Here is a 243793-nt window from a genome sequence, read left to right on the forward strand (position 1 = left end):
ACTGACCTTAATGCTGTAAATTTCCTGGGAGGAGATGGTGAATACATGGGATTTTTGGTAATCTAACACTATTTCTTAAAACGATTTTCTTAAGTGTCTCTAGAATGTCTGTCATGGTAAGATTCCTGCGGGCAAGTACAATAAGATACTTATTTAGAATTAATTTTTGCACTAATTTGAACAATAATTTGTTGCAGCAATCATCTGAACAGTGGAAGAAATTTTTCCTTATATCAGCAAGCATCCTTTTAGCTCCTGGCTTGCTACACCTCCTGACATCATCATCCAAAGTACAAGAGTGGAACTTCCCAAAGTCTATGGCAAAAGAAATGAAAGATAGTATCTCTGAAAATGATGTGGAAGCTCAGCAAAGTCTCACATCAGACTATGAAAGTGAAAATTATCAGGACAAAGAAGAAGTACAATGATGGAATGTGAAAAATATACATAAGCAAGTTCAGAAATATAAATTCATTGAGTATGACTTAATTTTTACATACATGCACTTGAGAAGTTTAACAAATTACATTTGTACTGAGCTGTCTTTTAGGAAGAAGTATATCACTAAGATACATTTTGCAAATTTCTATTTAACTCATTCATTCATTCATCTGATTAGGCAGAGCCTTCACAGATGTGGAGTCAAGTTATAACTTTCACCGGTAGACAAACTCACTGCAGGCTACCCCTGTAAAATGCACCAACAACTTATAAAACTAGTGGTTGTTTCTTCCATGGCCAATGTAATTCAATGAAAACCAAGCTTTTCCACATACCAACTTCCCGTCAATTATTAAAAAATCCATCTAAATTCTTTCAGATTAGACTGAAGGTTATATATCCATTTCTTTTTGTCATATCGGCATATCAACTTCCAAACTAACTCATTTGTCTCTGTACCATAAGGAGGATGTACATGGACTTCCAAGAAAAAGGTTCTGTAGTGTATTCAAAACAACCTTGGCACAATGTGGCCTGGCCATATGACATGTTCCAAGGTTGTTTCAAGTATGCTGTGTAAATCAGGTCCATGATATAGGTGAAAGATTCTGGATAGATCTTAACATGTAGTATAGCTTTTTCTTTCCAATACTTTACCAGCTGCTAATTTATATTTGTTCACTTTTTTTCAAAAATACTGAAGAATGTTAGCCTTTTAACCCCGGTTTGTCAAATTTTCTGTTTCCGTAGACAGTTTGCAGTTAAATACTTGGAGCACAATTTGTCAAGCTCCTTCACTGTGTCAAATGCAGTCTCCTTGCCACTCATAAATTTACATTCCTTGCTTGAAACTGTCCCATGAGGTGAGATTCTCTTCATCCCAAGTATACACCTTCTCCATTATCGTTTTTGCTTTTGAAGCCACTGCATAGCATTTCTACATTTTCATACACATTTCCATTCGCAGTTTCCAGTTTTTTGCATGGTCTTCTCCATCAAACACTGGTATCTTAATGTTTGCTATGTTCAGTTTCACAGAGTACACTTTTAAGATAACAATCTTCTCTTTAGTTTACAACTGATCACTATTTCCTCTTTTTACTTAACAACTATGGCCTATTACCATATTAAGAATATTTATTAATGACAACGTAAATACAAAGTACATCTCCCTTCACACGCACACACACACACACACACACACACACACACACACACACACACACACACACACACACACACACACACAAACACAAACACACACACGCACAAACATGGCACAGAACTGACTGTTGTCTACTAAATTATGAAAATGATAAGAGTGCAGTCATGACAGCAGTCATGACAGCAGTCATGACAGCAGTCATGTGTGTCTGTGAGCAGTGTTTGCATGAATTTGTGTGTGTATGTTGTCTGTTTCAGAGGAAAGCCCTCTGGCCGAAAACTTACTTGTTTAGTAGTCCTTCTGTTGTGGCTGTCTGCAACTCGGGATCTCTGCTATATGGTGAGAAGCAGTCTATCCTTTTCGTAATATTGTCAATATTCCATCCTGGATTTTCCATTGTTTGATTTTGTTGTTTCTACTAAAACATATGCAATATACCCTTTGTTGAGAGCTCACTCAACACTGTCAGTACTATTGATACAAATGAAGCCTATTTCAACAAATAAATTACTATGTCACAACAGGAATGTATCTTTCACAATTAACACTAGTACAATTTAGAAATACACAAGGATTTAAATCATATAATGATAATAGCAATAAGCAGAACTGTTGATTTGTCACATTGAAAAACTCATTGAGGCAAACAGGTTTGCATGTAGAAGCTGAGATAAAAGTTCAGCTTATTGTGATAAGGAAGCACAGTTCTGGAAATACATTCTAAATGAGTAGATGATACTGCAAAAAGGGTGGGATTCAGAAGATGACATCACACATAACATCTGGATGTAAAACCCTGGCACTCACCAAATATTTGCAAAGGCTTGGTGTCAGTAAAATAACTCATGATGGCACTAAAATAATCCACCATAAATTGGTACATTAACAGCAGCAAGATTTTCCTCTGCACAAAAGATATGATCCTTTCACTCTCCTAGGAAATTAAAATGTCTGAAACTTGGCAATGGACTGACTGTCTCGGGACCAAAAATAGGGCCCTTATATATCGTAACAATAATAGGTACTGAAACTACACATTGGAACTATATCATAACCTATAAAACAATTCAACTTGGCATAATAATGACAAATAAATTCGAAAGTGATAAAGAAGAAATATTGAATTTAATTGATGAAAGGAGAAAATATAAAAATGCAGTACATGAAGCAGCCAAAGAGGAATACAAATGTCTCAAAAATGAGATCGACAGGAAGTGCAAAACTGCTAAGCAGTGATGGCTAGAGGACAAATGTAAGGATGTAGACGCATATCTCACTAGGGGTAAGATAGATACTGCCTACAGGAAAATTAAAGAGACCTCTGGAGGAAAGAGAACCACTTGTATGAATATCAAGAGCTCAGATGGAAACCCAGTTATAAGCAAAGAAGGGAAAGCAGAAAGGTGGAAGGAGTATATAGAGGGTCTATACAAGGGCGATGTACTTGAGGACAATATTATGGAAATGGAAGGTAGATAAAGATGAAATGGGAGATACAATACTGCATGAAGAGTTTGACAGAGCACTGAAAGACCTAAGTCGAAACAAGACCCCGGGAGTAGACAACATTCCATTAGAACTACTGACAGCCTTGGGACAGCCAGTCATGACAAAACTCTACCATCTGGTGAACAAGATGTATGAGACAGGCGAAATACCCTCAGACTTCAAGAAGAATACAATAATTCCACTCTCAAAGAAAGCAGGCGTTGACAGATGTGAAAATTGCCGAACTATCAGTTTAGTAAGTCACGGCTGCAAAATACTAACGCAAATTCTTTACAGACAAATGGAAAAACTGGTAGAAGTCGACCTCGGGGAAGATCAGTTTGGATTCCGTGGAAATGTTGGAACACGTGAGGCAATACTAACCTTAAGTCTTATCTTAGAAGAAATATTAAGGAAAGGCAAACCTATGTTTCTAGCATTTGTAGACTTAGAGAAAGCTTTTGACAATGTTGACTGGAATACTCTCTTTCAAATTCTAAAGGTGGCAGGGGTAAAATACAGGGAACGAAAGGCTATTTACAATTTGTACAGAAACCAGATGGCAGTTATAAGGGTCGAGGGACATGAAAGGGAATCAGTGGTTGGGAAGGGAGTGAGACAGGGTTGTAGCTTCTCCCCGATGTTATTCAATCTGTATATTGAGCAAGCAGTAAAGGAAACAAAAGAAAAATTTGGAGCAGGTATTAAAATCCATGGAGAAGAAATAAAAACTTTGAGGTTCGCCGATGACATTGTAATTGTGTCAGAGACAGCAAAGGACTTGGAAAAGCAGTTGAACAGAATGGACAGTGTCTTGAAAGGAGGATATAAGATGAACATCAACAAAAGCAAAACGAGGATAATGGAATGTAGTTGAGTTCACTCAGCTGATGCTGAGGGAATTAGATTAGGGAATGAGACACTTAAAGTAGTAAAGGAGCTTTGCTATTTGGGGAGCAAAATAATTGATGATGGTCGAAGTAGAGAGGATATAAAATGTAGACTGGCAATGGCAAGGAAAGCGTTTCTGAAGAAGAGTAATTTGTTAACATCGAGTATAGATTTAAGTGCCAGGAAGTCGTTTCTGAGAGTATTTGTATGGAGTGTAGCCATGTATGGAAGTGAAACATGGACGATAAATAGTTTGGATAAGAAGAGAATAGAAGCTTTCGAAATGTGGTGCTACAGAAGAATGCTGAAGATTAAATGGGTAGATCACATAACTAATGAGGAGGTATTGAATAGAATTGGGGAAAAGAGGAGTTTGTGGCAGAACTTGACAAGAAGAAGGGACCGGTTGGTAGGGCATGTTCTGAGGCATGAAGGGATCACAAATTTAGCATTGGAGGGCAGCACGGAGGGTAAAAAAGGTAGAGGGAGGTCAAGAGATGAATACACTAAGCATATTCAGAAGGATGGAGGTTGCAGTAAGTACTGGGAGATGAAGAAGCTTGCACAGGATAGAGTAGCATGGAGAGCTGCATCAAACCAGTCTCAGGACTGAAGACCACAACAACAACAACAACAACAAAGTGCTACTCACCACATAGCAAAGCTACTGAGAGAAGACAGGCAAATTAAGAAAAGACTGTTACTTTATTTTCTGTCAAACTGAGTCTTTAATCATACACATAGAAAACACACACATTCTTACATGCATAACTTAAACACACATAGCAACTGTTGTCTATGGCACTAATGCTCGACTGTGATGTGAATGTGTCTAAGGTGAGCAGCAATCCTTTCTGCACTGAGTAGTGGGGATACAGAAGAGATATGGGGAAAGGTGTGATGGTTTGCCCACTTTATTTCTTCATTTGTTGTCCTAGGTGTTGACGTACTGCATTGCTATACTGGCTGAAAAATTGGGAGGTGGAAGTCAAACACGGACTACTTTAAATGATGTAGATGACAGGTGCACATTTGCGTTTCACAGATGTTTACATTCACTGTCCACAACCCCCCCCCCCCAATAATACACAGTTGTATGGCCAGTGTACTATTGTTTAACTTTCGATAATTCTCATTAATAGGTTGCAAGAGAACATCCACATACTGCTTGAATAGTTTACTGTTGTACATCTACGAGCAGTAAAAACCTAACCACACAGTTCACAAGTCTTGCAGAATATTACAGTACATATTGAACAGACACTGTCATTGTTTTAACACACAGCCTAATTGTGCTACACTTATTTCACAGTTAATTTGATGCCTTGTTATCGTTCTAACCAACACAGTTTCTTGTCTGAAACTTGGCCATGGACTGACTGTCTCGCGATCAAAAATTGGGCCCTTATATACCCTCACAATAATAGGTACTGAAACTACACATTGATCAAAGTTTAATTTACAGAAATTACAATTAAAAATCAACTCATTAAATGAACTGAATACATCTAAAAATTGGTTCTTTTTAACAGTTTCTTCTACTACAAAAGTTTGGCCAAATTACTTATTTAAATGATGAAATTAACAGATATCGTTATGCGAACAATATTTTTGATAAAACTGTTAATTATTTTGGAATTAATTAAGGACTGGCTTTGCTAACATGTTTTCAAATAGAGCCAAAGATATCATTTAAGAATACTATTACTTGTTCCTCCAAATGTTTATAATTAGTACAGAATTTTTATTTGTTTATACATGAACAACAGAATTTAAGTTATGAAACAATTACTGATTTCACTCTACAACAAAAGATATCAACTAGGAACACTCTAAATAAATTAGAAACTCAATTACATACATAAAACTAAGTACAAAATTAGATCTGGTGTTATATTCTTTAAAACTGAGGGCCAACCTTTCTCTTTCATGAAAATGCAGATTATACTCACGTATTTTAATGGTAATTAGTTAAGAACAAAATGAATTTTAAGGAGGGAGATGGCAAAACAACAGGGGAAGTAAAATTATCCCAGATTGCTTCATCACAAAGGAGATAGCAGATTGAGGGGGGGGGGGGGATATGGTAGTGCTACTATTGGGGAGGAAAGCGCAAAGGGGAGTGGAGAGGGGAGAGGAGAGAAGGAGAAGAAACTAAAGGACTATGCAGGTTTCCTGACTGGGACTATAGGAACAAAGGAAGTGTTGTAGGGAGAGTTTATACTTGTGCAGTTCAGGAAAGCAAGTGCTGGTGGGAAGAATCTAGATGGCATAGGCTACGAAGCAGTCACTGACGTCAAGTAAATCATGTTGGCTGGCATGGTTAGCAAACAGGGCGTCTCAATGTCTCTTGTCCACGGTTTGACAGTGGTCCCACAGAAGTATTTCCAAAGGCCTTTCCTTTTGCCCCAGCCCCAAATTCAATCAAGCTGGATTATTTAAGGAATTTTCCTCCTTCTCCTGGTTCCTACAATGGAAACACTTTCCCACCACTAACCCTACTAGTCAGACTCAGACCAAAACTAATAATGAACCCTGCCTTACTCAACAGACTCCTCCATCTACCTGTTACCCATACCTACTGCCCTGAATCATCCCCTGTTAATGTGCATTGTGGCTGCATGCCAGAAATTTAATGGATTGCCTCCTGTTAACTTTCCAGAATTTCCTTGCCTCACCATCATTCCCCAAATTTTTCAACAAGGAAAACAAGTAAAGAACCACAATACCCTATCTTAAAAGTGATCCTGATCTTATAATGAAACCTGCTGACAAAGTCTCCCCTACAGTGAATTATATGGTGGACGGACGCTGCCAGCTATCAGACATGTCCATTTGCAAGCCTTGCCACAGTGACTACATTCCAGAAATCCAGTAGGATTACCAGTCCCTCCTCAAATCCACAGGTCCATCCCATAACCTCTTCCATGCGCCTATCTCCCTACTCAGCCCCACCACTCACCACACCCGTGGCTTCTACATGCTTTCTAAAGTACACACACCCACCCAACCAGCATGTCCCATGTGGCTGGTTGCTGCACTTCCCGCAAGGAGAATCTCTGCCCTTCAGCTTATTTGCTGTAGCCTACACTCCTATAGAAAAGACACCAACCATTTTATGTACAAAATCTCCACAGTTAATGTTTTTTACTACCTGGTATCACTGTTGATGACACCTCTTTCAAAAGTTCCACCGCCCAGGGAATTTCCACAATTGAAAGCTACCTTTCTCAACACGTGAGTGGCTCAAAATCGACAGCTCCTTCCATGTCACCAGCTAAGAGAGCTCACTGCGCTAGGGAAGTAGGGTTAACTCATAAATCTCGCGGATAAACTGAAAAGCTAGTTCCCTACTTTTACACCTCTAACTCTGCCCAGGACATATTCGCCATTTTCGTGATATGATAGGGGCATTTTTCATTCTAGTTCCCAACTTTTACTCAATCATAATTTTGACATTAGCTTGGCTAACGATGTAGATTTTTGATCACTCAGGAGACGACTGATTCGGTACACGTTTGTTATTGAGAAGTGGTGCGTGTCGAAACCCCCATAAATGTGTCTTCTGCACGTAAAAGCCAAATGGTGCTAGATTTTTGAAAGCGAGTTTTCAGTTTATCGTAATAATGCGTTTTTTATTTATCTAATTCACTTCAAACCGTTTCTAACTGTTCGGTGCACGTGTAAATAGTGCCATTAGCTGAGCATTAACTAGTCTAATTTTTTATTCAGTCTAATGAAACTCTTCTGCAAAGGAATTACCGATTCGGACAATTTACTGGGCGCCAGCTCCGGTTCGTCGTTCAAACCTTGCTTAATATATTGTATATTCTATAAGCAATTTGACGAGGTGAAAACTTGGAAAACCAAGAATACGTTTCTGACAACAAAAATTTCAAATTACGGGGCCAAGTTTCATCTGCGGCAGAAGGTACCGCCAGCTGCAAGGAATTACGACAAGATGAGGAACTTCTCTTTTCAAATTCTGATACACACCATTATTGATGCCTACCATAACTGCTGCATTGTCAGTACCCAAACCGCGCATTAAATGAGTGTTCAAGCCGTAGTCATTAAGCAAAGATTTCAAACCATTGGTTGCTGCCACTGCGTTGCCTTCTTCTAACTTTACCATTTACAAAAATGTGGAAACAACGCGACCTTGGGCCTCAGAAAAGTATATCACATACGCAGCTAACAATTTACTGGCACTAATGTCTGTAGATTCATCCAAAAGTACACTGAAATATCCGTCTCCTTTGCCCTTTTTCAGACTGGCCTTGAAATGTGGGTAAAGAGAGTTTCTAATCACACCACTACACTTGCTTCTATGCAAATGCATCTGAGAGACAGGGTCAGCACGTATAAAACATCTTTTTGAAAGGCTGCAGAAGTGACACACAGATCTTATTGCGGAATGGTTAGCCACAAATAAACATAATGCAGCTTCTGCAACATAAACTTCATGGGACTGCCTAACTACATGTGCATTTAGTTTCAACTGCCCCTGTGAAGAAAAGGGTGCCGCAACTTTTACATGCTTTTTGATTTTTGAATGATTCAATAAATCCGACAGACGCGAATTTAAATTGCACTGGCAAAAATCGACATCGCACACTAGAAGGGTTAGCGGGGATCTCAAGAAGCAAAAAAATGGTTCAAATGGCTCTGAGCACTATGGGACTCAACTGCTGTGGTCATAAGTCCCCTAGAACTTAGAACTACTTAAACCTAACTAACCTAAGCACAGCACACAACACCCAGCCATCACGAGGCAGAGAAAATCCCTGACCCCGTCGGGAATCGAACCCGGGAACCCGGGCGTGGGAAGCGAGAACGCTACCGCACGACCACGAGATGCGGGCGATCTCAAGAACCCAGTCTTTCAATTGTTTGTTGCTAAGCCACTCTTTTCTAAACTTTTGGGTGTATTTTTTGGCCTTTGGCTTAGACATTTTGATGAGACACCTAATATAAATATAATCACTGATTACAACGCGATTAACTGCACCATAAACATTAAACATTCAACACTATGTACTTTACAGACTTCGGTTCACGCCAACTCGTAACTGCAATGCTAAAAGCAAAGAACTAAGACGGGAAAGGATTGCTCTGTGGTGTTGAGGCACAGGAAACACTATAAATGGCTCTGAGCACTATGCGACTTAACTTCTGAGGTCATCAGTCGCCTAGAACTTAGAGATAATTAAACCTAACTAACCTAAGGACATCACAAACATCCATGCCCGAGGCAGGATTCGAACCTGCGACCGTAGCGGTCACGCGGTGCTTGTGATCTGTCACTAAATAGAACCTGCGACCATACAAATAGTGATGGAATTTTGTCACACCATACACAATAGCAAGAGCTTCTTTTTCAATTTGAGAGTAACTCCACTGTATTTGAGTGAGCAACACTGAGGCAAAAGCAATAGGTCTGTCTTTTGCACCAATTCTGTGCAAAAGCACAGCGCCGACTCCGTGGGAAGAAGCGTCAACTTGAAAAACTACTAGCTTGGCACTAAACATCTGTCACTAAGCAAAGCATTTTTAAGTTTTGAAATGCGTCTTGACAATCTTTAGCCTACAAAAAAGGTACATTTTTTGCGACGCAAGCAATGCAATGGAGCCGCGATCTGAGCGACATTCGGTATGGACCGAATGTATTACGTCATCTTTCCGAGTACTGACTGCAGTTCAGACACATTGCAAGGAACAGGCAGGTTGTGGATTGCAAGCAAATGAGACTGGAGGGGGTGCACACCCTAACTGTTTATCGCATGACCTAAGTACTGTAGTTCAGTTTGAAAAAAGTCACACTTTTCGAGAAGACACTTGACTCCTGCTTCTGACAACATACGAAAAAGAGCATGCAAATTAGCAATGGTTCAATTGGCTCTAAGCTGTATGGGACTTAACATCTGAGGTGATCAGTCCCCTAGACTTAGAACTACTTAAACCTAACGAACCTAAGGGCATCACACACATCCATGCCCGAGGCAGGATTCGAACCTACGACCGTAGCAGCAGCGTGGTTCCGGGCTGAAGCGCCTAGAACCGCTCGGCCACAGTGGCCGGCTAATTGGCAATGCGTTCCTCTTGTGTACGATCTGAGACAACAGTATCTTCAAGGCAGTTTGAACAAAATGGCACTTTTGAAGTCAACTGTTCCAAGTAACGTGGAAAATTGGCAGGTGCAGAAGCGCTGCTGAAGGGCAAACGCAAATATTTGAACAGTCCTAAATGTGTAAAATTTGTGGCAAGGTCTTATGGGACCAAACTGCTAAGGTCATCGGTCCAAAAGCTTACACACTACTTAATCTAACTGAAACTAACTTACGCTAAGGACAACACACGCACCCATGCTCGAGGGTGGACTCAAAACTCCGACGGGTGGAGCCGCGCGGTTCGTGACAAGAAGCCTTAGACCACGCGCTTAAGCGTGTATTTACAACAAATACTGTCTGTGATTCTTCACCCAACCGAATTTGCAAGTAGGCATCACGAAAATCTATCTTAGAAAAGTAACGTCCTGCACCAAGCCTGTCCATGAGTTCCTCAGGGCGAAGTAACGGATAAGTGTCAACTATTGTCTGTGGGTAGACTGTAGACTTGAAGTCAACACAAAAGCGAATGCGACCAGAAGGCTTAGGTAACAAAACTAGTGGACTGGCCCATTGACTAGCTTGAATGGGAGCAATTACACCATTATTCTGCAAATCTTTCAGTTCTCTGGCTATTTTGTTTCTTAATGCAATTGGAACGGGGCGGGCCGGAAACACTTAGGCCCTGCATTGTCTTTCAATGTAACGTGCGCTACAAAGTTATTAGCTCTTCCCATTCCGTTTGAAAAATAGTTCAGGAAAGACTTTAAGCAAGCTATCTACACTGTCTTGGGGTACAAATGTAGAGATCGACAGTACACTGTCGTGGATGGTAAGGCCAAACAAATGAAAGGCATCTAGACCAAAAATGTTCTCACTGTCTCTTGATTCCAACACCGTAAAATTCACTGTCCTAGAGTGAGACTTGTAAGTGGCAGGAAACTACACTATCGAGGCACTGGAATTTCCTGTCCGTTGTAAGCAGTGAGATGCTTGCTAGATTTAGAAAGGCGTGGTGAGGCTAGCTGTCCGTACGTGGCACGATTAAGCAATGTGACTGATGCACCTGTGTGTAACTGAAAGCTCACACGAGGGCCAGCAGTACGTAATGAGACAAATAGTTTGTTAGATCGTCGTTGCACAGCACTAGGGCGAGAATGAGACACAGCCTTAATCTTACGTCTGTCAGAACCTGTTGTAGGTTTGGAAAACAGAATGTTCACTGCATGTGCACGAGCCTGTTTTTTCTGAGAGCGGGAAAAATTTTCATTTTTGTGCTGTTGCAAACAAACTGCTTGGACATGACCATTATTTCCACACGTGTAACACATTGCGTTACGTGATGGAATCTTGTCTTTTATGGCGATCAGAACATCTAGGACAAGACTTTACTAAGTTCACAAGTCTGTTTACGTGTTTACAGGCTGTCCGCACGGCTGGGCTCGCTATTGTGGCTACTTGGGGCGATCGCGAGCAAGGGGCGACTCGACCCGACAAATCGGGGCCTGGTCAAACTTATCGGCCCGAATCATATAGCTCTAAGATTTGCAACGCTTGAGGAAGTGAAGGATCAGAGTACGTTAGGATCTGTCCCCGTTTTCTACTATCGGGGACATCGAATGTTATAGCGTCTCAAATCGTAGGGTCACTGTAAAAGTTGTTGCAACTACACTTGAATTTACACTTCCCAGTCGTGGAAATTGGAAATTTGTGGTAAGCTCCTATGGGACCAAACTGTTGAGGTCATCGGTCCCTAGGCTTACACACTACTTAATCTAAATTAAACTAACTTACGCTAAGAACAACACACACACACATGCCCGAGGGAGGACTCGAACCTCCGACGGGGGGCAGGGGGGGCAGGGGGGGGGGGGGGGGGGGAAGGTCGCGCGATACGTGGCAAGGCTCCTCAGACAGCGGGGCCTATTAATTCTGGACACCACTGACGGTTGGTATGTTACGGCTGCTGTGGCCGAGTGGTTCTATGTGCTTCAGTCCTGCTACGGTCGCAGGTTCGAATCCAGCCTCAGGGATGGATGTTTGTGATGTCCTTAGGTTAGTTAGGTTTAAGTAGTTCTAAGTTCTAGGGGACTGATGACCTCAGATGTTAAGTCCCATAGTGCTCAGAGCTATTTGAACCATTTTTTTTCGTCATAATTGAGTTCATCGGGTGACGCAGTTGGGAATAGCTTTTGTATTAAACTGAACGCTGGGAACCCCGCAATCGAAAGAAAGTATTTTAGCTTCACGTACCTTGAACGCGATCAACCGCACAATGAGCTTGGAAGTGTGTCAGGTATTCGTGCCATTCCTCCTCTGTGTCGTTAAACTGCCGGAAGGTGGAATGTTTGGCTGCGGCACTCGTTGGGCGTGTCGATCGGTCTGTTGTGCGGCCACCGTTGCTTGTGCATCCAGAAGTTATTGTACTGTCGTCAGCAAGGCGACAATTTTGTAGGTTCTGAAATTGAAAAGTGTGTGTTAGATTCATTACATTGACCGTCTTCAGCGAGGCGAGGGGGCAGGGGGTCGAGGGGTCGGGGTAGCCATGGTTTACACAAATACATTTTAGCAAAAAGCAAGCAAAGCCTCTGGAAAGAGAAACTTTATTAGTTCTGCGGCTCCCTTTCTGGAATACATGCAAGAACACAACAACAAATTTGCAATTAGAAACCCCTGCAGTCAAACACAAGAGAAGCAAGCAAATTTTTTCTTCACTGAAACGTTCTCATCGCCACTGTTGTATTCTCTTAAGCCGCTTATATGTCGTTAAGCTGTACCATGGGAAGTAAGGAGAGGATGTTGGTTGGTGACTGGTATAACAAAAACTGCACGCAATTAATGACTGGGTTCTTTATTCATAAAGAAAGAGTTACTGAACTTAAGTTTAATGTGCTGTGGTAGAATCTCTCTTCCACATAGCCTCAATGCTGTTGAAGTAGAAGTCCGCTATGTTCACTGTAACGTTGGTATGAGCTGCCTGTCTCTGTGCTAGATGCTAAGTCTGCGGCTCCGTCTGGTGACACACTGGAACTCTATGGTGTATAGGCTCCAACTACCCAACTACTGGCTAAACTCGAACGAACCGAACTTTCTAACTGACGAACTGGCACTCCCGTCCGCGGTGGCGATCCTAAATGTTGACGGCTGAGAGGGCGTTGGCGGCCCGTTTCCAGCGAGTCTTGCCGTTGGCCTCGTAACCTCTATGCCGCACACGAACTCGTGACGTCAAGTTAGTCGGCTTGTCCGCCACACTTCGCCAAAACTCGGCTCCGTGCAGGGCCCGCGGGAAATCACAAAAGATCTTAACTTTGTCATGTGCTATCGAGAGCTCGTATGCATTTAAATGAGCTGCCAAGAATTATTAAACTCTTCTGAAGTACTCGCTCCCCGCTGCAGATGGCTGCTGATACTCATTAAGAGCTGCAGCATCACATGTTGTGGCGTACCCGTCGCGGCCTGTCTTTCTCGTGGCCGCCCGCTGTGGCCGAGCGGTTCTAGCAGGCAGGATTCGAACCTGCGACCGTAGCGGTCGCGCGGTTCCAGACTGATGCGCCTAGAACCGCTCGGCCACTCCGGCCGGCGGGACTGATGACCTCAGATGTTAAGTCCCATAGCGCTTAGAGCCATTTGGGCCATTTTGACTTTCTCGTGGGCCTCTGCTAACCGCAGCGGAATCCGACGCGTCGGCGGCAGCCATCAGCTGCTCCACGCCGCGCCGTCGACTTCAGTAATAGTGGCCATCAGCTGTGCTCCCCACTGTCGATGAACAACCGCGGCTGAAACCGCACGGTAAATGCGAGACCGCATACTGAATGCCTAAGCTCGACCCTGGAATCCAGCAGACGAAGCAGCGACATCACTACACCAGAGGCCGACGGAAGAAGAAGGGCAGGGTGCGATAAGATGCTAGCTGAAGCCATCAGTGTCACACCCGGAATGGGACACATGGAGAAGAACTGGTGCCTATGAACCCCAGTCAAAAGACTGCAGACAAAATTCTGAGCGAAAAGAGGAGTGGAACTAAAATCTAAGCAGGCATCAGCTGCCCTATTGAGCGTCATTACGGAGAGAGCGTTTCCATTCACATTCCAAATAATTACCCTTGAAGGTAAATTGGCCTGTCCAAATGACGAAAATAGGCGATTAAGATATGAACTGTAGAGAGCATCTAATCCAGTTAAAGACTTACAAAGTCTGCAAGGGAAGACTGAGAAATTAGAGGACGAAAATAAGGAGTTCGGTGTAGTGAACCAGAGAATTAATTAATAAAGTCAGAAAAAGGGCAAACACAAGCACAGTCTCTGGCATATGCTGCCGCCTTAACAATAGAGCCCAAAACCAAAGTGGAGCGAAGAATAGAACAGGCTGAAACAAAACAGGCCACAACACTATACATCAAATCGACAGTAAATCAAGACGCTAGAGCTGTAAGACAGATCACTGCCACGAACATAAACCCCAGGAAAGAGAACGTGCATATCAAATCACTCAGAACCACTTAAACTGCAGTTATACTAGAAACGGCAACACAGGAGGGTTGTCGAAAAATAACTGCAAAAACGAAAGACCTGCACACCATTGTCTGTAAAGTGGCGAGAAAACCCAAGACACTCATGGCAATGTATCAGGTACCTAAGGGAAGGGGTTTCACCGGCCGGGGTGGCCGAGCGGTTCTAGGCGCTTCAGTCTGCAACCGTGCGACCGCTACGGTCGCAGGTTCGAATCCTGCCTCGGGCATGGATGTATGTGATGTCCTTAGGTTATTTAGGTTTAAGTAGTTCTAAGTTCTAGGGGACTGATGACCTCAGAAGTTAAGTCCCATAGAGCTCAGAGCCATTTGAACCATTTTGCAGATCGGCCGCTATTACGTGTGCCAAGTATGGCAACCAAGAACACAAGCGCACCGAGTGCACGTCCACCGAGGCTTGCGTCTGTATCCCCCGAAAATACAGAGGCCATGTCTGCAACGAAACAAAAAGGGGTGATTGCCAAACCAATAAACAATTGCACGGCTGACTCATGGACAGCACAGACTGGCAACTAAAATCAACACACACAACAGACGTGAACATCCAAAGCCAGTCACCCAAAATGCAAAAATACAAATCATCATCAACGATACATAGAAGCTACCCACGAAGAACTTCCTGGAGAAGAAAAATACCTTTTGTACCAGAGAATTACGACGGAAATGAACTCATCCTGCCTTTAACACACTCAACGATACTACAGGACATTTATATTAATACGATAGAATATGTAGATGACATGAAAACTGGTGGCCCAATCCACTAAGAGGTGGCATGCAAATTAAAAGATAAATACTCCACTGGATAAACTTTCAGATAGCATTAACGCAGAGGGTAGATGAGTTCTGAAGATGAGCTTACATATCTTGCACACAAAAAAATGTACAAACGAAACCGACATACACAGTTTCACCAAATCGAAGTACATCACATAACACACGCATAAGACACACATAAGCCAGGATCACCACCACATGAAAAACCCTACAACACATGTGAATGTGAACAATACATCAAACCAGTCAAATTTGTCTCCGGAGGCACTCTCCACCCTGGAAAAGAGAAAGAAGGGATAGACAAACACATAGTGGCTGAATCAGTAGAAGCCGAAACTATCAGACCACAAATCAATACAAAACCCACAACTACCGAACCCTGGGTCATAACAGAAGGTAATTAAATGACTATGAATTTGAGGGAGACACATGTGACATTTGCAACTATGTCAATGTGTATCTTGAAACAACCACTCCTCAAACGTCAATAAAGACACCACAAAACATATAGTAAGTCCAACACACATCATCATCGTTATCATCATTAACATCACACCAGCAAGCACCACTAACATCAGTAAAGGGCCTGTGAAGTTAAAAAGCATTGAAGAAGCGTGTGACAAGACAGTGTAACGGCGTAACACCCCAGAAAGCTCTCAAAATGTCTTCCAATCAGTGACCAACACCAAATCACACTCCATCTAGCACCACCACAGAAACCGCAACAGAAACCAGAAACAACAAGAAGCCAACTACACCTAATTACGATAATTTAGATTTTAACTTGTTTTTAAGTAGACTATAGAAAACAGATATACTATAGACAGCACAGCGGATTCTGTCTGTTTACCAATAACAGAGTAGACAGACAGAAACATTATAAGGAACGAGAATATTCCTGTATCAGCAGAGCTGCTACTCGACTTCATGCTCCAGGTCTGTCCCCACAGGTAAGAAGCATTCGACTTGGACAATATGTATAGAGATCATGTAAGAGCACAGGGACGAACATATTTCGATTACAAAAGACAGGTAGTAAGTTCTTTGCATACGTAAAGCACCCTAAACACACAGATTTATAATGAATATATTACAGCGCGGAAATCCTGAAAATAGTGCAAGTTCTACAGGCAGACTTCATGTGCTTGCAAGGACCTTATAACAGAAATGAGTAGCTAATATGTCTACCAACACAAGCTACCATAATAACAGGCAGCTATAACTATTTTACATAGAATTCATAAAACAATTAAGACAACATAGTTACGCAATCAATATTTAATTACAATAGGTATAACCAATGGGGACATTACATGGATGATTGCATCCATGTACAGCCAGTACAGCGATAAAATACAACCCTATCATCGGAAACTGAGCGATGTATGCCAGAGGCAAAAAAATTAGTGAAAGTGCTGACATTAAATCAAGATCCACTCTCTGGAACACAGACATAACAGATGACAGAGGACGCATAATCACCAACCTAATGCAAGAGACACAATTATATATATTGAACACAGAAGATAAAAACCCCACCAGTACTGGGAACGCTAAGGCAGTCTGGTGGCACGATGGTCCCTCACAGTCAAATATTGAAGAAAATCTGAATACATCTGTGATCTCAGAAAAATGACGCACATCCAATGGTACAACAATATTTCAATATCTTTAAACCGGGTGGAGTCGTTCCAGACGTGGAACGGGTCCTCCTGAATGTCATGAACAGCCCAGGGCGCAGCCAACTGCAGGTGGTGGCTTATTTCGGTACCAATGACGTTTGTCACTTTGGATCAGAAGAGATTCTCTCAGTTTTCAAGCGGCTAACAGAAGTGGTAAAGACTGCCAGTCTTGCTTGCGAGATGAAAGCAGAGCTGACCATTTGCAGCACAGTCGACAGAACCGATTGAGGACCTCTGGTACAGAGCCGAGTGGAGCGGCTGAGTCAGAGGCTCAGTCGGTTCTGCGACCGTGTAGGCTGCAGATTCCTCGACTTGCGCCAAAGGGTGGTTGGGTTTAGGGTTCCGCTGAATAGGTCAGGAGTCCACTATACGCAGGAGGCGGCTACACGGGTAGGAGGGGCTGTGTGGCGTGGTCTGGGCGGTTTTTTAGGTTAGAGGGTCTCGAGAAAACACAAAAAGGGCTGTCACAAAGGGTGCAGGTCGAACACAGGAAGAACGTACGTAGAAGAACCATCGGTATAACGGTTGTAAATTGTAGTAGCTGTGTTGGGAAAGTACCAGAGCTCCAAGCGCTAATAGTAAGCACTGATGCTCAAATTGTTATAGGTACTGAAAGCTGGCTAAAATCGGAGATAGGCTCAGACGAAATTTTTGCGAAGAACCTAACGGTATTCCGAAAGGGTAGGCTAAAAACGGTTGGCGGTGGCGTGTTTGTTGCTGTTAGAAGTAGTTTATCTTGTCGCGAAATTGAGGTAGATAGTTCCTATGAGTTAGTATGGGCGGAGGTCATTGTTGGCAACCAGAATAAAATAGTAATTCGATCCTATTACCGACCTCCCAATTCAGATGATACAGTTGCTGAAAGGTTCAAAGAAAACTTGAATTTGGTTTCAAACACGTACCCGACACTTACGATTATAGCTGTTGGTCACTTTAATTTTCTCTCGATATGTTGGCGAAAATACATGTTTAATTCTGGAGGTACGCATAAAATATCATCCGAAATCGTTTTAAACGCATTCTCTGAAAATTATTTCGAGCAGTTAAACGGCTGTGAAAACACGCTTGTCCTCTTAGCAACAAATAATCCTGAGTTAATAACGAGCATCAAAACGCATACAGGGATTAGTGAACACAGGGTTGTCGTAGCGAGATTGAGTATTGTAACCACCAACTCCTCCAAAAATGAAAGAAAAATACACCTATAAAAAAAAAACCACACACATAAAAATTCACTTAACGCCTTCCTTAGAGACAATCTCCAGTACTTCCAAATCATTGATATAAGTGTAGACCAGATGTGGCTTGAATTCAAAGAAATAGTATCGGCAGCAATTGAGAGATTTATACAATATAAATTAACAAACGACAGAGCTGATCCTCCTTGGTACACAAAACGGGTCAGAACATGTTGCAGAAACAAAGAAACAAACATGCCAAATTTAAAGAGACGCAAAATCCCCAAGATTGGCGATCTTTTACAGGAGCTCGAAATTTAGCGCGGACTTCAATGCGGGATGCTTATAAAAGTTTCCATAACGAAACTGTCTCGAAACCTGGCAGAAAATCCAAAGAGATTCTGGTAGTATGTGAAGTATGCTAGCGGCAAGACACAATCAATGCTTCTCTGCGCGATACCAATCCAGATAAAATTGAAGACAGTGCTGCCAAAGCAGAGTTACTAAACACAGCCTTCCGAAATGCCTTCACAAAAGAAGACGAAGTAAATATTCCAGAATTCTAATCAAGAACAGCTGCCAACATGAGCAGCATAGGACTAAATACCGTGGGAGTAGTGAAGCAACTTAAATCACTTAATAAAAGCATCTCTTCTCTGCCAGACTGTATACCAATTAGGTTCCTTTCAGAGTATGCTGATACAATAATTCCATACTTAACAATCATATACAACCATTCGCTCGACCAAAGATCCGTACCCAAAGAATGTAAAGTTGCACAGGTCACACCAATATTCAAGAAAGGTAGTAGGAGTAATCCACTAAATTAGTCCCACAACATTAACGTCGATATGCAGCAGGACTTTGGAACATACACTCCTGGAAATGGAAAAAAGAACACATTGACACCGGTGTGTCAGACCCACCATACTTGCTCCGGACACTACGAGAGGGCTGTACAAGCAATGACCACACGCACGGCACAGCGGACACACCAGGAACCGCGGTGTTGGCCGTCGAATGGCTCTAGCTGCGCAGCATTTGTGCAACGCCGCCGTCAGTGTCAGCCAGTTTGCCGTGGCATACGGAGCTCCATCGCGGTCTTTAACACTGGTAGCATGCCGCGACAGCGTGGACGTGAACCGTATGTGCAGTTGACGGACTTTGAGCGAGGGCGTATAGTGGGCATGCGGGAGGCCGGGTGGACGTACCGCCGAATTGCTCAACACGTGGGGCGTGAGGTCTCCACAGTACATCGATGTTGTCGCCAGTGGTCGGCGGAAGGTGCACGTGCCCGTCGACCTGGGACCGGACCGCAGCGACGCACGGATGCACGCCAAGACCGTAGGATCCTACGCAGTGCCGTAGGGGACCGCACCGCCACTTCCCAGCAAATTAGGGACACTGTTGCTCCTGGGGTATCGCCGAGGACCATTCGCAACCGTCTCCATGAAGTTGGGCTACGGTCCCGCACACCGTTAGGCCGTCTTCCGCTCACGCCCCAACATCGTGCAGCCCGCCTCCAGTGGTGTCGCGACAGGCGTGAATGGAGGGACGAATGGAGACGTGTCGTCTTCAGCGATGAGAGTCGCTTCTGCCTTGGTGCCAATGATGGTCGTATGCGTGTTTGGCGCCGTGCAGGTGAGCGCCACAATCAGGACTGCATACGACCGAGGCACACAGGGCCAACACCCGGCATCATGGTGTGGGGAGCGATCTCCTACACTGGCCGTACACCACTGGTGATCGTCGAGGGGACACTGAATAGTGCACGGTACATCCAAACCGTCATCGAACCCATCGTTCTACCATTCCTAGACCGGCAAGGGAACTTGCTGTTCCAACAGGACAATGCACGTCCGCATGTATCCCGTGCCACCCAACGTGCTCTAGAAGGTGTAAGTCAACTACCCTGGCCAGCAAGATCTCCGGATCTGTCCCCCATTGAGCATGTTTGGGACTGGATGAAGCGTCGTCTCACGCGGTCTGCACGTCCAGCACGAACGCTGGTCCAAATGAGGCGCCAGGTGGAAATGGCATGGCAAGCCGTTCCACAGGACTACATCCAGCATCTCTACGATCGTCTCCATGGGAGAATAGCAGCCTGCATTGCTGCGAAAGGTGGATATACACTGTACTAGTGCCGACATTGTGCATGCTCTGCTGCCTGTGTCTATGTGCCTGTGGTTCTGTCAGTGTGATCATGTGATGTATCTGACCCCAGGAATGTGTCAATAAAGTTTCCCCTTCCTGGGACAATGAATTCACGGTGTTCTTATTTCAATTTCCAGGAGTGTATATAGTGTTCGAACATTATGAATTACCTCGAAGAAAACGGCCTATTGACACACAGTCAGCATGGATTTAGAAAACATCGTTCTTGTGAAACACAACCAGCTCTTTACTCGCATGAAATGTTGAGTGCTACTGACAGGGGATTTCAGATTGATTCCGTATTTCTGGATTCTTGAATGCTTTTGACACTGTACCACACACGTGGCTTGTACTGAAACTGCGTGCTTATGGAATATCGTCTCAGTTATGTGACTGGATTCGTGATTTCCTGTCAGAAGGGTCACAGTTCGTAGGAACTGACGGAAAGTCATCGGGTAAAGCAGAAGTGATTTCATCAAGGTAGTGTTATAAGGCCTTTACTGTTCCTTATCTATATAAACGATTTGGGAGGCAATTTGAGCAGCTGTGTTGGATTGTTTGCAGATGATGCTGTCGTTTAACGACTAATAAAGTCATCAGAAGATCAAAAGAAATTGCAAAACAATTTAGAAAAGATATCTGAATGGTGCGAAAATTGGCAATTGACCCTAAATAACGAAAAGTGTGAGGTCATCAACATGAGTGCTAAAAGGAATCCTGTAAACTTCGGTTTCACGAGAAGTCAGTCAAATCAAAAGGCCGTAAATTCAACTAAATACCTAGGAATTACAATTCCGAACAACTCAAATTGGAAGGAAAACATATAAAATGTTGTGGGGAAAGCTAACCAAAGACTGCGTTTTATTGGTAGGACACTTAGAAAATGTAACAGATCTACTAAGGAAACTGCCTACACTACGCTTGTCCGTCATCTTTTAGAATACTGCTGCGCGGTGTGGGATCCTTACCAGGTAGGACTGACGGAGTAGATCGAAAAAGTTCAAAGAAGGGCAGCACGTTTTGTATTATCGCGCAACAGGTGAGAGAGTGTCACTGAAATGATACAGGATTTGGGGTGGACATCATTAAAACAAAGAGGTTTTTCGTTTCGGCGGAATCTTCTCACGAAATTCCAATCACCAACTTTCTCCTCCGAATGCGAAAATATTTTGTTGTCACCGACCTACAAAGGGAGAAACTATCACCATGATAAAATAAGGTAAATCAGAGCCCGTGCGGAAAGATATAGGCGTTCGTTCTTGCCACGAGCTATACGAAATTGGAATAACAGAGAATTGTGAAGCTCGTTCGATGAACCCTCTGCCAGGCACTTAAATGTGATTTTCAGAGTATCCACGTAGATGAAAACTACAGTAGTTAATATTTCACAGTGAATAAACATTTAAACAATAAACCGCTGAATTAACAACTTTTAAACAACGAACAGTATCTCAAATGATAGCTTTGCCTGTAGGCATCATCTATGAAAGCTACATATCTGTATCTATTTTATTTCTTGATTTATTACTTCCGTTATATCTTTTTATTACGCAAATGTTTGTCAGAACATCGTAATCTCCACATTTACGCAGCACCAGTACCTCATATTTTGTCATACTTGTGTATTCATTTAATGAAACGTTTGCTATTTTACCAGTAACTTTATTCAAATGTTGATTTTAAGTGCTATTAAAAAATTGTGCTAATTTAAAAGTGGTTATTCGCTTGTGTAAGCAGACACTACAACTGAAAAGAGAACAAAAAGATGCTTCTTTCAACAAGGCATAAATAATTGTTCAAAGAAAATTAAACCATAATTCGTTGTCATTTAACGTGAGAGCCCTACTCAAGAATACTTGCTTATTGATTTATGAACAAACCTTTATTGTGAATGATATGAATGTGACCGATAACACCTCTTTATTTAAATATTGTCGTAATATATTAGTTTAGTCTCGGAAGTGGTGATGACGAGCCAAATGATGTTTGTAGAACGCAAAAACAATGTATTTTTCTTGTGGATGGCCTTCAGCCAATGAAAAAGCAGACATTAGCGTGACACCAAGGGAATAAAGTGGAGACTGGGAATTTTGGAGTGAAGAGGTCAAGAGAGCAATTCTGGACGCCTTTTTTCCAGTGCTGGAAAAAGGCAGACCTGCCTATGGGAGCGTGCGAGATTCAGACGTATAGGTCATTGATTATGGGCAGTGAACGGCTGCTACAGTACTCTAACTTTTGAAGGAATCTCTGACTCAGGAGAGGTCTCCGTGCACTACAGTGAAGTGTTCTATCTCTTTTTGCTAGCATTACGGAACTGAGGTTAGACATAGGCTGAGTTGCTATTCTTTGTATTGCGTGTGTTAATTTGTGATTCATCACGTTGAACTCTGAACTGTTTTGAGCTGGTGAATATTTCGTGTATAGTGATTACAATATGGACTTATTTTTAGCGCATATTTGATGACTATTTAGTTTGGGGAGTTTGCTACAATTCTCGTAACGCTCTCAGTGTAAATTTACTGCACTTGATAAATGAGTATCGAGGACCGCTTCCCGTCTGTTTCAGATGTCCTTTCTTGAATAAACGTTATTTAACATAATTCTCTGTCATCTGCATCAAATACAGACGTTAGAATAGAACTCCTGTTACTGAATTAGTCATTTAATTTTTATTTTTTATTCCTGTGTATTTTATTAAGCCGCAATTCTAACCAATGCACAGACTATTTGACTGAAGGATCACAGCTACAGTTTATTATTCGCAGCGAGTTATCAGCGGGGCATGAAAGCAGATGTGCGCGGCTCGACCCTAAGAGTACATCGAGTCATTCTTTTTAATCCTTTAAGTCCCAACAACACAAAAAAATTAATTTAAAAATTCTACACAAAATTAGCTTTTTTATCATAGTAAGCGACCAATAGCCGAGAAACTTTTCTTTTCAAAAAGTAAACAATAAGTTGTTTTTAATTGTGGTTTCACTTCGGAAACACTGGGACATGCGGTTTTCAGGCATCCATCACTTCATGACGCACATTTTAAAGCAATTTCGCGATTTTCCTTGACAAAATCCCACGCGTCAAAACTTTCATAAACTCAAAATGTCCCCAATAACAAGCAAAAAAGGGGTTAAAATTTAATAAATCGGTGTCAAAAGTACATATTGCTTCTGCGGTTTTACTTCAAAACCACTCGTAACAGCAGAAGTACAACTCAAATTTACATTACAGTAATTTCAGATATACTTACTTCCACTGTCGATAATCTCCTCAATATGATCACTATATCCTACAATCATGTAGCATAATCTCCATGGTGACTGTGGCTTTGAATGCTGAGACTGTTACAACGCACTGCATTTGTAGAAAAGTCACTGCTACTTAAAAACAAGGTGTTTTCAGGCAGAAACCACTGGTACTCAAAGGGTTAAACAGAGTCATGCATAGCCCAAGTATATAAAGTACGATTAACCACAGGTACAGACGGAGCTAGTTCGCTTCTAAGGGATATTGTTTGGAAGATCAACTACTTAGCAGCAGTAACCGCTACGTACTGTCGTAATCCGCATGTGCAAATACTTTTTAAACACACCATACATTCAAATTTCTATGTAAGGATGGCGGTAAAATCGAAAAGAAAGCATGCAGTCTAGCTACAGCTGGTGTTTTCTGAGTGAATCACCTGTTTAAAGCTATGTAACACAGTCGGACAGTTTGACAGGACAATGGTCTGTTTACGTCAGACGGGGAAGCTTGTCGCCTTGGAGTAGGTCAGTGAGTCAACGTTCTCGTTAATGACTGTGGGACCCTAGTCTCATTTCATTGATAAGTGGGCTCTGAGCCTTTGTTAGTATGCAGAGACCTTTTCCATCGTGGATTAGGTGAGCAAGGGAATGGCCAGTAACCCACCCAACTGGATTTAATTTCTGATTGATCTAAAGGTTCTCCTTTATGAAACATTGTTTCACTGTGTTAAGAAACTTCTTTTAAAACTGTACCAAGATTTGCAGTAGGGTCAACACTTGAAATGTGTGTTCTATAGAAATCGGTATTTGGATTTTTCTCGCGTTTAACACTTCCACAGTGGCAAAGTTTATCTGCATGACGAATGAAAAATTTCTTTGTGATCTGGTCCTCCATCCAAATCGTAGATGCGTCCATAAAAGCCTTAGTGACTTGAACAGTGTGGAAAACATGAAAGAGGATGAACAACGTCCATAAAATCCTGACTTATGATCCACTGTGCTTTTAAGCCTTGGGACGGATAAGTAGTTAGAACATCACAGAGCAGAGAGCGGGTTACCTGCATTTGTTGTGGATGAGAAAAACGTTCTTACAGTTCAGAAAAAGGAAACAGAAACCTACAGAAATAACTGTGACGATTGCACTGAACACTGAAATTTATTATGCGATCTTCTCGGCTAGAAATATTGTTATTTTTACAAGCTACATCAGCTGCATAGGACATCTGCAGACCTGACAAAGCTGTGACTTTGTTGTAATGATGGCATAACATTCTCCGTGTATTTGACGTTGTGAGAATTTTAGTGTGTGCAGCGCAGATAAAATTTATAACGACTGATCACATCTCCGCCGTGTAAAAATGCTGCAAACTATGTTTCGTTGCTACTTAGAACAATTCCGAAAGGATTTCTGTGTCAAGTGGAATACAGTGCTCGCTGTATTCACAGTTTGTAAATAGCTCCGTCCCAGCGCAGAAGCACAGCATTTAGGTTGTCGGTTCACAGCAACAGCAGTGAAGACATATGTTTCTTCCTTTTACTGCGTGATGGGTGCTGTATAAAAACTCAGTCCGTTACTTGTCAACGTAAGTTTTGGCACGTAGCAATTTATAGATTTAGAAAAGACTTTCTACAATGCTGACTAGAATACATTCGCTGACATTGTGAACATTCGGCGTTAAAATACAGGGAGCAACAGATTACCTACAACTTGTACAGAAACCAGACTACAGTTGTACGAGATGGACAGTGAAATGAGACAATACTGTAATTTGGAAGGGAGTGAGGCAGGATTGCAGGCTATCCCCCCGTATTATTTAATCTGTACAGAGTACGTACAGAAAGCAGAAAATGCAACCACGGAGCAACACGGAAAAAAAAATTAAAGCTCAGAGAGAAGAAAAAAAAATTTAACGTTTGCCGAAGACATTGTAATTCTGTCTTCTGTCGGCAAAAGACTTGGATGATTACTTGAACAGAATGGTTACTGTATTGTAAACACGTTATAAGATGAACTCTACATCAGTACAATGAGAATAATGAGTGTAGTTGAATTCAGTCATGCGATACCTAGGGAATTAGATTAGAAAATGAGACACCAAAAGCAGTAGATGAGTTTTGCTATTTGGGGAACAAAATATCTCACGATGGCAGAAATGAGGAGGATATATAACGCAGACGCAATAGAAAGCAAAGCGTTCAAAAAAAAAAAAAAAAAAAAAAACGAAATTTGTTAACATCGAATACAAATTCTGGCGTTAGAAAGTCATTTTTGGAAGAATTTTCTTGTAGGGTAGCCTTATATGGAGGTGAAACGTGGACGATAAACATAGTGCTGCAGAAGACACACATATTTCAGCAATCACAATAACGATCTATGGAACATGCAAACAAATAAATTTAGTTGGTTAGGTCGAGTAAGTAACGAAGAGATATTACATCGAATTAGGGCAAACAGAGCATTACTCTACAACTTGACTAGAAGAAGGGAAAAGATTATAGTTCATACTACGGATATTAATGAATGGTTTGTTTGGTGATGGAGGGAAGCATGGCGGATAAAGTTGTAAAGGGAGACTACAGTTAACAGATTCAAGTGGCTGTAGGTTGCAGTAGTTATGAGAGAGGAAAAAACCTGCACATGGTAATGTGGAGAGGTGAATCAAACCCATCTTCGGGCTGAAGACCGCAACAGCAGGTAAGAACACGTTTTCAGCAAACAGCGGCTGTTAGAGCAAAAGATATCCTGCTCGTTCACGAGACTCAGAATACCGTTGATGGCATCATGTGTTTCTTGAAATCTGAAAAGCCTTCAATATAATTCCATAGGGTCGTCTAGTAATAGGAATTTCCGGAAAGGTATGTGGCAGAACTGAATACGACCTAAGAAATAGAACCCATCACTTCATTACGTATGGGGATTCATCGTGGAAGGCGAGGAAGCAACAGCAGCGGCTGGAGTATCTCGAGCAGCAACATTTCTTGATCACCAGCGGCACAACCAGTTCATCATTCTGGCAAATAGACAGTAAGATGATATTAAAAATCGGGATGAAAATTTGGAGACACTTACTTCATTCAGTTGAAAGATAAAGTCAAACTCGTCTTCTTACTCAAATGGGGACAGCTATTGTGACAAACGTCAGCACAGGTAACCAAGTTTAAGGATACGCGGCCTATTTGTGCTTCATTGTGCCTGTTCTTTTGGGTTCTGTATCGCTGCTCGTAGGCTGCAGAGTTTGCGCGATGCTTTGTGAGCACTGACCGAAAATGGGAGCGCTCCTCGTCCACGGGAATGCTTCCCCAGGCGGGTGAAGCAACACCAAAAAAAAAAAAAAAAAAAAATGGTTCAAATGGCTCTGAGCACTATGGGACTCAACATCTTAGGTCATAAGTCCCCTAGAACTTAGAACCAGTTAAACCTAACCAACCTAAGGACATCACAAACATCCATGCCCGAGGCAGGATTCGAACCTGCGACCGTAGCGGTCTTGCGGTTCCAGACTGCAGCGCCTTTAACCGCACGGCCACTTCGGCCGGCCTATCTTTGGATCCTTGTTGTTCAAAAATGGCTCTGAACACTATGCGACTTAACTTCTGAGGTAATCAGTAGTCTAGAACTTAGATCTAATTAAAACTAACTAACCTAAGGACATCACACACATCCATGCCCGAGGCAGGATTCGAACCTGCGACCGGAGCGTTCGTCGGCTCCAGACTGTAGCGCATAGAACCGCACGACCACTCCGGCCGGCTCTTGTTGTTCACATTGCGTATTAATGACCTAACAACGGGTATTCAATAAGTAATGCAACACATTTTTTCGGCTAGTTTCGGTTGAAAAAATGCGGATTTTTTTGTGGGACATCGTGAAATATTTCCGTTTCAGCCTCTATAGTAACCTTCTAAATGGCGTCTGTAACGAAGATGAGTTCTAAGCAGAGAGTTGTCATTGGGTTTCTTTTGGCGGAAAACCAGAGCCTCGCGGATATTCACAGCCGCTTGCAGACTGTCTACGGAGACCCGGCAGTGAACAAAAGCACGGTAAGTGGTTGGGCGAAGCGTTTATCATCATCGCAATAATGTCGCGGAAAACCATTCAATAACCCGCTGCCTGCCGGCTGCACACAGCTGTGCCTCCTGCAATGCTGGAACTGCCCACACTCTTATTCGAGGTGATAGACGGATCACAATCAAACAACTCGCTGTTGAACTGGACGTCCCTGTTGGAAGTGCACACACACCTGTCCTCACCGCCTAACAGAAAACCGTAAAGAGCAGCGAAGGACCATCTGTGCGGAATTGCTTCCGCATTACGAGGCTGATTGTGACAATTTTTTGTCTAACAGCGTCACAGGAAATGGAACATAGGGTCATCACTTCGAGCCGGAAACAAAACGGCAATTCACGGAGTGGTGCCAAACCACGTCTCCCCCGAAGAAACATTGAAAGCCCCTCAGCCCATTAAGTCAAGGCGACGGTCTTCTGGGACTCTGATGACGTTATTTTGTTTGGTGTCACCCTCATGGTGCAAAGTTCAGCTCTGAAGAGCGTTGTGATATCCTCAAGAAACTGAGGAAACGATTTCATCACATTCGTCGCCACAAAAATGCAATCGAACTTCTCCTTCTCCATGACAACGCAAGGCCTCACACAAGTTCAAAATGGCTCTGAGCACTATGGGACTCAACTTCTGAGGTCATTAGTCCCCTAGAACTTAGAACTAGTTAAACCTAACTAACCTAAGGACATCACAAACATCCATGCCCGAGGCAGGATTCGAACCTGCGACCGTAGCGGTCTTGCGGTTCCAGACTGCAGCCCCTTTAACCGCACGGCCACTTCGGCCGGCTCACACAAGTCTGCGCACCCAAGAGGAGCTCACAAAACTTCAGTGAACTGTTTTTCCTCATCGACCCTACAGCACCTTCCGACTTCCATCTGTTTGGTCCACTGAAGGACGCATTCCACGGGAAGCAGTACGTAGATGTTGGAGAGCTTACTGATACAGCAAGACGTTGGCTGCGGCGTCGACCAGTAGAGTGAAATGAGCGTTGGCGTCACTGGCCGGAAGGCCCCGTACGGGGCAGGTCCGGCCGCCTTGGTGCAGCTCTTATTATATTCGACGCTACATTGGGCGACCTGCTTTCCGGGTGGGGATGAAATGATGATGAAGACAACACAACACCCACCGGAGAAAATCCCCGACCCAGCCGGGAATCGAACCCGGGCCCCTTAGGATGGCAGTCCGTCACGCTGACCATTCAGCTACCGGGGCGGACAGTGGCACAATGCGGCCATACAAGCGCTTCCTGTAGGATTGCGTGAGGCGGACGCACTGAACGGAGATGTTATTGAAAAATGAGGTCTTGTAGCCATAAAAGTGGGGAAAAATATGGAATCCTGAATAAAAGCAAGTGTGTAGCATTACTCATAAACGCCCCCCCCCCCCCCCCCCCCCCCGCCACAGGTACATAGTAACCTTTGACGTTTTACACATTGTCGATTTGTCTATAAGGAGCGCTCAGAAAGTTTCCGTTTGCAGGCGTTGCTGCTGCGTATATGCAGTCCAGCGCGACTACGATGCAGGTATATAACCATCGACATGTAGGCAAGCGGTTAGTGTGGGCTTCAGACGGAAACGTTTTGCTCGCCCCTTCTCTAATGAAGAAATCGACAAGGATCTATAGGAAGATATTAATAGATTTCAAAGTGCTGCAGTGATAAGCAATTTGCTTTAAATGTTCAGGAAAATAAACTTTGCACCTCCCTCACCAGCGAAAGTAATCTTTCCGTTTAATTTCATAGGATATTATCAGAGGCATGAAACGAAATCGAGATAGATGGATATAGTACGTAAACTGTTTATTATTTCAAAACTAATTGCCACAACTGTTAATACATTTATCCACCGAGCGAGGTGGCGCAGTGGTTAGCAAGCTGCATTCGCATTCGGGAGGACGGCGGTTGAAACCCATCTCTGGCCATCCTGATTTAGGTTTTCCATGATTTCCCTAAATTGTTTCAGGCAAATGTGCTTGAAAGGGCGCGACCGATTTCCCTCCCAGTCCTTCCCTAATCCGAGCTTGTGCTCCGTCTCTAATGACCTCGTTGTCGACTGGAGTCGGCCGCTGTGGCCGAGCGGTTCTAGGCACTTCATTCCGGAACCGCGCTGCTGCAGCGGTCGCAGGTTCGAATCCTGCCTCGGGCATGGATGTGTGTGATGACCTTAGGTTAGTTACGTTTAAGCAATTCTAAGTCTAGGGGACTGATGACCTCAGATGTTAAGTCCCATAGTGCTTAGAGCCATTTGAACTATTTTCTGTCGACTGGACGTTAAACACTAACCTCCTCCTCCACCTCCTCCTCCACATTTATCCCACGCTGAAACAAGACGGTCAGTGTTTCATGGAAACATGTTTGCCGTTGCCTTTCACTGATTTGATGCGGCACTGGTTTGATGCGGCCCGCCACAAATTCCTCTCCTATGCCAACGTTTCCATCTCAGTGTAGTACTTGCAACCTATATCATCAGTTATTTGCTGGCGTGTATTCCAGTCTCTATCTTCATCTACAGATTTTACCCTCTACAGCATCCTCTAGTACAATGGAAGTTGTTCCCTGATGTCTTAACATACGTCCTATCATCTTGTCCTTTCTTCTTGTCAGTGTTTTCCATAAATTCCTTTCTTCACCGATTCTGCGGAGAACCTCCTCATTCCTTACCTTATCGGTCCACCTAATTTTCAACAATCATCTGCAGCACCACGTCTCAAATGCTTTGATTCTTCAGAAATGGTTCAAATGGCTCTGATCACTATGGGACTCAACTTCTGAGGTCATCAGTCCCCTAGAACTTAGAACTACTTAAACCTAACTAACCTAAGGACATCACACACATCCGTGCCTGAGGCAGGATTCGAACCTGCGACCGTAGCGGTCGCGCGGTTCCAGATTGAAGCACTTAAAAACGCTCGGCCACTCCGGCCGGGGCTCTGATTCTCTTCGGTTCCGGTTTTGCGCAGTCCATGTCTCACTGCTATACATTGCTGTGCTCCAAACGAACATTCTCAGAGATTTCTTCCTCAAATTTAGACCTATGTTTTATACTAGCAGACTTCTCTTGGCCAGGAATCTCCTTTTGGCCAGTGTTAGTCTGTTTTTTATGTCTTCCTTGCTCCGACCGTCATGAGTCATTTTGCTGCTTAGGTAGCAGAATTTCTCAACCTCATCTACTTCGTGATCACCAATCAGGATGTCAAGTTTTTCGCCATTCTCATTTCTACTACTTCTCATTACTTTCGTCTTTCTTCGATTTACTCTCAGTCCATATTCTGCACTCATTAGATTGTTCATTCCATTTAACACATCCTGTAGTTCTTCTTCGCTTTTACTGAGGATAGCAGTATCATCATCGAATCTTAACATTGATATCCCCGCCAAATCATATTTGTACTCATGCGAGGATCTCTTCGTCCGAAGCAAATGGACGGCTGCGAATGTTCTTCTTCAGGGATACAAAAATATGGAAATCGCGTTTGGAGAGATCGCGACTGATTGGAAGATGTGAAAGGGTTTCTCAGCAAAAATTATACAGCTTAGCCGAAACAACCTTCGTAACATCTGGGCCCGCCTTAACCCTTAGACTTCATCCATACAGTCCCAATCCCTCCCGATACTATTTCCTTATTTTTCGGAGGCTTGTAGAAAGACAATCGTGACCGTCTAGTTACCATTACCTCTGAGTGCAATCAGACATTAGCTAGTATCCCCGCACACCCCCTGCTGTCTGTTTCCACCACTCCCGCCCCCCCGGCCGCCACATTACAGCCACCTTTAGCACCTAACTAAACCTTAGAATGAAAGACAATGATGAAAGATTAATGATGTTTAGTTAGTTAGTTAGTCACTTAGTTTGTGTGTGTGTGTGTGTGTGTGTGTGTGTGTTAGAATGAATGATGTAGGAATTTGTGGTGCATCGCAAGTGCTACCCACAATTCCTTCTCAGGTAAGAAAGCAAACTAACCATAGTGAGGGTAGCCACTTGTTATTACACCTCTCCATTGCGGCACTTGCTTGACACTGCAACCAAATGTAAAATAAATTTCAGATGTGTGCACTGTACTGACTGTTTGTAAATCACTTGATCCCTGCACTCCTTACTTCTGCACTGGCAGAAATTAGACGACTTCAGGCTGTTAATGCTTTGTGTCTAACAACTCTAATAATAATAATACTGTGTACAGCACTACAGTAGCCATTATGTAGTTACTGCCGTGTTGTGCTGTCAGTTAATTCATTTATCTGTTTCAAAGTGAGTAATAAAGCAATATTTCTAGACTACTGCAGATACTATCTGCAACTTGGAGAAGAAGTTTTCTTGAGGTACTTAGCAGTTGTTGCCTATATGTCTCACTTTTATCATTAGTAATGTATGGAACAAAGTACAAGATATGTATGCAGTGGGTGGACTATGTGAGGAACCTGTAACCTCCGCTTAATTAATGCTAGTAATTGAGAAAAAGTAACTGTTGATAACTTATACAATCAGTATTACAGTCTTACAGACTTGTGGTAACAGTAATGATCTTTTGAAAATAATTGACAGAAACAGAAGCGAGTTGCTTTGTTTTTACCCCTCAGAAAATTTCATTTTACCCCTCAGGGAGAAATTATCCCCAGGTTGGGAACCGCTGGTCTAGTTGCTTCGGACGAGGGGGTGCACGCCTGGGTACGATCATGGTTCCGTAGGCAGCTGCATATATTTTTCCATGAAGACATTAACCGTCTTCGCTCATAGTGGGCTCAATTTTTTAACAGGTATGGCGATTACTTTTGAAACAATAAATAGTTTAATTACTTTTTCAATGTCTCGTTTTCATTTGACTGCCCCTTGTATGTTTTTTCGCAATAATTTTCTTCCGGTGGAGCGCTATCTTAGAGCAGTTGTATCGCTGCTGCCGTTTCCCTCTTCGTCTGATTGAGATCAGGTAGCCGTTTCTCGTTTTCGTGACGCCAAACAGGGACAGTTTACCGCTATTCCGAGGCACAACTAAGCCTTATTCTAAATTCACATTTTACGAGTACATCTGAATAAATAGATGTATGTATGACATTTGATTGGTGACATCGGCGTTTTCCTGGAGTGAAGCAAACGTAAGCTAGTGACACCGATTCAGAGTGAAAAGAAATATTACAATCTGAAAGGTAGGGAAGGAAGTTATAGCAAGTTATAAGTAAAGGTAGATATATTAAAAAGGAGATAAAATTGTGGGCTTCAAAAACGCAAAAACATGTCGTATGATTGGAATCAGTCATCTCGTACGAATGCCTATGCGTAACAATTTGTGGGGATATGAAATAGAAGGACGACATAAGCTGAATGGTAGTTATAGCAGGTAGTAGACTTAGGTTCGCCGTTAGGACACTAGGAAAATGCAGTCAGTGTACAAAGTAAATTGTTATAAAACAGTCGTGCGACCCATATTACAGGACTGTTAAAGGGTGTAGGACCCATACCCAGTAGGACTATCATTACACATTGAATGCTTGGGAAGAAGGACAGCAGGAATAGTCACAAGTTTGTTTCGTTCACGAGAGAGCAACACGGAAACACTAAAAAATCTCAGTTGGTAGATGCTTGAAGAAAGAAACGAACTACCCCGCGGAAACTTACTCACAAAGCAGTTGACGTTCGTGGAGTTTGTAACGCCTGCCCCGTTCACCGCCACCGCCTACCAACATGGTATGAGGTCTGAAGATGGTCAGTAAGTGACCGAAACCGGTAACCATAAAAATAAAGGTTTCTTACGGTCGAGACTGTTTATGTTCATTTTAAAGGACTAATAAAAACCGCTGTTCTCCACGAGACATGTTATCAAAAATTACTTACAAAGTTTCAAGAACCAGTGTTAAGCGAACAATCTGGAATACATTACAGTCCCTTCGTAACGCTCCGGTAGAGACCTCCGAGATAAGATTAAATTAATTGCAGCGGACACAGAGGCATTTCAGCGGTCATACTTCCTGCGTCCCCTATGCGAATTGTATGAGAAGCCTTTGATGTGCACCGCGCTGTGGTTACCAGTGCATAGATGTAAATAATGATGCAGAAAAAATTCCGGATGTAACATAGGCTACGCAATGGAGAAATAGGTGACTTTCCAAGGGCACAGCTGTGGCCGAGCGGTTCTAAGCGCTTCAGTCTGGAACCGCGTGACCGCTACGGTGGCAGGTTCGAATCCTGCCTCGGGCATGGATGTGTGTGATGTCCTTAGGTTATTTTGTTTAAGTAGTACTAAGTTCTATGGGACTGATGACCTCAGATGTTAAGTCCCATAGTGCTCAGAGCCATTTGAACCAAGGGCACATCACGGGAAAGTCGTAGAAGCAAACCGGAATTACGATATGAGACGAGCAGTATTGGAGGAGGAGGAGAAGGAAATTAGTGTTTAACGTCCCGGCGACAACGTGGTCATTAGAGACGGAGCACAAGCTCGGATTAGGGAAGGATTGGAAAGGAAATCGGCCGTGCCCTTTCAAAGGCACCATCCCGGCATTCGCCTCAAACGATTCAGGGAAATCACAGAAAACCTAAATCAGGACGGCCGGAGACGTGTTTGAACCGTCGTCCCCCGAATGCGAGTCCAGTGTGCTAACCACTGCGCCACCTCGCTTTGTCGAGCAGTACTGAGAATATCAGATGTAGGACCTAGCTGGAGCAGAAGAGACTGGAAGAGGATAAATAGAGTTAGGAGAGCGTTAACTGAATGCAGATGAGATGAATTCGTGAATAGCTTTCGACAGCAGTAACAAGGGAGTTCGCGATCCATTCTACAAGTACCGTACATCCCCACTCGGCACAGTGCTTTCTTGCGTATGGCTGCACCAGTACTGATAAGATCGAGCGTTACACAGTACAGGTCAGGGAAGGGTATATCGAAACCGCGAAGTGTAACTGCGCTGCTGTCTGGTACAGAATGATACTGCGACATATGCCGAAGCAGTACTCGGTCTTATAGCCGTTCCTTGCCCTTTTCACCTTCAGTCCTCACGTGACTGGAGTCTGCTCGACCTTGTCACAAACAAACCGTCACGATGCTCCTCTCGGTACGAGAAATACGAGAACTTCGCCTTAGCAGCAGACCTTTGCACTGCCGCAGTTGGAGGGAGACGAGAGCAGTTGCGTTTTAGCGCGTGCTCGTTCCTTTTGTTCGTGGGCCATAAATGCAAAAACCTTTATTTGTGTGTTGGGATCAGAGGGCAGGAAAAATACCCTTCGTATAGCAGGCGGCGTGCCAAAATATCTCTCGCCGCTTCCTCTCGAAGCTTCCTCTGACTGGGAGCGAGAGTTCATGACATCCACCGAGCCGCGGACTTGGAAACATCGCTGGTGATGAATGATATTCCGAAAGTCCAAACAGGCAAGTTCCAAAAGTCCAGACAGGCAAGTCCCGTCGTAGCGACTGACTGACAGCCGTGTTTTCTGATAATGTGCGGTCACCTGAAGAAATTAGCCCCGATGCGACACCCGGTATCACTTGTGCACCCGGCTTGACGTGGTTGTTTTCCATACTCATTGCATACACGTGTTTGTGAGAAAAAGTAGTATTTAAGATTCATTCCGTGCATGAAAGCAGTCGCTGATAAGGCCTACCTAAGTTCTGGTAATCACGGTACCTTCTATTTTCTTGTTTTACTGCCTCCCCAAGCTTTCCAGTTCATAATCTGTCACATTCGAATTGGTCTACAGATCTTTTACCTACTAGTGCCAATTCGTAGTTTTGGTATGAACGAAAGGAAGAAAGAATGATGTCTCGCGTCTAAGGCTTCCATCCAGTCACTTTATGACCAGGCTGCTGTGGCAGTTGAAGACAGCAAAACGAACGGCGAAGTTTTGAATTTCGCTTGTAACAAATCCTTCACGCAAGAGAATCGTATAAACATACCGTCGTTTGACCATCGAACAGACTCCCGTATGGACGACTTAGTAATAAGCATCCGTAACGCGAAAAAAAAAAGAACTGAAAGAGATGAAAACAAATAAATCGCCGATTCGGGTGGAATCCCAATTCGGTTTCGCAAAGCGTACTCCACGGCATTGGCACCTTATCTAGTCTGCATTTATCGTGAATCTCTCATCCGTCGCAAAATCCCAAGTGACATGAAAAACGCGCAGGTGATGGGTAAAACAACGGTCCCGCAAAATTACAGACCAATATCCACAACTTCGGTTTGCTGCAGAATCCTTGAACACATTCTCAGTTCAAATATAATAAATTTTCTTGAGAGCGACAAGCTTATGTCTACGAATTAATACGGTTTTAAAATGCATCGCTCGCGCGATACTCAGCTTGCTGTTATTCTACTTGATATACTGTGAACGATGTATGAAAGGCATCAAGCAGATTCCATATTTCTAGATTTCCGGAAAGCATTTGACACGGTGTCCCATTGCAGACTGTTAACGCAGGTACGAGCGTGTGAGCAGGTTCCCAGATATGGGAGTGGCACGAAGACTTCTGAAGTAATAAAACCCAATATGTTGTCCTCGTTGGCGACTGATCATCAGAGACAAAGATATCGTCAGGTGTGTTCCAGGGAAATGTGATAGAACTGCTGTTATTTTCAATGTACATAAATGATCTGGCGGACAGGGTGGACAGCAATTTGAGGTTGTTTGCTGATGAGCTACATCTACATCTACATCCATACTCCGCAAGCCACCTGACGGTGTGTGGCGGAGGGTACTTAGAGTACCTCTATCGCTTCTCCCTTCTATTCCAGTTTCGTATTGTTCGTGGAAAGAAAGGTTGTCGGTATGCCTCTGTGAGGGCTCTAATATCTCTGGTTTTATCCTCATGGTCTCTTCGCGAGATATACGTAGGACGGAACAATACACTGCTTGACTCCTCGGTGAAGGCATGTTCTCGAAACTTCACCAAAAGCCCGTACCGAGCTACTGAGCATCTCTCTTGCAGAGTCTTCCACTGGAGTTTATCTATCATCTCCGTAATGCTTTCGCGATCACTAAATGATCCTGTAACGAAGCGCGCTGCTCTCAAAACTCTATCTCTTCTATCAAAACTATCTGATACGGATCCCACACCGAAGTGCAGTATTTAAGCAGTGGGCGAACAAGTGTACTGTAACGTACTTCCTTTGTTTTCGGATTGCATTTCCTTAGGATTCTTCCAAAGAATCTCAGTCTGGCATCTGCTATACCGACGAATCATTTTAAATGGTCATTCCATTTTAAATCACTCCTAATGCCTACTCCCAGATAATTTATGGAATTAACTGCTTCCAGTTGCTGACCTGCTATATTGTAGCTAAATGATAAAGGATCTTTCTTTCTATGTATTCGCAGCACATTACACTTGTCTACATTGAGATTCAATTGCCATTCCCTGCACCATGCGTCAATTCGTTGCAGAACCTCCTGCATTTCAGTACAATTTTCCATTGTTACAACCTCTAGATATACTACAGCATCAAGCCTCAGTGAACTTCCGATGTTATCCACAAGGTCATTTATATATATTGTGAATAGCAACGGTCCTACGACACTCCCCTGTGGCACACCTGAAATCACTCTTACTTCGGAAGACTTCTCTCCATTGACAATGACATGCTGCGTTCTGTTATCTAGGAACTCTTCAGTCCAATCTAGAACTGTATCAAACGCCTTGCGGAAGTCAAGAAACACGACATCTACCTGGGAACCCATGACTATGGCCCTCTGAGTCTCGTGGAAGAATAGCGCGAGCTGGGTTTCACACGATCGTCTTTTTCGAAACCCATGCTGATACCTACAGAGTAGATTTCTAGTCTCCAGAAAAGTCATTATACTCGAACATAATACGTGTTCCAAAATTCTACAACTGATCGACGTTAGAGATATAGATCTATAGTTCTGCACATCTGTTCGACGTCCCTTCTTGTAAACGGCGATGACCTGTGCCCTTTTCCAATCATTTGGAACGCTACGCTCTTCTAGAGACCTACGGTACACCGCTGCAAGAAGGGGGGCAAGTTCCTTCGAGTACTCTGTGTAAAATCGAACTGGTATCCCATCAGGTCCAGCGGCCTTTCCTCTTTTGAGCGATTTTAATTGTTTTTCTATCCCTCTTTCATGTATTTCGATGTCTGCCATTTTGTCATCTGTACGACAATCTAGAGAAGGAACTACAATGCAGAATGACGCTGTGACGCACGGGAAGGTGTAGAAGCTGAGTGACTGTGGGAGCGTACAGAATGACAGACAAAATTTCTACTTGGTGTAATGAATGGCAGCTAGCTCTAAATGTAGAAAAATGTAAGTTAATGAGGATGAATACGAAAAACAAACCCATAATATTCGGATACAGAATTAGAAGTGTCCTATTTGACACAGTCACGGCTTTAAAATATCAGTGCGTAATTTTACAAAACGATATGAAATGGGTCGTCCATGTGAGGTTTGTGATAGAAAAGACGAATGCCTGACTTCTGTTTACCGGGAGAATTTTGGAGTCACGTGGTTCATCTCTACAGGAGACTGCATGTAGGACGCAAGTGTGGCCTATTCTTGATTGCTGCTCTAGTGTTTGGTATCTTCCCCTCTCCCAGGTCGGATTAAAGGAAGACATCTAAGCAATTCACAGGCGGGCTGCTAGATTTGTTACCAGTAGGTTCAAGCAACACTCTAGTGTTACGGAGATGCTTCGCAAACTCAAAAGAGAATACCGGGAGGGTAACTAAATTCGTGTTAATCGATATACAAATGAGTGAACAGACAGCTGGCACGCTGTCGGCATTTATGACTATTATTTCTTCAATGGTCGTCTGCGCACATATGAAGGCTTCCACTACGCGAATCAGCTCAGCTGTTATCGCAGAAGAGACAGTTGCTGTCGTTGCGAAAACACATAAAAAAGTGTCATTGTACCGCTGCTCCATTGCATTCAGAGAATGCATACACGAGATGCATATCGGCCAATTCTTCATCATTTTAACCTACACATACTGTTGTGTATCTCTCTTAATGTACAACTAACACTGCCAGGAAAGCTAATCAGAGACAGAACCGAGCACTGATGGACTGGCAACAGCAAATACCGCGAGTGAGTGGAACAAGATACACGGCGCATTTCTTCGGTATTTGCACATTTGCCCCGTTGGGGACGGGGGATTCGGGGGGGGGGGGGGGGGCGGGGGGGAGGGGGGGAGGGGGGGGGGAGAGCAAGAACTCAAACGAAATGCAGTTAATCTGTAGCTAACCACAGAACATCACGGTGTCCCACACATCAAAATATAACCTACGCAGTTTTGAAACTTCCTGGCAGATTAAAACTGTGTGCCGGACCGAGACTCGAACTCGGGACCTTTGCCTTTCGCGGGCAAGTGCTCTACCAACTGAGTTCCCCCCGCACGACTCACGCCCGGCCTCACAGCTTTACTTCCTGCAGGACCTCGTCTCCTGCTTTCCAAACTTCACAGAAGCTCTCCTGCGAAACCTTGCAGAACTAGCACTCCTGGAGTTCGAGTCTCGGTCCGGCACACAGTTTTAATCTGACAGGAAGTCTCATATCAGCGCACACTCCACTGCAGAGTGAAAATCTCATTCTGCTACGCAGTTTTGTCGGTGGAGTTAAAGTTTTCCACGCATATTTGTATATCAGATACTAGCTGTACTCTGGCACACCTTGCTGTAGCTAAGTCTTAGTGAACGGAGAAATGCTTAATATGTATTGGAAGTGGACATAACTTCCTAATCTCTCTCTCCCCCATGTCTGTCCTTCTCTCCCTCCCCTCACTTTCTCCACTTCCTTTTCTTGCCCCCTGTCTCTGTCCATCACCTCCTATCCCTCTCATCTCCTCCTTCCTTCCATCCCCTCTTGCCCCTCTGTCCATCACCTCCTCCCGTCTTTTTCCGTCCTTCTTCTCCTCTCTCTTTCTCTCCATCCCCTTCTGCTCCCTCCCTCTGTCCATCTTCTCCTTTCCACTCTCTATATCTACTTCCTCCCACCCGTCTGTCAATCTGCTCTTCCCCTCCTCCCCCCCCTCCTCTGTCACTGACCTTGAACCTTGTTTATAGTTATATCGTAGTCTGAATGTTTAATAGAGTGTAGTGTAAAATTTGAAGTAAATCAGTCAAGTACTCTTCGAGAGTTTTGCTAACAACTTGACTATCATACACACATAAAAAAAAAAGTTTTGCATCACCCCGGTTCCCACAACTCCTGGAGATGGACGTTGACTGTGGATATTGTATCACAGACACAGTCTCTTTGACTGTTCAGAGATGTCACTAAACCCGCCCACAGATGTAAACAACCATGCATGAGCAGTGGCTATTACACGGAGGGGTCCGACAGCCGATCAGTTAGGTTCATTTCACCAGGAAGGAGGTACACGGCTCGTGTTGTCTGTAGTTCAACCATGCCTAGACGGTCAGTACCGCGGTTCGATTGCGTCCACATTGTTACTTTGTGCCAGGAAGGGCTCTCAACAAGCGAAGTGTCCAGGCGTCTCGGAGTGAACCAAAGCGACGTTGTTCGGACATGGAAGAGAGACAGGAACTGTCGATGACATACCTCGCTCAGGCCACCCAAGGGCTGCTACTGCAGTGGATGGCCACTACCTACGGATTATGGCTCGGAGGAACCCTGACAGCAACGCCACAACGTTGAATAATGCTTTCCGTGCAGCAACAGGACGTTGTGTTACGATACAAAATGTGCGCAATAGGCTAATGATGTGCAACTTCACTCCCGACGTCCATGGCGAAGTCCATCTTTGCAACCACGACACCATGCAGTGCGGCCCAACAACATGTCGAATGGACCGTTCAGGACTGGCATCACGTTCCCTTCAACAATGAGTCTCGCATATGCCTTCTACCAGACAATCGTCGGAGACGTGTTTGGAGGCAACCCGTTCAGGCTGAATGCTTTAGACACACTGTCCAGTGAGTGCAGCAAGGTGGATGTTCCTTGCTGTTTTGGGGTGGCATTATGTGGGGCCGACGTACGCCGCTGGTGATCACTGAAGGCGCCGTAACGGCTGTACGATACGTGAATGCCACCTTCCGACCCATAGTGCAACGATATCGGCAGTATATTGGCGAGGTATTCGTCTTCAAGGACGACAATTCGAGCCCCCATCGTCCACTTCCTTCAGGATAACGACATCGCTCGACTAGAGAGGCGATCATGTTCTCCAGACATGAACCCTATCGAATATGCCTGGGATGGATTGGAAAGGTCTGTTTATGGACGACGTGACCCACCAACCACTCTGAGGGATGTACGTCGAATCACCGTCGAGGGGTAGGGCGATCTGCACCAACAGTGCCTTGATGAACTTGTGGATAGTATGCCACGACGAATACAGGAATGCACAAATGCAAGAGGACGTGCTACTGTGTATTAGAGGTACCGGTGTGTACAGCAATCTGGACCACCACCTCTGAAGGTCTCGCTGTATGGTGGTACAACATGCAATGTGTGGTTTTTACGAGCAATTAAAAGGGCGGAAATGATGTTTATGTTGATCTCTATTCCAACTTTCTGTACAGGTTCCCGAACTCTCACTACCGAGGTAATGCAAAACTTTTTGTGATGTTTATATATTTTATGTACGGGGTGTTTCAGAAGTGGTGGTGAATATTCAGGGTTATGACAGGAATGATCATTCGAAACAACAAGTCAAGAAAACATGGGCTCTAAAACGCATACCTTAAGAGCTATGAGCAACTATTGACCTTCGATACTGTGAAACAAATCTCTCCTACAGCAAGCTCTTTGCTTTCCATATTTTGAGAAGCGGTAGTATGCATCAAAACCAGAAAAAAATTTCGAGTAAACTTATGCTCTAAAATGCATACCTTAAAGGTTATGAGCACTTGTTCATTAGAAGAGTTGTGTTTCAAAGTTTCGAAGATGAACAACTGCTCATAGCTCTTAAGGTACGCATTTTAGAGCATATATTTACCGGAAATTTTTTATTTTTTTTATTTTGGTCCATAGTACCACTTCCCAAAATATGGAAGCAAAGAGCTTGCAGTAGAATAGATTTGTTTCACAGTATCGGAGATCAAGAACTGTTCATAGCTCTTAAGCTATGGCGTTTTAGAGCTCATGTTTACTTGACGTTTTTGTTTCGAATTATCATTCCTGTCATGTCCCTGAAGATTGATTATCACTTCTGAAACACACTGTATTTATAGGGTAAAGTTGCATTAATCGTAACACAGTTTAAGTTGTACTTCAGTAATGTTTGATCCTACGTTTATAAAGTGCGATATCAACTGCTATAAAACTTAACCAAACAGTCGTGCGATCAAACGAATGAATGTGTTAGTTTGACTGTTTTATTAGTTTCTCTCGCATTTTGTAAGCAATTTCAGAGAAGAATATGATGTTAAAGTAATTATTTTGTATCACGTCTCCCATCATGTTACTCTACCACTCATTTAAGAATAATTAAACGCTAGGAAACTTCGACGTTATTCCCGTAACTCGGGTTTGAAACGGTGGACGTCTCACTGCCTAAGTCGTACCTGTTGAGAATTCGTTAATCGTACCGGTACGACTTGGGCGTTCATGGAAATAACGTACCAACTAAAAATTGTTTATTTCAGCTGACCAAGATGACGAAGGGATCTTGTAGTAAGTGCAAGCAGAAGGACATGGACGAAATTTTACTGAAACATCTGAATAGTGAAACTGGATTTAACGAAGCGTGTAGAAGACTTAATATACGAAAACCTACCCTTGGTCGGCATTTGAAGGGTTTAAAAAAATATCAATATTTGGAAGACCTAATGATATGATAGCGGAGATGGAAGGCGAATTAGCACAGTATATAATTAATTTAAACTCTAGTTTCTTCGCAGTAATTATTACTGAATGAAGGAAACTTGTCTACCAGCATGCTAAGAAATATCATCCACCACTTCGTTTCAATAAAGAAAAAAAATGGTACTACGGGTTTGTCTAAGACAATCCTACTTTGTCCTTACGAGCTCTCGAAGCAATATCGATAGCACGAAGAAAGTGGTTTAATAAAGAGCATGTTAATGATTTTTCTTTTTATAAATATGAGAAATTACTAGATGATTATAAGTTTACTGCTGACCAAATATACACCGATGGGCCAAAATATTATAACCAAGTGCTTAATACCTTTTCCGTCCGTCTTTGGAACGAAATACATCACTGATTCCGAGTATCAGGGATCCGGCAATTCGTTTGTAGGTTTGTGGAGGTGTGTGGCATTACATGTCTAAGCACAGGTCATGTAATTCGCGTGAATAACGGGCCGCTGATTTGTTAACGAGGTGTGGTGACCGATAGCGACCCAGATGGGTACCACAGGATTTACATCAGGCGAATTTGGTCGCAGAGACATCAACGTGAGGTCACTATTATGCTCCTCAAACCACAGTAGTACTGTTATGTCTCCGAGACACGGACAATGATACTGCTGAAAGACGACATCGCCGTCGTGGCAGACATCAAGGATGAAGGGATGCAGTTGGTTCACAGCTGTCAGCGTGTCTCCGATTACTACCAAAGGTCCCACGCAAGCGTAAGAGAATGTCTGCCGTAGCATAATACTGCTCCCACCAGCCTGTGTCCGTGGCTTGCTGCACGTTTCGAGCTGCCGTTCACCTCGATGAGGGCGTTCGTGGATACGACCAGCAACCTAGCGTAGCAAAAATTTGATTCATCCCAAGGGCCGACACGTTTCCATTGATCTACGGTCGAATTTCGATGTTCCCGTGTCCACTGCAGTCGTAATTGACGATGTCGTTGGGTCTAGATTTGCCGGCACGGTAGCTCAGCGTGTTCGGTCAGAGAGCCAGCTGCCCTCTGTAGTAAAAAAATACTGAGTTAATGGATCAACAACGAACTAAAACGGGTGTCTTTCGACGTCCGCCTAGAGCAGATATAACGAACGAAAACGAACAAAATGAGATCTAAAAAAAAAAAAAAAAGGATGTGAGCACGTAGCACAGATGACAATCACCATCTATCCTACTTTGCACAGCAAACAAGCCTACGGACCCTCGTTCTGTAAAGAGTCGCAGACGTCCGCCATTTAGCACCTAGCGGTGGTTTCTCTGTCCTTTTACTTGTTTCCGTAGATGCTCACGACGGTAGCACTTGAACATTCGACCAGCTTCGCCGTTTTCGAGATAATCTTTCACGAGCTTTGCGTAATAATAATCAGCCCTTTGTCAGAGTTGCTTATCTCAATGGATTTCCCCATTTGCAGCCCATATCTTCGCTAGTCTGGTCCCCTGTCCATGTCTGCTCCGCTTACATGCAAAGTACTTTTGCTAGCGCGTCACGTGCCCGAAACGCCGCCATGCTGCACCCAGCATCCTGGTGGACAGTGGTCGTAATGTTTTGGCTGGTCAGTGTGTAACGTGGATGAAACATCATTATCCACAATTCACAAACAGTCGAACATTAAGTGGGCGCCATCACAAGCGGAGAAAGAGGTTCAAATGGTTCAATGGCTCTCAGCACTATGGGACTTAACTGCTGAGGTCATCAGTCCCCTGGAACTTAGAACTACTTAAACCTAACTAACCTTAGGACACCACACACATCCATGCCCGAGGCAGGATTCGAACCTGCGACCGTAGCGGTCGCACGGTTCCAGACTGTAGCGCCTAGAACCGCTCGCCCACTCCGGCCGGCGGAGAAAGAGGTCTTACATCGACAGGTGTATGTACAGTGAATGAAACAGGCGAAATCATTCCTCAGACGTTAATACGTAAACACCGCAGAATGAACGGTGTCTTAAAAAGGGCAGCTCCACTAAACGTAGCGTTGTAATGCCCGACAAATGGATGGATGACTTCAGAACCGTTTGTCCGATGCCTAGAACGTTTCATAAAATGTACAAAAGTGGAAAAAGGGACCACAAACAAATTTTTCTTTTACTGGATGAACAAAGAACACACACAAAAAATGCAATTTAGGTGGCTGGTGATTATGGTACGATCATGCTATCATTTCCTGCTCACACGACTCATCGGCTACAGCCATTGTACAGGTCGTTCTTTAAAACACTAAAAAACATTTGCAATGAAGCAGCACCTTCGTGCTACGTTCAAATCCTGACAGTATCATAACACAAGTTACATTACAGAACTCTTGGGTAATGTCACCCCAGGTCGGTTTGTATGGTCCCACCACTAAACGGTTTTAAAGCAGCAGGTTTGTGGCCATGTGATAGAAATGTCCTCAAAGAAGATGACCTCGCACTTACTACTTCACGTATTGTTGATCAGTCAGACTAAGAATCGGCTGGTTAAAGTGAAGCAACAACACGAAAATATGGAAGGCCGTCTAACGTTGCAACATCAATTAATGATCATTCGGAACGTTCTGCAATGTCTCAAGAATGTATACCCGAAAACAGTATTGCAACAGTTGCTGAAATGAACAGCCAATAAATAAAGTCTTAGTTGAACACTTGGTCTCCTGTTCTGTCCAGAACAACGGTTATCAACAAAAATACGAAAGATCTAAACCAACAGTGGAATTAAATCAAGTCCTTACAGAAAGGAAATGAAAGCCACAGAAAAGTCAAATAGAGAGAATAAATCTATGTACAAACCTATAATAGAGAGACAGATAGATAAAACTTAAACAAGAATTTGAAAAATAAAGGATAGAGTGAAATTGTCATGTCAACTGTATAAGGAAGATCGAGAGTAAGGCATGAATCAGTGTATGAAATGCAGAGTTGGGGTACATGACCTATCGCTGGCGTTGAAAGTAAAATTAAGCAACATTTCTGTGATTTATGTGTTCAAAGCGATTTATTTTCGATATGCCAGTTTAAGAAGTTTAATTTTTTAACAATTTTTGTTTTGTTTCCTACACGTAAATTTCATTACCTGTAACTACGGAGGTAATGATTCGTTAATAGTTAGTTGAATGTTACAAAACATTCAAGCAACTGAACGAAATAAGGCTAGTACGATATTAAGTTTAACGATATGTTTATAAGAGGGACTGTAAAACTCTAAGAATATCCAGTACTCCAGCAGCGACTGAGTAGCGCTGCTACATGGAACAGACGGAGTGAAACGTGTCGGCGCGCGAGTCAAGTAGGGGCAAGTTGAGCAAGGAAGACTCCACGAAAAAGCGTTTAGCGGTCTGTCAAGTGGTACAGAGCACTGGAGCTGGTGATTTTTTCTTTTTATATCCGAAAACGTAGTAAAAGTAAGTAGAGACTGGGTGTTCCAAGCGTCCTCTCCGGCATTTCGTGTAAAGCAGTAGGCAGGCTGCAATCACTGCTCAGCGCAACGGCCCGTTGTTCAGATATTATGGCAAGGGGTGAGGAAGGGGGGGGGGGCGCTAGGGAAGAGGAGAAGAAGAAGAAGGAAGAGAAAAAAAAGAGTGAGAGAAATAAAAAACTAGATAGGTATGTAAACAAGAGAACAACTAATAAAAAGACCTACAGTTATTTCATAAAGGACAAGACACATCTCCAATGTGTATTTAATCGTTCAACGAAAAGAAACTGTTCGGCCAATTTCTGAGCTGTGGTGATGGCACGTGTGGCTCGACTTTTGCCGAGCACCTTGTTCAATTGGCCCATGCTCCCAATCCACCAAATAACACAGAGCTATTAAATTGCCAGGTTAAAGGCACTAGGCTTGACATTCTTGAGGAGTTGCAAATCTTTAAACACCTGTTCCTCGAAAAGAAAACCTACTTAATGACCAGCTACAACTGAGAAATAAGAACTTTTTAGAAGGTTTTCAACCTTTGCTTCACCGGCCCCGAAGTTACGTTGCCTTTGCAGTCGCCGACGCCTGACTCCACTTTCTTTAGTCGAATACTAATGGATTCAAAATTGAGGAATAATTTTGCCGAGTAATAGCTAGTCTTTCTTACGGGCTCCGAATCCGTGTATAGGGTTCTCGTTCTCATCAGAAGTAAGTTCGGTTACATATTACGCCATTAACAGTATTAACGCTTATATTAATCCAATTCCTAACGTAAAGGTAGCTACTGTTAATCATCTAAATTTCTACGCGCGTGCGCATGACATATCAGCGGTGCTCGGTACATGGCTGCTCGCTGCGATTAGTTCCGGCGCAGCTCGCGGCGTACCAAACCTCGTCAGCGCAGTGGGGCCTGCTGTTTCTCTTCAGCTAAGTAATGTAGATTCATGACTGGCTACTATGGTGCTACAGTTTTATATTTGACATCGCCAAACTTTGGCATGCAATAGTTTAGTGTCAATAGCTTCTGAAGACGGCCAAATTATTTTGGCTGAAACCTAGGTAAAGACTGGTATCTATTTGCAACTGAGGCTGGCGTGTTATATGTTTAATTATCACAGTTGCTGACGGGGCTGCACGATGTTAAAAATTCTTAAATATACTCTCAGACTTTCCGAAAAATGTCATCCACACAATATCGAAGATATCAAAGGAAGATAAATGTGAGAACTATCGTACAATGAGCTTAACAGCTCACGCATCTAAGGATAATATGGAAAAGAAAACTGAGGATCTGTTAGTTGCCGATCACTTTGACTTTACGAAACGAAAAGGCATCAGAGAGACAGTTCTGGCGTTGCAATTGATAATGGAGCGCGGATGAAAAAAATCAAGACATGTTCATTGGATACGTAGAAATAGGAAAAGCGTTTGACAATGTAAAATGGAGCAAGATGTTTGATATTCTGAGAAAAAATAGGAGAAAGCTACAGAAAAGACGGGAAATACACATTACGTACAAGGAAAAGAGGGGACAATAAGAATGGAAGATCAAGAACGATGTGGTCGGATTAAAAAGGGTTTATCACCCCTACTGTTCAACCTATACATCGACTAACCAATGATGGAAATACAAGAAAGTTTCGAAAGTGGGAGTAAAATTCAGGATGAAAGGCTATCAATGATAAGATCCGCTGATGACTTTGCTAATCAAGGAATTTTGCTATCTTGGAAGCAAAACAACCCATGACGGACGGGGCAAGCAGGGCGTAAAAAGCAGACAAGCATAGGAAAAAGGGCATTCCTGGCAAGGAGAAGTTTTCTAGTATCAAACATAGGCCTTAACCTAAGGAAGAAATTTCTGAGAATGTGCGTTTGGAGTACAGCATTATATGGTAGTGAATCATGAACAGTGCCAAAACGGAGCAGAGGAGAATCGAAGCGTTCAGACGAAGAAAGGGATATACGGAAAACACTGACAAAAAGAAGGTACAGGATGATAGAACATGTGTTAAGACATCAGCAAGTAACCTCCACGGTTCTACAGAGAGCTGCAGAGAGTAAAAAAATTTAAGGGAAGATTTGAATACATCCAACAAATAACTGATCAAGAAGGGTGCACGAGCTGCTTTGAGGAGAAGACGTTAGCGGAGGAGAGTAATTCGTGGCGGGCCGAATCAAATCAGTCAGAAGACTGATGACTCAAAAAAAGAAAAGAAATACGGAGAGAGATGGGTCGACGTGCAAATGTGGCAGACTGGTAGACGTCACAGAATGGCAGAAGCCGCGCCGTGAATGAAGTTACCCGACTTAATGAATCAACTTGGACTGTCCAAAGTCTCTACAAAGAAGGATATGCTACTCGCAGCTATGTGACACGATGTAACAATAGTGGTCATAAAAAATCCTAACCAACAATGACAGGAGGCGAAGGTCCCGCCTTGTCTTGACAGTCTACTTGAAAACCGACAGGAGATACCACTATCAGTGAATGCAGGTCTCTCTCAACAGTTTCCGAGCGAAAGACAATTGAACGTAAGAGACTTTTGGAGTCAGGTACCTCCCAAAAATCCAGTGATCTAGTCCAAAGAAGACAGAAACTGGGCAGTAGCTGAATGGGGTACTGCGTTTTTTTTTTTTTTCTACAAATGACGCAAGTTGTCGGATGCAGCGACAGCCGAATGACAACTCGGAACAAATGGAAAAACAATTCATTAAATAACTCGCTACTATCACGGTAAACGGTTGCACTGCATACAACATTCACAGCAGTGCACTCAGTACACTGTTGAACGCTCATTGACTGTCGGAGAACGCGTGACGTAGATGCGCAGGACAAGCCTAAACTCGACCTCCATCGTTTGTGAGTTCAACTATGGTCGTTTTCTGTTCCTCTCGCAGATGGAGCGATGGAAAAACGAGTCTTTAGATCTCCGTATCAGCCCTAATTTACCATATTTCATCTTCGTGACGCTTAACGCGGAATGTATGTTTCCTGAGTAGGATCATTCTGCAGTGAACTTCAAATGCCAGTTCTCTAAATATTCTCAGTAGTGTTCCTGGAAACGAACGTCGCCCTCCCTCCACGGATTCCCATTTGAGTTCCTGAAGCGTTTCCGTAACACTTGCGTGACGTTCGAACCAACCGGTAACAAATCCAGCAGCCAGCCTCTGAATTGCTTCGATGTCGTTATTTAATCTGACCTGGTGTGGATCCAAATACTCGAGCACTACTCAAAAATATGTCACATTGCCGTCTTAAGAACAGATCGCATTAGCGTCCTATATGATGTCTCTTTTACAGATGAACCACACCTCCCTAAAACTCTCACAATAAACTAAAGTCGGTCATTCGCCTTCCCTACCGCAAACCTCACATTCTCGTCCCATCTCATATCGCTTTGTAACGCTACTCCCAAATACTTAAACGACGTGACTGTGTCGACCAGGACACTACTAATGCTGTATCCCAGCATTAGGGGTTGGTCTTTCCTACTCATCCGAATTAACTTACATTCTTCTTCATTTAGAGTCAGCTGCCATCCATCACACCAACTAGAAACATTGTCTAAGTCATTTTCCCGTACAACACACCATCATCAGCAAACAAGCGCAGATTGCTGCTCACCTGTCCGCCAGATCATCTATGTGTACAGAAATTATAATTATTTGGTTCCTGGACGCCATGTCTTTCTCTCGGGAGTGTCCACAGGGGTTTGAGCGTTGACTGCTGTGGTCTTGTACAGTCATCACTTATTCGGCTAGTCAAGAGCTACACATCCTTTTTAATGGTTGCTGGAGACAACTTTTTTGTTACGCAGTCGTCGTCACTCTTAGCTATGCACTCCTACATCCTAAGATCTGTGCACTTCAGTGGTCAAGGCACTGGTCACGCATTTCCTCAATCGAGTACTGCGATTGGTAAGATTGTTTATATTTCCATCCCCGCCCTTGTCCTTTTTGAGCTTCAGATGGCTCTCTAATGATCACATCGACCACGGGACGTCAGATGTTGATTTTCCTACCTTTGTTTTGCGAAGGTGTGTTACTTTTCGAGATATTTTTCACCCCCCCCCCTTCCCACTCCCCTCCGTCAGCTCACTTACGTTATTACTTCTGACTGTGATTACTTCCGCAGGTGGAAATCATCATGATAGGAACTTTCTTATTACACAACACTTCTGAAACTTAATGCCATGTCATGCATGTGAACTTAATCTGGCCCAAGCTTATGAACTTTCCAAACTGCTGAAGCGGCTAAAAAAGGTCTCTATTTGCAATGCAGATGCTGTCATAGTTCATACAAAAATAAAAAAAAGGCTAGCATACTTCGCTTATATTCATTCCATAATGTGATATTGGATAATTTTTTGAGGTAAATCATCAAACCAAGCTACAGTTTTCCAAGTCCAAAAACGAATTATTTGTGATGTGAACTCAAGAACGTCTTGCAGAGGCCTGCTTAAGGAGCTGGGGTAATAGCTACTGCTTCCCAATGTATTTATTCCTTAATGAAATTTTTCATTATAAAACATCTTTCTCTCAAACCAACAGTTCGGTTCATGAAATCAATGACTGAAACAAGAATCGTCTTCATAAAGATTTAAACTCAGTTATTTAGGTTCAGAAAGTATTCATTTTCAATTTTTTGCCAGCAGCCATGTAAAGTTTAACTACCGATAAATTACAACTTCAGACGGACGTAAAGGATTTGTTGATGGTTAACTCCTACTCCATTCGTGAATTTCTTAGCAGAACCGACTGATGTGTATATGTTATTAATAATATGAAGCAATGCGAGTATTCCGTACAATTTGACTTTTGCACAAATTCAGTGCAATAATGTGATCATTATAAACAAATGTTGTAAACGAAATTTCTGTGTGATGAGGCGTGGCTACAATAGTGCAAGAACTGTTGTATGCACCTCAGTGTATACAACATTTACACGTTTTACGACAAATTTGTTATTATCTTACAAATGAAAATATTTTTAGATATGTTTACTTATTATACATCCACTCAGGCCGTTTTCGTGGCATCTGTGGAAGGTACATGAGCGTATTTTTCTTTCTTTGTAAATATTTATTGTCTATTCTTTTTTTCTGACATGTTCTACATCCCGGAGAATCTCGTCACTATGGAGCTATTGGAAAGAAAATCACATTTAATCTAATGAAATCTAATCCAATATAGAATGTTACATAGAAGCAACGGGCCGTTAAATCTTGAATGATATATGGCACTTGCAAACTTCTTTTATTACCGCCCATCTTAATGTAGTATCACTCTGTTGTATCTCTCTCTCTCTCTCTCTCTCTCTCTCTAGCACACACACATATTTTAGGTTTTATCTGGCACAGTGTGCAATATTGCCCTAGAAATTAATTATAAATAATTCCAATGCCCCAGTTTGTAACAAGGATTTTGGGATATTTCCCTTCGTTGTTATGAATATGTCGCAACTGGAAACCCCACGTCATAAAATTCCAATTATAGGCCCTTCTTTACCTCATTCCTTTCTTTCTTGAACTTTGTTTAAAAGAGCGAAGTTGTACAACAGCATACTTTGCTGTCATGATTAAAGGACGATACAGGTAAAAAGGTAGAATTTTTTAAAAACAAATCAGTCATTCGACTGGTGTGTTGATGTACTCCATTTTTCCTATCTTTTCACCTGTACGTAACTATTGCACAGAACATCTTCTACATTTCTTTTGTATGTCGTAATTTTGCTCTGTCCTATTACCTTTTCCTTCTGCTGCTTCTCCCAGCGCCACGTTAACTAGTCCTAAATGCGGTAGCCGATGTCCTTTCTTCTGGCAAGTGTCCTCAAAAGACTTTTATTATCATCCATATTGTTTAAGACGTTCCTCGCAAGCAGCATCTAATTAAATTGCATGCCTATGGAGAACGGTTTCAGGTCATTGACTGGCTCGATGATTGGATATCAGAATGGACACAGTTCGTAGAAACTGGCGGGCAGTCATCGAGAGAAACGGAAGTGATATCTGGCATTACTCAAGGAAGCATTCTTGTCATTCTAATATACGAGGGCCGTTCCGAAAGTAATTACTCCTGTTTTTACTAATGAAAACTACAGGAAATACATAAATCACAACAGCAGAGCTAAACAGAGCAATATTTCATCTACAGACTGTCATTTTTCCACATAGTCACCGCCATTCGTTGGGCACTTTTGCCAACGAGGAACCAGAGCCTGCTGCCGCACTTGTGAAAATCGTTACCAGCTGAGGCTAACCACTTTCTTACAGTCTTGAAAATGGTGGTCCATCTTTCAGAGGCCCAAAGAGATGGAAGTCTGAAGGCGCTAAATCGGGGCTGTACGATGGATGTGGTAAGACATTCCAGCCGAATTTTACAGTGAGCTGCTTGATCGCAGAACTGGTGTGGTTATCATGTTGCAAGTGAAAGTTGGTCTTCTTCCATGGCCTTAGCCTTGAAATTCCGGCTTTCAGCTTAGTCAGTGTCGCCTTGTAATGTGCTGAATTGACACTTTCTCCAGGCTCCAGGACATCCAAAAGAACCACTCCCTGGCTATACCAGGCGTCACTTTGCCTGCAGACGGCTGTGTCTTGAATTTCTTCTTTGACGAGGGATTCGCATGTCACCATTCCACGGACTTTTTGGATCCCGGCTCATAGTAGTGACATCACGTCTCATCTCTGGTGACGAAGCTGTTCAGAAAATTGTCTTGTTCGGCTTCATATTGGTCCATCATATCCGGATAAATTTCCATTCAATGAGCTTTTTGTTCTTCTGTAAGCATCCGCGGGAACCATCTCGCACTGACTTTGCTATAACCAAGATATTCCAACATGGTTTTCAAGGCATTACAGTCGATATTCTGCTTTGCACACAGTTCTCTGGTCGTCATCCACCGATCAGTACGGATGAGTTGACCAAGACGCTCTTCATTGCGAGGGATGACACCTATGCAGGATCGACAGGGCCGTGGCTTGTCATGCACACCCTTTTCAGCACTTTGAAAATTCCGTACCCGTGAATTCACATTGCTCACGTCTATGCTATTGTCTACATACACCTTTAGCAATTTCTTCGACAATGAGGAATTCAATCACACATCGCTGTTTTCTGCGCGCGTCCATATCAGACTCCATTTTGGAACACTCCTCTGCTGGTATCAACTACCGCAGAAGAACGGAACCACGTGCAAACGAGAGAGGAAGGTTCAAGCATTTGCACTACACCGACATCTGGTGCGGACATAAAAAATCACCACAAAAAATAGTTTTCATTACTTTCGGAACGACCATCGTATATATAAACGATTTGGGAGACAATGAAACAACCCTCTTAGAAGGATTGCAGATGATGGTGTCCTTTACCGTCAAGCAAAGACATCAGAAGATCAGTACTAATTACAAGATATCTGTTTGGTGCGAAAAGGAGCACTTGACTCTGAACAATTGAAAGTGTGAGGTACTCCACAAGAGTACTAAAAGGAATGCATTAAATAATGGTTACACGATAAATAATACGAATTGAAAGATAATCGGTTCTATTAAATATCTGTGGATTATAATTACGAACAGCTTAAAATGGATCCATCAGGTGGAGAATGTGTGGGGAAGACCAACCTCAGACTCCGTTTTATTGGCAGAACGCTTAGAAGATGCAACAAACCTACTAAAGAGAGTGCCTACAAAATGCTTACCCGTCCTCTGCTGGAATACTGTTGCGCGGCATGGGCTCCTTACCAGACACGATTGACTGGTAATATCAAAAAAAGGTCAAAGATGGGCAGCCCGTTCTGTATTATAGGAAAAATGGGAAGAGACTGTCAAGGGTATGAACTGGAGTGGCAATCATTATAACAAACGACTGGCATTTGAGACGACGGAGGTTCAAATCCGCGTCTGGCCAAGCATGTTTAGCTTTTCTGCGATTTTTGTGAGTCGCGTAAGGCGAATGCCTTCGAAAGGACATGGTCAATATCCTTCCCCATCCTCCCTCAGTCAGTCAGAGTTTCCACTCTGTCAATAATGGCCTCGTCGTCGGCGGTATGTTAAACTTTAATTTTCTTCGATTTTTTAAATTAATTTCACTTTAATAGCATATCTAGTACACACATTACGAACGCTTTTGTTTTTAATTAGTTTTCTTCTGGGTGGCCCTTCATTCTCCTCAGGAAACTTACCTTCTCTGCTTGTGTTTTGCTGTAACTTTATTATTTATCCAACTCTTCCTTCCATACAATGATAACTGTGCTGCCATAGTTGAATAAAATTGTTTCGGGTTTTGTAGTAAAGTGGTATTTTTATTGTTCCACACGAGGCTCGAAATATGTTACGGCTTTTCTTATATATCATGACCAAAAGCATAATTGTCGTAGACCAGATGTTAAAATTATGTGTTCAATTATTTCTTTATTAATTACTGTCTTGCGCAGTATTTGGAAAGTAACTTGAAAGCCCTTAACTTTTTTTCTTGTGTAAGAAGATCTGAAGCTTGTATTCTACACAGACACTTCGCAACCAAAAGTATCACTTTTTCGAAACCCCGTAACTGTCGCCTTTTGCGATACGTAAGTTTAAAATTTGGCTCAAAGACATCAAACAAAAGCGGGCACTCTCCAGTGTCACCCTTTGGCTCGGAAACGCTTCAAACACCACCGTGTCGACAGATGTGGAAAAAAGCCCACAGCTCAGAAGTTCAAGTGAGGTGTAAGTTCATACTGCTGTCATATTGGCATCGAATTTCACAATTCTGTCCAACTTCATACTGCACGTATCACACCTTGTGAAGGTCGTTTCATCCGTCTTAGCCACATTTCAATCCTTTCTTGATGCCTCTGCGATAGAGGTTAGCACCGCGACGCCCAGCATTGAAATCAAGATGTTTTGTTATGGATGGCCGAGGAAACCATTTAAGCTACACCATCACTCAACTGTTCTGTTGATACCGGCCGCTGTGGCCGAGTGGTTCTAGGCGCTCCAGACCGGAACCGCGCTGCTGCTACGGTCGCAGGCTCGAATCCTGCCTTGGGCATGGATGTATGTGATGTCCTTAGGTTAGTTAGGTTTAAGTAGTTCTAAGTCTAGGGGACTGATGACCTCAGATGTTAAGTCCCATAGTGCTTACAGCCATTTGAACCCTTTTTTTTTTTTTTTTTTGTGCTGTTGATGGTGCGCATGGAGCGGTCTACTGCCTGTCGAATCTCTGGAATAGTTCTGAAGCGAAAGCCACGAAGTGGTTCCTTCATCTTCAAAATCAAGGACTTACGTCGTATTACTGTTCGTTTTTGGAGCAGCATCTGCGCCCATCTTTGCGAAAGAACTAGCGACACTTCCTGCCCAGCCCACACATCATTTTGCACGACAATGTGCGGGCGCATACAGCGCCAGCTGCAGCTGCTCTGTTCGGTCGATGGTACTGGGAAGTACTGTACCATTCACCATACTGCCCGGACTTAAGTCCTTGTGACTTTGATGAAGGAATCACTTCGTGGCATTTGCTTCAGAACTGTTCCAGAGATTCGACAGGCAGTACACTGCTCCATTCGTACCATCAACGTAACATGCTCTGCTAACGGTACACTACGCCTTCCACATCGCTGGCAATGGGTTCTACACAACGCTGGTGACTGCTTTGAAGGACAGTAACAGGTGCAAACATGTAACTCTTTTGTATCGGTTGTGAACCCTCGTAGTTCTCCTGTTTCGCGCCCTACTTTGGCGTGATCGTGGAGGGGTGGAACACTGACTTGTTCTCGAATAAAACGGCAAATGGTCTTTCTAAGACTACTCAGTTTGGCAGCAACTTCTGTGCCACCCATGCACCTTTGTTGAGCACGTTAAAAATGTTCATTCCAAAAATTTCGACACCCATTCAACTGAATGGTGCTCCAATGCTGCTGTAGCGCCCGAGGGCAAGCAACCCCTTCGCCATTCCCTTACGTGGGGCTGCCTGCTCTCAGGCGCTAAAGCAGCAGTGGAGCACCATTCAGCTGAATGGGTGTCGAAGCTTCTGGCAGGTACATTTTCAAAGTGCTCAACAGAGGTGCATGAGTGGCAACGAAGTTGTTGCCAAACTGAGAAGTCTTAGGGAGACCCTTTGCCTTTACGTTCGAGCACAAGTCAATGTTGCACACTTCCATGATCGCGCCGTAGTAGGGCGCGAAACGCAAGGGCTGAAAAAGCGTAAACATCTTTTGCTACTTGGAATCATGTACAAATTACGTCGAACGGTTTTGAACGGCCCTTAGCGGTTCCGCACTGTATGCCAGAGAAAAAACTGTGGTCACACTACACTCCAAAGGGATCACATGCACTTCAGTGGAGCTGTGGCCCCACGATGTCTTTAGGTTAAAGTTGAATAGCCCGATGGCTGTCAGCAGTATCGAACGTTACTGTGTGTTATGAGCGGTGGTGTATCTGAGATGTTTACTCAACCACCCATAAGAAAATCGCCTGATTTCAATGCTGGATATTGTGGTGCTGATCTCCATCGCACAGTCGTCCAAAGAAGGGGTGAAATATGGATAAGAGGAGATGTTACGTCCTTGCTATCGTGTGACACGTCCACAATGGCGTTGGGTAGAATTTTGGTAAAAATAGGTGTCAATGTGACATCATTAACCCACCTTCTAAGTTGTGGTCTTTTTTTTTTTTTTTTTTTTTTTTTGCCTGTTTCGACACCTTGCTGTTTTAAGCGTCGCTGAGCGTGAGGATGAGGTGGCAAGGTGCCACGCTTTTGCGCCGTTACAGGAGAAACTTGTAAGCACCTTTGAGCCAAATTTCAAACTTAAACATCTCAATGGGAGACAATTACGGGGTTTCGAAAAAGTGATACTTTTATGTAAGTCTGCAGGCTTTCGTAGCCACTGTCACTAAAGTTAAAATCTCCTGGGGTGTTAGATCACGTCGTATTTCCTCTAAAATAATCGACGTTTCGACCGCTCTGCTGGGATCTTTCGGTATTCTAGCAGTAGTGGACACCGGAAGATCCTGAAGAAGACCCCATCAGAGGGGTCGAAAGGTCTGTTGTTTTAGAGGAAATATGACGCGACGTAACGCCCCAGAAGATCTTAACTGCAGTGATACTTTTGTTTGCGCACTGTATTTGGTTGGTCGATGTATTGCTGACTAGCTGTAAAGTCATCTTGGCTTTCATGTATCAGTACTATGGTATTTACAATTATTAGAGTACTTAGGTTAAATTAAATCCCTGGGTTATTCGGATTGCGAGTTTTTAAAAACATAAATATTAACAAGAACTGGTTAACGAAAACACTCCTCTTTCACGCTGTGATTGATATTTATCTCATTCACCCCTACTTCTCCTGTAATTATTATAATTTTTGTTTCAAGATTTAAACTTTAGGTTTCCCTCATGAAGTATGGCAGGTGGACACTGTCAGTCATTATCACCTGTAACTGATTCTGCCCACCATAAATCATAGACCTTGCAAAGATGAGTTGGCTTGCGTGCGTCACTGATATAGATACCATTGATCCAACAACGCAGTGGGTTATCTGTGGAAAGGCCACAATAACGTACAGTTCCCAAAGAGGGTCAGTAGTCTTATTAGTAGCTGCAGAGGAATAGTGTGGGAGACTGACTGATCTGAACCCGTAACATCAGCCAACATGACCTTGCTGTGCTGGTGTTGCGAATGACTGAAAGCAAGAGGGAACTATAGGCACTGTTTTTTTCCGAGGGCATGCAGCTCTATTGTATGGTCAGATGATGATGGCATTTTCCCAGGTAAAATATTCTGGAGATAAACTGTCCAGCATTTGAATCTCTCGGTAGAGAATTCTCAGGAGGCTATCATCATTAGGAAATACAAAACTACCATCCCATGGGTCAAAGCGTGGGATGTTAGTTGCCTTAATCGGGAAAGAACGCTAGAGAATTAAAAAAGGGAAATAGATTGAACTTAGATGTAATGGAAATTGGTGAAGTGTGATGACACGAAGAACAGGACTTCTGGCCAGGTGAACGTAGCGTTATTAACAATAAATCAAATAGGAGTGATATGGGCGTATGTCTAATAATGAATAAGAAAATAGGAATTGAGGTAACCTACCATTAACAGCATGGTGAACGTAATATCGTAGCCAAGACAAAGCCAACATACACTATGGTTTAACTGACATCTAGCTCCGCAGAGGAGGAAGAGATTGAATTATCATCATAAATTATTCATATAGTAAAGGGAGACGAAAATACATTTGTGTTGGGGCTTGGAATTCGATAGCAGGGAAAAGAAGAGAAGGAGAACATGGACGGGCGGAAGGAATGAAAAGGGAAGCTGTCTGGTAGAATTTAACACGGAATATAATTTTATCATTGATAACAAATAGTTTAAGAAATATATAAGGAAATTGTATACAGGGAAGAGACCTGGAAACGCTGAACTTATGAGATTGATTACATAATTGTAAGACACAGCTTTCGAAACTAGATTTTGAACTGCAAAACATTTCCAGGAGTAGATGTGCACTCTGGTTATAATTTATTGGTTTGAGCTGCAGAGAATGTGTGTCGGGAGCATAGCGTTGTATGGCAGTGAACCAGAGAAGAAGTAGACTCGAAGCGCTTGAGATGTGTCGCTATTGGATGACACTGAAAATTAGAGGGACTGATATGATAAGAAATGAAGAAGTTCTCCACAGCATCGGCGAGCTTATAAATCTGTGGACAATATAGACAAGGCAAAGGGACTGGGTGATAGGACATGCGTTAAGACATTAAGACATGTCTTAAGACATTAGGGAATAGAAAATTAACAGAGCACTAAAAGATCTAAATCGAAAAAAAGCCCCCTGAAGTAGTTGGTATTCTCTCATAATTATTGAGTTCCTCGGAGAGCCAGTCATGATGAAACTATTCTACCTGGTATGCAAGATATATGAGTCAGGGGAAAATCCTCAGAGCTTAAGATGAATGTAATAATTCCAAATTCACAGACAACAGATGCAGGCAAATGGTTTTGACACGTCATGCCTGCAAAATACTGATAAGAACTGTTCCTTCCAGAAGAATGAAAAAAAAATACGGTAGGAGCCGACGTCGAAGAATATCAGTTTGGGTCCCAGAAAACTGTATGTTTTCAAGAGGCAGTACTGACCATAAGACTTACCTTAGAAGAGAGGTTAAAGAAAGGAAAACCTACGTTTATAGCATCTGTAGATTTAGAAAAATTTGATAGTGTTGACAGGAGTACGCTCTTTGAAAGTCTGACGGTAGCAGGGGTAAAACAATGGGAGCGAAAGGTTATTTACAATTGTATAGAAACCAACCGCAGTCACGAAAGGGAAGCAGTGGCTGGGAAGCAAATGAGAAATGGTTGTAGGCATTTCCCGATGTTATTCAATCTGTACAATGAGTAAGCTGTTAAGGGAACCGAGAAGAAACTTGGAGTTGGAATTAAAGTTCAGGGAGAAGAAATAAAAACGTAAAGGTTTGCCAACGACATTGCAATTTTGTCAGAGACAGCACAGGACATGGAAGAGCAGCTGAATCGAATGGTCAGTGTCTTTTAAGGAGGATTTAAGACGAACATCAACAAGAGCAAAACAAAGGTGATGGAATGTAGGCGAATTAAATCACGTGATCTGAAGGAATTAGATTAGTAAAGGAGGCTGTAAAAGTAGTAGATGAGTTTTGCTGTTTGGACAGCAAAAAAGGTATTTGTATAGATCGTAGCTTTGTACAGAAGTGAAAAGTGAACGATAAACTGACCAGACAAGAAGCGAATAGGAGTTTCCGAAATGTTGTCCTACAACTGAATGCAGAAGGTTCGATGGACAAATCGCGTAAATAATGAGGAGGTCGTGAGTGGGATTTGGGGAGAAAGAAATTTGTGGCACAACCCGATTAGAAGAAAGGATCGGTTGATAAGATACATTCTGAAAAATCAAGGGATCATCTATTTGGTTATGGCGAGAAGTATGGGCAAAAAAAATCGTAGGACGGGAACCAAGGGATGAAAACGGTAAGCAGATTCAAATGGGTGTAGGTTGCAGTACTTATTCGGGGATGAAGAGGCTTGTGAAGGATAGGGTAGCGTGGAGAACTGCATCAAATCACTCTTCGGACTGAATACCGTAACAACAACAATTAATTTTGATCAAATCTATTGAAAGCTTTCTCAGAATCTATGAAAGCAATGTGGGTTTCAGATTACATTGTTTTTGTTTTCTTTGAGTCTTTTTGCTATAAAAGTGTTATCACTATACTAACGTCCTTTTCTAAAACTCACTTTGATTTTCTTGAAGATGTGCCTCAGTGGCTGTGCGATCAGTTCTGTTACCCGTATCAGAGCAGGTGTACCCGAATTTATTAAGCTTAAAAGTAAAAAAATACTATGTGCTCAGTTTCCGACAAATAATTATTGAAAAATCAGTATTTTACTATCACAGAAAGATAAAATCAGCATTGACATAGAGCATCTGAAATTTTGAGGACTAAAGGTAGGTGATCTGATAGTAGCCTTTGTAAAATTTAAGAAAAAGAGTTCGATTCGGTCGACAGGAAAGAGCTATTCGCCGAATCAACGCAAATTACGATGTAAACGTTAACGGGGACCCGTTAGAAGGTAAAAGTTTTGGTGGAGCTCTCTAAAGAGTTGATATTAAAACAGCGATCAGAGAGGGTGGAACCGAGCGAGATATGTCGTGGTTAGCGCACTGGACTAACATTCGGGACGGTTCAGATCACCGTCCGGTATCCATATTTTCCGTGATTTTGCTAAATCGCTCCAGCCATATGCTAGGATGGTTCCTTTTCAACAACCATCTACAGCGCCAGATCTCAAACGCTTCAATTCTTTCTTTTCCGGTCTTCCCACAGTCCACGATTCATTTCCTTACAATGCTCTGCTCTAGATGTACGATCTCAGAAATTTGTTGTTGTTGTTGTGGTCTTCAGTCCAGAGACTGGTTTGATGCAGCTCTCCATGCTACTCTATCCTGTGCAAGCTTCTTCATCTCTCAGTACTTACTGCAACCTACATCCTTCTGAATCTCTTTAGTGTATTCATGTCTTGATCTCCCTCTACGATTTTTACCTTCCGTGCTGCCCTCCAATACTAAATTGGTGATCCCTTTATGCCTCAGAATATGTCCTACAAACCGATCCCTTCTTCTAGTCAAGTTGTGCCACAAATTTCTCTTCTCCCCAATTCTATTCAATACCTCCTCATTAGTTATGTGATCTAGCCATCTAATCTTTAACATCCTTCTGTAGCACCACATTTCGAAAGCTTATATTCTCTTCTTGTCCAAACTATTTATCGTCCACGTTTCACTTCCATACATGGCTACACTCCATACAAATACTTTCAGAAACGACTTCCTGACACTTAAATCTATACTCGATGTTAACAAATTTCTCTTCTTCAGAAACGATTTCCTTGCCATTGCCAGTCTACATTTGATATCCGCTCTACTTCGACCATCATCAGTTATTTTGCTCCCCAAATAGCAAAACTCATTTACTACTTTAAGCGTCTCATTTCCTAATCTAATTCCCGCAGCATCACCTGACTTAATTCGACTACATTCCAGTATCCTCGTTTTGCTTTTGTTGATGTTCATCTTATATTCTCCTTTCAAGACACTGTCCATTCCGTTCAGCTGCTCTTCCAGGTTCTTTGCTGTCCCTGACATAACTACAATGTCATCGGCGAACCTCAAAGTTTTTATTTCTTCTCTAAGGATTTTAATTCCTACTCCGAATTCTCCTCTGTTTCCTTTACTGCTTGCTCAATATACAGATTGAATAACATCGGGGAGAAGCTACAACCCTGTCTCACTCCCTTCCCAACCACTGCTTCCCTTTCATGCCCCTCGACTCTCATAACTGCCATCTGGTTTCTGTGCATTGTTGTAAATAGCCTTTCGCTCTCTGTATTTGACCCTTGCCACCTTCAAATTTGAAAGAGAGTATTGCAGTCAACATTGTCAAAAGCTTTCTCTAAGTCTACAAATGCTAGAAACGTAGGTTTGCCTTTCCTTAATTTATTTTCTAAGATAAGCAGTAGGGTCAGAAATTAATTTCACTAAATAAGGCCGATGCTTGGCCAGAAGTACCCTCATTGCCTGTGCTAACGTGCTTTCGTGCTCTCCTTACCTCACCTGTCATCTGTTATTTTTCCTTCCAAGGTAACAGAATTCCTTCACTTCGTCTACTTCGCAGTCCCCAACTTTGATGTTAAGTTTATCGCTCTCTCAATTCTGCTGTTGCTCATTACTTTCGTCTTTCTTCAGTTTACTTTCAATCCACGGCGCGTGCCCATTCCTAGTGTGTGCTGCTCAATGCATGCAGTAGGTACTACAATTCCTCCTCACTGTCAATGAGGATAGCAAAGTCATCAGCGAATCTTATCACTGATATCCTTTCACCCTGAATTTTAATCCCACTCTTGAACCTTACTTTTATTTCTGTAATTGCTTCCTCGATGTCTAGATTGAACAGTAGGTGCGAAATACTGCGTTTTTGTCTTACATAATTTTAAATTCGAGCACTTCATTCTTGATCTTCCTTATTTTTTCCTCTAGGTTCTTGTATAATTTTGTATATTATCTGGTTTTTGCACCATTTTAGGTTGTCGAACGCTTTTCGCAGCTCAACAAGTCCTATAAGCCTGTCTTGATTTTTCTTAATTATCGCTTCCTTAGCAATCGCTATGTCAGAACTCTCCAAATTTATTGTCGTCTAACAGAGCTAACAGAACTTTTCCTTTCTTCTGTTTATTCTTCTTCTAAGAAGCTTGGATATATGAGCCACTGAGCAGATTGTGCAATAATTCTCGAAATTACTTGCTATCTTCGGGATTATGTTGATGATATCTCTCCGAAATCTGACGATATGTCTGCGGACTCACAGATATCCTGCAACAACTTGAACAGTAGCTTGATCACCACATCTCCCAATTATTTCAGAAACTCCGAAAAAATGTTATCAATGCTTTATTTGATGGTAAGTCTTCAAAAGTCACGTTATCAGACAAGTCCTTCCTCGTCGTGGAGACCTTCAGTCGAATCTTTCCACATATCACCTCACTCTACTGCGCTTGACAATGGAATTCCCACTGCACTCTTTAATATTGACGTCCTCTCTTTCAATTTCACCGAGGGTTGTTTTAACTTTTCTGTTTGCTGAATCAGTCCTTCCGACGAGCATTACTTTTCCCACTCCTTTACATTTTTCCTTGCAGCCTTGCATTTATTTAAAAACAAAATTGTTCAAATGGCTCTAAGCACTATGGGACTTAATATCTGAGGTCATCAGTCCCCTAGACTTAGAACTACTTAAACCTAACTAACCTAAGGCCATCAAACACATCAATGCCCGAGGCAGGATTCGAACCTGCGACTGTAGCAGCAGCACGGTTCCAGACTGAAGCGCCGAGAACAGCTCGGCCCCAGCGGCTGTCGCATTTTTTCATTTCTAAGTAACTTATATTTCTGTATTCCTGGATTTTCCCGAAAGTTTTTGCACTTCCTTCTTTCGTCGATCAATTGTATTATTTTTTTGTGTTACCCACGGTTTCTTCGCAGTTACCTTCCTTGTACGTATGTTTGTCTGTCCAACATCTGTGACTGCCCTTTTTACAGATGTCCATTTGCCTTCAACTCAGCTGGCTGCTGTGGTAATCGTTATCACAGTATCTGTAACCCCAGAGAACTTCACATGCATTCACTATTCGCCAGTATTTCAGCACCTCACTTCTTTATATACTGGTTCTTCCGGACGAATCTCTTAAACTTCAGGCTACTCTTCATCATACGAAATTGTGATCTGTGTTTGCATCTGCTCCTGGGTACGTCTTACAATCGAATATCTGATTTCGGATTCTCTATCTGACCATTGCAACCAAGCTGGGATCTTCCAGTATCTCAAGGTCTTTTGCAAGTATACCTCCTCCCCTTTGATTATTGAATAGTATATTCGCTATTATTAGCTAAAATTTATTCTTTCTCCCCTCTCATTCCTGCTGCCAACAATCATGCCGGGAAATCTTTGTTCTATTCCTTCCCCTACTTCCGCGTTCCAATGCTCCATGATTATTAAATTATCATCTGCTTTTCCTTAGTGAATTATCAGTTCGGTATCGTGATATACTTCCTCCATCTCTTCACCTACTGCTTGTGACATCGGCGTGTATAACTGAACTATTGTTAGCACTGGTCTACTGCCGATTCTGATTAGAACAAACTTATCACTAAACTGTTCGTAATAGCTCACCCTCTGCTCTGCCTTCCTCTTCATAACAATGCCTGCTTTTTCTGATATTAACCTATATCTGTCTGACCAGAAATCCTCATCTGCTGTCCAGCTCACTTCATTGACCCCCACTGTAATCTAGACTGAGCCTTCCCATTTCTCTTTTCAGATTTTGTAGCTTACCCACCACGTAAAAACTTCTGACATTCCGTGCTCCGACTCGTAATATGTTACTCTTTCGTTGGTTATTCATTCTTTTTCTCATAGTTACCTTCACTTGGCAGTCCCATCCCGGAGATCCGGAATCTTTTCCCAATGAAGAGATCATCATGACACTTTTCCAGTTGCTGGTCACATGTCCTGTGGATACACGTAGAGTGTTTTTAACGCAGTTCTTTCCATTGCCTTCTGCATGGTCATGCCGTTGATCATGCACGTCCGCCTCGCGCCAAGGGTAAGATGTTGCTCTAGAATTCTGTCCGCTCCTCCACTCTACTTGACAAGGCCGTTGCCAGAGCGAGAGTGTCTCCAACACTGGGTGTCTTCGGGCGCCACTGGTGATGATTTTTATTCAAATTTTGAGCAGCGGCTAGGTTCGAACCCCAGACCCAGGACGCTTTGATTCCTATTCAAGTTCTGCCCGTCTCTGTTAATTTTTGTCTTTTTTCCGATGGGGCTTCAATGATAACGAAATCACTTTCAATGGCTTGTACTTTCGTGGCGTTGGTTATGTAGTCAACTAACTCAATTTTTTTTCCTTCTTCTTCTCCAACAACACAGTAGACGTACCAGTTCGTAGAACCGAAAAATAATCCCCTTCTTGTAGGTTAAAATAAAAAAAAAAACAAGTTTTCATCAAGTCGAAACGAACGATAATTTTTTATATAGTTATGAAGCAGCACTGCTTTAGACTGCTTCAACTGAAAAAAAAAAATTATAACTGAAATATCGTTCTGGATGTAAAAGAAAATTTAAATATCTCTTCAACATCTGCTGATATTTAGGATTCTTCTTTAAAGAAAAATGCTCTCCATTGCATACTATATGTGACCTTCTACGTTGGGACTTATCTTGATGACTGCATATATCACATCTGCACACTACAGGCACACCCATGCTCTACGTTAAATCGACATAAAATTTCGGGTTTGCTTGTAACTAGGAGATTTATGACACTGCTTACAACAGTCTGTTACCTAACAACGAGTCGTTCCTGCATAGTCTTTGGAAAGAGCAACGCTCACGATAGGCCAGGATTCAGATTCGAATCGCGACCTAGCAGACGTTTGGAGTCTATTAGTATACTCAAAAACAGTGATATATTAACTGTGGAGTGAAACATTCATCCTGAATCACTTGTATTTTATAATGAAAAAGTATCGGCGTTTTAAAATTGGATCATTCTGTATATGAATTCATTTGCACTTTTGGGAATATCCAAATGCTGTTGGTATTTTTAAGGGGGACACGATTGTTGGCGTTATGTTACATGTGGTTTATAAGGCAGAAATATAAGCCGATCTGTTATACAGACGAGTTCATATTATTAGACTAAATGATTATATTTTATGCTGTAAAAATAGGAGAGAAAAGTGTAATAATTGACTTGTTTTAATGGTTTAATTGATGCCACGAAATTTCCCTTCCAAGCAATTCACAGGTCACTGAATTTTTCACAGTTGGTAACATTTGTTATTTTCCCTCAAAATCGTGTTGTTGTTAGTTGTCTGTTTGCATGCTTTGAAACTGTGTTTACAGTAATGTTTTATGTTTCTGTGGTGTACTTCAGCTTGTCATTTATTCTATCAACTTCTTGCTACATTAACAAGACATTAAATAGCTTGTGAACTTGCATAATTTTAGATATAGGAATAAACCGTGGAATTCCCAAAGAAAGTTAGATTATGGGGAAGACAAAAGATGTTTCACCTGGGAAAGTTTCAGTTGTGGTAGCACTTCTTGCTGAAAATCGTTATACACAGCAAGAAATTGCTGACAAAATGAGAATATCACAGAAAACTGTCAGCAGAATCTAACTTTCAGTGCAGAAAGATGGTGAATACAAGCCAAACAGGAAAGGAAAATGTGGACATAAAACAAAAATCAGTCCTAGAACAATGAGAAGACTAACAAACATGGAAACAATGAACTGTAAACTTACTTCTACAGACATGAGCCTTCAGCTGAAAGGTTTGGGTTTTGAAGTATCACCCGTGACAGTGACAAGGAGGCTGTTTGGATGTGGTTTAAAGGAATACCGACCAAGGGAAAAACAGAAAATCACACTTGCCATGAAAACCAAAAGATTGCAGTGGCCTAAACAACTTCAGGAGGGGATAAGTGAGGACTGACCTAAGGTATGTGCAATGATATGGAAAATTAAGTGGGTCTGATACCTAAAGTTAGGAGTTTTGGCTTGAAATTTTGATGTTTTATTGATACTGAAGAACTGCACATTTGAATTTTGGGACTGTTGAGGTGTCCTTTGCTATTATTCCTAACTTTTCTAACTTTGAATTTTGTACATATGCTTCAGGTATGCTTCAGAGATGAATCTATATTCACTGTGATGGAAGAAAGCAGCCAGTATGTTCGTCGCAGACCTGGAGAACAGTTCAAAGTTGAGTGTGTGCAGTAATGTGTGAAGCATCCAACTTCCATTATGGTCTGGAATGTGAAGTCTGTGAAAGGTCCTGGCAGATTACACATTGTTGAGGGGACAGTGAGGGAAGAACAGTATAAACAAATCCTTGAAAAGGAATTCTTCCCCCAAATAAATGAGTGGTTTCTTAATAAAGATGACATTTTTATGCCTGATGGGGCAACTTGCCACAAAGCCAAAAGTGTTTCCAGGTACTTAGAAGAAAAGTAACTGAAAGTGTTGCCCTGGCCAGGGAATAGCCCAGATATGAACCCAATTGGAAATGTAGGGACTATTGTGAAACAGAGGATAATGAAATTTACAATAACCACCAAACAAGACCTAAGGGAGAAACTAGAGGAAATCTGGTACCATGACAATGATATTGAAATTAAATCTGAAAAGTTAATAAAAACTAGGATAAAAACGTTGATTAAGAACAAAGGCATACATACAAAGTATAGTGTGTACAAATATAATCTTTATTTGTATGTAAATGTGTAACAAATGTTAAGTTTCGGAAAAAATGTCATTAGTCTAATAATTTGATCACGTCTGTAAAATATTCTTTGAGTCATTTCACGTCCTTGAGGATACACGTGGAAAATGAAATATGAATGAATAGGAGAGTCCATAAACGAATGAGTTATGTAGGCTTTACAAATGTCTGAAGAAACGAGCACCTCAGTTATTATTGCTGCCTGTGTTGCTTAAAAATGCAGCGTCATATCATCACTTATGGTCCGTGAGCTACGTCACGAGACGAGGATTTGCGAAGCACCTACGCAACAAAAGACGGCTTTGCCGCTCTTGAAATCCGTACGACGCGGGAAAAAGAGTGGCGAGCAGACGGCGGGATTTTGTCTCCCTGTCACCTCGCAGAGCACCCTCACACAATGGAGGATGTTCGATAAGAAACGCTAGCAAACAAGAAATGATTTACTGTGCCCTCTGCCTCTTAAAGCAGTCGCCATGCGCCCGTTCCTCACTCCATAGCCGGCCAGCATGGCGCTGACAAGGGGCAGAGGTAAGGCTGCAGCAGCTCCGGCGTGGCAAACTCATGAAACACGCAGAAAACTGGTACATTATATGCGTAATTTTTGTGAAGTAAAATTTTGTTCGTACATGGTACTCGATGACCCACTAAGTGCACCCCCAACACTGACTGACATTTCACCCTGTGAGCTGCCGAGACGTATCAGAACAACTGGAACCACTTTAAAGAATATAATTAATACGCCGCCATACACCAGCGATTCAGTGTTGACCTTAAGCAATCGATTTATTACTTTTATTGGTACTAACTGTATGCAGACATCATTTATTTTCGTCAGCAGTAACGGTGGAGCAACTGTCAGTTTTAAAATGTTCTATTTGTTCCTGTTATACGTTGATTTTGTGGGCTAGAAGAAGTAATGAAGTCATCCACATGCTAGTAAAGGCTCCCCTGAACCGAGTCAGTGGAACTTTACAATTTTCGTATTTTCAACTCTAGCTAAAACATAATTGCAGGGTTAGATACATGTTTAAAGAGATGATTAATTTGATAGGTCGGTATCAGCTTTGGGATAAATAGATCTCCGGCAATCAATTAAAATAAAAACCTACGCCATAGTTGGCGGAGAAAGAAGTGAAACCCGTTGCGACGGCATGAATCCCTTACGACGGTAACCCATCCGCAAAAATCGGCAGGAAAACACCGGAAACATAACTGTGTATTTTAATATTACAAAGAAAAACACTTCCTAATGTTGTGCAGAACTATATTTATTTGGTCATGTACGGCTTTCGTTTCCTCAGGCCATCTTCAGGTGACAAATGAATGTCGCAAAAACAGATAAACATAATGTACGACTTACTCAGATATTATTTGTACAGAAGATACAAAGATGACAAAATGTTCACGTAGGAAAACATTAAAATAATTACATTAACTAAAAAACGGGGGTGTAAACAAAGTTTTGATGTGGAGATACACATAACAAATGATAAGTAAACTGAATTTACAGTTTGAGTCTAGTATTTGGAAGTTTAAGAAGAAAATAATCTCCAACAAGGTCATCGCTACCAAAGCTGAAAAGTTAGTTTAGTTCTTTTGAACAAAAGTGATTACGTTACAAAAGTGAACCACTTCCTTGGAAGTTCAAACTTCCATCATCTACAAAGTCGTTACAAATACTAGATTCAAACTTTAAATTAATTTTATTTCTCTTCATTTGTTATATGTATCTTCACATAAAAACATTGTTTGTCTCTCCTTTTTAGTTAATGTAGTCAATGTTATATTTTCCTATTTGTTATTTTTGTATTTTCTATACAAATAATATCTGTGTGAGTAGCATATCGTGTTTATCTGTGTTTGCGACGATGAGAAGCCGAAAGTCGATTCGTGACGAAATAAATACAATTCTGCATAACATTAGGAAGAGTTTTCCTTTTAAATATTAATTCCATGTTCTGTCTGCATGACTGAAAATTTAGTTAACTGTGAATTTCGTCCGCCGCCCAACATGAAAGCCTTGTTAGGGTCTGTGAAGGACAACTTATGACTCCGAAAACCAGGAGTTTATCGTATTCCTTACCAGTGCGGGAAAATGTACGTGGGTCAGACCATGTGGACGATATAGGAAAGATGCGCGGGGCGCAAACGCCACACAGATTAGCAACAAGCAACCAACTCAGCTACCGCGGAGCACTGCCTCTCCAACGGACACGGCTTGGAGTATAGCGACACCAAACAGGCAAACACATGCGTTGGGAGAGTGGATATACGGAATGCCCACGACAAACTGACCTTTTCTACTGGCGCTGCCAGTAGCGGAAAAGGTTGGTTGGTTGGTTGGTTTGGGGAAGGAGACCAGACAGCGAGGTCAGCGGTCTCATCGGATTAGGGAAGGACGGGGAAGGAAGTCGGCCGTGCCCTTTGAAAGGAACCATCCCGGCATTTGCCTGGAGCGATTTAGGGAAATCACGGAAAACCTAAATCAGGATGGCCGGACGCGGGATTGAACCGTCGTCCTCCCGAATGCGAGTCCAGCGGAAAAGGATCGATGCTAGTCGGTCTTGTCTTCGAGCACTGCCAATGTCACCTGGCTGTCTAATCTCAGCTTTCGAGTAACCACAAAACACGGTCAGTGGTACAACCATTGCGGGAAGAAGTCTCCGCTGCCTTACCCTCACCTCTCACCTCCCCTCGACAGTCATAATATGCGGCCAAGGTGCATACGGTCGGCTCATCTTGAGCCAGTAGAAGACAAATCAGCCACCAGGGCTGCCTAAAGATGGCAAAAAACCTTCTTAACGAAATATAGTACCATTCTGGACGACGCCACTCCGCGCAACACCCGAGAAATTTCAAAATAAAAGCAAAATTATTAGCAAGACTCCAAAAATTAGCTATATTACGAACAGAGACTAAAATCTGTCTCCTCGGAGTTTTTCGCCGCGGCATGTCCGAATAAATTCTCGGTTCTCCGGAGATAGCCATCGAAAGCTCCCGAATTTTATTGGAATTGACGCGCCTTGAAAACCGAGAAGATTTTATTCCTAAAATCTGTCAAGCTACATCTGTAATCTGTAAATCAAACTACGGTATGTAGCGGAGCATATTTCTCGTATATCAGTTACTTCTTACCATCCCTGTTACATCGTGAATGCTGCGTGCGAAGAACAGCTCTCCTTAAAACTCCGTATGAGCTCCAATTTTTCTGACTTTCTTGTCGTGATCATTTCACGAAGGAAATGTGGGAAGATGCAATATCTTGTCCCACTCTTCTACGAGTGTACGGTCTCTGAATTACAGCATGACGCGCAGCAGCTCTATTCTACCGTTTGCAACGAGAGATTGTCGAACAAACCTGCAACGCTCTCGCGTCCACTAAACGACCCCTTCACAAAACCTGCCGCTGTTCATTAATAAGAAAGGACCACATCGATCATAAGGGAAATTAGTCCCGTCTCTTCATAACTCATTTCCTCATAACTTCAGCAGAATTTAAATTATGGCTGATTTTCATCAGGACAATGTTCTTCATCTCCTTCCTCGCCTTATCCCGTTTCTTCATTGCGTCAGCTTGTTGTTTTGAGTTTGACACTGTTAGCGATAAGCGGTGACGCCACACCCTTCCACACACGACCCCCGTCACCTTTCCTACACATCAGTACTCGGGCCGTGCGGGGAATATGAATCACATTCGGACATTAACGGTTTGGTGGTGTTCACCATCTTTTCCTACCCTGTACTAATCGTTTTAACTCCGCGTACACCTATATTGCGCGAGCCACCTTACGATACATGACGGAGGGAACACTGTATACCAATAACACTTTCCACTTTTCCTGTTCATGTCACGAATGGTTCACGGAATGAACGATTGCCGGTAAGCCTCAGTGTGGGCTCGAATCAATAATATATTGTCCTTCAATATTTACAACAGTCTACCAATGCTGCGGTAACTTTTAGATTCCGTGACTGCAGAAATCACGTGGTTTTGAGGCGAAGACCTCGTCGAGCCATGTTCGGAGCCCATTTTCATCCGGAAAGGAAGTACCTTGTAGATTGACCGACAGAGAGCGGAAAAAGTGAAAATCTGAGGGCGCAACATCAGATGAATTACGTGGGTGCGGAATGACTTCCCAACACAAACACCTGTAAAGTGTTTTTCGCGGTCTAGCAAAATGCGAGTGGGCGTTATCATGGAGAAGTGTCACTTCACGCAGTCTTCCTACTCTTTGTTTCTGAACTGCCTCTGCAAGTCGTCTCAGTTATTCACAATAAATGTCAGCAATGATGGTCATACCTAGGGGAAGCAATTCGTAGTACACCACACTGTCGCTGTTCCACCAGATACATATCATCTTTTGTGGGCTCAACCATTCATTTCTCTTCCCTATGTTAGCACTAAGAAATTAAGATTAAGGAGAAGTCATTTCAAACTCAATCTCTAAAGAGAGCTAAGAGAAATTTGGAAAATGAATTGATGTTCAGGAAGAAGAAATTAAAAAGCTGTTTACCGCTACATAGCAAGTTTGTCAGGGATACGAAAGACTAGAAACTCGGTTGAATCGAATGGATAGCGCTTTGAAAAAAGGTTACATAATGATATCGGTAAAGCTGAAGTAAGGGTAATGGTGAACAGTCGACCCAATCCAGATAACAGTGAGGGAATTAGATTAGGAAATGAGACGGTGAAAGTAGTGGATGATTTTTACTATTTGTGCAGGAGAATAGCTGACAACGGGGGAGACAAAGAGAATATAAGATACTGAATGACAATGGCAAAAAAGACCCTTATGAGAATAAGATGTATCCATTAAAATTTAAGTGCTTTGAATCCTTTTCCCCAAAGTATGTATCTGGAGTGTAGCGTTTTATGGAATATTTGTGTTTATTATCCAATAAACACAAAAATGTAACGACGGATTATTCGCGTAACTAATGAAGAGGTCATAATCGAATCGGAAAAAAAGAAATTTATGCCACAAAGGAATAGGTCTATAGGATACGTCCTGGGCTTAGAAATCGAAGGGACGGAGAGAGAGGAAGAGGGAGAGGTAGAGGGAGAGAGACAGGCAGACAGACAGACAGAGTGAGATGCCAAGACTTGAAAATACAAGCAGATTCAAGTGGATGCAGACACACACAAACACACACACACAAAGTGAGAGAGGCAGGGCGTTGGTGGGTGGAAAGAGAGAAATTTACAGGCACAGAGACACGCATAAACAGATCACAAATACGCTAGAGTACTTTGTAGAATCCTGTTGACTGGTTTTTCCGTTGCTCCTTGGTCGAACAACTTCATAATTATAAATGAAATGTAAAAAATGGTGGATATTGTACAACATTAATTTATTTCGTTATTCGGTTTTCAGTATACAGTGCTATCGCCAAACTTTAAATGAATGTTGCCGTCAAAGATCACAACAATACTGGTGAACACCATTACGAAAAATATTACTCATGAAGTGGAACATTACGCTTTGAAATAGCCATGTAACTTCCTGAAAACCATCTGGAAATGAGCCTGAAAAATGTTTTAAAAACTAAAAAAAGGATAATTATTTAAAAAAATGACTGGTTGCAATTTTCTGTATTTATATCATCAAAGAATTACACTCAACCGATAGTGGATGTACATGTGTAAATAAAACAGCTTCCTATGTGTGCCATTTGTTCATTTCCTCGGTACGCATTTCGATGATTCAAACCATCGTCTTCAGGTGGAGTATTATGTAATTATATTACTTGTGTCAGTGCAGAATACGGAGGCGTTTTCGCAGCAGCAGACCAAGTGCAAAACAGGCTATTTTTCGTTTTTTTGAAGGGCGATAGAGTCGAAAAGGTGTTGCTTACTGTACTGGAAATTGTAGCATGTGCCGCTCACTGTACAATGTTCACATTGCAGGTTATTTACACAGTGTAAAGGCAAGACAATATAATTGAAGAAAGGCTGGAAGGGGTATTACCTCTCCCAGCCATTCTTCGATACTCTGGTCTTAATTTTACACACACACACACATTACTATTATTTTCAATGTTTCTCCGTTTTGTTTCCTTTATATTTCTTCATTGTTCAATATTTTTAATTGTCCTAACATTACAATGTCAAACATGACATTTACTCTGTGTCTGCCCCTCTCCATGCGTTCGCAATTTTGTTCACAAGTACAGGGTGTACATAAAGTCCGGGAACACTTTCAATTATTTATTGCACAAGAACCAAACACTGTACAGATATCATACATATGTCATTTTGAAGAGAAACTGAAAATTTTTTTTCCATGTATACCGCCACAGCGTAGTTTGGTAATTTGCCGATAGTCAGCGCTAGTCGCGAACATGGCGAGTTCAGGTGCGGAGCGAGCTTTCTGTGTGTTGGAGTTCGACAAAAACAAGTGTGCTTCAGCTGTTCAACAGATGTTTGGAACCAAGTACGGTAAGAAGCCAAGAACAAGGAAGGCCATTTACCACTGGCACAACAAATTCGTTACGACGGGTTGCTTGTGCCCGGCAAAGAGAAGTGGCGTGCCTGTGTGAGTAAAGTGAATGTGTAGCGCGTACGAGACATTCATAAGAAGTCGAAAGAAATCGGTGCGTCGTGCATCCCGTGAACTCGAAATGGCTCTAGTGACAGTGTGGAAAGTCCTGCGACAGAAGCTATGAACCCATTCAAATTGGAGCTAGTGCAGAAGCTCAATGACAACGACAAAGTCAGGCGTTTTGAGTTTTGTTCGCAATTGTAACAATTGAATGAGGAGGGGATGTCATTGTTGAGCGCTTAATTTTTAGCGACAAAGCCACTTTTCACACTAATGGGAAAGTGAACAGGTGTAATTGTCGAATAGAGGGTACAAAGCATCCACACGAATGTATTGAATTTGAGCGCGATTCCCCAAAGGTAAATGTTTTTTATGCCTTGTCTCATCGAAAACTGTACTGGCCATTCTTCTTCGCCGAGAGCACTGTCACTGGATATTCCTCCTTGGACATGAAGCAATGGCTGATGCCTCAAATGCAATCGGACCTTTCGTTCATATTTCAGCAGGATGGGGCACCACTCCATTTTCATCATGAAGTTCGTGGGTACGTAAACACGGAACTGCTGCACCGATGGATCGGCAGTGCTACAGAAGGGGATAGCTGTTTCATTAAATGGCCTCCCCGATCACCAGATCTCACTCCGTGTGACTTTTTTTTCTGTGGGGACACATTAAAGATCTGGTGTATGTACCGCCTCGTCCACGTGATGTAGCAGAGCTCCGGGAGAGAATACGGAAAGCGACTTCCAGAGTCGGCGGTGCAATGCTGGGACGTGTATGGCAAGAATTCGATTACCGTATTGACGTCTTCCGGGTCACTCATGGTTCGCATATCAATTGTTTGTAAAAAAGAAAAAAAGAAAAAAAAACTTCCAAAGTTTCTCCCCAAAATGCAATATGTATGACATCTGTACAATGTTTAGTTCTTGTGCAATAAGTAACTGAAAGTGTTCCCAGACTTTATGTACACCCTGTATTGTATCCTCTTTGATGACGAGAGTCAGTTTGACTGTGGTAGGAAGTCAGAGCGGATAAACCGAGTGATTAACTTGTAGAATGAGCTGTTAACATTCATGATCATAATATTCCAATTCTAAAAGCCAGTATCTGCCAGTTTTATGCTGCAGAGACATATCCATGTATAACGCACACAGCCTGTTTCAGCAGGTTTCCTTATGCAATTAGCAGCTCCTTTCGCTCCTTGGCAATATCGTTGCTTATCATGCACAGTTCTATAAACACATCTGCTGCTTACAGGCCATCAGTTACAATTAGTGCTTCTGCACCATCGACTTAAATACAATATACAAATGTATGATTTTATTCATTTGAGATGCAGACTACATTAGCATCGGCTGAGATAGCAATAATTACAAAATGTATTCGTAACATTCTCTGAAGGATGCGCAAATCAATTTTTACAGGCACATTTAAGATACTGAACAAACATTAAAATTACATTGATTTTTAATAAAAACTATACGCCACGTTCGGAGGCAGGAAGTTACATAGACATGTTAGTCTAGAAATTCAAAATGAATACTTAACAAATCTTAGTGTGTTCAGTGCAATTTCAATACAAGCTTGCAAAGGGGTCTATCAACGTTCACTTCATACGACTATAGCTGAAGACCTTAACTAAGGTTAACACAATAACAGCCATAACCTATAGGCAGTAGAAACATAATGTTTCACAAATAGTCAATGTACAATTCACACACGGCTTACACTAACAACAAATTGCACTGTACAACTGACGTCCAATGCATATGTTAGCTGCAGTAAAATGTAATGTAAGCTGCACTGGTCAACAGCTTGGTTTTTTATTTCTTTTCTTCTTGTTCAACATAGCTCCGCTGACAATAAAATAGACAAAATACCCAATGGTAGCTTTAAACCAAAATGTGATCTTTCGTAGAGAACTGTAATTAACCTGGCGTGGCGCCACCTGTAAGCTCCGTTCTAAGCCAATACTTGCACAAGGAAATACAAACAACAGGGAACCGTACCCCGGACCAACCTGACAGTCAAAACAAATGATAACATGCAAACGCGTGGTCAGAGTTCCCTAAACACAAAGCAAATTATACGACACAAAACATCGCTGACTAGAGCCCATTCCCAATGTGTTGTAACCTTCTTCCACGGTAGTGTCAGCACAGGCACAAGTTCTATAAGGGAACAGCCAAATTCAGTCTTACAACTAGCAAGCACGTAAGTAATGAGCAGAATAAAACATACTACTTCCATTACTAAGCTGTGAGTGAATTGCGTACTTGTTCCCTCCTGGTAATTTACTTACTATCGCGTAGAAGGACGTAGGTCTCGCTAACAACAGGTTGGTGTAGCAGATCCATAGGGCACCGCGCTATACATAAGTTGCAGAATAGATGGTGATAAACGCACCGACATAACTAAAATTAGCAGTAACATCAGAATATGTAGATCCTCTTCCGTTGCAGTAGAATTGTACTACCGGCACTTTCACATTCGAGCCACTTGCCTCACTCTCCGTGAGGAGAACGTTCCTGTCTGGATGTGAACACAGACCACGTGCTCTGCCAACCTCCTTGGCTTCGTCGCAGAGAGACAATCGGCTCAGAACCAAGGATCGACCTTTCGGGACTCACTCAAATTACGTCAGTTGCGGCCTAAATAAGAAAATAACAACTTTTGTCTCTTTCAATCGCAGCTGGTATAAAGAATATGTCGCCTAACGGTACATCAGTTAAAGCCTGTTGATGGCCTTGTAAGCTGAAAACCGGTTAACAAAATAAATCAGTACTGAACAACGTCCACAGTTTAACAGTTTTCGTTTATAACGTAGAATCCTACTCAAACATTCTTTGAAACTTCAGTGCGGTGCAGTCTTCTATGTAGCTTTCCTGTTTGTCGGTGCAAAGTCTTGCAGGGGAGGGTCTTAGATACGGCCAACCGATTCGGCTCATGATTGGTAAGTCACCTGCGTACAATCTAAAATGAAAAACTCTAAGATATTTTGGCTCGACCCCCCAGCCCCCAAAAACCCCGCTCCCGTTTTTAAGAAAACTGCTCCTAAAGTCCATGTGGCGCAGTCCACCCAGAATAGACGGGATCGATAGATAAAGTATAACTGAACTTTTTTCATCAATATACACTGAAGTGCCAAAGAAACTAGTATAGGCATGCGTATTCAAATACAGAGATATGTAACTAGACAATACTGCACTGCGTCGGCAAAGCCTATATAAGACAACAAGATTCTGGCGCAATTGTTAGTTCGGTTACTGCTGCTACAATGGCAGTTTATCAAGATTCGTTTGAACGTTATAGTCGCTGCACGAGCGATCGGACAAGCATCTCCGAGGTAGTGAAGAAGCAGGGATTTACCGTACAACTATTTCACAAGTGTACCGTGAATATCAGGAATCCGGTAAAACATCAAAATCTCCGACATCGCTGCGGTCGGAAAAAGATCCTGCAAGAAGGGGACAAACGACGACTGAAGAGAATCGTTCAGAGTGACAGAAGTACAATCCTTCAGCAAGCTGCTCCAGGTTTCAGTGCTAGGCTATCAACAAGTGTCAGCGTGCGAACCATTTGTGGCGTCGATCCACAACCCCCGCCCCCTTCCAGCCACACTCCGCCGCACACATGTGTTCCCAAGGCGCTCGACACTTGCGAATTTGTGTTCCTGCGCGACGAAACTGTAAAAGTCCCGTTACAGCCCCCTTACACAGGCCCGTACAGAGTTGTCAAATGAACCAGTAACACAATGGACATCGTACTTAAGGGCTCAGTAACTACTGTCTCCCTCAGCAGGGTTAAACCTGCTCGCGTCGAGTTTTCCCCTACCTCACCCACCGTTGAAGAGACCACGCTCTCTGGCTACCCTCGGCCTTCTTCATCTGCTCATGATTTGAGTAAGCTCACGCCTACACCGGCCCCGTCAACGAGCCCACACTCATTCCGGGGTTTTCCGCCTCCCGGCTCCCATAGCTCTGGCCCCAGCTCCCAGGGCTCTAATATAACAGTTCCCTCTTCGTGCGACAGCACACCGCGCCACTCCTCTAACCAGTGCAGCCCGCAGTTTCCTGCCACGCCCACTCAGACCTCACCGTCTGGCACTCACCCCTATACTCGCAGCAAACCACACTCACTGTGCTTCGGTTTCCCCACCCCACTTGCTCAGCATACCTCTCCGTTAGCAGGCGCCACTTACGAGTTCTCTACGCACGTTCATCCTAATGACATTTGTGGTTTATCTGTCGTCGTTAGTGGTGATACCGCATTAGTGCTGCTTGCGTGTGACGATTCGTGTGACTCGTTAGATGGTGTGTCATAACGTGTAGTGAAGCGTTTCAAAATCTCTCGAAGTGCTACTTGTGGCAACCTACGTGCTTACGTTAGGCCAAGTGGAAAGATGATCATAGGACAGAGTGACACCCTTCCACACCAGCGCTCCCGCACCGGCCGATGACTACGACCCCCGACGTCGCTTCAAGACTTCAGCATCAGCATTCCAGGATTTGCTCCATGCTCTCCTCCCACACGGCCCGTGCCGTTAAGACGCGGAGGAACTCACTGTAACCCACTTAAACTCTCGCCAACCCCCCCCCCCCCGACCTTCGGGTACGTAATCCATACTGCAGGGGGAGGGCGGGGGGGTGGGGGGGGGCTATGTGGCGTCGATCCACGGATCGATAGGTCAGAACATCATATGTGTATTATGTCTTCGAGTTGATCTTTGTTTTGTGTACTTCCTGGACCTCAATTCCCGCCTAGTCTTCGACCTGTACGTTTGTCGTGTAATAAAAGTATTGATGATTAGAAGACAGAACCGTGGTCATTACCTTACCACCTTGATATCTCCTTCACATTAAACGAAACATCATCGATAAGGCTTTCGGAGCCGAAGGCACGACACAAAGCTTTACCCCTTGCCTGGGACCGTCGACACCGACATTGGACTGTTGATGACTGGAAACAGATTGCCTTGTCAGACGAGACTCGTTTCAAATTGTATCGAGCGGATGAACGTGTACGGGTATGGAGACAATCTCATGGATCCGTGGACCCTGCATGTTAGCAGGGCACTGTTCAAGCTGGTGGAGGCTCTGAGATGGTGTGTGGCGTGTGCAGTTGGAGTGATATGGGACCGTTGACACGTCTAGATACGATTCTGACAGGTGACATGTACGTAAGTATCCTGTCTGATCACCTGCATCGATTCATGTCCATTGTGTATTCAGACAGACTTTTGCGATTCCAGTAGAACAACACGACAAGCCACAGGTCCAGAATTGCTACAGAATGATTCCAGGAACAGTCTTCTGAGTTTAAACACTTCCGCTGGTCACCAAACTCCCCAGACGTGAACGCTATTGATCATATCTGGGATGTCTTGCAACGTGCTGTTTAGAAGAGGTCTCCACTCCTTCGTACTCTTACGGATTTCTGGACAACCCTGCAGGACTCATGGAGTCAGTTCCCTCCAGCAGTACTTCAGACATTAGTCGAGTCCACGCCACGTCGTGTTGCGACACTTCTGCGTGCTCGCGGGGCCCAACACGATATTAGGCAGATATACCAGTTTCTTTGGCTCTTCAGTGTACATGAGGTCTGCAAACGCACATTTTCTTATAAACTGATTGCAGGTTCGAATCCTGTCTCGGGCATGGATGTGTGTGGTGTCCTTAGGTTAGTTAGGTTTAAGTAGTTCTAAGTTCTAGGGGACTGATGACCACAGATGTTAAGTCCCATAGTGCTCAGAGCCATTTGAACCATTTTTATGAACTGAGGAAAGAAACCTTATCGGAAGTCGGCCGTTGTGGCCAAGCGGTTCTAGGCGCTTCATTCTGGAACCGCGCGACCGCTACGGTCGCAGGTTCGAATCCTGCCTCGGGCATGGATGTGTGTGATGTCCTTAGGTTAGTTAGGTTTAAGAAGTTCTAAGTTCTAGGGGACTGATGACCTCAGATGTTAAGTCTCATAGTGCTCTGAGCCCTTTGATCCCTTTAAACCTTATCGGCTTCCGCTTATGTACGCATCAAGTATGCGCAGTTAAACAAAAGCGCAGGTGGCTTAATGACCAAGGCATCTGACCCATAGCCGGCCGCGGTGGTCTAGCGGTTCTGGCGCTGCAGTCCGGAACCGCGGGACTGCTACGGTCGCAGGTTCGAATCCTGCCTCGGGCATGGGTGTGTGTGATGTCCTTAGGTTAGTTAGGTTTAAGTAGTTCTAAGTTCTAGGGGACTTATGACCTAAGATGTTGAGTCCCATAGTGCTCAGAGCCATTTGAACCAATTTTGAACCATCTGACCCATAAGCATAAAATCTGTGTTCGATCCCCAGTTGCATTCAGCAGGTTTTTTCCTTTTCATTTGTACTTTTCGCCGCATCGAAACTGATAGGAATGGTAGTGTTAATAAGGTAAGCACATCAGTAAGGAATAAAAAGTAAATTAATGGAATAGTTAAGAATTAAAATTTTAGGTCTCGTTGCCTAAAAACAATTCAGAGTAAAATAACAGCGAAGACGAATATTCGGAGCACGTTATTCCATAAGGAAGCAGTGCTAATCTTCGTCGCTGTTGGTAGTGTACGCAAAATAAAGCATTCGTACACTGCGAAGTATTTCACCATAGCTTCCAGAAAATTGGTGCTTAGAGTTTCACCGTTCTTATAAATGATTAATTTGGTCCTCGGGGTATAAAAAGGTCAATCGTTCAACCGACTCTCTAAGAAACGTTTACTTCTCCTGCTTCAAATCAAGGAAATGAAGAATTCAACTTACAAATATATTTTGAGAACATTTTATAACTATACGTTGGTGATAACAATTTTTATCTGATACTTGATTCCTGAAATGGAGAATCTAGCATGTCTATGCAGTATAATGAAAAACAATCTGAAATGCTTGTAAGGATAAGGATGTAGCAGGCTAGGTTGTGCTGAGCAATGATTGTTAATAAAAAATTCGATACGTTGCGCCGTTTCGGAGTTAATTAACTTTTAAGTTAGCCATTGAGGCCGTTGCGCACACAAATTGAGTTGCCCGCCCCCCCCCCCCCCCCCCCCCCAGAGACGGTGCCGCCAAACGTGATTTTCGTTTGGTTTCCTCAAAGCGAACAAGTGAGCGCTACAAAAACTGGAACATGAGATGGTAGTAAGGAAAGGCTGAGCAGTCTCGTACACTGTCATCTACACCATGACAGCAACTGACGCTAATTGTATCTTGCGCTTGAATTTGCGCGTCCAACTGCCTGATTGGCTAACTTCAATGCTAATTAATTCTGAAACGGCGCAAAATATCGAATTGTTTTGTTAACAATTATTTCTCAGCATAACCTACTCTGCAACATCCTGTTCAAGCTGTTTCTGACCACCCTGTAGGGTCAACCGACTAGTACGGAAGAAGTGCTACCTCCAGACTCCACACCTGTGTACCAGCCATGTGATTTTTATTTTTATCCCCAGTTTAATAACCATTTCAAGGCTTCAAAGCTCCAGTCTGCTCCCGGAAACCCACCGGAATTGTACAGCCGAGCGGACGTATTAACGATTCACAGTATAATTCATGATTAAGTTTTAGTACCGATTTTTCAGACAATATTATCGATAAGTGAAATGCATTAATTCCCGAAAAAGAAACATTCGTGAATGTAAGGCATACAGGATCTTTGGAAGGAACGATGTAGTTGCGCGATGATTGCATTCGTTAGATGTTCTTGGTGCCACGAATATATTTGTTTCGAATGTTTACAGGACAAGTAACATCCATCTAGTTGTTCGAAGGAAATTGAAGAGTGGGTGAAAAAGTCATTGTAAAGCGACCAGGATTAAATTTTTAAATCTTTACTACTCCAAGTCGTTTGATAAATTTATTTGTCCACCTCGTTATTATTCCCTTTACTTATGTTATTAACCCTACTACGCCTACCAATTTCGAAACGCAAAGAAAACACAAATACAAAAAACCTGGCGAACCCAACTGGAAACCAAAACAAGTTCTCCGCTCCGCATCTAGATGCTTTGGTTGAACAGCCCCTTACCTTTTGGGTACATACGTGGAAGTCGAAGAAATTTCTTTCCTCGATATCTGGTAGTAATATACTTTTGCGGATCTCATATATATCTTTATGAAAAATTCTCAGGTTTCAATTACATATCGATTCCGTCAATTCTGAGTCGACTGCGCATCAACAACTGTAAGGTTTTTTTTTCGAAAACGTTGGGTTGTAGAGCCAAAATAGATTATACACAGGGAACCTGCCAAATATTAGCTGAATCGGTTGGCCGAGGCGGATGTGGCAAACACGCCTTGATTGTGAGGCGTATTAGTCTCGAAAAAGAAATCTGAATTCACAAATAAAGACGCAGAACATCCGTCGTGGATCATGTTGTCGTATCTGAAACAGACTTGTGTAGCCTTCCGCATTGAGTGACAACATTCCTGCCACTCCGTTGGTTAGAGGTCCTACCAGAAAGATCTGTACAATATTTCACTCACCCGTGGAATGGCTCCGGAATCTGACATTTACTGTGTTTGTTTAGCTTTTTTATACTACAGACAGCTTCGCTCCTTTTATATCACCATAGAGATTGCAGCGGTTTAAGCCAGTAAACCCCGTTGCTTCAGAGGCTTTAGATAAGAGGACGGGGATGGACAGACTGTGATAGCTGTGAATAGCAACCATTCTCTCCTACAATTACTGCTCTGTTAGGTCACAAAGTTATTTAACAGAACCGGAGGACTCAGCAAGTGACTTAACATCTTCGACCAAACAGTCAGCCCAATTGCGACACTAGATTATACAAGGAATTAACGCAGGTCAGATTCCTGCTTCTCTGACGAAATATACGACGCTGGAGATAATCGCATTATTTTTACCTTTCAGTCCCTTGACATTTAGATGCAGACTTACTTTCTGTCTCCTGTTAGAGAGAGAGAGAGAGAGAGAGAGAAACGTAGCAAATAATTCAAGATTGAGTGTTTCATCTTGTACAAAGTACAGGTATTTGCCGAGCTGAATTTAACTCTATTTATTTAGTATTTGGTTTTTAGATCATCCGACTGTTTTAGTAGTCTTTGATTACACGTATTTTTAAATATTTTATTTCATTTCCAAATCTGGCCAATTATGATTATCATCATATCGATATATATCGATAAAATGGTATAAAAACCACAAAACTTTTAGCCAAGAATGTTAGTATACCAGCACGTTGTTTGCCTTTCAGTTTCATCAGATTTCATGTTCTCTGACGCTATTAGTCTTCCCTAAACTTTAATTCAATTTTTAGCATGTTATTAATACAGGCTGCTCTCAAGATGATCGTATCCAATCGATAATAGTAATTAAATAAGTCCATCTTTAAACCTTAGTTTCTTTCACGGGCTTTAGTTGTCTTACAGATGAACTTATTTAGCTTACATAGCTTGTACAATTAACGTGTGATGTAATTGCTAACTTGCAAAGCCAGAACTCTGCGTTCAGCCACCTGTACTGTGTTCTTCGTAGAATAAACCTGATGCAAACATTCGCTATGTATTCTCCCGCGTTTGCTGGAATCTGATTCGATTTCATTTCACGTGGAGCGGACGCCAAGCTGTTTCGAGTACAGTGAAGCACGACGATAGGGATACGTTTTACGCTGTGCATTACGCGCACATCGACTGAGCGTTAACCCAGCGAAGCACCTCTAGCGGCGCACTGAACTTGGACAGCTTTGGCCAGCCAGCTGGTCCAACTTACCTGCAGTGATGTGAGCAGCTGCAGCTAAGACGTGAAAAGAGACGAGCAGAGAGACAATATAGCTTCGAATGTCATTTAATTTTTAAACAGCATGAAATAATATTCAGTAAAATTCCAGCAATACCTTCTCAGGGAACCAGACGGAGAGCGGAACACGCTTTCGTTCTTAGCTAAAATAATATCGTAATTAAAAACAAGATAAATGAAAAGTCCTAACTTAAATACAGTTTAATTTATTTGCGCGAGGTATGTGTAACTCAAAAGCTACTTCAGGGATTTCAACGTATAGTTAAATAAATATTGAAGCCACTGAATGTATTATATATAGTCAGTCGTCTGCTAATTCTGAACTCCTTCCACATCCGAATCCGAGAAAAACATTTCTGTACTGGAACTGCCACCTGCCATGTTGATAACGATTCGATCAACAACAGAATCCACCAATCTATCCATGCGCCACATTTTCTCCTCTTCTTTTATGACGTGCAGTTCTGCATCCCGCCAGTGCTAGGCAGTGACGTATGGTAAAACTTCGTGCGTGCGTCAGTTCCTGTACGTCTGGCAGCTTAAGGGGGGTAGGACGTCAAACGGGACGACTTGGAGCAGGAGAGGCACCACAGGACATTTTAATTTCCACTGTCTATACTTTTAAAAATAAATTCATAAAACTTTGTCAGCATGACCAGGAAGGATTCAGAATACACACTCATAGCAGTGGAAGTTCTAAAACATAACCAAGTAATTTTTTTTTACGTGTGAAATTTCATCATTTTTTTCACTTACTAATGGCAGCATTTGTTGCTATAGGTACACATTTCTTCATAGGTTAGAGAGATTCTTCGATGAATTTTGCACAGCATACAAACCATACTTAAAGGTGAAGGAAACTCTAGAATTTTCCAAATCTGTTAAAAACTGTGGTAAAAATCGAGGTAATTAACTATAAAATTTGTGTTTTTTCTAAACATCAAGTTTAAAATATAACAGTTCATTCGTTTTTTCATAAATTAAATAAATTTTAGAGTTTCATGCACCTGTGAGTATCGTATGTATGTTGTGCAAAATTCATCGAAGAACCTCTCTATCTTATGAAGAAAAGTGTACCTATGCAACAAATGCAGCCATTAGTAAGTGAAAAAATGATGAAATGTCGCACGTAAAAAAAATTTATTTTGTTATATTTTCGAACTTCCACTGCAATGAGTGTGAATACTGAATCCTTCTTGGTGATAGACACTAGAAATTAAAAAGTTCTGAGATGCCTCTCTTGCTGCAAGTCGGCCCGTTTGACGTCCTGCCCCCCTTAAATGTCTTGTTATTTCTTGCGACAAATTCCTTAACTTTGCGGCAGGTCAGTTCTGTTGGGTTCATACTGCAGTAGTAAGGTGGCAACGTTTTGTATGGTGTGCTAAATGCTGCGAAAATTATTGTTTTCCATGTATCTACGACGCTTATGATACTGGCTTGTGCGAGACCACGTCAGTGGTATAAAGCAATGGATACAGTCCAAATAAAGTGTATCTAATTTTTCATTTCTGTCCTAAAAATTTAATTTCTTATGTTCTTAATTTAAACAATATTGGATAACCAAAAATTTATATTTGCAATGGAATTTTGCCATTGGAATTTTGCGTTCAATATGTAATTGGAAATAAGAATGTGTGCTTTTTCGTAAAAAATGATGATTTGATATGTGTTAATTAGCACATATTTGATTAATTTTATATTTAAAAGATGTGGGTATTACTAACTGGACGAAAAAAAAATAAGATATCCAAATCGAGAGTTGAACCAGCGAAGCACAGGGTATCCAGAAAAACGCCAAAAACTGCGTAAATAAAGTCCTCGGAAAACTTCAGCGCTGATTTTTTTCCGTTAAATTTTGAAAAACTTTGAGAACAATCTGTTTCTCGTCAGTTTTTACGGTGTTCCACGTGCGCGTTTAACTACAGAGCAGGAACCAGCGTCAGCCATTTTCTCACTACAGCGCGACAATCCTTGCACAACAGTTCAGAGATTGCGACTGTAGATGATTTTTGAAATGAAAACTACATCACTACAGTATGATTTAGAGAAACGCTGATCGCTGTTAATACATCATAATATCTTACAGTTTCATTTGCCGTAATATAGTAACAAGATAGCTAATACAAAAATAGGTCCCACTTCCAAGAGCGAATCAACACCAGTTTGTGTGCTACAGCTGCTGACCAGTCATCGTATTTGTGTTTGCTTGTATCAGGTGTATTTTATGATGAAGAAAGTATAACTGGAAACGCTTAGTTTATTCGCATCAATAGTATCTTTCCTTCGTCAAGTGCAAGAGTTGTAACTAATGTAGTAATAGTTTTAAGAAATAACTGCAACCAGTCACCTTTAGTAATGTTTCAATTCTTATTTACCATTACAGCTTTCGAATCGCCTAGCGTCTCATCATCAGCTGATACACAGTTTTAATGAATGGTTGTAGAATTGTTGGGGTTATGTAACTATGGCAAGATTGCAGAAAACTAAATAAATAAGCACTGACTGTGGAGAAACATCAGGAGTTATTTACATCATAAGATCTATTACAAGGGATTATTTACCGTTATTAGCGTCCATGGGCTTAATACTACTCTGGAAAAAACAATTCTTTTTTTTTTCAGTTATGTTAAATGAGAAAATAGGAATGCATTTAAGCTACTATGAGCAGTGTAGTGATCGCATTATCGTAGCCTACCACAGAAGTACAAGTTTATATACCAACTAGCTCCGCAGATGATGATGAAATTGAAGAAAAGTATAATGAGACAAAAGGAATTATTAAGAAAGTTAAAGTAGATGGAATATTTGAATGTGAAGAGGGGCTGGGATTCGATAGTAAGAAAAGGAAGAGAAGAAAAAAAGAGTACGTGAATATACACTTGGAGAAGGGAATGAAACAGGAAACCACCTAGTAGAGTTTTGCACAGAGCATAATTTAATCATCGCTGACACTTGGTTTCAGAATCATAAAAGAAGTACGCGGAATAGGCCTGGAGACACCGGAAGCTTTCAAATTGATTATATAGTGGTCAGACTGAGATTTCGGAACCAGATTTTAAATTGAAAGACATTTCCGAGGACAGATACGGAATCGGATCACAATTTGTTGGTTCTGAACTGTAGATTAAACCTGAAGGATCTGAAAAAACGTAGGAATTGAAGAGATGGGGCCTGGATAAGTTGAAAGAATCAGAGCTTGCTGAGAGTTTTAGAGGGAGCATTAGACAACAGTTGACTAGAACTGGGGGAAAGAATACAGCAGAACACAAATGGATACCTTTAAGAGATGAAATAGTGAAGGCAGCAGAGGATAAAATAGGTAAAAAGGCAAGGCCTAGCAGAAATCCTTGGAAAACACAAGAAATATTGACTTTAATTGATGAAAGGAGAAAATATAAAAATGCAGCAAATGGAGCAGGCGAAAGGGAATGTCAGCATTTCAAAAACAAGACTCACAGAAATGCAAAATGGCCACGCAGGAATGGCTGGAGGACATTTGTAAGGATTTAGAAGCATATTTCATAGGGGATACGTAAATACCGGAAAATTAAAGAGACCTTTGGAGAAAGGAGAAGCAGCTGTAAGCAAACCAAGAACTCAGAACCTGAAGACAATATTACAAGAAAGAGAAGTGAACATAGATGAAGATGAGATGGGGAACATGACACTACGAAACGAATTTGAGAGAGCTCTGAAAGACCTAAGTCGAAATAAGGCCCCAGGAGTAGATGATATTCCATCAGAACTACTGATAGCCTTGAGATAACCAGCCACGACAAAACTCTTGCATCTGGTGTGCATGATGTTCGAGACAGGCGAAATACCCTCAGACTTCAAGAAGAATGTAATAACTTCAGTCCGAAAGAAAGCAGTTGCTGACAGCTGTGAAAATTACCGAACTATCAATTTAAGAGATCATGGTAGCAAAATACTAACGCGAATTCTTTGCAGAAGAATGGAAAAACTGTTAGGAGCCGATCTTGGGGAAGACCACTATGGATTCCGGAGAAATTTAGGAACACGCGAGGCAATACTGACTCTACGACTTACCTTAGAACAGTGGTTCCCAACAGGTGGTCCGCGGACTCCTAGGGGTCCGCGAGCTATGCCAGAGGGGTCCGCAAGATGCTATTAGAATAAAAAATATATTAAATATATTTCGTATGGTAACAGATTTTTTGTTTTGCTGCTCAATATTTTTTCAATAATGAATATGTCAATGTTTTTTTCTAAGTACCAAAAATAGAAAACGTATAAAAAGACTCTTAATTTGGCTTTTTAGGTACTTGATACTGTGATATGACAAGGTACCAATCATGCTCGATGAGGGGGGTCCTCGAGAAAATTTTGTTGGGAACCCCTGCCTTAGAAGACAGGTTAAGGAAAGGTAAACCTACATTTATAGCATTGTAGGCTTAGAGGAAGCTTTTAACGATGTTGATCCGAAGATTCTCTTTGCAATTCTGAAGGCAGAAAGGATAAAATACAAGGAGCAAGAGGCTATTTACAACTTGTACGGAAACCAGACGGCGGTTACAAAAGTCCAGGGGCATTAAAGGGAAGCAGTGATTGAGAAGGGAGTGAGACAGGGTCGTAGCCTATCGCCGATATTATTCTATTCAGTCTGTTCATTGAGCAAGGAATAAAGAAAACCAAAGGAAAATTTGGAGTGGGAATTAAATTTTGGACAAAAGAAATAAAAACTTTGAGGTTTCCAGATGATACTGGAATTCTGTCACAGGCAGCAAAGCAGTTTGAAGAACAGTGAACGAAACAGATACTGTCTTGAAAGGAGGATATAAGACGAACATCAACAAAGGCAGAACAAGAATAATGGAATGCAGTCGAATTTAATGAGGTGATGTTGAGGGAATTAGATTAGGAAACAGGACACTTAAAGTAGTAGATGAGTTTTTCTAATTGGGCATCAAAATAACTGATGATTGCCGAAGTAGAGAGTATTAAAAATGCAGACTGGCAGTGGCAAGAAACGTATTTCTGAGGAAGAGAATTTTATTAACATCGAATGTAGATTTAAGTGCTAGAAAGTCTTTTCTGAAAGTATTCGTCTGGAGTGCAGCCATGTATGGAAGTGAAACATGGACGATAAACAACTTAGACAAAAAGAGAATAGAAGCTTTCGAAATGTGGTGCTACAGAAGACTATTGAAGATTAGGTAGGCAGATTAGTATCTAATGAGGAGGTACTGAATAGAATTGGGGATTCACGAAATTTGTGGCAGAACGTGAAGAAAAGAATGGATCGGTTGATAGGACACGTTCAGACACATCAAGGGCTCACCAGTTTAGTGTTGGAGGGAAGTTTGTGGGGTAAAAATCGTAGAGGGAGACCAAGAGATGAATACAGTAACCAGATTCAGAGTAGTTATTTGGAGATGAAGAGTCTTGCACAGGATCGAGTAGCACGGAGAGTGCAATCAAACCAGTCTTCAATATGAAGACCACAGCAACAACATGCTAAATCTAAAACACTAGAAAGACTTCGCCATGGGCCATAACTCCCACTAGCTTTACAGCATGCAAACAAACCAAACAGCTTAATTACAGTTAATGTTGAAAGAATTTACGTTGAAGCACAGATTTTCTTTGGTCAACACTAGCATTTTCTAAATTTGTACATTGATGAGGCGCTGAGAACCATAAGAGCCTGCAGCACACCAGCGTCAAGCCCATATGGAAGAGAATATCAAGGAAATCGGTGAGCCAACTTTTCGTGAATGTTCGTACATACAATGTGGACCTACAGCACAGATAAACTTCAAAATGGTTCAAATGGCTCTGAGCACTATGGAACTTAACATCTGAGGTCATCAGTCCCCTAGACTTAGAACTACTTAAATCTAACTAACCTAAGGACATCACACACATCCATGCCCGAGGCAGGATTCGAACCTGCGACCGTAGCAGTCGCGCGGTTCCAACTGAAGCGCCTAGAACCGCTTGGCCACACAGGCCGGCGTTTGGGATTTAATTCTGGACATTGGACTGAAGCCCAGTGATCAGAGTTTATAGAAGAAAGCACAGATATGGTATTGTGGTACTGCGGTGCATGTAATGGGGTAACCAGCAAAGCTGTGCTCAGCAGCTCGCCTCCCAGACACCTTCCACCGCCGGGATTCCTCAACCTCTAAGACCAGCGCCACCACACAAGAGTGCGTTTGCTATGTCGCCACCTGAGGTAGATAGCTTAAGCAGATGGTATTACTTGAGAAGTCTGGTACAGTCACCTGGTGAACAGCTGTCAGTTACGAACTACTCCTTGCAGAACAGTTGCGAACCAGATATTTCCTGATTTGTCCTAAGTAGCGAGCAAGGAAACATAACAGGATAAGGTCTCCGTGCAGCCTTGTTGACATGGCTATTTGCTGTGCTAAGCGGCTTGGAAGTGAATGGGTCAACATTTCAATCTCAAGTTAGGCGCTCAGTAAACCAGAGAAACGGCTGTCGTAATATACCCGTGTAGCGTGTGGATAGTAAGTAATCTTAACAGGACAGGGAGTAGTGGCGTGAGTGTTAACTGGTGGGCGGATACAAAGCAGTTTGAACAGGGCGAGAGCTGTCTCTCCTGGTTGCAGGGAGATGGCAGCCAGACGCAACGGCAGCCATTGTGTGCACAACAAGACAGACATCTGGAATTCGCTGCGTCATGTTTGTACATACGGCATCTTCACGCATTACAGACTCGTAATTCCCACAGCAGTCGGCTTTAGAGTACACATCTACCGTAGCTAGCACACCGATTTGTGCCCATGATGAGCAACCAACCTTCAAGAAAAATGTTGACCATCCCGATAGTAATTTTCTAATGCCCACCCCACCCTGTGTTAAAATGCTTTCATCGTTCCTATCCACAATACAGTCTCAGCACTTGAGAAATGCTATATAGTTGTTTCTGCCCTATCCACGATGTTTTATCTGGCTTCATTACTAAAAGATCATTAAGAAATTTATTAAGATGAGGTCTCTGTAAATTTTCTCACAGAAACTCTATCCTGAACGTAAAGAACTCGGTTTATTGTTCTATTCAAACTGACAAAAAGTATCGTCAACAATAAAGTCTCACTGAAAATGCTTATTACTGCATGCCAGTGTAACGAATAATATTCTAAATGAAATCATTATTGTTAGTTTCACTGCTGACACGAATCGAAGTTTGACCCGTGCTGATTTCAGCGTAAACCTTTACCACGCACGTGTTAACACTGAGTCCAGGTTGCTTCAACATACTGTAATGAACGAATGTTAACTAACGGCTACCCACGTCCGACTGATCTCTGTCGACTCCAACAAACCAGTGGAGACTACTACTAGAGCCTCTACAATATTGCCATTCCACTGCCTATAGTCACTATGAAGTATGAAACCGGAATTTCCCTATAGATGGTGCGAGCCGTCAGTATAGGGCCCGTGAGACCGCGTATGCAGCGCCATCTGCTTCCTGTAACGCCTGACGACGAATGTGAACACACAGGAACCCAAGTTCCATGCATCGGTATCTGTTTCATACCCGTAAATATATTGAGTTTTGTGCCTGCGAACTACGATTTGCGGACAGCATTGGATTTCTGTTATCTTTCGAATAAACCTGCTGCAGAATCGCATGGATTGAATGTCGAAGCTTTTGGCGAACGTGGTCTTGAGGAATCTCAGTGTTTAGAGTGGTTCAAAAAACTCAAAAGTGGCGATTCTGACATGAGAAAGGACTAGCGCGGGAAACCACCGAAAAATTTTGAAGACAGCGAATTGCAGGCTTATTGGATGCAGATGATACTCAAACTCAACAGGAACTCGGGTGACAGTTGAATGTGATGCAAAAAGCCGTTTCTCCTCGGTTGAAAGCTATAGAAAAGGTACATAAAGTCGGAAAAAGGGTTCCGCATGAACTGAATGAAAGACAGCAACCTACTCGAAAGACCACTTGCGTGAAATGCTCGCCAGATACAAAAAGGTCGTTTCTCCATCGAATAGTGACAGGTAATGAAAAATGGATTCTAAGTGTCGTAAATCGTGGGTGAATCCAGGCAAACTAACGACATCCACTCCTAGGTCATATCGCTTTGGGAAGAAGACAGTGCTCTGTGTTTGATGGGACCGGAAGCGTGTCACCTATTATGAGCTGCTAAAACCTGGTGAAACCGTTAACACTGATCGCTGCCAACAGCAAACGATCGATTTAAATGACGCATTACGTAATAAACGACCGGAATGTGGAAAAAGGCAACAGAAAGTCATATTGCTCCATGACAACGCCCCGTCATATACAGCAAAACGGGTCAGAGAAACGATCGAAGCGTTTAGTTGGGAAATACTAGGACATGCGGCTTATTCTCCAGACTTGGCTCGGTTTCTGTCGTGGCATTCATAGCTTGCCGGAGAGGTGGGAGAAATGCATAAACAGCAATGGAGATTATTTTGAATAAAATGTTGTTCATCAGTTTCAAAGAACAGATGTATAATAATTGCAAACAAATTCCGGTTTTATACTTCTACACCTGGTACTTTACTTATCCTGACGAGTAAGATAAGAACTTCACGAAAACTCCAGTAACCCTACATATCTGATGACACTTGACAATAAGACACAGTGACATAAAATTCATTTGGATTATAAAATGAGAAGTTAGTTTTGATGGGTTTATTTTGTCTTAACAATTCCTCCAGAGGCTATCCGCCATTTCTACTTACCTACTCTTGTGGGCAATGCAACATGCCATACTGTTTTTCTTTCTTTTTCCCATTTTTATATGGTTCACGGACAGACGTCAAAAAATAAATAACAATATAATTCTTCCCCGTCGCCGCGGTAAAACTTGCATCTTGTCCTTCAGTCAGGCATTTAAAACATATTAAAAGTGATTTAAAAGTATGTAACTGCGTGCTGACCATATGTTAAAAAACATATTTTTCTGAGGTTTTAAAGGTAACACGCTTAATTTGTTAATGGCCACTTAGTCAAAAACCGATTTCTTCCACGGATTTGGGCACCATGGTGATGCTTGTTTTGTTAGTATTCAGAGAGGAGGGATGGATAGGAGCGGGACTGTGTAGTTAGAGGGTGAAGGTAGAAGTAACTACTGGAGATTTTTGTGGGCTGTTTGCTAAAGGAAGTGGGTTTGAAAAACGGGAAGCTGAGTCAGGAGAAGATTAATCGTGACATCGAACGGGAGAGAAATTTCTGGTAAAGCATGAAGGAAGGCAAGGGCTTTGTGTGGAATTCGTGGTGGTATAAGGGGACGCGATTCAACCTTCTTTGGGGCAGGACGTGGACTGTGTTGACGCTAATTCAGTGAATGTGTTGAGGCCAGTACGGCTCAGTACAACGATTGGTAATTAAAGACGAAACGATTGGGTGGTCCGTTGGTTTTAGGGAAATGTGGGAAATTGTAGTATTTGGAGGAGAGTGGGAAGTAATTTGATACTGAATTCGAGTGGGTAAGGGTCTAAATTTCAAATGCCGCGGTTCCAAAATACCCTTACTACCACCAACGGTACGACAACCTTTCTTACAATTTACAACAAAAATCAATTGCTAGTATTACCAAGGAGGAGGTTCAAGAAACATTTGCAAGGCCACCCGAACTACGTGTTGTTTTTATCTCCTTAAACTGCAAACAAGTAGCAGCGCGTCAGAAAGTTAAGTCGGGAAAAATCTAGTCAGAGATCACATGATCCTTTGTTATGAAGTAGTCAGTTTTCACATAACCGGTTACGACAATAGCTTGAGATCTTTTTATGTTCGCGCGGTGGCAGAAGGCATGGAAAGTATTATACAACTGTACAAAGGGAAACACAGTAATCTGTCTGCATTTAATCCTAGATTACGAAACCCTCGTAAAATTTAAGATTGCTGTTGGTACCAATTCGCGGTTCCCGCCAATTTCATATTGTTAGTACAGTGTGTAAAACGGGGCATCTGTAGTTATTCTGTGTATGACATACCATAGGAGACCCTATAATTGTAATTAACTAGTGCATAAGCTATAAATTATGACTTCTTTTGAATAAAATGTGGAGTAGTTAATTTTACAATGGTTAAGTAACAATGTAACATTTTCCCCCGGCAGTGTTCTAGGATAATATGTTTTTAAGCATCTGTTTTCATCTTATTCATGTGCTCCGTCTAGTCTTAGGTAGTTCTCAGCTGTTATTGCAAAGCTTTGCCGGTCAGGCTGCTGGAGTACCCGCGATTACTTCTTATCTTTTATTTCGCTCAGCCACGATCTCTCTCTCTGCGTCTTTCATCAGCCTTTTTCTAATTTCTTCTTCGCTGTACAAAGTCCACAAACTAAAATTGTTTTTCTCGTATTATATTTCTTCTGATTTATTAGCACAAGAGTTCACGTTTTTTGATCGCTCTTTTGGTGTATTTTGTAACTTGAAATCATAATATGCGAAGTACTCTTCAATGGATCCACATTGTTTTAAAGGAGATAAATTTTCAGGATCAAGTTTCTGATTCAGTATTTTTTGGGATATGAAGTGGAATGATGATATTTGTAAGTAAAGCGCTGTGCAGACCTCGGTTCGTTATTAGGGTTCTGCGAAAACATAATCAGTATGAGAAGGATATAAGAACGTAGTTTCCCTCGGCGACATTCTTTGATTACTGTTTCACGGATTTCTTGCCGCTTGGGTTTGTTTATACACTCAAGCTTTCAACAGTTTCCTTGGTCATCTTCCAGCATTAACTGTCTTTCTAACATTCCATTCGACGGATAAATTCGATATTTCAGTGCTTGTGATATTCCGCATTACGATGCAATGCATGCATCCATACATGCATGTCCAAAGGAAAATTGCATCGTAATTCGGAATAACAAATGACTCTGAGCATTATGGGACTTAACATCTGAGGTCATCAGTCCTCGGAATAACACAGGCACTGCAATACCTTATTTAGACCCCTACATCAGGCAAGCGACTTTCAAGTAAAATGTCTCGTCTGTGCTGGAATATGCTGTACGTAATGGATGTACGAGTACAGCTTGCACACACATGGTTAACGACATATGGAAGGTTGGGTCTGGGCGCGAGTCGGAAGAAAAAATTTCCCGTTGGGCGGCCGTTCTTCTTCATTGATCCTGATTCTCTTCCTGGGGCGAAGAGCTCGATCTATCTCCTTTGTAGAAAAACCATTCTTCTCAAAAGTCAATCGTAGATGGTTACCCTCGCCTTGTAAATAAAACGCTTCACAAATTTTGATAGAGGTGTCCACCAAGTTTTGTACGACACCTCTTTTTTATCTGAGTGAGGTCTATCATGAAAAGATTTTGGCTCCTACCAACTGTAAATAAAAGCTTCAGAAGGATCCTACTACGAAGGTTCTAAGAGTTACCAGTCAATTGGTGAAAGCGTCTTTGTTCATCTCTGACGATAAATGGAAGCGTACCTGCCTAGGCTCTATGGATTACCCAAAGAACACAAACCACAGCCTCCACTGAGGCCTATTGTGACTTCTCTAGGGTCTCCCACACACGAGGTAGCTATACATCTAGTAGTCTCATTGTTGCAACCTTATATTGATCGAACTGATAGTTATATTAATATTCAGCTCATTTCACAGAGAAATTAAAAGAGACTAACGTGGCCCAGACGACATTCTTGTCAGTTTTGATGTTGCGTCTTTATTTACCATGATTTCAATTAACGAAATATCTCATGCATAGCGGATATTTTCCAACCGATACAGTGGAGTTAATCAGACATCACATCTCATTTCCAATACAACAATGATTTTTACGAACAGATTGACGGGCTGGCTATGGGCAGTCCTCTTACAGCAGCTGCGGCCAATTTGTTTATAGAGGCTTTCGAACAACGGGCGCTCTAGACTGTTAATAAACGACTTTCTAGGTGGTATCGCTATGTTGATGATACTTTCGTAGTACGGTCGCGTGGTGCAGAGAAGTTGGTTGCCTTCTAGGTATATCTTATAGTAACAACAACAAAAAATCAAGCTTGCTATGAAGTAGAGTAATGAACAACTTAATTTTCTGGATGTGTCTCTAATCAAACGTATGGATGGGATGTTGGACCATAAGGTACATAGAAAAGCTACGCATACTGATCGTTATCTTCATAAAGATTCTAAACCACCACTCCAGAGAAAAAAGAGGTTTTATAAAAAACTTGGTGCACACGGCTGTCAAAATTTGTGAACCGTTTTATTTTCAAGACGAGGTTAGCCACCTGCGGTCGACCTTTAAAAAGAATGGTTATTTTAACAAGGAGACAGATCGAGGTCTTCGCCCTAGGAAGAAAATCAGGATCGATGAGGAAGAACGGCCACCCAACGGGGAAGATTTTCTTACGGTTATTAGTAACATTACAGATCACACTGGGAAAGTGTTGGGCAAGTATTTTCAGATCAATCAGGAAGATGACAGAATATTTAATAACGGCAAAAGATATACGACGTCCTTTGGCTACATCATGTGTACATAAAATTCCTTCTAGTTGTGTACTAGTATATATTGGTACCACAAAAAGAAGTGTTAACAGCCGTTTAGTTGAACATGAAAAGAATTGCCGTCTGGGAATAAGGATAAATCTGGTACCAAGAGGGCAACCATGAAATAAAATTCAGTGAGACGAGCGTCATATCGAAAACATCGCACTGTCGTGCGCGCGTATTCAGTGAGTCTATTGAGATTAATGAACACCTTCATAATTTTAATAGAAAAGAGGAAGGTATCAAGTTAGATAAAATATATATGTCAGCTTTGCACCGACAGAATGGCGATCGATTACTTTCACTCGAGACTGATGTCAGTACCAGAGATAGTCTCTAGCCGGCGTCACGTGATGGCATATGGAGCCCTCTATACTGCCTGTATATTTGGCGAACCGTCAAGTATCCCAGACTCAGACATAAAGAATGAAACCCCGCTGTTTCTGTCCTTTGAAGAATTGGGTCTAAAATCCCCCATAATACAACACGACTTCAGTCTCATTACAGTTCGACTCAGAGTAAGTTTCCCGAAATCAGAGACGAAACGCTTGAGGAAAGCTTTACATATTGATCACGGCCCGTCCGCCCTGAAGTTATAAGTGAAGTTAATACCGGCAGCGGAAGCCTATAACTTGTCACAAAGTCCTAACTGCAAAACGTTAGTCTCTTTTCATATCTATGTTAATTACAGAGGTATCGGTATGAATTTCACTTTTACCAATGGGAGCACACTAATTTCCGCTGCAGTATCGTACTTCTAAAAGAGACGTTCTTCAATATCCGATTACTAATTTCGAAGTAATTCCAATGTTTAAAACTTAGGAATTATCTGTTTTTAACATGAAGCCGATAGCCATCTAATGCGGAAGTTCATGGTTCAAAATGGTTCAAATGGCTCTGAGCACTATGGGACTTAACAAAAATGGCTCTGAGCACTATGGGACTCAACTGCTGTGGTCATCAGTCCCCTAGAACTTAGAACTACTTAAACCTAACTAACCTAAGGACATCACACACATCCATGCCCGAGGCAGGATTCGAACCTGCGACCGTAGCAGTCGCGAAGTTCCAAACTGAAGCGCCTAGAACCGCTCGGCCACCGTGGCCGGCGGAAGTTCATGATTTCATACCCATATAAAGAAAGGCGTTACGTCGGATAAGAAGGAAAAAGAGTGTTGTGCCGGTACCGATGTAAAAGAGGCAAGGAGTAAATACGGATTTCATTCTATGTCGTTACATGTGCCGAGTTTCAATTGGCTGAAAAAAATAGTCTTTTAAGAAATCAAGAGAAACTAGACATTCTACCTATTTATAGAGAATGCAGCAGGAACCGAAGAGAACGGCGGATTAGTACCCACAAAGGTGTCTCGACAGAAGATGTCGGAAAGAAATGTCAGTTCAGCGAAAATCCAAAGAAATGTTATTGGAACGGCCCTGGAACACAGCATGGCTGTAACAATAGCAGCGAACAGTATAGATGTTTTGGTAATACTTGTTCAAATTCATATGTTAGTTCCAGAGAAACTGCGAATTCCCAGCTTTGTTCGCGTCTTTGGCGCAAACAGCTTCCATCCGAATCATGTGTCACTCTTCCAGCAGGCTGAGGCAGGTTGAACTTGCGTTGTTGAAAATATTAGTACTGGACTGGAACGGAAACTCAGATCTCTCCTTTCGCGGAATTTGACTCCTTCGCAACGATAGAGTTCCATCGTTTCGTTGTTTCCTCGGGATTCCAAACTCCTGGGGTTCTCCACGAAAGGCGCATGTGTGGGTCCGAATCCTAGGCAGGCACAAGAATTTGCAGTATTTCGCTTCAAGCTGGAGCATGCCCACCTAAAAGTAGAGATAAAAATAATTATTACTATCGCCGACATATTCGTTCTCTTAGCAACTCGTCTTGTCTACTTAGAACCACGTATTAGAGTACTACCATATACAACGCTACAATATCTGTCAGTACTGGCATTACACTGATATGTCGTCCTTAGTAGACAAGACGGGTTGCTGACGCAATTGCATAGGTCTGAGGATCATCCTGAGTGACCGTAACCTGTAATCTAATGAAATTTATCTAACTGAGACGGAACAGTAAATGAGAACTACCTTAAAAACCTTCGTACGTTTTCAACAATAACGATTGTTGCCGGTTTTGACTCCGGTCCGAAGCGGAAATTTCGTCAACTTATCTCCAGTTCAGACATGCACACATCTGGCTATTGGTGGAATACTCCGATTTTGAACGTCTCTGTCTGGCTAGAAAACTAAGGCTATAGCTGCCAGATTCGAATCCCAGTAACAGAAAACTTTTTCGTCGTGTCCTTTCAGTTTCAGTCACGTATCATTTAATTGTGCTTATTTAACAATCACATTAAGCGCTGGTTTGGAGATCCCGTACACCACAAATTTCACGTCACATTATTTAAAATTTAAATATGCATACACTTCGTCATTTTTCATTGGAACCATCTTTAATATCTTTCTGGTTAGTTGACAGGAGTACCGGGTCCTCGAGAAGTACAAAAATTTTCGACATGTAATTTCAAGTTAAAACTGAATGTCACTTATTGTAATAAATCTGAGGTTAAAAGCGTTATAGAATGTGTTATCTCTAACAACATGTTCACTGATATTCGCATTAGCGTGATATTAATTTGCATCTGGATGGATAGCCATACAGAGCAGTATTCTCTAGAGATCTCTTATAGCAACCAATTATACGTATGGTCAAACGACTGTACCGAAAAGAGATTAGAGGACGAGCAAGAAAGTTACGTTATGAGGGTTGCATACAAGTCGGGCGGAACGCAGTTAAAGTGGTTCGGATACTTTCGAGCATGATGGTACATATCGTGTTGTGTCTGTGCAGCATAATCTTGTTTTCCACATGACAGTGAAGCTGGGCCCCAATCAGGTCGGACTTCCCCGCTTCTCGTTTTAGTAGACGACAATCTCCGCTCTTCTGGTGCACCATATTTCAGTCACCTTGTGACGCACCTGCAAAATCTATTTACTATGTTTGTTTAACTTTCCCGTACTACGGACTGCATCACACCTTTTGTGTCTGTGCAAGGATTCTGGTGGTCTAAGAACATGATATCAACTAATCCAGAGGCTTTAGATAAGAGTGTTGGGATATAGCTGTAAGCTATAGGTAGCTACTTCTGTCCGTACATTAAGAGTAACACTGTTGTGATACGCTCCTAGGCTGAAGCTGTGGTGCGGATCCTACATGGAAACATTTTGTTATAATTAATGCACAAAAATAGCATTTTAAAGAAATTTCCGAATCAAAAAGACTTTAAGCATTTAAGATTAACTACTCAATTTTGAAAAAGTTACCATACGATTTATGATTTAATGAACTCACGAGATCAAAAACTGGTTAGAAATTTCTTTCTCTTATTGAGGCCTATGTAGTATAATAAATTGTATAGAAATATTAATGTGACCACCTGTTAATAGCCCGAATAGCCGCTTTTTGCAGTGCAGACCGCTGCGAAAGTGCTGAAAGAGTGTCAGTGAGGTTCTGGAAAGTACCGACAGGGATGTGAAGTCATGCCGACTCCCCTGACGTGCGCAGCTGCGATAGGTTTCTCGGCTGAGGATCTATGGAGCGAACAGCCCGATCGAGATGGTCCCATAGGTTCCAGTTTTAAGCTCAAATGGCTCAAATGGCTTCTAACTTATGGGACTTAACATCTGAGGTCATCAGTTCTCCAGACTTAGAACTACCTAAACCTAACTAACCTAAGAACATCACACACATCCATGCCCGAGGCAGGATTCGAACCTGCGACCGTAGCAGCAGCGCGGTTCCGGACTGAAGTGCCTAGAACCGCTCGGCTACAGCGGCCGCCCCAGTTTTAAGCCGGGTTGTTTGATGGCCAGGGCAGTACGGTAAACTTATTCCGGTGCTCTTCGAACCACGCATGTACACTGCGAGCTGCGTAAGATGGTGCATTATCCTGCTGGTAGATGCCACCATGCCGAGGAGAGACAAACTGCATGTAGGGGTGGCCATAGTTGCCAATGATAGGTGCATACTTGTATTGATCCATTGTGCCTTCCAGAATGATGATATCACACAGAGAATATTATGAAAACATTCCCCAGACCATAACGCTCCATCCTCCGGCCTGAACCCTTCCAACTAACGTTTCACGCCGTACACACATAAAATGTGAGTCATCTGGAAAGGCCATCTGTCACAACTCACCGGACGTCCATTTGCTTATTGGCAAGGAAATTCCAGACTTAATCGCCTGTGGAATACGTCGGCAAGCGAATTTTTTTCGGAAATGCTTCCAACCTTCGACCGAAAGCTAATGATCGTGACCTTTTGGACGTCAGATAAACTGCTCCGATCCCACATTACGACAACGACTGCACCACTTAAAACTTCCAGGCTAATAGACCGTGAACGATGTATAAAACTCTCTCCTAACGCCTGGTTCATGGACTCATGTTGATTACTGTTCATCGGCGATTAAGGCTGGAATTTGCATTCCTATACCGCATCTGGACGTCCACCCTGTAACAATCGTTGGAAGGGTCCAGGCCGGAGGATTGAGCGGTATGGTCTGGGATATACACTCCTGGAAATGGAAAAAAGAACACATTGACACCGGTGTGTCAGACGCACCATACTTGCTCCGGACACTGCGAGAGGGCTGTACAAGCAATGATCACACGCACGGCACAGCGGACACACCAGGAACCGCGGTGTTGGCCGTCGAATGGCGCTAGCTGCGCAGCATTTGTGCACCGCCGCCGTCAGTGTCAGCCAGTTTGCCGTGGCATACGGAGCTCCATCGCAGTCTTTAACACTGGTAGCATGCCGCGACAGCGTGGACGTGAACCGTATGTGCAGTTGACGGACTTTGAGCGAGGGCGTATAGTGGGCATGCGGGAGGCCGGGTGGTCGTACCGCCGAATTGCTCAACACGTGGGGCGTGAGGTCTCCACAGTACATCGATGTTGTCGCCAGTGGTCGGCGGAAGGTGCACGTGCCCGTCGACCTGGGACCGGACCGCAGCGACGCACGGATGCACGCCAAGGCCGTAGGATCCTACGCAGTGCCGTAGGGGACCGCACCGCCACTTCCCAGCAAATTAGGGACACTGTTGCTCCTGGGGTATCGGCGAGGACCATTCGCAACCGTCTCCATGAAGCTGGGCTACGGTCACGCACACCGTTAGGCCGTCTTCCGCTCACGCCCCAACATCGTGCAGCCCGCCTCCAGTGGTGTCGCGACAGGCGTGAATGGAGGGACGAATGGAGACGTGTCGTCTTCGGCGATGAGAGTCGCTTCTGCCTTGGTGCCAATGATGGTCGTATGCGTGTTTGGCGCCGTGCAGGTGAGTGCCACAATCAGGACTGCATACGACCGAGGCACACAGGGCCAACACCCGGCATCATGGTGTGGGGAGCGATCTCCTACACTGGCCGTACACCACTGGTGATCGTCGAGGGGACACTGAATAGTGCACGGTACATCCAAACCGTCATCGAACCCATCGTTCTACCATTCCTAGACCGGCAAGGGAACTTGCTGTTCCAACAGGACAATGCACGTCCGCATGTATCCCGTGCCACCCAACGTGCTCTAGAAGGTGTAAGTCAACTACCCTGGCCAGCAAGATCTCCGTATCTGTCCCCCATTGAGCATGTCTGGGACTGGATGAAGCGTCGTCTCACGCGGTCTGCACGTCCAGCACGAACGCTGGTCCAACTGAGGCGCCAGGTGGAAATGGCATGGCAAGCCGTTCCACAGGACTACATCCAGCATCTCTACGATCGTCTCCATGGGAGAATAGCAGCCTGCATTGTTGCGAAAGGTGGATATACACTGTACTAGTGCCGACATTGTGCATGCTCTGTTGCCTGTGTCTATGTGCCTGTGGTTCTGTCAGTGTGATCATGTGATGTATCTGACCCCAGGAATGTGTCAATAAAGTTTCCCCTTCCTGGGACAATGAATTCACGGTGTTCTTATTTCAATTTCCAGGAGTGTATTTACGACGCATTCCCTGGGTGATCTCGTCATTCAGCAAGGCCCAATGGATCAACACCGGTATGCATATATTCTTGTGGACCTTGTCCACCCCTATATACAGTTTGTCTCTCCACGGCACGGCCGCGTGGTTTGAGGCGGCATGTCACGGACTGCGCGGCCCTTCCCGCCGGAGGTTCGAGTCCTCCCTCGGGCGTGGGTGTGTGTGTTGTTGTTAGCATAAGTTAGTTTAAGTAGTGTGTTAGTCTGGGGACCGACGACCTCAGCAGTTTGGTCCCTTAGGAATTCACACACATTTGAACAGAACGCACCGTCATCAACTTGACGGCGAGAGATATAGACGCGGGTGCAATGTCGGCACTTAAGAAAGGACTTAATTTCGCACCTTCACCGCGGGACATTCCTGTCTGTGAAATAATAAGCGGTGTTGAACAGGCAGTCCACAAGCTCCCACATGAAACAGCGGACGAAATACGGCGAGAAACCAGCCGTATACTGACAAAGCCGAAGTTACCAGCATCCAACATGACCAGGGCTGAGCGCAACGACCTTCGAGCACTACGTAATGATGACAGCATTGTCGTACTTCCCGCTGACAAGGGCAATGGCGCCGTAATTATGGAGTTCGAGGACTATGATACGAATATCTGTGCGCTACTGAACGAAGATACTTATCGGAAGCTCCCACGCGACCCGACATCAAGAATAGTAAGAAAAACATCAGAACTTCTTAAGCGACCTTCAGTGGAAGACAGTGTGGTTAAGAATCTTCTCCCACAGGCGCCTAGACCACCTACTGCTTATGGTTTACCAAAGATACACAAGGACGGGACGCCATTTCGCCTTATTGTGTCCACAATAGGTTCTCCAACATACAAGCTGGCGAAGTACTTGGCCAAGCTCCTCGCTCCACATGTGGGACACTGTGCACATCATATAAAAAAATCAGCAGAATTTATCAGCAGAATCAACCGTCTACGCCTTAGTGAGGACGATATTATGGTCAGTTTTGATGTAGTGGCGCTGTTTTCGAATGTGCCTATCAAAGATGCTCTGGATCTAATCTCCCAGTACTTTGTAAGTGACGTGGTCGAGCTATTTAGGCACACTCTTACGTCATCCTACTTCGTGTACAACGGCCAGTATTACGATCAGACAGACGGCGTAGCAATGGGTAGCCCGTTGGCTCCAGCTGTTGCAAATCTCTTCATGGAGAATTTTGAGGATATTGCGATAGATCGATACGTTGACGACACCTCCGTCATTTGGCCACACGGACGCGAGAAATTAGACGGGTTTTTGGAACACCTCAATGGCATCAATAGTAATATCCAGTTCACCATGGAGGTGGAAAAAGATAATGCATTGAACTTCCTCGACGTCCTTGTCCACCGTAAACGAAATGGGTGCCTTGGCCACAGCGTCTACAGAAAACCCACCCACACAGACCTGTACCTGCACGCTACCAGCCATCATCATCCAGCACAGAAGGGCACAGTGTTACAAACATTGGTGCATCGTGCGAGAGTAATATCAGACGACGACAACCTGCCCCACGAACTGAGCCACCTACGCAAGGTTTTCAGGAATAACGGCTACAGCGCCCATCAAGTGAAAGAAGTGATTTCTGGGAAATATCAGAATAAGACCAGCGACGAAGAGCAGGAAAAGAAACTTGCTTTGCTGCCATTCTGTGCTCTGTGTCGGGCAAGATAAGCCACCTGTTGAAAAGACACAAGATCAAATCGATCTTCAGGCCTCCAACGAAAATCCGTCAATTACTGAGACCAGTTAAAGACGCTGTAGGTCTGAGAACACCTGGAGTTTACGAAATACCTTAGGAGTGTGGCCAGTAGTACATCGGACAAACAGTGCCCACTGTGGAACAACGCAGGAAAGAACATGAGAGGTATTATCGCCTACGCTATCCAGAGAAATCTGCGTTAGCTGAGCATGCATTAGAAAATGGCCACCACATAAAATTTGACGATACCTCTGTCGTGGCTCGCACTAACGGCTTCTGGGACAGGAAGCTATTAAAATAAAAATTACCACAAACACCCTGAATAGAGACGGTGGCTTACAGCTCAGAGCTGCGTGGGATCCAGCGATCGCGCGGTTGAAGAGGGCACATCGAACGCCGACTCAAAACATGCCCATATATGGCAATGTCACGGGCACCAGTGACGTCACAGCCGGCAGCTGGCGTATATAAGGGCGCACCAACAGCCCACTGGCAGTCATAACATTTGAGAATGGCCAAGGAGTGCTTGGCCGAAAGCTCGTGTAGTTTTAACCAATTGACGCGGTTGGAAACCCGAGAACATTTTATTCACATTTGAACATTCCTCGGCACGATGCCAACTACCAGCATGATAATGCAACATGTCACTCAGCTCGCAGTGTACGTGTTTGGTTCAAAGAGAACGAGAATAAGTTGACCGTACTGCCCTGGTCACCACATTCCCCGAATTTAAACCCAATCGAAAATCTGTGGAACCATCTCGATCGGGTTCGCGCCGTGGATCCTTAACCGAGAAACCTGGAGCAGCTGTCCACGACACTGTAGTCGGCAGGGCTCCGCAGGAAACGTTATGAGAGAGTTTTATACATTGACCAAGGCCTATTAGCCCGCTAGTTTTAAGAGATGTCAGTACCGGTCGTGAAAGCTAACATTGTGTGAATGATTGCACTGTTTTCCACTTTATATATCCTCTACTGCCAGTGCTGCCATCTGCTCTCTGGGGAATGATTATTGCAGGCAGACGTTGAATATAGGCGGTGGCCACGTCAATGTGACTGGACTGCATAGCAGCATGGCCTCTTGTCTGTGCTACATTTCTCCATATACACTTACTAATACAAAGTATCTGGACACCCTTGTGTAATGCTGTTTTCGTTATTTGGCAAATCCAGTTTATTTAAATGAGTGACCGAACGCCCTTCCTGTTGCCACAGTCACTCCTTAATCTGAGAGAGGGAAGTCGTCTGCGCCATTTGCTTGAGTCACGTAAATTTCTGTGAAATAGTATTTTCACTGTTTTCGTATCATATTTTCTGAGGCGGAATTTGTGCACCAGTCTAGCATTTGCCTAAACGATCTTCGGAAGCTGCCAAAAACCACACACAGATGGGCCAGTATCAACCCCTTCGTGGGTTCGATACGAGTCCGACTCACATCACTGTTTCGCAAACTAGTGTGCTGCGCGATGAGCTATATCATCAGGTTTTAGTCATCCAGCAGCGACAGTCAAATATACAATTTTTTGCATCTAATCGCATTTAATTTTTCGCATCTAGCTGCAACTAATTTTTTGTTCTCTTACATGAAGTTGTTTGTTACATCAACGTTTTCCTGCTTTGCAGTTGCATCGAAACATCTGTAAATCAGAACATCAAGTTTATATGAGACATGGCCGAAAGATGAGAACTAAAAAGATGAGAACTGACATGAAGATTTGTGTGTTTCTCCATTTTTGGAGGCTGCTGATTCAGCAACTGTTGCACAAATAACGAAAAGCCGCCGCTGTTAAGCAACTCGAGCGGCTTTACGTTAAATGAAGATTTGTGTTAAATATTTGTCGTAGTACCTCTCCCCAACCAGCTATATTATTAAATGTGTATGCCAGGAGCATCGAAAATTTGATTTTCGGTATTTCATATAATATAAATTTCTGTTAATGGGACATCCACAACTCTTATGTAAATTGTTCTTAATTGCACAAAATGTTTACTGCCGAAGTCTTATACAGCCCGTTCAGGTGCAACTAAAATCAGCACAAAATTTACTTGACCTTTAACTTAACTTGGGCATGTACACTTTGCACTGATTTTAGCTGCACCTGAAGAAGGGTATAAGACCCCGAAACTGGTTGTGTAAGACTTCAGTAATAAACATTTCATATAATGTCTTGAGGCAGCGTAACTCACGCGCGCAAATTCGCAGTCTATATTCATCCAGTATTTGAAAATGAGAGCATCTAGCGATTGCTAACAAACTATATACGTAATTTCATACATTTTCTAAACTTTTGCTCGCTGACACCTCTCACCAAATGAAGAAAGTTTGTCGCTTACTACATTTTTGTTGTTCAAGCAGTAAAACTTCAACATCAAGCATTACGTTTTAATTTACTACTATTAACTCAACTCACATTTTGCAGACAGTACCCACGAATGGAACGCGTGAGGCAATACTGACTTTACGACTTACCTTAGAAGAAAGAATAAGGAAAGGCAAACCTACGTTTCTAGCATTTGTAGATTTAGAGACAGATTTTGACAATGTTGACTGGAATACTCTCTTTCATATTCTAAAGGGGGCAGGGGTAAAATACAGGGAGCGAAAGGCTATTTACAATTTGTACAGAAACCAGATGGCAGTTATAAGAGTCGAGGGGTACGAAAAGGAAGCAGTGGTTGGGAGTGAGACAGGGTTGTATCCTCCCCCCGATGTTATTCAATCTGTATATTGAGCAAGCAGTAAAGGAAACAAAAGAAAAAATTGGAGTAGGTATTAAAATCCATGGAGAAGAAATAAAAACTTTGAGGTTCGCCGATGACATTGTAATTCTGTCAGAGACAGCAAAGGACTTGGAAGAGCAGTTGAACGGAATGGACAGTGTCTTGAGAGGAAGATATAAGATGAACATCAACAAAAGCAAAACGAGGATAATGGAACGTAGTTGAATTAGGTCGGGTGATGCTGAGGGAATTAGATTAGGAAATGAGACACTTAAAGTAGTAAAGGAGTTTTGCTATATGGGGAGCAAAATAACTGATGATGGTCGAAGTAGAGAGGATATCAAATGTAGACTGGCAATGGCAAGGAAAGCGTTTCTGAAGAAGAGAAATTTGTTAACATCGAGTATAGATTTATGTGTCAGGAGGTCGTTTCTGAAAGTATTTGTATGGAGTGTAGCCATGTATGGAAGTGAAACATGGACGATAAATAGTTTGGACAAGAAGAGAATAGAAGCTTTCGAAATGTAGTGCTACAGAAGAATGCTGAAGATTAGATGGGTAGATCACATAACTAATCAGGAGGTATTGAATAGAATTAGGGAGAAGAGGAGTTTGTGGCAGAACCTGACAAGAAGAAGGGACCGGTTGGTAGGACATGTTCTAAGGCATCAAGGGATCACGAATTTAGCATTGGAGGGCAGCGAGGAGGGTAAAAATTGTAGAGCGAGACCAAGAGACGAATATACTAAGCAGATTCAGAAGGATGTAGGTTGCAGTAAGTACTGGGAGATGAAGAAGCTTGCACAGGATAGAGCAGCATGGAGAGCTGCATCAAACCAGTCTCAGGACTGAAGACCACAACAACAACAACCCACGTATGCTACTAAGTGATCTGCAGCTCTGCTTACCGACAATGTGTTGTGGATTACCATTATTTTTTATGCCGGGAGTTAATATTTGGAGACGACATTTGGTCGATAGCGCTAACTAAGAATGACGCGTTAAGGTGTGCGTTACGAGAGATCAAGAGCGAAACTGCATCCGTTTATAGATGATGACAAATTTAATCATTTGCTTCGAGTAACAGTAAACATGAACTTTCACCGATATGCACCTTCTTGCGTTTTTGTGGCACATGGACTCTTCTCAATCAAATTGTTCCCATTTTTTAAGACGTAACAATAAACAATACATACTGTGGTCTATAAACACTTATCATTTACAGCCTTTATTTCCATAATACCGTATTCTTCTTAAAGAAGTCGTAAGTAATTGTTGGACTAAATAAATCGTGTAAGTCAAGCAACTACGACCAGCCGATTGGGAAACTCTATTTGACAAACGCAGTTGGAGAATGAGAAGTTCTAATGTGGCACCGTCCTTAATACTGAGCAGTCGTATTACAAGGTGATTTATTCAGCCAGCCATAGTGGGACCTACAGTTAACGTTGACTCCAGACGACGGATCAGCCAAGCGTTTCTTACATTAAGAAGAAGAATAAGAAGAAGAATATCGTGTGGCTCAATGGCAGAGGGCAAGTCTTTCAATTGGGCGCCACTTCGAACACTTTGGTGTCGGTAAACTATCCCAGTTATCCAGTCGGGAAAATAGGACCTACAGTTTAACGTAGAATCCGAACTACGTCTCGGGTACTGGTGACTCCTCACAGAGCTGAAGACTAGATTAAAGGCAAAATGAAATTTCCTTTGTCCGGCCAGGATACGATCGCGCGATCTCTCAGTTTACCGCTAGACCACCAGGCGTGACTTACATTAATAATTGCCAGAGAAGCGATAAGCGATAGAAAAGTCTCCGAAAACTGACTGTGGATCGACTACCAATCTTTTAATTTTTAGTGGGGTACATAACCCACTGAGTAGCCGTGGTGGTCTAGCCGACAGAGCACCAGACTCCAGTCCTTCCGCCCAAGTCCAATCAGCCCGCTATCAAACCGAGCATCGCAGAACTCTCCCTCCTTGCGCCATGGCGAATAGAAAGCCTGCAGTCAGGCCACAGGCCTTTACTTGGCCACTGGGCCACATATAAAAGTTTCTTGATGCAATAATTTACCAACAGCCGTATGTATTGTAGTAATTTATTTTATTTTATGAACTTCTATGAACTACCAGTTTCGGCATTACATTGATGCCATCTTCAGGCCCCACTCGTCATAGTCGTAAAATCGCTATACACGGAAGGAGCTATATAAGTGGGTCCGTGAATCAAATCGTCCTGCAACAGCTCTTGGTGGCCAGGCGACACAGACTCAATAGCGATTTTACGACTATGACGAGTGGGGCCTGAAGACGGCATCAATGTAATGCCGAAACTGGTAGCACATAGAATTTTATAAAATAAAATAAATTTCTACAATACATACGGCTGTTGGTAAATTATTGCATCAAGAAGTTCATGCCAGCCGTCTTCCCAGAATCATAATGGATCAACGAAGAACATAAAAAAGTCGTTAAGCCCTAACAGGCCATTCTCTGGCAGTAGCGTCATTCGGATGCAGTATGGAGGAGATTAGGTGCAGACAGATGTTTCCTCGGCCGCTGTAACTTCTCACCCCTTGAGCCGCTACTTCTCTCTCAAGTAGTTCCTCAATTCGCATTATGAGCTTGAGTGCAACCCATTCCAGTCCTCCCACGAAGGAAAAATTCCTGGCAATGCTGCAGATTGAACATAGCTCCTCCCAAAACAACCTCACGCACTGATCTCTTCGCTATGAACATAGACGACAGTCTTGCGAACTAAACAGGAAATCACGTGTACTCTTGTGCCGCCGGCAGTGCACAGAGGTCGCTGTGGCGACTAGCTAGAAGGGAGCCAAGTACGCGCCAGTCTGTTTCCCCCTGTGGCGTACCAGCGTCTGTCGCTATGGGCCACGCCACCACTGCCCGCTGTCGCAAACTCGACGACCGCCGTCCTTCTATCGACGATTTTCTGTCCACATCAGGTGAATGCAACAACTAACATAGAGCATCTCTCTCAAGAAGGCGTAAAAACTTGTTGTTCCGAACATGTCCAGTTCTTTTCTGTCACTTGTGTTTATTTCGAGCTACTCCAAACAATCACGTTTCAGAGCTTTGAATATTAAATCTGTGTTCCACAGTTTTTCGCGATTCAATCTTTTGGCCATTTAGATACCCCTCGGAAGCTGTCTCGGTACTTCGAACACCGTTTGGTTACTTAAGAATGCTCCCTAAAGCGAACTTGAAAGCTTACGATCGTCTGTCCATAATATAGCTTGTTCGCCTCTAAAGTTAATCTTACAGACCTCACAATTCGCTTATTTTCTAAGAGTGGTGCCTACAGTGTTGCAAATGGTTTAATATGGCCCTCCGTTAAAAAAAAAAAAAATACTGCTGTAGCTGCTGGATACCAACTGGCAGTTTTTGATAATGGGGTAAAACATTTATTCGCAGTATGCGCATACATTAATTTTTCATAGTTGATCAAGGAGAAAAACTTTCAGGCTTGTATACCTAGTTAGACTACAGTACCGAGAGATAAGCAAGTGTTAGACTAAATCTGTACAATGAACAAACCACTATATTGCCTTATATTACTTATGCTAATGCCATCTAAATTTACCCTAGTGCATGAGAAGAAAGTGCTGCTCCCCATCCGTTGTATTAGGTACTGCTTACCTTCTATTGGTAACTTAATTTGGATTACAATAGCATTTTTTCAAAGAAAATAGTTATCTACGTTTGTTGAGAGTTTCTGCAGTACATAATGCCACCATGTACATTGAGATGTACACCAGTAGTTTTCATGAAACTAACAGGAATTTTCGGTCTTCGAATCTAGACGGGCAAATAATTTACTTTTTGGATTATTTTGGATTCCAAATTCCTTGCTTTGTTAGACACATTATTGTTGACTACGTTGGACCTGACTAGATACCTCCATTCAGAACTCCAGAAAAAGAGAAGTCAGCTCTAAAATGTTATCTTCAGTTTTATTCTTCTGAACAATTTCTCTTGTGTATCATATCCCATTAGACACAGTCATTTCTTTCATCACGTTTACCTTTCGCAGTTACTCCTGCGCGCTGATGGGAGCTGTTTTGCTCCCAAATTTATGTTGCTTTTTCAATAATGTATTAATGAAATGTAATATGCATACGATTTCACATATGATACTTGATAAAATCTGCTTTGTACTTTGTTAGAGGCCAGATAACGTGATCTCAGGTAAACCATATTTGCCATGAAGTAAGCGATACATTAGTCGCAAATATAGGTACTATGAACGTAAGCAACTAGAATGTTCAGGTCGTCCGTATGTTTTTTTTAATTTTAAACAGCATAGTGAATATATAATTGCACTTTTTTACGTCTAAGAAATTTTATTGCAGTTCATAAATGAACACAAGTCTCGACTACAAAATCATTTAGTCGTAACCGGTTTCGGTCATTTTATGACCGTCTTCAGACCTGATACCACGATGTTAGGCGGTGGCCGTGAACGAAGCAGGTGTTAAAACTCCCCGAACGTAAACTGCTCGCGTTGACGTTCGTGGAGCTGTAACACTTGCTCCGCTCACCACCACCGCCTACCACCGTGGTACCAGATCTGAATATTCTGATTAACCGGTTACCACAAAATAAATGTATCTTGTGGTCGAGGTTGTGTCTTCATTTTTAAAGTACTTTTTGCCAGACCACTGATCTCCACTAGAAAGGTTGTACATAACCTTATTGTGCTTCCTCTTTTTAATACAAAACATGCTTATTAACTCCGTTCACGCTTGGGGCAAGCATATAATTATCGTTTTTCCCATCTCCTGCACGATCTTGAGTGCACCGAGCGAGGAGGCGCAGGGGTTAGAGCACTGGACTCGCTTTCGGGAGGACGATGGTTCAAACCCGCGTCCAGCCATCCTGATTTAGGTTTTCAGTGATTTCCGTTACTGCTTCTGTTCAATGCCGGGATGGTTCCTGCGAAGCGCACGGCCGACTTCCTTCCCTAATCGGATGGGACCGATGACCTCGCCGTTTGGTCCACTCCCCCGAATCAATCAACCGACCGACCGACCAACCAACCAGCCTATTTGAGTCGTTGAAAATTTTCCATAACATTTCTCTCCCTTCGATATTTACGCTGTGTATCTCTTGGATCACAGAAGCATGTATGATATGTATTCCTTTTTCAGCAATATTATATTTACTTCTGACCACTCCCTCAGGCAGCTTATATCAACAACTAAAGTAGACAAAATTGCAAACGAAATCTTTCAGTACTGTTTGCACCGTAGTGCGCTAGAAGGCAGACCACCACCGGTATACAAGCGAAATCATTCCACGTCCATTCTGCGGTTCACCCAGGCACGCCTAGCGTTTGTACCAGATAGAAGTATTATTAGTCGCTGCACGTTCGCTTGTGATCACTTCGGTGTATACGGGGTCGCACATCAAGCGTTTCAGTAATCCCCATCTTCAGATTAAACAAACTATCAGCTCACTTTCTGTAACTGTTAGATTTTATGGATAATCTGAAATGAGTATTCAAAGCGCCATTTATAAGAAATAAAAAAAAATACTTTTATCATTGAGTGCTAAACAAAAAATTGTCTCCTACGTCCACAGAGGATTTTTACGTTAACATACGGAGAGAAAAGTTGGACGTCTATGTGTGTATTCGGAAAACTGAGGCTATCACGTAACGCGGTGGCGCTTTGGTAAAATAAGACTCGTAACCAGGAGGATTGGCTTTCAAATTTGCGTCCGGCCATCGAGACAAAAGTTTTCAACGATTTTCGTAAATCGCTTAAGGCAAATGTCCTTTGGTGATTTCCCGCCCCCTCTCCAATACTTTCAATGTCGGAGATGGTTTTCCTTCTCTAATTACTTCGTCGATAGGTCTTATAACCTTAATCTTCCTTCCTTCAGTGGGCTATTGTACTCAGCAGACTTTTTTAATACATGATTTAAGGAGCATGAATTAATCAATTAACTATGGGGTAAAAGGGCAGTTACGATGGTTGCTGCTGTTGGTAGCGGTCCGCTTGATGAATGATAGAAAGCGAACGCGACGACTCGTGAGCGGGACGTGGGTAGCTAATCATATCGCTCGTTCGTAATACCCTGTACTTCGTAAATGAAGTTAGCTGGCATTTTATTTCAGTTACTACAATTTAAGGAGACGTATTAGATCGACCCTAACCGCCACCTCGTAAATCGCGATATATTACGGAAAAAGAGCGAAACGTTTCTGATAATTATTGTAAACGTCTTTGAACAGTTGTGCTACCAGGCCCCAGACCTGTGACAACGAAGATTATACACTCCATGAATGATTAACACTAGCTACCGTATAGTCACCTGATTAACTACAATCAACAATAACGAAATGCCAACTGCAGCAGGCGAAAGAAAAGTCGGGGACACCACTGACTACTTCAGCCGGTTAGGGCACGAAAACACTATGGTGGTCAAACCAGTCTTCGGGTTGACTGCTTAAAGAGTTTTATCTCTTGAGAATGAGCCCGTACAGCCAGCTGAAGAACTCATCTCATACAGCTCATTTCTGCAGCTACTTTCCGCAAGCCACCGTAGGGTATTCATGGTGGTACTATTATTTCCTCCCTTTGCTGTCCCATTCGCAAATTGAGACAGTTGTCTGTCCATGTAAGCTCCAATTTCTTTGTTCAGATCGTCGTGCTCATTTCGTCAGGTGTGTGTTGGCAAGGAAGTAATAGGTTAGCAGAGTTGGATTTTCTACGCGCTCGGAATTTTCACAGTAAGTCTGTCGATCAAGCTCAATGCCTGTTACGGAGTGTCTGCCAGTGCAGTGCCAGTGCATTTCCATAAGTCTCGAGCTTTTAAACGATACTGTGACGAAACACACAGCCTTTGTTGGATCTTCTCTGGACGGAATAAACTAATAATTACAAGTAATGAGAACACAGTATTTCATTTACAACCAAGTAATAGATCCCAAAAGCCTATTTTATAGGTTCCTCTTAGGCCGCAAAGTACGTTGAAATCACCTAAATTGTTCGCTTTACTGTAGCAATGTTTTATAATCGCGTTGTATGGTTTAGTAAAACATTTTTAATTTTGTTTCAAGATTCTAAACAAGCGTTCACATTTAAAAACAGAATTTTTTCGACGTGTTCAGCGAGTGTGGCGAGAACAGTGAATTGACAAATGTTTCGCTGGATGTATCCTCTCATGTCTCATGTTTTCTCACGTTAAAACTGTTATATGAAATTATCTTAATTACCCGATTATTACAACTTTCCAGCTACAGCTGTAACTACTTTTAAATTCACACTGCCTGACAGAGGTTTCATCGAACCACTTTCATTCGTTCTCTATCCTTCTACGCTCAAACGGTGCGCGGGAAAAACACTAAAATTATTTGCTCGTTCTGGGGAGAAAGTTGGAGACTGAGATCTCGCAGAAACGAAAAATGCCTTTGTTGTAATGATTTCCACCCCAACACGCATATCATATTCGTGATAATACAAAACAAGCTGACCTCTGAGCTTTTAGCTCGTAATGCTGTTCTTTCGCTATGTATGTATGTATGTATGTATGAATGAATGATATACCATCGGTCACTGTTCTTAACCAAGACTCGAAAGTGTCTCTCCACAGGCTACAATCATAGCAGAATCTGTCAGAATTCAAAGTCTCATGTAGACTAATGTGCGGTGAGGTCTCGCGTTTACATTCGCAAATGAAAGTAAAAAACACACACACAACTTATTTCGATAGGTAAATTACATTACGTCTCAATTACTGCAGAGTTATTATGTATTAATATCGCCATAGCAAATATTCGTGCGTGAAGTTGAAAAGTCTGTCTTGGTGTGTATCTATTGAAGCTCTATTGAACAATCAGTCCATGATCACTGTAACTGGACTGAAACCGTAATGTGGAATAGCTATGACACATATACTGTCCTTACGGTTATCATATGACTTTTGTGCTCTTTTACTACGGCAAATTAATGTCAAATTTAATCTCCTGAACAATGCTTTGCAATCAAGGAAACTGCAATTATTACGAAACGATGTCAAATTTAATCTCCTGAACAATGCTTTGCAATCAAGGAAACTGCAATTATTACGAAACGATGTGACCCTTCACCACCGAGTAAATAACGTTTTACTACTTGAGTTTCATACAATAACGCAGGGGAACTGACTGCGAGTAATGTCTTAATTTTGTCTGCAGAATAGATATACTTAGTTTTATTATTATTATTATTATTATTATTATTATTATTATTATTATTACTAACTTTCGGAAATAACTGATATGATTTGAAGGTATTTCGCTCTTATCCATATTTAAATACTGTCATGTTGAAATTTTTACGATTATTACTTCCTTTCTTGTGAAAATGGCTACTGACTGTAACGGTGGCTCCTGTTGGTAGATGGTAGATCCCTACTCGGTGGATGTAGCGGGAAGCTACTAAGTCCCTACAAACCCTGAATTCAAGCGTTCAAAATTTTACGAAAATTTTCTTCCAATGAGCTGCTCCAAAACAAATTTTGTGAAGAAGCATAGAACACTTCAGGTGAATTATGGAAGTTGGTATTCTGAGTTACGTTACAAACACACAGTTCTGATTTCAATAACGGACGCCTGCATAATAATTTGTACAGTGTAGCGCCAGTTTTTAAAAAAACTTCCAACTTCAAATGTGTGTGATAGTCCTCACCGTAAATGATTTTAAATGCTCCAAGACTGTTTGCAGTAACACAAATGTCTTTTAAGCCACTCCCTGCTTAAACAATCCCCATCTCCGTTGCAGCTTGCTGTATCTCCACCTTTCCTAGTCAAATTAAATGCTAATGTTCACTACATAGTGTTAATGTACCATACACTCTAATTTCTTTGATGAATCCCGTAAAATTCTTGCTCATGCGGTATCTTGAAGTACTCGTGCTTTCATCATCTTGACAAATTTTAGATTTTCCGTCTCCTCCTTTGTCAGGCTATCTTCTCCGTTGAAAATTACACAACTCGAAGTTTCTTTTTACAACAGTTTGACTCATTAAAACAATGACACCAAATGAGTCCATGGAAAGATCCTTCATTACTCTTGTGATCTTCAAAGAACTATTCTAGTCTATTTACTTCAATTTGTCCCACTTCGTGGTTTCTGTCTCCTGGTTACTGTCAGTTTAGCTTGCAATAAATTCTTTCGTCCCGAAATTGTCGAACGTGAACTTTCCGTTAGACGACACAGGGCAAACTCACTTCCTCTGAGTTCCAACTTTCAACTGTTCACACAGCAATTTCTTTTAGAGATATAAATGTATGGTACTGAGCCATATTACTTTCTACGTAAACACGATGTTACCTAGAATTTTACATTTGATCATGTATACATATTTTCACATAGCATTTGTATACTAAAAAAATTAAAACATACTAGATTTGAGTTTGAATCACAATCTTGAATCATTAGTAAAAGATCCGAAGCTTATTAGAATGGAGAAAATTTTTGTCACAAGATTTTTTCAGTCTTGATAAACAATGTTTCGCAACAGATATCGACTGCGCACTTTGGCTCTTCCGTCTCGGACAGAAAATTAATCCCACATATAACAAGAGTTCTGTATTTTTCATAATTGTCGACAGTACAAACAAAAACAGAATCTAAAATTACCATGATTCATTTTATATGCATCCATATTCCATAAGCTACGAAGGATACTTTCGGTACCACTATAATTATTCCGCATTCCCTGTTCCACTTGCAAAAGTGGGGGGAGGGGGGGGGGAGGGAATTACTGTTGGCAGAAACTAAATCTCATATCTGTGCTGTGCCTGTTCAAAAAAATGTGTGTGAAATCCTATGGGACTTAACTTCTAAGCTCATCAGTCCCTAAGCTTACACACTACTTAACCTAAATTATCCTAAGGGCACACACACACACACACACACACACACACACACACACACACACACACACACACACACACACACACACACACGCACGCCCGAGGGAGGACTCGAACGTCCGCCGGGATTAAAACAGAACAGTGCCATAATGTCTCTAACAGTATCCAAAGAAATAAAATTTTTCATCAGAACATTAGAGGATTGAAAATTAAGAGATGAGCTTTTTGTATGCCTAGAAAATGGGGTAAATTCTGAAGGTATAGATGTTTTGTGTGTTTCTGAACACCATGTTACCGCAGGGATGGAGAAGTTAAATTTAAGGGATTACATATTACCATTTTATTCATGTAGAGCCAACATGGAAAAAGGAGTTATTGCTACTTATATAAAAACTGGTCACAAAGTCAAAAATATTGAAACAAATAGTTTTTGTGTAGATCAGATCCTTGAAGCATGTGCTTGTGAGTTGCTAGTGCAATATACTTCCATAGTAATTGTAACAATCTACTGATCCCCTCAAGATAACTTGCAGGTATTCATGAAAAACTAGAGGCATTATTGAGCTACCTGTTAGACAAAAAGCAGCAGTTAGTGGTTGTGGTGATTTTAATGTAGATTTCTTAAAAGAAACGGATAGGAAAAATGAGCTACAATATTTGTTTGGTTGTTTCAATCTAGTATCTGTTGTAAATTTTCCAACTCGTGTGCAGCAGGATAGTAGGTCACTTATCGATAACATCTTCATAGACAGTGCTCAGGCAGAACCAATTAATGTGTACCCAGCTGTTAATGGGTTATCTGGTCATGATGCACAGTCAATGGAAAGAACACACATAGCACCTTACAGGCTTCAGGCATGTTCGTACAAGGTAGGGAGGCTTATTGATGTGAACAGGGTACAGAGTTTTAAGAGCAGCCTAGAAGAGGTAGAATGGGATGAAGTATACACAGAAAATGATGCTGATGCCAAATTCAATTTATTCCACCGTAAATTTGTCTCAATATTTGAGAGTTGCTTTCCTGAAACGTTATCCAAAAAAGTCATTGCAAAGTGAACTAAGCCATGGATTACTAAGGGAATTAAGATACCGTGTAAGAGGAAGAGGGAAATGTATGGACAGGCCAGAATAAGTCAGGATCCGACGTTACTTGCTAACTACAAAAGATACTGTAATATTTTAAGGGAAGTCATTAAGAAGCCAAGAAGCTTGTGTGTTCTGACAAATTAATAATGCGGATAATAAGATTAAAACCACATGGGATATTGTTAAACGGGAGACGGGACAGCCAGACAGTGCACGGCATACCATAACAAAGCCAAATGATGTGAGTGATGATTCAAGTTGCAAGTATTTTTAACAATCGCTTTCTGAATGTAGCAGCAAAAATAGGGTTAAAGGTTTCAGTTTAAGAAGAAAAAAAATGTTAGTCATTCCCCAGGACTTTAGGCCTTTAGGAATAGCACCATCATCACCCACTGAAATTAAGGGAATTATAAATATACTGAAAAACAAGAGCTCATGTGGTGTTGGAGTCTCTAACAGAATTTTGAAGTGTTTTCCAATTTAATAAGTGGAGTCCTTACTGGCACAGGGAGTTTTTCTGGATGGATTGAAATATGCGATTGTCAAACCTCTTCATAAGAAAGGGGACAAGAGTGACTTAAATAATTATAGACCAGCCTCATTGCTGATTTCTTTTTCTAAAATATTCGAAAAAGTTATGTATTAAAGTGCAGTCTCACATTTAAGTGAAAATAATTTACTCAGCATGTCACATTTCAGATTCCAGAAGGGTTACTCAACTCAGAATGCCATCTACACATTTACCCATAAAGTACTACAAGCCCTAAATAATAAATTATCAGCAGTTCGTATTTTTTGTGGTCTTTCCAAGGCATTTGACTGTGTGGATCATGTCACACTCTTAGAAAAACTCAGGTTTTATGGAACTGAAGGCTATACCCACTGTACATTTGAATCATACTTAATGATCAGAAAGCAAAAAGTTTTGCCAAATAACACAAATAATGTTGGGATGGTGCTAAATTTTTGTAAATGGGGAGTTATCACAAAGGGAGTCCCACAAGGTTCAATTTTGGGTCCTCTACCGTTCCTTATTCCTGTGAATGACCTCTCACTTAACGTTCAGCAAGCAGAACTAGTACTTTTTGCAGATGACACGAGTGTTATAATAAATCCCATTCCAGAAAAAGCAGCTGAAGATATTGTTAAAGATGTTTCAAAGAATTAAGTGGTTCTCAGAAAATTGACTCTCCTTTAAATTTGATAAAACTCACTATACCCAATTCAGTACACCGAATAGTCATACCAACAATTGATGTAGCATATGAACAGAACTCAGTTAACAGGGGATTTCTCCAAATTTTTGTGTTCACATTGGTAACTTGAAATGCAAGAACCATATTACTGAGCTTCTCAAAAAATTTTCAGCCCCTTTCGCTCTTCTTATAATCGCAAGTCTTGGTAATAAACAAATCAGCCTCCTAACGTATTTTGCATATTTCCACTCAATGTCTTATAGAATAGTTTTCTGGGGTAACGCACCACAAAGACATAAGATACTGATTGCACAATAGGGAGCAGTGAGAATAATTAGTATTCACCCAAGGATGTCATTTGGCACCTATTCAAGAAATTAGTTATTTTAAATGCACCATCAGAGTACATATATTCGCTAATGAAATTCGTTATAAATAATCCATCTCAATTCGCGAAGAACAGTGATGTTCATACGTACAACACTTGAGGGAAAAGTGACCTTTCCTATGGGTTATTGAAGCTGTCAGTTGCTCAAAAAGGAGTAAATTATTCAGCAACAAAAATCTTTGATCATTTGCCCAACAACATGATGTGTCTGGCAGGTAGCAGATAAAGTTTTAATCTAGCTTAAAATTATTTCTTTTGGACAACTCCTTCTATTCCATGGACGAGTTTCTGTTTCAGAAATGGTAAAAAAAATATTTGTACTTCTAAATGTAGTTCAATGTGTAGGACTAAAAATTTCAGTAATATTAATATTAGCACTCTTCGTGTGTGTGTGTGTATATATATATCTTGTAATCTGACTTGTTCCACAACATATCGATAAAATAATCGTGAAAATGATCTAGGGAACATGACATAACTAAACTAAACCAAAGTAGTTCATGAACTCTCCACTAATGTCTAGCATGAAGCGGAACGTTTCCAGCGATAGACCTTTTTTGTAATGGCAACACATTCGAATTATCTGATGTTATACCAGCGAGAATAATGCCATATTCTATGTAGTCACGATCTAGAGAATCACATGATGCATAGGTTTTGACCGTTGTGAGTATTAAACAATTATTTAAAGCAACAATTGCTTTACAGTAGGGCCTACTTACAAAATTACAATGATGTGAAAACACTACAGTTTTGTCAGAATCCCAAAAACGTGCTCAGTAATGCTCCCTATGCTTAATTGGTAATTGCAGTTACCTTTCCTACGCAGTTCACGTCACTCCGAAGGGTTGCAGCATGTAAGTCCTCAAGGGAAAAACGTTGTCTCCTGTCAATCCACATGGCAGTTTTTGTGTAGTGTTTGAGACTTCTGTCTGTCAAATATTGAATGACGCACAAGTCTCCTAAATTCCCGACTAGTTCGGAGATTTTCTCCGTTCGGGAACTGGGTGTTGTCCTTATCTTCGTACTTTGTATCTGACACTAAAATCACATGCATGGCGTCATATGAAAAGTCTAAGCCCATGTAACTTAGTTCCAGGATACGGCTTGATCCTTATGAATATTCCGAAACAAGGGACCCGTGCGAAACCTTAGTACTTTTATAGTTTCAAATAATGACGGTAATTGAATAGGTGTAGTCGTTGGGATAAGGGTAGTTGCTAGAATGATGAGAAAACCTCTTTAAAAATGAATTGAACGACATGCAGTAATCAGGAATTTGATAAATCCTTGCATACACATTCCCATATGTCCAAAAAGTTCTGTATTGGGAACGTTTGTCCCGACTTGTACTACGGCCAGAAATCACAAACTGTCAGCAGGGCCACATAACCTATAAATTTAACGTGACAAAAATTTGAAGTTAAGAGTAAGAACGTTAGGCCGTAGTAGCAACAAATAAATGAAAATTCAAGGGGACAATGACAAATACGTTTGTCATTTCGGAGGTATATTCAATAACAAGTCAAGACTGCAGTCGTCACGGTTATCATCTATGACAATGCTGTATACGAATTATCCAGTTAATAAGTACTTCAAAATAAATAAAAAGTTATTTGTAATAAGATAAAATGAAAAGAGCGTCTCCTATTCGTTATTTATTGACTACGCAAAACGTAGGTATAAAGCTGGGCATCCATGAAGCCCTTTCGCCTATGATTGTTATGTTAAAATTTTCCACAAAAAATACGTTTTACCGCAAAATCAGTATGCAGTGTTAGAAACTGGTTCAAAAACCTTTTTAGCGATGCCTCATTCATCTCTGTAAGACTGGTACGTGTTGATAAAAGGGTTTGTTGACTTGAGAAATAATTATACGTTGACTATCGAAGCATGCAGTCATATCATCTTTCCACTGTCTAGATGACTGTATAGGCGCGCTCCGAAAGCCAATACGTTAAAATGTCTCCTAAAATCTTTTGTATTCTCAAAATATCCACGGGTGTACTGCGGGTCTACAGTGTCCAACGGGCACAATATTTCGGCGATCATACATGTCGCCATCATCAGGTGAACTGACGGACTGAGCTCCTGTGAACGTGCCGGCCCGGAGATCCGTACACTATGGCTGCTCAGGTGGAACTGGGTTCGGTCGCGGCGGCGGCGGATTTAAATACCCTCCGCCCGCGGCGCGCTCACTCCGCCGTCCGCGCCCCGCGCCACGGTCGCGCGGTGGAACAGATTGCGACGGCGTCTGAGATGACGTCGGTTTGATGGCTCCGTCCGCCGTGGTCGTCACAACTATACATTTGCTCGATTTACTCTTGATTAACCCAATCGCTGGTTCCCAAGCCTTGCTAAGATTATAGCCACAGTCACGATTTATGAGGTCGTCATTGGTGCGAATTTCGATGGCCTCTCTAACAACGCTGTCCCAGTATCTCGACGTCTGCACCAGAATCCTCGTGCGTTCATACTCCATAGCGTGATTTTCCGACAAACAATGTTCAGCGACCGCCGACTTGCTCGGATACATCAGTCGAGTGTGCCTCTGGTGTTCACGGCATCGATCCTCGACGGTACGCATCGTCTGACCAATATACGACTTGCCACATTGACACGGAATCTGGTACACGCCGGCCTTCCTCAAACCGAGGTCATCTTTGGCGCTCCCCACCAGTGCACGAGTTTTATTCGGAGGACAAAACACCGTTCCGACCCGGTGTTTCTTCAAAATGCGGGCGATCTTTCCCGAGAGTGCGCCTGTATATGGGATAAATGCAGTGCCTACCTCCTCCCTCGTGATTTCATCCATATCCACAGGTTGTGCTGTAGTGGTTGGGCGGAGAGCACGTTGAATCTGCCACTCTGAGTACCCATTTTTTCGAAATACAGTTCTCAGATGTTCCAATTCCTGGGGTAGACTCTCTGCGTCAGAGATAGTGCGCGCCCTATGTACTAGAGTTTTAAGTACCCCATTCCTCTGTGAAGGGTGGTGGCAGCTGTCTGCGTGCAAATACAGATCAGTGTGCGTTGTCTTCCGATACACCCCATGACCTAGGGTGCCGTCAGGCCTTCTCTTGACCAAGACGTCAAGGAAAGGTAGTTTACCCTCCGTTTCAGTCTCCATAGTGAATTTGATGTTGGGGTGTATGGAGTTTAGATGTGTAAGGAAGTCAAGGAGTTTATCCATACCATGTGGCCAGATGACGAAAGTGTCGTCCACGTAACGGAAAAAGCAAGTAGGTTTGCTTTTTCCGTTACGTGGACGACACTTTCGTCATCTGGCCACATGGTATGGATAAACTCCTTGACTTCCTTACACATCTAAACTCCATACACCCCAACATCAAATTCACTATGGAGACTGAAACGGAGGGTAAACTACCTTTCCTTGACGTCTTGGTCAAGAGAAGGCCTGACGGCACCCTAGGTCATGGGGTGTATCGGAAGACAACGCACACTGATCTGTATTTGCACGCAGACAGCTGCCACCACCCTTCACAGAGGAATGGGGTACTTAAAACTCTAGTACATAGGGCGCGCACTATCTCTGACGCAGAGAGTCTACCCCAGGAATTGGAACATCTGAGAACTGTATTTCGAAAAAATGGGTACTCAGAGTGGCAGATTCAACGTGCTCTCCGCCCAACCACTACAGCACAACCTGTGGATATGGATGAAATCACGAGGGAGGAGGTAGGCACTGCATTTATCCCATATACAGGCGCACTCTCGGGAAAGATCGCCCGCATTTTGAAGAAACACCGGGTCGGAACGGTGTTTTGTCCTCCGAATAAAACTCGTGCACTGGTGGGGAGCGCCAAAGATGACCTCGGTTTGAGGAAGGCCGGCGTGTACCAGATTCCGTGTCAATGTGGCAAGTCGTATATTGGTCAGACGATGCGTACCGTCGAGGATCGATGCCGTGAACACCAGAGGCACACTCGACTGATGTATCCGAGCAAGTCGGCGGTCGCTGAACATTGTTTGTCGGAAAATCACGCTATGGAGTATGAACGCACGAGGATTCTGGTGCAGACGTCGAGATACTGGGACAGCGTTGTTAGAGAGGCCATCGAAATTCGCACCAATGACGACCTCATAAATCGTGACTGTGGCTATAATCTTAGCAAGGCTTGGGAACCAGCGATTGGGTTAATCAAGAGTAAATCGAGCAAATGTATAGTTGTGACGACCACGGCGGACGGAGCCATCAAACCGACGTCATCTCAGACGCCGTCGCAATCTGTTCCACCGCGCGACCGTGGCGCGGGGCGCGGACGGCGGAGTGAGCGCGCCGCGGGCGGAGGGTATTTAAATCCGCCGCCGCCGCGACCGAACCCAGTTCCACCTGAGCAGCCATAGTGTACGGATCTCCGGGCCGGCACGTTCACAGGAGCTCAGTCCGTCAGTTCACCTGATGATGGCGACATGTATGATCGCCGAAATATTGTGCCCGTTGGACACTGTAGACCCGCAGTACACCCGTGGATATTTTGATTATCACATACGCCGGGAGAAACTCAAGAATCACTTTTGTATTCTGATTCATCTCCATCCGATATTCTACCATTTGTGCCGAAGTCTAACCAATAAATCCACAATTTGCATCTGCTGTGGCAAGTACGTGTAGAATCATGTTACGGGTATTAAAATAAAATTGGCCACATGAAACTCAAGGAACAGTCTCAGCATGTTTTCTGTCAGTGCAGTGAGCACAGTGTAGAAAATTCCACCATTTGTAAAATCATTCGCTGTCTTGGATATAGTATTTATCTGCACATCTTTTAATTACATACTTAATCGCTTTGTTATATCTCTGAACTAATATTAGGTTAGTGCATAGGATCGCTGCGCTTTTGTTTTGTATGTTGGTATTCCAGCTGCTGTGGGTTTATTTATCGATTGTCTTTATTTGTAGTTCACCGTTGGTATTTGATTTTCCATATTGTTATTTTATTATCTGGAGATGGAGTTCTGGTCGCTGGAAAATGGAGTATCAAGTGTAGAAATAGGAACATTTCTGAGATTTTTTGTCTCAGTTCAATTCACGGATGACAGCAACGGAGGCAGCCATAAACCTATGATTCTTGTGTGGGAATAATTACAGTGCACAGAGCACGGCAAGAAACTGTTTTTTTCATTTTAAGGAAGGTCGTTTTGATAGTAGTGAGCCTCGACGTTCAGGAAGACTTTCAGGGTTTGAAGAAGATCGTTTAAACTCATTAATCCATAATGATACTTCAGTGCACTCGAGAACTGGCAAATGTGATCATTCCATCATCGACTGATATTTGCATGTGGTGAGGAAGGCTCATAAAACGTGTATATGGGTACGGCATGCTCTAATCCAGTCACAAAAATCAGTGGGTGTCTATATGCGCATATCTGCTTACTCATCATCAATTGGCTCATGACCAACAGCGACCATTGCTATGCTGAATCGTTACTGGTGACGATAAATAGTTTCTTCGTGCTAACATAAGGAAAGGAAACGAGTGGTGGAGCCCAAATACAACAGCAACTGCCCGTACAAGACCTAAGTGCATTCACAGATGTTATGCATATGATGGAACACCGACGTTGCTGTGTACTACGAATCGCTTCACCGAGGTTTAACCATCACTCCTAACGTTTGTCAGTAACTGAGACGATTTGCAGACGCAATCCTAGATCAACGACCAGGAAGACTGCGTGAAGCGATTCTACTGCACGATAACGTCCGCTCGTGTTCTTCTATACTGAAAAGTACTGGAGTTGGGTTGCGAAGTCATTACGAACCAACCTCTAATCATACGCCATCAGGTTTTCGTCTTTTCCGCTCTCTATTTAACAACGTTAAAGAAACTTCTTTTTCGGATGAAAATGCCCTCAGAACAAGGCTCGACGAGTTCTTCGCTTCAAAACCACGTGATTTATACAGTCCATGAGTCGAAAAGTTACACCAGAGTTGGCAGACTGTTGTAAATAGTGAAGAAGAATATATTATTGCAAGTCTGTGTTATTGTATCTGTTGCGTTTATTACACCTATGGAAAACACTACGAACTTAGGCGACGTCCTAATAACCGATAAACGCGCAATAGCGACGCTCTGCGCGCTACATTTTCTGTATATATAATGCTTACCACTTCTTTAACTAAAAAGCTAGAACTCCTCCCGAACAGGCCATGAAGGCCCAACGGTGTCGACCGGCTGCCGTACCATACTCAGCCCACAGGCGTCACTAGATGCGGATGTCGAAGGGCAGGTGGTTAGTACACCGTACTCGCGGCCGTATGTCAGTTTCCGAGACCGGGAAAACTTATTTAACACGAAGTGAAAAATCGACTGGCACTCATTAGCGCACTCACTTTGTTTCCATGACTTGAGCCTATCAGATGTGAGACAAGCACTTACTCGCGTCATTGTAACAACGTAACTCCTTAAGAAATAAATACGCTACAAAGATAGCGACAATATTTAAATATTACGACATTTACCATTTACAGTCAGTATTTCTGCCAATGTTAATCAGATCATTTAAGTTTAGCACAGTTCCTTTAGTTTAATTACATCTTTAGGGTGCTAGGTTGTAGACCAGACACGTAAGCGCAACGTCGTCTTAGCTCGACATATTTTAGGTACGAACTGATGCTTGTACAAGCATGCTGAGCCATGTGGAGGCGTGTGGGATTTGTGCCTGCTTATGTAAAACGCTTGATCATGCGTGCTTGTGAAGCCTTGCAGTTACGTGGTGTAGTCACCTTAACATACGGCTCACTCAGAATTACTTAGCGACAGTAAATGTGCTCTTGGTAACCGCTTGCGATGAAACAAACACGTTGCAGGCGATCAAATTGCAAACATCCTGTCCGCTCGGAGCTAAGGACACGGAAAAGTGCCCCCCAGGCGGTCCACAACTCTTTTGTGGATACGTGCGTAGCGAGTACGGGACTCCGAGCTAATGTGGCCCTCCTTCCTTTCCGGGCTGCATACCTTCCTTTTCTGCATCCTTCCCTCTCCACCATCGTTGCCCCTCCTCCCCTCCCCTCCTCCCCACACCACTGCCTCTTTCCTTCCCTTTCTCCCCCTCTGGGAGTATGGTTTGTGCCTACGTCCGGAGACGGACGCTCGTAAATGTAACGCATTCTTCGCCTTCTCTGCTTGTCTGTCTTCATCCTTCCTTTGTCCTTCTCTTTTCCTTACCTCTTCTCTTTGCCCTTTTCTCCGCTGCGGCGTTTGAGACCTCTCCAATCTCCTTTCCCTTTCTTTGTTTTTCCCTTTCTTTGTTTTTCCCTTTCTTTGTTTTTCCCTTTCTTTGTTTTTCCCTTTCTTTGTTTTTCCCTTTCTTTGTTTTTCCCTTTCTTTGTTTTTCCCTTTCTTTGTTTTTCCCTTTCTTTGCTTTTCCCTTTCTTTGCTTTTCCCTTTCATTGCTTTTCCCTTTCATTGCTTTTCCCTTTCATTGCTTTTCCCTTTCATTGCTTTTCCCTTTCATTGCTTTTCCCTTTCATTGCTTTTCCCTTTCATTGCTTTTCCCTTTCATTGCTTTTCCCTTTCATTGCTTTTCCCTTTCATTGCTTTTCCCTTTCATTGCTTTTCCCTTTCATTGCTTTTCCCTTTCATTGCTTTTCCCTTTCATTGCTTTTCCCTTTCATTGCTTTTCCCTTTCATTGCTTTTCCCTTTCATTGCTTTTCCCTTTCATTGCTTTTCCCTTTCATTGCTTTTCCCTTTCATTGCTTTTCCCTTTCTTTGCTTTTCCCTTTCTTTGCTTTTCCCTTTCTTTGCTTTTCCCTTTCTTTGCTTTTCCCTTTCTTTGCTTTTCCCTTTCTTTGCTTTTCCCTTTCTTTGCTTTTCCCTTTCTTTGCTTTTCCCTTTCTTTGCTTTTCCCTTTCTTTGCTTTTCCCTTTCTTTGCTTTTCCCTTTCTTTGCTTTTCCCTTTCTTTGCTTTTCCCTTTCTTTGCTTTTCCCTTTCTTTGCTTTTCCCTTTCTTTGCTTTTCCCTTTCTTTGCTTTTCCCTTTCTTTGCTTTTCCCTTTCTTTGCTTTTCCCTTTCTTTGCTTTTCCCTTTCTTTGCTTTTCCCTTTCTTTGCTTTTCCCTTTCTTTGCTTTTCCCTTTCTTTGCTTTTCCCTTTCTTTGCTTTTCCCTTTCTTTGCTTTTCCCTTTCTTTGCTTTTCCCTTTCTTTGCTTTTCCCTTTCTTTGCTTTTCCCTTTCTTTGCTTTTCCCTTTCTTTGCTTTTCCCTTTCTTTGCTTTTCCCTTTCTTTGCTTTTCCCTTTCTTTGCTTTTCCCTTTCTTTGCTTTTCCCTTTCTTTGCTTTTCCCTTTCTTTGCTTTTCCCTTTCTTTGCTGTTCCCTTTCTTTGCTGTTCCCTTTCTTTGCTGTTCCCTTTCTTTGCTGTTCCCTTTCTTTGCTGTTCCCTTTCTTTGCTGTTCCCTTTCTTTGCTGTTCCCTTTCTTTGCTGTTCCCTTTCTTTGCTGTTCCCTTTCTTTGCTGTTCCCTTTCTTTGCTGTTCCCTTTCTTTGCTGTTCCCTTTCTTTGCTTTTCCCTTTCTTTGCTTTTCCCTTTCTTTGCTTTTCCCTTTCTTTGCTTTTCCCTTTCTTTGCTTTTCCCTTTCTTTGCTTTTCCCTTTCTTTGCTTTTCCCTTTCTTTGCTTTTCCCTTTCTTTGCTTTTCCCTTTCTTTGCTTTTCCCTTTCTTTGCTTTTCCCTTTCTTTGCTTTTCCCTTTCTTTGCTTTTCCCTTTCTCCCTCTGCGTGTCTGAAGGTCGACCCACGCATTTTTGTGCGTAGCTGGTGACGGGGTAACGCGTAATTCCCCGCCCCGGGTAGACAGGTAGGACACGTACATACCCCCTGGTAACGGCCATGCCCAGGGAGGGGTGATTACCCGAGCTGATACCTTCCGAAAGTGCCTATTGGTCCCTCCGTCCATTTGTCGGGAGGTGTGACCTGAGGTGTGAACAATCACCTAAAGCGGGAGTGCCCTCAGAGAGGGCCCCCGCAAGGGAGGAGCACGCCATTGGAGACGCCGGTAATCGTGGGGGATTCTTCTGCAATGGTTTCCTCACCTTCCACTATGTCTGCTCACAAGCGTAAGTTCACTGAGTCTCAGCCATAGACAGTTCTTCCATCGTTGCCACAGTTCCTTCTTGTTTCTCGGTCTGACGAAGGTCACGACTTCTCCACGGTCAACCCTTTCATTATTCAGAAAGGTGTCGACGCAATTGAAGGTCCTGTAAAGTCTTGCTCCAGATTAAGGAATGGCACCTTGTTGTTAGAAACAGTCAGTGCCCTCCAGGCACAAAAATTGCTGCGTACTTCACTGCTCCACACCTTCCCTGTCTGGGATGAAGCGAACCGCACTTTAAATTCCTCACATGGAGTCGTTTATACACGCTCCCTCGATGGATTGTCTGATAAAGAAATTCAGCACTACCTGTCTGACCAGGGCGTAATGGCTGTTCATAGGGTTATGAAAAGGGTTGACACGAACATCATTCCAACCCGCACTGTCTTCTTGACATTTGACAAAGTTCAACTCCCATCCAAAGCAGGCTATGAGATAATTTCCGTTCAACCTTACGTCCCAAACCCTACACGTTGCTATCGGTGTCAGCGGTTCAATCACACCAGCCAGTCCTGTTCCAATCTGGCCAAATGTGTTAAGTGTGGCAAGGATGCCCATGAGGGTGCTTATCCACCTCCATACCCTCGCCGCATCAACTGTATGGGTGACCAAGCTGCTTCCTCTCGAGATTGCCCAGTTTTTAAGGACGAAAAGCTCATCCAGGAAATCAGAATGAAGGAAAAGGTGTCGACCTTTGCTGCTCGAAAATTATTCGCCAGTCGACAGCCCACCGTGCCTCAGAAAGGAAAATACAGCACTGTCCTTGCTTCTCCTCTGCCAACAAAGGAGGCGGCCACACAGACTTGCGACCTCACCTTTAGTGCCACGATCGTCAGATCAGCCACCGCAAAAATCGCCCGTTCAACCTCACCACTTTCGCCTGCCCACTCTATGGCTCACCCTTCATCGGGTTCTGCTAAATCTCGAGCCCAAAAGTCAGACACCAAGACTTCGAAAAAAGAGCATACTCGTGAAGATTTTTTACGTACGGCAACTTCCCAACCATCGGTTCCTCCTTCATCTAAACATCATATTTCCAAGAAACCTACAAAGAAACCCAGTTCATCTCCTTCTCCGCCAAGGCGTGTCCCATCTACAGCATCACCTGGCGGAAATCGCCCTCGGCCGTCTTCTGTGTCGCCGAGGCGCAATGCTGGCGGCCGATCAACCGGCTGATCGCTGGTGGCAGGAGCTGCTCCTGAACAACCTATGGATCAGGATCTTCTGCCTTCGGCTGAATGCCATTCCATGCTATCGGTCGCAAGCTCTGAGCAGTCGTTGAGTTGACGGCAACCTTGGTCACATTCCTCCATTTTCTGTTCACCCTATGTCCATTATCCACTGGAATATCCGCGGCATTCGAGCCAATCGGGATGAATTGTCGATCCTCTTACGATCCTACTCGCCGGTCATCTTCTGTCTTCAGGAAACAAAGCTGCGACCCCATGACCGCTTTGTTCTCCCTCATTTTCAGTCCGTCCGATACGATCTCACCTTTGTTGAAGGCATTCCAGCACATGGAGGACTCATGATTCTTCTCCATGAAACTCTCCATTATCACCCAATCCATTTAAACACTTCCTTCCATGCTGTCGCCGTCCGTCTTTCCCTTTCTGGATACACGTTCTCTCTTTGTACTGCATACATTCCATCGTCCACACCAATGGCACGAGCTGATCTCCATCTTCTTGGGCAGCTTCCACCCCCCCCCCCCCGCCCCCTATTTGCTGGTTGGGGTCTTCAATGCCCACCAACCGCTTTGGGGATCTCCACATCCTTGTCCACGTGGCTCACTATTGCTAGACGTCTGCCACCAAGCGGATCTAGTTTGCCTTAACACTGGGGTCCCTACATTTTTGACTGCCTCCACGACAAATTTATCTCATTTGGACCTCGCGGTCGGTACTGTTCCGCTAGCTCGGCGCTTCGAATGGTTCGCTCTTGATGATACACACTCGAGTGACCACTTTCCATGTGTCCTTAGACTGCAGCCTCAACTGCCATATATGCGTCTGCGACGCTGGAATTTGCCCAAGCCGATTGGACACTTTTTCAGTCTCTAGCGACGATCGATGACCGTCACTTTCCCAGCGTCGACGATGGTGTCACACATATTACCGACGTTATTCTTACAGCTGCGGAACGTTCAATCCCACGCACCTCCGAATTGCCCCGGCGCCCCCCAGTTCCTTGGCGGAACGAGGCATGCCGTGACGCAATACGTGAGCGGCGAAGTGCTCTTCGCGTTTTCTGCCACCATCCTACTATGGCCAACTGTATCCGCTGTAAGCAGTTCCGTGCGCGATGCCGTCGTGTCATCCGCGATAGCTAGAAGGCAAGCTGGAAATTCTTTATTAGCTCATTTAACACCTTCACTACCTCCTCGCAAGTTTGGAGTCGGCTTCGACGGTTCTCAGGCGCGCCTAGTTTCTCCCCGGTCTCTGGGCTCACTGTCGCGCATGGTACATTACTGGACCCCGTCGCAATTTCTAACTCATTGGGTCAGCACTTTGCTGAGATTTCGAGCTCTTCAAATTACCCGCCAGCGTTTCTTCCGAAGAAACGTGCAGCGGAATTGCGACCTCTTGCTTTCTCCTCTCAAAATCGCGAAAGCTACAATACTGTTTTCTCCATGCGGGAACTCCAACATGCACTCTCTTCTTCTCGCTCTTCCGCCCCAGGACCGGATGGTATCCACGTCCAAATGTTGCTGCATTTATCAACCCATAGTCTGCGTTACCTCCTTCGCCTTTATAATCGAATTTGGACCGACAGTACTTTTCCCAGACGATAGTGGGAAGCTATCGTCGTTCCTGTTCCGAAACCTGGAAAGGACAAACATCTCCCCTCTAGCTATCGCCCCATTTCTCTCACGAGTAGTGTCTGTAAGGTTTTGGAGCGTATGGTGAATTACCGTTTAGCGTGGTGGCTGGAATCCCGCAGTCTTTTAACACCTGCCCAATGCGGATTCCGAAAGCATCGTTCTGCAGTTGACCATCTTGTTGCTCTCTCCACTTATATCATGAACAATTTTCTCCGGAAACGCCAAACAGTAGCAATATTTTTTGATCTGGAGAGAGCATACGATACCTGTTGGAGGACAGGCATCCTCCGCACATTATTCTCTTGGGGCTTTCGAGGTCGACTGCCCCTTTTTTTTCGCGAATTTATGGCAGAGCGCACATTTAGGGTGCGGGTGAACACTACTCTCTCCCGTACTTTCTCCCAAGAAAACGGGGTACCCCAGGGCTCCGTGCTGAGTGTTGTACTGTTTGCCATTGCCATAAATTCAATTAGGGATTGTCTCCTTCCTGATGTCTCGGGCTCCCTCTTTGTGGATGATTTTGCGATCTACTACAGCTCTCAACGGACCAGCCTTCTTGAACGACGTCTTCAAGGATGTCTCGATCGCCTCCACTCTTGGAGCATCGAAACCGGCTTCCGTTTTTCTCCCAGTAAGACCGTTTGTGTTAAATTTTGGCGACGGAAGGTGTTTCTTCCGCCCTCCTTACATCTAGGTCCTGTCAACCTTCCGTTTTCAAACGTCGCTAAATTCTTGGGTCTTATGTTTGACAGAAAACTGTGCTGGTCCTCCCATGTTTCCTATCTTTCGGCTCGCTGTCTGCGCTCCCTTAACACCCTCCGTGTCCTGAATGGTACCTCCTGGGGAGCGGACCGAGTGGTCCTTCTCCGCCTCTATCACGCCTTAGTGCGCTCGAAATTGGACTATGGAAGCATAGTCTACTCCTCTGCTCGGCCGTCTATTCTTCGACGTCTCGACTCTATCCACCAACGTGGATTACGTTTAGTGTCTGGAGTTTTTTACACCAGCCCTGTGGAAAGCCTTTATGCTGAGACTGCTGAACATCCGCTGTCCAATCGGCGAGCAGTCCTTCTGAGTCGTTATGCTAGCCAACTGTCTTCCATGCCTGCTAATCCAGCCCATGACCTTTTTTTCGACACCTCCTTTGATGTAGGGTATGCAGGCCGCCCCTCCTCCCTACTACCACCGGGAGTCCGCTTCCGTCAACTGCTCCATTCTCTTTCCTTCCGCTTTCCTAAAACCTTCTTGACAACTTGGGGTACAGCACCGCCTTGGCTCCGTCCCCGGATCTGCCTGCTCCGTGACCTTTGTCGATTTCCCAAGGATGGTACCCCTACACATTTATTTACACTGATGGCTCGAAAACATCGTTAGGTGTAGGGAGTGCCTATATTGTTGGCGACACCCCAAATCACTTTCGGATTCCCGACCAGTGTTCGGTTTATACTGCGAAGCTTTACGCTGTTCTCCAGGCTGTCCACTACATCCGCCGCCATCAGCGGATACAGTACGTTATCTGCTCAGATTCTCTCAGCTCTCTCCTCAGTCTCCAAGCTCTTTATCCTGTGCACCCTCTGGTCCACCGGGTTCAGGACTGTCTGCGCTTGCTCCACCTGGGGGGCGTCTCGGTGGCGTTCCTCTGGCTCCCGGGACACGTTGGTATCTGTGGAAATGAGGCGGCCGATATAGCAGCCAAGGCTGCAGTCTCTCTTCTTCGGCCAGCTATTCAATCGATTCCGTTCGCCGATCTACGGAGCGTTTTATGTCGACGTGTTGTTCTTTTATTGCACGCACATTGGTCGACACTTCCCCATAATAAATTGCGGGACGTGAAAGCTCTTCCTTGTGCCTGGACCTCTTCCTCCCGAACGCGTCGTCGGGAGGAGGTAATTTTAACTAGACTCCGGATAGGGCACTGTCTTTTTAGCCATCGACATCTTTTAAGCGGCGATCCTCCCCCACTCTGTCCCCACTGCTCTCAGCTGTGGACGGTAAGACACCTTTTAATTGAGTGCCCCTATTTTACTCCGTTACGCTCCCGTCTACAGCTGTCGCCTGATATATCGTCGATTTTAGCAGATGACACGCGCTCGGCCGATCGCGTTCTCGAGTTTATTAGTGCCAGTGAAATGACGTCAGTCATCTGAAGCTTTTTTTGGGGACAACCAACCCCATTCTGTAGTGGATTTTTAAGCGTTCCTTCTGCTTTTAGTTTCTCCAGTTTTATGACTTTCGTTCCCATTGCTGCTTGTTTCCATTTTCGGTTTTTTACTGTTTCCTAAGTCACGGACCGGGCGCTAATGACCATAGCAGTTTTGCGCCCTAAAACCAAAAAAAAACAAAAAAAACGGAAAAAGTATCCAAAGTTCTTCGTATCTTGTATTTTCATCTCAATGCCGATATTTTTTTACTAAATACTTTTCAGTTGTTACTTACACTCAAATCTAAACTTTATAGGTATCGTATCGACTGAGTCTAGTAATGGCTTATTACTTTTTACTGTGTACCCAAAATTTTGGGCATTAGATTCGGTGAAGGGGACTTCCCGCCCTTGGACTTCGCGACCCTTGACACCAAAGTGATGTTTTAGATCACATATGTTTTAGCCGTGGCTTTTCGAACCGTCAGTCTCGGGTCGAAAACGCCACGGTACAAAACTGGTTGGTCAGAAGTGCCATTCCCCCTAAAGGTCGGGGGTTAGAATAGGCCCGAGGTATCCCTGTCTGACGTAAGAGGCGACTAAAAGGAGTCTCACACTTCTCGGCCCGGTAATTGAGGTCCCATTTTATTGTTTGACCTGCCATTTTCCAAATTCTACAGAAGTGCAGGTCATATGGGGAAGGACGCCTTAGGTGGAGCATGAGTTATCCATAGTGCTCTTAGATCGGTTCTCCTGAATCTCTTGTCATGGCTTTGCAACTCCACCTTCAATTCAACTGTTTGGGAGGGACAGTTTACAGGGTATGTCATCTTCTTTCGTTGTCTCCTGTCCTCTTTCGCCACCATGATAATATTGGATTTCTCTGCGCCCAATATCCAGCACGGTAGCCTGTCTGATGTTGTGGGGCCGTCATGTACCCATTTAGTGGTAGCCCCCTGACAACACAGGCATCGCACTGCTGATGCCTGAGCTGTAAAATCCCCACGTATGCCACGGGGTAGATGCCTGTCTTCAAATGGCTCTAAGCACTATGGGACTTAACATCTGAGGTCATCAGTCCCTGGGCTTAGAACTACTTAAACCTAACCTAAGGACATCACACACATCCATGCCAGAGGCAGGATGCGAACCTGCGACCGTAGCAGCCGCTTGGTTCCGGACTGAAGCGCCTAGAACCGCTCGGGCACCAGGGCCGGCCTGCCTGTCTTCCCGGGGCATCAGGTCTCTGGCAACGGCCATCATGTCAGCGGTGGCTGGGTGGCGCCTGTGGGGAGAGCCCCTGACTGGAGTGGGTGGCATCAGGCCGGATGACCTGCAATGAAGCGGACTAAGTCATCTCTTGCTGATGACCGCATGGCGCCAGCAGTCTCTAAGAAGGCCAAGATCGAGTACAATACTTACAGATATGACCCTAAAACGTTTCCCTCCCTCCCTACACCCTGGGAGGAACGTAGGGCTACAGATAGAAGAGAGCCATGTTCGCCTAGGTATTTAGTGTGCAGCAGAATGGACGGGGACTCCTTTCTACCTATGAAGCCTCAATTTTTTGTTGAACATCTTGAGGATAAGTTTGGGGAAGTGATAGCGCTGTCCAAGTTAAGTGGTGCAGTCTTGATTCAGACAGTATCCCCAGCCCAATCCCGAGCGTTACTCGTCTGTGACCGGCTGGGTGATATTCCTGTTTCCATCACTCCCCATAAAAGCCTCATCATGATCCAGGGGATTATTTTACATCGTAACCTCCTCTTGCAGTCTGACGACGAGCTCCGCGCCAATCTAGATCGGCGTGGTGTTCATTTCATCTGGCGCGTTTACAGGGGACCCAAAGACAAGAGGGTTGCTACCAGTGCCTTCGTCTTGGCCTTTGAGGGTGATTGATTGCCTGAAAAGGTTAAGGTGATGGCTTACCGCTGTGACGGTAAACCATACGTCCCTCCCCCTATTCGGTGCGTTAAGTGCTAGAAATTCGGGCACATGTCTTCTTGCTGCACTTCAAACGCCACATGTTGAGACTGCGGACGTCCACTGCATCCGGATATACTCCCTATACACCTCCCACCACTTGTGTCAACTGCGGAGAGCAGCACTCTCCCTGCTCGCCAGACTGCACAGTACTCCGAAAGGAGCGGAAAATCATGTAGTACAAGACCCTGGACTCGTTTCTTACCAAGAGGCTAAACGTAAATTTGAACTATTACACATCGTTCGGTTGATGTCCACATATGCTGCATCTACATTACCATCGCCATCACAAGTACCAGTTGTTCCACACTCTCTGCCACGAACAATGGGACCTCCGAGTCTCCATAATACATCTGCCCCCTTGGTGGTAGGGGGAAAATCTCCTTCCGTTGCTACCAAAGTACCTACTTCGGGAGCAAGGCCCCCCAAATGCAGGAGGCTGTTGCTTCTCTGGCTGCTCCCCGTTTCCGCCAAATCATCTCTGTTTATAGAAAATAACAGCGGTCCTATCACACTTCCCACGGGCACTTCTGAAGATACCCTTGCTCAGATGAACAGTCGTCGACGAGGACGACATGTTGGGTTGTGTCACTTACGAAGTCTTCCAGTTACATATCTAAGAATCTATTCCATATACTCCTTGTCAGCATTTGGGGCACGTTGTGAAATGCTTTTCGGAAATCTATAACTATGGAATCCGCCTGTTGCCCTTCATCCACAATTCACATACAATCATTTGAGAGGACAGGCGGAGTTTCGGACGAACAGTGCTTTCTGAAACCGTGCTGATTCATGGATATTAACTTATCTGTCTCAAGGAAATGTTATATTCGAACTGAAATTTTTTCAAGAAATCTGCAGCAGACCGATGTTACGGATATTGGTTTGTAATTTTGAGGATCCGTCCTTCTACACTTATAATCAGAAGTAACATGAAGCTTTTTTTCCAGTCGCCTGCGACGTTGCGCTGGGAGTGACATTAGCGATAAATGGAAGCTAAGAAAGGGGCCAGTGGCGTAGAGTACTGCTTGTAAAATCGAATTGGCATTCCTGTCGGCTAAATTATTTTCAACCCTTCCAGTTGTTTATCTACCCTAGGGATACATACTATTGAGTCGTCCATACGGTAGTGTGTTCAGTGGTCAAACGACGATATGTCTGTACGAGTCTCCTGCGTGAACGATATCTTAAATGCGAAATTTATAACTACAGCTTTAGTTTTGCTACCTTCAGCTGCCACACCAGTCTCGTCAACGAACGAGTAGATGGAAGCCTTAGACCCGCTTAGAGGTTTTATATAGGACTAGAATTTTCCAGGGTTCTCGACCAGATCTTTCGCTAAGGTATGACGGTGGTAGTTGTATTCTTCGCGTACAGATCTAAACAACCGAATCTCTAACCACTTTTGCCTGTTGTCATCTACGAATTTTCTTTTCAATCGAGATTGCAACAACCTTTGCTTTCTCAGTATTTCCGAATGTCGTTGTTAAGCCACGGTGGGTCTTTACCGTCCTTAATCTATTTACTCGGCACATAGTTCTCCAGACCATGATTTACAGTCTGTTTAAACTTTGCACATAATTTCTCTGATTCCACTTTACTGGAATCAAGTGATGTTAATTCGTTCTTTGGTGCTAGTAACTGCTCATCTGCTCTTTATAAGAGAAACTCTCCTAGTCTTCTTGACTGATTTCTTAACGTTCGTAACCAGAATCGCTATGATACGATGACCACTGAGACCAGTCTCTACACTGACGCCGTAGATTAAGGTCTGGCCCGATTGCAGCAACAAGGTCTAAGATACTTCCGTTGCATGTGGGCTACTGAACTAGACTGCTCAAGACGTGTTTAAAAGTACTTTGCACGACTGTCTGTAACCCCCGCAATGATTTCCTAGACGTCCCAGTATATATTCGGTAGATTAAAATCGCCACCAACCAGTACCACACGATCTTGGTATTTACGCCCCTCTGACTGTAGACTTTCTATGAATGACTCTAGAACTGTCACAGCGGAATCTTGTGGCCGGTAAGAAATCCAACAGTTAACGTGGTCTCACCGGGGTCCGTTATATGCGAACAGATAACTTCACTGTCACTCAACTTCGACGTAAGTAGAGGCAATATTTTTGTCAATAGTAATACACACTCCTCCTATGGCGGCTAATACGTATATCCTTCCGATACACGTTCTATGACTCGCTAAATATCTCGGAGCTCCCTTCTTCGGGTTTCAGCCAACTCTCGTCCTCCACAAAAATTTGAGGGCGAGAACTATCCTGGGGGCAGTAAATTCGGGAACTTCGTTACGAATACTTCGCCAATTTACTGATCAAATTTTGACAGCCGAAGTGTCTTTACTCTGAAAGCGGTCTGACGTCGTTATGTGCGTACCGACTGGCGAGTGTTCATCAGAATACCACAAACTACCGTCTAGTCTCAGAAGCCCCTCTATGCACTCCACAGCTACTCTGCTACTACCCGAGTAGCTGCTTCCTTTGTGTAGTACTCCTCTGCCCTCTAAATAATCCTAGATAGGAATACATTGCTTTTCAGTCGTAGATAGTATTTGGAAGTGCAGTTTCAGAAACAATTACATCGTCCAAAGACTCATTGCTCTACACACTTGCTTTTTCTCGTTCTCTATCTGGACCACGTCTTCATTTTATATCTTTACGATGTGTGTCTGTAGTATCAAGCTCCTTAAGTCTTCCTCTGTATGTTTACATCACTATCCCCTGTCATTATCTTTCTCACCTAAAGACAACCATTTAAGTCTCGTATAGCCTCTGCCAACAAACTCAAGACGTTTACGTATTTCTAAACTTAGCTTCACTGAATAAATGTTGACAATCATCTTCTGCCGTCTTAATTGTTGAATGATGTATGTACTGCTTGGTTATCTTTCGGTTCCTCTGGCTGTAGCTATCTTAAAGATATCCTCAGAGAAATAGTGCAATGACAATGTAATCTAATATCCCTTTCTCTTGCGTATGTGCCGGCCAGTGTGGCCGAGCGGTTCCAGGCGCTTCAGTATAGAACCGCGCGACCGCTACGGTCGCAGGTTCGAATCCTGCCTCGGGCATGGATGTGTGTGATGTCCTTAGGTTAGTTAGGTTTAAGTAGTTCATAAGTTCTAGGGGACTGATGACCACAGATGTTAAGTCCCATAGTGCTCAGAGCCATTTTGAACCTTTACTTTGTTTTCCTCACAAACTTTTGATACGAGCAGTCTAGCGTAAAGATTGCTTTGTTGTTGGTGGACAAATGTTGTATAACCTGTTGTAGTTTCGCAGTTCCTCGTTTCTTTGGCGGTCACTGCGGGCTAATAGGATACAATACTACTGTTTAACAACAGTAGAAGATATTAAGAGTGAAATACAATTTTACCTAGTAACTGTGAAATTTGCCAGCAGGACAACGAGAAGCACTGAAGAATAACGTAAACCTTGTTTTTTTATACTCTGCCAAGGTAAAAAACAAAGTAGGGTCTACGTGCAATGCCTACAGCAAGGCAGGTATGAATTATCGGTGTTCTGATGGTAAACGGTTATCGGCATAAGGCATTTAATTTGGAGTACAGTAAAGATTTGTCACTGAGCCACCTGGGGTGGGAATGACTTTTTGAAACCAACCCATACAGTGGTGTAGGTTTCACACCGGGCAGCCACCCACCATGGACAAACCTGGTTTGTGAAAATATGCCAAGAACAGTTCCTCGTGAGACAGTAAGCAATTCAAAATAAAATCTGTTTGCTGCATATTATGACTAAGGCTCTCAGCTCAAAACTTAAAGGTCTCTTGTTCAGTACTTACAAAACTGTTATTTTTTAAAAATGTGTATCAGAATGATCGTCATCTTCATATTTGTTTCATTTGGTTTTGAATGTAATGTTTTTCTTAAATTTAATTTCTGGTCCTTGAATGCCTCACTTTAGGCATCGTATTAACTTTATTATTTTGCACAAATTTCTATAAAAAATGGCTGCAGTAAGGAAGCATTTATATTTTGTCATGATGTGAAAAGAATTTGTTTTAAATAATTTTATGACGATAATCATCCAAGAAAATGCACGTATTGTTTCGGGACCAAAGTAAAATGGTGGTGTATTTTATATCCTAAACTTGGAGAGTAACCTGATCTTATCATTCCTTACTCTAATACCATGTGTTAAATGCAGTATTTCAGAGCAACAAAATAGTGAGCGTGCAAACTGCTACGGCTACAATCTAGCACAGTCGTCTTCAAATGCTGGCCCGAAATAAAGTATTCGTTTGGCTCATGATTATAAGCCGTATATTATACTAATACCAGCTAATAAACTCGACGTTGCCGAGGTATTTTTTTATCAATTTTCTGTGAAAAACGAAAACAAAAAATGAACTGTGCACATAGCGTAACAACGCAAAAAGTTAATTTCCATGTATTCCTGAAAACACTTCGAGGTTACGAACCAGTCGTACAAACAAATATGAATAATGTACAAATGTATAAGTACAGTTTCTGTACTCTGGGCGCAGCTGCTTCGCGTATCTACAACGTGATTTTTTATACGTCTGTGGCAACGCTTCTTCATAGCTATAGACAGGGCTATTGCTTTCGCCTACAAACCGTTTGCACTTGCAGTTAAAAGCTGTCAAAAGCACTGCCAATTGTCAGGGATTTCCTCAAGTTGCCTCGACTGCTTGTTAGTAGTAAAGAATAAATTTATTAAAACTTCATGTATCATGAAGCATTTTTTCACGTATCTCCGTATTAATGACGCCATATCTCCTGAACTAACAGAACTATTTCTGGTGCCGTGATATAATGAACAAAAATACTTAGACGGTAATATTTTAAGAGTCGCTTAATTTTAATTGAGAATGTTGTATTAGACCTGAGTTAAGTAAAGTTGGACGCTTACCTCACGAGAAGTGGGGTAAGTAGCGCAGCCAGTGCGGACTTTCATAGTATGTGTCACACATACGGTGCATGCAGTATCAGTGAGTGTGCCGTCCATGTGTAGACAGGTGTGTGATCTATCAGAGTTTGACCGAGGGCACATTGTGATGGCCCGGATGCTCAGTAGGAGCATTTCAGTAGCTGAACGACATGTCGGGTGTTCGAGGAGTGTTTTTGTCTACAACATGTGGCAACACCTACGTGAAACCATGTCCAAACGTCGTGGGTTTGGACAGCCATCACTATTACAAACGTCGGACATGGTAGGCTGGATAAACTGGTAAAATAGGACAAGCGGCAAACTATGGCGGAATTAACATCAGACATTAATGCTGGGCAGAGTGCAAGTGTGTGTGAACACACAGTGCACCGAACACTCCTAATGACGGGCCTCCGCAGCTGACAATCCATGCATGTGTCAATGTTAACACAACATTGGCAACTACGACTGCAGTGGGCATGTGAACATCGGCACTAGACGCTGGCACAGTAGCACAGCTGGCACGTTGCGTGGTCTGATGAATCCCCATAGCTTCATCTTGCTGATTGGAGGGTGCGAATCGTTGTCTTCCAGGGGAATAACTCCTAGACACCTGTACTGCGGGATGGAGGCAAGCTGGCAACGGTTCCGTTACGCTCTGTGGAACATTCACGTGGGCAACTATAGCTCTAGTGGAGCTGAAGCAAGGCACCATGATGGCCAATGAGTATCGTACACTGGTCGCAGACCACGTACACCTCTTCATAATAGTCACGTTAACCAACAGCAGTGGCATTTTTCAACAAGATAATACGCCATATCACATGGCCAGGAGCGCGATGGAGTGGTTAAAGGAACACAGTGGCGAGTTCCAATTGAGGTTGTTTCCCCCCCTTCCCCCCCCTTCCCCCCCCCCGTAGATCTGAACATGATCGAACACAACTGGGCTGTGATTGAATGTGGTGTCAGAGCTCATCTCCCCCTCCCCAGAATTAATGGGAATTAGGTGACTTAAGTATGCAGATGCGGTGCCAACTCCCTCGAGTGACCTACCAATGGGTCACTGCTTCCCTGCCACAATGCATCGTGCGTTATACGCCCCAAAGGTGTACATACCGGCTATTAGGTAGTTGGTCACAATGTTCTGGCTGATCAGTGTAAACGCAGTTTTTGGTGGTAGATTTTAGAAAGAGGAAGGAAGATAAGAACTTGGACGTCGATGACATTAGCCGTGTAGTGTATCGAAAAGTACGGAAGAGTGGGAGTGAGCAACAGAGCCAGCCATAGGCAGGCAAGGGTCTTATGCTTTGCGAAGAAAGACATGCATGACAGGTGTTGCAAAGCAGAGCCAGCTGGGTGTGGTATATCAACATCAAGCACTGCAGTATGCTAGCAGAAGCATGGGAGCCTTTCCTCACTTGCCATCATGGGAGTGTTTAGGGTATGTGTCTCAAGCCCTAAACGAATACAGTCTGGAGTATATAAATACTCAGCCATTTGAGTACTAAAATATTACTGTCTCAATATCACAGCCGCCACCACGAGCTTGACACAGATGAGAAATTCCAGAATGCAGTGCAGGGTCTCCTAACATGGGATGAGGCAGCCTGCCCTGAGTCACGAGAGCAGCCAATGTCAGAGCAGAGAGCTGCCCTGTCCACTCGATGGAGGAAGGTCACGGCCACCTCTGCGGCATCGTCAGCTGCGCTGCCATGGTCGGAGATACAGACGTGACTGACAGCAGCATTGGAGTGACGTCACACTCGGCCCCGTTCTTCGCACTGTCAGCAATGCTGGGTATTTAAAATGAGAGACAATTGGACGCCTCCACCAACCTGTTCTTCATGTACTAAGGCCAAGGGCTGGAATAAAGAGGTTAATTGCACAAATCTACTGTAGTCCTGATGTCTAGTTTCACTCTCCGCAAGTTGCAATCCGTGGATCATCTATTAGTAGCGAAACATGCTACTATTCGTCTGTCAATGGTCCCAGACTGGTAAGCAATACTAAATCAGAGGAACGAGGTGTTCGTAAAATACCTTCTTGGGGGGCTTAATAACATTTCCTTGCGGTTCTTGAAACGAATCCAATCTGAAGACTGCTTATGGAGATGGTCGAAACCAATAAGGTAAAAAGCGTGAATGGCTGACTCTGAAAATTAAAACTATTTGAACAAATATGGCACTCATCGTCTCAAAACTGACAAGGTGTTGCACTTCATGCAATCTGTCCCTAGATTCCTGCAGAGGAAATTCTCATTCACCAAAATGGCCATGATATGATAACAGTTTTTTATGACTTACGCATTAGTAAATAGATCAACAACTGATGACGAGAACAAGGAAGATATCAGTTGCAAGCCATTTAATACATTTTTGATGCAGATGAGGAAATAATTCTATAAATGTTATTGAAAGTGGAGACCTAATTCTTTATTATAGGCAACAAAAAGTGTTGCATCTCAGTTCCCTGCTTCCTAACTGAGAAGAAAATAAAGTAGTTCATAACATAATTTTATTTTAAAAATGGAAGCACAGACATTAAAAATGTAACTCATTTTCAGAATGATACATACCTTTTTCTTATTAAAAACTTTGTCCCTGCATAATGAAATTTTAGACACACTTTACGTACGCGATAATATGCACGAAAGAAATGTCCAATGTTCACGCTAGAACCGCACATGAGTACTTGTAATTTATTTACTGAACTAAACTGATACGCCTGCCTACTATCATGTAGGGCCCCCGAGAGCACGCAAAAGTGCCTACACACGACATGGCATGGACTCGACTAATGTCTGAATAGTGCTAGAGGGAACTGACACCGTGAATCCTGCAGGGCTGTCCCTAAATCCGTAAGAGTACGAGATGGTTGAAATTTCTCATCTCAGATATGCTGAATAACGTCCATGTCTGGGGAGTCTGCTGGCGAGCGGAAGTGTTTAAACTCAGGAGAGAGTTCCTAGAGCAACTCTGTAGCACTTCTGGACGTGTGGGGTGTCGCATTGTCCTACTGGAATTGCCCAAGTCCGTCGGAATGCACGGTGGACGTGAATGGATGCAGGTGATCAGACAGGGTGCTTACGTACATGTCAACTGTCAGTCGTATCTAGACGTATCAGCGCCCCCATATCACTCCAGCTGCACAGGCCCCACACCATTACAGAGCCTCTACCAGCTTGCACACTCCTCTGTTGATAGGCAGGGTTCAAGGACTCATGAGATTGTCTCCACACCCGTACACGTCCATCCGCTCAGTACAATTTGAAACAAGACTTGTCCGATCAGGTAACATTTCCAGTCATCAATAGTCCAATTTCTGCGTCGAAGAGCCCAGGTGAGGCGTAAAGCTTTGTGTAGTGTGCTCATCAAGGGTACACGGGCATTCAATGCTTCGTGTGCTGACACTTGTTGATGGCCCAGCATTTAAATCTAGAACAATTTGCGGAAGGGTTGCACTTCTGTCACGTTCAACGATCCTCTTCAGTTGTCGTTGGTACCGTTCTTGCCGGATCTCTTTCCGGCCGCAGCGATTGTGTTTTGATGTTTTACCGAATTCCTGAAGTTTACGGTACACTCTTGAAAAGGTCGTACCGGAAAATCCCCACTTCTTAGCTACCTCTGAGAAGCTGTGTCCCATCGCTTTTGCGCCGACTATAACACCACTTTCGCACTCACTTGAATCTTGATAACCTGCCATTGGAGCAGCAGTAACCGTCTAACAACTGCTCCACACACTTGTCTTATACAGGCTTTGTCGACCGCAGCCGCGTATTCTGCCTCTTCACATCTCTATTTGAATACGCATGCCTATACCAATTTCTTTGGCGCTTCTGTGTAGAATGCCACTATCTTGCCCATTAACATACGTTGTCCTTCACTGAAACTGAATCATAAGTGACAGTATGGGAAACAGGAAACGCAAATAAACTTACAATGACTCCAGCAACCTGTAAATAAACGTATTCCCGTTATAACAAAAATCATTTTCAGATGAACTGAGAAACACTTTCTTAATGCTCTGTTACAGGATGCCTGTCATGCACCACTGTGCTGTGGTATATCACTTTCCTGGGCTGTGGAGTCAACTACATGATCAGGAGCAACATCAACATCGCTATAGTCTCCATGGTGAAGAAACAATCGTCAGACGGGAGTGTAGTGGTCAGCGAATGCTACCATCCTGATTTCAACATAACCAGCAACTACACGCTTAACAAGAGCCTTCCTCACGTCGAGCTAATCGACGAAGATGATGATGAGGTAACTGTTTTATGAGCAGTAATGAAAACTGACTATAAGAAATCGGAGCGGGAGTTACTCTAAAATTGGCTTCCATCTGTTGTTCGCCTCACGATATGTAAATACAAACTTCAATAAATCACCACTCCACTCCTAAGAATCTTTAGGGTCACTAAGTCAGCTGACTGATAACATTTTACAATTGAGACCATGTCATAAGATCTTTTACGTCGATTGTTAATAAATGAAGAAACACCGGATCACGATCTTTTATTGACGACTACTGGTCGTTTACCATGCAGATCATCTTCGGATCTAATGTGGAACACGGAAATTACGAAAGTGTAACATTATAAACAATACCATCAGAGGTAGCATAACAAACATCTTGCAACCCACACATTCCCGCCACCGCAAGGAGCACTTTAACAGTGGTGCGAACGACGTAAAACTAACGTAAAGACACACAAATATTGTATTATATTAGGTAAACATGCTTTTTAATTTTAACAAAGTTTCCATTTTGTTTAGCATTTTTATTTTATGACAGAAGAATCTCTTGACTGTGCACAAGTCAAATGACCCGAAAACTACTTCCCCACTGCGTCTTTGTATTTTCTTACGTACTTTTACTTTGAGAGCACTATCGACTCTGCAACGAGTACATGCTCTATTTCCTCAAGAAGTAACTGTACAACGGATGTTGATGGCTGTGTGTACTTTGCACGAGTATTTACTCACTTAGTGTCTTAATTACATGGTCCTGTCACACTATTATGACCAGCGCTATGTTCGACGTCAACGTGCAGTAAATACTCACAGGCGACGGGTGGCAGCACTGGAAGTGGAGGGTATATAAAGTGCGCTGGGGATGCCGAAAACAGTGCAGTCATTGGCGTAATGAGGAAACGGAGCGATTTATCTGACGTCGAAAAGGGCATGATCATTGGTTTTTGGACTAATAGTGGAAGCATTTCCGAAACGGCTAAATTTTGAAACTGTTGGGTATCGCCATGGTTAACGTATACTGTGCATGGCAAATTGGCGCTACCCAAAACCGGCGCCAAGTCAACTGCGTTGTACCACAGGCCATAGATAGGGGTGCAAGACCGCTGTAGGATGTGTACGGGCGAACAGACGCGCAACCGTTGAGCAACTGACCGCCCAGATGAACCACGGGGTTGCCTCGAAGTCCGTTCAGCGAACGTTGCTGTGTTCGGGCCTCCACAGCAGGTGCGTGCTTCATGTATAAAGGCTGCAATTTCCATGCTAATACAGCAACTGGACGTCCACACAGTACAGACAGTGGCCCTTTCAAATGAATCATATTTTATGCTCTATCGGACAGATGGCCATTGGCGTTTTTATGGCTTGAAATGTCTGAAAGCAAACTATCTGCAACAGGTGTCGGAAGGGTCCTGGCAGGAGGGAGTGTTAGTCTGGGGAATGTTTTCATGACATTTTCTGGATGATATCGTCATTTTGGAAGGCACAAAGGTTCAACCCAAGCATGCGGCCATCCTTTTCCATCCCTACATTGTTTTTCGTCAGCATGATGGCTTTTACCAGCAGGACAATTCTCACAGTGTACGTGCGTGGTTTCAAGAGCACCAGGACGAGTTTGCTGTCCTCCCCTGGCCACAAAGACTCTGGATTTAAGCCCAATTGAGAGTCCGTGAGACCACATCTATCGGGCTGTTGCTGACACGGATCCTCAACTGAGAAATCTAGCGCAGTTGGCCACAGCACTGGAGTCTACATAGCTCCCTGTCAGTACCTTCTAGAATCTCATTGAATCTCTTCTTGTACATATGCGCTGCAAAAGTTGGTTCTTCAGGTTTCTTACAGGTGGTCACATTTTCACTACTCTAAAAACTCATAAATAAGCTCCTAGCACTAGAAATGCCTGCTTAAGATGCCAGTAAGGCAGGTCGATCAAAATTTGTCTTTGTTAGCAAGGTTAGTGTAGACGGAGAAGGATGGCAAAGGAGTATGTCAGTAACCTTATCGACCGAACCATACCATCATTCACTTTACATGATTTAATGAGACATGGGAAATATAAATGAGAATGGCTGGCTTGGGTTTGTCTTCCACCCATGCCAAAAACTAATCTTAATTTGAGGGGCAGGGTCTCGGTACAATTACTATATTTTTTATTTTCCTTTTTTGTGATCAATATTCTGTTTGGTTTGATATGACCCGCCACAAATTCTTCACCCAAGCAAACCTCTCCATCTCAAGATTAGCGCTTGCATCTTACATCCCCAGTTATTTGTTGGATATTTTCCAGTCTGTCTTCCCCGTACAGTTACCATCTGCTGTGTACTCAAGTATCATGGAAATTAATATCTGATATCTTAACAAATGTCCCATCATCCTCGTCATTCTTCGTGTCAGTGTTCACTACATGTCTCCCTCACTGATTCCGCAGGAAGCCTCATCATTTCTTGTCTTACTCAACCACCTAATTGTCAACACACTTCCACACCTCAGAAGCTTAGATTCTTTTATTTCCCAGTTTCCCACAGTCCGTCACTCACTTTCTTGTAGTGCTGTGTCCCAAACATACATTCTCGAGAATGTTGGAAATGTTCCTTCACAGGGAAAACCTTCGAAGCAGTGCTAGGCGCCTGCAAGGAGGCAACTGGCGCCATAGGCGTATCAAGTGTTTGCCTACCTGCAGGTACCTAGCAATCCTTTATAATTTTTCTCTGTAAAGGCACATTTTTAAAATTCTCAATAAATGGGGGCGGGTGTTGTCAAATTGGGGAGAACTGGCGGGGGGGAGGGGGTTAGAGGAACCCTTTTCTGTTTATTCATACATGTCAGTTTCACACATGCCTGTGATCACGCCACAGGAGCGACTGAAACAAGAGTACTGAAAAATTCGTCATTTTATCCGGTTCATTTTATCCGGTTCGTCATTTTATCCGGTTCGTCATTTTATGCGGATCCTTAAGACATTGAAATAACGCCTTTTTTGTTAAGATTGAGTGTCCGAAACTTTTCGAGGTATACCAGGACACAGTCACCGTTCTTGTAAAAGATCTCTACCAGCATCGTGCGATCGTTCATGGGGACAGTCATGTTGGGTATCTCTGTCGCAAACTAAGCAACAACCGTATGCCGCGCATTTGTTAGTGTGCATATGACACTTTCGGTGCCTTCTATGAGTGAAACTTAAGTTAATTTGTTTTCCCATGACGTTTCCCCCTGCGTCAATAGTCTGTTGTTCGAATTTGACGTAATTCTGAGCAATGGTTCCCTTTCTACAGCATTACGAAACTGGCAAAGCACTAAGAGGTTGCTGGTTCTTACCTCCGTAGTATTTCTTTTCAGATACTAAGCAGTGTGTGAACCAAGTTTGGTTGAAATCGATCTAGAGGTTGAAGAGTCTTTCATCCACATTTTTGCACACATACGCAAGATATCACATCTGCATTTATACTCCGCAAGCCACCCAACGGTGTGTGGCGGAGGGCACTTTGTGCCACTGTCATTACCTCCCTTTCCTGTTCCAGCCGCGTATGGTTCGCGGGAAGAACGACTGCCGGAAAGCCTCCGTGCGCGCTCGAATCTCTCTCATTTTATCATTTTACATTCGTGATCTCCTCGGGAGGTATAAGTGGGGGGAGGGGGGGGGGGGGGGAAGCAAGGAAGCAAGCAAGCAAGCAAGCAAGCAAGCAATGTACTCGATACCTCATCCAGAAACGCACCCTCTCGAAACCTGGACAGCAAGCTACACCGCGATGCAGAGCGCCTCTCTTGCAGAGTCTGCCACTTGAGTTTGCTGAACATCTCCGTAACGCTATCACGATTACCAAATAACCCTGTGACGAAACGCGCCGCTCTTCTTTGGATCTTCACTATCTCCTCTGTCAACCTGACCTGTTATGGATCCCACACTAATGAGCAATACTAAAGTGCAGGCCGAACGAGTGTTTTGTAAACCACCTCCTTTATTGATGGACTAAATTTTCTGAGGGTTCTCCCAATAAATCTTAACCTGGCACCCGCCTTACCAACAATTAATTTTATATGATCATTCCACTTCAAATCGTTCCCTAAGCATACTCCCAGATATTTTACAGAAGTAACTGCTACCAGTGTTTGTTCCGCTATCATATAATCATACAATAAAGGATCCTTCTTTCTATGTATTCTCAATATATTACATTTGTCTATGTTAAGGATCAGTTGCCACTCCCTACACAAAGTGCCTATCCGCTGCAGATCTTCCTGCATTTCGCTGCAATTTTCTAATGCTGCAACTTCTCTGTATACTACAGCATCATCCGCAAAAAGCCGCATGGAACTTCAGACACTATCACACACATTTTACACTCATCTCACACATTTCACCTATATCCCTAGCGAATTTCGTCCTGCAGTTCCGTTTTCACTCAGCTCAGTTTTTATGTCGTCCTGTCTCCTGAACTGGGTGTCATGCGATGACATAATTTTTTAGGCACATCCAGCGCGATACGTGACTACAGAATAATCTCGCTGAGTAAAGAGAGAATAGAAATATTTCTTTCAGAGGGCTGGACAAGAATGTAAACTTGTGGACTGGAATCTATTGTCATTATGTTCTCCATCGCTTTCTGGCTGACCACAGAAATAGTTTTCAGGCTCTCGTAGAAAAAGACCGCGCCGCCGCCACACAACCTCGTACGAGTCATTTAGTCCAAAACTGGCTGTCGGATATCGTTGACATACATACACACAGGGTGCGGCACTTAAATCCTGACAAATGAAACTTATTTTAAAAGCAAATTTAGTAAAACAAAATACAAATGACAATCCTTTTACATATAAATAGTGGTATCTATCCAGACTAACATCGCTCGATGTAACCCCCCTTCAGCTGCACTGACCGCCTTCAATCTTGTCCTGAAGCGACCACGCACACTTTTTAAAACAGCGCAGATGCTGCTTCGATAGCAGTGCGCAGCAGTGCGACACTGAGTGCCTCGTCTTTATTGGTAATTCTTTCGACCACGCTCCAAACACACTATTCGGGGGCCATAACTCCTTTGACCAAAACATGTCCCCCCCCCAGGGGGTCCACAACTCTTTTGTGGATACGTACGTGGCGAGCACGGGGCCCCGAGCTATTGCAGCCTTCTTTCTCTCCAGGGCTGCATTTCCTTCCCCTCCTTTCCCCATTCCCGTCGCCCTCTCCTCTCCCTCTCTTGGTGTCCTTGCTTATGTTGGCCCCGCTATCCTCCTGGTTCTGTTGGTTTTACAATTCGGCTTTGTTGCGTAATCATCTCCTCCTCTTGGCATTCCTTGGTCTCCCCCTGTGGTTTCACCTCCATTACAAAATTTCTCCTCCGTAGTGTGAGCCATTTGGGTAAGAGCGCCTTACCTAGTGTCTCCGACGTGCTCCCTCCTAGTACATTCCACCTTTTCTTTCACGTCGTTGTCTGATGCTAGGGTGCATAGCCAGCACGGTAGCCAGCACGTGTGGTGCGGTCGCTATGTACCCTTTTGGTTGAGCCCCCTGAACACACAGGGATCACACTTCTGATACCTGAGCTGTGACCACCTCATGCATGCCTCGGAGTGGTTGCTTGTCATCCTGGAGCATCGGAACTCCCGGCAATGGCCGCCGTGCCAGACTGCCCTTGCTGTGGCTGGGTGGCGCCCGTGAGGAGAGCCCCTGATCGGAGTGGGTGGTATCAGGGCGGACACTATGCAAATGAAACGCATACGGGTCCAGAACTCTGGCCGTTCTTCTGCGGCCGTCGCTCTGCGTGGAACTGATTCTTAGAGTGCTGCTTCTTGCCCCTTCGGCCTTCCCTTCCGTGGCTACCCCCTGGGAAGAGGGTCAGGCCCGTCGGCTAGGGGGCGAAACCTTTCCCCCGTTATCTAGTTTGCACCAGGACTGATGGAGATACTTTCACAAATACCAAACCTTTATTCTTTGTGGAACACATTGAAGACAAGTTTGGCGAAGTGGACTCCCTGAGCAAGATGAGGTCGGGTTCATTGCTGATCAAAAGTGCTTCAGCTGCCCAATCTGCGGCCCTTCGTGCCTGTACCCATCTTGGCACAATTCCTGTGTCCATTACCCCCCCACCAGTCTCTAAATATGGTACAAGGTGTGATTTTTCACAGGGACCTTATTCTTCAAACTGATGAGGAACTTCGGGACAATCTCGGATGGCGGGGTGTTCACTTTGTTTGGCGTGTTCAGAAGGGTCCTAAAGACAATCGCATTGATACTGGTGCCTTTATCCTGGCCTTTGAAGGGGATACCCTCCATGAGAAAGTTAAGATTATGGTTTATAGATGTGATGTGAAGCCGTACATCCCACCTCCTATGAGGTGTTTTAAGTGCTTGCGTTTTGGACATGTCTTCCTGCTGTACACAGGCCTCTCTCTGTGGTGACTGTGAACGTCCACTCCATGAGGGGAGTCCCTGTGTTCCCCCTCCTGTGTGTGTAAATTGTCATGGTAGTCATTCTCCACGTTGACCAGATTGCCCAATATATAAGAAGGAAAAGAAGATAGAGGAGTATAAGTCCCTCGATCGTTTAACCTACACAGAGGCCTGTAAGAAATATACGTCTTCACCCTGTGTCCATGACATCTAGTTACGCCTTGGTTACATCTTCACCCCTTCCTCCCACTTCCTTACCCCCAACCCGGACCCCTCTCCTCCCCCCTCCCCTGCAGCTCCCACACCTTCTCCTCTGGGCGCTGCTCCCCCTTCCCAGCCGGAGAAGTGTCCCACTCCTTCGACGTCTGCCGGTCAAGGGCGCCTCTCCCAGGATGCCCCTTCCCGGCACCTTCCAGACCAAAGGTCTGCTGCCGCGCGACGACCGCGAGAGCCGCGGTCTGTCGGCCCCCACGTCGCTCGGTCTCTTTCTGTTCCTGATCTTGCTGCAGCTGGCTCCTTTATGCCACACATTCCTCCTCGATCTCAGCCTGAAAAGAAGAAGAAACATAAGTCCCGGGACAAAGAGCCTCTGGTATCACCAGAGGTCCCTTCCCCGGCTTCACAACCGGATTCTGACCTGTCATTCATGGATGTCGCCCCCCCCTTGTCGGTGACGGGTGGGGACCCGGCGGTATGACTGGCTTTAGCGTATTCAGCCCCCATTTAAACCATCGTTCTGTGGTTCTCCAATGGAATTGTAATGGATACTATCGTCACCTTCCGGAATTGAAATCCCTCCTTTCGTCTTACTCTGCAGCTTGTGTGGTTCTCCAGGAATCTCATTTTACTGATTCTCATTCACCGACCCTCCGTGGGTTCCGTGTTTTCTGTCAAAATCGGGTCGGACCCCTGCGGGCTTCTGGTGGCGTTTGTACGTTGGTTCGTACAGACATTGCTAGCACGTGGATTCCTCTTCAAACTACATTGGAAGCGGTTGCTGTTAGGGTCCACCTAGACTCTGCGGTCAGTTCGCAATCTTTATCTCCCTCCTGACAGGACTTTTACACCTGTTGCCTTAACTGCCCTTCTTCAGCAACTTCCTCCTCCCTTCCTCCTCCTTGGGGATTTTAATGCTCATCATCCCTTGTGGGGCAGTGCCTTTCCATCTAGACGAGGTCTTCTTATAGACCAGTTTATTGCAGACCACGACTTGTGCCTTCTTAATGATGGCTCCCCTACTCATTTCAGTGCCGGTCATGGTACCTTTTCTGCCATTGATCTTTCTCTTTCTTCTCCCTCTCTCCTCCCTTCATTACACTGGTCGCCACACGACGACCTTTGTGATAGCAACCATTTCCCGTTGATTATCTCGCTCCCTTCTCGCTCCCCGATGGACAGGTTACCTCGTTGGTCTTTCCAACGCGCCGATTGGCCTCTATACACTGCACAGGTCGTATTTTCTCCCTCTTTGTCGGGTTGTATTGATGACGTCCTACGTGACGTGTCTGACGCGATTGTTCGCGCTGCTAACCTTGCTGTCCCGCGCTCATCTGGACCATTTCGTCGCCGGCAAGTCCCATGATGGAGTACGGCCATTGCCATCCGTGATCGCTGTCGAGCTTTGCAACACTTTAAGAGGCACCCATCCGCAGCCAGCCTTACTATCTTTAAACGCCTCCGCGCTAAAGCCCGTTATTTAATCAAACAGAGCAAGCGGATATGTTGGGAACGATTCGTTCCTTCCCTTGGTTCTACTGTCCCTCTGCCACGGGTATGGGCTACACTTCGCTCTCTCCAAGGTTGCCATCGGCAGTCCACCCTCCCAGGCCTTCACCTCCCAGATGGCCTTTGTACGGACCCATTAGTTCTTGCAGAACATCTTGCGACCCATTTTGCAGTGGCATCAGCCTCCTATCCAGCTGCTTTCCTTCACCAGAAACAGCGGGCTGAAGCTTCCACCTTATGTTTTACCCCCTGAGAGTCAGAATCTTACAACGAACCTTTTACTGAATGGGAATTTCTTTCTGCTCTATCTTCTTCTCATGATACGGCCCCTGGCCCAGATTCCATTCATAACCAACTGCTTCAACATCTCAGTGCTCCACAACGGCAACATCATCTTCGGGTGTTTAACCGTATCTGGCTCCAGGGTGACTTCCCTTCTCAGTGGAGGGATAGCATCGTGGTTCCTGTCCTTAAGCCTGGTAAGAGCCCCCTATCTGTTGACAGCTATTGGCCAATTAGTTTGACCAATGTTGTTTGTAAGTTACTTGAACGGATGGTAGCCCGTCGGCTCAATTGGGTCCTCGAATCTCGGGATCTATTGTCCCTTACTAGTGTGGCTTTCGGGAGGGACGGTCTGCACTCGATCATTTACTTCGCTTGGAATCCGCAGTTCGGCAGGCTTTTTCCCAGCGCCGCCATTTTGTTGCAGTGTTTTGACCTTCGCAAGGCCTATGACATGGCCTGCTGCCATCACATCTTGCTTACCCTTCATCAGTGGGGTCTTCGGGGCCTACTCCCGATTTTTATCCGCCATTTCCTGTTCCATCGGTCATTCAGAGTTTGAGTTTGTACTGTTTTTAGTTCTCCACGGACCCAGGAGACAGGCATCCCACAAGGTTCTTTGAGTGTCCTTTTCCTCATTGCTATCGATGGACTTGTGGCCTCTGTCGGTCCTTTGGTCGCCCCTGCCCTGTATGTGGATGATTTCTGCATTTGGGTTAGTTCCTCTTTGATGGCATCTGCAGAGCGGCAGCTCCATGGAGCTATATGGCGTGCCTCTGCATGGACCCTCTCACATGGGTTTCAGTTCTCTCCACCCCCCAGGGGGGTCCACAACTCTTTTGTGGATACGTGCGTAGCGAGCACAGGACCCCGAGCTAATGTGGCCCTCCTTCCTTTCTGGGCTGCACACCCTCCCTTTCCGCATCTTTCCCCCCCCCCCCATCTTCGCCCCCCCCCCTCACCCCTCACCCCTGGCTCTTTCCTTCCCTTTCTCCCCCTCTGGGAGTATGGCTTGTGCCTACGTCCGGAGACGGACGCTCGAAACTGCTACAAATTCCTTGCTTTCTACACTTGCAAGTCTTCGTCCTTACTCTGTCCTTCTCTTTTCCTTCCCTCTTCTCTTTGCCCTTTTCTCCGCTGCGGCGTTTGAGACCTCTTCTTTCCTTTCCCTTTCTCTTTCTTCCTCCCTGTGCGTGTCTGAAGGCCGACCCACGCACTTCCATGCGTAGCCGGTGACGGGGTAACGCGTAATTCCCCGCCACGGGTAGACAGGTAGGACACGTACATACCCCTGCTAACGGCCAGGCCAAGGGAGGGGTGATTACCCGAGCTGATACCTTCCGAAAGTGCCGATTGGTCCCTCCGTCCGTTTGTCGGGAGGTGTGACCTGAGGTGTGAACAATCACCTAAGGCAGGAGTGCCCTCAGAGAGGGCACCCACAAGGGAGGAGCGCGCCATCGGAGACGCCGGTAATCATGGGGGATTCTTCCGCAATGGTTTCCTCACCTTCCACTATGTCTGCTCACAAACGTAAGTTCACTGAGTCTCAACCACAGTCAGTTCTTCCATCGTTGCCACAGTTCCTTGTTGTTTCTCGATCTGACGAAGGTCACGACTTCTCCACGGTCAACCCTTTCATTATTCAGAAAGGTGTCGACGCAATTGCAGGTCCTGTAAAGTCTTGTTCCAGATTACGGAATGGCACCCTGTTGTTAGAAACAGTCAGTGCCCTCCAGGCACAAAAATTGCTGCATACCTCACTACTACACACTTTCCCTGTCCGGGTGGAACCGCACCGTACCTTAAATTCCTCGCGTGGAGTAGTTTATACACGCTCCCTCGATGGATTGTCTGACGAAGAAATTCAGCACTACCTGTCTGACCAGGGCGTAACGGCTGTTCATAGGGTTATGAAAAGGGTTGACACGAACATCATTCCAACCCGCACTGTCTTCTTGACATTTGACAAAGTTCAACTCCCATCGAAAATCAAAGCAGGCTATGAGATAATTTCCGTTCGCCCTTACGTCCCAAACCCTACGCGTTGCTATCGGTGTCAGCGGTTCAATCACACCAGCCAGTCCTGTTCCAATCCGGCCAAATGTGTTAGTGTGGCAGGGGTGCCCATGAGGGTGCTTGTCCACCTCCATCCCCTCGCTGCATCAACTGTATGGGTGACCACGCCGCTTCCTCTCGAGATTGTCCCGTTTTTAAGGACGAAAAGCTCATCCAGGAAATTAGGGTGAAGTAAAAGGTGTCGACCTTTGCTGCTCGAAAATTATTCGCCAGTCGACAGCCCACAGTGCCTCAGAAAGGAAAATACAGCACTGTCCTTGCTTCTCCTCGGCCAACAAAGGAGGCGGCCACGCAGACTTGCGACCTCACCTTTAGTGCCACGGTCGTCAGATCGGCCAGCGCAAAGATCGCCCGTTCAACCTCACCACTTTCGCCTGCCCACTCTCTGGCTCACCCTTCGTCGAGTTCTGCTAAATCTCGAGCCCAAAAGTCAGACACCAAGACTTCGAAAAAAGAGCATACTCGTGAAGAGTTTTTACGTACGGCAACTTCCCAACAATCGGTTCCTCCTTCCTCTAAACATCATACTTCCAAGAAGGCTACAAAGAAACCCAGTTCCTCTCCTCCTCCGCCAAGGCGTGTCCCATCTACAGCACCACCTGGCGGAAACCGCCCTCGGCCGTCTTCTGTGTCGCCGAGGCGCACTGCTGGCGGCCGATCAACCGGCCGGTCGCTGGTGGCAGGAGCTGCTCCTGACCAACCTATGGATCAGGATCTTCTGCCTTCGGCTGAATGCCATTCCATGCTGTCGGTCGCAAGCTCAGGGCAGTCGTTGAGTTGATAGCGACCTTGGTCACATTCCTCCATTTTCTGTTCACCCTATGTCCATTATCCACTGGAATATCTGCGGTATTCGAGCCAATCGGGATGAATTGTCGATCCTCTTACGCTCCTACTCGCCGGTCAGCACATGGAGGACTCATGATTCTTCTCCATGAAACTCTCCATTATCACCCAATCCACTTAAACACTTCCTTCCAAGCTGTCGCTGTCCGTCTTTCCCTTTCCGGATACACGTTCTCTCTTTGTACTGTATACATTCCAACATCCACACCAATGGCACGAGCTGATCTCCTTCATCTTCTTGGTCAGCTTCCACCCCCATATTTGCTGGTTGGGGACTTCAATGCCCACCACCCGCTTTGGGGATCTCCACATCCTTGTCCACGTGGCTCACTATTGCTAGACGTCTTCCACCAAGCAGATCTAGTTTGCCCCAACACTGGGGTCCCTACATTTTTGTCTGCCTCCACGACAAATTTATCTCATTTGGACCTTGCGGTCGGTACTGTTCTGCTAGCTCGGCGCTTCGAATGGTTCGCCCTTGATGATACACACTCGAGTGACCACTTTCCATGTGTCCTTAGACTGCAGCCTCAACAGCCATATATGTGCCCGCGACGCTGGAAATTTGCCCAAGCCGATTGGACACTTTTTTCGTCTCTAGCGACATTCGATGACCGTCACTTTCCCAGCGTCGACGATGAGGTCACACATATTACCGACGTTATTCTTACAGCTGCGGAACATTCAATACCACGCACCTCCGAATTGCCCCGGCGCCCCCAGTTCCTTGGTGGAACGAGGCATGCCGTGATGCATTACGTGAGCGGCGACGTGCTCTCCGCGTTTTCCGCCACCATCCTACTTTGGCCCACTGTATCCGCTATAAGCGGTTTCGAGCGCGATGCCGTCGTGTCATCCGCGATAGCAAGAAGGCAAGCTGGAAATTCTTTATTAGCTCATTTAACACCTTCACTCCCTCCTCGGAAGTTTGGAGTCGGCTTCGACGGTTCTCAGGCGCGCCTAGTTTCTCCCCGGTCTCTGGGCTCACTGTCGTGCATGACACATTAGTGGACTCCGTCGCAATTTCTAACTCGTTGGGTCAGCACTTTGCTGAGATTTCGAGCTCTTCAAATTACCCGCCAGCGTTTCTCCCGAAGAAACGTGCAGCGGAAGTGCGACCTCTTGCTTTCTCCTCTCAAAATCGCGAAAGCTACAATACTGTTTTCTCCATGCGGGAACTCCAACATGCACTCTCTTCTTCTCGCTCCTCCGCCCCAGGACCGGACGGTATCCACGTCCAAATGTTGCTGCATTTATCAACCCATAGTCTGCGTTACCTCCTTCGCCTTTATAATCGAATTTGGACCGACAGTACTTTTCCCAGACGATGGCGGGAAGCTATCGTCATTCCTGTTCCGAAACCTGGAAAGGACAAAAATCTCGCCTCTAGCTATCGCCCCATTTCTCTCACGAGTAATGTCTGTAATATTTTGGAGCGTATGGTGAATTACCGTTTAGCTTGGTGGCTGGAATCCCGCAGTCTTCGAACACCTGCCCAATGCGGATTCCGAAAGCATCGTTCTGCAGTTGACCATCTTGTTGCTCTCTCCACTTACATCATGAACAATTTTCTCCGGAAACGCCAAACAGTAGCAATATTTTTTGATCTGGAGAGAGCATACGATACCTGTTGGAGGACAGGCATCCTCCGCACACTGTTCTCTTGAGGCTTTCGAGGTCGGCTGCCACTTTTTCTTCGCGAATTTATGGCAGAACGCACATTTAGGGTGCGGGTGAACACTACTCTCTCCCGTACTTCCTCCCAAGAAAACGGGGTACCCCAGGGCTCCGTGCTGAGTGTTGTACTGTTTGCCATTGCCATCAATCCAATTATGGATTGTCTCCTTCCTGATGTCTCGGGCTCCCTCTTTGTGGACGATTTTGCGATCTGCTACAGCTCTCAACGGACCAGCCTTCTTGAACGACGTCTTCAAGGATGTCTCGATCGCCTCCACTCCTGGAGCATCGAAACCGGCTTCCGTTTTTCTCCCAGTAAGACCGTTTGTGTTAATTTTTGGCGACGTAAGGAGTTTGTTCCGCCCTCCTTACATCTAGGTCCTGTCAACCTTCCGTTTTCAAACATCGCTAAATTCTTGGGTCTTATGTTTGACAGAAAGCTGTGCTGGTCCTCCCACGTTTCCTATCTTTCGGCTCGCTGTCTGCGATCCCTTAACACCCTCCGTGTCCTGAATGGTACCTCCTGGGGAGCGGACCGAGTGGTCCTTCTGCGCCTCTATCGCGCCTTAGTGCGCTCGAAATTGGATTATGGAAGCATAGTCTACTCCTCTGCTCGGCCGTCTATTCTTCGGCGTCTCGACTCTATCCACCACCGTGGATTACGTTTAGTGTCTCGAGCTTTTTACACCAGCCCTGTGGAAAGCCTTTATGCTGAGACTGCTGAACCTCCGCTGTCCAATCGGCGAGCAGTCCTTCTGAGTCGTTATGCTAGCCAACTGTCTTCCATGCCTGCTAATCCAGCCCATGACCTTTTTTTTCGACACCTCCTTTGATGTAGGGTATGCAGGCCGCCCCTCCTCCCTACTACCACCGGGAGTCCGCTTCCGTCAACTGCTCCATTCTCTTTCCTTCCGCTTTCCTAAAACCTTCTTGACAACTTGGGGTACAGCACCGCCTTGGCTCCGTCCCCGGATCTGCCTGCTCCGTGACCTTTGTCGATTTCCCAAGGATGATAACCCTTCACTTGTTTATCGTCGGGCATTTGCTGCTCTATGTGCACAAATGACGGACGCCACATTTATTTACACCGACGGCTCGAAAACATCGTTAGGTGTAGGGAGTGCCTATATAGTTGGCGACACCCCAACTCACTTTCGGCTTCCCGACCAGTGTTCGGTTTATACTGCGGAGCTTTACGCTGTTCTCCAGGCTGTCCACTACATCCGCCGCCATCAGCGGATACAGTACGTTATCTGCTGAGATTCTCTCAGCTCTCTCCTCAGTCTCCAAGCTCTTTATCCTGTGCACCCTCTGGTCCACCGGATTCAGGACTGTCTGCGCTTGCTCCACCTGGGGGGCGTCTCGGTGGCGTTCCTCTGGCTCCCGGGACACGTTGGTATCTGTGGAAATGAGGCGGCCGATATTGCAGCCAAGGCTGCAGTCTCTCTTCCTCGGCCAGCTATTCAATCGATTCCCTTCGCCGATCTACGGAGCGTTTTATGTCGACGTGTTGTTCATTTATGGCACACGCATTGGTCGACACTTACCCATAATAAATTGCGGGACGTGAAAGCTCTTCCTTGTGCTTTGGACCTCTTCCTCCCGAACGCGTCGTCGGGAGGAGGTAATTTTAACTAGACTCCGGATAGGGCACTGTGTTTTTAGCCATCGACATCTTTTAAGCGGCAATCCTCCCCCCCACTCTGTCCCCACTGCTCTCAGCTGTGGACGGTAAGACACCTTTTAATTGAGTGCCCCTATTTTAATCCGTTACGCTTCCGTCTACAGCTATCGCCTGATATATCGTCGATTTTAGCAGATGACACGCGCTCAGCCGACCGCGTTCTCAAGTTTATTAGTGCCAGTGAAATGACGTCAGTCATCTGAAGCTTTTTTTGGGGACAACCAACCCCTTTCTGTAGTGGATTTTTAAGCCTTCCTTCTGCTTTGTTTCTCCAATTTTATGACTTTCGTTCCCATTGCTGCTGGTTTTCAATTTCGGTTTTTTACTGTTTCCTAAGTCACGGACCGGGCGCTAATGACCATAGCAGTTTTGCGCCCTAAAACCAAAACAAAAAAAACAAAAATTCTCTCCTCTAAAATACCTGGTGGTCCACTTCTGTCGCTGTACTACGGTCCACCCTGATCCAGAGCTCTATCTCGATGCCCAAGGATTGCCTGTGGTCCCACAGTTTCGTTTCCTGGGTCTTATTTTTGACAACAAGCTCACTTGGCTGCCCCATATCAGACATCTGAAGGTAGGATGTTTCCGTAAACTCAATGTCCTTCGCTTCCTTGCCCACTCCTCTTGGGGTGTGTACCGTTTCCTCCTTCTCCGTCTTTATTGTGCTCTAGTTCTGTCTCGCTTTGACTATGGTTGTCAAGTTTATGGTTCAGCTGTTCCTTCCACACTGCACATGCTGGATCCAGTCCACCATCGTGGTATCCGTTTGGCCACCGGTGCCTTCCCCACTAGCCCTGTTGATAGTCTCATGGTTGACGCTGGGATCCCCCCCCCCCCTTTCTGTTCGGCGGTCCCAGCTTCTGGTGTCTTATGCACTCGCTATACGTACCTCTCCCACTCATCCTTCCTATTCTATCCTGTTCCCAGACCATGGACGTCGCCCACCCAACTCCCGCCCTCGGGCAAGTTTACCAGTTGGGCTCCGCCTTGCGTCTCTTTGCCGTGATTTTCAGCTTCCTTCTTTGTCCTGCCTTCCTCACTCCCTCCCCTCCACCCCCTCTTGGTTAGTTCCTCGGCCTCGAATTCGGATGGATCTCCGCCGAGGTCCAAAAGATTCCATCCCCCCCCCCCCCCCCCCCGTGGTGTTCCGTTCCTTTTTCCGCCAAATTTTATGGGAGTTTCGGGATGCTGTTGTTTTTTACACTGATGATGGCTCTAAATCTGCTGATCATGTGGGGTATGCCTTCACGTCCTCTGTCGGAACGGAAAATCATCTGCTGCCACCTACATGTGGTGTGTTTACTGCGGAACTGATGGCAATTTCCCAGGCCCTTACCTTTATTAAATAGTCCCAACACAACATCGTTTTGTTATGTACGGACTCAATGAGTGGCCTTCTTGCTATTGACCGGTGTTTTTCGCGCCATCCCTTGGTCTCTGCCATCCATGACCATCTCGCTGATATTCACCATGCTGCTTGTTCCATTGACTTCCTTTGGGTCCCTGGCCATGTGGGTATCCCGGGTGATGAGCTCGCTGATCGTTTGGCTGGGGAAGCAGTCACTTACCCCCCCCCCCGTTTTCTGTAACCCCTCCCGCAGCGGATTTACCGCTTCACATCAAATCCCACTTGGCACAGTCATGGGCCAACTCTTGGGAGGCTACTCCCCTGTCTAATAAACTTCGTGCGATTAAGGTGACACCAGGCCCGTGGCGTTCTTCCTTTCGCCTTTCCCGAAAGGACTCGACCACACTGTGTCGTCTCCGCGTTGACCATACCAAACTGACCCATGGTTTTCTTTTGCGTGATGAGCCACCCCCACTTTGTGGTTGTGGAGCCTTCCAGTCAGTAGTCCACATTTTGGTTGAATGCCCCCTTCTTTTGGCTCTGCGTGCTAAGTACGGACTCCCCCACACTTTACCTTTGATGTTGGCTGACGATTCCCGGATGGTCTCTCTGGTTCTCTGTTTCCTCCGGGAAAGTGGTTTTTATTCTCAGTTTTAAGGTTTTTAATCTCTCTGGTATTGGGGCAGGTCGGTGAGTGAGTGTTTGGGTGTCTCCCACTGTAAGCAGTGTTCGGAGATTCCCGATTCACCTCCCTGACCGAAATCCTCTTTTCTTCACCTTTTACTCTGTTGTTACCCCTTTTTTTTTAAGGATTGGTTAGTCTTCTTTTCCCATACGTACTTCTACATTCTAGCCACAGGTGGTCTTGCCTATGCTGCTTCAGCATAGCGTTGGGTTCGCTCTCTTGCTGGCTTCCCTCGTTTTGTTTTTACCATTGACAACATGACTGCCCCTTTACGTTTTTAGCCTTTTCCCTTTTATTGTTCTGACTTTCCTGAGATGTCACATTGGCGGAATGGACCACATTTGAAACAAGGGACTGATGACCTTGCTGTTTGGTCCCTTAAAGCTCAAACAACTAACCAACCAAAACGTGTCAACATCATCCGAGGGCCAGGTTTGGACTAAATAGCTCGCATGAGGTGGTCCTCTGCTATCCGACGCATTGTTCGCTCGCTGACATCCAATACTGATGGCAGTTTCCTCGGCGATTGCTTCGCGTCCTTCCATATCATCGCTTGGGCCTTTTTGATGACTGCCGCAGTTCGTGGCACGTGTTTCCTAGAGTGAGTTTCCTCGCCGGGTTAGCGGTATCCTCCCCAGACTTTTCCGAAGCATTATACTTGGCCAAAATGTCGTGAATAGTTGATTTGTTACCAGAAGAATCAAACTATTTCAATGGGCGAAAACTGTTGATAATCGCGGCTCTTCGGTTGTACTCCGCACTTGTCCGTAACGTCTCAGCCATTTTGAGGTTCTGACTGTATTAGATGCCTATGGTTTTCAAGAATGCCAATCGCGACACCCGGCGGAATTAAGATATGGCGGTAAATTCAAATTGAAATTTGTCCGAATTTAAGCATCGCACCCTCTCTCTCTCTCTCTCTCTCTCGCTGTCACGAAAGTGTTGAAAAGTCTTTTTAGCTAATTATAAATTTGTTCTTGTAAAAACTCATGAATTTCAATCATGTTTTTCAGAACAGATTTGACTGGGACGAACATGAACAAAACGTTGTCATGGGAGCATTTTTCTGGCTCTACTGGTCAGCGCAGGTACCTGGAGGAATGATGGGTCAATACTACGGCACAAAGATAGTATTTGGCTTCAGCAACCTGATGATTTCATTAACAACGTTACTAATACCACTTTTTGCATCACTTGACTACAGAGCTCTGGTGGCCCTCAGGGTTTTCCAGGGAGTTTGTGGGGTGAGTACATCTCTTATTCGAGATAGCATACATATGAACAGCTGGTTGTTTATAAATGCCAAATGAACAATCTTCGTACCTAGAATAAATATAAAGTTTGAAGAAATTTTATAAAAATAGAATTTACGAGGGTCATTCTAAAAATACAGAACATTTGTTTCAAATGGTTCAAATGGCTCTGAGCACTATGGGACTCAACATCTTAGGTCATAAGTCCCCTAGAACTTAGAACTACTTTAACCTAACTAACCTAAGGACATCACACACACCCATGCCCGAGGCAGGATTCGAACCTGCGACCGTAGCAGTCCCGCGGTTCCGGACTGCAGCGCCAGAACCGCACGGCCACCGCGGCCGGCACATTTGTTTCCCCCAGACATTTTTATTCAAGATCATGAAATAAAACTTATTTTAGGTTATTTTGATATCTTAGTAATTTTTCTGCGTTGTTGCCGTTCAGATGTAAACGTTTGTCGTACTGCTCCACGTGCTTTGTTGTTGCCTAATCAGCCATCAACGTATGGTGACGAGACGTCTTGTTATTAAACGGGACTGTCCTTTCTCTCATTCTATGTCCTGTTGTTCCGCAATATATTCAGCGGGACGCCAAATGTCCCGCTGTTTCGTAATCAGCAGTGCCCTTTTTTGATTCATTCTGTATTTATTTTACGTCAGGTTAGTGTCATGGACATTCTCTTGAGTCTTGCTTTGTCTGGAACGCAAAGATGGAATAAAGAAGCATTATTTTGGTCACGTGTTGAGGAGAGGTATGAACAGAAGATTTTCCTTAATCATGCTCAGTGCCAGTGTGTAAGCTTCGCGATTCGTATCGATTGTTTGCTACTGCAGAAATGACGGACGGATGTAACAAGTTTTCGTTAAATAACGTTATACTGCTATCAATGTTCAATTGTATTTGTAGTTACGAATTATTCACTGTTAGATGGCATGAATTTGCAGTAGATGCATCCGACACGATGTCTTGGGACTATTACAGACAACAATAAAATGAAATGATCGTATGGCATTGTTGGCTGGGAGGCCCCATTAGGGGAAGTTCGGCGGCCACTTCGGCGACTTGCGAGTCAATGATGATGAAATGATGATGATGAACACACAACACCCAGTCATCACGAGGCAGAGAAAATTCCTGACCCCGCCGGGAATCGAACCCGGGACCCCGTGCGCGGGAAGCGAGGACGCTACCGCAAGACCACGAGCTGCGAACACAGACAACAATAAGAAGTAGGCACAGTTTCAACATTGGGTTCGGCAAGCTTGCTTTAATGCGCTCCAGTGACTGTTTTGTGTGTGTGTGTGTGTGTGTGTGTGTGTGTGTGTGTGTGTGTGTGTGTGATTAATTGGTGTCCGTTAACGTGGGGAAAAGAAAGTGTTCTTTCTCGAAAACAATGAAAGAAGAGTTTAGTTTCCCGATTGAAACTACAAGTACTAAGGTAGAATGTACGTTGTCGTTCAATTTTTTTCTATTGAACACGGAGGGCTTGCCGATGTAAAGCAGAATATAATGAAAAAACGCACTTGTTGGCACTTTCTGCGAGAACTTGTAGCAGCATAACTTCCTTTGCAGTAAGACTAAATTACAAACAGAGGAAGATAAACGTATCGCTGCAGAAGGGCTGCTTGCGTTCCATACCACAAAACACAATCATTCTTTCCATTCAATGGACTGCACTGCTCCCCATGAGACCTCTTTGAGCAGGAATTAACATGTTCTAGGACAAAATACGAGACTATTTTAGTGAAAGTTTTATCGCCGTGCACATGACATGTTCAGTGAGACCTTAAGGCGCTAAGCATGTGTCTGTGATTGATTGTGTCAAATCAAGAGCTTAAAGCTAGATCCGGTTGTAGATACATATTTCAATCTTACCCATGGTGTTCAGTGCAAACTAATATGTCTTCGTAACACTCGTGGAGAAACAGCGTAATTAAGCTAGATATATTCCGGATATTTTAAAAAAGCAAAATATAGTTGACAAGATTGTCGCATTTTGTGCAGATAACTGATACCAACTTTGGTGAGTACAAGAGAGCAGGAACAATGTTTATTCCAAACTGAACAGTGTTCTCAAGATGACCATTCAACACATTGGTTGTGCAGCCCATGTGATACACAATGGAGACGGAGAAGTGCAGATATTTGTCACAGAAACAAAATCGCATAAAACTTTTCAATATTTTCTCATTTACACTGTGTGTGTAGAGGAACTGAAATCAATCTGCGATTTCTTTGATAGTGATTACAAGAAAATGCTAGGTAATATTAGAACTAAGAGGTTTGTCATTGCTGCCAGGAGTTATCAAGAGTTACTGGTGTGTAGGAATCTTTGAAATCTTAATTTCTGTCTCGGAATAGGTCTCCTTTATTGCTAATATAGTTTCTTGAGAACAGTAACTTCTTTGGCTTCATTTCACACAAAGCCAATTGAAAATGTCTTCCAGTTAAATCCAGATCTTGGAAAGAACCACGATTTCAGCTACAGAATCAGCTGAGGAGCTAGAAGTGCTTAAAGAGAAAAAATTGACAACTTGGGCAAGCGTCATAAAGAAGTAGCACGACGCTTCTGGACAACAATCCACGTTATTTACTTGTGTTTTTGAAACTTCTCTCCATCCTTCACGTGCTGCGTGAGAAAAGACGTTGCAACTCTGTCCTTATTTTGTGTTCTGACAGCGAAATTTCAGGAACTGCAAGCTCAGTCCATCAGTACTGAAATTAATGACCCGAATTTTTTCCGCAAACCATAAGTTTTGTCAGTCCCAGTGAATGTCGACATGATCAATTATCATTATGAACTTTCGTTCATTTACAATTACATAAATTTTACTATTTTCGAATTGAAGCGTAATTCATCACATTTCCATAAACATCAGTTATGTCTGTATATTTCCATAATGTGGACCTTTGGAGGTAACACACTATATTACACTACGAAGCTAACACTTGAAGGGATCGTTAATTTTGTTACACGTTTTAAAATCCGACAAATAACTGACATGCTTGGTAACTGTTAGCCGTTCTGGAGCCAACGGCGAGGAAGGTCTTACACAGTGCCAATGTTGAAGGCAGAATAGGGAGGCTTTTTGGATAAAAACGTTCTCTATTTTTGGAATGATTCTCCTAGTTGGTTATTTGCTCGGTAAAGCATTTTATTTCTTAAGGAAATTTTTGATGAGAAATAGCACATGCCACTTCTGTGTCATTAGGGCTTCTGTTGGCCATCCCTCAGCTACATGATCTCAAGATGGATACCTACCAATGAAAGGGGGAAATTTATGAGTGCGTTCATGGGTAAGGGCAAATTTAACTATTTTGGTAGTATTATTTGTCTTCTAGTGTTAAGTGTGTGGGAAATTGAGCTTCTCATCACCTGAATTGCAGAGTTATAACTTGTAAATATAGTGTTTTACGGTTCCTATTCCTGGCTTCTATAGGTTGTAGAGGGGACTTCTCACCTAAAGTTTTGATATGGAACCCATGTTGGGAAGTATATACTGTCAGGATATAAAATAAGTTTGAAGATCAGATCACTTTCGAACCTCTCACCTCACACTACACTGAATAATGGTAAGGCTGCACAAGCATGTATCAGATGTGTGTTCCAGATTATCTCAGTCCATCACATACCATTTTTTTGGGACAGTATGTATGAAAGCATATGCAGCAGAAACACCTCGTGCAAGGAGCAGCAGGATCACCACATGGAAAAGCTCCTGTGGGGCATACATGTCAGAGCTCATTGGGCTGCGTGAATGAAGCTAAGCAAACATTTTTTTTCTTCAGTTTTCAGTGCTTAACCTTCGAAATTTATGAATAAAATGTGAAGCAAGAGCTTTAGCTCTTGGGGACAAAACAGAGAAAAAGCTTTTCCTTTGTCTTGAGTTATGGCTTCAGCATTAGATAAACTGTTTGAATAAAGAGAAGACCTGATTAAATTGTGAAATCAATAGCTTATAAAATGTGAAGGCTGGTCAGCAGTAGACTCATGTTCGCAGAGTGTAGATATGGCTTAACTAGCAGTGTTTGTACACCGTGAAAATACTATTCTTTTACAAATATGCTGCTCCTTCCACTTTTAGAAGTGACTTCTTTTTCTTCTTCTTTCGCCGACACCATAGTCTCACAGCGATCTCAGGGTCAGTGTGGTTACAACGGATTTGGCAATGTTAGTGTTAGGGATGGCCGGATGCCCTTCCTGCCGCCACCCCGTACCTCCCAGGACGGAATCAGTGTACTGTCTGCATCTAATGTAAATCGTGAAATAGTGCGGACGTGTTTCAAATGTCTGCGACGCGTGTAACTGAGGTGGAACTTGGGGACCAGCCTGGTATTCACCTAGTGGGATGTTGAAAACAACCTAAAAACCACATCCAGGCTGGCTGGCACATTGGTCTCATTGTTAATCCGCTGGGCGGATTCGATCCGGGGCCGGCGCGCCTACCAGAGTCCAGGAAGCGGCGCGTTAGCGCTCTCTGCTACCCTGGCGAGTACTTGTAGAAGTGACTCAAAAGTCTAAATTGTGGTGACACAGAACTTTCCATTACAAAAGACCTCATCAGAGTTCTTTAATACGCAATAACTGAGCATGTGAGAGTTCAATTCCACTTCTAATTAAAATTTATATTTGAGTTGCATGTGGTTAACAAAAATAATCAAAAAATTAGTCTACAATAATAGAAGTTCCAGGATGTGAGTGGCTGTCTTTTGCTCATTATTGAAACGTAAAACATCTATGGTTATTCATTGAGAAAAAAAATAAATAAAATTATAAGGTAGATTTTTGTTTAGTAAGTACATTATAAGTTACATGCCAGTGTTGGTATGATTTACTGATTAACTGTATCACTAGTTCTTTCCTAAAATTTACAGGTAGTTCTTTGGGTGCTGCATTAACCTTTCCTCTCTGTGGGATGATCATTCATTTTTTCAACTGGCAGACAGTGTTTTATGTCACTGGTACAATCGGAATATTATGGTTCATCAGCTGGTGGTGGCTTGTGTATGACAACCCAGCAGAACATCCTACAATTAGTGAATCAGAACTGAAACGCATCCAAAATGCTACTGCAGACAGTGTTTCTGAAAAGAAGGTGAGTATTACTGTCTCACAAAAATTAACAGTATCAGGAAATACTACAGCACATCTTAGTTTAATATGTTTCTCCGTAAACACCATTGTGAAGGAGAATCTTCAGGGATGGATAATCAGCCAAATTTTATATGAAATGGTAGAGGCACCCAATATAGGGTACTTCTGTAAAGTATACTAACAGTCAGCTCTAACTAAAGCTTTTGTACTCACATTATCATCAAATTTAATTCTACATAACTTTATTTTAAACAAAATAAAGGTAAGTGAGGAGCTATTACTTAACAATTGATGGAACAGTATTGGTAAGAACATTAAATATGTATTTCATATTTATTTTGATTCTATATTCATTTAATCCAGTTGGTGCTCAGATTTCTGTGGCCATTCTACAACAAGCATGTTCCCACTTAGTTCTGTGAACTTCATGGGATATAATGAACCCTTTGTTATATGCAATACAAAACACAAGGAATTTGGATGACCATATGATTATTTTACTCACAATGTTGGTGCTCCATTATGCTGTTTTACATAGTCTCGAAATTGGGTTCATTGAACACATGTCCTGACTTCAACAGCTCATAGGTGACTGAGACAGGTGCATTTTGAAGCTAACATGCCTCTTTACCTAGCCCTGCAGCTAAGAACACACTGTGGTTTAGCATTGTCAGGAAAAATTGATCACACCACTTATCCACTTATGGAACCCACCTGGTGACTGTTGTTGCACCTCACTGTCTTCTTACTTTAGACTGTAGTGCAGTTTATGGATGTAAGCTTGTGGACAAATCATACACTGAATGGGGAGTATACTGAAAATTTGCTCTTCCATTTTTTAGGTGACTTGGTGATGAATTTCAACTTTGCCACCTTGAGTTTTCCCAGGAAACACAAAGAAATTGCAAAAAGACAGATCAATTTATCTTTGTTTACTCATAACTTGAAAAGGCTGTTTTTGTGTAATGTCATGCGCTACTCAATTAAGCAGAACTAAATTCCCTACAGTGTTGATTCCGGTGATTTTCTTTGCCTGGTGACTCATTTTTCATGAACTGCACATTGAAGCACTTCCTTTCTTTGTTTCACTCACTCACTCACTCCTTCACTTTCTCCCTCTATTTGTCTCGTGCTCTCCCCAAACCCCTGACTATACCCATACTTAGGCTGTTTTGAAGCCCTTGCTTTCTTCCCCCACTAGCATTGGCTACTGGATTGACCTTGGGTTCACAAAGTCTCACAGCCTATTTTTGTTTTGGTGCACAATTCATTCCTTAGCTTGGTTGTTTTGAAAGATGGTATTGGGGAAAAAAAGAAAAAGAAATGAGTAGGTTGGTGGAGCACTGAAGAATGGAAAGTTCATAAACAGAAATGAAAAAAAAACTAAAAATAATTTTTAAAGTTTAAAAAGAACAGATGGTGTTGGTATATATTACAGGAGGAATATTTCAGTAATAATTCATGACAATATATGTAACAATGAAAGAATAATGTGCAAAAACTTATTCATCCCCAGGAGAGCCCTGTCAGTATGGGGCTCTGCCTCATTACTTGTCAAACTAATTGCTTCAAGAGAATCAACTCGCTTGCAACTGGACAATCTAATTGACTGTGGGGGAAGCACAGTGTAAAACTATTGCATGGCTTATAGCAGTCTGCAGGGGGTGGCTGAACACGAAGCCATAAATTAAAGATTCCTAGCATAGACAACTTAGTGGAAAACAGAGCTGTGACATGACATTGTGCTATTCTCTATCACAATGTCATAGTCAGGGAAGCAGCTATCACCCTGAAGACTACACCATCAAACACTAGTCCTCTCCTCCATGTGAGGAGCAGGTAACTGCAAGATTTTGTAGGAGGAGAGAAGTCTGGTGGAGTGGAAATTGGCTGATGAGGCATATAGGTAACAGATTAGCCAGGTAAGTGCAAAATATTGCTGTATTTGAAACTGAAAGAGAGTCTGGTGTAGAGTAGGATTACATTGAGAAACAGGGACTTTCAATGTTAGGCCTCTGGCAGTAGCTTCAAGGGACAAGCAGGTTCCAAGAAACAGAATGTGGGCCTTAGTTTTGATAGTGCAAAGGCATGGTTTCGGAAAGAAATATGTGATGGGGTTCATAATGGCAAGAGAGGGCAGTCTGGAATGTTAGAAATGGAGGGAGTGGCAAAAATGAGAAGCAGTGTGTAAAAAGGTATAAAAATGGAAGCAAAGCAAGGAAAAATTTGGCAAAAATTAGAAATTCGTGTGAAAATTGTGAGAAGACAATGGTTACAGAGGTAATGACTGGGCAAGCATTTCTCACCAGAAAAGTGGTCTATATGATACAAAACAATGATTAGAAAAGAAAAATTGCTAGGTAAATTCGTGAAAAGAGGCAAAATTTTAAAACTGTAAGCTGAGGAGAAATTAAGATGAGAAACTGTACACTACTTTCCTGGGCAAATAATGTAGGATATGGCAGTAAAAGTTGATCAGAATAGCTTGGCGAAAAATAAATGCACAAAATGTGAAAGAATTGTGTATAAACAAGTTAAGGGGAAGGTGAGAAAGAAAATGACTGTCAAATGGTAACTGGAAAACATATAACATCAAAGGGAGAGCCATCTGTGAAATGAACATGTTGTGTACCAGCTGTTATTAGTTAGGATGAATGGACATAAGCAGACGGTGCACATTAGAAACACACAGTTTCCTGTTGCAGAGCATGCTCTACAGCATGACAGTCATGACCTTGGTGCCTGTTTCATCACATCTGCCATCTGGATTCTTCTCCCAGACAAAAATTTATCAGAACTTCGCAGGTGGGAACTAGTGCTCCAATGTGTCCTTGGTTCTTGCCACCAACCTGACCTTAATTTACGTTAATTTCTTGTGTCTCAGCCTTTCTTCACAGCAACTACTTCCTTCTTCATTTCATTTTAGTTTTCTACATCTTTCATTTTCTGACCTGTTTCTCACCATCCCCCTACCACCTCTGTTACATGTAGTGCACTTAGCTTTTCACTCTAACTCACGCATGATGATCTAGCAGTAATCACTGTCTTGCACATCACCCTGTCTTCCACCTTCAAGCTCTCAGGTTTTCAAATCTCATCCCGTGCAGTCCCCAACACTCAGTATTTCCTTTTCATCCTGCCTGGTACATGTCCCCTGACCTGCGTTTCTGGGCAACTTTTCTGAAATCTACCCCTTTTGATAAACCTCTCCAGCCCTTCACCCCTCTTCCTTCTTTCAACTCTTTTGCTGGAAGGAGCCGCCAACTGGTTCAGAGAGCTTGCGTAAGTATAACCATCTTTTACGTGTGTGTACTCCTGCTGCCGCTTGGTGAGTAGATTTTTGTTTTTGTCTAACCAATTACACTTGGTCTAAAATTGACCATTTTCACTGTTTTAATGTTGATAATGTATAGAACCCTATTCTAACAGACCAGGTTATTAGGCTATCTCTGACAACATTAGGGAGTTCCCCTGTAAATTTTGCGATGTTGTCAATTTAAGAATTATAATGTATGGTCTGGCGAGTGCTCACTTTTAGAAATGAGCTGAAACTACTTCTACTCATTGAAGATGTGTACACCACTGTCTTTCTGTTGGATGATATGTTGAATAGATAAGTTTTTGTATTTCTTTACACCCAGGCCCATGGTCCCCTAATGCACAGGGCTCACAGCATTTTCTAGCTCTTCCTACCTGTCTAATCCAGCACTGATGAGAACAGTACTAGATTCTCTCAGGAACAGCTCAATGGAGTGTCCCAAAAACAGAATGAAGCATTGGAGAGGTTTATGGATAAGATTAGGAACATTAATGTGCAAATTTGAGTTAACAGGAAGTGAGAAGGCGGAGTGAGTTATCCTGCAGGTGGATGAACACAGGGCACTAGATGTTATTCTGAGGAGGCTTTCACCCGAGTTCAGCTGGAAAACCCTAAGAATTTGACTGCTGCCATCAGGGTAGATAAACAATTAGAGGAAGTAGATGATTGATTGAAAGTGCAGGAGAAGCAGAGTTTATCCACAGAGATAAAATGTTACAGATGTGGATGTGTGGGGCCACATTTAGAAGCAGTGCCGCCAGCCACAATGCTATCAGTGTAGGGTGGTAGAGTACCGAGTGTTGAATTGTAGGAACAGGAAAAGGTGAATGAGGATGTGGTAGGATGGTTATTTTTAACAGCAACATGGCTGCAAAGCCACCAGATGGCATTCTCATTCAAATTCAGTGCTACAAAACGAATGCAAAGGTGGAATTTTTCTTAGTTGGTGTAATGCATGGGATTTTATTGTACATGGTGGCCCGTGTCAGTGGCAAGTCTGGACCTCTTGGGTAGGAGGAGACTGAATACTCCACTTTGTAGGTTAAGCAGAGCAGGGAACAAAGATATGGCACCACTAGGTCAAGTGTTGCTAAATTTTTGCACTGGGGTAAGGCATTTTTCAGAAAATATAGAAGTGTTGCCCCATGTAGGTAAGTGTTAAGGTGCAATTCTGTGGTTGGATCACTTAAATAAACAAAACACGTATATTAATCTGTCTCAGCTTGCTGTTGAATCTTTCCTCCAGCAGTTATTTTATCCTTGCTACTGACATGAACAAGGGATTACTACAACCAGGGAGGTTTTAATGATGGTTCACTGTATGATTTATCACCTCACCTGTGCAGCCCATGCCCAGACTGCGTGATAGTGCTCCATCCTGAATGCAATTGACCAAATCACCTATCAGGACCTGTTCCATACAAAATTATGTAATAAATAAATAGATGAAATAAGGGTGAAATATTTAAATGAGATGCCATAGAACAATAATTTTGCCTGAACCAGATTGGTTTATATTTTTTCAAAGATTCATTAAAAAAATGTAAACAAGTATGTTAATGGTGGCCTTACATAAAATCAATAAACCAGTTGAACAATAGCTAAACCAGCAGTGAAAAATGTAGGGCATTAATATACAGAGAATATGCAAAATGAGTGCAACAACATCATGAATTAATGCTCAACAACCAGTAATAGAATCTTAGTCTGTTGGCGCAAAATCTCGCTAACATTCACAGCAAAATCTAAAATTCATAAATCGTCAGTTCTGTCATGACTAATACCTAACAAATCTGTTGCACAGTTTTAAAATAATAAGTTCCAACAAAAGGCTAAATTTCACAGGTGTCTAAATCAGTTCAAACAACCATTGCTGTAAGCCACACTAAAATGTCCCAAAATTATTCAAAGTCCACTGTTCAGTCCTATGAAAATGTTGTAAGCCCTGAAATACGGGGTGTATCAAAAAGAATTGTCAGATTTAAAGACAGTCATAACTATTATGTTGTTTGAGATGTGTGTGAAAAACATGCTGTTGGAAAGAAAGAATTCTCGAGTTACACATGGTTTCTGCTATATAGCAGCAGTGTGCACCCACTTGAGTTCTAGTAAAAATGGTGCCGGGGCAACAGATCCTCCTACAGCACAGAACATTAGACGATAGCATGAACAATTCTGAGGAACAGGTTGTTCATATAAATGCAAATCGCCAGGCTGTCCACGAGTTTCCGACACAGATGTCGAACACGGTCCATCGTAGTTTCACAAGGAGTCTTCAGAAATCAATTTGCCATGCAGCTCAACATGCTCCTGATGTCCATCTGGCATGGGGTTGCATTGATGTTGCTACATGAAACCGTACAAAATTCAGCTACTGCAAGCTCTTTGTGAAGGTGACAAACATAATGTGGAGTTCTGTAATTTTGTCCTTGGCGAGATGGAGGATGACAGCTTCCTTCCATGCTTAGTGTTCAGTGATGAGGCAACATTCCATTAAAGTGGCAAGGTGAACTGTAATAAAATGAGAATATGGGGTATGGAACGACAATGTCGAATTGTTCAACATGAGAAAGACTACAAAACTTAATGTGTTCTGTGCAGTTTCCAGAAAAAGGTGTATGGTCCATTTTCCTTTGCCAATGACACTGTTACAGGAAGTGCATATGTAGATATGATTGAGAACTTTTCCCACAGTTGGACACTGATTTGACTCCATTTACCAACAGGATGGGGCACCGCTACACTGGCATCTGGAAGTGCAGGAACTTTTTAAATCGAAGGATTACTGAATGATAGATAAGTTGCACTGGACCAGATTATTCAGCCTTACGTTACTGGCCTCAAAGGTCACCAGACCTGACTGTGATTATTTCCTGTAGGTGTTTATAAAAGACTCCATTTATGTGCCTGCATTACCAATAACCATGAATGCATAACAGCAGCTGTGGAAGCTGTAACTCAGGCATGGTTGCTGCAGTGTGGAAACAATTTGAACACTGCATTGACATAAGCTGTGCATCTCAAGGGGGTCCATATTGGACACCTATGAAAAGGTATTCGTTGTATATGTTAGTTTCGGCTATGTAGGTCTGCCAAATCGGATGATTCTTTTTGATACAGCCTGTATTTCTAAGTGCCCAATTCATGACCACCAGAAATCCAGTAAATGCTCAGAATGCTGTCTTAGGCTACATAGCACTCTGGTCACACAAATCTCACTTAACGTTACTGCTCTGCTGGCAACTGACCAGACACACTGAGCTCTGATGTGCATGCTTCTTTGTGCACTTGGTCATGTTACCACTAATAAGTTAAAGATAGGTTCAAAATGCAGCCTTTTGACTGAGAGAGTCCCACAAGATCCAATGAGTACGACACTTACTACATTGTAATATGTTGTTAGATGTATACTGAACTGTTGATGCTACCATCGTTCTAATAATCTATCACACATACAAGTTCAGACAGAATGTAAGTGTTGCAGTGTTACTTGAAAATGGCCATAAGTCCAAAATTGCAATAGTAACAATAAATATTTTATACAGTCAATGGCAACTATGATGTCTTTTAAGAAATTAAAGATAAATGCTTGCAAAATGATAAGCATTCAAATTTGTGACCAATAATTTCACATTTATACAAACAACATGGAACAATTATGCCTACTCTGGTCAATTTTCAACCCCTATATACAATCTGCTACAATATGTTAGTCATTATGACTTACTTTACAAATGACTCACCACATATGGCACTGCATCGTTTCATATTCAGACTATGAACTACCTATGTATTATAAACATTGAATTACAATTATTTGAGCATAAGTAATTTGTTGGATAATGGACCGGGGTAATCTCACTGATCTTACCAGTATTCATGTGGAGAAGAGTAGTTATGGCACTATTACATAGAACTAATTAAATTGTTTATAATTACTTATAAGTTTGTTTTGTAATAAATGTAACCTGTTGTAATTTCTGACATTATCAGTTTTCTTATGACATGTCATAAGGATATATTACATGAGTTGTCCATTAGTTAAAATTTTTGTAAACTGTAATAATTAGAAATGTCTAACTTTTCAAAAATGTGATTATAGTAAAGTTTTCATTTGCAATGAGCTCATCTCATTGCTGTGATTCATATGATGTTCCTAGTATGTTCCTAGTTTTGCTGTAACATGTTCGTAAGATATTTTATGTATTTTCCTAAAAATGTTAAGATTTCTCCATATTCAGAACCCTTGGAACCTCCCTTTCTTCTGCATACCCACCAAGTGCCCTGCCATAGATCCCACATTCAGAATTTTCCTCTCGATGGCTCACTTTCTACCTGTGCTAGGCGCATTCTGCAGCCTGCACTTTCCTATCTGGCCATTCTGGGCCCTGCTTTACCACAGCTGCTCACCATCATGTGACAGCCAGTCACCCCCAACAAACTAGACAGTGTTACCAGAACTTTTGTGAGCCAGCAGCTTGTAATGTTACAGCCTTTAGCCTCAATTTGTGGAAGAATATCAGCAAGTTACAGTACTTCAGGTATGCCACATCCAGATGAAGTCACTCATTGGTGATAAGATTTTATAGAGCTACCAGATGTTGCTTGTGATGTTTCACCCATTGTTCCAAATTGTTCAACATTTTCTATTGGATTCAGATGAGGTGATTTGGGGGCTGAGTCAAGGTGTTAAAAGGTGCCAGTGTGTCTGCCAAACCAGGAACATATGCATGCAGCCCTAGGAACATGGCTGTAATCACGTTGGAAGATGGGAGTGTCAGCAGCATAGTAGTCATGAAAACATAAAGGAAGGGCCACTTGATGACTGAGAATGTTCAAATAAACATACATGTCCACAGTAACATGAATGAATGATTCCAAGTCGTGGTATGAACACCACCCCAAAACATCACAGAATAAACTCGAACTTGAACTACATCCTCTTCAAATTGAGGATTAAACACCTCGTCGGCCAAGGGCACATTTGACACCTTGCACCATTTGAAAAAAAGGCAAAATTAAGAGTTGTCAGACCACACTACACACCTCCAGTCAGCTACTGTCCATTTTTTAAATATTATTGAACTAATGGAATATGTGAATGTTCAGGACACTGAGGACAAGGACCTTTTCCTAGGTACAGCTGCCCTCTCCAGATCTTGATTGTATGCTGTTTCCTTCACAATGTTCATTCAGGAACTGGTTGAGATGACCTGTATCGTCTGAGAGCAGCAATTTCTATCAGATTTGCATCTGATAAAGCGTGACACTCACCCGCAATTCCAGTTGGGTAGGATCTTTCCATGACCATCATCCTTAGGTCATTTTACATAGCTCTAAATGGTACACCACTCCTTGTAGAAACAGTGGATTATGTGACACTGTTTGAAAATTTGCAAAACATGAAATATTGTAATCACTGCAAAAAATTAATATTGAAAAGCTACAGCTAATTTTATTTGAACAACTCCCATTGTGCATTACTGAGAAGTAAAACTTCAAATGGCAAATGCACAACTAATTTTACATGAAGCTCCAATGTACTGATGGAGGATAGGACCAGCAACTTGGGTAATAAATATTTTTGTTTTCTCCCAATATGCCTCACAGTTGAAATAAGTCATATCTTTGTGGTGACTAGTTTTGGACCGTCACACCCATTTCAAAATCACAACCTTAGACATATGTTTAATCATACAGTCCACCAATATACATGTAACAAATGGTCACGTGCTGTGACATCATTTTAGTTGCTTGTGGAAACCTGCCTTAATTGTTAATAACTTGACACTAAAATATAATTTATAATTTTGCAGACTTCTTTTTGTATAATTTAAAGCTGATGTTTCGGAAAAATCCAACACTGAAACTGTGCTTTTGGGAATGAGGTACATATCAGAGAGATGACAGGCAATTGCCAGGTACCAACTTGTAGTTTCATTCGAGTCATTACAGCATCTATTGTGTGCATACTGGATATTTTTTTTAAAAAAGAACTCTAGACTCTGTCCAACTTGAAATTTACTTTCATTATTCAGATTTGTTCTCAGATGGATTTTCGTTAACAGGGCACACTTCATTTATTAGTGTATTTCATGGCTCTGTATTATTTCTGTTTAACATCCATTTTCAAATCACACATTGATGCCTTCTCTTCTACTTTTGGATTATTGACTCCATTCTACTTCCATAACATGAATTACTACACCAATGTCTGTCCAAATAACTTCAGTTGATGCTGTACTGGATATGGTGTCACAGGCATTTTGACAGGATCATGTGGAAACATTGTGATCATATCACTCACTGCAGCATCCACTTTAGTTGCATGTGGAAATCTGGCTTACTTGTTAGTAACCTGATGCAACGTTCCATAGGAAATAAATCTCATTGTATACTCATATGAAGTTCAATATTTGTGTTCATGTAATGATTACTAGTGATGAATAATGACCATTGATTACTCACATGTACATTGGTGGACTGGGTGATTACATTTACATCTACTGTGGTTTGAAAATGGGTGTGATGGACTGAAACTAACCACCACAAAGAAATAACTATTATCACAACTGTGATGGATGTCAGAAAAAAATAAAGATAACTTTGCATCAGAAATCAGTTAATCAGCATCATCACCAGAACATTTTGGGCCTACTTTTGTTATCTGACAAGAATCAACTACTACCACCCACCATCTCCTTATTTGTTTCTTGATCACATTTTCAATTCTAAAAAGACAGAACATACTGAATTCTGTACAGGAGTACCGCAACAGTCCTAAGTGCAACACATGGTGAGGGAATGATAAATAGAGCAGAAACTTCAAAATTCTTAGGTGTCCATATTGACGAGAATCGGTTAAAAATACTGGAAAAATTTTCATGGTGATAGTTTGTTCAAAACACCACTAGCATGAGTGTGCTACTCAAAATACAGACATTTATAAGATCCATCTGGCACTACTGGCATTTGTTTAGACATAAACATTAAATGAAACATACCCAGTCAAAAATAATACAGTAATTGCCTTAAATTAACAAAACATAGGACAATACATTGTATTGTCCTAGACAGACACATAGCTCTCTCTTATTGCTGAAGTTTGAAATGATCTGTTGCACTCTGTTGACCACAATATGAAACAAAACAGCTTCCAAAAACAATGTGGGAACTTGGACTATTGTAGCAGTCTGGAATGAAGAATAAAAGTTTTGTAGTAGATCCGTGGCAAATTTAAACTAAAGTCTGTCTTCTGCTAGGGCATTGCTTTGTGGTGAGAGATACTTACCAGATAGGATTGACAGAGGATATCAAAAAAAGTTCAAAGAAGTGCAGTTCATTTTTTATTATTGTGAAATAGTGAAGACAGATGGCACATGGCACATGTAGTGAAACAGACGCCGAGGTAACACACGTCTTGCTGTAGAGCATACTCTGCAGCAGGATATTGTGAGCTGCCGGTGAATACCCTCTGCCTATGCCCATTCATCCTAACTGATAATTTTGTGGTAGTCATGCCAATGTAGAAGGCTGAACAGTGTTTATAATAAATGGTATATGATGTCATTTCACAGGTGGCTCCCCCTTTGATAGTGTATGTTTTACCAGTTACGGGGCTATTATAGGTGGCTGTAGGAGGGTGCATACGGCAAGTCTTGTAGTGGGGATGGTCACAGGGGTAGGAGCCACAGTGTAGGGAGATGGGTGCAGAAGGAGCATAGGGTCCGACAAAATCATGTGGAGGTTGGGAGGGTGACAGAAAGCTATGATGTGGTGGGCAAAATTTCAGAAAGAATGGGTCTCATGCCAGGGCATAATTTTGAGAAGTCATGGCCCTGTCAAAGTAGCTGATTAACACATTCCAGACCAGGATAATACTGAATCACCAATCGTGTGCTCTGAAGGTGTCTTGTGGATTGGATTGATGGCCCGGGAAATCGAGTATTTAACTAGACTGGTGGGGTAATCACGTGCAATGAAGGCAGAGGAGAGAATGGTGGTGTATTGTTGTAAAGTGTCTGCATATGAACAAATACGTTTGCCTCAGATGCCAAGTCTGTATGGGAAGGAATGTATGACATGGAAAGGATGGCAATTGTCAAAATGTTAGTACCGTTGTTTGTTGGTAGGTGTGATGTGGACGGAAGTGTGTATCTAACCTGTAAGCAACATGAAGTCAAAATCATGTTTCATCATTACAGTAACATTTCTCATATTTACAAATATTAATTTTTTATTTATTGCTCGTTTAGCCTGACCAGATTATGGCTTTAAGGCCACTTGTTACATCTGACCAGAAACAATGCATATAAAGAATATTAGATAACAATAATTTGCATTATTAGTAAAAATTAATAATAATAAAAATAATAATAAAAATAATAAAAATAATAAAAACAAAAAAATAAAAATAAAAAAATAAACATAAAAAATAAAAAATAAAAATAAAAAAATATTAATAAAAATAACAATTCTTTCTAGAACGAGCAGAAACTAGCAAAATACACAAAGCAATCACTCAAATAAGTACATCGGCTACACCACTGCAATTTCATAACCACTTCTACAACCCTTTAGATCACATAACATCAACAGATACGAAGAAAGTAAATTGGAAAAAGAAAACACTACATGGCAAGCACCCGTATCATCTAACACAGCCATACATCGATCAAGACGCATCCAACACATGGCTAAGAAAAGGCAATATATACAGTGAGACGGAAGGATTCATGATTGCAATACAGGATCAAACAATAAACACCAGGTATTACAGCAAGCATATTATTAAAGATCCCAATACCACAACAGGTAAATGCAGACTTTGCAAACAACAAATAGAAACAGTAGATCACATCACAAGCGGATGTACAATACTAGCAAATACAGAATACCCCAGAAGACATGACAATGTTGCAAAAACAACACGTTCCTACATACAAGTATGCACCACAAAATGTACAGGAGAATGATGAATACAAATTATACTGGAACAGAACCATTATAACAGATAAAACAACGCCACATAACAAACCTGACATCATACTCACCAATAAAAAGAAGAAATTAACACAACTAATCGAAATATCCATACCCAATACAACAAATATACAAAAGAAAACAGGAGAAAAAATTGAAAAATACATCCAACTGGCTGAGGAAGTCAGACATGTGGCATCAGGATAAAGTTGACATCATACCAATTATATTAACTACAGGAGTCATACCACACAATATCCACCAGTACATCAACGCAATACAGCTACATCCAAACATATATATACAACTACAGAAATCCGTAATTATTGATACATGTTCAATTACCCGAAAGTTCCTAAGTGCAATATAACACATACCATACAGTTAAAAGGAAGTGACGCTTGATCAAGGTCCGCGTCACTTTCCATTTTTAACCAGACTTAACGTCTGAGAAAGTAAATAATAATAATATGACTCTGAGCACCATGGGACTCAACTGCTGAGGTCATTAGTCCCCTAGAACTTAGAACTACTTAAACCTAACTGACCTAAGGACATCACAAACATCCATGCCCGAGGCAGGATTCGAACCTGCGACCGTAGCGGTCTTGCGGTTCCAGGCTGCAGCGCCTTTAACCGCACGGCCACTTCGGCCGGCAATAATAATAATAATAATAATAATAATAATAATAATAATAATAATAATAATAATAATCCCCGTGGAGGCTCGGGAAAAGAATAGGCCTCCGGTATGTTCTGCCAGTCGTAAAAGGTGACGAAAAGAACAAACCACTAATAGGGCTAACCCCCCCCTTTTAGTGTGATGAGTTGGTTCAGGACAGAACTAAAGAAGCCTCGGACAAGCGCCGTCATGGTCGGGGACGACGCTTGGACCCTATGCCCGCCCACAATGGTAACGACACTGCTAGCCAACTGGAAAATGATTTAAATCCAAATAGAGGTGTTTTGCAGGATATGCTTCCTGCAACCACCCTAGAAGGAAAACAAAGGCAGAGGATGAGATGGTCAGATGAAGTTAATCGACACCTCATGTTCTGTTATTACCAAGCAACAAACCTAGGAACCAACACAACTGGATACAGATCACAAGTATACACAACATTTATTACCAGATACCCAGAATTAAAATTTTTAACAGAACAACGACTAGCTGATCAGATCCGTGTAATAATAAAAAATAACAGGATACCCCAGTCAGAATTAGAAAACATCAAACAAGAAGTACAACAAATACTGGAACAAAATAATGTGCAGTTTGAAGAAGAAGAAGAAGATACAGTAATGGACTCAAACATCCCAGAGCAAACAAACAAAGAACAACACACATCAATTAAACAATCAGAGGAAAACGAAATCTTAAGACAGCCACCAGAACAAGCACAAATAGAACACGAAGTGACACACATGTTGGATATAGAAGAAAAATTTCAGCTGACATATATAGAATACAAAGACACAAATACAGACATTAGACCATTCTTGCATAGACTGCCAAGTAACCCACAAGTCGAAACAACAATAAAAACTATCAACACAATCATACACAACAAAATAAATGAAAACACAACTATGGAAGAGTTAAAACTACTGGTTTATATAGGAGCACTCACTACACTAAATATACACACTAGGCAGAGATCAGAACCAACCAACACACAGAAGAAACCCATGAAACCAGCATGGCAACACAGGCTACAGATCAGAATAGAAAAACTGAGAAAGGACATCGGACAGCTAACAATTTATAAGAAATGAAATGTCAGAAAAAAAACGAAAAAGGTTAGGTAAAATCTCACAACAAGAAGCGATAGAGCAATTAGATGAAAAGAAACAGAAATTACAAGCATTGGCCAAACGATTTAGAAGATACAAAAAAGTGAAAATAGAAGGAAACAAAACCAAACATTCAATGCAAACCAAAAGAAATTTTACCAGACAATAGATAACATGCACATTAAAATAGACAATCCACCAAACATAAGACATGGAACACTTATGGAGCAACATATGGTCAAACCCGGTACAACATAACAGGCATGCACGGTGGATACAAGCAGAAACAGACACATACAAGATGATACCACAAATGCCTGAAGTGATAATTTTGCAACATGAAGTCACCCAAGCTATTAATTCTACTCACAATTGGAAAGCCCCTGGAAAAGATAAAATAGCAAATTTCTGGCTAAAGAAATTCACCTCAACACATTCACATCTAACTAAATTATTTAAATTACATTGCAGACCCATACACATTCCCTGATACACTTACACATGGAATAACTTATCTGAAACCTAAAGATCAAGCAGACACAGCAAACCCAGCTAAATATCGCCCCATAACATGCCTACCAACAATATACAAAATATTAACTTCAGTCATTACACAGAAATTAATGACACATACAACACAGAACAAAATTATAAATGAAGAACAAAAAGGCTGTTGCAAAGGAGCACGAGGATGTAAAGAGCAACTGATAATAGATGCAGAGGTGACATATCAAGCTAAAACGAAACAAAGGTCGCTACACTATGCATACATTGATTACCAAAAAGCTTTTGATAGTGTACCCCACTCATGGTTACTACAAATGTTGGAAATATACAAAGTAGATCCTAAATTGATACAGTTCCTAAACATAGTAATGAAAAATTGGAAAACCACACTTAATATCCAAACAAATTCAAATAATATCACATCACAGCCAATACAGATTAAGCATGGAATATACCAAGGAGATTCATTAAGTCCTTTCTGGTTCTGCCTTGCTCTGATCCCACTATCCAACATGCTAAATAATACAAATTATGGATACAATATCACTGGAACATACCCGCACAAAATCACACATTTGCTATACATGGATGATCTAAAACTACTCGCAGCAACAAATCAACAACTCAACCAATTACTAAAGATAACAGAAGTATTCAGCAATGATATAAATATGGCTTTTGGAACAGACAAATGCAAGAAAAATAGCACAGTCAAGGGAAAACACACTAAACAAGAAGATTACGTATTGGATAACCAGTGACTGCATAGAAGCGATGGAAAAACCAGATGACTATAAATATCTAGGATACAGACAAAAAATAGGAATAGATAATACAAATATTAAAGAAGAACTAAAAGAAAAATATAGACAAAGACTAACAAAAATACTGAAAACAGAATTGACAGCAAGAAACAAGACAGAAGCTATAAATACCTATGCTATACCAATATTGACCTACTCATTTGGAGTAGTGAAATGGAGTAACACAGACCTAGAAGCACTCAATACACTTACACGATCACAATGCCACAAATATAGAATACATCACATACATTCAGCAACAGAAAGATTCACATTAAGCAGAAAGGAAGGAGGAAGGGGATTTATCGACATAAAAAACCTACATTATGGACAGGTAGACAATTTAAGAAAATTCTTTATAGAACGAGCAGAAATCAGCAAAATACACAAAGCAATCACTCACACTCCTGGAAATGGAAAAAAGAACACATTGACACCGGTGTGTCAGACCCACCATACTTGCTCCGGACACTGCGAGAGGGCTGTACAAGCAATGATCACACGCACGGCACAGCGGACACACCAGGAACCACGGTGTTGGCCGTCGAATGGCGCTAGCTGCGCAGCATTTGTGCACTGCCGCCGTCAGTGTCAGCCAGTTTGCCATGGCATACGGAGCTCCATCGCAGTCTTTAACACTGGTAGCATGCCGCGACAGCGTGGACGTGAACCGTATGTGCAGTTGACGGACTTTGAGCGAGGGCGTATAGTGGGCATGCGGGAGGCCAGGTGGACGTACCGCCGAATTGCTCAACACGTGGGGCGTGAGGTCTCCACAGTACATCGATGTTGTCGCCAGTGGTCGGCGGAAGGTGCACGTGCCCGTCGACCTGGGACCGGACCGCAGCGACGCACGGATGCACGCCAAGACCGTAGGATCCTACGCAGTGCCGTAGGGGACCGCACCGCCACTTCCCAGCAAATTAGGGACACTGTTGCTCCTGGGGTAGCGGCGAGGACCATTCGCAACCGTCTCCATGAAGCTGGGCTACGGTCCCACACACCGTTAGGCCGTCTTCCGCTCACGCCCCAACATCGTGCAGCCCGCCTCCAGTGGTGTCGCGACAGGCGTGAATGGAGGGACGAATGGAGACGTGTCGTCTTCAGCGATGAGAGTCGCTTCTGCCTTGGTGCCAATGATGGTCGTATGCGTGTTTGGCGCCGTGCACGTGAGCGCCACAATCAGGACTGCATACGACCGAGGCACACAGGGCCAACACCCGGCATCATGGTGTGGGGAGCGATCTCCTACACTGGCCGTACACCACTGGTGATCGTCGAGGGGACACGGAATAGTGCACGGTACATCCAAACCGTCATCGATCCCATCGTTCTACCATTCCTAGACCGGCAAGGGAACTTGCTGTTCCAACAGGACAATGCACGTCCGCATGTATCCCGTGCCACCCAATGTGCTCTAGAAGGAGTAAGTCAACTACCCTGGCCAGCAAGATCTCCAGATCTGTCCCCCATTGAGCATGTTTGGGACTGGATGAAGCGTCGTCTCACGCGGTCTGCACGTCCGGCACGAACGCTGGTCCAACTGAGGCGACAGGTGGAAATGGCATGGCAAGCCATTCCACAGGACTACATCCAGCATCTCTACGATCATCTCCATGGGAGAATAGCAGCCTGCATTGCTGCGAAAGGTGGATATACACTGTACTAGTGCCGACATTGTGCATGCTCTGTTGCCTGTGTCTATGTGCCTGTGGTTCTGTCAGTGTGATCATGTGATGTATCTGACCCCAGGAATGTGTCAATAAAGTTTCCCCTTCCTGGGACAATGAATTCACGGTGTTCTTATTTCAATTTCCAGGAGTGTATAAATAGATCTGCTACACCACTGCAATGTCATAACCACTTCTACAACCCTTTAGATCACATAACATCAACAGATACGAAGAAAGTAAATTGGAAAAAGAAAACACTACATGGCAAGCACCCCTATCATCTAACACAGCCACACATCGATCAAGACGCATCCAACACATGGCTAAGAAAAGGCAATATATACAGTGAGATGGAAGGATTCATGATTGCAATACAGGATCAAACAATAAACACCAGGTATTACAGCAAGCATATTATTAAAGATCCCAATACCACAACAGGTAAATGCAGACTTTGCAAACAACAAATAGAAACAGTAGATCACATCAAAAGCAGATGTACAATACTAGCAAATACAGAATACCCCAGAAGACATGACAATGTAGCAAAAATAATTCAACAACAACTTGCCATACAACATAAACTAATAAAACAACACATTCCCACACACAAGTATGCACCACAAAATGTACTGAAGAATGATGAATACAAATTATACTGGAACAGAACCATTATAACAGATAAAACACCACCACATAACAAACCTGACATCATACTCACCAATAAAAAGAAGAAATTAACGCAACTGATTGAAATATCCATACCCAATACAACAAATATACAGAAGAAAACAGGAGAAAAAATTGAAAAATACATCCAACTGGCTGAGGAAGTCAAGGACATGTGGCATCAGGATAAAGTTGACATTATACCAATTATACTATCAACTATAGGAGTCATACCACACAATATCCACCAGTACATCAACGCAATACAGCTACATCCAAACATGTATATATATATATAACAGAGGGAAACATTCCACGTGGAAAAATATATCTAAAAAGAAAGATGATGAGACTTACCAAACAAAAGCGCTGGCAGGTCGATAGACACACAAACAAACACAAATATACACACAAAATTCAAGCTTTCGCAACAAACTGTTGCCTCATCAGGAAAGAGGGGAAGGAGAGGGAAAGACGAAAGGATGTGGGTTTTAAGGGAGAGGATAAGGAGTCATTCCAATCCCGGGAGCGGAAAGACTTACCTTAGGGGGAAAAAAGGACAGGTATACACTCGCACACACACCCATATCCATCCACACATACACACACACTTGTGTCTGTATGTGTGGATGGATATGGGTGTGTGTGCGAGTGTATACCTGTCCTTTTTTCCCCCTAAGGTAAGTCTTTCCGCTCCCGGGATTGGAATGACTCCTTATCCTCTCCCTTAAAACCCACATCCTTTCGTCTTTCCCTCTCCTTCCCCTCTTTCCTGATGAGGCAACAGTTTGTTGCGAAAGCTTGAATTTTGTGTGTATATTTGTGTTTGTTTGTGTGTCTATCGACCTGCCAGCGCTTTTGTTTGGTAAGTCTCATCATCTTTCTTTTTAGATATATATATATATATATATATATATATATATATATATATATATATATATATATATATATATATATATATATATATATATATATATAACTACAGAAATCCGTAATTATTGATACATGTTCAATTACCCAAAAGTTCCTAAATGCAATGTAACATATACTGTACAGTTAAAAGGAAGTCACGCTTGATCAAGGTCCGCATCACTTTCCATTTTTCACCAGACATAATGTCTGAGAAAGGAAAAAATAATATCGGTGATAATAAAGTAAAGGATGTATTGTTAAGAATAATATTAATTCAGCACATTTAAGGCCTTTCTCGATATCAGAAGTATTGGAAAGGATAATAAAAATGAGGATATTGGGGTGAAAATGACAATGGCTGCTAGAAAAGAAGAGAATTTTAAGAGAGAACTCTGTAGCGAGGGGGAGGGAAAAGTGCTGGTGCAGGAAGGGTTGACAAGAGTGAGCTGCAGCCAACAGTTCTTAGAAGTTACTTCATATATTAATATATCAGTGAACTTGAAACGAACAATGCATTTTAAACATGAACCATTATAAGTCTACTTCTGTATATTCATGAACACTTCTCAGTTTTTCTGTACAAATGTGTGATTACTGCTCAGTTATTTGATTGCAAAACACTGCAAATAGTGGAAGATAATGCTTGTATCGTCACAAGGAATGTAATGGTTCCAGATAAAAATATTTATTACATTAAGTATATTCAATTAGTATAGATCATAGACATTTATGGATCTATTCAACTAACATATTTTGAACAAATAATGATACAGAATGAGATTTTCACTCTGCAGCGGAGTGTGCGCTGATATGAAACTTCCTGGCAAATTAAAACTTTGTGCCCGACCGAGACTCGAACTCGGGACCTTTGCCTTTCGCGGGCAAGTGCTCTACCATCTGAGCTACCGAAGCACGACTCACGCCCGGTAATCACAGCTTTACTTCTTTTAATGATACAGGTTTAGGGGCAACTAAATTAATTAATTTCCATAATATTTATTTATCTATCTTCAGAAGCTCTTATTCCTTTTGTGCTAAATTCTTGTGACATTATAAAACAGTCAAAACCCATGCAGGTATTCCAGGGGTGTATAGTTTTGTGGACAAATTCACAAACAGTATTCCCTATGGAATAATCTTTATAGTTTGCAAGCTATCCTGAAATGCTCCTCATAGTAGCTGTAAATCCATTTTTTTACACATTCGTTGTATGCTTGTATGCAGTGGAAAATTTAAGAATTGTCAGAAAAGTCATGTGGTAACATTTGATCAACCAGTCTGTGGAGTTCCAGGAGGTGAAAGAAAGTCAATTTTGAAACCCTAAGTTTTCAAATGTCATCACAAGACTTCATGGGTATCATCTAGTATTTGTTCAGACAGTAACATCTTCACAGGAACTTTTTAATGGTACATAGAGAAGTCAATAAACCAAGGGAAGCAGTAACAGTAGTCCAATAGGAAGGAAAGAAGTAACATTTATTTTGTAAATATGAGGAAATAATAAAATCAAACAATGGAAAATCCAGGATGGAATACTTACAGAAGAATGATGTAGTGAACAAATAAAAAAATCATGAGTATCGCAATTTTAGTTAATTTAGTCTACTTGGATTTAATATAGAAAGAACAAACACCACACATTCAAATAATTGATACACCTTGATGGGCAATGAATCAACCACTTTCAGTGTGGATGTACAGTTACATCTGACCTCCTGCAGGAACATCAAAGTAGTGAGCATGGAGGACGTGGATGGGGGCTGTTGGTAGTGGCAGGTGGGAATGTGGGTTGACTGAGAGGCATGCCAAGATAGTCTGTGCAGTTGTGAGAAGCACTGTGTCCAGGTGGCAAATTGCTTAATGGTGCTGCCTAGTAAGCACATTCTGGCTTTGAATCTCTGTTCAGCACACATTTTCACTCTCCACTGCTGATTCTGCATAGTGTCCCAATGCATCTTAAATCAATAGTCTCTTGCCTTCCCTATCTTTTCCTTTCTTCACACTCTACCTTCAATTTACAGAAAATTAATGTAGAATAATGTTACTTTAAAACTGATTCTTTTCCAGTTATCGGCAAATTATTGGAGATGAGATTTTCTGTGCCTTATAACCTGTTTTTCGTATTTCTGAGGAAAAGTGCGAGAACTTCAATGTCAGAATCAGCAGTCCAAAAAAGTCAGTTCGCGAATTTTCAGAATCTCTCCAAAATTTTCCAGATAAAATAAAAATTTGTGTGGACTATTATCTTAGTTATTTCTGTGTTTGATGGATCTGGCTTGTCTGACATGGAACACAGTTTTTAGCCAAGAATGATACTATTTTGTCATGAACAAAGACTAATATCTGAAATAATATTACTTTATCAGATCTGAAATGTAACTGCACAAATTTCTGTTGCAGCTTCCAATTCCATGGTTCAAAATTCTTACAAATTACCCACTGATTGTGAATATTTTACTTCAGTGGGGATGTATATGGGGAATGTTCACTATTCTAACACAAGCACCTACGTATTTCCGCAATGTTCATGGATGGAGTGTGCAGAAGGTAATTCTATAAGTAACCAGCTATGTATGTGGTCAATAGGTTATTGTGAAACAAACATACAAGATGGGTAATGAACATTTATGACTAGCTAATTGTTAAATATCAGGAACCAAAATTGTAACTTGCCTTTCACAGACACTTCTCTTCCAGTTCTGTCAGACTAATTTGAAGCTTAAACTTGATTTAGTCTGTTATTCATGTGAACAATTATGCACTTCAAACAACCTTTTTGTTATTTTACAATTGTATGCATGACTTGAACCCTGACAACTAGCTTTTATGTCCACTGTTTGTGTGCACTCAACTGTACCAATTGGATGATGCCAATGAAAGTTATGTCCCCTGAATTCAGATACTTTTTCTGGCACACTATGTTAACATTTCACAAACATTCTACACATTCTATACTGTGCTAAAAGCAAGTTTGTGTATTTTCATATTGATAAAATAAAATATTTTCAGCTTATTTTGGATCCAAAGTGATGTCTCCTAATGAGAAAATGAGTACAAAAATATGTTAACATGTTTTGCCTTGTGTTATATGTATCAAGAAGACATAGTCTGAGTGTTGGTGATGAAGTACTTGACAAAATGTGACTTGGTATAACTGAACTAAGTGAAAGAGAGAATTGTTTTATAACACCAGGAACATTGCTGTCTTCATGAAATGAAAGCTAGGATGACTTCGGAACAACTTCTTGTGATATTGCCCAAAAAGTGAATGCACTGTAACATCAATGCTTGGAATTTAGAAACTTTAGTTCCAACTCTCAGTTACTTGATGAAATGAAACTATAAAATTCCAGAGACCTATTCAAGCCTCAAACAATAATATGCAGGGGGAGGTGATGAATGAAAATTTGTAACAAGGCCAGGTTGGAATCCCGTCTTTGGTACAAGTTTTCATTTGTCACTTCAGTCTGCATACACACATCACTTACTTGATTGTTCTTTCCTATATTTTAGAGCTTCTCTCTGTGTTAATTGTTTGCTTAATTGCTATTGCATCATTTTTAAATACTAAAGATTTTCCTAAAATTGCAGTTGTTTTTAGTTTTATTTTCAGAAGGCGACAATAGCATATTTATTTTCCCCAAGTGTATGTGAGTCTTTGATTTGTGATGTAATGAAATTATTCCAGAGACTTTCAGGAGGCTGGCTACTTCTTCCATTGAGCTTTTTTATAGAAACTTAACAAATGTACTTACATTGTCTAAGTGCATATTTTTTGTTTCTTTAGGTTGGCTTTTTCTCTGGTCTTCCTCATGTTTGTCGAATGATTCTGGCCATCTCAGTTGGTTACCTGTGTGACCACTTACAGTCAAGTGGAAAACTGTCAGTTACTAATGTTCGAAAGTTGGCCGGCTTCATAAGTAAGTAAATCCTCTCTTTTATGTTTCCTGGATGTAGCAAGTATTATATTTATTACATTTGACCTCTCAAGCTAGTTTGTATGCTGATGAAGAAAAATTACACATGCTGAACTGAGAATAACTCTGAAGCAAAATGTTAGTGTGGAGCAAACCCAAGGGTCCCTAGAAACCATGCAGTGGGTTACTGTCTGAATTTTTGTAGCCAAATGAAAAATTGGCAACAGGCAAATGTGTATCAGACTGATCAGTGTGAGGTCTAGTTTTTCATAAGATTGAATTGTTGTAAAGTAATCAATATAATTAAGGAATTACTGATTTAAGGTAAAACTGAAATATTTTGTGAACTGCTGCTGCTATGAAATGTCGAAACGTTTGTCTCTTAAAGACATAGGTGTTATGCACATAAAAAGTTACATTGGTGAAGGAATTGTGAAATTCTTTCTCTCATGCTGAAAAACTAAAAATAAAAACCAAATTACACCATAAACTGAAACGTCTTCGCTTGATCTTTACCTATAACTCTTTGTTGTTGTTCTAGTAGTAGTAGTAGTAGTAGTAGTAGTAGTAGAAGACTACTGATTGATATTCAATTGTATTTCATAAATAAAAATAAATTACAGCTATCATTTGTTGTAATGGTTTTGCACATCATTCTAAGGCACTTCAAATGTTTCTCTAATCTATTTTATTTCTTTCAGACCAATCATTTCACTAAACACTTGCCATTTGTAATTTTTAGTTTTATAAATACAATTCATTAATTATTAGTCATACATACCATCATGAAGGAGATTATTGAGAGATGTGGAGTGGGTTTATTCAGTTAATACATAAAAGAGGTTTTTTTTTTGTGCGTGTGTGCGAGCGAGTGTGTCTAGATGTTTACTGGCCACAGAAGACTGACCCTCCTTATTGGGTGCATTTTCTCTGGCATTTAAACAGACATTCAGAATTCTGTTTTTGTAACTTTTAGTTAGATTTGACCTCAACAAATGCTGCTCATCACATATTTCAGATGATGCCAAGCATCAGCAAAAACCTTTGGTTTGTCTCCTGTTATGAACAAAACGATTTTTAAAGTGGAATTTTTACATGCCCATTTGACAGTCAGCCCCAAATTAGTCTGGTACAACATTTGTTTCTCCAAGGATATTAAAACACGAGGAATAATGAGTTCACCAGCAGTGACAGCACTGCCCTGGCTCGCACTAACTACTACTGCCACATACAGGTGTGCTACTCAGTCACTGCTGAAATGCAGATTGTTCTTTATGGTTTTACTGTTCTGTTAATACATGTTAATAAAATGAATAATGGACTAGATCAATCTGGATGCACTCTATCAAGTGGGCAGGTATAATTTAGATTTAAAAATGTTTGTAATGGGAAAAGAACTGACGTTTTCTCTCAATGCTGGGCATTCTGCACTGGATGTGATGATGAACAGGATTTGTTTGGGCTGACACCAGCTATATATTTTGAAAACAAAACTGAAATATCTGCCGAAACATGAGAGAAAATGTTCCTGGTGACTCATAGGAGACATCCCTAGTAGATGGAAATTTACTTCATTTAACAAGTTATAACTATGAGTAGGACTGAAACTTCCTGACAGATCAAAACTGTGTGCTAGACCAAGACTCTAACTCAGAACCTTTGCCTTTCACGGGCAAGTGCTCTGCCAAGCATAACTCGTGACCCGTCCTCAGAGCTTCAATACTGCCAGTACCTCATCTCCTACCTCCAACCTCCTGAAATTCACAGAAGCTCTCCTGCGAACCTTGCAGAACTAGCACTCCTGGAAGAAAGTATATTGTGGAGACAGCGTAGCCACAGCATGGGGCATATTGGCAGATATGAGGTACTTGCAGAATTGAAGCTATGAGGAGGGTCGCGAGTTGTGTTTGGGTAGCTCGGTTGGTGGAGCACTTTTCCACAAAAGGCAATGGTCCTGATTTCGAGTCTCGATGTGGCACACAGTTTTAATCTGCCATAAAGTTTCATACCTTTTCACACTCTGCTGCGGAGTGAAAATTTCATTTTGAGTAGGATTATTAGAAAGAATCATTCCTGTATTCACACAGAATAATTTGGAAAAAATGGAAAAAAAATTATACCTGTATTTACAGAAAAATAAAGCCTTATGACTGGTTTCTTGTGTCTTCCCTTGTTAGAGTAATTTCATATTTTTTTAAAAAAAAGAAAAAGAAAAAAAACTGACAGCAGTGCTAGAAATAAATGGAAGCTTATGTACAATTTACCCTAGAATGAATAAAAAATGTTGGTGTCTAACTAGCTTCAGATTGAATCAACTACACATTTCTTATTTCAAGTCTATAAAAGTTTGTAGCAGACATAATGGATTAGTACCATCAATGACTACATTTCATGTTAAATAATAAGTGATTTATACTATTTCTTTCTAAGTTTAGTTTTGAATAGTGAGCTATTTCATTGTATTTACCTTGCTCATGTTTCTCTGTTGCCAGTGAACATTGTGCAAGGTATATTCACACTGGGGCTAGCATTCTGTGGCTGCAATTCAGTTATGGCCACTATTTGTCTCACAGCAGCTCTGGCTTCGAGTGGAGCTGAATCATCTGGAGCTTTAGCTACATACATTGACCTAAGTCCCAATTTCGCCAGTAAGTACCGTATTTGGGAATAACAGTACATTTAGTTGCTATAGCAACTGTTTACCATTATTACACTGTGCTCCATAGGTCTTATCATGAAGCAGAACCTTCAGTGTCACAACATATGTTAACAGAAACAAAAACTATCAAGACTGACTGTGTAGAATGTATTACATATATTTTGCTGGTATTTATTAAAGAACAAATATTTTCACATTTGAAAAACAGTTGCCTCATTAAATGTGAAACAATACACAATGCATCTTTTAGATGTTACCCACACCCATACTACAAACCACTCTATACAAAAATAAAAGTTTGTGTTAAATAATACCAATTATGTAAAACAAATCAACACTATCCCTTATTAAACTACCCAGAAATTCCAGCATTATTGCACAAATACTGAAATTCTATGGAAAATAATGATTTTGTTATGTCAGCAAATTGTTCTTTATGGTGTACTTTTGAAACTGTAATTTCACCAGAACTAACTAATTCTGAAACAAAGATATGCTTTATATGAATATGTTCCACTCATGACTGAAACTCAGCATTCTGGGCAATGTGGATAGCAAATTCATTGCCAATCTGGAAATTTGGTGTTGCTTTCAACCGGCCCTATTCTGTAAAACAAGACTAATCCAGGAGTGGGGAGTCCCAGAATACACAGCCCTTATATTGAGTGGCCTGCTCGAAGATCACCCCCATAATCAGCATCACTATAACATTCTAAAACCTCATATTCAAAATTAGTTTTGGAAACAAGTGCATAATCTGTTTTCTCTCTGATACATCAGAACCCTTTTAACTCTGACTTGTTGGCTCTTCAAGATTTATTCATAATACACTGCCAGCATATTTGTTGAATTTTCAAGATTTGTTGATAAAGCAGTGATTGCGTATGGAACGTCAGGATGTGTCCCACACAACAGAAACATGAGTGTTCTAACAGCTTGCCTATTGGGAAATAGTTGTGATGACTTACTTCTGTATTATTGTCCTATATAACAGGAGTGACTACAGCCTTATAGATGCTCATGTTAGAGAACTCTAGAATTTTCTCTGTGTAATGAGTTTTCTTATATATTTCCTCCTCCTTGTTAGTTTTCAGACATAAGAAAAATGATACAGGCACTTCAGTAATTATGAATTTTTGTCTGAAATCACAGATAATTCCTTGAAGTTCCAGTTTGCTGTTAGCTACAACCAAAATCATGAACATAAAGCCCATCGTCTGAAAATACAAGGGTCAGGTTTCCTCCTCTTGGAAACCCAATTAACTGAGGTGATTACTGAGCTTCATTCCAACAGTGAGCAGCCTGCTTCAGACATACTTTTTCTCCAAATAACATTCTATCACAGATCCATCATCATATACTTCAGGTTGCTGCATTTATATGGTTTCTTTCAAATCACCATAAAGGAAAGCAACTGAAACATCAATTTGCACAAGGTTCATGGCCTCAGTTGAGGCAACACTGAGCAGTGCTCAAATAAGTCACTCTAACCACAGGACTAAAGGTTTGGTCATAGTCAACTCTTCTCCACTCTGAGTAACCCTTAATCAAAAATCTTGCCTTGAATTTACTGACTGAGCCATCAGCATTTGTTTTCACTTTGTACACCCACCTGTTGGAAAGGCACTCCTTCCAGGTAGTAGTTCAACCAGATTCCATGTTTAATTTTCTTCAAGAGCTTTTATTTCACAATCCATGGCTTTGGTACAAAAATCCATTTGAACAGACTTTATGGCTTCACTGTACTTTTCTGGTTCCTGGAAAAAATATTGTTACACACTTTATATAATCTCAAAAGTTTTGTGAAGGTCTAAGAGTTAGTCATGCAAATGTGGTAAGGCTTTCTCATTAGTCTTCCTGATCTACCTCATGAGGGTCTTCATCTGTGTTAAGCAAACTGCCATCCTTAACATTCTCACTATCTATTCGAGACTGGTCTTGAGTCTGAGATACTGAATCATGATAAACATTCACTAGCAAAATTAAATTTTTCTTGCTCTTCAGTGGCTTCTCCCTTAAGGTAACATCTGGTGATATAATGACTTCATATTTCCCTCCACAATAAATACTGACCTCCATTGTGATCATATCCAATAAGAACTCCTTTCACTGCTTTCTGACTGATCTTCTAGTGTTTCAAAATACCAATATAGCAGGTGGAGCCTATGACCTGCAGGTTGCAGTGTTGTCTATCACTTCCTCCTCCTCCTCCTCCTCCTCCTCCTCCTCCTCCTCCTCCTCCTCCTCCTCCTCCTCCGCAAACACAGGGGACATCAGTCCCCTCCCCAATGCCAGAGAAGCAACAGCGTCCTCCGGCTCCTCTCATGTGGAAAGGGTCCCTTGGGTTCCTCTCTACCAAGGTCTCCATCCTCGCCAGTGGCTCAAGAAGCCAAAAGCTGCTGGCCGAAGAGTTTCATAGTCATCATCCATGTGTGAAGCAGCTTCAGAGAAATCATCCTAGCAAGTCCCTAAAGAGAAGCAAGAGAGCAAGCAAACTAAGAAAAAGTCTGCTAAGAAACAGGACCCTCTGGCCCCAACACGACCGCTCGCTGTCAGTTCTGCACCTGAGGATGTGGTGGAGATCTTAGTGTCCCCTGTGGACCTGGATCCCACTGATGCATCATCCACCACATAAATGGCTACAAATACTCAGTGGCAGCAGGTGACCCTGAGGCATAACCTACCTCCTTTCGAGCTTCATGCCTTCCCAGCCTCTTGATAACGTCATCTTCCAGTAGAATTTCTGTGGTTTTTTTCCACCACCTGGCTGAGCTATGGCAACTCTTAAGCTTTACACCTGCTTTCTGCATTGCCTTTCAGGAAACCCGGTTCCCAGAAATGCAGACCCCCCCTGCCCTCCATGGCTATAGGGGATATTACAAGAACTGTAGTGCCTATAAAGTGTGTAAGGTGAAGTTTGTGTCTGTCCTGAACTCAGTATGCAGTGAACCTGTTCCCCTTCAAACCCCTCTTGAAGCTGTGGCTGTCATGATAAGGACAATGCAGGAAATAACTGTCTGCAATGTATATCTTCCTCCAGATGGTGTAGTACCCCTGAATGCATTGGCTGCACTGATTTACTCCCTAAACCTTTCCTACTTTTGGGAGATGTTAACGCTCATAACACCTTGTGGGGTGGCACTGTGCTTACTGGCCGAGGCCGATGTTGAAAATATGCTGTCACAACTCGACCTCTGCCTCTTAAATGCAAGTGTCCCTACACATTTCAGTGTGGCACATAGCACATATTTGGCCATTCATCTCTCGGTTTGCAGTCCTGGCCTCCTCACATCTACCCACTGGAGAGCACATGGTGATGTGTGTGGTAGTGACCACTTTGCCATAATCCTGTGACAGCCCCAGTGTCAGTTCCATGGATGCCTGCCCAGATGGACTTTAAACAAGGCTTACTGGGAAGCCTTCACCTCTGCTGTCACTGTTGAATCTCCCCCACATGGTACCATTGATGTGGTGGTTGAGCAGGTAACTACAGTGACGATTTCTGCAGTGGAAAATGCGATTCCTCGTTCTTTAGGGTACCCCTGGCGAAAGACAGTCCCTTGGTGGTCGCCGGAAGTCATTGTTGGCGATCTCTACAGTGGCATAAGTGGCACCCTTCCCTGGAGCACCTCATAGCCTTTAAACAACTCTGTGCCCGCATTCGCCAGCTTATCGAACGATGGAAACAGGAGTGTTGGGAGAGTTATGGCTTGACCATTGGGTGCCCTATGTCACCTTTTCAAATCTGGGCAAAGATCAAACGATGAGTTTTTGGGTACCAGACACACAGGTGTTTGCGGTGTTGACATAAATGGCGTGTTACCTATTGATGCAAACGTGATTGCTGAGCACTTTGCTGTGTTCTATGCTCATGCCTCTCTGTCGGAGAATTACCTCCCAGCCTTTCGCTCTCTCAAAAGGAGGATGGAAGGAAAAGTCATCTCGTTCACTACACGCCACAGTGAACCCTATAACACCCTATTTGCAGAGTGGGAGCTCCTCAGTGCCCTTGCACATTGCCCCAACACAGCTCCTGGGCCAGATCAGATCCACAGTTAGATGATTAAACATTACTCAGGTGACTACAAGCGACATCTCTTTGTGATCTTCAACCGGATCTGGTGCAATGGTGTCTTTCCATCACACTGGTGGGACAGCACCATCATACCAGTGCTCAAACCCGGCAAAAGCCCACTTGATGTGGATAACTATCAGCCCATCATCCCAACAAACGTTTTTTGTAAGCTGCTGGAACTTACGGTGTGTCGGTGGTTGGGTTGAGTCCTGGAGTCACGTGGCCTACTGACTCCATGCCAGGGTGGTTTCCACCTGGGTCCCTTGAGTCTGTCATCTGAACAGCCTTTTCCAGACATCAACACCTTTCTGCTATCTTCTTTGATTTACGAAAAGCGTATGACACCACGTGGCAAGATCATATCCTTGTCACATTACACAAGTCGGGTATCTGAAGCCCACTCCTGATTTTTAACCAGAATTTCCTGTCACTTAGTACTTTCCATGTCCAAGTTGTTGCCTCCCATAGTTCCTAGTCGTCGTCCCCCCCCCCCTCCCCCCCTCAATATCCAGGAATCCATGAGAATGGGGTCCTGCAGGGCTCTGTATTGAGCGTGTCTGTATTTTTAGTGGCCATTAGCGGTCTAGAAGCAGCTGTAGGGCCATCCGTCTCACCGTCTGTGTGTGCAGACTGCTTCTGCATTTCATACTGCTCCACCAGTACTGGTGTTACTGAGTGGCACCTACAGGGAACCATCCACAAGGACATGGGCTCTAGTTCAAGGCTCCCAGTTTTCAGCCACAAAGTTGTGTGTTATGCACTTCTGTCGATGTTGTACTGTTCATCCAGGACCAGAACTTTACCTTACTGACAATCCCTTCACTGTAGTGGAGACATTGACTTTTAGGACTGATTTTAGACACCCGACTGGATTGGCTTCCTCACCTTCATCAGCTTAAGCGGAAGTACTGGCAGCACCTAACTTCAATGCCATTCGTTGCCTGAGCTACACGAACTGGGGTGCAGATTACTCTACACTACTGTAGCTCTACAGAGCCCTTGTTCAGTCCTGCCTTGACTATGTGAGTTCGGTTTATGGTTCAGCGGCACTCTCAGCATTGTGTGTACTCAACCCAATCCACCACTGTGGCATTCAACTAGCGACGGGAGCTTTTATGACAAGTCCAGTGACGAGTGTCCTGGCAGAAGCTGGAGTCCCTTTATTACAGGTCAGGCATGCACACATTTGTAGTTCTCCTGTGCATCCAAATTACTGTCTCCTTTGCCCACCCACAACGGTTAATTTCCCACATTGGCAGCAGAGGTGAGGGCTTACAATTGCAGTTCACATCCGATCTCTTCTATCTGACTGGAGTCCTTGGCTTTACCACCTATACTAGAGGTCCGTTCGCGTACACCTCCATGGTGTACACCTAGGCTGCTGCTTCTCCTGGACATTTCACATGGCCCAAGGGACTCAGTTCACCCTGTGGCTCTCCGCTGTCACTTCCTCTCGATTCTTGACATGTACCGAGGCAATGAAGTGGTTTACACTGACGGCTTGAGGGTTCGTGGTCACGACCGCTTCGCATATGTCCATGGAGGACATATTTAACAGCATTCCATGCCTGATGGCTGCAGTGTTTCACTGCAGAGCTGGTGGCTATATCTCATGCTCTTGAGTGCATCTGTTCATGTCCTGCCGAGTCGTTTCTTCTGTGTACTGACTCCATGAGCAGCCTACAAGCTATTGACCAGTGCTACCCTTGTCATCCTTTGGTACTGACCATCCAGGAGTCCATCTATGCCATGGAATGGTCCGGTTGTTCAGTAGTGTTTGTGTGGAGCCCAGGTCACATTGAAATCCAAGGCAACGAACTTGCTGACAGGCTGGGCTAACAGGCTACACAGAAACTGCTTATGGAGATCGACATTCCAATAACTGACCTGCGTTTGTTTTTGCATTGCCAGGTTTTTCGGCTTTGGGAGATGGAATGGCATAGTCTCAGTACACACAACAAACTGTGTGCTCTTAAGGAGACTACGAATGTGTAGCAGTCCTCCATGTGGGCCTCTCACAGTGACTCTGTGGTTCTCTGGTGGCTCCACATTGGCTACACTTAGGCAACCAATGGTTACCTCCTGTGCCGTGAAGACCCACCTCAGTGTTGATGCGGCACCCGGTTGACTGTGGCCCATATTCTGATGCATGGTATCACTCTGACTGACCTGAGACGAAATCTTTGGTTACCGGAATCATTGCCGATAATTTTATCAGACATCATCTCATCAGCTGATTTAGTTTTACGTTTTTTCCTTGAGGATGGGTTTTTCATTTGATCTAAGTTTCAGTGCATGTTCTTTGTCCCTCTGTGTCCTCCACCCTAGTGCTTTTAGGGTGGAGGTTTCAATGTGTTGCAGAATGGCTGGCTTCTCTTTTTTATTCTCATGCTCAGCCAGCCATGGTAATCTGTGTTGTCATTTTAATCTCTACTACCTGTTTCTTGTGTTTCTGTGGTTTTCTTCCCCCCTTTTGTCCATTTGTGTTTGTTGCCCTTCTGTTGTTCTTGTGGTTCTTCTTTTCTCTCCATTTTGTGTTGTCAGTCTCGCTAGTTTTATTCTCACCCTTGTGGCATTGTTTTATTCGGAACAAGGGACTGATGACCTAGCAGTTCGGTCCCTTTCCTCCTCTTTTAAACCAGCCAACCAACCAACATATCACTACCCAAAACATATGTGGAATATTTCCATGTGCATGCATTATTGCTCCGGCAGTTCCCACAACTGCCCAAGTCTCTCTTCTTACCCCCCTCCCCCCTCCCCTCCTGTTCATTGTTCCAGTGTGTATGGCATTGTGAGGTGCTGAATTACACCTGCTTTCTGAAGAATTTCCTTTACTTGTTTGTTGTCAAATTCTTTTCCATTGTCACTCAAAATTTCTTTGATGGAATGTTGATGAAAGTTGATCTAAACTTTGTACAATCATCTTTGAAAAGTACAAAATACTGATATCCTGTCACTCAATTATGAAAGGCACCTGGAGGATCAGTGTGAATAAGCATTCCTGGTTTCACTATCCTCTTTTCAGTGCCAAATGGTATACAAGAGCCTTCCATAAATACAACCTTCTCACAGTTCACTGTATATTTCCACCTTGATATTTATCTCACTGCTAAGTACAGATGTCACATGACACTTGTTCTGGTGTCCAGATCTTTCATGTTGTCACTGTTGGTGAGATTTTCACTGAGGGAAGTAAGTATGACATTCCTCGCAGCCAGTTTTAAAATTCCTCCAAATTGATCATGGACGTCTACCAATCAAGTGACCATATCAGTCATGAAATTACAAATTTCAGCAGTTAATATGAATTTGCTTTCTGTGTGCTCATCCTGTGGAGCAAGAACAGAGTATAGATTCTTGTGGAACTGAGGTACAAACATATATTTGCCAGAGTAACTCTGTGCAATACTCCAACTGCTGCCTTCAGTGTCTATTGCACCTTTTCCGATTGCTTAAACTGTCACCATTAGTTGTAGTTACTGAATGTCTTGTTGAAAACTGCTGAAAAGTCTTGAAACAATTTCTGTCATCTGTAATGTGACATATCTTACTAGATGTAAACAAAAATATTGTCTTCCAGTAACACACCAAATATTTTACAAATCAGGCATTTCTGGATTATTTACAATATCTTTAGTCATGTCCTGCTTCAATTTTGAAATACATATTGCAGTATCATCTTCTGAAGCCCTGGAAACACAGGTTGTAAACTTCCAATTATTGACAAAATTATTTAATTGGATAGCAGTGGCACAACACACATTGAATAGATTCTTTATCTAACCAATTAAATAATTCTGTCAATTATTGTTTTTGTTTTTATACTAGCCCATGTGGCCATTATTTGTTCTAATGTAACCCTCTTGTAAGTCTTTGTTGTTGTTGTTATTGTCTGTTGTTGCTGTTGTCAGTCTTGTTCAAACCATTGTCTCTTTTCTACCTTATGTGCCAATCCATTCATTCATTTATTTATCTGTATCACCAGGATTTACAACAGTCTTTCACTTGAGTAGATTTTTTATCTATCCAATTAAATAAGAGGTTGTAAACTTTGACACAAATATTTTATGAGTGTCTGTCCACACTTCATAAGCTGTATTCAGATGCATTATTTTCTGCAAAAGTTTCACCTGACATATTTATGGTTAAAACAAGTAAAACATTGCTCTCTGCTTTACTGAAAACTTCTAATCCACTTTTGCAGATGGCCCTTTCTTCAGTGGTTGCATGTTCTGAAAGTAAAAGTTTCGCTAACCTGCCTTCCATTTCAAGTGTGCCATGAATTTCTAGCAGACAAGTACTTTTTTTCTATTTCCAAGTGTCCAGTCCATTTTGCCTGCCGGAAGTCTGATGTCAATGATTCTTGTTGAATCCATCATTGATTGGGTGAAATACTCACAGGTATATATTTAAAAGCATGTAGCACAGACTTAAGTTCTTACTTATCTGCAAGTGTACTTTTAACATTGCCTGGGTCAACATTTTGCTGTTTCATTGAAAACACGTGCACGTACACACTTGTGCCTACACTACCTGTAGAGGAACAAAAAATTAATGGAAAATCCAGGATGAATTGTTTCTGTCTTCAAACATTGCTGAAAGTTAACCAGCTGTTTATCCTCAACTCACAGGTCCCTGAGACCTCTATATTTAAACTAAGGTTTAAGAGACAAATCATTTGTAATTTTTAATTTGTTATGTAGCATTAAGTTTTACAGTTATTGAAGTGTTGTTTAGAATAATCCTTGTTATTGCAGTAAATAAAGTGTGCAGTAGTGCACATTTTATCACATGCAGTTGTGTACTTATGTGCAGTTTTTAAATAGTACACATAAACAAACTGCTAGAGAACTGAGTTCTGCATTATGAACAGTAATATCCCTGTAGCAAGTAAACTTTCACATTAAACTAATCTGTGGTGTTTAAACTTCCACATACAAATTCCCTTGATAGGTACAAAGAGTGTCTGCAGAATTGACATACTGAGCTCTGTATTGATCTTTATCACCACTCAGAATGCATTTGATTGTAACTAACACTTAAAGTATTCTGTTGGAGGAACAGAAAAATCCACATCAGTTGTTCTGACAGTCTTCCTCTGAATGATCCTCCCACTAGCAGAACTGTGATTTCTGTGTGTTGTAAAACTGTCATCTTTCTCGTCTATTTCTTGAATTACATCACTGACATCTTCCTCCATCCAATGACTAATAATGTAATCAGATTTAGGATCATTAAAACGAACACATCTGTGAACACATTTTGTACTATACTGAACAAAATAGGTACGTAGTTCACAGGGAAGAGTCTAGGAGAGACGCCCCCTCCCCCACCCAACACATGTCAGTAACACCTCAGCAACAAACAAAGGTGGTGATAATGCAAACAACAAAAAAATGTTGTAGGGTTGGTGGTTTAAGGATTGTAATGAGTGTACAGTAGCAATCCCAGAACTTAGCTTGGAAAGAGTGAGAGAGCACTTGGAAATTTTTGTGAGGTCTGAGGGACCACACCTCATGAGTTAAGGTTTTAATTTTTGTATAGATGTTTATATAGACAAAGCCATGATACGTTGAAATAAAACATTTCTTACTCACTTGTTATCATACCACTGTACACACTTACGAGAATTTGACTTTTGAAAGTGCAAATAATCTATGCTCTGTTTTATTAAAGGTATTTTCCATTACAGAACCAGTTACGCCAAGGAATTAACAGAATTCTTGGATAATACAGCACCTCCTCACTGTATAGAGAAAAACTCTACATACAATATCTAGGAATTTGCTCTTAGCCTACTATTTAAATTACATTTCGAAGATTGATGGAGTTCTTTTTGAATGCTCATATTTAGGATTAAACTAAGAGGACTGAATGAAATTGATGCCTCCACCTTCGTTAAGTGGGTTTGGAGGAGAATATTTTAATAAATCAAATGCAGAAATAAAGCTTAGAATGTTATCTTTAATTATCAATATTCAAAATTGTTAAGGCTTTCGTGGCCACTTGTTGACAAACTGCCTATTGGCTTCTGTCTCGGGTTCTTCGGCCGACGTTCATCTAATGATTTTTCTGACGTTTCGCCAGCACGAGTGGCTGGCATTGTCAAAGCTTCACCCTCCATTGCCGGTGGTGAACTGGAGGCGAGCTCGCGGCCGCAGACTATATGTACCTGGCGCGCCAACGTCAGAGGGCTTCTCCGCGGTCATTTCCGGTGCAGTTCTCCTCTTGCTACCTGCGACGGTCGTTCGCTGCAGTACGGGAAGCCAGGATCCGTTTACCTTAAGGCTTTCCTCTTTCTTGTTGAAACTGTTCGCGTGTTTTTGGATTTCTACAGCTTCTCTGAACAAGCGCGTGTGATAGTGCTTCTCTACAGCCAGAACTTCCGTGTCGGCGAATTTTATTACGTGGTCGGTCTCATTCAGTGCGTGTTCTGCCACGGCCGATTTCTCCACCTGCCCCAACCTGCAATGTCGCTTATGCTCTTTGATCCTGGTGTTAATTGATCGTCCAGTCATTCCGACATAAACTTTTCCGCATGTGCAAGGTATACGGTATATTCCCGACATTGCAAGTGGGTCTCTTTTCTCCTTTGCCGATCTAAGACACTCTTTGATGTTCCTTGTCGGTTTGAAAATCGTCTTTACGCCGTGTTTGCGCAATATACGGCACTCTGGGAATGTATGGCAGAAAGGCCGTACCCGACATTTCTTTTTCTGGTTCCTTACTTCGCCGAGTGTTTGGCTCTGTTACACTTCTAATGTAACTTGTGGAGTATCCATTGCTCCTCAGAACAGTTTCCAGGTGTTGCATTTCTCGTTTGAGGTGTTGAGGCTCACATATTCGTCCTGCTCTCGTTACGAGCGTACTAATCATGCCTCTTTTCTGGCTCGGGTGGTGGTTTGACAGTTTGTGGAGGTATCGGTCCGTGTGTGTCGGTTTTCGATACACGCTGTGTCCCAGGTTTTCACCGTCCCTTGTGACCAGCACATCTAGAAATGGCAGTTTCCTGTCCTTTTTTACCTCCATGGTAAATGTTATGTTGGCATGGAGGCTGTTCAAGTGTCTCAGGAATTCACCGAGCTGTTCTTCACCATGGCTCCACACCATGAAAGTATCATCGACGTACCTGTACCACACCTTAGGTTTGCAAGTCGCCGAGTCCAGTGCCTGTGCTTCGAATTGTTCCATATTCAGTTTTCCACATAATTACCAGCCAATTGGATACATTTCTGCCAACGATGAAAAAGTTTTCTGAAGCTGTCATGGAAGAAGTCGACACTTTGTTTCTGCAACCACAGTCTCACAGGTCTCTCAACATCATCATCAGAAGCATGATGATGTCCCCGCAGAGCGTCTTTCATTTTTGGGAACAGATGGAAGTCAAACGGTTTTAAATCAGGACTGTATGGAGGATGCCATATGGTGGTGAGATTGTCTCTGAAGTTATGCTTTGGTGGCACATGTAGCATGTGGTTTGCCAAGCAAAGCAATAATGTGACCCACATGTTCTTGTGTAATGATGATTGTGCTTGCAATTTCTCTCTGACAAGGGAACCTCCCCATCGCACCCGCCTCAGATTTAGTTATAAGTTGGCACACTGGATAGACCTTGAAAAACGGAACACAGATCAGTCGAGGAAACAGGAAGAAATTGTGTGGAACTATGAAAAAATAAGCAAAATATACAAACTGAGTAGTGCATGTGCAAGATATCTAACATCAAGGATAATGTGAGCTCAGGAGTGCCGTGGTCCCGTGGTTAGCATGAGTAGCTGCGGAAAAAAGAGGTCCTTGGTTCAATCTTCCCTCATCTGAAAATTTTACTTTCTTTATTTTCGCAAAGTTGTGATGTGTCCGTTCGTTCATTGACATCTCTGTTCACTGAAATAAGTTTAGTGTTTGCGTTTTGCGACCGCACCGCAAAACCGTGCGATTAGTAGACGAAAGGACGTGCCTCTCCAATGGGAACCGAAAACATTTGATCGCAAGGTCATAGGTCAACCGATTCCTCCACAGGAAAAGACGTCTGATATATTCTATATGACACTGGTGACGGCATGTGCGTCACATGACAGAAATGTGTTGTCGACCCACCTAACTTATACACTTAGCGAATGGGTAAAAAGATCTTCTACCTTGTCCCTATTTAGGTTTTCTTGTGGATGTGATAATCACTCCCAAAAAAGTGATGTGATAAGAGCTTGTCACATAAACTGAAAATAAAACATTAAACTTTTCACTGGAGGGAAGACTTGAACCTAGGACCTTTCGTTCCGCAGCTGCTCTCGCTAACCACGGGACCACGGCGCTCCTTTACTCTTATTGACCTTGATGTTGCATATCTTCGCACGGGCTACTCAGTTTGTATATTTTACTTATTTTTTTCATAGTTCCACACAACTTCTTCGTGTTTTCTCGATTGATCTGTGTTCAGTTTTTCAAGGCCTATCCACTATGCCACCTCATAACTAAATCTGAGGGGGGTGCGATGGGGAGGTTTCCTTGTGAGTGATAAGACGATCGTCCTGAATCAGTCTGTCAGCATTTTGCTTGTGAAACTCAGTGGTTACTGTTACAGGATGTCCAACTCTTAGTTTGTCATGCAGGTCAGATGTTCCTGCCTCAACATCTTTAAACTTACTCAACCCACAATGCACAGTACTCACATCAACACAATCACCATAAACTACTTTCATTCTCTGAAGAATCTCCTTTGGGGTGACACCGTCTGCTGTCAAGAATTCAATGACTGCACATTGCTTAAATCGCATTGACTGACCTTACGCGCAGGGTTCCATACTTTATACTGTAACAACACAACCATTCAATGCTAAGGATTCCCACCAAGTGGAGCTGTATAGAAGAGGCTATGGAACAAGCCAGTACCTGCTGCATACCAATGCTGCCAACTGTTGAAGAGTTACAAAGGTGGAGGCATTACTTTTCAGTCAACCCTCGTAGATGGAATCTAAGAGAATGTAAACATATTCATGTGAGGCAATGACCTAAAATTGTTTCATTATGGCAAAGAGCTTCACAAATTGTTATTCCTTGAGCAGCTTTTGGTGAAGTATCAGTGCAGCGTAGTGCAGCAGCAGTGCAGTAGTGAGTCACATATTTAGCTTTCATATTTGTTTTGTGGTTTGATTCTTAATTTCTTTCTGAGTGTTTGTGCACTTGCATATTTAATTACATAAAATCATTGCATATTCTCGTACTTGAGAGGAGTTATATTGCTTATTGATAGCTGTAAAGTATAAATTCGCAGAGTCATTAGTCAGTTGTTTGTTTTGGACAGACAGTGTCTTCTGTGTTTATTTCGTAGAGGCAGTCAGCAGCAGACGGACGCCAGTGCAGTTTCATCTGTGCTTGCAGAGCGACGTGTGTGAGCAACAGTAGCAGAAACTAGTCATATATTCAGTTTTTTGTATTAGTTCTGCAGGTTTAATTCAAATTACTTTGTGTGTTTGTGTGCTTGTGTGGTGAAATTTTTTGGATCTTTGCATATTTTCGAATTAGACAGGGGTAGTATAAAATTTTAATAATGGTAGAGTGTAACATTGCATATGCAGTTTTCATATGTACTAAGACAGGGGTAGGATCGCATTGCAATCTCTCTATAATGGCATAGTTGTGGTCATTTGATTGCTTAGTTCATAAGTAATTGTTCATATATCGCAGCTCAATCTGGCACTGGTGACGTAACTGTGCAGTCACATACTGCTGTTTTATTTGTCGCAGATCTAATCGTCCAGATATTAGCAGTAGGCTGGATAGGGGGTGTGGGTGTGTGTGCTGTGTGCGGGCACAGGAGGAACTGGCCACGGTTCACGAGCAGCTGAGCATGCTGTTGGCCACAGTCAGCCACCTTCAGGCTGCTGCCTCGAGTTGCAGCGACGACGGAGGGTCTGGCTCGTTGCCAGGTGTCGCTTGCTGCAGCCACTGACTCGGCCACCGAGGCACCTTCTAGTGTACCTGGTGCGTTGGGGCCACCCTCACCTCAGGGTGAGTGGCGGACTGCAACACGTTTGCGTCGATCGAGGTGGAGGGCCAATGTGGAGGCTGGCCGGCTGGCCTCGTCCGTTCATCCTGTCAGTGGGCAGGTGGCCGCACCTTCAGCAGGGCCCGAGCAGGCACACGGGGGCAAAGGCTTGCTGGTTATTGAGAGCTCCTACATTAGACGGGTGATGGAGCCCCTTAGGGAAATAGCGTACAGGGCTGGAAAGAATTCCAATGTGCACTCAGTTTGTCTGCCGGGGGGCCTCATCAAAGATGTCGAGGCGGCCTTGCCTGTGGCTATCAAGCATACAGAGTGCAGTCGTTTGCAAGTAGTTGCTCATGTCAGCACCAGTGATGCCTGTCGCTTGGGTTCTGAGGTGATCCTCAGTTCGTACAGGCGGCTGGCGGATTTAGTGAAGACTGCTGGCCTCGCACGTGGGTTGCAAGCAGAGCTCTCTATTTGCAGCATTGTTTCCAGAGTGGATCAGGGTTTCTTCGGTTTGGAGCCGAGTGGAGGGTCTCAACCAGAGGCTTCGTTGACTCTGTGACGGTCTTGGCTGCAGATTTCTAGACTTCAGATATTGGATGGGGAATTGTAGGACGCCCCTAGATAGGTCAGGGGTGAACTACACAAAGGAAGCAGCTACTCCAGTAGCAGAGTACTTACGGCGTGCACATGGGTTTTTTTTTTAGGCTAGGCAGTAGTGCGAGGTGTCCTGATGAACACTCACCAGTCAACGTGCAGGCAGGGAAATCAGGACACGCTCAGTGTAAAGACACTTCAGCTACCAAGATATTAGCAATAAATTTTCAGAGTGTTTGGAATAAAGTTACTGAATTTACTGCCCTCCAGGAAGCGTGTGGTGTGCAAATTATTCTCGGGACTGAGACCTGGCTGGACCCTGAGATAGGAAGTTCTGAAATATTTAGTGAGTGTTGGAACGTGTATCAGACAGACAGATTAGACACCGTAGGAGGTGGTGTCTTCATTGCAGTTGATAAAAATATTGTGTCTACTGAGGTCAAAGTAGAGTGTGATTGTAAAGTTATCTGGACACGTTTAACAGGGCTAGGAGAAATAAAGTTAATTGTTGGGTGTTATTACTGGCCACCAGGTTCCACTGTGACAGTTCTAGAATCATTCAAAGGGAGTCTACACTCTGTATCGCAGAAGTACCCGGATCATGCTCTATTAGTCGGAGGCGACTTCAACCTACTTAGTATAGACTGGGAAGTCTATGGATTCATTACAGATGGTACAGACAAGCTGTCATGTGAATTACTTTTGAACACATTATCCGAAAACTATCTTCAGCAGCTAAATCAACAGCCAACGTGTAATGGAAATATTTTAGATCTGGTAGCCACGAACAGACCAGACCTCATCGACGGTGTAAGTGTTGAGACGGGGATTAGTGATCATGATGTTGTCCTTACGACTATGGTTACGAAAGTTAAAAAGTCGGTCAAGAAGGCTAGGAGAGTATTCTTACTAGAAAGAGCAGATAAGCAGTTGTTAGCATCCCACTTAGTAAATGAATCGACTTCATTTACTTCCGGTATGATAATGTGGAAGAATTATGGGCAAATTTTAAACACATCGTAAATCACGCATTGGAGAACTATGTGCTGAGAAAGTGGGTTACGGACGGAAAAGACCCACTGTTGTTTAACAGCACAATTTGGAGAATGCTCAGGAAGCAAAGACAGTTGCACTCGCTTACAAGAAAGATCGGGGGAATGAGGACAGGCAAAAGTTAGTAGAGATTCGTGCTGCTGTAAAAAGAGCAATGCGCAAAGCATACAACCACTACCACCATCATACCTTAGCAGAAGATCTTGCTGAAAACCCAAGGAAATTCTGGTCTTCCATAAAATCGGTAAGTGGGTCGAAGGCTTGCATCCACTCACTCACTGATCAGTCTGGCCTGGCAATGGAAGACAGCAAAATGAAAACTGAAATTTTAAATTTAGCATTTGAGAAATCTTTCACACAGGACGATTGTACAAAAATACTGCCATTTGAGTCTCGTACAGATTCCCATATGGAGGACATAGCGATAAACATCCCTGGGGTTGTGAAGCAGCTGAATGGGTTGAAAATAAATAAATCTCCAGGTCCTGATGGGAATCCAATTCGGTTTTACCGAGAGTACTCTACTGCATTGGCTCCTTACTTAGCATGCATTTATCGAGAATCTCTTGCCCAGCATAAAGTCCAGAGCGACTGGAAAAAGCACAGGTGACGCCTGTATATAAGAAGGGTAGAAGGATGGATCCTCAAAATTACAGACCAATATCCTTAACATCGGTTTGTTGCAGGATTCTTGAATACATTCTCAGTTCGAATATAATGAATTTCCTTGAGACAGAAGTTGCTGTCCGTGCATCAACACGGCTTTAGAAAGCATCGCTCCTGCGAAATTATAACTCGCCCCTTTTTTCACATGTCATCTTGCGAACCACAGGTGAAGGGTATCAGACGGATGCCATATTCCTTGACTTTGAGAAAGCTTTTGACTCAGTGCCCCATTGCAGACTCCTAACTAAGGTACGAGCATATAGGATTGGTTCCCAAATAAGTGAGTGGCTCGAAGACTTCTTAAGTAATAGAACCCAGTACGCTGTCCTCGATGGTGAGTGTTAATCGGAGATGGGGGTATCATCTGGAGTGCCCCAGGGAAGTGTGGTAGGCCCGCTGTTGTTTTCTATTTACATAAATGATCTTTTGGATAGGGTGGATAGCAATGTGCGGCTGTTTGCTGATGACACTGGGTGTTTGGGAAGGTGTCATCATTGAGTGACTGTAGGAGAATACAAGATGACTTGGACAGGATTTGTGATTGGTGTAAAGAATGGCAGCTAACTCTAAATATAGATAAATGTAAATTAATGCAGATGAATAGGAAAAAGAATCCTGTAATGTTTGAACACTCCATTAGTAGTGTAGCGCTTGACAGTCACATAGATCAAATATTTGGGCGTAACATTGCAGAGCAATATGAAGTGGGACAAGCATGTAATGGCAGTTGTGGGGAAGGTGGATAGTCATCTTTGGTTCATTGGTACAATTTTGGGAACATTTGGTTCATCTGTAAAGGAGACTGCTTATAAAACACTAATACGACCTATTCTTGAGTACTGCTCGAGCGTTTGGGATTCCTATCAGGTCGGATTGAGGGAGGACATAGAAGCAATTCAGAGGTGAGCTGCTAGATTTGTTACTGCTAGGTTTGATCATCACACAATTGTTACGGAAATGCTTCAGGAACTCGGGTGGGAGTGTCTGGAGGAAAGGAGGCGTTCTTTTGGTGAATTGCTACTGAGGAAATTCAGAGAACCAGCATTTGAGGCTGACTGCAGTACAATTTTAGTGTCACCAACTTATATTTTGCAGAAAGACCACAAAGATAAGAGAGATTAGGGCTCATACAGAGGCATATAGGCAGTCATTTTTCTCTCGTTCTGTTTGGGAGTGGAACGGGGAGAGAAGATGCTAGTTGTGGTACGAGGTACCCTCTGCCATGCACCGTATGGTGGATTGCGGAGTATGTATGTAGATGTAGATGTAGATATGTAGATATTTTTGGAGCTACCAGTTTACTGTCTAAATGTTTAGAGAAAAAGTGTTGAATAACAACTTTTGTTGAAACTTGAAATTTTGCTGTGTCTGAGAACTTATGGCAAGTTTCATTCTTGTATACACTGAAATGTCTGTTGTTGATATTTTACTCTAAGTTTTTAATTTTTTTTTACCAGGTATACTCATGGGCATTGGTAACATGATCTGTGTGACTCCAGGGTTTATGTCCGCTGCAGTTGTTGGTGCTTTGACATACAAAAATGTAAGTTATGCTGTTCTTGCTATTTGATAATTTGAATTTGCTGACATTTAATGATGCGTTTGAAAGTTAATATTAGGTCTAAAACTTCGCTTCAGCTGTTTTTTCTTGAAGTTCGGGGCTTTATTGTGAATAACCTACAAAAAAATTATGATTCATGCTATTTTCTGACACTGGCCACTACATTCTCCCATCTTTTGGATGGCATACAAACCCCGTGTTGGGAGAACTAGGCATCTTTTGTGGGGGGTCCATGAATTGATTCAATTTTGCACTTGTTCATATGATCGGAAGTGCTGGTCAGCCAGACTGTATGCCACTGATTGAGAAAGGTGGTAGTCAGAGAGAGCAACGTATAGAGAATACGGCGGCAGGGATAGGACTTCTCATTTCAACGTTTCCATGTACATTTTGACAGGTTTTGTGACATGGTGTCTAGCACTGACCTGCTGCAAAATTACCTTTATGTGTGTATCACTGTATTGTAGCCATTTTTATTTCGGTGCTGGGCTCAAATGCATAATTTGCTTTAGATAATGTCCTGCGAGTGTCTTCATTTGTTTCAGTAGCTACAAAAACGTTCTGTCTTTCCCTGCCATGCCAGTCTTAGACATCAGAATCACCATTCTTAAGGCATTGGAAACATTCTCTGCGCGTTCTTCCACTAATAGTTCCCTCACCATTGGTCTTACCCAGCATTTTAAGAGCCAAAGCCGCAGATTCCTTCATGTTACAGCATAAAATTAAAACTTCCTGCAGATGGCGAGAAATGGGGTGCCTAAGTTGATGTACTTAATCGAAAATAACCTTATGATGGCAATTACAAATAGACTAATATTTTTATGGTGTGTTGTTTACAGATGACTAAGCTAATTTTATTACACCTATGACCAACCACCTCAAACCCACTTGCCACTACTGCCGTCTATTGCAAAACAGCGGAATCAAAGTTGTAGACCTAATAATTTGCCATGCAGTGAGCATGTCGGTATGGGAGCTGATGCCTAAAAGTGCCTATCACAAATTCCTGCTTAAAGGGAAAATGTTGGTAAAGCAAACTGTAGTCTGTTTATTTAACTACACAATGTGAACAAATTCAGATCAGTGTTAGGTTCTCGTATACCTGACAGACTGTTGATTACTGTTCAGAATTTAAAAAGAAATTCAGACACGACACCTTAAAATCGAGCTTGGTATTTACATGAAGTATCTCGGTAAATCTTCTCTGCTGGAGCTTGCTGCATGCCATCACTGTTTTTAGTGAGAACTGAGAGATCCAGGAATATGCAACAGGAATGAAATGTATTATTTATTACATAAAGTAAGTGTCACTTACTTTGAGCACAACACACAAGTTTTGAAGGTGCCATGCATAATGAAGAACCTTTTCATGTGAATTAATGTTAGTTTACTAAATCAGTTAAATGAGCAAATCATGGGGTGAGCTACAAATGCTGTAGTCAGCAGTCCAATACATTCTACATGATCGTCTGCAGCTCGTGGTCATGCGGTAGTGTTCTCGCTTCCTGTGCCCGGGTTCGCGGGTTCGATTCGCGGGTTCGATTCCCGGTGGGGTAAGTGATTTTCTCTGCCTCGTGATGACTGGGTGTTGTGTGATGTCCTTAGGTTTAAGTAGTTCCAAGTTCTAGGGGCTGATGACCATAGATGTTAAGTCCCATAGTGCTCAGAGCCATTTGAACCATTCTACATGATGGATTTCTACAGTACTGTATTGGATGCATTCTCTCTCTCTCTCTCTCTCTCTCTCTCTCTCTCTCTCTCTCTCTCTCTCTCTCTTCCTCTCCCCCTCCCTCCCTCCCTCCCTCCCTCCCTCCCTCCCTCCCTCCCTCCTCTTCTCTCAATTTCTGCACAGTAAGCTGGCCTGACTCATTATGGCTTTTTCTTATGAACTGTCATAAAAGATGACTCATTCAGACTTACAGTGACAAATGATTTTGAATAGCTGTGATGACAGATAATGAAGTACATAACTAAATCCACAATGTTCTGTAGAGGTAGGTATCTGATGCAGGGTTAAGAATACTTCATTGGTTTCTTACATAAAAAAGGAGAGATACAGTGAACACCTGTACAATCTGCTGAAACATCTGATAGTTTCTTTATCCACTGACATCTTCCTTCTTTTTTTTTCCCTGCATGTCTCACAGTTTTTACACAGATACATTCTGAACTCAGAAACCTCTGAGTTGCTCTAAATAATATCATATTTGGTCAGTGTTGAGAACAAAGATGTACTCATAGTTTACCAAGACCTGCACGGTATAAAAATAATGGAAATACTTAACTTAACCACTCACCATGTAGTTATTTCTGAGAGATGAACAAACACAAAACCATTTTGAAACTGTCATTGTGGGTGGGTGGGTGAACAAAACTTTTATAAAGTTATCAGAAATGATGGAGAAAGGTTTGTCACTAAGAGGTCACAAATTGTATTGAAATCTATTGCATTGTACACATTTTAGTTGGCTTCTTTGTCCTCAGTGTTTTTTCTGTGACATTTCCTTACCCTTTCAATGTTTTCCAGTAGAAAGTAAGCCAAACACAAATTCTTTAAGTTACGGGTAGTTCAAGTCTACAGTCTTCTCCTGTTTCTGTTTGCAACAGGCAAGAATATCTAAAATATTTGAACATAGTTGCTTGAAGGTCAGCTCTACATTTTAAAATATGTGATAACGTGAAATAATGTATGGAGATGCAAAATACTGTAGTATGTAGACAGAAACTATTAATCACGTACAGAAAGTTTCAAACAGGCATATAAAAGTGGTGAGAAATATAACTAAGATATCAAACTAACTTGTATTTGACAACGGATTGATTACTGCCTTGCAACCTGTCGATTTCACATTTTTATTAACTAGTACTCCCCACATTCCCTCATCCCATAACCAAATTGGACAGCTAAACTAAAACCTCTGCTATGACTTTATCTACCTTTGATTACAATCTGAGGTTAGAAATATGATTTTGAAGTCCATTCCATTTCCTACCAGAGTGGAATTATTACTGACCATTTGACCAAAAAAGTGTTTCTGGTCTTCATTAAGCCACAATGTTGTCCACCTTAGTACTTAAAGTTCCAGTTTTCTCAGCTGTGTATCCACTCTGATCTCTTCACAGGTAATGAGTTATGAGTAAAGAGAAAATATGGCAATGAATAATTCATTTATTTGCTAGTTACTAATGTTTGCTAGAAGACTAATCAACTAGCCAATGTGAATGGTACTACTCAATGAAAAACCTTACTTTGGAGTTTTGCTGTTACATCCATCTCACATGGAATAAAGTTTGTCGTAAACTCACTAGATGACATACTCGAAATGCCCACTAAATCGTGCAGGGCTAACAGGTAATTAGAATTGTGGAAAGGGCCAAGGGAGTTGCAGTCGGATTCATTTCACAATTGTAATTCATTATTATTTAGTTCACAGATACACTTTTGAAAGAATTAAATTTGCTTCGTGGCTGAAGGCCTCCAAACAGAAGCTTTAGAATAAGTTCAATTTTGAAAAGACATGACATAGTTAAATTTACGAATAAGATAAATCATATACATATGAGATGAGCATGCGGAGCGGCTGAAGGCCACCAGATTAAATCTTCTTAATTCCAAATATACTATGATGATTACTGAAGGCAGAAGGCCACAATGTTTTAAGATAACAGGGCTGATGGCCCACAAGGTGCACAGAAAGAGATGAACAAACACAATAAAATGGCTGAAGGCCGCAAAGTTAAATTCTGCAAATTAAGGAAATATATATTGCAACGATCGGTAAAACAATACGTGGTCTTAAAAGGAAACTCCTAGAACATGTTTTCAGGACTGAAGGCCCACAACTAACCTTGCCAAATTAAAAATATAAAATACAGTTAAATTACATCATTTACACTGCCAAAACGATAATTAAGAGAACGGCACTCAGGAGTCTACAGTGGATCGGTCTGCCCTCATTCACTTAGGCAAGACAGGTGGTGAGTCAAACTACACTTAATTCTTGCAAAGCCAACCAAGGGACAGTCATGGACCAACTTACCAACTGCTTGCTTACCACAACGGAGTACATCAGAACTCAAATGCATAAGGTTACGAACATTATGATCCACAATGATGTATGTATTGGCTCTCAGAACTGCACACAATGTTGGACAGCGACAACAGGTGAGGAAATGACACTGCCTGAAATTATGTTAGTGGCCAGGGCAGGTAACCGGAACACTAATGGCCACAAGGCAGAAAATTCTGCTGGTGCACTGGAATTGTAGTCAACCAATATAGTTAATTGCACTGCATGGCAGCTAAATTTCATTAATAGAAACACTCACTGTTGCTCACAGGAAAACCTGCCCAACAGTGAACCACTGAAATGAACCACCACAACATGAATGGACATGGCTTAGGTAGTTGAAACCACTACTCAAATTTGACTTCCTGGGTCAGTGAACCACGAAGCTTGTAGTGATTGGATAGCTCCACACACACACACACACACACACACACACACACACACACACACACACACACACACACACACACACACACACACACTCCAACACTGTGCAGGGACCGGCACCGGACCCAGCTGACTGCACCGCATGGAGAGAACTTCCCTGGTCTGCAGCAACCGACCGACCACCTTAGAATGTTGACATCTAAAATAGTTGTCAGTGGACATAATGCCAACTACACACACAACCTAACAAACACTGCATGAAGACCTGAACGATACTAAACAGTAACTAAGCGTGCACGAAGACACATAGGGAGTCAATGCTAGTGTTTCTCCTAACAAGGGAACCTCCCAATCGCACCTCCCTCAGATTTAGTTATAAGTTGGCACAGTGGATAGGCCTTGAAAAACTGAACACAGATCAATCGAGAAAACAGGAAGAAGTTGTGTGGAACTATGAAAAAAATAAGCAAAATATACAAACTGAGTTGCCCATGCGCAAGATATGTAACATTAAGGATAACATCAGGTTAGGAGTACCATGGTCCTATGGTTAGCGTGAGGAACTGCGGAACGAAAGGTCCTTGGTTCAAGTCTTTCCTCGAGTATAAATTTTACTTCCTTTATTTTCGCAAAGTTATGATCTGTCTGTTCGTTCATTGACGTCTCTGTTCACTGTAATAAGTTTAGTGTCTGTGTTTTGCGACCGCACCACAAAACCGTGCGATTAGTAGACGAAAGGTCGTGCCTCTCCAATGGGAACTGAAAACATTTGATCGCAAGGTCATAGGTCAACCGATTCCTCCACAGGAAAACACGTCTGATATATCCTATACAACACTGGTGACGGCATGTGTGTCACATGACAGGAATATGTTGTCGACCCACCTAACTTGTGCACTTGGCGAATGGATAAACAGTCTTCTACCTTGCCCGATTTAGATTTTCTTGTGGATGTGATAATCACTCCCAAAAAGTGATAAAAACATAAGAGTTTGTCACATAAACTGCATCAAATGAATGCAACAGTTTCACAGTCGCACAGTTTTCCCTGTGCTCTGTCAAAACATATGTTTTTAACGTTTTCAAATTTTTCCATATGTAGACTGTCAAATCCTGCATATGTCCAAGCAAATCTGAACATGAATAAGATTTTCACTCTGCAGCGGAGTGTGCGCTGATATGAAACTTTCCTGGCAGATTAAAACTGTGTGCCCGACCGAGACTCGAACTCGGGACCTTTGCCTTTTGCGGGCAAGTGCTCTACCAACTGAGCTACCGAAGCACGACTCACGCCTGGTACTCACAGCTTTACTTCTGCCAGTACCTCGTCTCCTACCTTCCAAACTTTACAGAAGCTCTCCTGCGAACCTTGCAGAACTAGCACTCCTGAAAGAAAGGATATTGCGGAGACATGGCTTAGCCACAGCCTGGGGGATGTTTCCAGAATGAGATTTTCACTCTGCAGCGGAGTGTGCGCTGATATGAAACTTTCCTGGCAGATTAAAACTATGTGCCCGACCGAGACTCGAACTCGGGACCTTTGCCTTTCGCGGGCAAGTGCTCGACCAACTGAGCTACCGAAGCACGACTCATGCCCGGTACTCACAGCTTTACTTCTGCCAGTACCTCGTCTCCTACCTTCCAAACTTTACAGAAGCTCTCCTGCGAACTTGCACTCCTGAAAGAAAGGATATTGCGGAGACATGGCTTAGCCACAGCCTGGGGGATGTTTCCAGAATGAGATTTTCACTCTGCAGGAGAGCTTCTGTAAAGTTTGGAAGGTAGGAGACGAGGTACTGGCAGAAGTAAAGCTGTGAGTACCGGGCGTGAGTTGTGCTTTGGTAGCTCAGTTGGTAGAGCACTTGCCCGCGAAAGGCAAAGGTCCCGAGTTCGAGTCTCGGTCGGGCACACAGTTTTAATCTGCCAGGAAAGTTTCAAATCTGAACATATCCTGGAATTTTGGAGAGCAAAGTTGATTATGTGTGAGTGCCTGAACTTTGATAATTGCCATATATCACGTAAACAATACTGCTCTGTGTACCTGTGCAGCTTTGCAAAATAATTGTCTGAAAATAAAAAAATGGACGTTCCACTCGAGGAAGACTTGCACCAAGGACCTCTCGTTCAGCAACCGCTCACTCTAACCATGGGACCACGGCGCTTCCACGTTCACACTCTCCTTAATGTTGCATATCTGGGCATGGACAACTCACTTTGTATATTTTGCTTAATTTTTTCATAGTTCCACACAACTTCTTCCTGTTTTGTCAATTGATCTGTGTTCAGTTTTTCAAGGCCTATCCACTGTGCCAACTTATAACTAAATCTGAGGGGGGTGCGATGGGGAGGTTCCCTTGTGAGAAAAATAAAGAGAGTAACAAGTTTGGTGAAAATAAATTGCTAACATCTGTTGAAATTTCGGTGAAATAATAAGGAATAAGATGGACTGAAACTCACCAAAGGATTTTATTTTTGTTTCTCAATTCCCTAATAAATATGAAAAAAATTTACAGCATGTAGTTATACTGTCTTAATTCTCATACATTTACAAGGTGATGGTTTGTAGCTCAATGCAGACATCTTAAAGCTCCAAAGGTAATGGTAATCTGTACACAGAGTGGAGAGAGATTGTCACAAAATTTTGACCCTGGATAGCTGATGGCAGTAGGAACCAAAATTACTAATGTTGTGTAGGTCAACAACACACCATTTTTAAACTATGGAAACTTGGTGCCATGTGGTCCGATTGGCCAACGGATTGCCCTGTTGCCATTTGTCGGTTGACAGGCAATGCTATGGTTATCAGTTCACACACACAAACATCCCTCACCCCATCACTGCCCCTCCAGGGGATCCACAAATCTTTTGTGGATACATGCGTAGCGAGCACGGGACCCTGAGCTGATGTGGCCTTCCTTCCTTTCCGGGCTACATACCTTCCCTTTCCGCATCCTTCCCCATCCCCCATCTTCGCCCCCCCCTCACCTCTGTCTCTTTCTTTCCCTTTCTCCCCCTCTGGGGTTATGGTTTGTGCCTACGTCCGGAGAAGGACGCTTGTAAATATACTACATTCTTCGCCTTCCTTGCTTGTAAGTCTTCATCCTTCCTTTGTCCTTCTCTTTTCCTTACCTCTTCTCTCTACCCTTTTCTCCGCTGCGGCGTTTGAGACCTCTCTTCTTTCCTTTCCCTTTCTCTTTTTTCCTCCCTGTGCATGTCTGAAGGCCGACCCACGCACTTCCATGCGTAGCCGGTGACGGGGTAACGCGTAATTCCCTGCCCTGGGTAGACAGGTAGGACACGTACGTACCCCCTGGTAACGGCCAGGCCCAGGGAGGGGTGATTACCCGAGCTGATACCTTCCGAAAGTGCCGATTGGTCCCTCCGTCCGTCTGTCGGGAGGTGTGACCTGAGGTGTGAACAATCACCTAAGGCGGGTGTGCCCTCAGTGAGGGCCCCCACAAGGGAGGAGCGCGCCATCGGAGACGCCGGTAATCATGGGGGATTCTTCCGCAATGGTTTCCTCACCTTCCACTATGTCTGCTCACAAACATAAGTTCACTGAGTCTCAGCCACAGACGGTTCTTCCATCGTTGCCACAGTTCCTTGTTGTTTCTCGGTCTGACGAAGGTCACGACTTCTCCACGGTCAACCCTTTCATTATTCAGAAAGGTGTCGACGCAATTGCAGGTCCTGTAAAGTCTTGTTCCAGATTACGGAATGGCACCCTGTTGTTAGAAACACACAGTGCCCTCCAGGCACAAAAATTGCTGCGTACTTCTCTGCTCCACACCTTCCCTGTCCGGGTGGAACCGCACCGTACCTTAAATTCCTCGCGTGGAGTCGTTTATACACGCTCCCTCGATGGATTGTCTGACGAAGAAATTCAGCATTACCTGTCTGACCAGGGCGTAACGGCTGTTCATAGTTATGAAAAGGGTTGACACAAACATCATTCCAACCCGCACTGTCTTCTTGACATTTGACAAAGTTCAACTCCCATCGAAAATCAAAGCAGGCTATGAGATAATTTCCATTCTCCCTTACGTCCCAAACCCTACGCGTTGCTATCGATGCCAGCGGTTCAATCACACCAGCCAGTCCTGTTCCAATCCGGCCAAATGTGTTACGTGTGGCAAGGATGCCCATGAGGGTGCTTGTCCACCTCCATCCCCTCGCTGCATCAACTGTATGGGTGACCACGCTGCTTCCTCTAGAGATTGCCCCGTTTTTAAGGACGAACTACTCATCCAGGAAATAAGAGTGAAGGAAAAGGTGTCGACCTTTGCTGCTCGAAAATTATTCGCCAGTCGACAGCCCACCGTGCCTCAGAAAGGAAAATACAGCGCTGTCCTTGTTTCTCATCGGCCAACAAAAGAGGCGGCCACGCAGACTTGCGACCTCACCTTTAGTACCACGGTCGTCAGATCGGCCAGCGCAAAGATCGCCCATTCAACCTCACCACTTTCGCCTGCCCACTCTCTGGCTCACCCTTCGTCGGGTTCTGCTAAATCTCGAGCCCAAAAGTCAGACACCAAGTTTTCGAAAAAAGAGCATACTCGTGAAGAGTTTTTACGTACGGCAACTTCCCGACCATCGGTTCCTCCTTCCTCTAAACATCATACTTCCAAGAAAGCTACAAATAAACCCAGTTCTCTCCTTCTCCGCCAAGGCGTGTCCCATCTACAGCACCACCTGGCGGAAGTCGCCCTCGGCCGTCTTCTGTGTCGCCGAGGCGCACTGCTGGCGGCCGATCAACCGGCCGATCGCTGGTGGCAGGAGCTGCTCCTGACCAACCTATGGATCAGGATCTTCTGCCTTCGGCTGAATGCCATTCCATGCTGTCGGTCGCAAGCTCAGAGCAGTCGTTGAGTTGACAGCGACCTTGGTCACATTCCTCCATTTTCTGTTCACCCTATGTCCATTATCCACTGGAATATCCGCGGTATTCGAGCTAATCGGGATGAATTGTCGATCCTCTTACAATCCTACTCGCCGGTCATCTTCTGTCTTCAGGAAACAAAGCTGCGTCCCCATGACCGCTTTGTTCTCTCATTTTCAGTCCGTCCGATATGATCTCCCCTCTGTTGAAGGCACTCGAGCACATGGAGGACTCATGATTCTTCTCCATGAAACTCTCCATTATCACCCAATCCATTTAAACACTTCCTTCCAAGCTGTCGCCGTCCGTCTTTCCCTTTCCGGATACACGTTCTCTCTTTGTACTGTATACATTCCATCGTCCACACCAATGGCACGAGCTGATCTCCTTCATCTTCTTGGTCAGCTTCCACCCCCATATTTGCTGGTTGGGGACTTCAATGCCCACCACCCGCTTTGGGGATCTCCACATCCTTGTCCACGTGGCTCACTATTGCTAGACGACCTCCACCAAGCAGATCTAGTTTGCCTCAACACTGGGGTCCCTACATTTTTGTCTGCCTCCACGACAAATGTATCTCATTGGGACCTTGCGGTCGGTACTGCTCCGCTAGCTCGGCGCTTCGAATGGTTCGCCCTTGATGATACACACTCGAGTGACCACTTTCCATGTGTCCTTAGACTGCAGCCTCAACAGCCATATATGCGCCCGCGACGCTGGAAGTTTGCCCAAGCCGATTGGACACTTTTTTCGTCTCTAGCGACATTCGATGACCGTCCCTTTCCCAGCGTCGACGATGAGGTCACACATATTACCGACGTTATTCTTGCAGCTGCGGAACATTCAATACCACGCACCTCCGAATTGCCCCGGCGCCCCCCAGTTCCTTGGTGGAACGAGGCATGCTGTGATGCACTACGTGAGCGGCGACGTGCTCTCCGCGTTTTCCGCCACCATCCTACTTTGGCCCACTGTATCCGCTATAAGCAGTTCCGAGCGCGATGCCGTCGTGTCATCCGCGATAGCAAGAAGGCAAGCTGGAAATTCTTTATTAGCTCATTTAACACCTTCACTCCCTCCTCGGAAGTTTGGAGTCGGCTTAGACGGTTCTCAGGCGCGCCTAGTTTCTCCCCGGTCTCTGGGCTCACTGTCGCGCATGATACATTAGTGGACCCCGTCGCAATTTCTAACTCGTTGGGTCAGCACTTTGCCGAGATTTCGAGCTCTTCAAATTACCCGCCAGCGTTTCTCCCGAAGAAACGTGCAGCGGAAGTGCGACATCTTGCTTTCTCCTCTCAAAATCGCGAAAGCTACAATACTGTTTTCTCGTTGCGGGAACTCCAACATGCACTCTCTTCTTCTCGCTCCTCCGCCCCAGGACCGGATGGTATCCACGTCCAAATGTTGCTGCATTTATCAACCCATAGTCTGCGTTACCTCCTTCGCCTTTATAATCGAATTTGGACCGACAGTACTTTTCCCAGACGATGGCGGGAAGCTATCGTCGTTCCTGTTCCGAAACCTGGAAAGGACAAACATCTCCCCTCTAGCTATCGCCCCATTTCTCTCACGAGTAGTGTCTGTAAGGTTTTGGAGCGTATGGTGAATTACCGTTTAGCGTGGTGGCTGGAATCCCGCAGTCTTTTAACACCTGCCTAATGCGGATTCCGAAAGCATCGTTCTGCAGTTGACCATCTTGTTGCTCTCTCCACTTATATCATGAACAATTTTCTCCGGAAACGCCAAACGGTAGCAATATTTTTTGATCTGGAGAGAGCATACGATACCTGTTGGAGGACAGGCATCCTCCGCACACTGTTCTCTTGGGGCTTTCGAGGCCGGCTGCCCCTTTTTCTTCGCGAATTTATGGCAGAGCGCACATTTAGGGTGCGGGTGAACATTACCCTCTCCCGCACTTTCTCCCAAGAAAGCGGGGTACCCCAGGGCTCCGTGCTGAGTGTTGTACTGTTTGCCATCGCTATAAATCCAATTATGGATTGTCTCCTTCCTGATGTCTCGGGATCCCTCTTTGTGGATGATTTTGCGATCTACTACAGCTCTCAACGGACCAGCCTTCTTGAACGACGTCTTCAAGGATGTCTCGATCGCCTCCACTCTTGGAGCATCGAAACCGGCTTCCGCTTTTCTCCCAGTAAGACCGTTTGTGTTAATTTTTGGCGACGTAAGGAGTTTTTTCCACCCTCCTTACATCTAGGACCTGTCAACCTTCCGTTTTCAGACGTCGCTAAATTCTTGGGTCTTATGTTTGACAGAAAACTGTGCTGGTCCTCCCACGTTTCCTATCTTTCGGCTCGCTGCCTGCGATCGCTTAACACCCTCCGTGTCCCGAATGGTACCTCCTGGGGAGCGGACCGAGTGGTCCTTCTCCGCCTCTATCGCGCCTTAGTGCGCTCGAAATTGGATTATGGAAGCATAGTCTACTCCTCTGCTCGGCCGTCTATTCTTCGGCGTCTCGACTCTATCCACCACCGTGGATTACGTTTAGTGTCTGGAGCTTTTTACACTAGCCCTGTGGAAAGCCTTTATGCTGAGACTGCTGAACCTCCGCTGTCCAATCGGCGAGCAGTCCTTCTAAGTCGTTACGCTAGCTATCTACACTCCTGGAAATTGAAATAAGAACACCGTGAATTCATTGTCCCAGGAAGGGGAAACTTTATTGACACATTCCTGGGGTCAGATACATCACATGATCACACTGACAGAACCACAGGCACATAGACACAGGCAACAGAGCATGCACAATGTCGGCACTAGTACAGTGTATATCCACCTTTCGCAGCAATGCAGGCTGCTATTCTCCCATGGAGACGATCGTAGAGATGCTGGATGTAGTCCTGTGGAACGGCTTGCCATGCCATTTCCACCTGGCGCCTCAGTTGGACCAGTGTTCGTGCTGGACGTGCAGACCGCGTGAGACGACGCTTCATCCAGTCCCAAACATGCTCAATGGGGGACAGATCCGGAGATCTTGCTGGCCAGGGTAGTTGACTTACACCTTCTAGAGCACGTTGGGTGGCACGGGATACATGCGGACGTGCATTGTCCTGTTGGAACAGCAAGTTCCCTTGCCGGTCTAGGAATGGTAGAACGATGGGTTCGATGACGGTTTGGATGTACCGTGCACTATTCAGTGTCCCCTCGACGATCACCAGTGGTGTACGGCCAGTGTAGGAGATCGCTCCCCACACCATGATGCCGGGTGTTGGCCCTGTGTGCCTCGGTCGTATGCAGTCCTGATTGTGGCGCTCACCTGCACGGCGCCAAACACGCATACGACCATCATTGGCACCAAGGCAGAAGCGACCCTCATCGCTGAAGACGACACGTCTCCATCGTTCCTCCATTCACGCCTGTCGCTACACCACTGGAGGCGGGCTGCACGATGTTGGGGCGTGAGCGGAAGACGGCCTAACGGTGTGCGGGACCGTAGCCCAGCTTCATGGAGACGGTTGCGAATGGTCCTCGCCGATACCCCAGGAGCAACAGTGTCCCTAATTTGCTGGGAAGTGGCGGTGCGGTCCCCTACGGCACTGCGTAGGATCCTACGGTCTTGGCGTGCATCCGTGCGTCGCTGCGGCCCGGTCCCAGGTCGACGGGCACGTGCACCTTCCGCCGACCACTGGCGACAACATCGATGTACTGTGGAGACCTCACGCCCCACGTGTTGAGCAATTCGGCGGTACGTCCACCCGGCCTCCCGCATGCCCACTATACGTCCTCGCTCAAAGTCCGTCAGCTGCACATACGGTTCACGTCCACGCTGTCGCGGCATGCTACCAGTGTTAAAGACTGCGATGGAGCTCCGTATGCCACGGCAAACTGGCTGACACTGACGGCGGCGGTGCACAAATGCTGCGCAGCTAGCGCCATTCGACGGCCAACACCGCGGTTCCTGGTGTGTCCGCTGTGCCGTGCGTGTGATCATTGCTTGTACAGCCCTCTCGCAGTGTCCGGAGCAAGTATGGTGGGTCTGACACACCGGTGTCAATGTGTTCTTTTTTTCCATTTCCAGGAGTGTATCTTCCATGCCTGCTAATCCGGCCCATGACCTTTTTTTCGACGCCTCCTTTGATGTAGGGTATGCAGGCCGCTCCTCCTCCCTACTACCCCCGGGAGTCCGCTTCCGTCAACTGCTCCATTCTCTTTCCTTCCGCTTTCCTAAAACCTTCTTGACAACTTGGGGTACAGCACCGCCTTGGCTCCGTCCCCGGATCTGCCTGCTCCGTGACCTTTGTCGATTTCCCAAGGATGGTACCCCTACACTTGTTTGTCGGGCATTTGCTGCTCTATGTGCACAAATGACGGACGCCACATTTATTTACACCGACGGCTCGAAAACATCGTTAGGTGTAGGGAGTGCCTATATTGTTGGCGACACCCCAATTCAATTTCGGCTTCCCGACCAGTGTTCGGTGTATACTGCGGAGCTTTATGCTGTTCTCCAGGCTGTCCACTACATCCGCCGCCATCGGCGGATACAGTAAGTTATCTGCTCAGATTCTCTCAGCTCTCTCCTCAGTCTCCACGCTCTTTACCCTGTGCACCCTCTGGTCCACCGGATTCAGGACTGTCTGCGCTTGCTCCACCTGGGGGGCGTCTCGGTGGCTTTCCTCTTGCTCCCGGGACACGCTGGTATCTGTGGGAATGAGGCGGCCGATATAGCGGCCAAGGCTGCAGTCTCTCTTCCTCGGCCAGCTATTCAGTCGCTTCCCTTTACCGATCTACGGAGCGGTTTATGTCGAAAAGTTGCTCATTTATGGCATGCGCATTGGTCAACACTTCCCCATAATAAATTGCGGGAAGTGAAAGCCCTTCCTTGCGCTTGGACCTCTTCCTCCCGAACGCGTCGTCGGGAGGAGGTAATTTTAGCTAGACTCTGGGTAGGGCACTGTCTTTTTAGCCATCGACATCTTTTAAGCGGCGATCCTCCCCCACTCTGTCCCCACTGCTCTCAGCTGTGGACGGTAAGACACCTTTTAATTGAATGCCCTTATTTTAATCCGTTACGCTCCCGTCTACAGCTATCGCCTGATCTATCGTCGATTTTAGCAGATGACACGCGCTCAGCCGACCGCCTTCTCCAGTTTATTAGTGACAGTGAAATGGCGTCAGTCATTTGAAACCTTTTTTGGGGACAACCAACCCCTTTCTGTAGTGGATTTTTAAGCATTCCTTCTGCTTTTAGTTTCTCCAATTTTATGACTTTGTTCCCATTGCTGCTGGTTTTCAGTTTCGGTTTTTTACTGTTTCCTAAGTCACGGGCTGGGCGCTAATGACCATAGCAGTTTTGCGCCCTAAAACCAAACAAAAAACCCATCACTGCCCCAATGTGATAGGCACACATGTCGAATAGGTCCTGCTGTTTGTCTTCACCTCACGTCAGAGGCATTCACACATAAGCTTTGCTTCAGAGAACGCATGTCCCCTGCGATCTAGTCATACAGTAAGCATGGCAACTCAGTATTCATTTGAATAACAAGATATGGTTTTTGTTTATGGACTAGCAGACGGTAATGTGCATGTATAAGCAATGGTACCCAGCAAGATGCCACCCACACCTGCAAACATTTACAGCAATTCACCAGTGACATGGTGAAACAGGCTCATTAGCGGGATATCATGGTGATGCTGGAAGACCTCGAACGTGACAAGACGCTGCATTTGGAGAGACTGTTGTCAAGCGCTTCGAGGAAGCACCTATGACAAATACTCAAGCAGTTGGACAAGACATGGGGTCACTCATCGGTTAGTCTGGGAGCTTTTGAGGGATGACAGCCAGCAGCCATTTAGTTTCCACCCTGTCCCCAGAGACCTAAATCCTGTGGCGGACTATGAACACAGGCTAGGGTTTTGCTGGTGATTTCTGTGACATGTTGCCCAAGATCCAAACCTCCTGCCATTGTGTTGTTTACTGACGAGTGCACCTTCCATCAGGATACCCTTTACAACACTTGAAATGTTCATTACTGGGCAACGCGAAATTCTCATGTCATGTACATACACAGAAACCAGGAACGATTTTCCCTCAACATTTGGGCAGGCATTGTGGGTGACCATTTGCTTAGGCCAGTTCATCTACCTCCTCAACTTACTGGTGCAAATTACTTTTACTTTTTGCAAGAAACTCTATCCGGCCTGCTGGAAGACGTTCCCCTGGACATACGGCTATGCATATGGTTGCAGCACCATGGCGCACCCACACGTAAGTCGTGCTGTGCACGGATATTTAAATGAACTCTTCAATGGTTGGGTAATCGGCAGTGGTGCTAGTAGGACATGGCTCCCATGATCACAAGACGTCACGCCACCGGACTTTATCCTGTGGGGATTCTTTAGTGTTCTAGATCACCCACCTGGAAATGAATCATCTAGAAATGAAGAGGAATTAATGGATCACATTCAATATGCCACCAATCACATCATGAAAATGCCAGAAATCTTTGAAAGAGTTCAGCAAAACACTGGTTGATGTTATCAAGCTTGTGTCACATCACTGGATCACCAGTTTGAGCACCTGATATAAGTAAAGAATGTTGTAGTTACAAAATAGGCTCTTTTCAGGGCTGACACAATTTGTAAAAGAATTTCTGTACATGAACTAACAGCTGTTGATGGGTTTGTTGCTGGTACATCTTACCATGAAACTACAATGGATGTGTCAGGACCACGGCGGATTGGCTCCCAGGCCTACAGAGTGGAAGGCTGGTGTGCTACCACTGAGGGTACGAACCATCTTTGATGCATCGCGATCTTCAGCAGGCAAAGGATTTGTGGTCATGCATTGTCCAGAGCATCCAGCAACAGGGCAATTCCATGGTCAATTGGAGCGTGTGGCACCAAGTTTCCGTAGTTTAAAAATGGTGTGTTGCCGACCTACACAACATTAGTAATTTTGGTTCCTACTGGCATCAGCTATCCAGGGTTAAAATTTCGTGACAATTTTTTTTTCCACTCTATATATCATTCTGCAGAAGTAGCAATTTATTTTTGGTAAACTTCATATACCATTATTTTTTTCAGAGAAATGTTATCAGTGACAAACTTTGAGTAATACCCAATTTCCCTTCTTAGCATGTTAAAATACGCTTTTTTTGCCAAAACACTGTGGAGTTCATAAGTATTCATTGCAGTAACATTCTAATGCAGCTGAAATGTGACAGAATCCTGACAGTGTATTATTAAACTGGCAACTGGAGGAAAGACAAATCAATAGTTTACAAAAATGCCCATTATCAATATAAAAATAAACTGCAATTTCTTCACATGTATTGTTCCAAATCCACAGTATTTATCATTTCAGTAAGTATTGAGGCCCTTAAAAATTTCAATATTTAATTGGTAAAAATCTGTAGTTGGTTGAATGTCATGCTAAATATGGAAGTTTAGCATACTAATCATGTAATAAAACTCATGGGAGTACCTCTTCTTTTTCAACCAAGATAAGTATTCAGTGATTCAGCACTGAAAGGAATTAAGCTTAATGAGAAGCTCAGACATGTGGTTACTAAAGATGTTAAAATAACACAAGCTCTTATAAAAGTACAGCAAAAAATAATCATATTTCATCAGAATATTGGAGGATTAAAAAAACAGTGGCTGAGCTACATGTTCGTTTGGAAGATTTAGAAACTGAGGTTGTAATAGATCACATTGAAAAGTGATCTCTAAACCAAGGATGTTTTATGTATGCCTGGATAGGATAATGAACAAATAAGAGTGAGGTAAGAAATGAGCGAGAGCCAAGATACATGAGACAATCACCATCTGCAGTTTACAAAACATTACTTGATGACTTTTGACTGTGTGTTTCCTTGCTTTCTTGCTTGTGAAAATATAATAGTGGAGAATTTTTGAATTTGATGCTGATCAGTTTTTGCTTAATTTTTATTCACTTCATTCCCTATCCAGATATAAATACATCATCCTTGCACTAAACACAGAATTGTTTGGTAGAAAAATGACAAACATATTGTGTGTGTCCTATAACCTGACACGAGGACTCCTCAGTCCTCACGGGTAGCAGTTGGCAACAGTTGGGGACTTCTTCCCAAATGGCACAGTAAGCCGGTTTCAAACTTGTTTCCAGATGTAAAGTTCAAGTTTATAAGCTTGATCAAAGCTGGAATATTCTGGCCTGTTAGTTGGATTCAAGCTCGAAACAAACATCAATGTTGGCAAAGTTCAAGCTATATTTCAAGCTTGACTTATCAAGTTTGGCTCCAGCTGTATCTACACACGTGGAATATAGCCTGGTATTTACAGCTTGTTTTAAGCTACATAATTATTAATCTGAATTTATTGAACCTAATTAATTAAATAAATATCAGAATGGAAATGGTGTGAAAAAAATTATCAAGACATGTATGTTTAAAAAATTTTATTTTCAAAGTGTTTAAAATTGTTTTAATTTAAAATATAATTATTCTGAAGCCCCTCCGGCCCCAGCACACAGACCAGAGCAGGATCAAATATCGCTGACTTCTGCTGGTATAATGCTCCTGTAACAGGTAAAAGAAAGTGTTAGCCATACCTAAACATAAAAAATGTAAAATGTTGAAACTGATCAACCTAAATATAATTTATGCCCAGATTAGCAAAATAACTTCAAACTCACTGATGTAGTAAGAATCATTAACTAGTATAAACGTCACTGAGTAAGCAGCTGCTTTTGGTGACATCATTCCAAACAGTTTTTAAAGTAATTTGAAATAACTTTTTGTTTGAAATTTTGAAAGTAAAGATGACATTTGGGTAATTTTGCAACGACTTCATGAAGAAGCCACACATCACTATTTCTAACAGTTTCAGGACCATTTAATCTCAATTATAAAGAAGCAATTACTTAAAATCATATACACCTCATACTGTAAGCTTATAAGGAAACTACCGTTTAGAAAAATGTACACGTTTTATTCTATCCACAATTATATTTTGGTGAGTAAAACTGAATCAAAATGAAGTAAGATGAAATCGAAATGAATCTAAGAAATTACCAGTTCAGTGGAACTGAAATGTAAAAGAACAAAAAATGTTCTCCTAGTCATATTTTAATATTGCCTTTTTATTAGATTTCAGCCACATTACAAATAGCTTAACAATAAAAGTAAGAAATACCAGTAGGCCTTGCAGTATTATTTCACCTAGGGAACAACAAAATTAAGAGCAATTGAAGACCAGTCAAAGCTATGTAAATAAAGACTGACACCTATGTAGTGACTGGTTCTTGATGCACTTATCCCGTTCACCATGTCATTACTATTTGTATTAGCAAAGAAACTTTTCACACTTCATGATTATTCATTCATGGTGTGACACACACAAGTATTTACAAGTTAACAAATGTAATAGGGCGATATATATAAAGAGGCGAGATTTTAAAAAGGTAAAATAACATTAAGTTTTAATTTATTGGTGCCACGTACTAGAGTTAGTTTAAAACGACCTCTTTTTGCTGAAACACCTGTAATATGTTTTCTTAGCTGGTAATCCATTTCACTTTCATCCAGGTTCAATTTTTCTACGTAAAAGAATATGATATTTCTTTAAGTTACGTAATAATATTTAACATTTGTAATATTAACGTTGTTGTTGTTGTTGTTGTTGTTGTTGTTGTTGTTGTGATCTTCAGTCCTAAGACTGGTTTGATGCAGCTCTCCATGCTACTCTATCCTGTGCAAGCTTCTTCATCTCCCAGTACCTACTGCAACCTACATCCTTCTGAATCTGCTTAGTGTATTGATCTCTTGGTCTCCCTCTACGATTTTTACCCTCCACGCTGCCCTCCAATGCTAAATTTGTGATCCCTTGATGCCGCAAAACATGTCCTACCAACCGATCCCTTCTTCTAGTCAAGTTGTGCCACAAACTTCTCTTCTCCCCAATCCTATTCAATACCTCCTCATTAGTTATGTGATCTACCCACCTTATCTTCAGCATTCTTCTGTAGCACCACATTTCGAAAGCTTCTATTCGATTCTTGTCCAAACTGGTTATCGTCCATGTTTCACTTCCATACATGGCTACACTCCATACAACTACTTTCAGAAACGACTTCCTGACACCTAAATCTATACTCGATGTTAACAAATTTCTCTTCTTGAGAAACGCTTTCCTTGCCATTGCCAGTCTACATTTTATATCCTCTCTACTTTGACCACCATCGGTTATTTTACTCCCTAAATAGCAAAACTCCTTTACTACTTTAAGTGTCTCATTTCCTAATCTAATTCCCTCAGCATCACCCGACTTAATTTGACTACATTCCATTATCCTCGTTTTGCTTTTGTTGATGTTCATCTTATATCCTCCTTTCAAGACACTGTCCATTCCGTTCAACTGCTCTTCCAAGTCCTTTGCTGTCTCTGACAGAATTACAATGTCATCGGTGAACCTCAAAGTTTTTACTTCTTCTCCATGAATTTTAATACCTACTCCGAATTTTTCTTATATTAACGTACCACTAGAGAAAAAATGCACCAGCGTACCTGTAATACACTATATATCTTCTTCAGACCCGGTGTAGCAGTAAGGCAGGGGACGCCACACAGTTTCTGAAATATTTTCCAGTATAAAACAAACTTCACAACAGTCAACAATCATTAACGCACGTCACAAAAATAAAATAGCCGTAAACCTAGCAGCGTCAGTGCAACTGCAAGGCTTATAAACGCTTGTGGCGCTTCCCGTGGACGTCTATGGAAGCTATGCTGCGCGCGCATCTGCTGTACAGCCTTCCAGGGAAATTACACTTTATTTCAAGCTTGGGAAAATTATTTTAATTCAAGCTAAATTTTTACAGCTTGATGTAAACTGTGTAACAGGTTGATTTTTCAATCTTGAATTTTCAACTGAACCTAAACTCAATATCCACCTTGAAATAAGCTTGAGTGCTATCTGGGTTGCCATACAGATTTGCAAAAGTTTGTTGCCAAGTGTGCAGTGTACTGTTAGCCAATGTTGACTGAATCGTATTCTGCTTTTGTTGTTGAGCTCTGCTGTTGGTGACTGTGTTCTGCTACATTGTTTTCATTGTAAGTATTTCAAAAATGGGTGGTAAGGTGGTTGTTAGCCCACTGTGTTGTTACTTTTACTCCAGTTTGGAAAAGGAAGCTAATTTATCAAGAGCTCTGGAAGCTCAAAAAAACAGGTTTGTGTTTCCTGTACTGCATACTTAAAATACATGCAGGTGGAGCTTTTTATCCCCTGTACCCAACCTTTTCCTGCAGTAAATCCTATCCACTCTCAAGCTCCCTGCACTCCCTGCTAGCATGTCGCCAAGTTACTGCTTGTGAGCAGCATGACAGTTGCTTGAATTTTGAAATGACTGACTTTCTTTCTATCCTCTGCTGCATGCTTTACTCATTTGGTTTCATAATTATTGAACAAGATTTTCTGAAATATGAGTAAAGCTATGATCCTTTTCATAAAAAAATTTGCCAGTTAGATATGGTATCACTCAGATTGCACACTCTTAATTAAACCTTTAATGATGTAGTGTTTGGTTAGTTTGTGCATGTTGTTGTAGTGTGTTAAAAATGGGTAGTCAAAAATTAAGTTTGCAGGAGTGATGCCATGCCTATCTGAAAGAAGGCTTTTATGTTCACGACAAAGATTCTTTTGTATGTTGCTTTTGTACCTCCATCTGTAATCTGCAAACCACCATGAAGTGCCTGTTACTGTATCAGTTACTAGGGTTTCTTCCCATTCCATTCATGTTTGGAGAGTGGGAAGAATGATTGTTTGAATGCCTCTGTGTGCTGCAATTATTCTGATCTTATCCTCATGATACCTATGTGAGTGGTATATCAGGGATTGTAGTCCATTCCTAGAGTCATCAGTTAAAGCCAGTACTTGAAACTTTGCTAGCAGACTCTCAGGATAGTTTACATCTGTCTTACTGTGTCTAACAGTTTAGCTTCTTCAGCATCTCTGTGACACTTTCCCATGGATCAAACATACGTGTGACCATTCACACTCTGCTTCTCTATGTATATATTCAATATTCCCTCTTACTCCTATTCGCTAGAGGTTCCACATACTTCAGCGATATTCTACAACTAGTCGCATGAGTGATCCGTAAGAACTCGTCTGCCCTAGTGTTCTATCATAAACCGAAGTCTACCACCTGCTTTACCCATGACTGAACCTATGTGATCATTCCATTTCGTATCCCTACCAAGTATTACACCCAGATATTTGGCCAATTTAAACTGTGACTCATTGATATTATAGTCACAGTATACTACATTTCTTCATTTTGTGAAGTGCATAGTTTTGCATTTCTGAACATTTAAAGCAAGTTGCCAATCTTTGTGCCATTTTGAAATCTTATCAAGATCTGAGTTATTTATACAGCATCTCTCAGACAGTACTTCATTATAGATAACTTCATCACCTGCAAAAAGTGAGGTTACTATTAATATTGACTCCTAGGTCATTATTATACAACATGAACAACAAGGGCCCCAACAGGTGTCCCTGGGGCAGGCCCAGAGTTAGTTCTTCTGACAATGACTCCCCATCCAGTACAACATGTTGCACTGTAACTACCACAAATCCTCAATTCAGTCACATATTTCACTCAATACCCCATATGATTGTACTTTTGACAATAAGCATAGGTGTGGTACTGAGTCAAATGCTTCTCAGAAACTGAGAAATACTGCATCTACCTGCATGCCTTGATCCGTAGCTTTCAGTATGTCATTTGAGAAAAGTGAGTGGTGGGTTTCATATGATTCATGTTTTCGGAATCCACCCTGGTTGCCATGGAGGAAGTCATTCTGACCAAGGAGACACATTGTATTTGAGCTGAGAATATGTTCTAAGATCATACAACAAATTGATGTCGGGTCATGTGGTAGTTTTGTGGATCACTTCTACTATCCTCCTTGTAGACAGGTGTGACATGCTTTTTTTCCAATAACTGGTTTTTTGTTAGAGAGATCGATAACAGATTATAGTTGGAACAGGGCTAACTCAGTTACAAATTCAGAATAGAATCTGATAGCAATTCCATCGGACCCTGGAACATTGTTAAATTTTAATGATTTCAGCTGTTTCTCAACACTGCTAACACTAATGCTTATTTTGCTAACCTTTTCAGTGGTATGAAGATTAAATTGGGGAAAATCTCCCAGGTTTTCCTTTGTAAAGGAACATTTTAAAACAGAGTTAAGCACTTCAGTTTTTGCTTTGCTACCCTCAAGTTCCATTCCTGTCTCATTTTATAGGGACGGACACTAATTTTGGTGGCACTAACACACATTACATATGGCCAGAATATCTGTGGGTTCTGTGAAATACTATTAGACAATACTCTGCTATGGTAGTCACTGAAGGCATCATTTGTTGCTTTCTTAACATCCAAACATGTTTCATTAGGCACTCTCTCTGTAGCACTACACAGTAGTCTGTTATTTTTAGAAGTTTCTTTACAGTGGTTGTATACCAGGGAGGGTCCCTTCCCTTATGAACTGTTCTACTGGGTATGTATTTATCCATGCCATGGTCAACTATTCCTTTAAACTTGAGCCACAGTTCCTCTACATGCTCCTATCTCATGCTAAAAGTTTCAAGCTCCACATTGCTGCTTTTTGGTCTAGTTTACTGAACATAAATATCTTTCTGCTTATTTCAGTTGTTCTTTGTACTTTGGTAATCATTGTTGTCACAGCTGCATCATGGTCCTGTTACCAGTTTCAATGTAGACATCCTCAGAGGTGAGAGTTATTTGTTTCCAATAGATTTCCATCATGAGTGGGATTTTGAACGGTCTTTCCTAGGTAGTTTTCAGAGAAGGCATTTAGTAATGTTTCACTGGATGTCTTATCGTGTTCATTGCTAACAAAACTATGATTTTCCGAATTGATTGATGGATGACTGAAGTCTCCACTGATGATTGCAGTATGATTGGGAACTTGCCAACAAGTAAACTGAGGTTTTCTCTGAAGTTTTCAGTTACATCAGGAGATCAGTCTGGTGCTCAGTAAAAGCATCCAGTTACCATTTTATGCCCACCCCTGATACTGAGATTTGCCCAAACACTCACATGTAGCATCAATTTCTCTCTTTGTGGATTTGAGTTTCTTGTCTACTGTGACAAATAATCCAAATCCATTTCCCATTTGCCTATCCTTTTGATATACACTTAAATTTTCCCAAAAAAATTCATTGCTATCAATTTCAGGTTTCAACCAGCTTTCTGTACCTAGTATTATGAGCTCCACTGCTTTTCAGGATCACTTAGGTCTCTGGCACCTCATTGTGAATGCTTCAGCAGTTAAACATTAGGATTTTAATTATCTCACCTGTGGGCAGCATTTCTTTCACTCTTAAACTGATACTACTGGGTTTTCTACAGTTGTCATTACCTGGATTAGATGGAGAGTTGCCCATTATAAAAAGCACTTGTGTGCACTGCACACAGAGTCAGCTACTTAAGTAGCAGTCTCTGATGTGCAGAGGACACCTGACCCATTTCAGTGGACCCTACAGTCCTCAAAACCTGTGGCCCAGGTTCAGGAAGTGGCAGCCTAGTGTGTCATAGAATCTTTGAGGTCTCTGTTTTAGTCCATCCAATCATATTGGAACCAAAGGGCCCACGATCAGTTCTGGGGACAGTGCTGCAAATTGAGTGTTTCACTGAAACTCCAGGCGCAAGGCTGGTCTTCTCAACCTTCTATACCAGACACTGGAATGACCTAAGTGTGACCTCTGAGCCCAGACCACAGGCAACATTTGTTCCATCATGCATCACAATTTGCAGTTAGTTGCCTCCTGTTCCTTCTATTGCTGCCAGAGTAACCTCTTGAACATGTTGAATAAGGCCTCCCAGGCATACAAACTGAGGGCACCTGGTGTCCTTTCCTGTCCCTTGCTGCCATTTCCCTTAGGGGTACCAGACAAAAAAAGTTTCCCCAAAACAGGTGAATGAGTTCCATTGGCTCAATTTGTTTCAGTGAAAGACAGAATCTCAAATTTGTTGCTTAGGTGGATCTGTACAACACCCTGAGTCCTCCCTGATTCCCATCCACCCTGTTGAAATGCCACTCACCATCAAGGAGCTCTTCCAACATGACAACTCAAAGTAGCTACCAAACATTTGACTGTAGTCAGGGCAAGATGCTTGTCAACCAACACATTCTGTGTTTCAGAACAGCATTCATATTGGGGCTGCATTTTAGCTGGTATGATCTATTACAGGACAGTGAACAAATAATCTTAAATAAAGCCTTTAATATGTTCACCTAAAATTTGCTAATTCTGTATAAGAATTTAAGCAAATACACACAATGATATTACTGTCAACGCAAGTCTGTGGCAGAAATTACTAGTTTCTTAAAACATTTTTGAGACTAATTATAGTAGTTAGCAAACTCAAAAACAGAGTTACCTTATGATAAAAGTAGATAGTATATAGGGCTACTCCTCTTAAAGGGAAAAATAGATGTAATGTGAAACTCAGGTAGGACGACAAGGGCTAGTCACAAAGCAAAAATGCTTCCACGATTCGTGCTGGAAATTCATATAAAAGGCTGGCTGCTATTGGTGAGATGCATAATCAGGACCGAAAGTTCTAGAAGACACAATAGTTGACTTGAAAATTATGCCAAAATGACTAACGAGAAACAAACCCAATTGGCGTATGAGGCCTACAAAATTATGAATAAGGTCGCACACAGTGCACATAAAGAGGATAACACAAATAAGGTTTTAAAGAGTATTAACCGCAAACAAATACAAAATGGTGCTATTGTCACTAAAGCCGATAAGGGAAACTTCGTAGTTATAACCACAAAGCAAGAATACATAGAAAAGACTGAAGCTTTTTTTTTCCATGACAATGGGATAGTTATGCTTAACAAAGACCCCACTATTACTCTCCAAAAAGAAATTAGAACTGGGATCCAAAATACTAAAAATTTGATAGAGTTCTGAAAGAAGGGGCTGATAAACATGAATCCCAAGCCCCCTAAATTGAGACGTCAGTTTAAAGTTCATAAGTTAAATCACTCAATTCACCCTATCATTGACAGTATGGGAAGTGCCTATCATAAGCTGGTGAAATACTTGCATACTAAGATTAAAGAAAATTTCGTTTTTAGTGAAAACTATTCCGTTAAAAATTCCATTCATTTAGCTACCAGTTTACATGAGGTATCTTGTTCTGAAGATTCTAAACTAGTATCATTTGACGTAACAAGTTCATACACTAATGTACCGGTCGACCACACGCTGCAAATACTAAGAGTGCAATTCGCGTCACAATAAAAAACTTTGGGATAGAGAGATCAATAAGTTGATGATGCTGCTACGGATCGTTTTAAAACACAACTACTTTACATTTAATGGGAGATTTTACTTACAACCAGCAGGTTTGGCTATGGGGACCCCCCTAGCTGGGATTTTATCAGAAATTTTTATGAATTACTTCGTCATATATATATATATATATATATATATATATATATATATTTTATTATTCACGTTTGGGCCCTACTGGACCACGCGAAGTACAATCACGGGGCATTCAGTTATTTTCTTTTAGACTTTCTCTCTGCCCAAATTGTTTTCATTCTCTCGGAATGAGCTCTTTTCCTTTCATCAGGCCATGTGGTTCCAGTTTTCTTTGGTTTTACAGCTTGACCAACTACCCAGTCATGAATTTTTTGCCTAAATAATTTTCTGTCTTGAATTTCATCTTGTTTTATATCTGCCTCTTTCATGTCCTCTTTTATAGCAGCAATCCATTTTATTGTCTCAAATTTAGCTTTACTTCGATTTTCGTAGAATTCCACTACTTGTTTAGTTAGTCTAGTAGCATCCATTCTTTTAATATGCCCATAAAATTTTAATCTGCGTTTTTTCATATCTGAATATATGCTGGTGTATTGTTGAATTTCACTATTTGCTCTTAGCCTGTATGTTCCTTCTTCAGTATATTTTGGACCTAGAATTTTTCTGATTACTTTTCTTTCTCTTTTTTGGATTTCTTGAATGTCCTTTTTTCTGTTTAAAATTAGCGTTTCAGCCCCATAAAGGCACTCTGGTTTTATGACCGTGTTGTAATGTCTCAATTTAGAGTACCTCGAGAGACATTTTTTGTTGTAGATGTCTTTTGTAAGTCTAAAAGCTGTCTCCATCTTTTGACAACGAATTTCATTTCCAATTTTTTCTAGACCAGTCTCTGAGATTGTTTCACCTAAATATTTGAATTGCGAAACTCTTTTGATTTTTCCATACTTAGTTTCCAAAAGTTTGGGTGCCAGTTTGTTGCTAGTCATATACTGTGTTTTTTCAAATGAGATTTGGAGACCTACTCTTTCTGCTGTTTCTTTAAGGATTTCTATTTGTTTCTGAGCAATTTGGATGTCCTGCGTTAGAATAACCAAGTCATCTGCAAAGGCCAAACAGTCTATTCGAATATTTGTTCGTCCTAATTTCACTGGTTGGTCAATTTTGAACTCCAATTTTCGTTCGCGCCACTCTTGTATTACTTTTTCTAGAACGCAGTTAAATAGCAACGGAGAGAGTCCATCACCTTGCCTCACGCCTGTTTTTATTTCAAAGGATTCTGAAATTTCTCCTCTGAACTATATATATATATATATATATATATATATATATATATATATATATATATATATATTGCCAGTGATTCTTAAGAGAATAAAATTTTACAAAAGATATGTTGATATCATTCTATTAATCATTGATGGTTCTCAAAGTGATGTAGACCATATTTTTTCTATTTTTAATGAGCTTCACCATAATATCAGTTTTACAATTGAGCGAGAATCCGATACCAGGTCATTAAATTTTTTGGACCTCACTTTAACTGTGGTTGACAACAGCATTGAATTTAACATTTTTCGGAAAAATACATTTTCCGACAATATTATACCTGCAGACTCGGCCCATCCGTAGGCCCATAAGATGGCCGTTTTTTCATTCTAATATTCAGTTACAGCTGTCCCTCTTGCACCAGATTGCAGTAGAAACTAAACTGGTCACACTTGAGATTATTGCTATAAATAATTGCTATAGGCCTCAGTTGGTAAGACAGATGTATAACAAGAAAATAAATAAAAATTACCTCTTCCACACTAGGGGATGCATTAGATGACAAGTGGCAATGATATCTACCGTATTTACTCGAATCCAAGCCGCACTTTTTTCCGGTTTTTGTAATCCAAAAAACCGCCTGCGGCTTAGAATCGAGTGCAAAGCAAGCGGGAGCTCTGAAAAATGTTGGTGGGTGCCGCCGGGAGCTCTGAAAAATGTTGGTGGGTGCCGCCACAACTAACTTCTGCCGTCGAATATATGTAGCGCCACACAGGCATGCTTTGTAGGCACAAAGATAAATACTGGCAGCAAAATCTCTGCGTCAGTAAATAAATTAAAAAAAAAAGTGGAAGACGACCCTTTTTCCTCCGCCCAGAGATACGACCACTGAATTTTGGTACATTATCCAACGAAGTAAATACAAATTCTGTATTGTTGATCTTCGAATGTAGCAGCATTTCAATGTACTACGAAAATCCGACTGGCAAGACTGTTTGGGATGTTTGTCAATATGGCCAACTCTACGTTCTGAATTTTTTTCCTACCTGTGAGAAGAGATGGTTGCTAATAGGAGCTTTTATGTATTGTGAATCACATGTAATATTCTCTTCGCCGTAAGATTAATACGAATATAAACATTTTGCCATGTATTTTTTCGTGTTTGCTACTATCTCATTTAAATCCTGTCTGCCTAATAAACTACGAAACTAGAGTGAGACAACAGCAAACGCGGAAGAATATACATATCATGTCATGTTTATATTCGTATTATTCTTATGCCTAATAGTGATACAGTCAGAAATGAAGCACGGCAACTGACTAGATTTTTAAATCTAAGATGGCTCTAATTTCTGTGCAGAATGTAATGAACTAAAGAGGCACCTGCAAAGATTTTCAAACGGAGAAAAATTTTCGCTAAACTCTCGTTCAGAACATCATCTATCATACGCAGTCTATTATTTTGTTCTTGTTGATCATTATCAAAGAAAGCAGTAGTGTAAGTAACAACAAATGTTTCGCTAATGAAACGATTCCTCTCTATTTTTTATTTGTAAGCGGCGGTAGCGCGCACAAAAGCAAGCCACGCCGCGAGCGGCGACAGGCCGTAAACACGCACCTATCAGAATGCGACAAACAATGCATGACAGTATAGTAATGCATTTTCAGCTTAGACTGACGTAAACACCTATAACAAAGAGAACGGCACTTATCAGATCAAAGAAAAATAAGCAATCAATTCAAACCAGACGAAGCACGTGAAAAAGGAAGGATATCCGTATAAATACGGACGGAGCGCGTGACGCGTAGCAATGGCTACCTGGTAAACCGTAACTGCTAAGCTTACGACTCGAACCAAACTACTGCAGCTGTATCGTCATTCATTCGACCTAAATTGTGTCTCATATTACAATTGGACGAACTTTGTTTCGATTTGGAGGTGCGACCTAAAACTTTTCTCTCCCCTTGAATTTCGAGTCTCAAATTTCAGGTGCGGCTTAGATTCGAGTGCGGCTTAGATTCGAGTAAATACGGTATCCCTTACGTAGGCAATATTAGTTACAAATTGGGGTGTTTACTCAGAGCCCATAATTTCAGTCGCCTAGTCTACTAATAATAGTTTACATAGGAATTTAATCCACTCCTTGCACAATAAGAGCAATAAACTTTCCCAATCAGGAGTATATAAAATTACATGTGGGGATTGTCCAAAATTTTACATCGGGCAAACGGGACGAGCACTGGGTCTCTGGTATAAAGAACATACACCTACTAGAAGTGGTGACGGTACTAAAGACTCTACTTACGCGGAACACCTTGTGCAAACGGCTCGTGCGCCAAGCCCTCCAGTTAATATCGAGTTACTTCATGCCGAGGTTAAGGGCTTAAAACTGGATGTTTTGGAAGAAATGCAGATCTTTCAGCACCTGAAACATGCTAAAGACAATATCCTTAACAACCAACTCCTACTAAGAAACAGAATTTTTTGAAGGTTTCGCACCTTTAATTTGTTCTTCATACTTGTAAATCTGATGATCTGGGGATTTTCACATGCGTGCGCTGATTGGCGAGCGCGGTTGGTCAACCTGTTCATCTTCTTTCTTTTTATCTCCATTTTCCTTTTACGATGAAGGTGATTTTAGCCCATTGAACACCTCACGTTTTATCCCTATATCTTTATTATCACGATGTCTTTAGATTACGTCCCCTCAGCCCCCCCCCCCCTCCTCCCACGCTAACTACTGGCTTTAGGTATTGTTTTTAAGAGTTCCTCCTGTTGTCATAGGTAGCTTCATATATGTTTCTTTCCTAGCATAAGCAACCGTGTGTGGTTATTTTTAGGTTTCATATTCCATTTAGCTCGTCACTTATTCTATCCATTCCATTTTTTGATATACATTGATCCACAGTTGGGAATATATGGGCTATTTAGCCCCGACCCATGTATAAACTTTCTTGTATTGGAATGCACATGCGCATTCAAGTAACTTCCCTTGTCTTGCGCCTGTGCACAGGTAGCGGGTCGGGCTTGTAAGTGAGCGACCATTTGTAGCTGCAGTTTATGGCGGGTCATGGCCCATCGAACATAGGATGGTGTGAGGTGGAGCGTACACCATTAAGTTAAGTAGTGGTTTTGACTTAGTACATATGTACTGTTTGGGTTTTCCTTTTCTTTTTCGTTTATAAATGTGTAGCTGTGGTGTTCTTTTAATCATTGACAAAGGTCTTCTTAGGCACTTATGGGTTTTATTGTTCTGAAGGAGGTGTAGTTATCTACGCCAAAACCTGGGTTAACACTAGGTGCTTTTTTCGCAATCGAGGCAGGTTTTTAGTTTTTTAATATATAATGTGTTAATTTGAATTTTCTTAAGAAAGAAAACTGAATAGTGAAAAAGAAAAACATCAGACCTTAAGATAAGAATTTCGTATGTCCATGTTGTTTAGGCTTCTTTAAATGCACACACATGCCAAAAAATATAAATGCTTGTAAATTCTTTCAAATTATACTGCAGTTTACAGTACATGCAGATGCATTTTTTTGTAATATCAGTGAATCAACTTCTAATCCCATTTATTATTCCACATGCACTTCAATGAAGTAAGAACTGTCAGCACAGTGTATAACATCTCAGTAACTAATAATAAAGAATTCAAGTTTCAAAAACGCTAAATTTTCAAAATTTATTTTCTAATTTTATATAGTTCTGTTCATGATCTATGGACTATCTAATCTAGATAGCTGTCTGAGATACCATGGACTGACAATTGTGTTGATGCATTTGATCAGTTTGGCTACTTGAGCTTGTTTAAGTTCTAAAACTGCTTTCAGAATCTTTATAGCCTTTGCTGAAGTCTTTAGCATTGAGAGATAGAATGTTAGGCAGAGAAATATGCTTTGGGCCAACAGTCTACTGCTGATAAAATGAAGAGACATAATCAAACATGTTCTTAGACGAGAAGGTTAGAGTAGAACAGTCAACTTAGATTATATCGTAAGTTGTGCTGTCTGCATTAAACACACACAAGCAATTTGGTTTGCACTGAGTTTTTAATAACATATCATAGACATTGTATTTGGAGAGCTCTGCCTGTAGTGATATGGATAACCTGGTGGTTGATTGTGTGTACACAACAATAATTATTATTTATATAACATAACTGTTTCTTCACATGATTTTCTTAAATAGCTCTAAAATATTCCTAATGTTAAGTCTCCTTCAAGGAGATGCATTTCAGTGTTTGTTAGGAATTAATTTCTATGAACAATAATTTGTTGCAGCAATCATCTGAACAGTGGAAGAAAGTTTACCTTATATCAGCAGGCCTCCTTTTAGTTCCTGGCTTGCTGCACCTCTTCAAATCATCAGCTGAAGTACAAGAGTGGAATTTCCCAAAATCTATGGCGAAAGAAATGAAGGATGGTGTCTCGGTGAAGGATGTGGAAGCTCAGCAACGACTCACATCAGATCACAAACCTGAAGATCAGTGGGATAAAGAAAAGAAACAAAACCACAGACTGTGAAAAAGTGTAACATAGGAAAACCCATAAATGAGATACTTTGTGGAAGTGTGTTGATTTTTATACACATGCACCTAAAATTTTTAACAAATTCCATTTTATACTGAGCCACTTTTTGGAAAGAAATATACCACTACAAGAAGTTTTGTACATGTTGGTTTTATTTATTTGTTCACTCAGCATGTACTACATGTCACATCATGATGGTCTCCAAGGATTGGAACATGTTATGTTACATTCCCTTTTGGATTTGCAGCACTTGTATTTTTTCTGCATTTACAGTTAAAATTATTGGATATTGTTGTGCATCTTTTGCAAAATAGCTTTGCATAAAAGGTGGAATCTACATCCAATAAGTTAAGTTGTATTTTAACAGACAGGTTAGATTAGATTAGTACTGGTTCCATAGATCATGAACACGACACTTCGTAATGATGTGGAACATGTCAGGTTAATAAAAGGTGTCTATACAAGATATTACATTACACGAAATATTACATGACACTAACATTTTTAATTTTTTTGGTGGCGGGGGGAGGGAGGGGGGGGGGGATAACCCACTTACTATATCCAAACATTCATCTAATGCGTAGAAGGAGTTGCCATTCAGAAAATCTTTTAAATGCTATATGGCTGTCAGACTTTTGATGCTATTTGGTGGCAGCATAATTTACACCCTTCTGAGCCACATCCTCTCGTCTTTCCCTCTCCTTCCCTCTTTCCTGATGAGGCAACAGTTTGTTGCGAAAGCTTGAATTTTGTGTGTGTGTTTGTGTTTTTTAGTGTGTCTATCGACCTGCCAGCGCTTTGTTCGGTAAGTCACATCATCTTTGTTTTTAGATATGTATGTATGTATGTATGTATGTATATATGTGTGTATGTGATACAGGGAAACATTCCACATGGGAAAAATATATCTAAAAACAAAGATGTGACTTAACAAACGAAAGCGCTGGCAGGTGGATAGACACACATACATACACACAAAATTCGAGCTTTTGCAACCTAAGGTTGCTTCATCAGGAAAGAGGGAAGGAGAGGGAAAGACAAAAAGATGTGGGTTTTAAGGCAGAGGGTAAGGAGTCATTCCAATCCTGGGAGCGGAAAGACTTACCTTAGGGGGGGGAAAAAAGGACAGGTATACGCGCACGCCCACGCCCGACATTTGTAAAGGCAAAGAGTTTGGGCAGAGATGTCAGTCTAGGCGGAAGTACAGAGGCAAAGATGTTGTTGAAAGACAGGTGAGGTATGAGTGGCGGCAACTTGAAATTAGTGGAGCTTGAGGCCTGGCGGATAATGAGAAGAGAGGATATACTGAAGGGCAAGTTCCAATCTCCGGAGTTCTGACAGGTTGGTGTTAGTGGGAAGTATCCAGATAACCCGGACGGTGTAACACTGTACCAAGATGTGCTGGCCGTGCACCAAGGCATGTTTAGCCATAGGGTGATCCTCATTACCAACAAACACTGTCTGCCTGTGTCCATTCATGTGAATGGACAGTTTGTTGCTGGTCATTCCCACATAGAAAGCTTCACAGTGTAGGCAGGTCAGTTGGTAAATCACGTGGGTGCTTTCACATGTGGCTCTGCCTTTGATCGTGTACACCTTCCAGGTTACAGGACTGGAGTAGGTGGTGGTGGGAGGGTGCATGGGACAGGTTTTACACAGGGGGCGGTTACAAGAAGTAGGAGCCAGAGGGTAGGGAAGGTGGTTTGGGGATTTCATAGGGATGAACGAAGAGTTTACGAAGGTTAGGTGGACGGCGGAAAGACACTCTTGGTGGAGTGGAGAGGATTTCATGAAGGATGGATCTCATTTCAGGGCAGG

The 243793-nt window shown here is 42.8% G+C and overlaps 1 protein-coding gene and 1 non-coding gene across 2 annotated transcripts; one reads left to right on the forward strand and one right to left on the reverse strand.

Annotated features, from left to right (window-relative positions):
• The first annotated feature begins 67754 nt into the window (after positions 1–67754).
• Positions 67755–242092, forward strand: LOC126234326 (sialin-like). The gene is made up of 10 exons (XM_049943011.1): positions 67755–67780; positions 144067–144299; positions 162006–162236; positions 165465–165549; positions 167128–167348; positions 188407–188553; positions 189794–189926; positions 192416–192571; positions 210422–210507; positions 241727–242092. Exons 1-10 carry the CDS (start codon positions 67759–67761, stop codon positions 241967–241969), a joined length of 1557 nt encoding a protein of 518 aa, XP_049798968.1. The 5' UTR covers positions 67755–67758; the 3' UTR covers positions 241970–242092.
• Trnal-caa (transfer RNA leucine (anticodon CAA)) lies at positions 216191–216265 on the reverse strand. Its single transcript has one exon. It is a non-coding gene; the product is annotated as a tRNA-Leu (tRNA).
• Positions 242093–243793: the final 1701 nt, after the last annotated feature.

This window comes from Schistocerca nitens, chromosome 2 (genome assembly GCF_023898315.1).
Source record: "Schistocerca nitens isolate TAMUIC-IGC-003100 chromosome 2, iqSchNite1.1, whole genome shotgun sequence".
Taxonomy (NCBI): Eukaryota; Metazoa; Arthropoda; class Insecta; order Orthoptera; family Acrididae; genus Schistocerca; species Schistocerca nitens.

Excerpts from the sequence above, each read along its gene's own strand:
- LOC126234326 (XM_049943011.1), top strand. The coding sequence starts at position 67,759 with ATGGCGCTGACAAGGGGCAGAG. Across the intron at positions 67,781-144,066 it reads GGCGCTGACAAGGGGCAGAG|GATGCCTGTCATGCACCACT; the intron begins GTAAGGCTGCAG and ends GCTCTGTTACAG. Across the intron at positions 165,550-167,127 it reads ATTTATGAGTGCGTTCATGG|GTAGTTCTTTGGGTGCTGCA; the intron begins GTAAGGGCAAAT and ends TAAAATTTACAG.